The sequence below is a fragment of the Anopheles arabiensis genome, chromosome 3, assembly GCF_016920715.1.
Source record: "Anopheles arabiensis isolate DONGOLA chromosome 3, AaraD3, whole genome shotgun sequence".
Classification (NCBI taxonomy): Eukaryota; Metazoa; Arthropoda; class Insecta; order Diptera; family Culicidae; genus Anopheles; species Anopheles arabiensis.
Window position 1 is genome coordinate 72,703,063 of NC_053518.1, and position 222,083 is coordinate 72,925,145.

A 222,083-nucleotide genomic window follows, 5' to 3' on the forward strand; every position below is an offset into this window, starting at 1 on the left:
TTATGTTAACACACCAGCGTCTCCTAAATAATTCAATTGCATTAAATCACTTTTCCGCATGATAAACAAACATCCCAAGCCCGACCGCCAGCGCGAAAGTGCGGCAACGAACGACTGGCAGTGGCTCTCCCGCTTGCCATCCTCCCATGAAACCACGACCCACTCGGGCGTAAGGGATACTGGCTGGTTCTGTTGAAGTGGGGCAGCCCTAAGCAAGTAGCTATCATGTCACCCATCACAGCTACGTCCGTGTGTGTGTCAATCGTCTCAATGGGACTCTCATTCTCATTCTCCCTCGAATAAACAACGCCATGATACCGAAAATGCCACACCGCCGCTGTCCAGTCCAGTGGGTAGGAATGGAGCAGGCGGCGTGTCGTCCTGGGAAAATGCGGAACTTTCCCTCCGTGCAGAAAACCGGGGCCGAAACCGTTCGGTTCCATTACTTATTCATAGCGAATTATTTGAACAACAACGGAAGAAACAAACGTCACGGAATCGACGTTTTGTCGAAGCGGCGCCCGATGACGATGAGTGCTGGCGAAATAAATAAATAAATTGTACACACCATCGACACCCACCGGCAGGGCCGCAGCGCCATTGCTCGAATGGTAAGGCGAATGGTTTGTCCTTTTTTTCTCCTCTCTGGAGTGCTTACAGTGACGGACATACTGTTGGAAGGTTCGTATACCTTTTTTCGTGGAACGGGCTTTCGTAAAGACATGTAATGTATGCTGCTATTTTCGTAATAATTTCTTAAGTTGGTTTAAAATGGAAGTCATGCAAGGTAATTGCCTACCTTTAGGCGCTTTTCCTCAAACGAACGTTACTGGAACCAATTAAAATGTCACCAGAGGCACTATTTTTCGTGCATGTTTCCACACTTTTGACCTTCACTGTACACGTAGGCCTTATTACTGTGACGCATTTTCGACCCTCCCTACACTCTCCCCTTTCGCTCTACCATTGCCCCAACATTGCCAATTACAAGTGGGTTGAGTATCATAACTTTTGCTTTTTCGCTTTACGCCATCGATTCGATACCAAACGACGCGGCGGGACCACCGGCAGCGTCCTTTACGATTTCTATCGCGCCACAACAACCCTACCCAATTCCATTCCACTTCCCACCACTTGCCAAAGGCACAGAATCACCATCAGAATCCGGCCCTCTGCCGTTAGAGAGATTGCGTTGATACCGCTGCCAACCCGATCATAATGATGATTGAAGCCGAAAGATGCCGCACCCCGGCACTTAGAACACATGAGCAAAAGAAGAAGAGAGAGAAAAAAACGCTACACATCCCAACATCCTCAAGAAAAAAAGGGATAATCCCAAACATAATGCATTGGGGGGTACTTTAATAAATATTGCCCCGCACTCGAACGCGGCCCGTTCGGTGCTCTCCCTTTCCGATTTCGGGCATGCACCGTTCTGGTTCTTGTTTCGCAAATCCCTGTCCAACCCAGGGCAAACCTGGCCGGTCAGGATCACCCCGCCTGCGAGCTACCAAGCTTACGCGCACGGGAACGAACGGCGTCCGGTTTGATGGCCACACGACCAGCACCGAACTACACGAGCCACTTTCCGCCGCTGTTCTGGTCGCCTAAGGGTGGCCCCCTTTCGATTTCATCGCTTCCCGAGCGCCTCTCTAACTGGGGCGTAATAAAAACGGACAGATGTGAATTTATGAAAACATTCATCAAACATTCAACATCAATTATGATTATGGTGAGTGTTTTGATTTTTATTCCACCGTACGGGTCAGACAATCGGTTCCGGCCGCCGACGACGACGAAAGGGGCGATCAATTTTGCCGAACCGTTCATGATGGAAATGGACAGTTGAGATGTAATGTGGATGGGTTGTGTGTGCGTGTGTTTATGTGTATTTTTTTCCTTCATCTGTCTATCTTAAGACGTACTTACATGAGAGCGGGGAAAAAAGAAATGTGGAAGACGCGTTCAAAAGGGCCGACCAGCGGGAAGGATTACAATTTGTTGTGGTTTGATGTATGGGTGTCTCGTTGAATTTTCCGGGTGGTAAACGACCCAAGTGTCATGCGAATAAGAGAAAATCCTTAACCGAAAGATTGATTAGGAAAGTAAACCAAAATCACAAAATAAAAGGGTAAGAACCTACTTCAAGAAGAACATGTCTAAATTCACTCTTCGCCTTACTATTCTTGCTCTCTTTTAAGATGCTTTCAGTATGGTGAGCCTACACTTATGATATGATGAGTCGTTGACGGTTCTCAATGTAGTAGGACGAACTGTTACAACACTCTCGTGACTGTCTGTTGAGTACACTACAGAATGTGAGTAATCAAGAAATTTGATTATTTTTACTGATTCAGTTTTTAGTTAAATAGTTGCAAATTTTCCTCTCTACCACCAACGCAAAGTTAGTTTGCCCAACAACCCGTTGATGTATTTTACCATGTTAAATAGAAATGATACAGATAAAGAAATGTTAATTCCAATAAGAAATCAAACCGAACGATTATTACTTTGCAGTGGCAATTCATCTAAACGAACATACTTTTCCCATCAAAGCTTGAACAGGGCCTTCGTCCATTTGCCTTTTTGCTGCTTATAAAACACAATCCGCACACACAAAAAATATGATCTACGAGGCCAAAGGCTGTTTATTTACATAATTTATGTTACCACCATACGCGGCCGGCGCCTGCACAAATCCTTTGGCTACGTTTGATTGCCCATACGTTCCGTTTTACGGCCACTGATCCGCAATATCACACTTCCGGTCATGCCCAAATACATGCCACACACACGAACACACAAGCTTAAGAAGCGACGTTGATCCTTTGTCCGTTGAGGCATACTTTCTATTTCCGGTTTATGTTTGCGGCTAAATTTTCTTCTCCATTTCAAGACGATACTGTGTGAAAAGTATTCCCCCTCTCGTTGGAGCAATTCATTCGAAGGATCGCACACACGCCCGCCAGGATTGTTTTGACGCGGCCGCTGTTATTGGTGGTGGAGAAAGAAAGCGAGCTAGCGGTATGCATTACCATCAGCGGCATCCAACTAACCCATAATCAACTCAGACATTGCCACTCATTGCTACTGCTGCTGCTGCTGCACGCGAACGCGACGGATTCGAAGCAATTTTCGCCGCCTTTCATGTTTGCTTTCAGGCGCAGCTTGTCGCACGGCCTCGCAGCGCCCTGCCACCGAGCGAGTGTGTCTCGCGTGCGTTATACTCTCATTTTTATGTTTATTATGAATAAGGATTCAATAAGATAAAGTGCTGATGTGATCTGAATATTTGCCGCCGCTCCTGCCTGCCCGCTGCTGTCAGACGACCATGTAGCCGAACCTCCAAACAACCCGGCAAAGACGCTCGGGCGCAAAAATCTCTGCGTATGTCTTTGCCACTCGCACCATCCACTACCACTACCATGTAGCCGAATGACGGCCACCCAAGAAACCGAGAAATGCGAACGATGGTTTGCTGTTCTCCGTGCTCCGTCGTTGTACGACCCACCGAAGATGCTGCTCGTTTGACTTAACGCGTTTGGAATGCCAATTTTCTCGCCCGTATGTGAAACCGCCGTCGATTTCCCGGTCCACACACTACTCGGGGGCCCGACCCGCCTGTTTGGCGTGTACAAGAAGGAAGCGCGCGAGCACTAGCAGCGCTGTGCGGTGGAAATGGAAAAAAGATTTAGTACCCTGCATGCTAACGAGGGCTCCAGCATATGCGCTTTTATCTTTATCAGTCTGGCGCGAGGGCGACGGCTGGGGTTGTTGTTGTTGGGATGCTGGACGACCGACCGTACGCGGCGATGATTCTTGCATGCTAAAATGGAGCTTAAATTGATTGAACAACCTCAAGAAAATGTGATCAGTGGCGAGTGTTTGGCGTGATGTTTTCATTTTTTGCATTATTTTTTTTCTCTTTTTTCTTGTAGAAGGTGGTAAAAGATCTTTCATAAAAAGGATGAAAAAGAGGATTAAAAATTCACACCATCAAAGAGAATGTTTTGAGAAAAGAATCATAAAAAACCGATTTTAAAATTGAAATCTTGAATTTCCAAAACATCTTGAGAATGAGTCAATGTCCAAGAGCATTCTTTACAAACAGTCATACGAACTGCCTCCGCACCGGCGAACTCACTTTCTTTCGATTACATTTTTATGACCTTCTCTCCCCAACCACCAAACGCCCCACGCGTACAATTAGCCTCCCGAGCATTAGCATAATGATTATAATTCAATTTAAAGTTAATCCCGCAAAATGAAATCTGCCAGCCGGCGGGGCGCGTGCCGCACCAAAACCAAGACAATCCTTATCGCCCGGATAGCCCTAACTGCCCCCAAAAACCCGGCGTGCCAGCCTCCATTAGGCCTTCGAGCGGTGTGCGTCTGGCACCGGATGTTCCGGTTACATAAATTCCACCCGTGAGGGGTGCGGGGGCAGGCCAAATGGTCCGGTTGTAACCGAATCAACAGCTCAATAAATTAACCCACCCACCGGGCTCTGGAGGTGGGCTGCGCAAAAGCGAACAGAACATCCCCACCGTAACTCGTTATCGGAGTTGAGCAAACTTTCGCTCGGAGTGCTTCCGAACTCTCGGCGCGCCAGTATTGCCCCGAAAAGCGGACGCCAATTAGTACTGTCAATTAGCGTACCGGCGTGTTTCGGCGCGACGCGAGTTCTGCCACTCACCAGCGGTCGCTCCCGACAGCATCGTTGAGCGAGGGGAGGGCCAATAAAGCAAACTGTTGGAGGTGTATTAGCTTAAAACTTTGCCCACCGGGTGAACAAACTGGCCAAACCAAACTTCGCGGGAAGGAAAGTCGCTTTTCATCTTTTCATTTCGTCTACTTTCATCTCTGCACACTGTCAAGGTGGTAGGCTTTCGGTGAAAAGGGAAAAGCTAAAAAGTTCGACCACTTGAGCTAGAAACACGTTGCAAGTGTGCGAAAAGTGTAGTTTGGAGTGTTGAAGTTACGCTCGCTAGTTCATTTGCACACAAAACACAATAAATGATTATTTATTTGTGTCAATTTATGCCTTTTTTTCGCTTCAGGAGGGAAATGTTTTGCAATCTGCACACCGGCAGGGAAGCAAATTGTGCACACATGCATGAATTCTTGGTACACATGCTACTGCATTACCCTACGAGGATGGAACAAAAAACAATAAACAAATGTTGCTGACTTGGATAATCTCCCCGATGCGGCTGTAGTGATGAGAAGGGATTAATACCGATAACAGCATCCTGCTGGTACAGCAATGCTCATGGAAGCGTGCAATTTAATTTGAGGACAGATCGGTTGCTTAATGTTTATTGACAAAGGGAGTATATTATGTTTAACCCCTCATCATAAATAACTGAACGATGCAACGTTTGCGAAATTCCTTACACAACAATTTCGCTCTAATGACAAACAATAATTACAACCCTTTTCTCACTCGCTTTTTTCTTTTTTTCCCTCTTGCCTCTCTCTCTCTCTCTCTCTCTCTCTCTCTCTTTCTGGCTCACTTAATGCCTATTTCGTCGCCTTTAAACGAAACCAGCAGAAACGACTTTGTTCGTACATATCATCAAATTTTCATCAACCATACATCGGTTCCATCTGCACACCACAGCAACTCGGCACGGCTTCAAATGAACAGTCGCAGTAGTGCACTTTATTTGGTCGTCAAGCCATCGTAAAATATTGCAGCAAATGTTGGAGATCCGCTTGAAGCCACAGTCGGTATGTGTCGCAATATCGCAGCACTCATCATTTATGCATTTCGATTTCAATCCAATATTGGCTGGCACACTCCCCTTGGGAATGCAACTGGAGTGATTGGAAATCGGAGCGATACCGCACTTAATTAACCAATGTACTGTGATAGTGGCGGCAGAATGGGAAAATCAGAGAGTTGAGTTAGTTGCAAGAAAATAAATGTTAATAAATAGTGCGATTTTCTTACAAATGAATCAAAATGTGACTTCGTATGATCTTTCCTGTTATGGTGACTTATATTTTTCAAATCATCGAAATGTTAAGCAATTCTAGTTATTATTATTTTCTATATACATCCAGGTTCATCGGAAAAAAAAACATTGGATAATACATTGTATCCTTAGACTAAACATTAGACAAAATGTGTCCCAGGCAAATTATCTTCTACGTAACGCCTGAAGTTATGCTATGTAATACAACAAATTAACGAATCCCGGTTTGTTGCAATGCTTATTTTCCGCGTTGCATACATTCAGGCGCTCAACCATTAGAAATTCAAAAATCCTTCCTTTTAACCACAAAATGAGCTTAAAAAGCGTACAAAAAAACGTTCAAACGTTCCAGCCACAAAAACCTTCCTTATCACCGGATGGACAACAGCACGTTAAACAGTAACGTACACAACGAACAGATTTTAACGAACAGAGGAGAGATGGCGAATCAATCGTAAGCTCACCGATGTTCGTAAAACCACCTTTCATCCACTTTGATGAACCTCCCGAACAACGATCCAATCATACCGCTCGTAATGTACTGCTGTGATTTGTTCTACTTCTGTCAAAACTTCAGCAGATGACGGTTGCGCAACGTGGGCCAAGGGTAAAGGCAAACGGTTGAATGAATTTGTTTTCTTTTTCTTTGAATTATTTTGTAGCCGTCCTCCCGTCACACTCAAGATGAAAGTGTTCCATGTGCACGTAACGCGATGGGATGCTGCGGAGCAATTTGGATGAAAGTCACACCGGAGCAATGCGGAGCTTTGGATTTGGTAGAAACCGAAACGTAACAGTAATGGGGAATCAATGCATAATTTTTCACTTGTCACCTGTCTAGAGGATAATCGTGCTCACTATCAAGAGTAATTTGCCCAAAATATACATACATTTTGCAATGTTTCATACCTTTCACTGGCATTTTGGCTTTGAGTAGTTGAGTTTTTTTTTATTATCGTCCCAGCTGAGACCAGTAATTAGCCACCGAACCTGTGGGCAAACATTACGTGCAGCTCAGTAAAAATGACAACAAACCAACGTTCCTTCTCCGACCGTAAAGTTGACGTAAGTTGACAAGTCGCACTTGCTCATTACTACATACGCAATGCCTCTCGCAGCTGTACCTCGGAAGCAAACACATTAAGACCGTTGAGACGTACGTGAGCGAATCATCCCGCAGCGCCACTGCACCACCAGAGCAGATCGTTTGATGGAACGTGACAGGGCCCGCCGAAAGTGCGATCCTTTCTCTTTCGATCGCACCAGCCCCACGTGCCGGTGCCGGTGAAGGGCTGCCGGTGAAAACGAAATTGTAACAAACCCAGAATCGGCGTCCCCTCCCGTGTATCGGAAATGGAGCAAGTGACAGTCGGCCTACTCCGCAGTCGGCCGTAAGTGCATTGTGCTTCCCTCGGCCGTGCTGTGAGATCGCCATCACATCTTTACCCCTTCGGTAGTGTCAACCCATTAAGTAACCCACCTCTCCCGTCCCCAGGTGGCGCCCGGTGGTGACGTAACCGTACGCTGCCTTCCTTCACCCGGGCAAGCAAACGCACACACACACACAGCGGGCAATTTGGGCACAGCAAATTAGATTAAAGATTTGGTGCGCACAACAATGAGGTACTTCCCGTGCGCGTTAGGGAGCAATGTGTTGCTTCGATTTTCCTTCACCCCGTTTGGCGAAGACTGGCGACCCGTAAGAGCGGTGCGAGTGGAAAGCCAAACGCTGAAGTGTCTTTCTCCGCGCGCGGCAAAGAAGTTTAATCGGCGTGCAATCGCTTTCCAGCGTTGGCCACCTCGGCTCGGGCTGTACCCACTGTTGAATAATCGGGCAGCTTTGGTGGGGCGGGAAGAAAGGAAGAAAACCAAATTGTAGCCGATTACCATTAGCTCGGGCGGGTGCAGCAGTGGCAGTGCAGTGCAGTGGGACAGGTAACGCAAAATGGCACGTGGGCTTTGTGCCCGAAGTGCTTCGGGGGGGATGGGGTGGAGATCGGTGAAAGAAATTCGACACCTGTGCAACGAATTCGCATTTCGGAGCCACGGTGGTGCTGCCCTCTGGTGGAGAGGGGGTGATGGCGTTTTTGCCGGTCCGGGCGCTTCCCATTTCGCTGCTACCTGGTGCTATAAAACGATCCATTTCTTCGGAAGGAAGCATCAGTGATCTTTCGACAGCTCTTGCAACCACACTAGTCCCGAAACCACTAGCCATGAAGGTAAGCTGCAGGAGCAATTGCAACCAGCACGACATGCACTAAACTTGCACATTCTCGCTTCTCCAGGTATTCATCGTTCTAGCAGTGAGCATCGCCAGTATGGCGGCAAGTGGCTACGCCACAAAAGTAGCCACCGGCCAGCAGAAAACGCTGGACAAACGCAGTCCCTGGGGATTGTTCTACGGCGGATTTGGAGACAGTTTAGCGCGATCGGACGATGTACATGGGCACGGGGTAGCATCGTTTGCGGCGCCACAACAGCAGTACGGTGGTGGCTGGCATCAGGAATATCAGCCACAGGGGCATCACTGGGTGCAGGCAGACCACGAACCGAAGTCACTAAGTCATACACCGGTGCACGAGTGGCAGGCTGAGCGAGCGGCTGCACCCGTCCACTACGACGAACATGCCCAACAGCACCAGTTCCACTTTGAAGGTTCGTTCGAGCAGCCGAAGGTGGAGCAATCGTACGGCTGGCAGCAGCAACAGCAGCAGCAGCACCATACCCTACAGGACGAGGATGCATCCAAGGACTGGGGACTGCAGCATCAACAGCTCCAGCAGGGAGGCTCTTCCCACGAGTGGAACCACGACGAAGGGAAGGAGAAGGAGCTGGCTGGTCATGGTGATTGGGCACCGCTGTCGGCCGGAAGTGCCGATCTGCTCAAGGAACACTCCGCCCAGTCGGTGACGACGGAAACGAAGGAAGAGCATCACCAGGAGTGGGCCCCCATTGAGGGAAAGGCCGAGGAGCACAAGGAGGAGCATCACCATACGAAGATCATCAAGGTGCCGTACCCAGTGCACATCGAGAAACCCTACCCCGTGTACATCGAGAAACCGTTCATCGTGGAAAAGCCGGTGCCACTGAAGCTGTACATTAAGAAGAAGCATCATCACTAGACATTAAGGCAAACAAAGTGTAAAGTCAACTAGGTTAGGAACGAAACATTTGTAACTGATAAGTGTTAAACTAAAGACACACCTGTATACCGTAATATTGTGGTTATGAGTTTGATTTCTTCCGAAATTGTTCCTGACAAGTATTGAGTGATAAGAAATCATGATATGAGATCATCTCTAAAGGAACTAAAGCTCAGATCAAAATAACGACTTTAACTTGGCCTGTATGTAAGAATCGATCCCAACAACAATATGGAAATTGGACCAACCAGGATTTGCCACAGTTTAGGTTAGATCTTGTGTCTTGTTCCGACTGTAGACTAGTGGCAGGTTCTGAGAGACGCTACTATGGTTCGACTTAAGTTCTAAATAGAGTGATTTCGACACAAAAGAAACTAAGTCAAAAGCTTCAACTCAAGAATCCTATGGAATTGTCAGGAATCGTCGAAACCATTGGAATCTTTATTAAACTTAGGAATTCTGAGTAGTACTGAACCATCCTGAGCCATCGGAAGCAGGTTTTTATTTTGCTATTATTAGTGTGGATTGTGAGGATTAGCTTTTTACAGATACAAATACTAATCACGTAATTCTTACACTTCTTGATGGTTCCAGAAAGAATTCACAATTCCTAATGGATTCTCAATGGTTTTAAATATTCCATAGGATCTGTTGCCCATTCCAGACTGTTTCGGACAATTTAAGAAGGTTTCAGATAAGATTTTTACTTAACATACTTTAAGGAACTACATTTACTAAAGATTGGAATCTCCCGGAACCAAAATCGTACTTCTATCAACCATCAGAAACCAGCGGTAACCCTTCCGGTATGACGGTTTATGAAATGAACACCTACACTTCCAGCAATATTACAACGACATCACAAATAGCACACGTCACAAGCAACAACGAAACCATTTCTTTCACCCGTGCCGAACACCCGCCTCTCCACTGCTCACGGTTCACCAGTTCAGGTAACAATCACAAACACTGCAATGCAAATAAACACCACCGAAAAACCCTCGCCGGAAACGGTTCTGCCCCATTCCGATACCAACAACGGACATCCTACTGTCGCCAAACGGACCGAACGATGCTTGTTTCCGATCTCAACACCAGAGAAGAGGGAAGCAACAAAAAAAAAAACCTCCAAAATTCGCACACAAAAACTGTAACGTTCTCACTCCAGGGGATGGGGAGTCTGCCCCCAAGTGGGCCGTATCTCGGTCGACAACAAAGATTGCCGCATTCAGCCGCATACGGCCATCAGCCATTGATCTGGGCAATCCGGGCGCAAGCAGCCGGAAGACCCGTCCAGTCGTGCGTGCGATTTCATCGAGCTTTGCTCGTTCGATGCTGAACGATTGAATCGACGATCCGTGGACGACCACGACGGATCTGAAGGAGCTTGGTCGAAAAGGGAACGGCGGCGAGTGTAACGGAACAAAATAAACGAAAAATATCTTCACCTAAACGATGGAAAAAGAACACACACACACGTCTCAGGCTGGAGCAACAAAAAAGACACTAAAACCTCATAAATGGGCAGACCAGCAGGAAAAAAGCTGGCCCCCGGACATTGGTTTGCGTTGGAGCATCCAAGTTTTTCCAGCTTGTTTGTTCCTTTGTTACAGATAATTGAATATTCTTGGTTTGGCCATTTTTTTGTACGAGTCGTCCTACTTGCTTCATTTTCCTCTGTTCCTATGGCTTGAAATTTCCTCTCAGCAGCGAATGATTTTCGCTTCCTCTCCATCAAATGCCCGAACACTTTTCACGGCGTTTTACTATTTCCCGACCCAACGCTAGCACCACAACGACAACCGGCCGGACAGTGAACGATGCGTGCGATGGTCCCGCAAGCCGACCTTGGGAAATCAATCAGATTTTGACAGGGAAACAAGGAGCGAAGGTCATTATCTGTGCGAGCGTTCCGGAGCGAGATGTCGATCTTCTGCGGTCTGCTGCAGAAGGCAATAATTTTCATTCGAACGCACAAATTTAATCACCAGCCCGAAATGGTCCACACGCTCGTTAGCTTCGAGCACGGTTTGGCCCATTCGAATGTGTGTCCATGGATGATAATTTTGCGCCGCACCCGAATTCCATCGTACAGGCACAAGCTGTTCGAATCTGTTGGTGGGAGTACGATTTGCACGACGAATAGACAGCGCTAGCCACAGATGGAGACAGTTTGAAACGTCAAAACTCGGAGATGCTTATGGATTCGGACTGCTCCTGAAGTAGGGAAAAGCATACGGAGAATGACAAATCAAACGCACGAAGTGCTTTGACGGTTGAAGTGCATAATTATGCCAGCATTACGTCGTGTGGCTGCAGTGTAGTGAAGGTGGATTTTTGGTGCTTTACGGTGTATCATTAAATTAATAAGCGATGCCCGTGTTTCCCATCATCCTCGGTGACCTCGACGGATCAGCTGTCAGTGAGTCTCGATGCTGGTTTGGTGTTTGTGGGATCGTTAATAGGAATCGATTTGACACCATTTCCGATCGACCGTCGTCAGTCGGTCCAAATAGGTACTTGCACGATGTTTATTTACTCACAAGGGTGACGGTAATGTATGTAGCCTAACGCAGATCTTATTGAGGATTTGACGTTACTATGTCATTTGTTGACCTACGCGTTTGATGTCTTAAGCGGGGTTGAAATTGCGTGGATTTTAAAAATGAGTTCATTCCAGAATACCATGAGCTTCATTCTCGATCTCGTAAAGCTAAACGCATGCGACAAACGAGCCAAGATTAAGACCTGTACCACGGCCCGTATCACGCAAACTTCACCATTAGCTTCCATTGTCGCGGGTTCGCCGGGAGCCAATTAAAAACCTGCCAATCGCTAGCGGCACGCAATGGGCACGCTTGTTCGCTAATGCAACGCGCTGGAATTGCAAATTGCTCAATTTACCACCAAAGTGACCTCGCACTCGTACCCGCTGTAATCGCCATCGACCATCAAATTAAGTCACGGAACGACTCCAGCGCGGCAGCGCGTGCATCGTTTGATTCAGCACCAAAGTGTGGCGATGGCCTGCTGCGACACCGAAGCATTCCTACAGATGCTCGGAGCAGTCAACTGAAGTGCGTGAGCCCACACGTTGGTCCTCTGGTGAGCGGGTGCGTGCTATTCACATCAATCGAGAAAAAGAGCCACAGGAGTAATCTCACTTTCTTTCGATTTCCACCGGTCAAGTGCCTCACGGATGGCCCGGTGTTTGGCAAGCATCGTTAAAACCCGAACCACTTTCTTTCTGTGGGAAGAGTGGGAATTCTTTTCCCCTAAACCGGGCAGACAGAGGAATGTAAATCTAGGCACAATAAAACGATCGTCAGAGTCGCAGCTTCGTCGCTTGGAAATGATAATTAACTTTTGAATCATACACGAACACGGCTCACGAGCTTTGATTGATCAACTCACCTGTTCGCTCGGGTTTAGCCAGGCTTAGGTCTCTTCTGTGTGACCTATTTCTCAGACTCAAACACATCGTGCCCATCAATGGGAATGAAAGCCAACACATCTAGAGATTTTGTTTTATTTATTTTACATTTTCTGGGTCACAAGTAATGCGATTGATTCGTTGCCTGTGGGCATAATGACTGCTTCTACACTACGTTCAAGCTGGATGAGAAGCAAAATTAAATCAAAGGACAGTTTAGGACCGCTGGCCAACTATGAAAGCTGTCATTACCTATTACATTTGATTTAGTGACTATTTTTCAGATTGCGATACTGCGATTGAGATTTTGAAGTCCTGAATATTGTTTAGATAAAATATAGTTATTGTTTCAAGATTATATTTACCTTTTGATAAAACCGACTCCAGAAGATAGTAAATGTTAAGGTATGATGAAAGGAGCAATACTCAGAGCTGATCGAGAACGCCCGGAGCCGTTCATAGCAGTCAGGAGTCGGAGTTGGAGACGACTGGATTCGTTGGAAGTGATCCAAAGCCGGAATTCGAACCAAAAGTAATCGGAAGTTTTCCAGAGTTGAAGTCGTTGTTGTATCGTATTCATCGTAAATAGTATTCAAAATATTACAAAACATGTTCGTCAAATGTCTAGGCAACTTTTATGGCTGTAGCGCTATCTATCTAATTTAGAACACCAGCCAAATTTGCCTTCTATTAAACGAGATATGACGTCAGAGAGAACACACAATATATAATCTCCCTTAACAGTGAACCAAATATAACTCAATTTAGCCGGTACCGCATACTCTTATGCGAGCAGATGGTGCAGCAATCCCTCACGCTAAACAGCTTCACTTGGTATCCTTACCAAACCGTCCTATTTACGTTGCACCAGCTAAGCGAACCCATCCGCTTGATTCGATCAGCGATGGAGTGGAATACAAATTTTGCCCACAAATCGAAACTATCCCTATCTTGCCACAATGAATCTGCACATTCGGTAAGATATGCATCCTTTCCATCGAATCGGTTTTGATTGATATGCCTTTCGGAACGCAGCCCCTCGACGCAGCCCTTCCACATGCTCTATCGTGAGGCAGGAAAAAAGATGAAATATCTTTATCATTATGGCGTAACCTCGCATCCAGCAGCAGCAGCAGTAAGCGAGAAGGCAAAACCGATCCGGCTATCGATGCCCGAGTGGCGATGCGGGAGTGGCCGGAACTGCTGCCAGCTGTTACCGATAAGAGCTGGTGAAAAATTGACTTGAGCTCATTTTTATCGCAACCTTTAACCAGCCATTGCTCACCTCACCGGGGAGCAAGCTGTTTCATCCCCGTACCCGTGCACGCAGCTCTCCTCCCTTCCGCTCTAGGCAAGCATCCTTGACCAACCGAGTACGTGCTGGAGTGTGGGCACATGCCGGAGGTCCACTTTATCGTTGAGGATATACGAACGGATCTATTCGAACCGAAACCCGCTGGTGAGCTCGGGCGATTTAGCTCGAGTAGGTAGTGATTTTCTTATTTCAGTCTTTCTTGCTGTTGGGAAGTTTGATTTTTTTCTTCTGTGTGTTACCATCCCCTGCTTGGGTAGTATGTTAGCCAAAGCACCACAGTACAAAATGCTCTTATTTATCATCCATCGGCTGACCGTGAACGGGGCGAGTGGTACACTCCGTGCCAAAACGGAACCCACGAAGTCGACACCGCAGCAGGAAGGATAACCATGTGTGTGTATGTGTGTGTGTATGTACTAAAAGATGGCCAAATATTGCAGCCCACAGTGAAAAGGTGGCAAACCTGCCGGACGCGAATCAATTTATCATAACGAGCGCCCTGCCGCCACACACACACACACCCCATTGAGCCTGTGGTCCGGCTCGGCGGTTTGGGGATGTGTGAAAATTGAAACGCAAACGCCACTTCACTTTTACCACGGCGGTCACCGCAATGGGAGTGCCAAGGAGGCAGGGGGATTTCTTCTACAGCAACATTGTGTTGTCGAAACGAGGAAAAAAAACCTTCGAGCCAATGTGAGGATGCTGGTACTGTTGGGCCAGTGAGAGAGCCTTGCAGGTGTGAGGTGGTAAACGTGCACTCATTTATAAAGGAACCTAACCGTTTCACCATGCACGTGCATTTGCGGTGTATGTTTGAGAAGTAAAAAGGAAACCCTTGCCTTTGGGGGTAAATGTTAGATCATTTTTATTGCATAAAATGAGGCAGATGATCAGAAAGGTTGCTCTTAATACCGCAAGTATACGAGGCTATATGATACGTTTTTGCAAGTAGAAGTGTTTCTAAAGTAATATTGTTGAGATTCGCCCAACCGTCCTGCGAACCAATACTTCAGGACAGTAAACGAAGTAAATTTATGGTGAATATCCAGAAGAAAGGACACTCTTGAGCACCTTAGGATAAGGCCCAAGAAACTGACGATGAATAAGTAGCGTGTTTGAACGCGCAAATTTGAACATAATGACGTCCCTATCAATGAGCCATTTAAAAGGACATTGTGAAAAAGAATAATTAGGACTAGTGTTGTAATTCATTTAACTTTCTTCAGATTAGATAGAGATCTTCGGTAAATTTCTTCACATGCATCGAAAGTAACGATTCGTTCCAATTACAAACTAAATCTTGAATCTAGAATTTTGAGAATCATAGATCCTCGAAATAATGATTATCTGTATTTTGTTGATTTCATGAACCATGAACTGCATCAAGAGCAGACATTGGTGAAAATTTTGGGAATGAAAGTTGCGTCACGAATGTTCTGATGACTAGGGGAAACTGAGGAATCATTCAAGGTGCCAGACAGTGGGAGTGGATATTTAGGGACTACGATTAGGTTCATTCAAGATTGAAGATTCATGAATCTTCATATTTGTGATTGATTGCCACTAGCTTACTTGATTCATTAAGAGGTTTAATTTGTATTCAAGATTATGATTCTGATCCATCCAACTGTTGTAAAGAGATATCCAAGAAGTTTTGAAGAAGTAAAGTTCAAAAGATAGGTACATGTAGTATCAGAAGAATTAAATATTTATGAAAATCACAGAAAACAATTCAACTTCTTAGGTTACCTACCGCATGTGAATGTATATCATCCAAGTAATATCCCATAGGATCTCAACTGTAACTAGTAAGGCACATTTATGAGGCGAGCGTCTGAAAATGAGGACCTGATGATTCAACTGAGTTATTGGAAATACACAAAAACTCATCGGTATAATAAAATGAAAGCTCCACAAATTTACCTTTTTATTCTCCAAATTTTATAATAACAATCGACGATGTATTGCACAACCATATGAAATATTGTCGAGATAATAAAAAAACGGAGAGAAACCCGCTTGTTTTTGCAGATAAATATACCTACCACAGCTCCTACTGTACACAGCCAATTTTCTCATCCTGCTTCAGTAAAGTTTTTTTTTACCGAAACGGTTCAGTAATAGAATATTTTACTGATTATCAGCATGAATGCCATGTTTTTACTGACTTTCAGCAACATAATTTACTAAATTCATTTCAGTAATACGCATTTTACTGAAAATCAGTAAAATAACTGTCAAATCAGTCGTTTCACTAGATATTAGTAAAACAAATTACTGAAAATGCAGCAATTCATTCTGTCAAATCGACCTGTCAGTCAGAACATCAAAACAAAACAATGCGGAACCCACTTGCTCGTGATGTGCAAAAAGTTGATTTTGTAGGCGCTTACAGGCACACTAGTGAAATTTCAGGTGATATTTCGGCTTACGCGATTGATTTCAAACAATTGGCAGCCGTGTTGGTGTGCAAAATGTTTGCTACAATCCACTGTGCTTGCTGAGATTTCGTGGTGTCTGTGAGCGCTTACTGAACCATCTACACTTGCGGCGGCAAAAAACAGTATAAAAACTGTATAAAACAACACAAAACATGTATGAACATGAATTGAGGAACTGGCAATCCCTAAGCATAAATAAAAACTCAATTTAAAAGAAATATTTCGTCATTTTTTAATCGCAACTAACTACTGAAAAATCAGTAATATAAGAATGGCTTTACTGCGATTTCAGTAAACGAGCTGTCATTTTAGTGAGCACCGGACATTACTGAATGATTCAGTAAACATTCTTTTTACTGAAAGGATTACTGAAACTTCAGTAAAAAAAAATTTCAGTAAAATTTTACTGAAGTTCAGTAAAAAAAGTTACACAGAAAAGTTTTGTCCTCCTTCCAACCTCCAAACAGCATTACTGCCATGCCTGTAATCAGATGCATTCCGCACCATTAAAACCCTACATCGATTGTCCACCCTGCATTTAATTCATTCCTGCAAATCAAAAAGGTACAAAACCGCACCAACTGTTTTGTAGACAAATCCGTTTAATCTCTACCATGACGCTTAAATAATTGTGTTAGTGGCAGAAAGTGGTAGGATTACATGCCATAAAACCTCCGTAACCAAAACAAAAAACGATAACCACGTGATTGTCTATTGACCCGCACCCAAAACACCCCCTGAGCCGCCGCTTCCGCCCTGTTGAAGGTCATCAGCATCATGCGCGTTATGCTCGAAAGCTTACGAACTACAAAATCACCACCGCAACACACACGCTGCACGCTGTTGTTATTAATCGGTTTTGTTCCATTAGCGAATAAAAAGCTAACAATAACTGCAGCGAACAAAAATCACATCCCGTACCCTGCCTGCCTTCTGCACCTGCACCCTTTCTCGCATGCATAAATCCGCTTTCTACAAACTGGCCAATCAACATCAGCCTGCCATCCTGTGTGGATGAGTTCACCGCCGGGGCTGAATCAACGGATTGGTTGTGGGACTTTTCCCCCCCACCTAGCGATTGTGTGATTCGGATTGCATCGATCGTGCTCAATACCGGGCCCGGTGCGTGTGCTTTCTTCTGCACAATAATAAAAGCCACCCAAAATCCCACACGCTCAAAATCCACGCCCGCACAGGCCTGCCAATTACTGGCCGGATCAGGAACGCACTTGACCATTCGCGGGGGGAGGGAACAGCACAATCCGACGCCGCATTCCATTAGACGCACCCGCGCCCAGGCCGAATGTCGGTGTCTGATTTTCTGTCAATCCGAACCATCCGCTCGGGGAGTATCGCACCAACAACGTACATACCGGATGGATTGGTTGTTCTTATCCATTCCACCGTTGTCATCATTCTATTTTTTTGGCTTTGTTTCTTTCACTTGTTTTGGGTTCGTTGTGCAGCCAACAATCACATAACCAGTGCCAGAGTGCCCACGGGAAAATACAACAATGAAAGAAATTTTGAGCCCCAGCGCTTATCGCAGCCCTCTTTCGCGCGATGCAAAGGGGTGCAAAATGCAAACACAAATTGGCGTGTTGAATGGCAAGCCCACCTTCATCCATCGGTGCCGTTGCTAGGTGACTTTTGGCATTTTTCCGTTTTTTGTAGAAACGGCTCAAAACCTTAATCCTTTCGCGGTAATCAAGCAGTTTCGCCTGCTATAGTTGGCATCGAGGAAGGATTGTTTGATTCTGTTCACGTGGTTGTGGTTTTCCCATCCCTGGAAAATTTCACCATCTCGATCGCCGGCTGTAGATGCAGACACACCACTCAAATGGAATATTAGATTAAATTATTAACACAATACATCCATGGACATGTGTGCCACCAAAGAGCACGTTGCACATCCTTCCTGAGTCGGTTGCGTTTTGTTCGTGCAACATTTTCATTCATCGATGCAAGGTCTTTTACCGAAAAAAAACCTTGATAACAGCAATCAATATACGCTCGACAATTAATCCAATTTTCTGTTTTGTTTTGTAACGATGCGAATAATTTGAAAATATATTTAAAAAAAAGTATCTTACATCACTCAAACTGCAATAACTATCGAGAGGATTACCAATCCTTAATGGCGACCGTTTTGTGGTCGCTTCAATCTACTCAGCCAACGCTACACACACGCTCACAGCTGCAAACCAAAAACCCTTTCAAACACTTTCGTTACGCTCCCTGCTGTCGTTGTGATACTTGGGGAAAGGGTGGAAGTGGGGGAACCCACCCACTGAAATGGAAATAAAACGTTGCCATTGTTTTAATCAATTTATTGTTTTTGTTCTGCACCGTTGATGTGGTTTCTTTATGCTTGCCTCCCCGCATCGCTTCGCTGGCCCCTTTCCGTGTGCCACAGTCACAGTTTTCCCCTCAAATTAATTTCTACCAGCCGGCCAACCCGACTGTGCCTCTGCCAGCACTTGTGCAAAATACCGATGCGGTCGTCGAGCAAATGATGGATGAAAATCGTTTCTACCAGCCCAGCAGTGGTCTGGGTGCGCTTTAGCTTTAAACGTGCATTTTTATTTTTTTCGTTTCCACTCTCCCGCGGCTACTGTGATGGTTAAAATCGTTTAAATAAAACATCAATACTATGTGCACGTTCCGGACACTTGCACCCACGATGTGATGTACACAGCAGTACGGCAATATGGTGGGCAGTCTAGCCGAGGCTTCGGAATCCGTTGGACTGTTTCGTCTGTTTTTTTTTTTCTTCGGTTTCACGCGACCATAATCGTGACAAATTGTCGAATATATGTTACGAATATTTATCACTTTCATTCGTCATTGCAGGGCCTCCATCCATGGGACAGAAAGTATGACGTTTGCGTTGTTACATGAGCCGTGCTCTTGTTACGTTTCATTTCATTAAGTTTTTCTGCTGCGAATCGGCTTGGTTGAAGTAATGAGATGCTTTGCCATGTTCAGTTAGTATATTTTCACCATTAAGTGCGTTTCGAATTGTCACCAACTGAGTTAAACCTTAATGTAAAATTATGCCCCAAATTGTTTGCAGTTCTACTAAATCTGCTTGTCCAAACTTCACAAATTGTTCACAATATTTGTTTAACCTTTACTCCTAGTAACTTGTAACAGCTAATGCACATAATGCCACTAGGACACAACACCCTTTACTTCTATTGGCAGGACATTCGACCGAAGCTAACCTTCCCGCAACAAAACAAAATAGACCAATAGCACGCACCTGACCCATCGAACGTTCCTACCAGCGCTGCATGATCGGCTATTAGCATCTCTCTCTCTCTTACTCACCAAAAAAAAAACATTATCCTTACATGAGTTATGACCGGCATAGAAAAGGGGAAACTATCGTCTAAGCACGCTAATGTATTCATTCAATGGTATGTTACGCGGCAGATAGCTTCCTGCCAAGAAAAAAAGCCCCAAAAAGGGCGACAATCTGCAGAGTCTAGCAGCAGATATATCCCGAAACAAAACAAATTAACAAAAAAAAACCTACCATTATCCCCACGGGAGAACTTGACACGAGCTCGGCATTGCGTTTTGTGACTTTTTTCCGGTTGGTCGTAATAAATACCACCGTCGGGGGGAAGTGACTGTGTGAATGTGAAGAGAGGTTTTAAGTGGTCACTTTGGTCACAGGCTTGCCACCCTCCACTAAGCTTGTCATTTCATGCTGCGTTAGTTTACTAGTTTACTAGGCTTGATTGAATGATAATACAAAGCCGTGATAATTCATCTATTTTCAACAAACTATTTCCCTTTTTTCGGTGGTTCAGTTCCCTGTAGACGGTTTTATACTTCAATCCAAAGTTTTCATATCTTTCATTGCTCCCAAAGCCTATTCTGAACTATTTTCCACAAACCAGCGCCGTAATTTCAACCACTGGACGCACAGGAACCGTTTATACAGGCGTCCACTTACTGTAGAAAAGGAAAATAAAAATTCCATCTCTCGTGCCGAAACGATTCCGCCTTGTCCCCAAAAGTGTCCATTTGTGGCACGGCGTTTAACCGTAAACGCTACACCACTGTACACTGAATTTTCGGTACGACGGGAAAAAATGAGCCATGAAATGTTGCTGGTATTACCTTCCCATACCATATCACGAGTGCTGGCGCTATGTCCCCTCTTAAAACAAACAACCGCACTGTAACGATTCATCCTGGAAACTTCTGGAAAATGTAAAAACCATCCCACAGTAATGGAGTTCAAACAGTATGAAACAGCAAACACCAAAAACCTGTATCTATTAATGTTAAGCAATCTCCAGTTCCATCCAACCGGGCACATTTGCTGGACCTTTTAATCCAATTAATTTTCATTACATTTATTTAGGCACTTTTGGATGTGTGTGTGTGTGTTTTTTTGTATTGCTTGTTTGATATACCCTAATCATGAGGATGTATTTTGGTGTGAATAAAGACAATGAGAGCGATTGTCCCCTAAAGGTGGCAGAGAATAAGAATTAGCATTCATCGCAAGTGTAGCATAGTTAAAACCAGGTTTGAATTGGTAATATTTAATTTAATAAAATTTTTAAAATAATACATTGGTCATCTCATGAAAGTAATCTTGCAAATCTTAACTCTTCGATGCCTGACTGCTGTTAGGTACTAAAAAATTACACAATTTCACAACATATTTGCAACAATCTTATGCTCTTCACGACCCTTTTTCAACCTTTAAATCAAACCAAATTCATCAAACCAACAGTAGTATACATTTCACTTGTTTGTTTCGCTCTTTCAAGCTTCTCGGCACGTGAACGTTCAACTAATTTTCTCCCCTTTTCTGTTAATGCTGTACCGCGCAACTTTTCGCCTGCCACTGCGTAAAGCCTTCCACGGCCGGATGCGGGCTGGCCAGTTTTTATTTCCACCTCGATGCATTTGTTGTTGTCCGGGGATGAGAGATTGTGCACGTTTAATCTTTCACTTTGTGAGTGTTTTTTTTTCACGGCATAGAAACACGGCTGCTGCTATTGAGCGATGACGCTGGCAACGGTTTCTTCTGATCTACATCACCACCACCACCGCCGCCAACGGTCCGAAAAGGTTTTTCCCGGATAAAAATAACCAGCACGCTAACGCACCAACAGCAAAAGGTTGCAATGTTTCCCTCGGCCCAAAAAAGGAAAATGATAAAATTTACGAATGTTTTTGTTCATTTTCATTCACCAGCTTTTTTTGTACTCGGTGGCTCTTCAGCAAAACCAGAGGCCCATCCCGTACAGCCCGTACATCGCGTAAGATTTGATTGTAAGTCTTACGGTCCGCTTGTCCGCCTCCATGGCAACGGGAACCCTCCGGAGTTTTTCCCCACCGGGCAGGAGTTTTACCTCCCTTTAACGTTCCAACGAGTCTATCCCCTTGAAGCGCCATGGTGCGGACCGAACCGACCCGAGTCCCCGCGTGATGGTAGTTTAATTATCGATCGGCCTGAATATCCTGCAGCCGTGTGTTGGCTGCGTATGTGTGACGCCAAAGACACATACACACAGACACGCACAGATCGATGATGGTTAAGACTGCGAACGGGGGCAGCAAAAAAAAAAGGCAGCCACTGTCGGCGTTTGCGAAATGTGTTCTCCCGCTGGCCGCGAACACACCGATAACAAATTGCATGCATATTAACGCAGACGTGACGATAGTATAAATTTTCACGCCCTCCTTCGTTACACAGGCGCGCGGCAGGATAGGAAAGCATTCAAAGGAGGTGGAAGAGAGGGTGGAAATGTGTCCCAAAGAATTTGGCCAATTTTTCATCGCTCCACTGCGATGAACTGCCATATGTTGGGGATGTTTGGTTGGCGACCGCGTTGTCGATCAATGCACAGGAGTGACAGGAGTGTTCTGTTAGACATGTTTTCTTCGTGAATTGCTGTTTAGTACTATATTTGCCAGCAGTATCAACGAATGAATTAACATCTTTCCCGAATAGCAGCCGAATTACTTTTTCGGCTAGTGTGTTCGTGCTGTGTTCAAACGTACGAAGCGAAACGATGGTGCATCCTGGCAGTCGAATGTTATGCTTCGTTCAAATTCACGCTGATTCATTTTAAAGCTTTGGCAAAAAGGATTCGATTGCTTTCGGAGGAAAGAAAGCTTTGCGTAAAAGTTTACCTGTACGGTTGGGAAAGTTTTATCAGAGCGTTTCACGCATTTTAGGCTTTCACTCTGTTACGAAATGAAATCTCGGTGGTAATGATTCAAACTCCAATAGCTTTATAAGATAATAATATGAAGAGAATACAATGAGAATGGACACTGCCAGAACTACATTTTATTCCATTATTCTTATTTATTTAAAAGCTGAAACAATAAGGATATCGTTACATCAACGATCAAATTGAAATATTAGCCGGGACAAGAACCACGGCCGGGACAAGAACTGTTCTAAAATTGGGAATAACCGTTATCCTTGTCCATGATTTGAGCAAAAACGCAAACATTCGTTTCGCATCGCTTCTAACAAGCATTGCAAAGTTTTACTTTCGAACGACACATTCACCGTGTGAAACTTCACGACTAAAAATCGCCCCTCATTTTAGTTATCTATCTATTTATTTACCATCGGAAATCTTCTGAGAGCTCAAAAGAGCTCCAAGCAACATTACACATCAAACCAAGGCAGGGCAGGGATATAGTAACCCTCAGTCCTTGCGAGTTTTAAACCGATCCTGTAACTTACTTTCTCGCTAACTTCCTGCTATTTTCATATCCGTCCCGTGCATTGCATTTGTATGTGACCCAGATGTATGTAATTCGATTTCTGTTATCGCGTTTATTGAGATTGTTATGAGTAATTATTTATGACTACTGCTATCTTCAAATGAAATATTGTTCTTTGGTTTTGAGTAAATACAGTTAGTAATTCAATCTTATGCATGGAAACAAAATAATTCAGAAATCGTTGTCCGAACCTTTTTCTGGTCCTTGATATCTCATTGCATACCATACAGGGGTACATTGTATTGTATGCATAGCTTGCAGGCGCATAATGCAGCGTCATCTATCTTTCTGCACCGCAAGCTGAGTGCCAGCGCCACCTATCTTTCAATGTAAACAACATTTTAGAACGCCCTCTATTAGTTAGATCTAATGCAGTAATGCAGGGTATGTTATGCAGTTTTTACAGGGTTTGTAGCTGACACGTGCTGAATTTGCATCGCAACACTTTTTCAATTCTTCCATACGAAAGTTGTTTGGAAAGTGTTGATAGTCAAATGGAATATTTATTGTGATGCAAATAAATGTGAATACGAGTAATTTTCCTAACACAATTTCAACGTAAACGGCTGTCAACTTCATTTTTTATCAGGATTGAGATTGAACATTCATTTTTCATTTGATTGTTATAATAACATGAAAGACTTTCAACGACATCTATTGCAAATTTTCCCTTCTTTATTTATTTTAACACAAAGATTTTTTCGATGGACTGATCCTCCTGAATAAAAAACTCAAAAAAAATTTATCTAAAAAATAAAGATCTATGTGCAATTGCTTGAATAACGAATGTAAATAACACCTATTCTTCTTCTTCTTTTGGCACAACAACCGTTGTCGGTCAAGGCCTGCCTGTACCACTAGTGGGTTTGGTATTTAGTGACTTACTGAATACACATAGCAGGATAGCCAGTCCTGCGTATGGGGGCATGGTCCATTTGGAGCTTGAACCAATGACGAGCATGTTGTTAAGTCGTATGAGTTGAAGACTGTACCACCAGACAGGCCCTAAAAACAGTAATATTTCTAGCTCTTATTCTTATTCTACTAGTTATCAGCCAACACTTTCAACAAATATTAATGGTGTTTCTTCAACATCGTGTAGACCACTGTGAACCATAATACTTCAGCGTTTAGCTTCAACCCTATCTACAATATCAGATGTGAATTTTTATTGGTATGCTTCTTGCGATAAAAGCTTTAAACAGTATTGCCAATATACGAATATACACTAGCTTCGATAAGCCATACGCTCGCAAACCTCAAGCAACACTGTTTTGGATGATTACATGTCTTTATCATTCTACCTTTTTCATTAAATGATGTAGGAATGGTCTAAATGAGTGGCGATATTATCAGATAACGATAACCTCTTGAACAATTCGTAACATAATCGGAGTGAAAACGATTCCCGAGTAACGACCACTCCCGAGTAAGCCCGAGTAACGACCACTTCTATAGAAACGACAAGACAAGAGGACGCATCAGGCAACATTAGCCCGTAGTGCTGGTATGAGTGATACTGGCTTAAGTGTTGATACGAAATGAATTTAATGTTTCGTGCATTTTTTAACATTTGCAAAGAATTCTGTGCAGTGCTGCGAAAACATTGAACAACAGTACGTGAAGTAAACGTTCATTACATGAAGCAGAGCAATGTGCATGATGACTTTTATGTCAACCTTTACTAAGCGTTTCATTGAAGAACGTTGTTAGAACTACCTCAACGAAAATTGTGTGAGTAAATTCTTGCTATTTTCAGGTTCAACGTTGTACCACCAGCGTTAAGGGTATGGTGGCACGTTTGGTGTAGTGATGGGAATAGTTCCGAAAATTGAGAAACGGAACCTGCCAATCAGAAGAAAAAGAACGGAACGCGGAACGCAGGTTCAAGATGACCTGCGATGGTTACGCTTTTTTCAGTTGCTCACTTTATATATGGTTAACTTGAAAGTATTCATTGAATATTGTGTAATATATTTTTGTGCAGTAATCACACAGTTTCAATTAAACAAAGCTAAATAATAGTTTACTGAATGTGTAAAACTATTATTCTACTAAAATATAAACGCTTAACTTAAGTTTTGTTGTTTTTGGTTTTACTAAAATTAATCATTATTCCCTTTTTATACTTCTAAATAAAGAAGTAAATCAGAAATTTGTTGCAACGCATATGAAATGTTGATGCAAAATCAAAAAGCTTATAAGTTTAACCGGATTTTTAAATTTCGTATGTACGGATGTACGGTGAACTACCGGTGTGAAAGTGTTCGGTAGTGCACTTTAATTGTTCATAAGAATAGCGCGGTTTCACGGAGCGATAAACGGCTTTAAAGAAATTTTTGCGGAAGGCTAAACGTGTCATGCACCCTAAATATTTAGTTGCACAAAGAAGATCTCAGGTAATAATTCAAACGAATTCATTGGAGATGCATGCGCAACGAAGCAGCTTAGCACCCAAACACATAGCAATTCATTGACTACCACAATACAGTCCAAATAACGCACCTATACTGATAACATCCATATGGCAGAAAAGAAACATTTCATTCATTGCGCTTACCTCTAGTGCAGGATTGTCTCTTTAAATTTTGGCGATTAGCTTCCCACCAATCACAAATCTCTATCCTTCTCTGGCTTCACGGCTCAGGTGTTGTACCGTTATCTCTTTGACTGAGAGAGTATGGCCTGCGCTGTTATCACTCACATAAACATAATGTGTGTGTGTGTGTCCCTACTAGAAAGAAGCAAAAGAGAAGAGAACGCCGTTCTTTACCGTAACGAAAAGAACGCTGAGTGAAACAGGTTCAGACTTTACCTGATTTCTTTGTACGTACCAAATCGGCCCATCGTATGAAAGAGAGCAGATGATCGTGCGTTCCAGACTGGATCGAAAAGAACGCTGAGAGAAACAGGTTTAAATTGAACCGGCAAACCGGCTCATCAATACAAAGAGAGTAGAATGTCTTGCGTTCTAGGCCGGATCGCAAAGAGCACTGAGAGCAACCGGCCCAGCACAGATCACAAAGAACGCTGAGAGCAGCCGGTTCAGATCGGATCGATATGATCGTTGATAACAGTCGGTTCAGGTCGGATCGCAAAGAACGGTGGGAGCAACAGGTTCAGTTTGAACCTGCTTGGGTTAAAAATAAGGATCGCGGTCCGGATGCTTGCATGCTGGAACGGATCGCACTTGGCAGGTTCAGAACGCTACGCGCATCACTAGTTGGTACTGTTTAGTTTTGTGAAACCCCCTTATCTGCACTTTATAACGTACACGCAATCGAGATCACTCTTGTGGGCTGATTTCGTTTCAGCCCCGTACCACTGCAACATGTATGAATTTCGATTAATCACAACGTGGTGACGCATCCCGGTTAGCCTAGTCCCATACTATGTATATCCAGTTCATAAATCCAACTAAATGGCTACCAATAATACATTTTTCGTCAACTCTAGCGTTCGCCATACTAACGGTCTTACAATCGCAATGAAATTTTTTTCTTATCTTCCACTCAGCACTCTAACATCTTTTTCCGGTATTATCGGCAGACTGGCAGAAGTGGAATGCGGACATAACTAAACAGTTCAACTCCAACTTAGCAAGTGTGCAAGTGAAGCTCCTAGTGCAAGCAAAAATGGGTATACGTCACCTGCACACGTTTATGGAAAAGAATGGCGGCTTTTACACTGTGAACATGGAGCATGAAATTCTGTGAGTAATCACCATGGGGCGAGAAACAAAGAATAACCTCGCTGCTAAGACATAGTTGAGGACATGTTCAGTAACAACATTTATTTCACTTACGTTCCAGAAAAGCGAAGCAATTCACCGAAAACCCTTTATCGATAATCGACATGAAGGCGTTGCACGCTATATTTAGTACCGACAAACGTAGCCTACTGTGCGGCAGTCAGTTTTGGGTAGTGGAACATATGGCAGATACGTTTTTCAAGCGCTTCACTGATGCTGGTGCTGTACTGGTATTTTATTACGACGAAACACTCAAAATGAACGATAAGAATGGATCGCTAACCAGAATGAAAAGTACGATCGGATGATCAACATACAACACAACACGTGCATCAAGTTGAAGAACGTGGCCAAACGGCACGGCAAGTTTATTGTCTCCAAGGACTTGAAATGTGATCAAGCGTTGGCGATTTACGCCACCAAGTTTAAGGCACTGGCGATCGTTACGCACGGCACCGATTTCCGCATTTTTGAGGGCAGGTGGCAGCTGTGGCACGCGAACCATATCGATGTGAACAAGTTGATTACGAAGGTCTACTGCAAGCAGGAGCTACTACGCACGCTTGGTTTGCAGTGGCGTCAGATGGCCATATGGGCAACGTTGGCTGGTAACAGTTTCTTCAAATACGACGAGCTGGTACCCTTTCTAGGCGAGTTTGGCCCAAACAATCAAAAGTTTTATCGATTGGCTGAATATGTGCGACAGTTGCCGCTGCGAAACGGAAAGCTAGATGACGATACGGTACACTCGATACTGGGGCGGGTGTACTGGAACAGACAAGTACCGCCCGAGGCTTACGAAAGGTTTCGGCAAAGTGTTGCCTTCTATCAGGTGGTACGTATGGGCGATCACCCGTTTACGTTTATTGTTTATTGGTTTATTACAATCCACCCTATCGTTCAGAATGAACCAGTGAAGGATTCGCAGCAGAACGACGATGATCCTTACGCTTACTTACCGATCATTGCACGCATGGCAGGTATACTGCTCTATCATCACAAGGACGAACGGCAGCATGTAACGCTGGCCATAAAGCGCAACCATCATGAGTCACACTCGGTCGTCACAGTTCCGGCCACGTTCCCTACTGCCATTACACCACCCCCGTTAATTGAGTTGATTTCAAAGGATGAAAGTGTACAGGCCTCGTCGCTCGAGCGTAAACTACAACTCTGGCGCTGGGTTTGTTCCGACGATTTGCTCGACGTGGAAGAGTTCAATACCGTGCCACCCGCGTTCATGTGCACGGTACTTACCCTGTACCGCTTGAGGCAGTGTGGCGCCATCCGCATATTCGAAGCGGATCTACTTTTGCTCATTGCTCAGCAGCTTTCTAAGGGTGTGTTCGATCTAACGCTAGAACCTCATCCACAGCGCCTGAATCCAAGAGCCTTTCGATTGGCATTTGTATTTCAGAATGTGTACCACCATATGGCTCGGGTGGCCAAAGTGCTTGGTCTGTCCGAAGAGTACCGATCGATGACACCATACGATGGACACCGGTTCCACAATATGTATAACGTGTGGACAAGCTTGAAAGTGGAATCAGAGTTCCAATCGATCGGCGAATGGCGTTTTTACAAGAATGCAAATAGCACATAACGTATCGACCGAATGAATCACACGTTCTAGTGTAGTTGCAAAAAACTAGAATAAAAATCTTCTAAAAAGCATGTTTTGACACCTTAAAATTTATTTTTATGTTAAATTTTTTTTTTATTTGGTTTTAAACCTTATTTTGGGATAACTGAAGAGAATATACTTTTAAAGATTATTCGTGATTTTCAAACGGTAAAAACATACATTGATGCGTAAACGTTAAACATACATTTGTTCTCTCTTGAAACTGTGAACATGAATCTGTCTGGTATTGGAAACGATTCAGTTCATGTTTCGATCCAGTAACTGGTTCTGCAGGTCCACGAACCATACCGATATTCAGATTAGAAATTCAACGAACAAATTAGTGAAAACATCCGTAGGAAGGATTCGGAAATAGAGTATGAACTACAGCTAAGTTTGCATTTAAGTTAATTTGGTCAGGTTGCAGGACTGTGCAACTTAATTTGAAAGATCCCCTTTCCTATAAAGAATACTCCGAAATTAATGACCTCGAAACCTAATTACAATGAGGTACTTCTAACGACCCCCTAACAGGCCTAACACCAAACCAATACTGGTCCTGCCAACATTACATTGCCTGTTCTGGTTCAAAAACTGCACATGACCTAATGCCGCTCCTGGACCTGATACTGAATCCATAACGGCCGAGGAATCGTTACTGAACCCACACTGGACCAGGAACCAATACTGGCCATACCGGTCCAAGGGGCTCAATAACATGCCGGTCCTGGGTTCAAGCCTAGAATGTCCATTCTAGTCCATGTATACAACACATGTACCGAAACATACTTTAAATTACCATGCTCATGCTCTATGTAAGGGGTTTCCAAACTTTTCAGTTCGCTGTTTCAGTGTTGAGGGCCATCTTTCCGTTGCCTGTTACTAATGCGAACGTTTAAATTTCGTCTTTATAGGAAAATACTAACATGATATACAAAACTTCTAAAGCTTTCCAATATTTAAGCTTGGTCTACGTCTCTGAATAGCAACAATTACATTTTCTTTAAAAATAGTCACAATAATCAACTATTTCTTTTGACCTTAACAAAGCCGCCAAGGGCCGCATAATAGGCTCCCGAGGGCCGTAGTTTGGAGACCCCTGCTCTATGCAGTGGAGCTTGCTACAATCCCGTATGCCTTGCTGCCTTAGGGTCCTTATTTGATTTCCACTTAGGTCTAATCTTTTCTCATTTGGCGCACATCTCCAGCATATAGAACAGCTCGACACGAAAGCATGTGACTGCGGCGTTACATGTCACGACATAGATCATCTTCTTCGTTTTTGCACGGAATACGAGGCTACACGACCCTCTTTGTTGGATGCAGTCGAGAAATTGGGAAGTTATCCTAGTATCCCTATCCGGGAGCCTTCTTAGGATCATATTTGAGTTTTTCAGGGCTAACGAATGAACTATGCAACATTCCTAGAGTAGTACTCTTGTGGCTTGCTGTGTATTGGTGAATCTTTGCCGTTGGCATGTACTTTCACGTTGATGGCATGGTTCGTAAGGGTGCTTTGGAGGGATTTGCTCTCTCTTTGCACATCTCTCTCTCTCTCTCTCTCTCTCTCTCTCTATCTCTCTCTCTCTCTCTCTCTCTCTCTCTCTCTCTCTCTCTCTCTCTCTCTCTCTCTCTCTCTCTCTCTCTCTGAGCATATCTACGATTTTTGCAGCAGGGTGCAGGTTGTGTATCATCGTCGTGCGCCTTACTCTTGCCATGCTGGCTCAAAGAGTTATGTTTCCCACTCATAATCCATCTATTTGTCTTTGTGCTACATGTCTAGCGATTTACGTTTGCTTGAGAAGAATGACTATAAGTGTGAATCAGTCCGGTCAGCTACAGCTTAAGACAGAAGGTCTTTGCATGGACATGGACCTTGTACAGATATGAGCTTTAAAAAAGGTCTGCAGACACAAAGCACCTCAACTCTGCTACCAGAGGCAAGAATGCGGAATGATGCAAACAACCTCCAAAAGAGCTCTGGAATATGGATTGGATTAAGACCCCTACAATGCCCACTGGACGTAACAAAACGGACTAGAGCGAACCAGCAATGCTCAAGGCCAGCAAAAGCTATTCGTGTTTGCAATCGCGCACAATGTAGTTGCGGTTGTTTATGTTTTAGTCTAAAGATTAATTTCCCCACGAAATACGTTTAAGGCAAACCAGTAAACAAACTTGCAAATTGTTGTTGATGATCGAAATTTGTAGTGATTTTGAGTCGTCGAAACTTACCTACTTTGAACCGTGTGAAACTTAGGAAGTTTGAAGGGGATTCCGAGTTCAGGAGCCATCTTTGCCCACAAACGAATAAATCCAAAGCGACAAACTAAGTAATCGAGATCACGCTTGCGATCTCCTAAAACCAATCTGAGTCATTTTGGGTTTAACTCCGTACCGCTGGTAAATGTATGGATTTCTCTGCGGTCACGCATTCCGGTTAGCTTGGGTTCACATTGCCATTAGAGACCAAAGTAAACATAACGTTTAAACTAAATATTTATCAATAATTCATTTTTCATCAGCACTTTTGTCCACCCTACCAACACAAATGGTCTTGTAATCGCAATGATTTTCTTTTTTTTTTTTTTGTTCTTCTCCATTCAGTACTCTAGTGCCTTTTGTCAGTCTTTCGATATCGGCAGAAGTTGCATGGAACACAGGCTATAATAAACAGATCTGTTATGTGTAGTGTTGGGAATTTGTAAAAAAAAAAGGAACGGAACGGAACTAGTTCATTTTTCAAAAAGAACGGAACGTGAGCCTGGGGTGCAAAAGAACCGACCCAGAGCTTAGAAGCCAAACTGTCATCCAGGGGGGGTGGGGTTGGGAGAGATTTTATTACTTGTTACAGGACATGAAAAGGCGTTTCTTCAATCTGAAATCATATCTGACACCAAATCTAGATGGGTTCAACCTATGCCAGCTGTGCTAATATAAAGCATGCATTTATTATGTAGCATTTTTTTAAATTTTTAGATACGACGACCATTTTCGGTCAAAGCCTTCCTGTACCACTAATAGGCTTGGCTATCAGTAACTTATCAAATGCCCATAGCAGGATAATCATCCCAGCATATATATAGGGCACGATCCATTCGAGGCTTTTACCCATGCCGATGTTATTGAGTGCTACGAGTTGACGATTGTATCACGAAATTGACTAATTATTTCAATTTCACTTACTATTTAAAACAAATAGTTTTCCACACAAATCGTTTACAAGATCACGGCACTCAAACGGTTGTCGAATGGAACAGAATGCTTCGAATCGAATGGCCAAATATTGGAATCATGCCGAGTGCCAAGATCAAGTGGATATCGTGGCATAAGAAATAAATACTTTTTATTTTTCGTTGTTCATACTCGCATATTATAATATATCTTTTCCAACCAGTTCTACCTTATGAGTACAGATTTAAATTTTATAATAGTTATTTGTCTAGTTAAAACAAGCTAAATTATCACAAAAAGTATAATAGATGTTACAAATTGCACCATAAAACCAAATGCAACACCATTTTTGGTTTCGCTTATCACGATTTTTATAAACGATACTGCGACGAAGTGCAATGAATATTCCTGTGAGCATGGGAGAGTGCACAAGCAACACATACCGTGTGCGAGAAAGAGTGAACAGTTATCTTGCATGCAGCAAGCAACAGCCGGACAAAGCCGGTTTTTTCAAAGAACGGAACGCACGAACGATAGCACCTTGCTAACAATATTGAAGCGGCAAAGACCGGAACGGAACGGAGTGAACGGAAAGAACGAATTGAACGGAACGGAATGAACGGAAAGAACGGAATGAACGGAAAGAACGAAATGAACGGAATGGAACGGAATGAACGGAACGGAACGGAATGAACGGAACGGAACGGAATGAACGGAACGGAACGATGTTGTATAAAGAATCGGAACGGAACGGCCTACATAAAGAACGGAACTTTTTTACTAGGTTCGGACCGGAACGACCAACACTAGTTTGGTGTAGTGTTGGGAATTTCGTTTAAAAAAAGGAACGGAACGGAACTAGTTCATTTTTCAAAAAGAACGGAACGTGAACCTGCGGTGCAAAAGAACCGACCCAGAGCTTAGAAGCCAAACTGTCATCCGGGGGTGGGGGGGTTGTTACTTGTTATAGGATATGAAAAGGCGTTTCTTCAATCTAAAATCATATCTGACACCAAATCTAGATGGGTTCAACCTATGCCCAGTAAGCTGTACCAGCTGTGCTAATATGAAGCATGCATCTATTATCTAGCATTTTTTACATTTTTTAGATGAGACGATCATTTTCGGTCAAAGCTTTTCTGTACCACTAATAGGCTTGGCTATCAGTAACTTCATAAATGCCCATAGCAGGATAATCATCCCAGCGTATGGGGGCACAATTCATTCGAGGCTTTTACCCATGCCGATGTTATTGAGTGGTACGAGTTGACGATTGACTAATTATGTGAATTTCACTTACTATTTAAAACAAATAGTTTTTTTTTTCACATAAATCGTTTACAAGATCACGGCACTCAAACGGTTGTCGAATGGAACAGAATGCTTCAAATCGAATGGCCAAATATTGAAATCATGCCAAGTGCCAAGATCAAGTGGATATCGGGGCATAAAAAATAATTACATTTTATTTTTCGTTGTTCATACTCGCATATTATAATATATCTTTTCCGACGCTTTCTGCCATAAGAGTACAGATTTAAATTTTATAATAGTTATTTGTCTAGTTAAGACAAGCTAAATTATCACAAAAAGTATAATAGATGTTACAAATTGCACCATAATACGAAATGCAACACTATTTTTGGTTTCGCTTATCACGATACGCGACGAAGTGCGATGAATATTCCTGTGAGCATGGGAGAGTGCACAGGCAACACATACCGTGTGCGAGAAAGAGTGAACAGTTATCTTGCATGCAGCAAGCAACATCCGGACAAAGCCGGTTTTTTCAAAGAACGGAACGCACGAACGTTAGCACCTTGCTAACAATATTGAAGCGGCAAAGATCGGAACGGAGTGAACGGAAAGAACGAATTGAACGGAACGGAATGAACGGAAAGAACGGAATGAACGGAGAGAACGAAATGAACGGAACGGAACGGAATGAACGGAATGAACGGAACGGAACGGAATGAACGGAAAGAACGGAATGAACGGAACGGAACGATTTTGTATAAAAGATCGGAACGGAACGGCCTGCATAAAGAACGGAACTTTTTTACTAGGTTCGGACCGGAACGGCCAACACTAGTTTGGTGCATACGTATGGTGGTACGGTCCATTCGGGTCCATGACGGGTATGTTGTTAAGTCGTTCGAGTCGACGAATGTATCACGGTGCCGGTTTATTTTATGTTGTGTTATATTACTTATGTTGAGAACTTTTGTCTGGGTCTGGGTGTATACGGATTTTCGAATCTACTTATCTTTGAAGCAGGTTGTTTTATCGCGACTGCATTCGTCTCTAAAGATAAGCAGTATCAAAACGTTAATACCGAAGGCAATTTTAGTAAATTTCTTATAAAGCAGGCCTCAGAGCAAGCAGGAAAGTTCAGAGCATGACAGTCAATTAGCATACATACAAAAACAAAACAAAATCGAACCACTGTTTGAGCTGTACAAGGCAAACGAAACTGTGTATTTTGTTGAAAACAAAACATTCATTTTTCGAGTTCGTTTTTAAAATGTAGAGTGACCTTCCCAGATGATCTTACTTAAGTCGCCCTTCACATATTTTCTATCTTATCTATTCATCTATCTTAGAGCTAATATACGAAAAAGTTATGCATTCTTTCAAGTGCATTTTAGTTGCTGATATTTATTTTACTGTACTTTTAGCAAAAACTAACAAAACATGGAGTTGGAAGACATCAACACCACGGCGGAGTCAAACAGCAGACAAGCTGTATCCAGTGGTGGTACAAGACCTGCGAGTAATACAGTAGCCAAGAATACCTTGCACGGGGTTGCTTACCACATTCGCTTGGCCATGATCATTCTTTTCCGTGCTTACTCATTGTACCGTCAAGGAAAACTTCCTCAATTTGAGCTGAAAATGGAGGTTGCAGATGCAGGAAAGTTTGACGACCTCGTGTTTCGCTATTCATCGCCATCGATATCTGAAGGTACTGTTTACATACAAGCTAAACACAAACAACCGCCCGAAATTAAAAAGCGCACGAAATCGAAAAAGATCAACCCAAACTATTCGTACACCCCTACGCAGAAAGAGCGACCATCAATTACGGAAGCAACGCTGCTCACGAAATGGGACTCTAATGGTCGCTTTTCTATTCCCATGTACTTTATTTTCTTCCTTGAAGAATATGAAAAGTTATCCACTGGTTCGCATACATACCTGCTGTGCACTAATGCAACGATCGACAGCAAACTGAAACAAAAATTAACATTACGGAACCATGACAGCAACGATATTTTGTTCTTTTGCAACGACATAGAGGCAACAAGCTACAGCTTTATCTTCGAAAATGAATGTAATGCTTATGTGGCTGCACTGCGGCAAGCTAGTCTTGAAAAGTTAGGACAAATGATCGTACTGCATGTTCGTTACAACACAGAAATTAAATCGAATTATTCTTCCTTGAAGGCATACGTCGATTTAATTTATATGTGTGTCGAGGAACTTACGACAGGAACAGGAATGTTTAAATTTAGCCAACGACTACTCACTGCATGTGAGACATCCATCATGGGAAAACTTCGATCAGTTCTTAAGCGTGAATATGATAGGCTTATACGACCGAAGTTGAGTGAAGATAGTTGCGGCAGTTGGGAAGAGATGCAATTCATGATCGATAAGTCCTTCTTTGAATCAGGTTCTAAAGATAAATCAACTTCAACAGAAGATGAATCATTTTACTACCAGAAAGTTGACGGTGTTATACAGCACTTTTTCAAAGAGTTTATGCTTGTTTGTGGATCTTCAAACGAGAAACAGCTTCACAACGACCGACTCTTTTTCCGACTGGTGTCTGAACAACGACCTACAAATTTCTGTTGATAAATGTTTGTCCATGTCGTTTCACCGTTCTAATTGTCCAATAGTGTTCAACTACTGCATCTCCGGTACACAATTACATCGACACAGTGCAGTAAAAGACTTACTCTTGACCGTAAACTTGACTTTCATGTGCACCATAACGAAATTATTGATAGAGCGAACAGAATGCTAGGATTTATACGCAGGCAGTCGAGAGAATTCTCCGACCCACATTGTCTTGTCGCACTCTACAAATCACTAGTCAGATCCATCTTACAATACTCCTCAGTAGTTTGGTGCCCATCGTCGTCGTTATGGTCGAATAAGATTGAGTCAGTGCAGAAAACATTCATCCGTTTGGTCTTACGGTTCACACCCTGGCGTAACGTAGCAGCGAGACCTAGTTATCATGCCCGGTGTTTAATTTTTGGACTCGAGTCTCTCGCTACTCGTCGCGAAACGGCGCAAATCTTGTTCATGAAAAAAATCATCCTAGGAGAGATAGATTTACCGGACCTTTTAGCTAGAGTTAATTTCCACGTACCTGCTCGTATTTTAAGAAACTTTAGGCTACTGAGAGTTGACCAAACTAGACGTGCATATAGCGATAATGAACCTTTGACTGCGATGGCTATCAGATTTAATGCACATTATGACTCTTTTGACTGGAATTCCCAAAGTTAACCTGTTTTTCTTGCTATGATACTCTGTGTTATTTATTTTGTGCTGATGTTACATTGTACCGTGATGCTTTATGTTATTATAAGTTTAGTTTATAAGATCAGTGATAAGGCCAATGATGGCCAATCACTTAACATTTACAAATAAACAAATAAACAAATAAACAACAGAGTTCTAGAAATAATGCCACACTGGATCGACTAAATTTCAATTTTCATCGCAATGTGATATTAAATTATGGAAATTTGATTATTCATACATTGTTGTTCGATCAGATCGGCTTCGAGAAACTGAGCTATACGAGTTTCTCTGCGATGAGTCCGCTTATGAACGTTGTCAATATTATACCACAACAGATATCATAGTGTATTCCCTTATTGCATCCCAAATCGTTGCATTGCTTCGCTGCAAAGCTTTTATCATACATTTCGCAGCGAGTGATTTCGATGAGAATATATGTGATGTTCTCCGTGTCCTACTCGAGTTCATTTCAGAGGTTGATTCCTCCACGAGCATCGTTATAATAACCATTGATCAATCGAAAAAACGATCCTGCCAGAAATGGAAAGATATGCTAAAGTATATAATATAAAATTAATAGTAATCGAAGAAGTACTTGAAGCACGCCCGGATGAAGATTGTTTCTATGTGCGTGATCTTACGGAAAAGGCAAGAAAAAAGCTGTACACAGTACTTTGCAAGCCACCATTAAATCTGTTTGGAACCACAATGTCACTCAGTGAAATTGTAACACATGACGATAGCTTAAGCTTTATATGCAAATTTTTGGACAATTACTACGGGCTCGCTAATATTACATATATTGAATCGAAACAACAAAACTTTGATGTAATCAAGCCTATGTATATTTCACGCACCGTCGTTCCTTACATGGGAGAAAATGACGAACATGCCAACGAACAAGAGGAAGTCCATTCCTTTAAGTACCTGTACAAACATGAAATACTATTGGACGATATTCGCTTCCGTAGTCCTAAGTTTTTTCAGATTCTTAAATCCTTATCATCTACAAATGATGTACAATGCACCATTCCTGATATTTTCAAGCACAATGACAAAACAAAAGTACATATTGTACTGGATGAAGCTGGAACAGGAAAGTCAACATATTTCACATGGCTTGCACATGCCTTATCAGTCGATGAACCTTTACAGTACGTATTTCGAATTAACGCTTCACAGTATTCTACTGATTACAAAAGATGGCAAACAACCGACATTAAGCTGCTTGATGACACAGCCATCATTATATATCTGTACCGTTTAATCCATCTTACCCTGTACGTTTCTAACGTTTACAGTTTTTGGATCAAAACAACAGATGTTGTAAGAAACCAGGCCGATCAAGCTGCAGAGCTCTGCAGATCACAAATGCAGATCTATTATCGCTAATCGAAAATATTATAAATCAAAAACTTCACATTTTAGGCATTCAGAAAGCAGGACTGACTGATTATAACCTTCAATATCCCCTCATGCTAGCAGAGCATATTAGGTTTTGTGAAAACATTAAAAAAAGAAACATTTTCTTGGCAATGCTAGTGATGCTGGATCAAACACAAAGAAAAGCACTGCTAACTCCGCAAGACATTGAAAAAACCAACAAAATGATTCAGGAAGTTCTTAAAGGAATTGAAAAGACTGGTATCATAACAGGAGCTCACGATGGAATCCCTCAGTTTACCCATCGAATATTTGCTGAGTATTTTGTGGTGTGTTGGATGAACGACAACAAGCACCGTATGCGGGACGAGAGTTTCTTCCGTTCGTGGTCATATTGGAATGATGAATTGGATCCAATGCGTGACTTATTAAATCGATTTATTCTTAGAGAAAGCACTGGATGTGATCTACATAAAGCTGTAATTAAACAATCAAAAACAGTGGTTCGCATGCTACTGTCAAACAATTCATCAGCTGCATTAGTAAAAGATGCTGTTGGTCCATTACCTCTTCACTTGGCTGTTACGTACTCATCTAATACTATTGTCGAATTGTTAGTCGATAAAATGTCCATTCAGTCAATTAACACAACAGATGAACTTTTTGGATGGACCGCCTTAGAATACGCATTTGCCAGACGTTACAACGAAACTGCTCGAATAATAGTAGGGGAAGGTAGGTAAAGACGGACACGTCAAGGGAAATGGTAAAAATCTAGGGATATATAAGTGCAACGACCATGAAAATGTGCATACATTATCTTACACTCATGTTTTGTCAGAAAATGTTATAAAACTTTTAAGTTTCCATCGATTTTTGCGTTTTTTTCATGAATGAAAAACATGTTTTTTTTCGTGCAGTTTTGAAATGTTTGGGTAAGACGGACACCTGATATGGGAAAGATGGACACCATGAAGGGTAAGATGGACACCTGTAGAAAAGGTTAGAAAGTGAAGAGTTTTACAATATTTTTACAAATTCTATCGCTTTCCACGTCCTGGTACGTTTATAAACCAATTCTTGGTCTATTGCAACGGCGATTCATTCAGCCATGAATTTAGGAATTGTAAACGGCGCTTGTAATATATCGTAGAATGCAGCATCTAAAACATTATTGACATATCGCGCACTTATAGCTGACGTTGCTCTAGCTTACAGAACAACAGTCTAGAACTTCCTTTTAGGAAATTACTCCGCAAAAAGTCCACGACCCCAGTATTCATGAGGGACTTGTTAACAGTTTAATCCATTTTCCACCATGTCAAAATTCAACATTTGATTTTTGTAATCCAATAGACTTTCTCAACTATCCCTGAACAATGTCGTATAAATGCCTCATCTTTTTATTGCTTAAAGTTGTCAGAAGATATTGGATTTAGTGAAGCGCCTCATCAGCGTCGAGCGAGTAATAGCATAACGCATGACTGCTATTTTGACCGGTGGTTCATTTACCGCTTATTTATTACTTTTTCTAGTTACTGATTAATTTATAGCATCGGAATATCCTTATTTAAGATATTTGAAGAAATATATTCATCACTAATTGATATAAGATGTAAAAAAATCAATAAATTCGGTGTCCATCTTTCCCTACAACAAGGTGTCCGTCTTTCCCGCTTTTATGTCAGAATGTTTAAACCACCAGAAAACAAGATTTTGTATTGCTTTCATTCTCGTTCTTTTGCCAGTTTTTTCATTAATGATCACAACAACCCATTCATGAAATAAAACTGCCGGAAATATAAACAATACAAGTTGTAGAGCTTAAGATCGGCAGTAGTCAAATTAGATCCACAAGGGTGCACATGATTGAAAATTTGTTTTCTTCGTGGATTTAATCAAGTTTATATATATTATGCCAAAAATGTTCTCAAATGTGTTGTTTTACCTTCAGTTTGGATTCTACATTGTTGAATTACTCAAAAATTACCTTTTTCATGCATTTATGAGAAGTGTCCATCTTACCCGCAGTGTCCGAGCGACACCTAACGAACACGTACTTCTTCAACAGATACTTTCTAACAGCTTAGTGCAATTGTTGCCTTGCGTAAATTTTCATCGAGCACATCTTCAGTCAAATGCGAGGTTCAAAACAATCGCGAATCGTCTTCTCATTCGTGTGGTCGAATGTTTACTCAATGAACAACGCGTCGATATCTTCTCACCTCTCGAAACACTAAAATCTAAAACGGTTCTTGAGTATTGCATAACTGAAAATTTAGTGGAAGTATTCGAGCCATTTTGTAACACAAATCAACGATTCTTCTAGGATTTCTGAAACTGACTTCCATCGCTTCTTGAAGTTAGCTTTTGAAAACAACGCTCATGAAGTTATTGTCTATCTTATCGATGATCGAAACATTTCTTTGCACTCAATGAACAATATTGCTGCACTTATTTCTTCTCTCAAATATACAATACAAAACAATAAGCTTGCCGCATTCAAGACTATCTTTCAACAGCTCTGTTTTCTACAAAATATTACCATAAACGAGGAATCATCAATTTCCTCTTCCTCGACGACTCTTCCGTTCAAATATATCAAAACAAACCGCTACCTGACCAAGACCTACATCCTAAGGTTTGCTGTGTACTTCCCTCTACCAACGTTCGGCTACCTTTACCTGAATATGATGCCAACGATATCCTGTATGAAGGATACGTTCTCGAAGCTCTGCTGGTTTATTCAACGCATGAAGGGAACATCCTCATGCTCAGATACATTCACCTCAAAGCCAACATGACTATCACTAACAGACTCATCGCAACGATCATGACGCTTCTACCGAAAGAGAGAAAGGTTTATCACCAGAAGTCGATGTCTGCATTTCAATATCTTCTTGACAATACTACCGATCTGGACAGTGTCGATGACGAGGGTCGCAACCTGCTCCACATGACTGCTCAAAATGGTTGTTTCTTCATGCTGCATTGTCTGATTGCTAGAGGATTCGACCCTGCAACAGTTAATGTGACAAATGGCTGGAATGTGTTTCATTATGTCGCGTTCAATGAGGATAGGGATTAATCAAATAAAATCTTGGAATATCTGTTAAAACATTGCAACTTGATTTGGTTTAACATGTTGGATAACCTGTTACACTGCAACAACCGCGAGATAGCTGATAGCTTCTCCATCAATATCAATCCATCGCAAGATACAACAAATACAAACAAGCTAACTAAGCGACAATATGGTTTGTTGGCTTGGTTGTTTCTGGTTAGCAAACAGAATACTGCTAAGCTGTTGAATGACCAAGAGCAACAGGAAGCTTTCCAATGCGTCAAACAGATAGTTAAGAGAAATCAAAAGCCTATGTTCATAAAAGGAGTAGATGATGACGTTCCCCAATTAACTCATCGAATATTTGCTGATTACTTTGCGGCTTGCTGGATGAACGACAACAAGAACCACGTCAGAAACGGTGGCTACTTCCAATCATGGTCATATTGGAAGGGTGAATTTAGAATTATACGTGACTTGTTAGATCGAATCATTCTTAACGAAAGCAAAGGATGTGATCTTCACATGGCTGTTGTGAATCGATCCCTGGATTTGTTCTGTCAAGTACAGGCGTGCCCCGAGTTACGACCCCCTCGAGTTACGACCCCCTCGAGTTACGACGATTCGCAGATACGACGAATTTGATTTTGACAGTTAAAAGTTGTCATTGGGGGCCTTCACGATTCTAGTTAGTTTTTTGTATGGAGTTTGACAGTTGGAGGCTGAAATCATGTAAACAATCCATACAAAACCACAGAAAAAACCAGCCTGCGATTTTCAGTCTAGAAATTTTTAGCCTAAAAGCTAGAATTAGATTCGAGTACCTGCTCGAAAACACGGGTTTGTTTACATTTATCCCAAGTTGCATTAAAGAAATCAGGTGATCGAATCTGGAATCAAAGTGTATGTAGTCCAGGTGGTCTCATAGCATTTTTTATAACCAAATTTGAATATCACTTTTTGACAGAGCGAGTGAAAACTTTTGCTCCAACGAGCTTTCTGGAGGCTTGACGAATACTCAAAACACTTTTACAATCTGCATTCAGAAGCAGAAGCGATAAAAATCAGCCTTCTAAATTCATACACCTTGGGATAAGCCCACCTGTATATTATACTCACTTAGATAGCTGCTCGAAAACTGCTATACAATGCAAACAGCTGACAGGCTGAAATTTCAGCCTACGAGCTTCAAACGGAAAGGGCCCCATTGACAAGAAATTGATGTATTTTTTTTTAATTTCTTGGCTGATAACCGTTATACACACATTTCCAAAGATTCTAAAACAACCCGATCTTTAATATCTAAATTGTGTACGGCTTTTGGAATATAATTATTACATTATCGAACATTACTGTAAATAATATACACGATATCATAAATTCAAACTCTTCAACTTGGGCTATAAACTTTATATTCATAGATTTTCGACATATGACTTTTTCGACTTACGCCTTGCTTTGGGACATTTTTTCGGTCCCAAATACAGTCGTATCTCGGGGGACACCTGTACTGTCAAACAATCCATCAGCTGCATTAGTGAAAGATGCTGTTGGTCGATTGCCGCTTCACTTGGCTGTTAATACTCACATACTCATTAATTGAAATAGTCAACTTGTTGCTCGATAAAATGTCCGTTCAGTCGATCAATACAACAGATAGTCTTTTTGGATGGACCACCTTAGATTATGCGTTTGCTAGCCAATGCAAACACACATCTGAAATATTGTTATCTGCTGGAGCGACACCACACCCGAACACATGCTTCTTCAACAGATACATTCTAACTACTTAAATCAATTGTTGTTTAGTTGTATATTACTTATGTTGAGAACTTTTGTCTGGGTCTGGGTGTATACGGATTTTCGAATCTACTTATCTTTGAAGCAGGTTGTTTTATCGCGACTGCATTCGTCTCTAAAGATAAGCAGTATCAAAACGTTAATACCGAAGGCAATTTTAGTAAATTTCTTATAAAGCAGGCCTCAGAGCAAGCAGGAAAGTTCAGAGCATGACAGTCAATTAGCATACATACAAAAACAAAACAAAATCGAACCACTGTTTGAGCTGTACAAGGCAAACGAAACTGTGTATTTTGTTGAAAACAAAACATTCATTTTTCGAGTTCGTTTTTAAAATGTAGAGTGACCTTCCCAGATGATCTTACTTAAGTCGCCCTTCACATATTTTCTATCTTATCTATTCATCTATCTTAGAGCTAATATACGAAAAAGTTATGCATTCTTTCAAGTGCATTTTAGTTGCTGATATTTATTTTACTGTACTTTTAGCAAAAACTAACAAAACATGGAGTTGGAAGACATCAACACCACGGCGGAGTCAAACAGCAGACAAGCTGTATCCAGTGGTGGTACAAGACCTGCGAGTAATACAGTAGCCAAGAATACCTTGCACGGGGTTGCTTACCACATTCGCTTGGCCATGATCATTCTTTTCCGTGCTTACTCATTGTACCGTCAAGGAAAACTTCCTCAATTTGAGCTGAAAATGGAGGTTGCAGATGCAGGAAAGTTTGACGACCTCGTGTTTCGCTATTCATCGCCATCGATATCTGAAGGTACTGTTTACATACAAGCTAAACACAAACAACCGCCCGAAATTAAAAAGCGCACGAAATCGAAAAAGATCAACCCAAACTATTCGTACACCCCTACGCAGAAAGAGCGACCATCAATTACGGAAGCAACGCTGCTCACGAAATGGGACTCTAATGGTCGCTTTTCTATTCCCATGTACTTTATTTTCTTCCTTGAAGAATATGAAAAGTTATCCACTGGTTCGCATACATACCTGCTGTGCACTAATGCAACGATCGACAGCAAACTGAAACAAAAATTAACATTACGGAACCATGACAGCAACGATATTTTGTTCTTTTGCAACGACATAGAGGCAACAAGCTACAGCTTTATCTTCGAAAATGAATGTAATGCTTATGTGGCTGCACTGCGGCAAGCTAGTCTTGAAAAGTTAGGACAAATGATCGTACTGCATGTTCGTTACAACACAGAAATTAAATCGAATTATTCTTCCTTGAAGGCATACGTCGATTTAATTTATATGTGTGTCGAGGAACTTACGACAGGAACAGGAATGTTTAAATTTAGCCAACGACTACTCACTGCATGTGAGACATCCATCATGGGAAAACTTCGATCAGTTCTTAAGCGTGAATATGATAGGCTTATACGACCGAAGTTGAGTGAAGATAGTTGCGGCAGTTGGGAAGAGATGCAATTCATGATCGATAAGTCCTTCTTTGAATCAGGTTCTAAAGATAAATCAACTTCAACAGAAGATGAATCATTTTACTACCAGAAAGTTGACGGTGTTATACAGCACTTTTTCAAAGAGTTTATGCTTGTTTGTGGATCTTCAAACGAGAAACAGCTTCACAACGACCGACTCTTTTTCCGACTGGTGTCTGAACAACGACCTACAAATTTCTGTTGATAAATGTTTGTCCATGTCGTTTCACCGTTCTAATTGTCCAATAGTGTTCAACTACTGCATCTCCGGTACACAATTACATCGACACAGTGCAGTAAAAGACTTACTCTTGACCGTAAACTTGACTTTCATGTGCACCATAACGAAATTATTGATAGAGCGAACAGAATGCTAGGATTTATACGCAGGCAGTCGAGAGAATTCTCCGACCCACATTGTCTTGTCGCACTCTACAAATCACTAGTCAGATCCATCTTACAATACTCCTCAGTAGTTTGGTGCCCATCGTCGTCGTTATGGTCGAATAAGATTGAGTCAGTGCAGAAAACATTCATCCGTTTGGTCTTACGGTTCACACCCTGGCGTAACGTAGCAGCGAGACCTAGTTATCATGCCCGGTGTTTAATTTTTGGACTCGAGTCTCTCGCTACTCGTCGCGAAACGGCGCAAATCTTGTTCATGAAAAAAATCATCCTAGGAGAGATAGATTTACCGGACCTTTTAGCTAGAGTTAATTTCCACGTACCTGCTCGTATTTTAAGAAACTTTAGGCTACTGAGAGTTGACCAAACTAGACGTGCATATAGCGATAATGAACCTTTGACTGCGATGGCTATCAGATTTAATGCACATTATGACTCTTTTGACTGGAATTCCCAAAGTTAACCTGTTTTTCTTGCTATGATACTCTGTGTTATTTATTTTGTGCTGATGTTACATTGTACCGTGATGCTTTATGTTATTATAAGTTTAGTTTATAAGATCAGTGATAAGGCCAATGATGGCCAATCACTTAACATTTACAAATAAACAAATAAACAAATAAACAACAGAGTTCTAGAAATAATGCCACACTGGATCGACTAAATTTCAGTTTTCATCGCAATGTGATATTAAATTATGGAAATTTGATTATTCATACATTGTTGTTCGATCAGATCGGCTTCGAGAAACTGAGCTATACGAGTTTCTCTGCGATGAGTCCGCTTATGAACGTTGTCAATATTATACCACAACAGATATCATAGTGTATTCCCTTATTGCATCCCAAATCGTTGCATTGCTTCGCTGCAAAGCTTTTATCATACATTTCGCAGCGAGTGATTTCGATGAGAATATATGTGATGTTCTCCGTGTCCTACTCGAGTTCATTTCAGAGGTTGATTCCTCCACGAGCATCGTTATAATAACCATTGATCAATCGAAAAAAACGATCCTGCCAGAAATGGAAAGATATGCTAAAGTATATAATATAAAATTAATAGTAATCGAAGAAGTACTTGAAGCACGCCCGGATGAAGATTGTTTCTATGTGCGTGATCTTACCGAAAAGGCAAGAAAAAAGCTGTACACAGTACTTTGCAAGCCACCATTAAATCTGTTTGGAACCACAATGTCACTCAGTGAAATTGTAACACATGACGATAGCTTAAGCTTTATATGCAAATTTTTGGACAATTACTACGGGCTCGCTAATATTACATATATTGAATCGAAACAACAAAACTTTGATGTAATCAAGCCTATGTATATTTCACGCACCGTCGTTCCTTACATGGGAGAAAATGACGAACATGCCAACGAACAAGAGGAAGTCCATTCCTTTAAGTACCTGTACAAACATGAAATACTATTGGACGATATTCGCTTCCGTAGTCCTAAGTTTTTTCAGATTCTTAAATCCTTATCATCTACAAATGATGTACAATGCACCATTCCTGATATTTTCAAGCACAATGACAAAACAAAAGTACATATTGTACTGGATGAAGCTGGAACAGGAAAGTCAACATATTTCACATGGCTTGCACATGCCTTATCAGTCGATGAACCTTTACAGTACGTATTTCGAATTAACGCTTCACAGTATTCTACTGATTACAAAAGATGGCAAACAACCGACATTAAGCTGCTTGATGACACAGCCATCATTATATATCTGTACCGTTTAATCCATCTTACCCTGTACGTTTCTAACGTTTACAGTTTTGGATCAAAACAACAGATGTTGTAAGAAACCAGGCCGATCAAGCTGCAGAGCTCTGCAGATCACAAATGCAGATCTATTATCGCTAATCGAAAATATTATAAATCAAAAACTTCACATTTTAGGCATTCAGAAAGCAGGACTGACTGATTATAACCTTCAATATCCCCTCATGCTAGCAGAGCATATTAGGTTTTGTGAAAACATTAAAAAAGAAACATTTTCTTGGCAATGCTAGTGATGCTGGATCAAACACAAAGAAAAGCACTGCTAACTCCGCAAGACATTGAAAAAACCAACAAAATGATTCAGGAAGTTCTTAAAGGAATTGAAAAGACTGGTATCATAACAGGAGCTCACGATGGAATCCCTCAGTTTACCCATCGAATATTTGCTGAGTATTTTGTGGTGTGTTGGATGAACGACAACAAGCACCGTATGCGGGACGAGAGTTTCTTCCGTTCGTGGTCATATTGGAATGATGAATTGGATCCAATGCGTGACTTATTAAATCGATTTATTCTTAGAGAAAGCACTGGATGTGATCTACATAAAGCTGTAATTAAACAATCAAAAACAGTGGTTCGCATGCTACTGTCAAACAATTCATCAGCTGCATTAGTAAAAGATGCTGTTGGTCCATTACCTCTTCACTTGGCTGTTACGTACTCATCTAATACTATTGTCGAATTGTTAGTCGATAAAATGTCCATTCAGTCAATTAACACAACAGATGAACTTTTTGGATGGACCGCCTTAGAATACGCATTTGCCAGACGTTACAACGAAACTGCTCGAATAATAGTAGGGGAAGGTAGGTAAAGACGGACACGTCAAGGGAAATGGTAAAAATCTAGGGATATATAAGTGCAACGACCATGAAAATGTGCATACATTATCTTACACTCATGTTTTGTCAGAAAATGTTATAAAACTTTTAAGTTCCATCGATTTTTGCGTTTTTTCATGAATGAAAAACATGTTTTTTTTCGTGCAGTTTTGAAATGTTTGGGTAAGACGGACACCTGATATGGGAAAGATGGACACCATGAAGGGTAAGATGGACACCTGTAGAAAAGGTTAGAAAGTGAAGAGTTTTACAATATTTTTACAAATTCTATCGCTTTCCACGTCCTGGTACGTTTATAAACCAATTCTTGGTCTATTGCAACGGCGATTCATTCAGCCATGAATTTAGGAATTGTAAACGGCGCTTGTAATATATCGTAGAATGCAGCATCTAAAACATTATTGACATATCGCGCACTTATAGCTGACGTTGCTCTAGCTTACAGAACAACAGTCTAGAACTTCCTTTTAGGAAATTACTCCGCAAAAAGTCCACGACCCCAGTATTCATGAGGGACTTGTTAACAGTTTAATCCATTTTCCACCATGTCAAAATTCAACATTTGATTTTTGTAATCCAATAGACTTTCTCAACTATCCCTGAACAATGTCGTATAAATGCCTCATCTTTTTATTGCTTAAAGTTGTCAGAAGATATTGGATTTAGTGAAGCGCCTCATCAGCGTCGAGCGAGTAATAGCATAACGCATGACTGCTATTTTGACCGGTGGTTCATTTACCGCTTATTTATTACTTTTTCTAGTTACTGATTAATTTATAGCATCGGAATATCCTTATTTAAGATATTTGAAGAAATATATTCATCACTAATTGATATAAGATGTAAAAAAATCAATAAATTCGGTGTCCATCTTTCCCTACAACAAGGTGTCCGTCTTTCCCGCTTTTATGTCAGAATGTTTAAACCACCAGAAAACAAGATTTTGTATTGCTTTCATTCTCGTTCTTTTGCCAGTTTTTTCATTAATGATCACAACAACCCATTCATGAAATAAAACTGCCGGAAATATAAACAATACAAGTTGTAGAGCTTAAGATCGGCAGTAGTCAAATTAGATCCACAAGGGTGCACATGATTGAAAATTTGTTTTCTTCGTGGATTTAATCAAGTTTATATATATTATGCCAAAAATGTTCTCAAATGTGTTGTTTTACCTTCAGTTTGGATTCTACATTGTTGAATTACTCAAAAATTACCTTTTTCATGCATTTATGAGAAGTGTCCATCTTACCCGCAGTGTCCGAGCGACACCTAACGAACACGTACTTCTTCAACAGATACTTTCTAACAGCTTAGTGCAATTGTTGCCTTGCGTAAATTTTCATCGAGCACATCTTCAGTCAAATGCGAGGTTCAAAACAATCGCGAATCGTCTTCTCATTCGTGTGGTCGAATGTTTACTCAATGAACAACGCGTCGATATCTTCTCACCTCTCGAAACACTAAAATCTAAAACGGTTCTTGAGTATTGCATAACTGAAAATTTAGTGGAAGTATTCGAGCCATTTTGTAACACAAATCAACGATTCTTCTAGGATTTCTGAAACTGACTTCCATCGCTTCTTGAAGTTAGCTTTTGAAAACAACGCTCATGAAGTTATTGTCTATCTTATCGATGATCGAAACATTTCTTTGCACTCAATGAACAATATTGCTGCACTTATTTCTTCTCTCAAATATACAATACAAAACAATAAGCTTGCCGCATTCAAGACTATCTTTCAACAGCTCTGTTTTCTACAAAATATTACCATAAACGAGGAATCATCAATTTCCTCTTCCTCGACGACTCTTCCGTTCAAATATATCAAAACAAACCGCTACCTGACCAAGACCTACATCCTAAGGTTTGCTGTGTACTTCCCTCTACCAACGTTCGGCTACCTTTACCTGAATATGATGCCAACGATATCCTGTATGAAGGATACGTTCTCGAAGCTCTGCTGGTTTATTCAACGCATGAAGGGAACATCCTCATGCTCAGATACATTCACCTCAAAGCCAACATGACTATCACTAACAGACTCATCGCAACGATCATGACGCTTCTACCGAAAGAGAGAAAGGTTTATCACCAGAAGTCGATGTCTGCATTTCAATATCTTCTTGACAATACTACCGATCTGGACAGTGTCGATGACGAGGGTCGCAACCTGCTCCACATGACTGCTTAAAATGGTTGTTTCTTCATGCTGCATTGTCTGATTGCTAGAGGATTCGACCCTGCAACAGTTAATGTGACAAATGGCTGGAATGTGTTTCATTATGTCGCGTTCAATGAGGATAGGGATTGATCAAATAAAATCTTGGAATATCTGTTAAAACATTGCAACTTGATTTGGTTTAACATGTTGGATAACCTGTTACACTGCAACAACCGCGAGATAGCTGATAGCTTCTCCATCAATATCAATCCATCGCAAGATACAACAAATACAAACAAGCTAACTAAGCGACAATATGGTTTGTTGGCTTGGTTGTTTCTGGTTAGCAAACAGAATACTGCTAAGCTGTTGAATGACCAAGAGCAACAGGAAGCTTTCCAATGCGTCAAACAGATAGTTAAGAGAAATCAAAAGCCTATGTTCATAAAAGGAGTAGATGATGACGTTCCCCAATTAACTCATCGAATATTTGCTGATTACTTTGCGGCTTGCTGGATGAACGACAACAAGAACCACGTCAGAAACGGTGGCTACTTCCAATCATGGTCATATTGGAAGGGTGAATTTAGAATTATACGTGACTTGTTAGATCGAATCATTCTTAACGAAAGCAAAGGATGTGATCTTCACATGGCTGTTGTGAATCGATCCCTGGATTTGTTCTGTCAAGTACAGGCGTGCCCCGAGTTACGACCCCCTCGAGTTACGACCCCCTCGAGTTACGACGATTCGCAGATACGACGAATTTGATTTTGACAGTTAAAAGTTGTCATTGGGGGCCTTCACGATTCTAGTTAGTTTTTTGTATGGAGTTTGACAGTTGGAGGCTGAAATCATGTAAACAATCCATACAAAACCACAGAAAAAACCAGCCTGCGATTTTCAGTCTAGAAATTTTTAGCCTAAAAGCTAGAATTAGATTCGAGTACCTGCTCGAAAACACGGGTTTGTTTACATTTATCCCAAGTTGCATTAAAGAAATCAGGTGATCGAATCTGGAATCAAAGTGTATGTAGTCCAGGTGGTCTCATAGCATTTTTTATAACCAAATTTGAATATCACTTTTTGACAGAGCGAGTGAAAACTTTTGCTCCAACGAGCTTTCTGGAGGCTTGACGAATACTCAAAACACTTTTACAATCTGCATTCAGAAGCAGAAGCGATAAAAATCAGCCTTCTAAATTCATACACCTTGGGATAAGCCCACCTGTATATTATACTCACTTAGATAGCTGCTCGAAAACTGCTATACAATGCAAACAGCTGACAGGCTGAAATTTCAGCCTACGAGCTTCAAACGGAAAGGGCCCCATTGACAAGAAATTGATGTATTTTTTTTTAATTTCTTGGCTGATAACCGTTATACACACATTTCCAAAGATTCTAAAACAACCCGATCTTTAATATCTAAATTGTGTACGGCTTTTGGAATATAATTATTACATTATCGAACATTACTGTAAATAATATACACGATATCATAAATTCAAACTCTTCAACTTGGGCTATAAACTTTATATTCATAGATTTTCGACATATGACTTTTTCGACTTACGCCTTGCTTTGGGACATTTTTTCGGTCCCAAATACAGTCGTATCTCGGGGGACACCTGTACTGTCAAACAATCCATCAGCTGCATTAGTGAAAGATGCTGTTGGTCGATTGCCGCTTCACTTGGCTGTTAATACTCACATACTCATTAATTGAAATAGTCAACTTGTTGCTCGATAAAATGTCCGTTCAGTCGATCAATACAACAGATAGTCTTTTTGGATGGACCACCTTAGATTATGCGTTTGCTAGCCAATGCAAACACACATCTGAAATATTGTTATCTGTTGGAGCGACACCACACCCGAACACATGCTTCTTCAACAGATACATTCTAACTACTTAAATCAATTGTTGTTTAGCGTATGTTTTTATGGAAAAAGGCTTCCTTCCAATGAAAGCTCCAAACCCATTGCAAAACGACTTCAAATGCGAGAAGTTGATTATATACTGAATGAACATGATATAGATATATTCTCTAGTCTTTATATATTAGATTCTAAAACGGTTCTTGAGTTTTATGTGACTAAAGATTTTCTAGATGTATTTAAACGGTTTGTATCGCAAATTAACGACCCTTTAAAGATGTCTGAGGTAGACTTGCCTCGCTTTTTTACACTGGCATTTGAGAACAATGCATACGAAATTATTGTTTATTTTATTGATAATTTTAACATTTCTCTAAACCATATCGACAACATCCCTGGGCTTATTTCTGCTCTCAAATATACCATACAAAACAATCAGCTTACCGCATTCAAAGCTATCTTTCAACAACTGATTCCTATTAATCTGGAGACTGATATTCTCGATGACTCTTCTGTTCAGATTTATCAAAACATATTGCTACATGAAATAGAGCTTTCTCCTAAGATATGCTGTGTACTCCCCTCTATCAACGTTCGACTACCTTTGCCTGAATATGATGCCAACGATATCCTGTTTGAAGGATACGTTCTCGAAGCTCTGCTGGCTTATTTAACTCACGAAGGAAACGTCCCCATGCTTAGATACATTCAACGAAAGGCAAACATAACCATCACTAACAGACTGATCGTAATGATCATGAGATTACTTCCGAAAGGTAAAGACATCTGTCACGAAAAGTCAGTTCCCGCATTTCAATATCTCCTTGACCATACTACCGACCTGGACAGTGTGGATGATGATGGTCGAAATCTGCTCCACATGTCTGTTCAAAATGGGTGTTCTTTTATGATAAATTGCTTGATTGTAAAAGGATTTGATTTGACCATGTTTTAAACATGAAAAATCTTAAAATTTTCATATTAGCAAAGAAAGTAACAAGAGTTTTGCTCTAGTTCATGGTATAAATCATCAGCAGAAATAATGCGCTCTGTCCTTATATTTTACCATTTTAGTGATACATTTTATCACAGCCATAAATCATCGAAAGGTTTGTTTTACATTAATTCTATGAATTTATTTAAAATTAATAATCTATATTCGATGCAATAAACTGTGCCATATTCAATCGTAACGAAAATATAAGATAAATAAAAATTTATAGCACATACAAAAAAAAGTTTTTGGTAGCTTGTAAGTCACAACAATAAGGAATTGTAGAAAACATATAATACAAATGGTATGAGACAAGGTAGCATAGTTCATAGTAGCTTTGATGCTGTTCACATACATTTAACCATCGCTCAATGTTGGAAATCCCAAACAAATTAATAATAATATAAACAAATAAATATTTTAATAAACCATCAATCAATACAACAGCTAATTCGATGACAAAAAATTTATTCTTCATGTTGGCACGATATAGACTACATGCGTTCTAAACAGAAAGTAATGTTTGTAAACATCGATCTGTCAAGAGCAGATCGACCTAACTCCCACTTTACCCGTCAAATGGCGTACTAGATACACCGAAAGGGACAACTGATTCGCACAACTGATCGAGAACAGGGCGCCATCGCGAAACGCAGTTAGTTGCAAATTAGAACGCGAAAAGAAAGCACCGCTTTTAAAACTGCTTGAATAAACAACAGTTTGTAAAATTATCTTTACCGTTTGCGACTCACTTAATCGAGTGCTACACACGTAGCAACACTTCAAACAATACGCAAACCAAAATAAAACAGCAAATGACACATATTTCAGAACCTATGAATATACATGATTTCTTGCAAATGGACCTGTTGCAGCAGCATTTTACACATTCACTTAATATCCTAGAACACAAATCAACATATTTAGCAAGCCCTATTTAGTTCAAGTATCAGTAAACATCAATGTAAGATTATTTCATAGTTCTTCACAAAAAACCCTTACTTTCAACAGCTAAAAGGCGAGCTGTTCTTTATAAAACCCATAGGACAGTAGACTGATAAATGAAGAGAAATTAGGGACTTAAAATTCAATAAGTTCGACCATTAAATATTACCCGCCTGCACCTGAACTGTTATACTCATATCGAAGGGGTTGAAGCATGAATTATGTGCGAAAGTGTTTCCCAATTTTCACTCTCCATTGCTAGCGTAATACCATTGTCCCTGTTGCTGATCAGTTCTAGCGTCATCCAGCAAGAAGGATTGAACAACTAAACGATACAGCCTCTATATCTTCCCGTGGTAAGCATTAATAACTGACACGATTTACAAACATGCCACTTCGTACAGATGAAGAACCTACTCGATCGAAGGACTTGGAAACTCGACTAATCGACACCATTCGGAGGACTGATGCTTTTTATGAACCAAACCCGATGCGGCGATTCCAGAGCGGTATTAAGGCGCCCAATCCATTTGTCCCAGTAATCGACCGAGAGCCTCAACTCAACCGGTCAGCTGCTTATGATTTATTGCGCAACCGGACAAAATTCCAACAAAGCCAAAGACGATCGAATCCTCCAATTCAGCACCCAGGTTATATACGGATGTTTCTCCAGCGAGCAGCAAGTTGTTGGATAAATTTCAAATTTATATGATAATTGCTTGGATCAAGCCACTCTGGACAAGTGTGGTACGATGCAGTATACACCGGGTAGCTGCAAAACCCTTACAAACATGTGCAGAAGCGGCACATAAATCGACCGGTTCGGTTATTGGGCGATAATCGTCATAATCATCATCACATTTGGCCGCCCCGACAAACGAGAGCGCTTGTCGTTTGCCAGGGGTCGAAATCTCCACCCAAGGCAGGAAGCAACCGAAGGGTGCCGCTATAGCTTGTCCATCTGTAACAAGCTTTACACTACAAATCCCTTCTGTCCAGCGGGTTGTAGCTGCCCTATCAACCTCATCTCAAAGGGGATGCCATTTGAGGGGATTTTTTTCATGAACATTTTTTTCATACGTTTTTATGATTTTGTACCAACGGTTCAATTCCGTTCACAATCCTTCGCTCATTTCAGCAAAAACAAATCCTCCAAACGAAGAGGATTTGCTAGACGCAACATTCCTAAGCGTTTTCATCCACGCTTAATGATGGTAACAAAATGTATTATGACGGGTCACTTTTTTTTTGGGTGATCATCGTAAAACGTATTCTTCTGGTCTCATCACAAGCTGTGAGAACGAAACCAAGCCGATTTTCGGATGGCGAAATAGTCATTTAGTTGCAATATTTGTTTTGTTGGGAATGCACACGAGCCCCTCTTTAATCAAGTAAATGTCATTTACATTCGGTGTACTTTTCGCAAACAAAAAAACACTTTTTCACCACAAGGCTCCTAATGACGCGCGCTACATGCTGCCAAATTATTATCACCGGAAAGAAATTAATAATAAATCATTGACTCACTTGTCCCCCTTCCACTAGTCGATTGCCATATGTTTGATTAATTTTCCTTTCCCCAATTGCATCTAAACATAGTAACATAGTCTGTGGGGTTGTAGGTAAAAGGTAACAGTCATCGATTCCAGGTTCATCCCTGCTTGCCATAGCCCATTTAGGGGGGAATTCTAGCATTGCTTCCGAAAATATTATCACTGCTAGTACTGCTGGTGCAATGCATCTAACATATCCAATAGCCAATTTAGACCAACTTATCAGTGACTTCCGATTGTGTGTGTTTGTGCGTGGCCTATGTTTGTCTACCTGTCGAAGAGAACACACACACACACGCGAGTGGCATGCGTTTGCAAGTCATAAAATGATTTATGGCACTCGCTTTGCCACTTAAACGGCTTCCAGTGGATTGATATTGTTACGATTGGCAGCGCAATCGTGAAGCGAAGCTGTAAATCATACTATTTCCATTTGCCACCGGGCTGCTGCCAATGTTTGCTCATACATTTTAATTGTTCACACGCGTTGAATGCGGTCGGTGGTTGCTGTTGGTATGTTTAGCTACGGCAGCTCTTTTGTAGCTCTACATCATAAGCAATGTGCTTCTAGGGAACGGTCGGGGACAATTTGTGGATACTTTAGAAGTAATGTGAGACGATTGACTTTGCAAGTCGTAATAGAAGGTAGTGTAAGTAGCACAGTTAACATAACGATAAGATCCATATCCGTATCAATATGATCGATTTTAGTTTTTTATTTATAAAGTCTTAAGATTTATTCTATTTACAGAATTTTATGATCTTTTCTGTCAATAATCAGAAACTAAACATGTCTAACAGATGAGCAATACGATCTAAAGGTACTGCAACACTAGCGCACACTGTACCACAGTGTCATATTTTCAATCAGGCAACAACAATCTTTCAAACTCACATTCATTGTGAACAGAAAATCTTGCATTTCCCTTTCGACCCACAAAACAAGGCTGCAGCATTCCGTAGGCTACAGCTTTGCATACTATCTTCGACATGCGTAAACCTCTACACAACACGCACACAATACCCAAAGCCACAGTCACTCGACGGCACCCGCTGTCCGAAAATGTACACCCGTTGCAAGGCCTTCTGGACACTAATTTACGGCCTCACCGATACCTTCCTGCGCTAAGCTGTATTTACTGTTTTCCAATAATTCCAATGCACCCGTGGTTGGCCGACCGCGTGGCACGGTGCTGCAAACGCCACACACTTGGTTGGTCTGTTTATTTTTACCCACAAATCGTCACCCGATACCACGTCGGTCCGGTAGTACACCGCAAAACCAAAATGCCATTGCGCAGTAAATTGTACAACCCTTAATTCCCTTTTCCTAATGAAAGAGTTTAACAGTGATTGACAAAAATGGTGTGTCAACTGTGCCTCCGGCCGTCGGTCTGCACCACTGAGCGGACGGTCATTTCCGGTTCCGTCTATGCACCTACAGGACCACCTACCCAGTAGTGAACGGGATGACGGGAAAATTTACTGACACGCGCTTGACGCATGGGCTGCGTTAGTCCACTTTGCACCGGACGATTCACTTCCCGCTTCGATATGGGGTGTGTACCTGGGGTGTGCTTTGTTGACAATTCACTCCGCAGCGGTAGAGCAGCCACAGCAGCAACAACAACAAAAACAACAAACACGAGCAAACGCATACATTGCAACGGACAAAACAAATTGCTACATTGGGCAGAACAGGCTGAACGGAGTAGGATTACCGTAGAAAGCCGTGGTAGAAGGAAGCACCCAGATAAGCGTTTGCACAAACTTTAGGTCGTTTTTTGGCATTACTCGCAGTACCAATTGCTGTTCAGTGGAGGCTTCGATGGGACAGTAAGGTAAGTAATATTGCTTAAGTTACCTTAATATAAATTTTTTAAATTTTACGATTTTTTTATCATTTTTTAAACTAATTCAACTAAACATTCCATCGCACACCGTGCTTTGTAGCTGAAATATCACAATTTAGATTGCTGAAAGACTTTATCCATCCGGAAAATTTCATTCCGACAACTCCCCCAAACGCTTTCCCGAGTCGTCGTGGCACATCATTTCCTGCCCAAACAGCGCATTTAACAGCGCATTCAACAAAAACTGCTTAGTACATCTAAGCCCCCAGTCAACCACCAGCCCCGATCGTCCCACTCAATAGCGCTTCCGTTTAATTAAACTACCGAAACGAAACTCCCTTAACGGCGCAACCCATTTCTCCGGTGACATTCCGTAAGAAAACGACCTGCTGCTGTATTTGTTTTTCGTGCCATCGCTCGCGCGTTGACTGCCGTGTGACCTGTGGGGAGAGGGAAGGGTTTCATCTTTCGTGGCAATTTCCCCATCCGGATTTTCGACCCGGGACTGCCACCGAACCTTACTGAAAGCAATAAAAAAGATATCATCAGCATCGATGGCAAGGGAACGGGCGCATCGTTGTCCGAGAAATTCGTGAAAGGGGGAAACACCTTGTTTCGGGCATTTTCTCGCACCTAAAGCAACGATGTTAAAGGGGTGTGTGAGCATTTCTTTTTTTTACCAAATCTTTCTTATGAACGATGGAAAGCATTTTTATTTCCATTTTTCCCCTTTTTCTTTGAAATGTAACACACATTCTTTGCATTTTCCCAGCGTGTTTTAATTATCCTGATTAACGTTAAAACGATTTACTGCTCCCACGCGAAGGGGTAGACGGCGGTTCTAAAGAGATTAAGACATCCGGTCATTCTAACGCCCGCGGAGAAAGGATAACGACGAAAAACTAAAAAAAAGCACATAGCATTGAGGAAAGAAAAAAAAATTTAAGCACCCCAATCTATTCCTCCGAGAATTTCCCGGTGCGTCAGTGATGCTGCTGGACCAACAATGGTCAAAGTAGAGCGGGTAAAGATGAAGATGAACGCCAGATATTAAACATTTCCCCATCTTTTAATGTGGCGCACTTGCCACTGTAACATGCTTAGTTTGTGATCCGACATTTACGCCAAAAAAAATACCCGACAAAGCACAGAAGCACACAAATGAACAACACACCGAATCGTTACGTGCTGCAATCTTTATGGTAATTTCTTCATTACTTTTATGATCTCGATTTCGAGTGAACCCAAGAAAAAAAACAACAAGGTTGAAGTTTTTTTTTTGTGCCACTCTCGAGAACCGTCCGTAGCATTATTAACATTTAGCACCTCGTTCGGTTCTGCAAACGGGCAAAGGACTTGACTAGGCTTGGGGAAGGTTAAATCAGCATTATCTTTATGTCTCTGTGTGTTTCCCTTTGCGCTGGAAACAAAAAGGAAGAAACAACGGTCGAGCATATTTCATCTCAAGTACAGTGTACGGTGTGGTTGATGTATGCGGTCTGTTGGGATAAAGGGTATGAAGCTAGCTTTGTTATTACATCTTAGATCAACGCCTTACATACCACTGACCTCATCACAAAAGGATGAATTTTTTTTTTTTTTATAAGTGTTTTATGTAAAGTGCACTATAAAGTACAAAAACGTCACAGTTGTTTTATATTTATCATATATTATGTTAAAAGCACTGCGGAATCTCTTCCAAATTAAAAATACTCTTACAGGGTTTCTCTAGCCAGCTCAACATCGGAAACGAACTATTAAATCCCGTAAAATACATTTCAACTGTAAAAATCTCGAATGATCTGTCATTGGTTGCTCGGTAAACACAGCATATTCATATGACAATAATGAATAGGGATTTTACCGATTGGAAATGAAGCTTACAGTGGGCCTCATCGCGAACGAAAGTCGATAAAATTTATCCGATCGGTTAATTTGCTCGAATCCACCGGTGGAATTTATTTTCCACCGGTGGATAATTTTCTCCACCGGTGGATAATTTCTCCACCGGTGGATAACTCTTTCCGATTCGAGTAGCCATTGATTTTGCATATCTGTCAATCACACTTTTGTTTACATTTAGAGGTGTTGTTTTGCGGAATGAATAAAATAGTAAATTTTGCTTATTTACGGACCACCTAGTGAAGAATCCACACCAGGCCTTAGACAGTACAGACTGTAGGCCTATTCAAACAATCCGGGTAAAGTGTAAAACGGGTTGTAGACTGAACAAGTCTAGTTGAAACAAAATCGTATGAACTGGAGGATAAGGGTTGTACCCTTTCTGAGCTTGCCACCTTCATTGACGCTTGTCCTGTGCCATATACCATGTGCGTCCATCAACTCCAGCCACCGCGAACGTTGGATCCGTGAACGTCCGTATTTTACGCCCTCGTGCAAAAATATATTGAAACAACGCGGTACACTTATTCCGTGCAATAAGGAGTGTCCGAAACCGCTCACGGTCTCTCGCCCTCGCCAGTCCATTACCCTGGCCTTAATGACTGACGCCTCCAAGTCATCTGGCCATTTAAATTTAAACCTACTACGCCCTCTCCGCAATTGCGGATTTAACCGTAAGCGAACTGATTGGCCGCAGGAGGCTCCGTGGATACAAAGTCCAGCATATATGGAGTGTACAGTAGTCTCATCGTGGACCTCCATGAACGATAGAGGCTCCATGGACGAAGAGACTCAAAGACTACAGGGGCCCATATATGAGGGATTCCGACCAATACCCCCCACTCCCCCAAGAAAAAAATTAAAGTGTATTTGATTCAAAGCTAAGAGATGAAATCTCCCCCCACCCCCTCTCTCTGCACAACACCTGGGACGATCTTTTCCATGCCTTGAACAAGGACCGTCCACTGAAGACTGGCGAGCTTGATACGACAATGAGTATGCTTCCACACGTACGATGATGATTGCGTCAGATTTGATAAAAATAAAATACCTACGTTAAAATTGTAATGTATGTGATTCAGAAGAGAAGCTATTCTAGTGTACATATTCGTTTAAATGGATGAACAAAAAAATTCATTGGGTGACACGTTTGTCACGAGGCGTGGAACATAGAGATGTGTGTGTCAATCCGAACACTCCCGGGCTGTACCCTTCCATAAGCGACCCTGAGTTTTTGGGGATAGTCCGGAAGGTACAAGTAGGCACAACACCTTCGATAGGTGCAAAACAACGCAAACGATTCCGACCGGAACTCGCCGCTCCAACGGATATGAGTTGCTTATAATTTCTTGTACCTAGTAATAATACTGGTCTTCCCAATCTCGTTGCATTTACGTGTCGGAACCGATTCTAACATGCCATAAGGCCATAACATAAGGTTGGATAAAAGAGAAGGATTAGCAGAAAAGGATTTTTTTTGGTTTCTTATTTCTTAGCTTGAACTATAAAAACTAGATACCTGTTATAAACCTAAATTTATGTGTTTTGATTATTTATAAAAAACAGGTAAGTTTATATTTTCTAAAAAAAATATTTTAGCTAAATTGAGTGATAAAACATCTTAAATAACTCAAACAGCGATAAAACGTCCTTTTTTGCGAGCTGTGAAACATGGGTTTTAATATTATTTAGTTTTCCACTGTTATATCAACTGGGGTGGAGCAGTAGATATGGCTATCCGTCTGAAATGGTTTTTTTTATATGAAGTTTTCAACTGCATATCCCACTGCTCGACTTTTTAACCACGTTGCTATGGCGGCAAACACCATTCCACTCCACTGCCAAACCGATCGGTTAGCGAAGATTCTGATTGAGAAAACGCAATTGGATAACATTGGAATTTTGCTAACCGATCGGCTAAATTATCCACTCCGTTATCGACTTTCGTTCGCGATGAGGCCCAGTGTTGAGCTGGCTAGACAAACACTGTATATACGCTTTTGGCTATTACTTTTGATCGTACTGTATTTTGAGAATATTTTTAAGTTGTATTGTAGTGGCCCGATTTCATCCAAAACAGTCCAAAGAAGCAATTAATAAGCAATTAATAATAAATCAATTTATTGTAAAAAATTTAGAGTTTAATAGCTGATTTTTTTTAATGATAAATAATCATGACTGCCATACTCTATGAATGGTTCGATTGTTAGAAATTAACCTTGCAAGGATATCCAAAAATGTCATTCCATTTCAGAATAATGTTATAAGTTGTACTTATAATAATAGAAAAAGCTTGTGCCTTAGACATATAATTACAACTTACAACTTACATCGTACATCTGCTGAATATTATATGACCACTCTATCACACATCCCGGAAGTCTATAAATCACTTGCACGCACACCCTTCAGACTGCAATAAAACGTACCATCAAACGTCCCTTCCATTCGATTTCGTCTCGAAGTGATCAAAATACAACAATTTAGTCCTGTTCTTCCAGGATAGAATCTTCATAAACTGACGCCTTTGCGACCATTTTTATCTTAACCTGCAGTATAGTAACCGATCACACAACATACCCCGCGCGCTCGTAAACGTGTTGACTTTAATCATTATTCCACCATTACAAGCCACTTACACGCTGGCTTGCCAACCCCTAGGAACGTAAGAGTAAGGCCAATGAATTAAGACACTAGCATCGCTTGAGAACGTCGACTTTTTGTGGGCCCGGCACGCTTCTCCCGCACCAAAAACTCAAACCCATGTGTGGTTGAAGCGTGCGCACACGGTAGGAAGGAAGTTTGTCAAACAGTCAACAAGAGAGCCCGTCGTCAAGTACTGTAACTCCCCGCCCGCAAGCACTTTGCCCAAGCTTCCCACTCCGCACTGACTGTATAATGCAACAAATAAAGCAAAAAGGAAACAACGTGCCGCCAGCCCGTGCGTTCCTTCAAGTGGGAATAGTATGTATGGGAGTGAGAAGGTGGCAGCTGCTTGATGGGAAAATCTCGGCTAATTCCCGGCAAACTGCTCACACTGCGCCCTCGAGGGCGCTAAACCGGATAGCAATTAATGCGACCCGAATTACATGTGGTTGGGATGAAATTTGCCACAAAATTTTATGCTCCTTGTTGCTGTTTTGTTGGTGCCATTTATCGGTGATGTCGGGAAAGGAGAGAGGGAGAGTGAGCGCTTTTACTTAATTATGCCATTTCGACACCGTGATAGAATCTAATGGTCTCCCGGCTTAATCCTGGGGGCCCGGGGGTTGCCCGCTACATGACGCAGAAGGCTTAGCGTACGCTACGCTCTGGAACGCGTTGGGAGGCTAGCTGAACGCTAGCTAACATAACGATTACGAGGGCTACGAAAGGATTTTTGATAAAAGACTCCACGCATGGAATACGTAATTTGAGCTTAAAGTAATTTGCGTGGTGTGGTTGGGCTTTGGGTGTTGACTCCTTTAATAAGTTAACCCATTTTTATGGGATTAAAATTGAAACAAATCTGTATAGCTAATAGGCGTTGGAATCGAGCCCATTCTTGTTATAATAGTGATGAGAAAGGCTGAATCTAAGGAAAATCATCGGATGACAATCACAGCCAAATTCCAAAGAATGTAAAAGATGTTGCACAAACAAAATTAAAACTGTTATATCATCAAAATTGCTGATAGTATTTTATTTTTATAGTATTTTAGTTATTTGTGTGTATAGTATCATTCCTACCTATTAAAATGAATAAACGGTACTGAAAAGAAGAGATTAAAATTGGTAAAAGATATTGCTATAAACTTATATTGGGGATTATGGTTTAAAAAACGAGAGAAAACCCAAATTGTGTACATTCCAGTACAGAATTTCCAATCAGACAGAAGTTGGAAGTCTGTGTGGACCTAGTTGAACTAAAATTTCGCATACCTTTACTCCATCCATTGTAGTCCTTTTATAGTCCATTGTATTTTTATTCTTATAGCGCTAAATTGTCTAAACTGCCAGCACTTAGCAAAACAATATCAGGTCCCAAATGTTCCGTCTGTAACAGTTCTTCCGTTCCTCCCCATCAACCAACGTGTCGTCTTTTTAGCGTTTATCTGAGCATGGCTGCAAACACATGCTACAAAGGATTAACTTTTACCCTCCCCTTACTACGACCCCACTGACACGGTTAATAGGATTGATTTTCCGCCCCGTACACTGGTGCCCAGGCTCAGGCGTCGAACCTCTTTCCGGCGGAATGCGAACACTCCCTAATGTCCTCACGGCGCACCCGACGCAAACCGGAACAGACTGTGCACTCACTGATGGCTTGGCAAATGATTATGAAAGTGTATTGCCCAACTGACAAGGCAAACCCAAATTTTAAATCTATAATCTTTACTTCGCACTCGTGGCCGGTGCCGGAGCCGGTGTTCGCACATCGGTGAAGGCGTGTGTGCGCCGCTGGCAAATAAGCAATCGTGTTCGCTTTTAGCTGTTGAAAATTGTGCCACTTGGTGGTAGAATACGTAAATGCACCGCAATTGGCGCTGCAGATGAAGTTTCCACTAAATACTGGCGAAGAAATGTGTGTAATTATGTTGTTTAGCATTTGTAATGAATTGGTTAAAGTTCGTTTAAAAATAAAATAAAATTGCAAAGTTCTTTTACAAATGCACGTAGAATGATATTTTTGTTATGGTAATGTCGAAGGAAATATGAAAGTAATTGAATAGGAATGGAATAATGGATGGAAAAATGGAACTGTTGCACATAAAAAGAGAAATAATTTATCATCAATTATTTGTTTTTATGGAATTGTTAAAGAAACTCTTATCGATTGACCGTTATTAAAAAGGAAAGGGTAATTAAAACATTTTGTTTTGAATTGGAAGACATGGAATTGAAAAAGAATTAACACAAAAACAAAAGAAAATGGACATAGAAAGGACATTATTTTACTTAACCCTCGATGTCTTGTATTAAAAACCTTTAAAATGATGAAGAATTTGATCATGTCTTGTATGTTTCATTTTGAATAATTTTGTTCCCTGTTTTAATATTCAATAATTTGTTAACTTTAGTATTTAATCGCTATTAAATTTCTTTTTTTTTACAATTTAGCAAAACAATTAAAAACGAATATACATAGTATTTTTTAATTATTTGATGTAAAGGATGGAATGAAAAGGAATTTGAATGGAATTGAAAATGGAATACCAAAAAATAATGAATTAGAAGACTCATGGGACATTGTGTACAACTAATCGTTGGACATTCGTCCTGCAACAGCTTTTCCATTTGACAAACTCACCCATTTGCAAACCGGTGGACAGGGGGAACAGACCAGCTCAAATTGTACGCGCCACCGTTTACAACAATGATGTAACCAAATACCGCGCAAACGCTTTCAACAGTGTGTGTGTCTCGGTGTGACTGGGAAAGAAGTGTTGGCTTTGTCGTTCGTTGTCGGGTGTTTAATTGTGCCTGCGAAACATGCATTCACGCCAGCTCCAGCACCGTGTGTGCTATATGATGACGAGTGTTAGAAATTACCTCATTAAGCTGTTGTCAAATATGGTTGGCGATTAATGTGAGAGAAAGAGAGAGAGAGAGAGAGAGAGAGAGAGAGAGAGAGAGAGAGAAAATACAGCTAATGAGATGCGCTGTGTCTGACATGTCTCGGCTTCGTCATGCGAGCATCCTTATCGAACAGTAAATCCGTAACCACAGCGTCTTACCGTATACAGGACCTTCTCCACGATCCGGTGCCAAACACGTCACACCGAAGCATAGCTTTATTAATTTTTCCTCCCGCCATCCCTCAAGTTTTGGTTTGATCGTGTGCGGTTTGATTGCAGGAAAAGTTGAGCTCCCGTGCAAGCACCATTTCCACCTTGGTGACACTTGGTGACGAGATTAAGGTGGGAAAGTTTTATCTACGACTGCTGCATGTTCGTCGCGTCGTACGCTACAGTTGCTTGATCCATCAATTCCAACCACTTGCAGATTAACAATATCGAAGTTATTGCCCCGGAATGGTGCGCCGTCCATCGTAACAACAGAATCATCAACTGCAACGAACTCCACGTACACTGTGCGTATCTTAAGGCCAATTTTGGTCAAATAGTAGTAACACATAATTGTAAAAATACATAATCAATATCGGAAAACACTAGAAAAAGGATCTTCAGTCCAGAATTGTTGAAACATAGCTTTGTACTTTCGACGTCTAAGCTGAGATGTTCTCAAACATCTTCGAAATCTGATTTAAAGAATTACTCCTGAAAGTATGCAATATAATTCCGTCTATAAATTGCGTAACGCTTCAAGAGGAGGCATACATTGCAGCACTTCGATTTGTTACATAGCGGAGAAAGAAGTTAGAAAAAACTTCAATACTTTATGTTGATTACATACAAATTTTGATTTTCAGAGGAAAAGCGTTAGCGATATATTGATTGTTTTATTGATTGTAACGCTTCAAGAGGAGGCATACATTGCAGCACTTCGATTTGTTGCATAGCGGAGAAAGAAGTTAGAAAAAACTTCAATACTTTATATTGATAACATACAAATTTCGAATTTCAGAAGAAAAGCGGTTTATGTATGGATTGTTTTTGCTGGAATAAAATGAAACAAAACCGTAAACTGCCGAATTTTGTGGCGTATGCGTTCCAAGAAATTGAAAATTGTAACGATATTTAAAATGTTGTTATTATTTGATGGCTCAAAGATTCTCCTTTGAAATAATTCATTCAATATTGTCTACGCACAAATTTATTTCATTTTACATTTCATCCTTCAAAATCCCATAGTGCACTACTTTGACCAAGCGAATGCGCACATACTTTTGTATGCAGCTCGATTCCTTCAGAGCCATGTCTGTGTGTGTGTGTATGTGCATGTGGCGTCTTTTCGCCACAACCTCGATTAGATAAGTTTACATCGTTCGCACCTCACCCTTCCGTTCGTACAAGCCTCGCCACACCGGACCGAAACAGACTGATGATGATGATGTGATGCTGAAAAGTTGCCAATCTCATACGGTAACAGTTGGTCCCGTGCCGGCCCGGGGCATCATTTATCACGCCCGCAAAACATGCTGACGGGCGCTGAGCCACGTGGTTCATATTGCACAACCCATCCCACAGACGGAGCGGGGCCAGTTGCAAAAGTTTATCAAACAACTTGCAACAAACGGACGGCGGGAGATGTGCGACTACCTAGAGACAGCCGGAGCGTATATCGCTTACCCTTCCAGGATTTGGCAAGTGCGCCCCCATGATAACATCTAATCAAATGACTCCGGCAGAAGATGTTACATGCTCACTTTTTGCGTCGGCTGCGCGTCGTGAAGGGTTTTACAACGCTCTTTCTCCAGCGAGGTAGTCTTAAAGACGGTTGAGAGCTCTCTCAAACCACCTCAACACAACACGAACGAGGTAAGCAGTCGAAGATGTACTACGCGGTCGCTAGCTGCACCGACCGATCCATCGTGCGCCCGATAGTTATTACTTCTATTATTTATTTTATTAATAACTTCCCAACTATGCCCACACGCAGCAGAAGAATGTCAACCGTACGTAATAAATATGATTTAATTACAATATAAATTGTGATTTCATGGCTGTGTTAGCGTGCCACTCTCCCCAGCGTGACTTATTCGCTTTGATAACTGAACTAATCCGCGCGTCTAGTTGGGCCACTCGCAGCACGGCCGGCAGGGCATGAAAAACGCAACGCATTCCCTTGCCCGGTTAGAGTGACTATGCTTTCCCGTTCGCCAGCATCGGCATTAGTTGCGAATGCTCGAAAAGATGCGGTACTGCGACGGCACAAGGTCGCGACCGACTTGTTAGGGAGCGTTTTAGGGCTCGCCAAACGGTGCGTGTAACGATTTGATGATTATGATAAATTCCATTACGATATTTATTGATTACTTCTCATTACAGTGTTCAATAAATTGGTTATTATGTGGTGTAGGAACTACCACTGCCAAGTACCGAGTCGTACGTGAGCGGGCCCGTAAATCGATTGTTTCTGGAGTCACAATCGCAGTGTGGCTTATTAATAACAAACTTCACAACGTCTTGGCTCATTTTCGCTCAACATTTCAACACTTTTCTTCTTCCCATTTTCAGTCCCAGTACAGTTCACAAAACATCGTTCCACAAAAAGGGGAAAAACATATGAAAATTGCTTAAATTGAAATCTCTGCAGGCCATCTCTGGCACACGCAGCACATAAGTGAATGTGGCAGGAAAATGTTCCGAAATGCTTTCCCAGCATGCCATGGCATGCCAAGCCGGGGCCTGGAAATATTTCACACATGATTAAGCCCCAACATAAAGTATAATTGTTACTGGATGTTACTGCTGGCCTCGTTCCCCACAAAAACAGCACCCTTCTAGCGTGGCACCCTACCGTGCCGAAAAGCCTTTCCCGTTCCAGCCACGTGTGGGGATGGCGGGGACCGCTCCTGGCGGTTTGTTGCGAATTTAATTTAATAATAAAAATGTACATAAACATGACTATTAAAGCCGCGCAAACCACCAAACGGTTGGCGCCCTTGCTGCACCGTACAGCGCTGTGTAATAATTTCCCACCACCACAACACACACACACACGCACGAAACCTCCGGCTGGATGATGAAGTTGCCCTGTCCTGCCCAGGGGAGGGTTTGCCCACTTTCTTGCCATTTCCCAGTGACATTCGGTGGCAAACATTTTGGGCACCGCAAGTACATTCCACCATCGTGTGTGTGGCGGTGTCCCGGACGGTGTGTTGAAATGAAATTATGTTTTATTATTTGCAAGATTTATTCAGTGCGCACCCAGTGTAACCCACGATAAGCTTATGTGCTCACATGTTTGGGAATTTTATTTCGGGTGGAAAATTTATTACCCCTAGAAATGCCGCGGAACCGTAGAGCTGGCGGGAAAAGAGTTATGAATATTAGTTTCTATAGTTTTTATAAGAAAAAAAGGATAAAAAGCCGCTTTTTTAGCTAGTTGTCACCGTGTCAAGGTAAAGAAGGATACGAATATTTGTAAAAAGTAAGCATTGCAAAAGAAAACTCATTACCACCCCATAGACTGTCGAAGCATCTTAACGGGCAAGATAAGGCAATGTAATTTCTACGGAAACAAAACCTCTCTACCGACCCCAACTCTCAATTTGGCTCGCAAGATAAGATTTAATATTCATCGCACCACCACACGCCCATCCATCCAGCAGGTGGTGCAATTTTACATGTCAACGAGCATCCGCACCGTTATCGCGCACCGTTTAATCAGCTTCTAATTACACAAAGCGGTACAAACGTGCATGAGGAGCAATCCGAACAGCAAAAAAAACGCTACCTAATGAAGTGGCGCTTCAAAAGAAAAATCTGTTCCATTTCTTTACTGCTCTCAGCTACCCGGTCCGGCTCCGGTAGAAGATGCCAGAAATACAGCACACTTCAATCAACAGGGAGTGACGGACGAACGAACGGACGGGCGAGTCTTGCAAGCTTAAATTTATATTAATTTTTCGGAATTTAATTTAATCAAACCATTTGCGCACCGAAGTTACAGTGGCATTTAAAATGATCGCCAAAAACCATCACCCAAGCCCCCGGCAGCGTCAGCTTCAGTTGCTTGCGGTTTGTTTAGCGCCCGCCACGCAAAACGGCAATCAACCAGAGCACCCTTCTCCGTAGAGAGCGCTTGTTGGGTGGAAAAAATTACCTCCAGACGAAGACACTGGCACGATAATAACTAGCAGGAGTAGGAAGAATGAAAAAAAAACTCATAAAAATCCCTTCAAAAATAACTCCATAATACTAGCCCATAATCTTATCATTTATACAACGCTTGATAGGTGCCTTAGCGATGGTGGCCGGAAACCGGGAGAAAGTCTGCTGTCTTTCGACACCCTACGAACAATGTCGAGCAGGGGAACCACTACTAACATTTGCCACTCGCGTAAGAATGCTCATTTACGCTCGAGCCAGGCCCGCTCGAAGGGGAGTCCAAATGAGTGAACGGTACGGACCGGCGGGATTCCGTTTCCGTCGCCGGTGTTGTTGTGTTTCTCTCCATTGCGTCCGACGTAATGAATGGGAATAATATTAAACTGATAAGTGACCTGCACCCGGATGCACCCTAACGCGCAATTAAAAGTAATGAAAGGACTTCGCCGGAGTGGTTAGTGTGGCCTTACACACGAGAGGTGTTTTTTTACACAATTTCAAAAAGAACACTCTTTACAACTGATTGTCTTGATTGGCAAGAATCTGTTTAAGGCAACTCTGTACCACAAGCAGTTCTACTCTGCTCCATCCACCTTCATGTATACTCCTTCCAATCAGAAACCTTCACTCTGCCCTTTTGCTGCCGCGACCCGTCATATACGGTGTGAAGGCAATTTTTCTCATTACCATTCGGTAACACATCCGCGATAGGCAAATTCGTATCACCCATTGTTCCGCAAGCGGATCAACTCGCGATACCGGCCGGTACGGCCAGCATTGGACTGCTGCAAACAATAGTCGATTTAAATATTGCAACACCGTCCCCACCAGTTTGGCCCTGCGAGCTGAGCGCAAAGAAATGGTCGAAGGTTTCAACCTTTTTGGCAAATGATCGCCTGCTCGTTTGTTTGTGTACCGGAATAGTGTGCGTGCGTCGGAAAAGGAACTATGGTACGGCGATCAGCATTCCGCGCGGGAGGAGAGAGAATATAAGGAATATCTCATAAATTTGCTTTCCGGCTGGTTTTACAATTTGCTGCGCCTTTAAGTATCACACAATAATCTGCAATAAAGGCAGAACAGCAGCTCAAAACTGATCAACATCACTACAGGTAATAAAACGGGTGCTGACAAACGTTAGCCGTTACAAACGAGCGGCATAAAATAGACACTACAGTGGCCTATACACTGTGCCAGCGGGATGTCATACACATCGATCAGGAAAATTTTTCCAAAATGATATGCAACTAGATCGCACCGGACCGATAGCCCATTGGTTTGGCCATTTTTCTATATGCATTCCTCTGCCTGTAGAGGTCACCTGTACTGATCGAAACGGCCAGCTTCACTACGGCCGGGGCTAAACACTGCTAAATGGTTGCATAAATCAGCCTCGCTCAGAACGCTCCGACACGGCCCCTACGATGTGTCATTCATCAATCAAACCGTAGCCAGTCAGCAGCAGTAGCAGCATTCGATTTTTGTGCTGGCTTGTGAGCGAGCCCACTTGGAAGAATGAATGCTCCGTTACGGGTGTCCCGAGCTACACGTAAGTCGGCGCATTAGCATAAATGAATGCCGGGCTTGCCCGAATTGGTCGACCGGTCGCAAGGAAACGATCGTGTGGCAAAGGGTTTTCTCGCACGAAGCAAATGTCCCCAGCGATAGCATCGGGAGGCGGCAAGCGCTGGCAGAAACATGTGCGGCTTTGATGTGTCAAACCACACCAACACGAGTGCGATGACAATGTTGATAACCGTTGGCAGCACTCCTTTACCGTCTTGCTGGGGCGTGCAGCTGGGACACTTTTTGTCGGGCACAACATCCGGTGTGCCGGTGACCTTCGGCCCGGTGCCTCGGTAGGCTCGGTTTTCGGACTGTAAGTAGCTTCTCCAGACGAGACGAGATACGGCTCACGGAAGAAGTCAAGTTAAAGGTTTGGCATGAAATTTGTCAAAGTACTTCAGAACTTGTGGGGATGTGCGGTACGGAGCGGGCAAGAGTGTAAGACATAATCCTGGGTTTTTTTAACGTATTCCGTATTTAGTGAGTTTGATGGGATATAAGAAGTCTGAACTGATTTATGGTTTGAAACAACGAATGTTTTGATGCAAAAAAAACAACTCTACAATGATGTTTTTGGAAGCATGTTTTTGAAACAACTTGATGTTTTTGTGAACTTGAATCTATTTTAGCATAGCAAAAAATTTCAGGAGGAATTCATAGTTTACTAAACCATCTTGACGTTACTACAATCAACAGAAACATAACAGCTAGAAGAAACAAGAAAGCGTAGATTGATTGTTATATTAGAAATAGGCAATTGAAATTAAATTAGTTTTGGGAAAATAAAAAAAGCACATAAATCCAATCGATCAAATGTTTCTACATCATTTATATACATAATGATCACAGGACTAGGATCACATCGCTGATTGTCGATAGTGGCAAATGATCAGACCCAACAACGTCTCAAATACTTTACAAGAATTGAAAAGGACTCCATAATCTTGAAACTGGATTATGTAGAATACGGAGAAAGGTCCCGTGGTACAGTCATCAACTCGAACGACTCAATGTCAGCGTAGGACATTACGCGAAATAGTAAAAAACGTAGAGATTCAATGTTCAAGTCTTAGAGACTAAGTGCAATCGAAGTTCTTAAAGATATTCCGCCATACAAAACTAATACAAAAAAACTATCAAATAAGACACTCTCAGATAAAATTGTTATACTTTAACACGGTATAATAAGACACTGCATGATCTTTAAGCCTACGAAAATCTAATATTTTTACCTAATAGGAAAAGAAACCAACAGTACCTTAGGCAAGACGTGCAAAACATCCATAGCTTACTGTACACTTTCCAATAAGAATAGAACAAATCTGTTGCAACTTATCGCTCATCGTTACATCAACTACAATCATCTGACTGTAAGCTGACTTGGAAAAATTAGACCACATGTGTAACACAGGACCCCGATAAGGTACACTAATCCTGCGATTTGCTTTATTTGTTTACAAATTGCCCAATTTAAAATTTACCAGCTTTCCCAATTCAAAGCTAACAACAACAAAACACTCCAGAAAGCAAACTTAACCCGAACCTCGACCAGCCAAAACACTTCACCCACCAAAGCAACTGCTACTGCTACCCCATCGAGCTACTGTTACTTATCTGCATCTCCATACGTAATACGTTTCCTGTTTGCTGCTTCGGTCGTGGCAGGGTGTCGAAATCGAAACACACTCCTCCGTGGCAGGACGAGCCTTCTCGTCTTGCTTTAAAATCCTTTTCCCCCGTCTACGTACGCAGCCTGCCCCGGCCGGACCTACTTATCCGGTCTCATCGCACACTCTCTCCCACTCCTGTATAGCGCACGACCTCAATTTTAAAGCCCATACCTTCTTCGATTACAAAATCGTTTATCGCTTTCGGTATTTTGCATAAATTGCTTCCGCTTCCGTGCTGCCCTCGTCCGCACCCACATACGCGCACCACATATGCGCTGCTCGAGTGTGTTTTGGTTGCTTGCTTGCAAATCCATACCCGCTGCTCTCGTCTTTCACATTTTGCAATATATGTTGTATGCATCGTTTCGTAACCTTCGCCACCCACCCCTAACGATGGGGGCGCTCGGGCGCTGCACAGTTCAAGCCGATAGGCACTTCACTACGCCCGGGATAGCTGCGGATGCTGAGGGAAAGTTATTTATATGCCTTACTGATTGCAACGATATTTAAAAACCTGCTGCCGCCGACGCCGCCGCCGCCGGATCATTGCTACAGCATCAAAGCAGATTTGCAGGCACAGATTTATGAACGGAACGAGGCATCCGGAATGAGCTGCGAAGTGTTACGGGAGCAAAATAATAAAAAAAAAACACACTCACACACAGAATCTAATTTCACCTTGGAACACATGCTTTCATGCAAGGACGACCATAAAAAGAATTACAAAGGCATATGCCGGTGCCTTTGCTGAACTTTTACCTCATCCAATTTGTATTTGCAGGATGGCACGTGTAGTTATGGGAAGAAGATCCTCTAGCCCTTCTGCGGGTTTTGTGCCATTTTGTGTGATTAGAAGTTTTACAATTTCAACGCATTTGTTTGAATAATCTTTTGATTCCCAATCGATACTTAAATTTACCACCATGTTAGATGGGACAAGCAACCGTTTTAAAGCAAATCCGATATTTATATCCAAACCAATCCCATCACGTTCGAGTGATTAATCTATTTGAGCATTCAAAATATAACGCTTAAAATTTTGGACAATTTCTGGCACTTATGGCATTATATTTCCTGCCAAAAGTACTGAGGAAATCGTTCGAATCAAACCAACCAACCAACGAATTGTAACGGTGCCCCATTCACTCGCTCAACGCAAACCACGTTACACACACGAATGCTGTAAAACGGGAATTAATTTAATTACAATTATCATAATTTTAGCATTTAAATTAATTTCACCCAAAAATGGCCAGCGCGCTCGCCGCACGAGCCACAGTAGGAGTTGGTCGATTTTTCCGACCATACACTTGGCACGTACTCTGTACGGTGTGCATGCTCTGACACTGGTCACGGCAGTGGTAATAAAAAACGGGTTCCCAGTTTGGACATTCAAAGCAGAACCACAAACATTGTATCTGAATGTTGTTTTTTATTCCCCTGTTGTATATCCAGGTCGGGGAAAGTCTGTATTCCCTCGCACTCGTCAGCACTCACCATGTGGAGAACAGGTACGCCAAAAAGGACCAGGATATGGTGGCTCAAAATCTCTGACAAGAAAATAAATCTTGTCTTCACGTTAATCCGCCCAACGGACAACATACTGCGGCGATCATTCCCCTGCAAAACGCTCTCTTTCTGATCGTGGAGATTAATGGAACATTACAGCAACGGTAGCTGGCGTAGTACAAGCCTGAAGGTTTTGAAGTTCCGAACAAGGGAAACAAGGGAGCATTCTAGCGTTCTTTTTGATTCCCATCACGAGGATATCTTCACATGACACTGTTGTAATCGAGCATCCTTCGAGAAGTACTCGGGGCTGACACTCATCCTGCTGGATGAGATGCTTCTATAAACCCCTTTTGAGCAAACAGTTTCCTTCCCGGTCATCCATTTGTTCTAGTAGTCAACACCCTCATCGCACACACGGCGATGGTAGAAATTTCACAAACCAACCCCACACACCTCGAACCACGACGTGTCCTTCTTCCCTCACTTCCATTTCTAGCCGTAGTCCGCCGCACAAATGTAAAAGAAATATTAACATAAAACTTTGCATAATGTATTTAAATTCAATACGATGTTGAACAACTTTGCGAAACACTTCGGTTGCTCGATTTCAGCGCTTTTAGTGTTCCGATGCACTTGACTTGGTCGGATGGGCGAATGCTGTGGGTGATGGTAAAAAACACTTCCCAAACAAGCCTCCCCCCGGAACGGCCTCGGCTGGTTTTGTAAAGCGCACTGACATCGCAACCGAACACATTTCGCCCACCGTTCGAGCTTCGGGCTTCGGGTGTAGCTAATCGTGTCGTTTGCCCACCGTTTCATCACTATTCAATGCAAATGTTTCGCTGCACTCGTTCTCTCGTTTTATTCGCACAAAAAAAAAACAATTTAATCCGACCGAGCTACATCCACGTGCATCCCTAGTCCCTTTTAGGCCGACGCTTCTGACGCTTCCATAAGCAGACTGTGCGCGAATTTACATGCGGAAAAACGGAGAGACAAGTGGGTGGGTTTTGCGTATTTTGTCGGTGCGAACTTGTGCCCTTACCACCACACCCCGTGGCAGAAAGCGGAAGATTCACTGGAACGCACCCAGGGTGGATATAAATCAGGGCAGCCAGCGCTGCATTCAATATTGCAAGGCAGGCGCGGCATTCACAGTCAATTGTTTAAGTCAGGTAGTCGACATCGGTGACATTCCGGACATGGGTGACACGGTGCCTCTGGCTCGTTCCTTTTCGCAAGTACACTAAACGCAAAACGTCTATAGGGTTGTCCAAAATTTGACACCAATGTGTGGCAATAGTCCAACAGTAATAATCCAAACGTCTGTAAAATGAAGCGTGACGAACAGGAGACTGTCTTTGCTTTACAAAACTCAGTTGCCATAGCTATTTCTTGTTTCGATCCATGTCCTTGTAGCAATTGAAGGCACGGTATCTGTCCTTGGTCATGTGAACTGTCAAAAACTGCAGAACCATTCAGCCTAAACCATATTCCTAACATGAAATTTGATTAATATCATTTGACGATGTAATTTACAGCATCTTTTATAGAATCCTTCGAATCCTCTGTTAATCCCATATCCATGTCTTTATCATTAATTTTCTCTGCCTGGAAGTTTGATATTGTTATGCTTTTAGTATCTATTCTTGTCGCTGATGTGGATTGTAATTTCTTACCTTGTGTTACAACTTCATGATTCCTTTCACATTAAGTTCATGCAAAGCATCGAAGGCGAAAATATATCTGCAGCTAATTGTGATCAGGAACGAAGCCAGTAATACGAAACTACAAAATATGTGTTTCAAAATTGGTTTTACCTGCAAACATGATTAGAATACGTTAGAAATTAAGAACATCATTTCAAGTGTAGTTTTTAAGACACTTTGTAGCCAGATGACTTAATAAAAACGAATATAAACACAATCGGTCATCTGGCGAATATAAACACAATCGGTCTTCCACAATAAACACAAAAACGAATATAAAAACGAATATAAACAAACAAAATTGCAACTCTTTTCTATTTCCTTAAAATTTTGGCATAGTACGTATTATCCTAAAGGATTTATTTATACCAACTTGAAATAATTTATCACAGAATGATAAAAATATAAAGAACATTTTGTCCGTTGAATCCTCCACTATCCAGCACAGTACCAGTGGCTACTACTATGCAGGTATGTTCATTCTTCACAAATCCGATCCTGCCGGCATTCAGCATTCGATGAAGTGTGGAAAAATTATTCAAAGAATTATCATTTTGTCATATTGAGTTACAGCGTGCGTAGAGTTGGCCGGAATCTTTTACTCCGCATGTTTTGTGTGATCGTTTTTGTGTTAGTTCAAAGCCCATTACAAACACAAATGTATGTAAATATCAAGAACACAAATGAAACACAAAAGGCATCACTTAAAATGCTCCAATCCTTACAGTGAATATACATTTCAAAACATTGTTGTACATCCCTAGTGATAGGACTATCGATCCAATTGCTTGTCACCATCAATATTTTGCAACATTTTATTACCCATCTTTATCGCTTTCCGGCAACTTTTTGACATTTTTTGTTTCTTGCTCACTGTCAGCAAAATAGCGATTGGAACTTTAAATTTAATTAAGTTTGTCTTGAGCGCGTCAAAAAACGAGAAAAAGTTGAACAAAATTGGCAAAGCAACAAACAAGCCGTTCGACACCGATCAACCATCTCCATTTCATATCGCCGTCAATTTGGTGGTGTAAAAATCAAATTCGCACAAACAACAAACCATGGGATCGTAAATTCACACTCTTTGTGACACACATCGCTGTTTTCCCCTTTTTTTTATCTCGCATTCGCATATCTCGCCCGCCACGGAATCCGGCTGCGATGCCAAATTTTATTTTGATCCCTTCATTTGCTAAAGACTAGCTCGTGTGTGTATTTTTTCCTCTTTTTTTGTGAAACGTTTCACACATATTTCCCTGTTGTGCTACACCCACCCCGGCACTAGAACGATGTTTGGCCATTCCAGCGACACACACACACACACACACTCGTAAAACGAGCAAAGGGACGGGCGGCTGGCAGGATGAAACGATTTGTTGAGTGTTGTTTTATAGTGCCATCACTTTGTTTGCTAAATTAAATTTACAGTTTCCAGCTCGATGAAGCATATCGTGCAGGCGCCGCGTCTTCCGCACTGGGCAGGGGTGGACCAGCGGGCTAGGAAATCCCTCGCATATCGTTTGTTTTCCGTGCTCTATTCATTTTTTTTGTATTTGTGTGTGCTTGAGCATGCTTCTTACTCTTTGCCACTCTCAGGACGACACACGCTCTCGGAAGCGGTTACATTCTGCACATATCGCCCCATAAACACCGACAAATGATGACATACTCTATGGATGCTCGTGTAGAGCTGTTGAAGCGTTACGCTATCGTGGTAACACTGATGGTGCGGAGAGTACCCGATGCCGGAAACAATCAGAACCGTATAGTTCACACGGATTTCCACTGCGATAGGGCACACGCGTCCCACTACGAGCTATGCCGACTACCAAACGGAGACAGACATATACACACACACACACTTTTTCATTGGCAGTCAACCAAATCATTACGACTGAGTGGTGTGAATTGACCAAGGTGAAAGTGATGAACGTAATACGAGTGTTGCGAGCGTATCAATCAAACGAAATCAGCCAGGACGTGTTTGGGTGAGAGTTACTGTCTTGCCGGATAATTTACAAGTACATGCATACATATAGCACAAATAAAAATGTCTTTTTTACACTTTTCTGTGAAAAAATATCCTCGATAATGAAATGAAACAACGTTTTCCCTAGCCCGATGTGACCTTATTTTCCTGCTCACGTTACGTATGATTAATGTTTGCGTCTAGTTATTTCATCCGTTGATCTTCCAATTATTTTGAAACACACCAACCCAACTTTTGGCATCACTGACACCGACACCCTCCTAACTGAATTCAATCAAAATTGGACAGAAAGAAACACCAACGCCACCAATGTGGTGCTACATCCTTTTCCTTTCCATCCATTCCTATCAACGCTTTGTCCCCGTTTGTTGGGCGATCGTATGTAAACAAGCTCATAAATTTTCCATTTCACCCAACAACACAAAAAAGCGGGACTACTTTACACCCGCCAAAGCCCCGCTGAGTGACACATTTTTCCTGCGATTGACAGCTATCGTGAAATGAATCGTACCGCCGCCTGACTGTTATCCCGGTAACAGTTACAGTCGCTCTATTCTCATATTATGACGGTTTTATCATAACTTCAACGGTGTGGCCCCCTGCATCAAAGAATTCTGAGGCTTCGGTGCGTGCGTGGTAAAGGTTTGCGAAACGGTTTCACTTACGGTTACGTGTTACTTACTTTTCCGCGCTAAAGACACTCTTTTCAATGTTAAAAAGAAAAGGAAAAAACACTGTAAATCCCATCTCGGTACACCTCTTTCCGATTGCGTTTGGCTGCTCTGTATCTCCACCCGGTTGAGAGAACTAAATCGATTCGAAACGGCTTTGGCAGCTCTTCACTCCGTATGGCCGCCAGCGGAAAAAGATGCTGCAAAACGTTCTGTTCCATATTTTTATCACGCCGTGTACATTTCCGTGCTAGAACCAATCGAAAGCTGTCTTGACTCAGTGATGGGCCCAGCTCCGAGCCGAGTCGAAGCACGGCGCGTTCGCTACGGCAACTGTGCCCATTCACGAGCCGACGTACAACCAACAATAAAAGAATGGCTCATGATTTATGTGTTTGCTACTTCTTCAAATTGATATCGTTACGGGTTTCATGGTCGGAAATTTTGTTTATTGATTATCCCAACCAAATACAAAGGCGCTTCCTTCCTTTCGGTGGTGCATCCTTCAATTTTTACGCTCTTTAACTGTGCAGATACAGCGCTGAGGTTTGTCTTTTTTTCGTTTCGCTTCTTGTGGTGCTCGCTTTTGTCAATATTTTGAATGCTGCTAAGCCACCGTGTAAAAGCGTGTACCCATGTTTAGCCAATTCGTCGCGGTTGTTTCACACTCCAGGTGACGGAAAATTGACGACAAAGCGAGCGCGGTGAGGAATCAACACACGCGGCTGGGACACTGTCGTCCCGTGCCGTCAAGTCAATGTTTAATGAACAAGTGACGAAAATCATTGCAGGAAGGAAGAGCAGCTTTTACTCTTATTAGGTACACGTTTCTCATACTGCAACTAAATAGAAAGAGATACGGACTGTAGTTGAAGTGCAAATGGGTACGTTATGGGATGTAATTTGAATTTTTAAAGGAGTGTAAACTCGTGTAACACATCGTTTTAAGAAAATGTTCAAATATCACTGATTAAACACTCTTTTCCTCGTACCGAAAATGATTATATTTTCAGTTCCATTTTCAATTAAAAACATTTGGCACGTAGTAGATTTGAACGCATGACATTTGCAATATCAGCCCAAGCGTATAACACTATACCACATGAATGCTACTGTACTGGCATATAAATAGTCCAATAAATAGATAACAAAGACTCAACGAAATATATTTCATCATTTGTCACATAATACTTCATTATTTCATTTCTTTCATATGTTTTCCATACATTAAAAATAGGAATGTGTACATTTAAAGTACAAATATATTGATTAACTGTGCAACAATTTACCAAAATTCGTAAGAACGTCCCACTATCGCAGCCACAGCCTTAAATGCAGAGAACATTTTATCATCACGCACGCCGTTTTCCAATTCCTTTCTTAATCACTTTTTCACGCCCGAAACGTTTCCGTGAGCCAGACACCACATAGTTGCAAGCCGAGCCCGGCCGCACAATGCTTACGGTACCGTAATTCCTTCCTTTAAAGGAAAAAATGACTGCTGCACTCTAAATTATGGTCCCAGTTACACGTGTTTACCCACAGCAGTAGCAGCAGCAGCAGCATGAAAAAAACGTACAGGACAAAACTCCAAACCCAAACTGTCAACCGTCTCGCTGCATCGAAATTCTTACATTTTCATTTCCAACGGTTGTTGGGTTTGCGACGTGATTCCGTTGCGATTCGTGTGATCAGCAGACACCCAGCGGCAGGGGAGAGTGTGTGTAACACAGCAAAAAAACGGCAACATTGAGAAACACAGTCCACCCGAATGGGTTCGAGCCGCCAGGCCCGAACTGAGGTACAAACACCGACACTTGCCCGGTTGGCTGGAATTGCTGGGTATCAGTTGATAAAAACTTGTCGATATATTGATTGATGATGTCGTCAAGCTGCAACAATCAGAAAGAATGCAATACCTGGCCGCTGGCGAAACACTCGAACCGATGCTGTGCCGTTCCTGGCACCTAGCAAGGGTGAGGAGGGGGCTTTGATGGTGAATTTGCTGCGTTATTTTGCCACAAACAAACATACAGCAACAAAAACACACACACCAACCAAACCCTTTCGGTTTTTGAATCGTTCCATAAACAACCAACCCATCACGCTGGAACTTGATCAAAGCAGTTACACACCACGCTTAAATGGTCGAGCCACTCGAGCACCCGCAGCATTGTACACAAGCGCAACAGGAGCACAAAAAAACCACACAAAAAAAAACAAACACCGTCCAGATACGTCAAACTGGACATTGGTACCAGGGCAAGGACTGCAAATGATTAAGCCAAAGCCCCCATTCCTAACCGACTTTGCACAACAAAAGGCGAACCTCGCCTTTCTCACCTCTGATGCTACCGTAGCAGCATCGCAGTCAGTATAGGAAGCTCATGAATTTTGCAGTAAGTCAAGTTTTCCTTGGATTGCTTGAATTGACTTCTTGTTTTTTTGTGTTCCTGCGCTTCTCACAAAACTATCGAAACCCAATGCTATAAAAATGACTTATAGGTTAAAATTTGAGACACTTCACCATTCCGCTTCACTTTAAAGCGATCCCGCGCTGCAGCGTCGCTTTTGGCCTACGTTTTCCCAGTGACAAGTAAGCTCCCGGTAGGGCGGCAGAAGTGTCGAGCGATCGCGATAACGGGGCTGCACGATGAAACAGCTCCTCACAATAAAGGAAGAAAGGTAGGAGACACAAAAAACCCCTAACACATCACATCAAGCTTTTGGATGCATTCCTGCTGCAAAACCCCTGCCAGCGAACGGACAACTGGAAATATGCTGAAAACGTCTTTATTTATTGATTCCTACGAAATTTTTCACCTGAAGTGATATCTTTATTATGTTGTGCAGAATGTTAAAAATGCCGCTGTTGCTGCTGCTCCCGATGCTGGTGCTGCCGTTTGCTTGGCGAAACCACATTCTAGCGATTGTTATTGTTATGCCAAGCGGAGCATAGAATGAAGTGCGAGGAAAAGGTATTCGCATTACCTGTGCGTTTTGAAACTTTGAGCTTCAATATTATTATTAAGTGTGTAAATGGCATTTTAAAATAATGTGCAACGCTGAAAAATTATGCCATTATAACGCAAACTGCATTTAGCAGCTCTTCTTCTTTAGGTGAAGCCTCTCCTTCATCCCTAGGACGATATGGTGCGCAGCCTGTCGGCTCGGAAATTCGGTTCCAATTTTCGCACGTCCACGTCCACGGAGCCAGAGACAAGTGACAAAACGAAAATGAAATGCTACAGTTATAAATATGTATGTTGTACGCCACTCGTAGCCACTCGTCTTGGACCACTGCCACAAGTGCTAGCTGTAATTGGGAAGCTTCACCTCGGAGCGGTTTTTTGTAATGTTTGGTGTGCTGTTACTGTTCCAAACTTTCTGTCGCTTCGTTTAGCAGACACTTTTTTTTCGCTTGCGCGTTTGCGCCAATGCGTTTCGTCAACGCATCCAGTCCGCACCAGTTGCGGAAAGTGTCGCGAGCGTCATAATCAGTTTGCTGCGTTTGCGTCTGTTTTGTTCCACCGGTTTACGCAACCACTCTTCCAACAGCTCCAACCGCCCACTTGCCAGCCCGCCGGAAGAAGCATCACCATCCGCCGCACAGATTTCTGGTCGATTGAGCAGCTTTCCGGTTTGTCGTTTCGTTTACGCAACGTCGATGTTCCGGTTCGATTGGGGCGTTCGGAATCAATTTTGACGACCCGTAACATAATTACTTTCCCGCCTCGAACGAGCGCTGTTGGCAAGATAGTGTTTTGTTAATATAAATACTTTGTACACTCGGTGCATCGCTACTCATTACCGACTTGCTCACTGTGTCGGCTGTGTAACCATCGATTATTGCTCTGCAACAATGAAGGTAAGGTTGTTGCGAAGTGACGATTTCCACCCTCTCAACAATCCAGGTGGGCAAATAAAAACACATCCCCCTTTGCTATCAATTACAGCTTGTTCTGGTCGCGTTATCTACCGTGATGGTGATTAGTGCGGGACTATCGCTCAAACCGAGCCCCCGGAGGGACATCGCGTTCCCCCGGCACATGCCCAGCCTGCCGGATCCGGACCGTGACAAGGGAACGGATGTGGTGCATTCGAACCAACTCCCCCCGCACGGTGCCAAGCCGGCCAGGCTGCGTGTGAGTGATACGCGGCGCAGCAAGAAGGTGAAGCAAACGTCGAGCAGTAGCTCCAGCGGGGAACATGAAAACACACGCGTGACGGAGCGTAAACTGCACACGAAAATTGTGCACGTACCGGAGCCGTTCGTGGTGCATGTGGAAAAGCCGTACCCGGTGTACATCGAAAAGCCCGTGATAGTGGAAAAGCATTTGCCGTTGCATCTCTACATAAAAAAGAAGGAGACCAAACATCACTGAGGTTGTAGTGCAGTGAAGTAGTTTAGGTGTGTAAGATGAAACATATTTATTGGGGACTGTGTTCCGGTTTGAATAAAATAAAAAGAGCCTTAAGATATTTCTGATTTGCTTCCTTTTTCAAATAAAATTGCAGAAGGATTCCAAGATTTATTATTTACTTTATCTTTAAACTTTATTCTTCCAACATTGATCATCGCACCATTGCAGTTTCACTCATGTTTAACAACTAGAGAGTTTCGAAAGTAAAAGTTAAATTTCAAACCTTTCTGTTTAGCGTTTGCTTTAAGTCACCAAAGTAGTGATGGGAAAAATGAAGTTTTGGTCGGAATCGTTTCCGATTTGCTCCGAATTTTTGTTGCATCAATTCCGGATAGTAAGTTCGGAATCGAAATCGGAGTCAAATTCGATTTTGATGTCTTCATGAGAATGGGCGTTTGGGTCCTTTGCAGCTACGATTGTATCAATCGTACCGCCAAGAACCCAAATTTACTTGTAAACGATCCATTCTCATGGAGATTACGGGAATGATTTTGTTTTTAAAACGTCTAATTTCAATTCTATAACTGACCCTGATTCCGGAGCGATTTCTGATTCTGATTCCAGGGCTGATTGTTATTTAAGGATCAATTCCTTTTCTGGAGCTGATTCTGACTCTGGAGCCGATTCCAGAATCGGAGTCGGCTCCGGAATTGGAATCAGAACCGGAGTTGGCTCCGAAATCTACTCCGGAATCAAAATCGGAGTTGGCTCTGGAATCGGCTTCAGAGTCTGCTCTGGATTCGGCTCCGGAATCAGAATCAGGGTTGGCTCCAGAATCGACTTCAGAGTCTGCTTCAGAATCGGAATCAAAGTCGGCTCCAGAATCGGAATTGACTCCGGAATTGATTCCGAATACCGAATCGGAACCAGGTAGTTCCGATTCCAAGCTCCCACCACTACACCAAAGTTTCTTATTCATAATTTTTTAATAAGGTATCGCAATTTTCAACACTAAAGAACCAAGGTTTGCTTCGTTATCATCCATGTTTGTCTTTAAGTCATATACACAAAGTTTCGCTGGTTCACAATTTGTCAATATAATTTGCGTAATAAATAATTTAAAAGAAGGAATTTCAATTTATTCGTGATTTTCAAAACTCCAGTGAAGTCAACTACATGAAATGCACTCAGTTTTTGCCACGTGGAATAATTCAGTTATACATACATTTAATAGCCTTTGAATGTTGGACATTCAGTCTATCTCAAATCAGTTCCAATAATACTAACTGTGAAAAAATTGTGGTTTACTGATTAAATTTTAACGAAAAAACTGTAAAATTCACCAAAGGCATAAATAAAAATTATCCAGCATCGAATGCGCCTATGGTTTCGCTCAAATTTTGATGCGAATAAATGCCTGTAATGTTAGCAATTTCTTGAATCAGACGAATAATTCCAAGCATTTCTCAATTTTGCTCTTTGAATAACACTAAAATTGCACAACTATCTGCTAAAGCTGTCCAAAACCGCCACGTGTCCCGTGAAGCCTGAGCCACCATTGCACCATGTTTGCAAAGCCACCCTGCAGCCCGTTGCGGTACAGCCCTACATCAGGTGCCAGCTACTTAACGATGTATCAAAAGCAAACAACTACGCCTCCCCGTCCCTGCAATCCCGTACCTCAAAAATTAACAACTCCAAGCCTCAATCCATTCAAACATTCTCACTGTCAACCGCGCTTATGCAAACTTGCGAAACCGCGCTGTCACAGTGTCGCTCGAAATCTTCCCACCAACCTGGGTGGCATCGGTCGTCTTGCACGTCCGAAAGAAGCTGCACAGGCAAGCGGTGTGTAGCGCCGCGATGGGACAGCGCTTGACCCAACACGGCCAGCGAAATGTTTACCAACGGAATACGAATAAATATTTATTAGAAAAGACACGCTTCCAAATATTCAAATCATTTGTTTGCGGATTGTTTTCCGCTAACGAACAAACGAATTTCCCTGCGATTATATCGCACCGTGGGATGTGTGCTTAGGGTCAGGGAAAGGGAAAAGGGATCGACGGGACGTTGATAAGGCTGCGGCACCGTCCATGGCGAGCCATTTTGGGTAAAGGATCAAGTCAAGTGTTAAATGCAATCCGTCAACAGTGGACCGTGCGTGGGGCGCGTCGAACAGTGGGCGCGATAATTGGCCACATTTAAAAGTCAAATCGCCAGATCGTGCCACCGTCGGTAAGGGGTGATTTTTGGTTACCCGCCCACGGGATAATGCTCTATTGTGTCGAGGTGTCGGTGAAGTGACACAAAAGTGTATGTCTTTAAATTATTGCCAACACTGGTGGACATCATTTGTGTGGTTTATTGTGGGTTAACAAGCAGTTTATTTGTATGTACAGCTGCATGAGGCTCTCATATATCTGATTCTCTTGAATTCCAGTAAAGATTAACAAAAATTGTCAGTTTCTCTCAGCTTCACTTTAATAACCGTTAATAAGAACGTAAAAGTATCAAATTTGAACTTGGTCTAATGAACCTAAGACATAAAATAAATGATTTCATTAGGTTATTAGCTTAAATCTAGCGTTATTATTTGATTATAATAATAAAAATAATAATAATGATAAGTCCCATCTCTTACCTCAACACAGGTTTTAGAACGACGAACGTATCTATAAGGCAATTCTATTCTAATAGTAGTTAGTAATTAGGGCAATTTGAAGTAACGATATATACCTTCTATTGTCCAGAAACTGAAACTTCTTCCAATAATATGAAATTCTTTGGAAATGCATTGTACCTAAAGAATATTACAAATCACATGAAGATGCTCTGTAATATCTAACATGTTCCTAAATTCAATACCGACGAGCCGCACCAAATCCCAATCTCTAGGCATAACATCAAAAGAGACAACCGTAGTTTTTGGCTCGCCCTAATAAAAGTAACAAATCCAATTTGGACAAGCTTTGAAAGCATTCCATTGCAATCCCCAAAAACACACACACACACACACACACACACACAGACCGATATCGGAATATAAAGCCTATCCCAGGGAGCAGGGAGAATTTACTACCCTCGTTATACAACACTACCCTAAAACGATACGACCCGGTCGTCCACCGAGCGGAGTCCAGAAAAGACGCTGACAAATACTAAATTATTTGCTTGTTTTGCCAAACGAAACACTCACTGCTCAACTCGAACTTCCTCAATACTCCCAAACGGTGACTGCTGGTGGCAGGGGGCCCAGTACTCCCGGGGGCCAGTGATCAACAATAACCCGCCAGTACGATTGGCTGTAGTTAGGATCGCAGCCACAGTCATCGAAGTAGCGTACACCGGTACACTGTTGTGGGCCATAAATTGTCCAAAAACCATCGCCGAAGCATTCGATAGTACGGAAACGGAACACTGGGAACACTGGGTACGTGCACACGATACCTTGTGTTGTACCGATTGTCTTGCTTTTCTTCCCTCCCCACAGGTTCGCAGCTTTCCACAGCTTATGTACCAAGCGGGCCTGCTCCGCAAGCGGCAAATGGCAACAGATGCCATGTTCGGGTAAGCGAATACACCGTGATCGGAATTCTACCTACTCGTACACATCGTACATAAACGGGGAAACCGATAGTGCCGCCATGCGAGCTGCGGCGATGCTGGGACATAAAAGGAACTAACTATTGGATAGGATACTGGGAGGACGGTTAAACGACGACCAACGACAACGATGGCGGCCATAGTTGGGTAGTGGTGATACTCTAGTTCCAGTCTTTCCAGCAAGTAACAAAAACGGGACTCGTTTGAAGTCAACAACAAAGGACCGGTAGCATAGACCGTACCAAATGAACCGTGCACAATCAAACGTGGAACGCTACCGGAAGGTTTGGGAAGACAACAGTTGCGTTTGCACTTGAACAAACGGGAATTATTTCTGTGACTTATGATTATTTTTTCAATAAAGGTGATTTAGAAAGATATCTGCTCTTCTGTGTTTTGGTGCTTGTAAAGCCTAACTTTTCCTCTTTCTACTAACTTATCATTGATCAATTTCATCCAATAACCCATTTCAACCCAAAACCAGCGAGATCACTGCTTGCGGCAGCCTTTGAATTGAAACATTCCAGCTGGAACCTTTTGCGCCGTCTTTGTTTCGGTCCCACCCTGTAAACATTGTACACGGAGAAAATAAAACCACCCAAATATGCTTCCAACCAAACGGCAACCGACAAGGCAACGGAATAGGTAAGCGATAGTACATAGTAGCAGCCCTGTAACGGAGCTGCCGCAGCAGGGGCAAAGCTTGATTTTCCACTTTTGGTCCGAAAGGGAGTGGTTAACAAGGTTTCCATACAGCTTCCACAACTGGGTCTCTTTTTTTGTTTGCCTCTCTCCACAGAGCTCCTGTTTTTCCCACTTTTTCACTGGTAACGTGAATCGTTTTTACAACACACACACACACACATACATATATACATATTGGACAGGAGGAAAAAAAGCCAACAAGAAAGGCCCCATAAAAGGTAACGACCATCTCGAGCTGCTCTCGTGTCGGTCATGGTAAAATCACTCGTGCATCGCTACTGGTATTATTAGCTCCGAACTCCTGGTGCTGAACTCGACTGTAGCAGCAGCAGCAGTAGCTCGCCGGTTGGGAAGTTTTTCTTCTGCCTCTTCTACCTTCCGAACACCGCACTGTACATAAACGGGCAACGCTGGAAAGCATTGCTCCTGCCAGTTGGTCGTCGTAGCAGTGCCGGGCACTGAAATGGCGTCGGTGGGGCCGCGCAGAATGCCAGCATCGAACACGGAGGCAGACAGGCAGGCAGGCAGGCAGAGCGTCCGTTAACATTTAATTAGACAGTGTTCCGCCATTTCGAGCCAAGTGCTTAAAAGGCAATAAAGCACGAGACGAAGTGGCGATTGATGGTATGCGTTTCGTTTGAAATTATTTTATTTCTGAACAAAGCATCATTGTAGTGTTACAATGTCTGTGCAGAAAACTGTATACAAAAACATTCCTGTAAATAAAAAAATATAATAGTTGGAGCTGAAACGCATTCTACTTGACAATAATTTTAGTTGATTGTTTGGTAATTTTAATTGGATGATTGTTTAATTAAACTAACAAATTTCCATTGAACTGTTGAGGAAAGCTTTATTTTATAGACAGTTAAGCTTTTCCGCCATGAAATCGCTAACGAAAAGGATAAAAGGATAATGGTATGGCCGCTTAAACTATCGTTTCAAAGCATGTGTTTATTAAAAAGCAAAAATCAAATGGTTGGCACGCATTTAAACTTCAACCAGTTTATTCAGACTATTGCGCTGTATTAAGAAATTCCTACGTCATTATTTTCCCTTGTTGAACACTTCGTTAGCTTGACTGCTTTGGTCGTTTAAATATACTTCGAACAGTACAACAATAACACACCCTTGACACGATGCTACATCCCCGGTAACTGCTTTAAATGTAGAGACACAGCCGGCCAAGCACTGTCCAAGTATCCGTTTACAAATTAATCATCCTAATCTCTGCACACGGTGCACACATAATAAAATGACCATATCACGATCGACTTAGCAACTTCTTCGCCCGTCGTGATCAACCTTATCGTCTCCTACCTTTTCCCATTTCCCGCCCACAAGCTATAGCTAGCTTTCCGTCAGTCACTGTGTACAATGCGTCGTATAAATTCTTCTACCATCTTGCCTAATCCCCTGAAACAAGCGGATCTCACCGTAGCCAGCCCCTTCAAACCGACTGAGAAAACTTCTAATTACAACAATTAACCAACAAACTCGCCTACCACAGCCACCGCCAGCCCTGTGGCCATTGTTTCTACTGCAAGACACTTCATGCCCATCGTGCTGCAAAGAAGAAAGTCTTATCTTTTCGGTAAATACTTTCGAACCGTCGGCACATCATCAACGCCCTCAATCTTTAACCTCTCTGCTCGGGCCAGTCGCCGGACACCGACACCGGGAGCAGCATGTGTGAGCAATAAATCACATTTACACTTATCCTGCCCCTTGGTTGGTTTACTAAACACTACTGCAGCCTCAACTTAACCCGAACCCGAATGAAACAAACGTACTGTTGCCCGTGTTACAGGCTACCGCAACAGCAGCACATCCGAGGGTGTCCCAGTTTTCAGTTTCGACTTTTAGCACATCATCGATTCGATAACAAGCATGTCGTTGGGCGATTTCGGGTTAATTTTTGAACCGATCGGTCTAATCACTTTTCATGAAGTGACCAACAATTTATTGGCTAGCTTCCCTCGGGGCACGGGAAAATGCCAATTATTTGCTGCTAGGAGTGATTTTCTCAAGCAATCTGTTGGCGCAGCAGTCAGTTGACAGTTGGCGACAGTCTTTTGGTTGGCTGGTTGAGTTGCTCAGTCACATGTTTTGCCACGGAAAGTTAAACATTCTTTGACAAAGGATGGGTAGTGGTGGATTGTTTCGATGTTGCATAAATTCATCAAATAGTGAGGGGCAATCTATAACACAGGGACATTGTTCAACCGAAAACACCTTTCAAAAGAGTGCGAGAAGAGTGATATTTTTAGCTCACTGATGGACTGATGAAAATATCTTCAGCGCGTTGTCTGCAAAACATCCCAAAGTCATAACAAGTTTGCTCGCTTCTGTATTTTTTATGGTAAATGCTTCTCCTACAATCTCATTCACCAGATTGATTTAAGCTTATAGTGGAAAGATTTTTCTTTTATAAATTACATTTCTTATCAAACCCTTTCATTTCAGGGGTCTCATTTCCTGCTTACAATTTATCAGTAAGCAGTTCAGATTTATGTCACGCCATTTCATTGCTTGCGTACCGTTTCATCGTGACAACTTCATTTGAATCGTTCGCTTGAAAAACGCCATTACCCACAGGGAGATCCACGATCAGCAACATCATCATCATCACCATGGAGATTCACACCCCGGCTGATTGCAAGCCAACCAACCGAGCCTGCGTTCGTTTTTTCTTGTGCAACAAAGCGTTCAAAACCATCCCCCTCTAGCACCCCAAAAGGCCCCCAAAAGGCGAAGGGAACCAATTTAGTCGTGCACAGTCTTCCCGCAATAAACCTTCATCGCCGGGAAACGCGGCACTTTCTACGACGAATCAGTAACTTGCCTTCCATTATACCCAAACCCTTGGGGGCTCCCAATTCTGCGCTACATATACATATACAGAAAAAAAGAGTCCCCTACCAGAAAGAAATAGCAGCACCCCCCGAAATAAAGGGCAAAAAAGAGAAGCAAAAAAGCTACAACGAAACCCCCAATACGTTCTTCAAATGTCTCCAAAATGAAGCCCGGAAAATTGCCACCCCTCACACCGGGGGTATAAGGCAGTGACACTCATAACACCCGCAACACAACCCAACTCGCACAAATGTTCCTTGTTGTCGGACCGAACCAAATTGGAAACTTTATGTAACTCTTATCTTATACCATCCACCACACACGTCATCCGCTCCCCTCATCGTATCGTTATCGCTCCTTGAAATGGAACGAATTTTCCCTTGGACAAAGCATGATCAAAGCCCAGGCCAGCGTTTGCTAACGGACAAGAAACACCCGGTCAAAAAAAAAGAAGCGAGCGATGGGAAAAAGAGGCAACTGGCGGTTGCCGTCGGGGCAGGGAAATTTGACTTCTCCAATGAACCTTCCGCAGTTTCACGGTACGGACCTCCGGTCCAAAAGGTCCATCGTTCGCGCGAGGTGTATCTCGTCGAGTAGAGTGTTTCCCGTCCGGTGGCAGTATTCGTAAAGTGTTTTCTCCCCCTCCCTCCTTCCTACCACCATCTCTTCCATCGATGTGCTTTTCCGGCCCCTCTGCACTAGGGAAAACACAGCTAGAATAGAAAATAATTCACATACCAAACCAAACGGTTCGGTGCGCCGACCGGAGTTTGTCAGTATGTACTACCACCATGTTCCACCCGGTTGGTGGAGTTCCACCCACACCACCACCGTGACCGAAGGGGGAGGGGGGAAGCAAAAGAAAAACGCAACGGTAACCGTGACCGTGCGCCTTGCACCTATGTACCATATAGCGGAGTAGATAGCGGGAAGCAAATTTGGAACCTACCCCCAAAAACTGAGTGAGTACACTATATTGGACGGCCTGGGGAAAACTGGAAAAGCTTACAGCAAGCGCTACAGCAACAACAGCGGCTGGAAAACAAATGGCAGCCCGTGTACATGGTGCGGAAGGTGAGGCTTTTTTTACGTTTCGATCGAACTTGAACGTCAGTTTATATTTAGCAGTGAGTTTTCTTTTTTAAATACATAACATCCTGACAGTGAATTACCGGAAAAGAGTGTGTATTTCTAACGTTTCTTTTTTTGTAATTGAGTTAGAAGGTACAGTGCGTTGATACTAGTTTTGGAAAATTATTTTAAGTAGAGTAAAGTAATTTTAGAAAAGTTGCACAATTTTATAAAATTATGTATAAAAAGTTTTCTAAGCAAAAAGTATTAAAAAAGCTCGTTCAACTACCAGGTGTAAGATGGAAATGGAGTGAACTTGAACTAAAATCCTCTGACCACGCCTACTTCGTACGAGTGCGCGGAACAAAAGCTTTGCGCAACACTCCGGGGTTTTGTCGTGTTCTGTTACCACTGGAATATAAACTGTAAAAGAGAGATTCAAATTAGTTCTGTATTTACCGAGAATGGGAAACAATATGAAAAAGAGCTTTCTTTAGTGCTAGGAATATTAACTACGACACTGTAACCTTACATTCTTGCTGTGTTCTCTTAGTATGTTCTTTGTTGGATTTTTATTTGAGTATTTTAAAATAAAATAATCATTTCAGTTGTATTCCCTCGTCTTGGAGCTTTCATGAAAAAATAACTAAATTTAAAAACACAATTTTTCTAACAGTAAGATGATTATCTTCTTTAAACACGCGTACACATTCGTCTTATCTTGTATTGAATCATGTGTTTATTCTCTTCCTTCACAATAAAGATGTCCACAAAACGTTGCCCAATGTTTTGATAAGCAGCATGTAAATGTTCGATATCTTCATCGTACTCCCGTGCCGACCGTACACCGTGCGCTAGACAGAGACGTTCGTGGCGTTTGCTCCGTTCGTCCAATCGCAACGCCCCGTTGCGTGCCGCATGCGCTACGAAAAAATGGTTCCAACCCAACGTGTCCAGCCAATGCGCACCCAGTCTCCCAAAGCGGCACCGCAGCATCTGCGTCGACAAGGCGCAGCTTCAGTTCACTGCAAGTATCTGCCGCGACAGGACGTGGCCGAATCGTTGCGCTCTCGTCCGTGCGTGTGTGTCGGTCGTGTGTCGTGCGTGTCGTGTGATTCCGCGTGTGATTCTGTCGCGTTGGCATTAGTTCACAGTGCCACTCCGTGTGGTGTGTATCCCGTTGAAGGAAAATACGTGTAAATCTAAGGTGGTACAGTGTTTTAGTGAGGAAAACAGAACGTCCAGTCCGGGGGCAAAACAAATAGTGAAGTGGAGTACCGTTCGTGTGAGGCAAAACTAGTTTCAAAGCTCCGAAAAAAGTTTGCACAAAAAAGTGTCACCAGAACGGTTCGGGGTCATCTGTTTTCCCGTGACGTATCAACTGCACGTGATAAACATCCGAAATTCAAAAGTGTGGTGTTCGAGTGGTTGCTGAGCAAATTATCACACAAACCGTGTCTTCTAACCGATGATTAAAAGTGTGTGTGTGTGTGAACGTGTATCGTAAACATTACAGTACTTCGGTGTAATAAATGTCTCGTGATAATTGTGCCCCTTTACCGAAGCGCACCGAAACCGTATGATGGATAATCCGAGCTATGGATCCGCTCACATGTCCTCGCCAGCGCTGGTAGTTTTCTCGCAAGCAACGAATGGATTAAGTGACGCCCTGCGCATACAACGACCCTTTCACTCTCAAGTATGTTCTTGGGTGCTGTTGGTACCCCAATTATCCCTTTATGTGGTCTATTTATGTGAAAATGTTACTTACAATACGCAAATGGTTTCATTTATACATTGTTACAACAGCGTGCACCACACTCATAAGGACAATTAACAAATTTGGCAAGGCGACAAGCAATGTTTTAAATAATAAAATGGAGTTTTTTTCTCATGTCTTTTCTTTATTTTCGGAAAACCCAAAATTTCGCAATATTACCCCAGAAACTTACCCAAATTACCCAAAGCTTACCCAAAACCAATGAACGATTTGTAATGTGGCAATAATAATTAGTATTGGATATACTAATCATGATATTTTATTGTTGGAGTGTTGAGGCTCTAACGCAAATTAAAATTGAAAATCAGCATTAAAGTATTCAAATAAACTTTAAATTAGATTTTTTGTTTCATTTACGTCTCGTAAACTGCCTAAAATAAGTAGTTATCATGTAAATAAAACCAGTCAAAAACGTTTAGACAAACGAAAAAAGGTCACGTTTAAAATTAAATCAACAAGCTTATAGAAGACATTTAAAATCTCCAACAATTAGATTAAACAAACAACTTTTGTTAATACAGTTAATACAGTAAAAATCTTTTATCTAAGATTTTTGTTGTTTTTTGATTTTTTATTGATCAATTCCATGTATCCGTCTGTTTTAGTGTAATCATCCTTCGTTTATTTATGTTTTGTTTAGGTCGATAAATTAACCTAAATATTGAGTCATTTAAACTGTCTATGGAAAATGTATAGTTTTCGTTACTTAAGTCCTGAATTAATATTACAATATTAATAGAATTGAAATTGAATTTAAATTTTCTACGCGACCTTTTCTCCTGTAATCTCACACAAACCACCATGACAAATCTGAAAAATTATCAAGAAATACATGTAAAAAGTATAATTAGACCAAACTACAATAACAGTAGAGCAAAAACACTGTATGAAAATAATCGCTATTGCAAAGATTATTTGCATATTTTATGTACATTCAAAGCTCGAATGTCATGAGTAACGTGCTGACATATTTAATAAATTCTAAACCCTTTTTCCAAAATATCCCTTCTACAAACATCACTATGAAATTTTATTCCGTGATGTATTTATGAAACCATCCGGGCTATAAACAATCCTCTCCACTTCTAACCCGTATTTGTTCGTTTTTTCCCCCGATTCTTGCCCCCGAATCAACGCAGCTGCCCGACGCCAAGGACCTGCACCATCTTTCACTGATGAGCGGCTACGGGGCGCACCTTCTGCACGGTTTCCAGCCCCACTTTCTGCACCCGCTCAATCCGGCCGTCTCGACCGCGAGTGGCACCAGCCCGTTCAGCGGTGGCGGTGCGTTCGTGAAACCGTTCCCGTCCAACCTGCCCCTCCCGTCGGCGTTTGCGCCCCCGAAATGTCTGGGGTTCGGCATCGATCAAGTAAGTGTCCGTAGTGCCGCAGCAATGCCGTCGGTGTCGCCGGGCGCGGGAACTCGCGCCCGATCCGGCCACACAGACCCGCCACTAAATGATCATAGAACATTTTCTCCAAGGGTTTACTGTTCGGTTCGTCCGGCTCGGGTTCCGAATCCTTCCGGACGGACTCGTCCAGCCCGGCCTGTACGTCACTGTCGCCGCCCGCCAAGGATGAATCGCTCGAGGGCCAAACCAGCGAGGATGGTGACCGCGAGCGGGACCGCATCTGCACCCCGGAACGGAGCCCGGAAACGCCCGGATTTCGACGTAAGTATTCCACTCCCTCCGTTCTTTAGCCAATCCATCTCTGGGACGTGTCTCACATGATTCGGAACCAGTCAGGACAGGATCAAAGCCCTTCGAAGGTGAAAATTAGTTTTTATTATCATCACCGAAGCGTGCCGACATTCAACCGGACTCGGTTAGCACATTTCCTACTGCTCCAGACGCTTCGAAGCGTACGCTTCGCCGTACCACACGCACATAAACATGTCGGAAGTGTAACACGATCGGTTTTACTGCGTCCTCCCTTTTTTCCCGTGCGTCCTAAATTTTGACCGCCAAAGGAGCGGGAGCGGCTGGTGGAAAGACATTTTTCAAACTCAAATTACAAGCCGCACTTAACAGCGCTTTTAAAACTGTTTTTGGGATTGTTTATGGGATGAGGCGTTGCTTCAGGAAGGAACAGGCTTTAACACTTTCTTTGTAACCATTAAGCACCGCTCAACACTTTCTGTGGTGATGATGGAAATTGTTGCGGATGAATCAATTTCTATTGTTCAACATTCATTATTGTAACTATTTGCATAGTTAGTTAAACATAATTCAAAGATACATGTTCTTTTCAACCCCGAAAACAACCCGAAGACAACATTATGTTCTCAGTTTTACACCTTTTCCTCCCAACCACCGATTAGCGGAACATGTCAACGCTATCGTTGTCCTAATACGCACTAATTGGCCATGATTTGTTACCCAACCCGACGACCCTTCGGTGACCCTTGTACTGTCCTCGACCCGAGCCACTTAACTTCGACATCGTGCCGTGTTTGTTTTGGATACTTTGCCATGGAAAACAATACCTCATAATAACCTTTTCATCGTTACACCCGGCGCAATCCGATACGCATACTAACACAAACACCCACCCCGGCGTTGGCGTGAAGGCGAGCTATGAGAGAGGAAATTTTCTAAGGAATTTTCACATCCCACCCTACGCATCCTCTGCCCTGCCCTGCATAATCTGGAATTGTTTAACGTGATCTTTCCATCTTCTCCTTCACTTGCGTGTACATAATTAAGCCGAGCGTAGCCGTAAACGACACACCCGACACAGATCGGCTGGCTGTGTCCCGTGCGATCGGCTGTGATGAGCCAGCTATTTTTGGCCCCGCTCGGAGCAGAAAGCTGGTTATGGTAATCAAAACACACAACACGAGTGGACCGTCGTACACTTGAAGGTTGGCACAACTTCATCGTGTAAACAAGGCTCCCAAAACCCAAGGAGCTCCTTGGTACGAAGAAAGCAAAACCATCAAGCAAAGGGGAAAATGCCGTCCGCTCGCGTGCTTCGCATTTCCAAACCTTTCCGGGGGCACAATATGGTACCATTTGTCTTTAAAAACACGCGTAACAATTAAATAATCGGCGAGTGATCTATTTGTGGGTTGGCGTTTTTATGGCCCTTTTTCCCTGAACCCGCTGGCCTCCAGGGCGTGTGTTTGTGTGTGTACCCTTTGAGCACTAACACGGTCTCGCACTAGCCTAGTTGAGTTATGTGTTACACACCGGGTGATGTTAAGATGGCGATGGTGAAAATTCGTACGAACCACTTGGAACTGTTTAACCACACACTCTGTCTTGCCTTGTGGTTCCCCGAAGATGGACGGGTTGCAGGCTCGGGTCTGCCGTCTTCCGGTCCCGCGGGCGAGCGGAAGGAGAGCGGGCGTTGCGGACACAACTTCTTCACCGCAAACCACAAATCGTCCGGGTGACCATAAATTTTCCAAACAAATTCCGGGATAGTTGAGCGAATGTTTTCTGCTTTCCCCGGTTTTCGGGGCTCCTTCCCCCGGTGGAGGGGGTTAAATCTTAAAAATCCATTAGGTGAGTTATGTTAATCCAAACAGCTATTTTTCAGGCCACTTTAAGACACGAGACGCGCGACGAAATTGGGTTCCATTGTGTTGAGCTAAGGGTGTTGGGCAGGATGTTTGTTGCGTATAGTACGATGAGCAGCTTCGTTTTTGATGGACACTGTTGTACAGCTGGGAAAAGACTCAAACTTTTCGAGAACATTAATTACTTAAAGGGTTTTTTTTTTCGATTGTTGTCATGGTTTACAAGAATTTGATTTTAAAATGATAACTGTTAGTTGATTTTTTTTAACTCTCATTTTTTACATATTCCTGGAATCTTTTTATCCAGATTCAAGATATTTGCATAACCTTTTGTACAACATTATGGATACTATATACATTTATTGTGCTTCACAAAGTTGATAATGCATTAATAAATCTATTTTATTATACTTGTAATTGCTTCATGTTGGAGTGCACAGTTGACGTATTTGAATAACGCACCGGCTCTTACAAGGCTTATCGGGATGGATTCTCATCCGTACCGACATCTTGTAGCAAATAATTGATTAGCAAACAGAAGTCTAATCTTAACACTTAATGCAAGAGTTTTTAATGAATTTTGCATTCGATCAATCACATCGACTGAACGAACGACTGACTATATTTCACTCAACATCACAATCACTGCACGCAACTTCACTCATAGTGTTTGTGATTTTGAGAGAATCACTTGAGAATAATGATAGAAGGTTTAATTTAATAGCCGTGTGTAATAATCGTGTGAACGCTCTAAAACTTTTTATCGTCATTTTTTTATCAAGAACGAGTTGTCTTCCTGTGATAAAGACATTCATAAGTCAGTGTTCGATTTTGGGTGTAGACAGTTAATATTTCGAATATGAATTCAAATAAGAAAACACATATGAATTAGAAGGAACTAAACCATAAGATATAGACAAAACTACTTGACTAATTTGGGCTGCATAAAGTGAACTGCTTGAACTACACGAATGAACTTTGTAATGAATTTTGTAATGAACTATGGGACAAACGAATACATAGTTGCAAACAGCCCGGCGATTAAAGTGCACTCTTCTTATCTAATTTATACTAAGCTAATATCACAATCCAGCACTTTAGTGAATATATTACACATTCAGAAACCCTGTGCCAAACAACGGACTATATGGTTCTTTTTATTGCTCTTTTGATTGGTTGCAAAAAAAAGTATGATTACTGATCAAGACTGACTGTGTAGCATTTTACTTTGACTAAAATTAAACCAAATCACCAGTTTATGCTTCACCCGTTACATGTAGCAAACCGATAAATTCCGACATATCACGACGAAATGCCAATAAATTGGTTTTTGGCTTTGTGCACTCAATCCAAACACTCTCCCCCAACCAAAACCAAATTTTGTAAAGGCAGACAATTTGCTAACACTGCTTCACCGTAACCGCCTCATCGGCTACCAAATTATCCACAACACTCTTCCCAAACCGAACCGACCGAGCTTCAGAATTCAATCGTCACCTCTCTAGACACTGTCTAACCCCCGTCCACTGCGACAATAAAATGCTAACTTCAACAAACAGCACTGCCACTTCAGTACGAGTGCCACCCTCGCTCTCGTACACCCCTGAAAAATAAACACCACCCAAGGGAGAGTTCCACTTTCTGCCCGCAACCACATCCGACGGGATCGCAAATATCAATCGAATTTACGCTTCACTCACTCACCGTTCGCCTTCGAAGCTCCGGCAACTTACCACCGCGTGCAAGGAATTTTGGCAAATTGGTGTGAAAATCAGTGTCCCATCCGTTCACATCTCTACTACTCTCATGGAATTGTATCTCAGTGTGTGTGTGTGAGGAAATTTGACAAAATTACAAATTCATCCCACTCCCAACAGTCAACGTGCTCAGGCAAAGTGGTTGCTTACACCCTTGCCCTTGCCAGGGAACTTCCCGTAACGAGATTACATTGCCTCGTTTGCCGAAACCACCTGCGCCTCCCCGCACGGGAGTCCGCAAACCCGGCTCGAAATTAGATCGCAGAAGTGCAGAACTGTGCGCGCCGGAGAGTACATTTCCTCCAGCGCAACCGCGCGCTCGCTCGCGCTCGATTTCCTGCAATCAAACACATTTTGCGCGTCCACGTCACGTCGCGCGATGGAACCTATGTGGACCGACTGATGGAGCGAAAGAACGCCTCGGTAACAGACAACCGGTTCCGGACGACGACTGGCAGTTGTACGAGGCAGGCTCGGTTAGAGGGTTTTGCGAGCTTCTCCCGCAGTGAAGCGATTCGATCACACTTACGCCACGCCGTTATCTCTACGGGTGATTATGATACGATTATGATAGCAATAAATCGGACTCCCGGTACCCATCAAAACTCCGAGGTACGCCGAGTTGAGACATATTATCGTGCACCAGTAATTTGCCTAAGGGAAGCCACGATGGAAAAACAGTGGACGTGGCACAGAATCTTGCTGCAGTGGTGTCGCCATGGGAATGGCCAGTCCCCCGAGTGAGTGGTTCAGGCTGCTGCACCCAGCTCTCGGTGCCAGCTGTAATTGGTACTTGTTTTAATGGTAACAAATTAATTGCTGATTAAATTAGAAATTATTTCCCAACCTTTTCCCCGCCGGGTTGGCCTTGCAAGGAAGGACAGATGGATGCACGCATCGGAATGGATTGTCCCATTTAGGGCCTTTCGGCATCGTTAGTTCTGGTATGCTGGCTTCTAAATACGTGCGTTATGATGCGCACGCTGTAATGAGACGTGAAATCGTATGGCCATACTGCATGAGCTGGTGCGCATTATTTTTCTAATTTAATTTATCCCAACGCAACCGTTTGTTCTGAACCATTGGTATTGTTTGGTATGCATGCAGGAAAACATTGATGAGATACGTCAACCCGCCAGCCAACCTTATTAAAATAAGCAACCAGTTTTCTTTTACAAACAATCGTGTGTTTCTCGGAGCTCAAACACACAAAAACATTGCGGCACAGGTTTTGTTCCCAAAAGCAGCCGTTTGGAAAACAAAAGATCACAGAAGAAAATGAGACAAACCCCAGCCGGAATAAACACTTACCGGTCGCTGGAAAACAAAGTGCATTTTCCTTTGTGTAACCTAAACACGATCACTTACCCGCTGGACGCAAAGATGCTCGGGCATGTAAACATGTAAACACGTTTAGCTACCGGGGCCAAAGAGCTCGGTAGCGCCATATGGTTGCAGCTGGAAAACTCTTCCCCGGAACGATACACGACAGTAAACGGTGTAAACACTTTTTCGAATCCGTACATCGGACGGAGATTGTATGTGATGCTACGGCGCGCGTTAGTCTATGAAACGGTGCACTATGATAAACTTACTTGCAGCACTGTACGCAATTGGTCTTTGTGAGAGTGCTTATTACACTTAAAATAGAAATGGGAAGGACGGAGCGCTGATCTGGCGCGTCTTACCAAATGGATTGTGTTTCGGCAGGTTCATAAACCTTGCCGTTCTTTCGCTAAAGAAGTTCATTTTCGGTGCAGCAACGGCTTGATCGCGACGTCTGACAGCGATAAAACCCTCCATGTGGAGTTGGCAAATTTTTATTAGATGTTGAGAGAAGAGCTAATTGAAAAGATGAATTACAATTATTACCCACTTTCACATGGCAGTAAACTCTGCAGTAGAATATATTTGCTTTTTCTTTTCGTCTTAAGGACTTATTCATGCAGTTCTAATGGAATACGAACATTTCAGCTTGTCAATTTTGAACAATTTGAGAGCACGGGAAAGTTTGTCCAGTTGACTACAAATTGTTCAGTTGAGTGCAGAACTGGCAACGAATGAACGGCAAATTGTTTCGTTGTTAAAACGTTTTTAAAATCATACTATTTTTTCTTTTCTTCTGCGGATGTTACTTACTTACTTATCCTGTGCTACAACAGCGTTGCGGTCTTGGCCTGCCTCAGGAGTTTTCGAAACCGCTCACGGTCTCGCGCCTTCGTCTGCCAGTCCGTTATCCCGGCCTTAATGGTAGACGCCTCCACGCCATCTTGCCACCTCAGTTTGTGCCTACCACGTCTCCTCTGTCCTTGTGGACGACCTAAAAAGACTTTACGGGCTGGGTTGTCCGTTTCCATGAGTACAACATGACCAGCCCACCGGAGCCTGGCGAGCTTGATACGCTGCACGACAGTGAGGTCGCCGTACATCTCGTATAGCTCGTCATTATAGCGGCTCCTCCATTGTCCTTCCACACATACGGGGCGAACTATTCTTCTGAGCATCTTCCTCTCAAACGCGGCTAAGAGGGTTTCGTCAGATTTGGACAGTGTCCATGTCTCAGAGGCGTATGTGAGTACCGGTACTATATAGGTACTACATAGTCCCAGCATCGTTCGTTCGTTCGCGACAGGTTCTTTGAGGTGAACTGCTTTTTCAGGCTGTAGAATGACCGGTTGGCAGCCAGCAACTCCTTGCGCGCAACTCAGCTTCCATACTATTGTCTTTGCTGACCTTTGACCCAAGATAGGTGAATTCTATCGTCACTACCAAACGCGCCGCTGCCAAAGATCTCGCTCGATCTACTTTGACACGCACTCTTTATACTGCAGCTATAACAGGTTTCGATATCGCAGATATTTGAGTAAAATTCAACGTAACCTCTGCAGGTGGCCTGACTCGTTTTGGCGCTTCTACAACAGCAAAACAAAATCCACGCATACACCGAAATCCATTACGTACAAAGGAGCAACAAGTGCCAACACTAATGAAATGTGCAATCTCTTCGCGGATCGCTTCGCAGATTGCTTTTCACCGGCCATGAATGATACCGATACCATTGATGCTGCTCTCGTCAACACTCCGGCTGGAGCAATTAACATGAGCACTCCTTTCATCGACAGTGAGATCGTTTTATCTGCCCTAGCGCAACTAAAGCCTTCCTTCGCTCCTGGACCCGACGGAATTCCTTCTACCGTGCTGAAACGCTGTCAAACGACAGTAGCACCTATTCTTGCAAAATTGTTCAATGCATCGCTAGCCAATGGCTACTTTCCCAAAGCATGGAGGAAATCTTGGATGGTTCCTATTCAAGGTGTTCGAACTAGTGATATACAAAAATCTGCTACATGCATGCCGCAGCTACCTAAGTCCGTATCAACATGGATTCGTGCCAAAAAAGTCGACTACCACGAACCTGGTTGAATTTGTAACCTATTGCACTAGTCAAATTGATGCCGGAGCTCAAGTCGATGCAATTTATACCGATCTAAAAGCAGCATTCGACTCTCTACCGCACGCAATTCTTCTCGCTAAACTCGATAAGCTAGGAGTTCCCAGCCCGCTCGTACAGTGGCTTAAGTCGTACCTAATTAATCGCACATACATCGTGAAAATTGATAAGCACATGTTCAAAGAAATAGTCAGCAGCTCGGGTGTGCCACAAGGAAGCAACATTGGCCCGCTTCTCTTCATATTGTTTATCAACGATGTTACCCTCGCTTTACCTCCCGACAGTATCAGTCTGTTTGCCGACGACGCAAAAATTTTTGCGCCTATTAACAACACAGGTGATTGTACATTCCTGCAAGACTGCATCGAAATTTTCTGTTCGTGGTGCAAGCGTAATGGACTGACTATCTGCATCGAGAAATGCTACTGTGTGTCTTTTAGTCGATGCAGGAGCCCAGTGACTGGGACCTACTTCATGAACGGCACTGCAGTTAATCGACAGAATCATGCCAAAGACCTGGGCGTTCTGCTTGACTCTAGTTTGAACTTTAAACAGCATATCGATGACGTTGTAGCCAGAGGAAATCAATTACTTGGCGTGGTTATCCGGACAACTAATGAATTCCGCAACCCCATGTGCATCAAAGCTGTGTACAACTGTATCGTTCGTTCGGTTCTGGAATATTCGTGCGTAGTCTGGAGCCCAACTACCGCTTCTTCAATTGCTCGAATTGAGGCGATTCAACGTAAGCTCACGAGATATGCCCTACGCCTACTTCCCTGGCAGGATCGCAATAATCTTCCTCCGTATGCTGCGCGGTGCCGTCTTCTAGGCCTTGAACCTCTTTCGGTCAGAAGACGCAATGCACAGTGTTCTTTCATCGCTGGATTGCTAAATGGCTCTATCGACTCATCGCCATTGTTGCATCGAGTCGATATCTATGCACCATCCCGAACACTTAGGTCTAGAGAAACTCTACGGCTCGCTCAACCCCGTTCCAGTGCTGGTCGGTCAGACCCTATGTTCCGCATGTCGGCTGTCTTCAACACTGTCTCGGATTGCTTCGACTTCGACATCTCAACTCAGTGCTTCAAGGAACGTCTCCGGCTTTTGCCGTGGCCGCAGTGAATTGCAATGCAAACCTTGTTTTTGCTATGTATTTTTTTTTTTATTGAACTGTTACATCTTAATTAGGCCATACGGCCCGTTGAAGATTAATAAATAATAATAATAATAATAAATTCTGGGACGAATTTAAAACTGCGTTCACCTATCCGTAAATCACGCCTACGTAAATTCTGATTATTTATTGGTAGGCCCGCTGATGTTGCCACCATCAGTTTGGTCTTTGCCTCGTTTATCTGCAATCCGAGGTACTCTGCCGCCTGCTCGATCCCTTGGTAGGCTTCTGCTACATCGCAGACCAATGATGTCTACATCATTAGCGTATACCAGGATCTGGGTTGACTTATAGAAGATGGTTCCCGTAGTCTCTACCCTCGAACCGCGGATGGCCCTCTCTAGCGCCAAGTTAAATATAAGATAGGCAAGCCCGTCCCCTGGCGCAGACCCTTGGTGGTAGCAAAAGGTTCTGAGTGTTTTCCATCCACTCTCACCTTGCAAGTGACGTTGGTCATAGTCATTCTAACTAACCTAATCAGTTTGGCCGGTACATCTGCGGATGTTACTGACAAAAACTGTTTATTATACGCCACAGTAAAGTGTATAGTTATTTAATCAGCAATAACCAGAAAGCCAGTTCCTACTAGAAACCAATGAAGAGATTTGAACTCATGGATAGTAGAATCCCAAACTAAGACCTTGACATGGCGTCAAGAGGATAGTTTTTAATTGATAAGAATTGAATTTGAACTATAGCCAGACTAATGACCCATTAACAGGCTATTCCAGCTTAAAAACAGTCATTTTACCATTAAGATGAAATTATTTTAACAATTTTGCCTGATAGTATTGAAAATATTCGCTACATTTGCCTCAAGGCAACAATTTTCGTCTCGCAGACACCTACCTTTGAAACGATTGAAACGTTTGAAACGATTGTAGCATTATAAAACGGTTAAGCTTATAAAATCTTGTGTAGCTCTTTGTTTCGTGCACTATCATGTATAGACTCAAGATAACAAAGCGCATTGTGAACGACAAACCATTCCAAGAGCTCTCATTGTCAGTCCACATCTTACAGTACGCTACCTACAATGCAACCATCCGCCGAGTGCGATAGCAAATAGAGCATCCTTTTCAACACTTCCATCCACTATTGCGAATGCCCTTCACCGTCTAATGTGCTGTTTGAATTGCTCTTGCTTTATATGTTTTTATCTAGCACCTTTAAACATCTGTGCCTTCCGCTCGTCATCCTGTGCCTTTGCGAAACGCATCAAACCAACCTATCATCATTATGCTGCTAAATTTCTCTTCCACCTCGCTGCCTGCGCAGCATTGCTGTCCCTCCGGCTAAGCAAAGACTCTCGTGTGCCATACCGAAACCATCCAACTTTCAAGAGCCCTTGAATCATAATTCACTTCAACAAGAGCCTGCCGCAATGACTTTGGGAAGAGATGCACACACACACAAGCTGGCCCCGAAAGTGGCCTCGTAAAATCAAAGTCAATTTCCAACTAGCCTTAACCGCTCCTCGGCAAACCGACACGGGGCGGTCCTCGTGCACCGCTTGGAACCGGGGCAACCGAATGGCGTTACTGCTGCAGCGAACGCTGCCAACTCTTGAAAGTCATCGTTATTTATTGAAAGCTGTAACCTCAAACGGATCGGGCAGGCCGTGCCACGGGGGATAATGAGTGTCGGCACGGCCTCATCCTGTGCCGTAGCGAATCCAGTGCACATACACAGAGAGCAAACAGCAACAAAAACATCGGCAACAACAGCAAAGAAAGAAAAAAAAACCTCATTCCAACCCAAAAGGACGAAACAATTCAAAGTGACATGATGCTCAATTCATTTGTTTGATCCTGCTACCGTTCGGGGTACCGTGGATGGTTGGTTTGCCTGGGCCCGTGTCGTGTGCTCCCTCTTCAGAAGAATGGATGAAACGAAACTGTGCCTCGGCCGTGCCGCTCTCGTCCCCTGCCCAGCCTCGATTGCTCTTTTCGCTCGCTTTCGGGAAGGTGGGAACCGTTTGGCCGGCTTGTGGGACCCGGCCCGATTCAAATGTATCGAGTGAGTTTTAACAATGTCCTAATTGACAAATTACAAGGGGTTGACACCGTTTGTTCGAATCGCAGCAAACGGCACGGTCCGGGGGTTTCCCCGCTTTCTTCCTGTCTTTCCCCTTGCCACACAAACAGCCACCACACACAATGAAGCGAATGCGCGCGTTTCCCCCTGGCTACCAACGCGGGCCAGTCAGTACTTCACTTTTATGCGGTTTTCCAATTTCAATTAGCACATAACGTCGCATCATAAATAATAAAAATGCGCTCTTTTTGATGCTGCAAGCGGCGGCGCATCGTCGGGCGGCCTTTGTTGGTTGTTTTTGGAGTGTTTCGTTGCGTAAGGCGGGGAATAAATTGTTACTCTTCGCACGCGTGATTGTGTGTGTGCGTTGCATCCCAAAACGGTGAAGCGTAACGGGGTTGACTTTTATTTACCGTTACCGTGGCAGTGAGATGGTAATATTCATTTACAGGGGATTGTAATATTTCGTTTAAAGATCATCCATTCCATGGATTTGATTGATGCATTCTCGCTCGCGTAGTGTTTTCGCAGCGAAAAGTTACCGACACGCCGTCTGTCCGGGTTCGCTGACTCTAAAATCACTGTCCAATACACACACACACACACACCAACTGATCAAAGCACCCGAAAGCGCCCAGCCAGGAAGTGCGGTACAGGTCCGAACCACGGCCTAATGGAAAGCCACACTGGATACTTTTTAATATTTTTATTTACTTTTACGATACCGGAATATGGTTTCCTTTTACAGACCCTTTTACCGGCTTGCCGCGTCCATCTAGCTAACCGGCGGCAGATCTTCTGACCGGCAGCGACGTTTTATGATAAGCCTTGATGATGCGCGCGATGATGCACCGGCACCCGGTTTCTATTGCCCGACCGTTCACTTGGCACACAAAGGCGCATACAATGTTGCCGGCCCGGCCTGCCGTTATTATGATCGAAGGTTAAGCTTTTTCTTGGGGCTTTAACAACAAATACACACACTCGCACACACACGACCGCTGAGCTGTAAAAAGCACAAAATGAACTTTTATTCCCATGTCCCATGCCAGTGGGCCAGCATTCTGCGCGTGGGTGAAAGTCGAAAGGGTGGTTTATTATCTTATCCAGCACAATGTATGCACTTCATTACGCCGTGCCGATGGGGACTTTCTTTGCGGCTTTTGAAGCGAAATTACATTCATTTAGCCCATTAACGACACGCCAACAGTCCATTGGTGGGAATTAGCGGCAGAATTTGCGCACGTACGAAGAAGGTTAGATTTATGGACTGGAATATAAATATAAGATTTATCGCTGTTTGATATTCTGGCCGAGCAGCAGTGTTCAAGAATGTATGGTTAATAATATGCTACGAGTAATGCCGTGTTTATGTTGCTTAATCGGATTATTTTTAACTTTAGAAGACAACAATTTAAGGAGAGGCGAAGAAACATGACTTCACCATAGGATGTAAAGTAAATGCTTTCCATGAATTTGTTTTCTACCATGGTTATAAGGCAAAGAGACAATTGGAAATAAACTTTTTTTTCATTTCACGCATATGTCATCAGCAGAACACATGTATCATGTCATGGCCGACACGTCATCAGCTCCAAAGCAGCTCAGAAATTTGCAATATAGCTTAGAACAATGCCTAAAAAAAGATAAAATGGATGAAATTGCTTAAACATAGTGTTGATATTTATAATTCCTTTGGTACTCATATGCATATTGGCTAGGTTTTTGGTGCTTGAACTTTTTGATGCAGCTTTAAATATACTTGGACCTTACGATTTTATCTATTGTTGAGAATTGGGTAAGAGATATTACTGAAAGATAGTAAACAAAACCAATTTATGATTTTGGGCCTCAATCTGTATGTTGACAGCTCGGATGCTCCAATATTAAGATCACATTGATACTCGTAATTCTAATTGCGTTTTGTGTCACAAATCCTACTAAGTTTGCTTAACCAAGTACCAAGTACTATAAGTACCACTTCTTCAGCTTAAAATACGATTAATTTATTCAACAATTGAAGATCTTCTCCCATTCCGGGAGGCTTCATAAGCCTCCAAATACAAAACTGATCGCAACTGATTCGGTGCTACTATGCGCCAAGCGGCTCCGCCACCAGCACCCGATTATGATGTCTCTTGCAAGAAGGCCTCGAGAAATTAATCCTTCGATGCCGAAAAACCGTTCAAAAGATGAAAGCGACAAGACCCCTATCAAGGCCCCCTCAAATAAAAAAGCCCTCATCCCACGGGGTGAGAGATCTTCTCACCCGGGTGATTAAACGTTCTGGGGCGATGATGGGGAGCTTTGTGCAAAGAATAAAAAAAGGAGACGAAAGGCTGCAAAATCCTTCAGTAGTTAATCTCCGAATGACAGCCAGCGGACAGCCACAGTGTGTAATCGGTGTGTATCGGGTGTGTTTTCGGCGTGTGACGCAGAGAAACCTAACCGACTCCCTCCTACCCGGGAGCACAAACCAGCTGGATCGTGAACGTTTCGCTCGCTGGTTTCTTCTTTTTATTTTGTGCAAAAACCCAACAGCAAGAGCGTTCTTGGGCCGCCGCTGATTAAAATCTTCAAATTTAATCAACTTCAACCGTCTATCCGTCCGGCCCGGCGGCTTTTCAGCCAAGTGTGAAGTGCGGTTTCCCAGTCAATCCGATCTGCCAGCCCGCCATAAATGGGGTGTATATGCATCCGTGCGTGTGTGTGTCTCTCTCTCTGGATACTTCACACTTTGCCACATTTTTTAAAACGCATCGAAAAGCAAAGGCAAAACAATTTTCGATGCCCTGCATCAACCGCCAATTATACAGTGTTGACTTTCAATGTTGACCCATGCAAAGATGGGTGTTTCTTTTTTGTTTTGGTTTTAATCCTTTTAGCAACTGCAGCAACAACCCCTCGTTTGGAGCAAATCGGGACATCACGTCACTAACTAAATTATGCGCTCCGGTTGCGCCAGTTTTGGTATTTAACGGTGGATGACTGTGAACAATCTAGCCTTATATATCCCTAGGTACTCCGACATCTGCCCCGAATAATTAGGACGACACTTTCGGGACACTCGGCCTACCCATCCCGAGTCACCCTATTTGTCGCCCGTGTCACCCCTCGCCCCTCGGTGAGAAGCTTCCTTCTCTTGCCCCACGCACAACTGCAATGGTGCGCAATGGGTACCATTTGTGGCCATTTTTATAATCTTTTACAAAACCTTCAAAATTATTTTAATTTATCGAATCCATCAACCAGAACCACGCGTAAGCCCTAGCGAGCCACGGCGATAAGCAGCCCCAGGGGTGAGAAGCTGTGAACGCGATCCCGAAGCAGGGAATGTGAAATCAGATCGCTTCCTTCTTTTTCGCTTCCCTTTGTAATGCTGCCAACACCCAACCCATACCGCCGGCGCCCGTTGACAGCTTCGCCCCACCGACACGTTAGCTTGGGCGATTTATTTGTCGGTAATCCTTAAAACCAACAAAACGGCTGCGGGAAAAGCGGGGAACGGACGAAGACAAGATAGCAATAAAAAAGTCAACAACGAGGACGCCTGTTTTTCCCCCTCCGATGGAAGCTGTTTCCTCCCTTCTCTAACTCGACGTGCTTTGTGCAACAAAAAAAAACAAAGTTCCGCAAATAAAAGGACTTTCAGCGACGAGCGCGCGCGCGCGAGCGGCTGAAAGGAAGGACGAGACTTCTCAACTTTTCAATAGCCGAGGAGCTCATACAAAGAGCGACCGGATAAAGGAAGGCAGTCCCGGCAAAGTGGCAAATCTGGAGGACTGTCATGATTGTGTGTTCGCTGTCTTTTTTTTTATTCTTCCTTCGTTGCCTTCCTTTGCTACCTTTTCTGTGCGTATTTATTCTTGCGAGGAAGTTCCACTTTGCTCCTGTCGGCACAAGCGCTCTGTGACAGGACAAGGAGAACAAAATAGAACATACCGACCAAACCAAAGGCATAACATAAAAGCGAAACCAGAGGTGCCCATCATTTGTCGTGCGTAAGCAGCGGGTCGCTACTGAAAGAGGGCGAAACACGCACACACAGCCGTAATGGGATAAGCAGGGCCAGTATCGTTTTTGGACAGTGAACACTTTCCGCCCGTTTGTCCTCCGCCCTCTACGCCCCGAGAAACCGATCCGACACATCTGGGCCGCAACAAAACAATTTGTAATATTTTAGAAAAATAATATAATCTGGTATTTATCATTGACTACGACGGCGAAGATCCGAAGGGTGGTGCAATACCGCTGCCACAGTTCCGAGGACGGTGTTGGATTTTCATCACCCCTGCAGCAGGGGTAATTTCCCCATCCACCAACCGAACAGTTCGTTTGGACGGGGGTTTTGCGGGATAAGCAGTTGTTAAGCCGGTAGGTGTGGCGCCTTTACCACACACTTATTGATGGCAAAGGGACCCAGTACTGCACGCCGCCTAGTCCTAGCACTTGCGTAAAGCATTTCCAGGCTGGGTTTGGGTGAGTCGAGCATGGGATGATTAAAACAGTATCAATCGGCATGTTAAACGGGTAGTTAAAGTAAATGGTTTCAGTATAATCCGTCCGTACCGAATAACACATGCTAGCGCGGGTACATGCATCATGAAGGCCGGAAATCATTAGGGAGTGATTGGTAGATCGATATCGAATGTGATTCCATTTTTTTTTGTAAATTGTTTCTAATTGTAAGAAGTTTCCCTACTGTATTAAGGTAACAACATTTATTTGTTTAGTAGCTTTAATTGACTAACTATTTTATTCAATGGAAGCCTTGAACAATTTTAACTTAATTTTACTCAAAGAATGATCTTAGAACTTTATTGTGATATTGAAACAAGCAAGCCTAGTTTACAGATAAGGCTTCTCGAAAACAATCTCATCAATTTTTGTAGAATTGTACTTCAACTTAATCCCTTTCAAATCCTCCGTACCAAAACTGCCTCTTACATCGAATATGAATTTGTACACTAATTGCCACCGATTCCGGGTCGATTTCAGTGCAGGCTCAAGCTGTACAGCCAAATGCAGCGCAAAACGTCACTACGGCCCCTCGACCCCCAAAACATTTTAGTGCCCTGGCATTGAAAAACTGCACCTGCCCCCCATGCACCGGAAAAATGATCGATTATGTCTGCGAAATCGACCCCCAACGCCCGTCCCCCAACGTCCAAGGCGCGCGCGCGATTAGCGCCCGTCAATGGATAATTTAGCAAACGCATAAAGGTCGGTGATTGCGGCCAGACACAGCCTGTTCTAGTGTCGAGTTGCAGTTGCACCTACACCATATGCACCGACAGCTCGCTAATCGGATGCTGCCTTCTGCTACTGATCCACTGGCACCTTCCTCCTGCACCGAGGCTTGTTGATGCTGATGATAATGATGACGATGATGACGTAGACGACGACAGCGTTGGCAGCAAACCGTGCACCGTCGCTTGCCGTACGTACAGCACAACGTCACGCGGCACCAAACCGTGAGATGCATTTGAATTGAATGCAATTTTTGTGTCGACTGCATCGTCACGCGTTCTACCGGAAGGGAAGAGGGGGACACTACTGAAGCGCATCTCCGAATATGGTTAGACAGTGTCATGCAGCGGGCATTTGCAACGGGGGCTGCAGTTGTTTATGAACCAGCGGAACGCGTATAAATGGCTTCTAAATGCTAATCTAACGCTCCCTGTGTTCTACACCCCCGGGGAGGTTGAAGTCGATTGGTGAAAGTCTCCTTTTAAGTGGCTAAGAAGGTTTGTTGCCATCCAGCTAATCAATTGTACAGTTTCTCGGACGTTAAATGTGCATCGTGAAGTATCGCACATGGATGTTTTGTCCTCTCACTTTTAATTTCACATCTCAAAAGCCAAACATTTACAATAAATCTCATAAGACACTGTTACGGTACTGCTGTAGGTTCTTCTTGTTAGGACGATTGCAAAACTCATCACCTAACTAATGACACAAAAACGAATCGTTTTGAAATTCTCCATCAGGATGGCAGGAGTACACTGGCAGCAGCAGCAGCAGCAGTCCGCAGTAAAGCTGACAGCTATGATCGATGGCCAGAACCTTTGAATGTCATCATCAGTTGATGCGTTTTGCGAACATCCGCCAACATTTCCCGAACACGGTCATCCAGTTCGCTCATCCTCTCTCTCCATCTCTCTCCCTTGGGTCACAACAATGAGTAATTTCCGTCGGGCTTCGGTTTGGCCACAACTGGTGTCACCACCTTCTGGGCATTTTCCCCCTCTCGGAGGCAACACGGGAGCAAACGAGTTAAACCTAACATTGATCTAAACCTCCTTTACTGCCGTCCCATCGTCCGCCGTTGTCCGGAAAAACCGTTCGCTTATAACCCCGCTACCACCACCTCAGACAGATGGAAATCACGTAGGGAAAAATTTTATAACAATTTAAAATTCGTCCATACGTGAACGAAATATTTTATCATTATTAGCGTTGTCCGTAGCGGTTTGCAATTTTTAGCGTGCGGGACGCGCCGTGCGACATTTCTATTAGCCAATTCGGCGACCAGAGTGTCCGGCGAGAAATGCTGTGATTGTGTTGGTAGGAGCAACCCCCAACAACTTCAACTCTTTTCCAACTGGGCGCTTTTTTTGTTGTTGTGTTGATGCGTTTCTTCTGACTGTTTCCTTTTGCACAATCGTTTGCAATCCGGGCCACACTCTCGGGCGTATGATTCATGCCGACGATGCTTTTTCCTCATATTTGGAGGTGCCTCGTTTCATCGTTATGCTGTCGGGTCGGTCAGGATGGCTGTCGACGGCAGTGGTGTTTTTCTTGCCCCATACAGCATGTACATTCGTTGTTGGCTGTGCTATACGAGTGTGTGATGCTGTGCGGCGTGAACATAACTTCACCCGTCCCGCGGCATCATCATGATGCGGGCGACAAAAAGTGCAGCAGCAGTTATTGGAGCAGATAACACAGAGAACACGAAAAAAAGGGAAACTCAAACATACACACACACTGCATGCCACATTAGGTCTTTGCAGGGGAGCAGCAAAAGGGCAGAATTATTATTGAACGTGTACCGGGCACCAAAAACGAGCTACAGAGCGCGAAAACAACGCTGGACACAATGTGAAATGAAAATGTCACTACATAAGTGGAAACAAGTGTGGAACCTGATGGTGTCTGCCGGATGGTTGTTTAACGTGACGGGTGCGTACGGAGAAGTGGTGGCATTTTTTTGTGTTGTAGTTCTATCTCTTCGCGCGTCCATGCCGCGGCACCGAATACCACCGCTTGCGTGTCCTCGCGTTGACATTCCGCACGACGCTTGGAAGCAAAACAATCAACGGAATCGGTTCGAAGTCACCTTCACGATCTCTCTCACTCGTTCGGTTGGTTGGGCTCCCCGTTCCGATCCGAGTTGTTGCCAGTAGTGGCCGATTGTGCAACCGTAATTACAACCGTGATCGTGTGCTGCGCATGGTACAAGTTGGAAACGCATTACAAGGCCCGTTTTTGTTTCCAATATGATTCATTGCATTGATGAAGTTGTTAGCGTTCGGTCAGCATTCCACTGTGCACTCGGTGACACACAGGTAAGTGGTAGTAAGACCTCAAGCAAATAGTGTCAGTCGAGCGACCTAACGAAAGGAAACTGTCGAGTGAGTCGAGCTACTTGGAATCTCTAGACACGCCAATGTGTTTCTTGTTATCTTGCAGATACTGAATTTATTCAGAGTCATTTTGATCAGAATTTAGCCAAGTTATTGTTGGTTGCTTGGTCTGAACATAAGCATATAAAATCTCTGGAATTCCGTAAATCTGAAGATATCAAATAACAGTTGAATAATCTTAGGTCTAAAATTTTACAACTCCATAAAGATATGATACATAGGATATTAGGTCAGATCTTAAAAAAGACTCAAATGTTCCTTGAACGTCATTGAATATGCAACTAAAGTCAAACCAACCGAGCATCAAAAATCATTGTGATACTCTTGAGCGGCCTTTAGTTAGTATATGAACTGCTTCGGCCAGAGCTGCGAGAACCTTTTACAAAGCACTTGATTTTAAACCTTAAACACCTAATTGTATCGTCTCGGCGTATCGGCTTAAGACCGCTTTGTAGGGTACTCCTCGTAGCGAGACTCACATCTTTATTCTTGCGTTGATTCTTGACAAAGCATTATAATAACGATGCTCAAAATAGCTTAGTCGTCTGACCAAAACTTCCTTACAAACACTGACTGACTGATGTTCAATGAAAAAGGATAGCTGGAGAATATTCAAATTGTTGAATATTGGCTTTCGACATGAAAACTAGTGAAGGATTTTCAGAATCCGTTACTTATTATCGTCATAAAAATCATAAAACCAGGAACAAACAAGTTCTTCATTTACCTAATTCAAATTGTTTCATACGGTTTATATTTCAGTTTATACATCCGTACATTAACACATCAAAAATATTAGATTGAGATACAATTTTAGTCGCAAAGAATCGTATTACAAAGAATACGCACATCAAGTGCACATGCACAAGAAATTCCCAATTCTTCAGAATTTCCTAACTGTTACTCCAACAATTCAATTTGCTCAGATTGGATGCATCATTTCATTAGTTACACATTTCAGCTGATCCAACCTATCCTACTACAAAGAAAACCATCAAATCATATCTCATAAATATGTTGACGGCAGTGTGCACGATCCGGAAATAAGAAAACCCGTTTCAATTAACCTACACCATCGATGCGAACAGCTTAATGCTCGCTGACACGTCACGTCGGGTACCATTATATACGATACGCGACTCAACTTCAATTCCAGCGCACTAAAACTAATTTAATAATGAAGAAATCATTTCCTCGCGCCACCAAAAGGCGCTCACTCCCCATCAAATGACCCCCGGGGAAGGACAGAGACGATCATTGCGCTAGAAGACGCATCGGCTCCAGCTTGCAAGCAGGGGTGATTTGTGATACAGTACTGGACGGATACAGTTGTGCTCGTTGCACTGTTTTGTGCAGTATCACTTTGTTGTCGCTGTCGCAACCCACACCAGTAATCGGTGGGGTTGATTTATTCGTACGCTGCTTAATTGGATCAGCAACCAAGTGCGGCCATCGAAAGGACACAACCGATTCTTGCCACTATCATTATTAGCTACGGTTCGAATGTGCGGACGACCATTCCAGCGGTAAGGATGAAGTTTTAACCTTTTTAAGATCCCCGTGACGACTGTCATCAACGAGCGACAACTGCTACACACAAAAAACCATCACTGGACACTTGCACACTTGCGTGTGTTGTGTGTAGAGATTATATGACAATCGATCGAGTGCGCATTCGATCGATCGCAAAATTGAACGTCCAAGGCACACATTCAAGGACAGTTTAAATGGTAGCCCATTCTCGCAACCAAACCCCGCTACCAAGAGTGAGTTAATTGAACGCAAGCAACCTTCCCGTTAAGGTTTTCCTCGAGCTGCAAGCGAGTGGTGCGCAATTTTGCCCCCTCAGAACGGTCCCCAAACTGATAAATTCCTTGTCCGATTCCTGAACGACAGCGGCCTCTACACTACCTACCAGTCTTGTACTTTGGCTTTCCCAAAGGTGCCGTCGGGGTTCAACAAAAAATGCTCACTTTTTTTGTTTGTTCACTCTCCTCCAAGCGCTTTTCCACACTATCATAATACGATAAATACGTAGCGTAAATAAATAAATTACTACCGGTAATAATCTGCGCTAATTTATTGGTGGCAATTATTCTTGACTTCACCGTGCGCCGTCGCCGGCCCGGAGCGCTTGTCATCGGTGCCATTAATTTAGAGCCTGCCTGCGCTCCCGTACCATGCGACGCAGAATCGGGCAGCAGAAAATCGGTGCAGCACACAAAAGCTGCAAAGCTCTACCGCAAACAGTTAAAGTCGATTTATTAACATAAAGGGGAAAAAGCTGTACGTACGTGTGCTCTAATTACAAACGGAGCCCCGGGAGGAAATACACGGAGCGGTGCTGCACTCGATTCTGAGCTCCCTTCCTCGATGTCCAACTGCATGCTACTTGCGCTGAGGGCCGGCGTGTTACGACGCCTTACTTACACGGACGGTTAGCCCCTTATGAGGTACACACGTCCTTCATCCTTCAGTCTGTACGGTTTGATCGGATAATTGACGGTGAACGGTATGGGTTGAGTTAGTGCTAGTGAGTTTGATTTAGTGACAGCTGTTGCCACATACGGCACCAGTGGTGATGGTGGTGGTCGTGGTTGATGTTTGCGTCTGCTAGTTACAAGTCTCTATCGGAAGATTAGGATGTTTCGTTTTAGTTTGGGTTCTGTTTGGGTGAAAATTTAGCTAAATTCCAAGAAACAGGCTGACGCTTAGTCAACTAGATATACTTTAAAGGGTTAAGCTTTTTTTCGTATAAACCTAAACTCAAACTATTTTATGAGTTATTTCAATTTTTAATACCTTTCTCACTTGTTGTAATAATTTTCAACCAAACAAAGCCCCACAAAGATCATTAAAATCATTTTGCCGTGTCATAATTCAAAGATATTACTGTTGCGTCCTCCGTTCGTTCAACATATCGTATCATTTAACACGATATTTATTATCTCACATTTTTCACACCTCGTAAACAGTTGCTCCCAAACAGTTGCAAACTTCCTTTCCGAGGTAGATAAAAAAACCGCAATAATATTTCCATCCCACAAAAGCTACTAAAAAACAGCACCCCCTTCAACCCTTTAATATCTTCCGGCCTCAAAACGTTTGCTTCCGTTTGTGTTGTTGTGTGTGTGAAAACATTCAAGAAGCAGAAGATGAACGAGAATCAAGAAAAAAACAGGACTTCACCCCCTTCAACCCTTCGGACGGTGATGGGGGGAAAGTGTCTGCTTTATTACTTTCACCCTGCTGGGCGGCCACACTTTCAACCCCATGGGCTAGTAGTAGTAGTAATCCTCGCACGCACAATTTCCCGCACCATCTTCAGCGGGATGTGCGGCTCAAGTGCCTGTTGGGTCGGTCATTTCGGGGTTCGGCCAATCGTGACGAACTGTGACCGACCCAGCACAGCACGAAAAACTCACACTTCCAAACAACACTTCAAACTTTGGGACAAACTCGACGCAGCATAAAAAAAGGAGAAAATCCCATTTAACGCTTAACGCATCACTTTTATTCAATTTCTACACCCGCACCCGCACGCTGTTTGCACAAACTGCCAATACACCGCAGCTCACGGTGTTGTCCACTAAGGGCAAGTGGAAATTGCGGAAGTTGGACGTGATGCGCCAATGATCAGCATGATATCGTTTTTTTTTTGCAGTGATGCTCTCAAAATCTTCAAAAAAGTATTGTATCTACTTACCCACAGCCCGAGGGGATGGTGTTAAGATACACGTTATAGAGGAGAGCAAAAAAGCGGAATCCTGCGCTTATTTCTTCACTAAATCCAAATAGGCTATAGCGAGCGAGAGTAAAAAAAGTGTCCCTAATCCGTAAAAAGACACCGCGTCTCAAGATGGTGCACTTTTGGCTTAACATCGGAGCGAACGCCTTGACGCTTGGTTTCAATTTTAATATCCTTTCGCGCGCGCCCCCAGGAAGAGGAGTGAAATTGGGTGACAGCATTTCACTGCGGCGACCGTGACGGACACTGTGGAGCGAGCCTTGGTTTTTTTTCGTTGTTGTCGGGAAATGGAAATCAAAAGTGAAATTAATGCGAAAAAAAATCCCAAAACATGTTTAAATTCAATCACAGCAAAGCATGAAGGGTGAAGAAGTCGTTGGCGACCGGAAGAAGCTAAAATGAACAATAAAGCGAGTTGAGACAGAATTTGATTAAGTGTACCGAAATTGAAACGCAAGGATTTTGTTGCCTTGCTTAAATGCCTTTGATCTTTTTATATTAAATCAATAAAAATGATCTACTTTGTATCAGTAGCTTGTAACACCACGGGTTGTGTAACATTTCCAAGCACCATATTGACAACGGACAACTGTCACATGCTCAATATTCAACCACTCTCGAACACTCCCAAATCACGGCCACTGTCCATTATTACAACTGACCATAGATTTCAATTAAAAGTTAATCATCTCTTTTTAATTTGCCCACTGTCCCGGGCCGCAGCATGCAATCCTTGCTTGTTTTTTTTTGTGGCTCTTAACATGCCTACCGGGTGCCGGGGTGGATCAAAAAATCATAAACACTCACCGACCAAGGGGACATACAAAACGCGCGGACACAAATCGCACCCAATTTACTGCTGACCGACCGCAAACGCCGCTCACAGGAAGTCGCTGGATAGGCGCGCGCGCTTTCCGGTTTCGGACTTCATCGTGGTACAGTGCCGCGTACAGTGCGTGGGACCCCCCTCGGGGTGACATGTTTTCTGTGGTCGATTTTTCCATTTCCTAAAAACCACCCTTTACCTATCCCCACGTGCTGTAGTCGCAGTCGGGCGCAGTGTTTCTGTCACCGATGCTAATGAGAAATCCTTTTTCGGGCCGGAAACCAACCCCAACGCACGGGTGCATGGCTGCTGGGTGCAGGAGTGCTAAATACAGTTGGAATGATACTGTCACTTGCGTATGCCGTACACCCAACAAAAAAAATCCCTCCAATGTTACAGTACTTCTCTACAGGATTTCATTTATTCAAATTAAGGTGTCGTAAACTTACGGCTTCTACCTTTTTCACACCACAATACCACAAATTACTAGTTTCGGTTACAACAAGTGTCTTTTTGTTGTCCATTCCACTTGAACCACTTGTAAGTGGACGCATTTCCAAAGGAAAAACCACTCGAACCACTTCACATTTGCCCATTCGCCTGTGTACAGAGTCACATGCAGGACACAGTTTTGGCAGACAAAAAAAATGACTACCTTGTACTGGGTTGAATTTTTGAGGACACACTAACGCACCTGTCAGCTGTGTAAAGATAGAACACTTTACCAACACTTGCCTTCCTCAGTTCGGTAAGCTAGCGCCGGAAAAACTATCATCCTACATCCCACAAGATGATACGTTCTAGTTCACTGGCAGTGATATCAACCCCGTACCGGATGGACATCATTCAAGGTACAGGGACATGGGACTGGAAAAAACGGCATCATTTGCCTCCCGGCTATGCTGCCAGCTGTTGGGAAGATTTCCATTTTCTGCAACATTACACACCATTACAGCCTTACGGTCGTTTATGGATTTTAGAAGGGATGGAACTGTTCGAGCAAACTGGAATTGCAGTTGAAATTCCATTACGAATGCAGCAAAATTGTTACAGCAATGAGTAGGAGATTGCATTACACTATCATATTGCTGGCGTGATTGCAGCGATACCGCATTCGAATTCCAGTTTTGCTTTCGGGGATTGCATTGGTTGGATGCTGGTGTTAGGGCAAGAAAAGAGAAATAATCGTTTAACTGTACCATCGTTTAGATGTAGGTTGAGAAGACTTTTCACACTTTCTATAAATATATCTTAATCGATATAGAGTTTAGGATGTGACCATGAACCAGAAGTTAATGGAAAGCACTATTTTTTAAATTTGAACTCTGAAGAATCACCAAAATTCAGAGTATTAAGTGAGCATCATCATTATAGGGAAATTTGTCAGCTGAAATTACAATATTGTTTACCAATTGATATAATGTACAACCAAAATGAAATATATCTCAATGTTAGAAGCTTTAAGCTTCTTATTTCTCGCTTAAAACGTTCACATTCATTCAAATAACTCAATAAAAACCTAACCTTTACACTAACAATTTCTTTCCCATCATTCCATCTCTCATCCCCGACGCAGGAATCGGTCCACCGAAGAAACCGTTCGTCGGCACACCGCCACCGAACGCGTGCCCCATCTGCGGCATCCAGCTCTCACCAACTGACCTGGAGACCCACTTCTCGGCGGAACTGTCGCGGCTTACCAAGATGACGACGCACGCGGAGCGTCTCGAGCTGCGGCGTACGCTGAGCGTCGACCTCCACACGGTGCAAAACAATCTGCAGGGCCGAACGAGCCGCTGGGAGGTACGGCAAAGCAAATGTTGTTGCTACCTTTTTCTACCAATCTGATGAGATTTTAAATTGCATTTGCCCTTGATTTGATATGTTTTTTTTTTTATTTACACCATTTCATTCCATTTCTCCGTTTTTTTTATTCCTCACTAGACGTTCAAAAATATTCGCAACAAGCGCCAGGATCGGCTACGGGGCAAACTGCGGAAGCGAAAGTTTGACGGCGAGGATGGGTTCGGGCTGCAGCTGACAAACATCAACTGCCAATCGTGCCCGGTGTGCCACGGGCGCTTGCAGCGAACGCAGGAAGAGATTGCGCAGCACATTGAGGAATGCGTGCGAAAGGTTTGTTGCCCGATTTTGTCAATCTTAACCCTGTATAAAGTCCTTTGCCTGAAGAAGATTTCCTCTGTGCTTGCATCCTTCAATTTAATGCCCATTCCTAACCACGTCTCACCTAGACTTTTACTGCTCTCTACCCTATTCTCAAGCAACAGCATCAGCACCAGCATCAACAGTCGCAACAGCAGCAGCAACAGCAACAACAGCCACAGCAACAACAAACACCACCGTCCCTGCACACATCGCATCCTCTGCATCCACACCACCCTCACCATCATCATCTTCAGCAACAGCAGCAGCAGCAACAAACGTCGCAAGCTTCACAACCCGCCAATCAGCCGTCACCGCAGGACGAGGACGAAACGGTCGACGTGGAAAGCTACGGCGATGAGACGTCCAACGGTGCGATCAACATGTCGTCGAACGTGATTCATCACACCAGCGCGGCGGCCAGCATGCTCCATCATCCCGGAAACGCGACCAGCATTAGCAACCATAACAACAACAACATTATCAAACCCGACACCCCGGCCATGACGAAGCTGGAGGAGAGTGCGATCAGCTCGCTCAGCTCGATCGTACCCCACTGGGACAGGAAGGCACGCCTGACGCTACCGCTTAACTGCAAACCGGGAGCAGGAGATGAGACACGCCCCTGGACGACGGTGGTAAAGCCCCGACTGCTGGGCTCGTTCGAGGGTGGTCCCGGGGCCATGTCGCAGCCTCCCGGAGTGCCCAACACGGTAGCGGATCATTCGATCACACGCGTCACACCGACGAGCAGCGATCAGCGCATCGACGTGGACTACGACCAGGAGCACGACCACAGCCAGGACATGGTGACCGACAACGATGAAGAGGTGATCGTCGACAACACGGACGACGAGGATTGCATGAAGCGACCCCGGCCGGCCCCACACACCCAGCTCAATGGGCATGGACCGCCGGGAGTTAATGGACTCGGAGATAAGAACAGGTAAGTCGTCTGGAAATAACTATGAAATTTCTTTCAATTAAAACCTCAAAACTTCTTGAATTCGACAACGTCCAGCACCGAGGAAGCAACGTCCTCCGTGGAGATCGATTCGGCCACCGATTCGATGGCATCGCGCACTGCCGGTACGACACCGAACTCGGACTCGTACGTCAGCACCTCGGAGTCGGCCGAACCGTCCTCGAAGGCGCAGGTCCTGGAAGAGCTTAAAGCCCGGATACGGGAACTGGAGGGTTCACCGCACTACAAGTGTTTCATATGTAAGGTTAGCTTGGCGCAACCGCTCTTTCAAACTGGCAGTGTCTTTTCTAACGAAACTTCTCCTTGTTTTGTTCTCTGTTTCTTTCTTCAGGAAAAATGTAAAACATTAATCATATCGAAAATCTGTGGCCACTATCTCTGTGAGGAGTGTTGGATAACGGAATCGGTAGGTTTAGCCAACAGCACGTCTTATCTGTTCCTTGCTATAACTCCTTTTTTCGACATACTTTTTATCTTCCGCTACAGGAATCGTCCAAATCTTGCCCCCGCTGCAAGATCATCACCGCGAATTCTGATTTTAGAAAAATTCATGCTTAAAAACTGCGCTAGTAGAACATTTTTCTTTTATTTATCTAGATAACACATGTTAGTGTATTTATTGTCGCTATTATTATTATTATTATTATTATTATTATTATAATTCTTGTACATCGCGCAATCGAACTTCATGACATCGTCATGGCGGCTGTCCAGGCCAAATCCAGGTCCTAGGCATCAGCTGGAATGCTATCACAATCGAACAAGCAAAGAACTAGACATGCTAGCGTAAACACACACACAGGACGTTCACAGGTCACTTCACTCCTTTGTAAAACCAAGACGGCGCCGAGTTGATAAGCAGTTGTTGTTAGAGAGCATCGCTCCGTTAAACACATTAACGTCCAACGCGAGTAAAGGAACATATTACGAAGCATGTGCAATAGATGTTGTCCCCAAGTCCCTGATAAAAAAAAAATAAGAAAAGAAAACCCACAACGAAGCGTTCACCCTTTGCGCTCTGTACAATCTGTCCCGAGTCTCCCTCCCGAATGTGATGTCTTTTTCCCGAGGTGCGAGAATGAGCGGAAACGGCGATAAGATTCATCCGCGTTTGCCGTGGTATGAAATCGGTGCGAACAGTGCTTGCACGCAATATGTGTGTGCGTGTGTTTGTGTGTGTGTCGACGTTACTTCCTTTAACTCGAATCGTTGTTATAGAAAACAATAAAAAAATGAAACACCCTTATCTGCTTTTCCCATTAAACTTTTTGTGTGTGTTTTTTTTTTTTTAATTGTGGAAAAATATTGTGGAAATAAAAATCGAAAATGTCAAATATTGAAAGAAAATCTTGGGTATGACCCCGGTTGGTAAGTAATTTCAAGGAAAAGCTTTCGTATTTTGTATACATTATATGTAAAGATATGGTTCTAGTGAGATTCAAACCTTCGACGACGTCTCTGACAGTCCAAGTGTTATGCACGACACCATGAAGTCGCTATCATGTTGACTGGTTAAACGTCTTTTTAACTGATTGACACGATTAACTAGTCACTGTAACTGATCATCAGCAACATGGCAGTTGATAAAAGTAAGGCAATTTATTAAATGGCATAAAAGTTGCAAGTTTCAGTTAATTGAAATAAAATGGATCGAAAAATACGGAAAAAGGTATGTAGTAGTACTGAACTGAAAGTAGCTAACTAAGTCAACTTTAAACTCTGTGAAAGTAATTTTATCAAACGTAGGTGACACATAAATAGCAAAAATAACTAGCATTTCTGATTTATTGTAAAAACTTACTGACCTATGAAAAAGAAGATTATTCATATCTCACATTAAATGCTCATTCGAATGTATATCTTACGGTAGCTAATAAGTCTTTTTCTCCACAAAAACTAGCTTATTCACACTAGGGAATGAAAACTATTTTGCCGTAAAGCATTCCATCCGCCACAAATAGCTCCATCAATCCACCGCCCGTACGCATTACAAACGGCTTACCTTCGGCAGGCTTAAGCTTTCACCATACGCCTGAACACACGTTCAAAAAAACCAGTAGCCGTGTATATCAATAAACTTCGCCAACGACTTTACAACATTTCAATTTACACTGCCGATAATCCGGACGATTGCTTCGAATCAACCATCAACCGGCCAGCATAAAGCGTCTCCGCGTCCTTCGTGCACAAACCGTTTCAAGGTTCAGCTGAGCTCGCTAGGGGGGGGGGGATTATTCCGCTCCATAGGAATGAAGCTACGGGTTGTTTTTTGCTCGAAAACATCTCCGCCTAGAGATCAAACCGTACCGGCCCGGTAAATGTTCGCTTCCTCGGCCAGCGGCTCACAGAGCCATCCAAGATTTGAAACCATTCATGTGTTGGGTCGTGTCGCGAACAAACCTTCTTCTTCTTTTTTTTCTCATTCGCATCCCATCGTCTTCGCTCAATTCCCTCCACCGATGTGACGCGTTTGTGACGGCTTATGAATGAATTTGTAAAGCAAATTATAGAATCAATAAAAATATTACCTCAATATGATCTTCAATACTGGTAGCACTGTTGACTGTCCTCCGGCATCGACGATTGATCGTCAAGTTTTTGCTCCCTCTCCCTCTCTACTCTTCCTATTTCGCTACTGCCCTTACTCGATGGACGATTGCGTCGAGGAGGCAGGAATCAAACCCCGCTCAAAAGACAATCGCCACAAACAAACGCTTTTAGAGCTCGAGGTATCGGACTGGAAAGATGATTTTACAATCCTTCCAATCGACCGCTCCCGCCGTTACGCTACCGTCCCGGCCCAGGTGGGTGCCCAGGTCGGATTCCATTGAACCCTGAACGGTTGGGTTCATTTAGCAGAACTTGTAAAAACGTTGAACAGTGGTGGACGGATGTGTTTCCACACCACAAAATTTAAATGCAAGATTGTGCTGGTAATTTCACAATTATCTAAAATAACCCTATTTAGATGCTTGAATCTTCAATCATACTGATGCGGTTTTCTTTAAGTTTAAAATGGAAATTGGAAAATCACTATTTTTAACCTATTATCACTAAAGTTTTAAAATCATAGTTCTTTTTCTAAGCTATTAATTCTAAAAAGACTATATAATAATTCGTAAAATTAAGTTGAATATGAACTAATATTTTAAACAGCAATGATCCTTCTAAACCGAATCATAAAAACTTTGTACAAAATAAAAACAGTTTCCATACAGCTTTACTCCGAACAAGTTGCGCAATCAACTAAAATGTTTGTATGTTTGGCACTAAAACTGACATCGTTGGAGCTGTTTGGCATTAAACTATCAAAAGCATAGCATTTTTGCCACACTTAGTGTTGATATGGTTAAATTCTTCGGTTTTATTGTGATTTGTTTCGCAAATTTTACTTTTACGGTAATAGCTAATTGAGTATAACTACAGTATTTATTATTAGTTGTTGAAACCGATTCAGATATAAGTTACTAATATACCTACTCATATTCCTATTGATTGTTGCTTTTATTCCGTACCGTACTGTACGTCGATCTACGAGCTAAGACGACAGACGGACATCTCAGCAGGGCATCGATTTCACACGCGTCTAAAAACCGAATCCGACCAACCAACCTAAAAAAAACAACAAGCTGTCGACAGCGCTGAAACGCTACCATGCTTACCGGTTGCCGGTTTTTTCACCCGTTGCACCACCATTGTACCATTGTCCCAGACCCCCCGGGCCAGCCTAGCCCGCCTGCACTTTGAACATCTTAATCCATTTCACATCTCAAATATTTGCCTCTGCGTCTGCGGCGGCTACCGGCACCGGACCCCGAGCCCCTGCGGGTGTTCTGTGATCTTTTGCGGCCAAGCGAAAGCTGCGAGGCGAGGTCCGTCCGGTGCCCTTCGGTCGATAAATAAATCCATCAAGAACTATTAACTAAAAAGCTCATAAAAAGGTGTTAATTTTTTAATGAATTCTATTCACTATCGGATGTCGCTGCCTACCTACCTCTGCCGGTGGGGTGCACGGGATTCCACGGGGTGGTGGAAGGAAATGCAAACTCTTCGGCCGGTTTGGTTGATGGAATGATGGAAAGTTTAACAGCAATGTACTCAGGCCCATACACGCACGGATGACTCCGGGGGAGCGGATCTTCAAAGCCTTGAAGATAAATTGCCCGCAAAACGCTCAACAATCGGTACCGCCACCGGATCCATTTGCTTTCCGCCCGCAAACTAGGCGAGAGTGTGCAAATGAGTTTTTAGTTCCGGTGGGCCTAATTACTCCACCAACTATGAAGCAGGCCGAAAGGCCCGGCCGGCGATGGTGTTAGTTTTTCGGCAAACATTTGCATATCTTTCCAACCATTTCCTCCATTTTGGCCAGGTGCCATTAAACCGTACGCTGAAAAATTGGCTTCCCCTGTGCAGACCTTCACCACTGCTGCTGTTTGATTTACGGTACGCACTTAATTATTCCATCAGTCCACAAGTGTTACAGCACATTTTGACGACGTGTCTCCGGCGACCAGAGCGCCCAAGAAAAGTGTCTGTGTGTGTGTGTGTATGGAAACGCTTACACCCGGAATAACACTCTCGATTCGACTAATTTATTTCATTTCCACTCGATTTAGACGCTCCCTGGCGTGGCCCGGCGCACTGCTCAACCGAAAGGATTAGTATACTGTACGGTTCGTTTTACGATTCAGCACCAACACGGTATGGTAACGATCAAATCTAATTTCCCATCTCCATCCCAACCCCACGTCTCCGTTACCAGATGAAACCCGCCACCAACTGAAAAAGGGTGTCAACATGCCGGTACCGATCTCTCCTTTCAGTGGGGTATATAGACACTCCTTCCCCCCAATGCGGCTGACACACGATATCGCTTCAAAGGACCTCTTAACGGCACTCTCTGGCACACTAACACCCCTCTGGTGTGTGTGATAGTGGGAGGAGAGACATTTATTTACATTAGCCAGCTTTTCCACCCGGTTGCTGCCACGCTACGACCGCCCAGCGTGCCCTGGCCATGATCAATTCTTCTCGATCCTCTCTCTCTCTCTCCATCGCGGTGCGGCCGCGGAAGACGTCCAATAAAATCTCCTCGTCCATTACAAAGCGCTCCGGTTTCCTCCGGTCTTCGGGAAAATTGTTTACAAGCCAGTCAAAAATTGTAGAAAAGCCACAAAGAAAAAGAGAGAGAGGATGAGACCGGCGCGGAGCGGACACGAGATAACGAAAGCCAGGAAATGGATCATTGTTGTTTCGCTAAAAAGAATAATAAATACCGTTCGATCGATGCGAGGAACAACACAAGTTCCGGTTTCCGGACGGGGCTGGTCGCTGTGGCTTTTTGTAGTTTGCACCGCTGTTAAAAGGTTTCCGGAACCCGCTCGCACACTGAGTTCTGGCATCTTTATTGCGACCTAATGTATTGTGTGGTGATCGTAAAACTTTAATGGTAGGTTTTTTTTTTCGCCAAACGGATCCATGTGGAGTGAAGACGCGATTGCAGTTCTTCGCTGTGGTGTGTCGGTGCGGCGCGTAATGCGGAACCCAATTCAAAGCAGCGCAGTTTAGAAAGCGTCGTACAACAATACCGCGTAATGGTGTAAAAATTCCTCACACTATCAGACGAAACTAATAAACTAAGCTGTAAATCAATCACACGTCACAATGATGGTGCTGCTGCTGCCGCTTCTACCAGCCTTCAGCCTGGCTCGCAGGAGCTTCCAGGAGCCCAAAAATCTATTACAAATATCTTCGTTCCAATTACGCCGACCCGATTGCCGATAATTGTGCATAATGGAGCAAATGAAGTGATTTATAAGTGATTTTTTCGCGCCACAATCTAGCTGTTTCTTCGGCAATTCACCGTACCGAGCAGGGACAGGACAAGGTCTAGCCAGTTTTGTAGTAAATAAATTCTCTCCACTTTTCTTCGGCAAGCACGAGGGACGGACTTAGCCGGCCGCTAAACGGTAAGGGAATAGCTCGCACGGCACCGGGTTGGCTGTTTGGCTGCGTTTTGCCTATCACAGTCTCGCGCTACAAAACGCAGACCCGATTGTAACCCGGGGAAAGGGAGCGCTACGCGGTGCAGCTGCAGGGTGAACACCGGGCGGCAATAAATAACCGTGCACGCTAAAATATTCATTGGCCTCTAATTTAAGAGTAATTTATTGATTATTCAAAATGATTCTTATTGATTCTTTGGTGCGTCTGCGAAACGAATTATCTCCCAGTCGACTTTACGCCGATGGATGAGCCTGAGCCTGTTCAGCCCATGTACGGTAGCTTGTAATGCGCCCGGCGTTGGAACATCCTTGTTGTGATAATAAACCAACAACGATCAGCGAAGGGGGAAAAAGTGCCACGTTTCAAGTGTTCGCATTGAATCTTCCGGGGGTAATAAAAATGCAATTGAAGGTACTGTGTAACTGTAGTAAGTACTGGTAGCTGGTAGCTCGTTAGCTGGTGGAATTAACGATGCTTATAATGGCAGTATTAGTGATACCTATTGTGGGGATGAAATTATTATAAATATTTTCGAAAACGTTTGCTACAAACTGCTAGAAACAATAATTTAATGACTTAATTATGCAAGTGTCTTAGATATTCAATAATAGTACAGCAAGCATTATTTACTCTCATCTTTTCAGTAATGATATATAAACATTTGCTAGATAATTGGCATTAATCAAGTGAATTTCTGCCAACATATAGCAGACCACGTAGAATAAACTATAATACAGCATTTTTTCCGTTGAAAGAGTAATTATGGTTAAGCAGTCGAAAGATTTGAACGCATGACTTGTGTGTATTTCATTGACTGCTTGGCATCATGCCTTGAATGACTGCTTTGAAAATAATAAGCGTTAAATAGAGGGCATTAATTGCCCGAAAACACGAGACATAATTTATATATGTATAACTTATACAGAACTTACCTTAGAATAAAGTCTGGATAGATTTAATAGAAAAAAAATTGAAAATCAATTCCAAATAAAACATAATAATCTTCAAAAACAGTACTAAAACGTGCACCAAAAAAGCATATCTATTAACTAGGACTATTGGGTAATTATTGTAATTACCTTTCAGTACGTAACGCCATAAGAGCTACCTTAATAACTCCATAGATTCATAGATTTCTCTATTCCAAGTTTCGTTTTATATTATTTACTGATGCATTTCAAATAATCATAAAGGAATATTCATGTATCCCTCCAATCGATATTCAGGAATGGATCCTACATTCTTTCTGCATTTCTATCCAAATAAAGATCATCCCAGCTCGGCAGGGAAACTAAACTGTAAATCAACATTCCAGCGAGTGAGCCACGTATATTAAAAAGAGCGTCCTTCTACCTCCCGATACTATCCAATGCTACCCATCGCAGCATAAATCATGTAATCTTGTTTTCGATGTCAATTCGCCACGCAGTTCAACGCGGCACAACGAGACGGACGTGGACAGGTAAGAAGCAGCTCAAAACACACCAGAACAAAAAAACAGCCAGCACGACATCAACTGACATGACACATTTCATCCGTCCCGTCGCGAAACGTGGTACAGTTTGTCAGCCCATCCCATCTGCTCCACCGGCAATGTCATCGGCACCGCCAGCGGCCAGCGAGCGCATCGCCACAAGACAATGGGTAGTAATTTGGCTAAAAGCATTTCATTAACCCTCATCCAAAGGACCAAACCCGCCCGAAGGTCGAGGTGAAGCTGGAGCAGCATTTCACTCGAACCGGGTTGGAAAAGAAATCACGGCCCCACCACGCCTGTGGTGTCCTTGTACGCATGGCGGAGACATGGGGGCATCGTTTTTTTCACAAGGGCTTTTTCGATCGTAATTGCCCGATTAATCACCATTACACCTTCAATAAGTCGTGAGATTTAATAAGTCAACTTACCGGGGCTATTGTTTTAAAAGACGGCGGATTGCAACCGACCGACCAACTTCGATGACCTAGAGGGAGAGGGCTTTAGATGGCGGCCAATAGTGGGTAGGCTAAGGTGCAAGAAATTATCTTTGAATATTATTATTGTTTCAATGGTGATCGGGAGGCTGCTGAGAGCAATGGATAGTGGTTAGATGTAGCATTGAAGTGGACAGAGTCAAAGTGGTCTTAAATATAATCATTTTCAATCTAACAGCGAGGATCTGATGCAATATTAGACCAATATCTGGATGATATGATGATCGATGTACTAAAATGTCAAAATTTTACATATCAGTTGCCAATAGTAGCTCAGATTGCATTTGTTCACATTTTGGTGTAAAGACAGTTTAAGAGTAAAATCAGAAATCGAAATTTAAATGGAAAGTTAAGCACAATAAAACCAAGAACTCAAGGAATCCACAATTTCTAAGGTATGTAAACACATTTTGTTACAAAAAAGTATGTCTATATCAAACCATAACATTAACCCACTATCCTGCACGAGCTCTAAGGCTGGGAAATTCAACGCCTGTCTTCATGGCAAGACTCTCCACACTCACAGCATCATCCCAAACGTGAACCCCTTTTAAGGATAACCGCGATTCCGACGATTCCGACAACTACCGCTTACAACGCAGAAACATCCGCGTCCGTCCACAGCATGCGCTCCGGGAACGCGTAAATTCCCCCGCCTGAGTGCATCCACCACCACCACCGCAGGTATTCAAAAACAATAAAAGCGAAGAAATTTTAATATTCAATTTATTCATTGCTTTTATTGTGCCAAATCGCAAACACCTCCCCGGCCCGGGTCCCGGCGCGGGCTGATGCACGCGCGAACACAGTGGCACGAATACAGTACACTACGGGAGCGCTACCCGTGACGTTCTCCGTACAGTTTTGGGAGAGCGTTTTGCAGAGCTCGGCAAAACGCGAGTAGGAGTGATTCTGGAAATGGTTCGCTTTATTCTGCTTTCCGCCGCGATTACGACTTACAATTGGCAACGGATTTGAAAGGGTGCGAACTTACTTCACCTCAGTTCGCGCTACTGTATCGAACTGATGCCCTTTTATTGAACGATTTTGGTAAGGATCGTGGTATGGGAGTTGGCAAAGTGATTTTGAAAAGAGTGTTGCAGAGCATATTGCAATAATTCGATCGTTTTGGAGCAGATTTTGGAGAATTTAAAATTTTGTATAAGATGTTTAATGTTCCTAGATTTTTTGTTGACATTATTCATTGATTTCGAATTTCTTGATCAATTTTAAATTCTGATTTAATAGTTTGTTTTAATTGTCTTATTCAAGGATGAGCAACCTCAATAACACATTCCAGAACTGTCCAACATTAGTTAGATATAGTTTAATACCTTTCGACCCAAACTAAATTTCAACCTTAAGCCTTCTCAAACTCAAACTTGTGCAACTTTAGCGACAAACTTCTTCTACCTAAACCTCCATCCTCAGCAACTTCAGGATGGTGAAGTCATGCGAGCACGAAACCCAGCATGCGACACACTGTCTGCCGACAGTAGAAACTCCAGCGGCGGAAATATTCCTTTTCCTGTCCCGCACCTCCAGCCGACACTTTCCAAACATTTCCTCCCATTCCAGCACAAACACACACACCACCCATGGCGGCACACAGAGAGACACACCGAGCGTACCACGGTTGTGGTACATATGTTTTCCAACACTTTACGTGTCTTGCGGCAAGCCAGGAAGGAAACGGGTAGCTTCTTTTACGCTATCGACAAAAAAAGGCCCCACTTTCCCGGCTCCGGTTGTCCGCAGTCCGCAGATACTCGGAACCGTTTAAAAAGTTCCCCCGACCGTTTGCGACCGCTAGCAAATGGTGCACGGTGCGGACGTCGGAGATCGCGGCGACAGGCGGTGGCAGAAGTATTTTGCCAATGCAATATTTATACACGTTTATATATTGTCGAATGAATGAATCCATTCAATGCAAATGATATTGTTACTGCATCCGATGACCCGACCATCGCAGCTCACATGGCTGTTGCCATGGGTGACTGTTTTGTTGGCGGAAAAGCCCGGGAGCTCTACACAGCGGCGGAGCGGCGGAGTGTTTCTCCATCGCTTTGCATCTTTGGCTTTGGCAGATGGGGCGCAGCTTCCTGTGCGCTCGAAACGCGCCGCACACTGACGTTGAATGTCGTGAACGGCAATTTACGGCAAACAGTCGGTCAGTCAAACGTGCAAACGGGAGGAGGAGAAGGAGAGGGTGGAGGTTAATCACAACGGCAAACAACATACATCTTGCGACGGTACGCAGTACGACAACACGAGCGCAACTGTGCGCAGCGCAGTTCATGACTTGCGGATGCGCTTTAGAGGAAACGTGAATTCGCGCAAAGTGTTTAGCCGTTTGTTACGCAAATGCTGTAAAAATAATCCAACACGAACACGCAAACAAACAAACAAATCAGGTGTGTGTGTGTTATTCAACCCTCCGATTTTTCGCATCTTTTAAATACTTTCAAATATATTGCTTAATTTCGTTGGCTGCATTCTCTGTTGGGTTTTTTTTTTCTATTTTCAAAAGAATGTTTTTTCACACTTTGCCCACCCCGGATACACGCTTGACGCAGTTGAGACAAGCGCTTAATTAATTTCCACCTTCCTTGCGACAGGACATCGTGTTCCTGTTTTTTTCTCCATTCCTCTGCAAGACAGCGTGGCAATATAAAAAAAAATAGCCCCGGACCAATCCTCCAACGAAAAAGAAACCGATACCCGGCCGAGGGGTAAAGGACACACGAAGCAACAACCGAAATAAATAAAAAAAATCAGCGCCACTCGACCAAACATACCCAAATTCTTGCTTCCTTCACCCGAACGCACCATTCGGAATGCCGTGCTTATTAAATGTACTTTTTTCACACCCATTTTCACCCCCCGTTTCCTGCGTCCTGATTCGCACAGGCACACAGGCGGCAAAGGAAAACCCAACCGGAAAAAGGCAAGGTGACATGGCGGAGAAGGGAGGCCACGCGGATTTAAACTTGTCACATAATTTAATTAAGGAACAGTTTAAAACAACTTGAGATTCTTTCTTGTGCTAGTGCGTACTTTTTTATGTCTTTCCTTCAAAAAAAATTGCCACGAGCGCGAGAGGTAAACGATCGGGAGCGATTTCAAGAGAAAGTAATTAAATGATAAGATGCTTGTCGGGTGGAGCCTCGAGTGCTCGAGTGGCGGCAAGCTTTTGATTATTGCATGATTGCAAAGTTGTGATTTTTTTAAATCTTTTTTCCTTCCTCGCAATGTTTTAATTTTGAGCGATGATCCTTCAAAGAAATAATTAGTATTTAGCCTGACAAGAATGAGGAAAAAATGTGCTCAATTTACTTACAGTTTCGTTGGATATCTACACTTACCAAATATCAGTTTTTAAATTCAGTGCAGTTTGTGTAAGATAAAGCTCGCACCTAAAGGACCTGCAGCTTAAAAAGGCATTGATTTAATATTAAGGCAAATAATTTTAGGTTCTAGAAGGCATTTTTAATTAGTTTCAAATAACAAAATTGTTTGTAAAATTACCGTAGCACTTAAGTGTTCAACAACATTCAAAACAACATACTGTGTAGACTGCAGAGAGCCACGTTGTTCCGTTGTTCTTTATTTTATTACGCTTACTTGTGTTCTAGCACACATTAATGGATCAAAGCTCTGCCTGTTTAAACACAACAAACATTCATTACACGGTAATGCAATCATCACCTACCAGCTACCAGCTAATGCAGGCTGGCCATTTTCAGTTAATTAAATCTTTCTCACGCAATCTTACGCACAGCAGCTCGAGGCCACAGGATCAGGAAGTGAGACTTTGCCACACTGTTGTACTTCACACACTTTGAAGCCAGAAGTGCCAGCAGACGGGCAGAAGAAGCAACAAAAAAAGCCGGTGAAATGATGTGTTCTTTTATTTTTGCATCAGGCAGAGAGGAGAAAAAATCAGATAAAAAGAAGTCATGCATCACAGATTAGCACGGTAACGCTTCGTTTGACTGAGCCACCCCGGGGTGAAAGGGGCGCAGCAGAACCAGACGACACCTCAGCAGCACGCGGTGGAAATGCGCGTTTGTCAGATGTTGACCCTCCACAATTGGATTAAGTGAACGTGACAAGTCAAGATCGAGTCGCATCGCATTTTGAGCTCCTGTTTTACCAAGAAAGTTACGGAAATTAGTTCAATTTCAGAGTGATTTTTAGAAGCAAAGATACTGTGGATTTAATGCATGAAAATAACTCACAAATAAAGCAATAAGCTAACCACTAGGAAAATCAATTAATAATATTCCCAGCCCTTACTTTTGTCATTATGCAAATCTGTATCGCGTCCCCGTTCCTACCATTACTCAAACTATCACACTTGCACGGCAAAATGATACATTCAGCGTGCCCGTTTTGCAAATATTTTAATATTTGCGAAAAACTCCCGACCAGTCGGCCGACCGCCGATCGACTCCGCCCCTGATGTGTGTATGTGTCCCGCCGTGACGCCCTGGCTAATATTAATTTTAATGTTTTAATATTCTAGCCGCTTTGGCGAACCGTACGTGGTTTTGCGAAATGGCAGGACTCGCTGGCACCATGCAAGCACATGTACACTAAATGAAAAACGACCTACGCCAAAACATACGCCAAACACGCCCCGAACGCCATGGGAAAAATGTGCACAGATACACAGATACGCTCGCTTACACCGTTTGGCCTACCACGACGATGAAGACAGGGGAAGACGATAAGCATCTTTCCACCAGGACGAATCCAGCCGGCCGGGAATAGGGAGTAATGGGGAATTTTTATTGATGTTGGTACCCCTGCTGCATGGTATATTACAATATCGCCGACTGTGCTAGATCACATCCTCTACCAGCAACTCCGCGCGTTGTTGTGCATCACTTTGAACCCCTTACAGGACACCACGGACACGACCGTTTGCTCACTGTAGAAAGCCTATGTTTCGCCGCTCTTGACTGTATCTATTCAGCTTAAAGTGCGAGGCAAAACATGTAGAGAGACGACACTCACACGCACACACGCACACTACGACAGAGTCGAGAAGGCGAATTTTCCGACCTGCTGAAAGAGATGAAACGCTAACACGGTTTACGCTAACGTGCGTACTAATTGGCTTCTTCAGCGCGCGATGCGGCCGCTTGCAGGTGAATTGAGATTGGCCTAATTTTGTGCCGGTCGCTCTTCAGTCTTCAGCTCAGTGTACTGTCTTTTGCCAGCATACTTGTCGGATTGTATGTTGTTTTTCCTATTTCACTGTTTTAAGTGTATTGTAGAAACGATTTCACTTGAAATTGGAGGATTTAAAATTGTTTAAATGAAAACAAAGCATTTGAAATTCAAAGTAATTCAGTAAGTTTACACAGTTAAGGCACCTTCGTTGCATTCTTTATTAGAACAGCGTAATTTAAAATACGATTGTGTTTGTTGTTTTACTGTGTTCTTGTCATTATTTTCATTGTTTCAACTCAACAACCTTATTCTTAATGTTTAACTTGATGCATTAGACTCCTATTTTGCTACCGTTTTTGCTTTGTTTGTGTTTTCCTAAGTCTTTCTGCGTTTCATTCTAGTATTGAGATTTTTATATTTTATTTGTTTCCTTTTAATTGTATTCCTTCTTTCCATTTTAGTTTTAGTTTATTCATCATTAATATTTTAATCGTTGTCTTGTTTTCTTTTAACCTAGTTTAGTTTTACTTTATAAGATTGAAAAACTTACTTAAAAAATTTAGTCACAATGCGTACTTACAACATATTGAATGCAATTATTTATTTGACCAAAACTGTATGTTCTATTGTCCTTGATAATTTTGTTATTTTGTGTACATTCGATTGGCACTCAATGTTTTCCGATGCTTTTAGTTTGTTTTACTCTGAGTGTTTTTTTATTAAGTTCATTGCGTGGAGTATTACTATTCACTTAAGAGCTTTACTTGTTGATATTGTACAATGTTTTTATTTGTTTCACTATCCAATTTTGTTTATTTTCTTGACTAATCATGCCAACTTTTTTGTTTTAAGACATACTTATTGACTCTTATTATGTACTTGTGGCTTTCAGGTTAATTTTTGGTGCAGTTTGCTAATCTCTACGATACTTAAGTTTATCTTTATCTCATATAACATCTGATTTCTCTTAAACGAGGTTTGAAACTACATTCTAAAATAACTACCGCTTTTGTTTGTGGCATATGATACACACTTTTGTACGATTGCATCTCAGTTTAACAAAAAACATGGTTTCAACAAGATTTATTTTTGTTGCAATATCCAATATATGCAATATGCAATATCCAAATTCTACATTAAAAAAGGCAAATTCCAACCTGCTACCATAATTCATAAATAACTCACCCACTGGTGTAGAAACAATGTAAAACCAAACGCCCTGGCACACACAGAAAAATACATTCTTTTACACCGGCTCAGTTAATGCCGGGCGTAGTCAGTTCGGCGATCGCCAGGCCGCTAAAAACTTATGCTAATATTTGCCCGAAATCAACCATCACTCTTCACCAGGCCTGGTTAGTACTCGTCTGCTGTGCGTGGAACTTCATTTTTATGATATTAAATCGGCGTGTGTGTGTGTGTGTGTGTGTGTGTGTGTGTGTATGAAAAAAATATTACACATTAATTAACAATTTTTGGGGTTGTTGTGTTGAGCGAGCCACCAGACAGATACACATCATCGATCCAGCATGCAGTGAGGAGGCTGGCAGGAAAACGCCCCGAACGCGCCCCGATGATGAACAACCGGCACAAAAACACCTCCTGTCACGGGACAGCTTCGGAACCGGGTACGGGGCAGTTGTAAGACAACACGCACGCACCATCGAGAGTCGGTTGACCGATGACGACCAACGAGATGGAGCACCAAACCAAACGGTAGCGCTGATGCTGCTGCTGCTGATGCTGTGCAGAGTGCAGAGTATTGATTTAATGTAAATAAAGATGTCAAACTGTGGTAATAAGATTGATGACGAAATGATAGCCACCAAGGGGATGAGGTTTTTCTTGCTTTTGTTATTGTTCGTGGTGGTTGGTGGACTTCGGACAACGTCCAGCAACGTCCCGGTTATAAGCTGGATTTGTGCTGGTGTAGTTGACAGAACAGCCGCCAGAAATAATCCAATAATCAAACGAAAATTTCGCCAAAATTTGTCATCGTGAAGCTCTAATTTGTTGAGATTTATAAAAGGAGATTTATGAATTTGTTCCAAAAATTTGGGATTTTGTTAAAACATTTAAACAACCCTCCAAAAAAATGTCAATAGTTCCTCAAAGTCTCTTCATTTACTAGACTTTAGCCATAACAAACCGTAAATAATATCCCAAAATGTTCACTATTTCGTCCACTATTTCGTCCTCGGTCAACGTTTGCACCGCACTATGTACATGACGAATAGTTTGTGTGCGTGTGTGTATCTGCTGCCGTGGAGGACACAGTTGACACTGAAGCTTATACTGGTCACTGTTTTATGTTGACCGGACTGGGGACGGGAAAATTATTCATCCCGATCCCGATCCCGTCCCTGTTATTGTTGTTGTTGTTGTTGACCAGCGTGGTCACACTATCCCACCCCACCCAGCGGGAGCGGACAGTCGCGGCACTGGGACCTGGACCGTACCCGACACACTACACTGACACTCTCTGCCAGACCCTCCATAATGTATGCATACTTGATTAGGATAAATATATTTACAAATTTTCACTTTGCCATCGAGTGCCCCCGATGGGCAGGATTGGCGTCTGGCTGCCGTATTTGAGAGTATTTGCAAGTGCCAAATACGTCGGCCCCGGCACCAGCTGTTGTTGGCGGCAGTTATGTGCAGTTGCAGACCGGTAGCGTAAAACCATCGATGGCCCGCAAAAGCGTTTGGAGGAAACGGCCCGTGTGCTCTAAGCCGTGCCTTTGAGCCCGGGCGAGAGAGTTTGTGAATATTTGTCATACTTAACATTGCATTATACTTGCACGGCCATGTGAACCGAGTGAACCGGACCGAAGGTTTGCGCTGTATATTGTCCGGTCGAGGGTGTGTGATGCACACACGCACACACAAACACTGTATCAAGCATGTCTAGAAATGGGGGTTTTTTGAAAAATTAGCTAACACCATCTTTGGGTTGGGCGGCGTGAGTCAGCCGCCCACTCGCCCCAACAATCATCATCATCATAAACAATCAAAGGCGCGCCACTAATATTGTTCAGCGACAGCTTTTCCGAAACTTCCGTGCTCGGTCGTGCTGGCCCACCTAATGACTCTGCAGTTGCTGATGTGCTGGATGTACTAATTAATGATGCAAAGTTGTGATTTTTCCACCAAACGAGAGAGCCTTGCGGTGCGGTTGAGCAAGATCATCAACCAAGACTGCTGAAGGGATAGAGTCGGTCGGATGGGATTTTTCGGATGGGAGGACATGCCGAGATGATGAAGTCGAAGAAGTGTATGTGTATTAAGAGTTATTTAAGCGTTGTATAAGAGTTTTTTTGGTGGTGTAAATACTTCTTCTTCTTCTTCTTTGGCTCAACAACCGATGTCGGTCAAGGCCTGCCTGTACCCACTTGTGGGCTTGGCTTTCAGTGACTAATTGATTCCCCCCCATAGCAGGATAGTCAGTCCTACGTATGGCGGCGCGGTCTATTTGGGGATTGAACCCATGACGGGCATGTTGTTAAGTCGTACGAGTTGACGACTGTACTACGAGACCGGCTAAACCGGTGTAAATACTATCCCATTTCAAAACAGTCTATCGGGCTGTGACTATGGCTTAGAAAAGCTCCTATTAACCCGAACCATTAAATGCAATATCAGCATAAAGCTTTGGAATTATTTTCACACACACACACACACACACACACACACACACACACACACACACACACACACACACACCGCAACGCACACCATGATTGACAGAGCCCATGAATTTATTACATTTCAATTGAGCCGTGAAACTGCTGCTCATGGCGGCTGTTTAACAAACAGCAACAAATAAACAACGATCGTCGCTATGGCAACCGCGGGGTGTGTGTGTTCGAGAGCGAGAGAGAGCGAGATAGAGTAGAGTGCAGAACCAGAAAGGATCTCCGCGGGTTTGCACAACAAAAGCGAGCAAGAAAAAGTTGCTTTTTGTTAACAATTTCAAGCAAATCGTGTTCAAGCTGGTTTACGGTTTTCTCCATTCCTCTTCGTTCCGTCATTTCGCGAGCTGGAAGCAAAAATAAAAAAAAAAAACAAAAAGACCCCGGCTAGGCTCCTCCCACTTTGTGTCTCGGGTGCACGGGTTGCGCACTATGCATCGCGGCGGACAGATAAATTATTTAAAAATGCAAAGCATCCCTGTAAAAAGCTCTGCTGCTCTCGCTCACTCACTCGTACGCTTCCAGTAACGCTCCGCTTCGCTGTGGAACTTTATTTGCAGCTATGTGGAAGGAATATAATACAAACTAATAAAGAACGGTTTAGCTATTGCAACCCTTTCTTTGCAATGGGGGTTTTACTTATCATTTGAACGGTTTATTCGATCGATTTCATTGTGATTATTCCGCTACTGAGTATTTTTGGCTCGCTATCGATCCATTTTCCGGCAACAACAGCAAAAAACAAAGGCGAAAAACAGGATACAGTTCACCGTCTGCACCAACCTACCCCGGCCATACCGACCTTGAGGCAAACGACACAATTAAGCTATAAATTATACCAACCCATGCCCCAGAGTACCTCTTTTTGCATAAACCAAATGACCAAATGCGCTTGTACGGGCGCTGTTGCAACTGTAGTTTGCAAATTTCATTTTCCCTCTTTTTTTTTGTAACTCAACCCTATACAGCGGACACAAAAAAAATGTGAACAAGTCAGCATGACCGGACACGATCGATCGGCGTCTGGCAGAAGAAATAATTTATTCACACTCTCCGCACACTATAGTGTGGTCTGAAATGTACCCTCACGCGGCGGTTTTGTCGGTGTCAATAAATTTATAATTAATAACGCTTTACAGCAGCACAGCCACCGCCACCATCATGGGTTGGCCCGCTCCGTGCTTGTCACACTTTGGGACAACTACTTTAACAACGAAATGTAACAACCACACACACACACAAACACGCTAGCATGCACAAAAAATATTGAGCAAATAAAAATCATTATGTTTGTGCATAATCGTTCATCATTCGTGGTGGCGGTGAAAGCTGGCCGTATTGACTTTTTTCCTACTGTTGGAAGTTCGTCATCAATAATGAAGCACACTAAAACCAAACTGTAAATTGCAAACGATGGTTTGTGATTGAGTTTTGATTGCAAAAAGATTTAAAAAAAAATGCAGAATATCCATCAGAAATATCCATTTTCTGATTCGTGTTGTTGTTTACAGGAATGGCAATTTCATTTTTGTTGAGTAAAAACACTTTCTGCTTTTTATTTGGCTAGTTAAGTGGGCTTGGCTTTCAGTGACTTATTGTTACCATAGCAGGATAATCAGTCCTACGTATGGGGACACGGTCTATTCGGGGCTTGAATCCATGACTAGTTAAGTCGTTCGAGTTGACGACTGCCCCATCAGACCGGCCCAATATTGTAGGGTATTTTTATTGAGAAGACTTGTTTTAGTGTCTCTGTCCCAAATTGTAGTTATTTAGTAAAAAAAACTAATGCAAAATTACTTTAAAATGCAATATGATTACCCCTAAATCTCACTGGTCAAGAGAAATACGGTAGAATTTACGGTAGAGAAATACGGTAGAACATGAAGACACATGGTAGGGTGGTTATGTCCTATGCCTTTTACCAAATAACTCTAATTGCATGATGGCTTTGTTAACATAGGATACCAAGCGAATTGGCTAGTACTAGGAACTATCACACAATTTTTTGTTTGGTTTTTATATTTGGCTCCTTACGTGAAACTCTTCGAACACTTTAGAATTTGGCTCTTTCGGTTTACCGACCACTAGCCTACAACAAAATTGTCTAAAACCAATCCTATTCCTGAGCCATTGTCTACCAATCCGTTGTTTTCCGGCCATAATAACGAGCGTCTTGGTGCATAGGCGGATCAACCACTATGCTAACTAAGCGGTCACTTAGGGCCCCAAGATAGCAAGGAATCTCGAAAAAGGCCTCTCTGCAAGCTTACAATCAAATTTTTTATCTTAATATCTCTCGAATTGAAAATTCCTCAGTCAATCTTCCCACTGGATGCGTCAAGATGCACTCATGTTAATTTGCGTTCCCAAGCGCCACAGATTAAGCTTAAACGACTGGAAAATAAAATATGCATAGAAAAAAAACCAAAGCTCCCTAGCTTCATTGGTTTGCACAATATGTTAGAAAGGAATGACTAGCTACCTTGATACAATGTATGCACCTTGTTGAGATGTCAAAAGAAAAAAGAATAATAAAAATCTCTCTCTCTTGAACTTCAACCAGCAAAGAAGGTAGTTGTGCGTCGCTTCTCCTCTGGCATCCGAAATACATTGAAAATATCAAACAACCATCACAATAGATGGCGTATTACAACTCATCATTATATTGCTGTCCTTTTCTTGTAATGTATCTCGACAAGTTTCATCTAATCATGACCTATATAACCTTCTCACTTTCCAAGCAAAAATCTATATGAATGGTCGTGTGGGTCAGATACGTGGGTATCAACACCAACGACCATTACTCAAATCTCACTAACTTCAGTGCTGGTGGTTTACATAGGAGTTTAGTATTTAAACAATAGTATCGCCCTTCCAGTTCTAGCGATGCATAACTTCAATGCGAAACCATACAACAGTACAGAGGAAATGAGAAAGCTCTCCTGCGAGTGGAGCACTGGTTGAGTATCCCACCAACAGATGGCGCCACGAGCTTTTTGCTATTTTTAGAATGCATGATTCGTTTGCCGTCTGCTAAACGAAGTCTTTCTATATTCCGTTTAGGTTTAAAGCTTGAGTCGTTTAGAACCCGTTTAGTGGTCGTTTAGTAGATTTGTGGCACTTGGGTTAAATGGTTGCTCAATAGATTCCGCTTTTACAGGTCTTTATATTGCTGTACTTTTCATCTAATGAGTTTTGCCTACCTTCAACCGGTCATAGCCTTAACAGCCTGGCTCTTGTGCTTAAATACATTGGGAGGTTAATTTAATTTAATTTAGGTTAATAATGTTTAAAAAACACATAGAGCCATTATTTTTGAATTTCCCTTCTAAAATTAACACATTAACACAATTGCATACACAACGAAACGCCCACCCATTTCCGGAAAGCTTTCCGTTCGTTCGTTTTCTATCGTTCGTTCGTCGTATCGTTCGACGGTCGCAATACACACCTGCCCTTGTCCAGTTCGCATGTCCACCGGCAGCGCCCAGTGTGCGGGCACGGTTTGTTTTGATTAGTGCGCTTTGTTCGTCCGTTCTTCACAGTCAGCGAAACGCTGGTAGAAAGGAAAACACAAGAAACTAGTGAAAGTGGGTGTGTGATTTTGTAGTTCAATTCCTTTAGTTTACTTGTAGCCCTTCAAAACTAACCTTTTGTGTGCTTTTTTTTAGGACAAAACAATGGAATTGTAAAGAGACAGACAGACACACATACCACTGTTGTGCCAGCACGCGAACGGAAGGACATGAGACACGGTAACAGCATTGCATGGGTACAGGCAGGAGTGAGCAAATAGTTACAGTACAGCTGGATACGATACCGTGTGTGGCGGCAGCAAGCACGAACTAACCCCACCCAAATGGATGCGGCCAAACAGCGAGTGGGTGATGTGGTCGGAGCTGTAAAGGTAATGCGCAAACCCTTGCGCGGGTCCTCCCCAGCAGGAGGAGAGTGGTTTCGATGTGGTTTCTCCCGTGTGCTTTGGATGTTTGATGTCGGTCGAAGCAATCACTAACCTTCTTTCCTCATTTTCCCCCCTTAATCGTTGTGGTGTGGTGTATCCCTCCCTTTCATTCCCTTCCCCACTCCCGAGGTCTGTTTTACTAACCGGCGCAAATGTCTTATGTAATCAATGTAATCACGAAAATGGTGTGTTCTTACCGATCGTATCGTATATAGTCTGTGTCTACTTTTTTAACCCCTTCATTTGCTTGCACGCTGGAATGGTAACGCTACTAACGTTAGCTATCGATGTAACTGTATATAAGAGCGGGACCACAGCCAAACACGCTTTCGTCTAATAACAACACACAAAAAACAACCGACCGATCGAGGCTAGTGTGTGTATGTGCTTTTATGTGCATTTACTGTGTTGCTGCCCCAATTTTCTAAAAGCCAAAAACAAACCAAAAAACCGTGTCCCGTTCCGTTTCCGCTATATTTCGCCCCGAATCCCAAGAATAACCTAAGCATGGCAACCGAAAGCGGTCTACGCGTGGTGCGCCAATACTCCGACGAGGGACGTACGCTAGCACTGCGAGTAAGGAACACCAGATGCGGCAAGTGCCGTCGATGATTGACACGTGTTTTACATTAACACAAACCAACCCCTTTTTGGTTCGTTTACCCCCAGACGCTGAGCGAAGCAAACAGTGAGGCAGGGACGGTGGTGCGTAACGCGTGGAGCAGCTTCATCCAGCTGGTGCAGCGCTTGAAGACGTCGGCCCGGGAAGTGCTGGACCCGTCGGTGCTGTACGAAGAGCTGCGCATATTTTTCCGCGATGAAAGTAAGTGATCATAACGGCTTTAAAACACGGACCACAAAAGTCACTTTTTCCGCCTCTTTTTCCTCCCAGTCGCTCGAAATAACGCATTCGCGATCCTGATCGGTCTCGGGTTCGGTACGACCGGCGGCTTCATGCTGGGCATGTGGCTGGCCCGACCCCACCTGCCCACGCCGATCATGAAATCGATCGCGTCCACCTCGTTCCGCGATCCGGACAATGTGGTCGTCTGCCAGACGGCGGTGCCCCAGTTCCAGTCCGCCTCCGACATACTGGTGCGGGTGCGGGCGGCCTCCCTCAACCGGATCGATCGGCGCATCGCGTTCGGGTATGGGCGCACGCTGCGGCGCATGATACGCACCTACAACAGTACGTACGATCCGGAGCTGCCGCTCGTGCTGGGACGTTCCTGTGCCGGAATCGTGGAAGCGGTCGGTACCGGCTCGAAGAGTGGGCTAGAGATCGGGGACGAGGTGTGGCTCGCGACGCACTGGTACGAGCCGGGCGTGGCGTCCGAGTTTGTGGTCGTGCCGGAAACGCGCGTCTCGCGCAAACCGTTTCTGATTGGGTTCGAGGGTGCGGCCAGCCTGCCGTACAGTGGTTCGATCGCGCTTAACCTGCTCGACGAGCACCACCTGACCGAGCACACGTGCAAGGGCCGGCAGATTCTGGTGCAGGACGCGTGCTCGCCGGTCGGGTGCGTCATCACGCAGCTGGTGCACAAGTGGGGCGCCCACGTGACGGCCACCTGCCACACGCGCTCGGTGCCGGTGATCAACAATCTCGGTAAGTATCTCGGCCGAGTTCGGTGACCTCAGGGAAGGCACGGTGGTAGTGGTGGTAGAAGCTAATGTACTCTTGTTTCGATTTTCGTTTCGATTGCTCTGCAAGAGGAAAGAGGTAAATGGCCAGTTTTTTTGTTTCTCTAACCTAAGCACGTTACCAGCAATTCCATGTTATGGCAGGGCCGAATGTAAGTGTTTCGAGTGAACGAATTTAATAATTGCAAAATTGTGCAGCCCTTGGATAACATTTAATTGCGAAAAAATCATCCTTAAAGATGCTTGTAAAAACTCTTCTTATTGTGCTACTGACCCCCACAAACGTCCCCATTTTTCCCCCCCAAATCCCACAGGTGCGGCGGACATCATCACCTTCGACAACGAGCACTTCCGGTCGAACTTTATCGACGTGAACGTGGAAAAGTCCAACTTCATCAACGAGCTGACGTCGCGGCCCAAGTTCCACTACATCTTTCTCACCACCCGGCTCGGGTACGATTACAAGTTTCTCGAAAAGTTCCTTACCAAAGACGGTGTGATAGTGGACGCGGTCGAGCCGGAACAGTCCACCGACGATTACGGCGTGGTCGGGCGCTTCTTTCTCGGCACGTACGTACGGTGCCGGAAGGTGGCCGCGGTGCTGTTCCGCACCAGCGTCGACTGGGGCGGCCCACACCTGTGCCATTTCGTGCTGGAACGGTTGGCCGGCTTCGTGAACGATGAAACGCTCAAAACGGTCGTCGATCGGGTAACGTTTTTTTGCTGGTGGTTTTGATTATTCGTCTTTGTCTAATGGCTTCCCGTTTTTTCAGGTCTACACACCGAACGAAGTGGAACGAGCGCTGGAACACATTTGCAGCGAGAAAAGCATCGGCAGTACGATCATCAGCTTCCGGTAGACGGAAGCGGAGTAGGCTACGATCGCGAAAAGCGAACTGAACCACGATTGCTTGCCCGACCACTGACTGAATAGGGAATATCTTGGAATACTACGATGAAAGCCTTCATTCTTCTTCTTTTTTTAACGAAACCGTTTTCTTCCCCCCGCAACCGGCTGATTATACTTAGATAGATGTTTTGTTTGTTTGTTTGTTGTTTTTAAACTGATTAGGTCCAATTTTTTAGCCACGATTTTCTTATTAATGTTCTTCCGACCAGACCAGACTGGGCCCCCGTTTTTTGGCCATCGATTTTTCTCGCATGGGGGGCGCACCGCACGCACGGTCGCTTTTGACAACGATTCGATAATCGAGAATAATAAAAAAAAAAAGTAATAAACAAAGGAAAGCGTGCAAAGACCGAGTCCAAGCGTTCGGAGTTTAGAATGTTATTTATACCGATTTAATACAAATCATCCACGTGTGTTGTAGTGTGTAAATCTGTGAAGGAAATTTGGGTTGCTGTTGCAGAAGCGAACCACCATCATCCAATCGACTTTTTCCGGCGAACGCTTTTCCACGCCCGACGATTATTCATCCACGGAATCTTTACTCCGCTGCTAGCGGCGGCCGGCAGGATGATGTGCATTGTCATCTCCACCACCACCATTGACATCCCCATCCTCATGCTGTGTGCCAAATTATTCCTCCTGCTTGTCGTCCTCCTCGTCGCCGCTACCCTCGAACTCGATATCCTTATCGTCCTTGTCGTCGGCACCGTCGTCGTCCATCTTGTACTTGATGCCGACCTCGTTGTCATCCTCCTCGTCGCCGGACACTTCGGCGTTCTCTGCCTCGGCCCGCTCCATCTTCCGTGCCAGATCTGCCTCATCGGTGGCGGTCACCACCTTCGGTGCCATCTGCACCTTGAACACGCCGCCGAGCTTCTCGATCGTCTCTTTGATGACCTCAATCGCCGATTCGAGCGCCTTCAGTCCGTCCGCCTTTTCCGGCGTGGATGTGGTCATTACTAAAAGGGGGGGGGAAAGAAAGTGTGAGAAAAATGGTACGATTGGTTTTTTCCACCACACACACACACACATACCGTAGAGCGGGGGAGCGATGAGGTTAATCTTAATCGGTAGCTCTTCCGTGGACAGTGCCAGCCCGGCACGGAGCGCCGTCTTGACGGCATCGATACCCTCGTACCCGTAGCAGGCGCACTCGATGTCGGCCCGAATTTTCACCGCCTGCGACACGAGCTTGCGCTGGATGTTGCTGAGCAGCGATTCTTTCACCTCCGGCTCGAGGCCGCACTCGTCCAGCAGCGAAGGATCACTAGAATGGGAGTGAGAAAACCACCAACAATCCGTTAGCTTAACCACGCACAACCGAATCGAAAAGCAGGGTACACATACACGGCACACTGCTTGAACACATCGAACGCGGTCACTTTGTAGTTGTGCTTCTCCTCGAAGTACCACGCCGTCTTCTCGTACAGCTCCTCCAGCTTCTGGTTGTCGAAGCCCATAATGTCGGCCACGTGGCGCAGGATCGAGTTGACCGCCTTCGCCTTGGAGAACCGCTCCGTACACTTCTCCACATCCTCGGGCGAGACGCGCCGCTTGGACAGATCGATGTAGCCCTTGTTTTTGTCGACGCGGATCACCACCACCGGTTCCGTTTTGCCGACGCGGATCAGTTTGTTGATCGAGCGGATGCGCCGGCGGGACAGCTCGGACAGCAGTATCATGCCCTCGATGTTGTTGTACTCGAGCAGGTAAACGTACGCGCCCATCTCGGCGATCGAGCGCACGTTCACCATCACCACATCCTCCACCTCCGGGTACTTTTGTTTGTAAAACCGACACGATAACGTCATGTTGCTGCCGTTGCTTGCAAGTCCTGCAAATGGAAATCGTTTCGAGCTGTTAGTGGTCCATGTGTTTTTTTGTTTTTCACTCGTTGGTAGATTTTTTTTGTATTCCGGCGCACTCCGCGTATGGAATGTGCCGGTCAGTCAGCTACACAGCTACAGTGGTATTGGTAGGCGGCGCAGCCAGCATTCAGCGCCCGCAACCCTTCGCACAGGACGGTGTCGGTCGTGGCCGAAACAATGAAATTCAAAGGGCTGGCGGCTTAAAAACGACACTCTTCCATTCGCCCGAAGGTTCACGGCCGTTTTACGCTTGGTTTTAGCGAAATATACTCACTTTTTACCACGAAAAACTGTGTTAAAAGAGCTGATGCAATTTCACATGTGGCAAACGCCTTGGATGACAGAGACAGAGGGAGAGAAAACAACAGGAGCCGTTGCGTTTGACGTTTCGAACAGTGTGGCCAGATTATTTTGGCGGTTTTCGGTAGGCGCATCAAAATTTTATCGGTAGTTTTCGGTAGGTTAAAACTCGAAACTTTAAAGAAGTAAAAGCGAAAGAATGTTAAGCGAGATAGGGGGGGGGGGGGGGTACTAATACGCAAAAAGAAAGTTCCATCTCACGAGAATATGCATCATTTATTAAGGATATGGATTAGATTTGGTTCATCGATGAAGATTTTTCTGAAGTGTCGATCTGAAAATTGGAATTCTAAGCCAAAGAAGGACTACGATGCACATTTTTTTTTCTCAGTGGTGACAAGTTCTTTTTCTCGGGGCTCCACGCGACCACTCAGGGCCGCAGCAGTGCTCCTTTGGATACGATCTTATCGTACATGCTGTCATTTGGTTTTCACTAGATTATTTAGATTGATTTAATTGTTCGGCTGAGTTTTGTAGTTCGATGATCAAAAATTGAGATTTTTTCCTTCAAACCCTAGATATATATATACATCGGTATTTCTGGTCACTTTGCCCACAGGGCAAGGCGAGCTTTTTGGCGGCCACAGTCGCAAAACCGTCGCAAAACGTCAAAACCGGCGTCGCATGTACTGCAAACCGACGTCGCCAGCGAGCGAAACTCGCAACAATTTCGAGGCGCTGGCGACGGTCGTTTTTGACGTTTTGCGACGGTTATTGACCTTTCAAGCGAGCTTTTGCCCTGGGAGCCAGTGTGGCCAGATTATATTAGCATTTCTGGATGATAAATTGATCATATCTATTGGAAGTAGTGCAGTCCACCAGCTTGGTACGGTTAGAAACAGAATGAAATGTATTTCATACAAAAACTTATAGCTACACAAATTCATAGGTTACTATAATTAAATTACTCATAACCCAAATACGGCTTACTATAATTCCAATAATATCTTCCAAGTAAGGGAAGGTAGGTAAAGACGGACACTGCGGGTAAGATGGACACTTCTCATAAATGCATCAAAATGTTAATTTGCGAAAAAATCAACAATGCAGCATCCTAACTTAAAGTTAAACAACACATTTGAGAACATTTTTGGCATATCCTATAACAAATTTTAAAAAAAGGTTCTCATTTTCAATCTCTCACTATAGAGCGTTACTTTTTCACTCCATAGTGAGACGATGTTGGTTAGTGAGTTGATGTTAGAGGCAGATAGCTTGAACGATTTTTGTACCGTGTTGATTTTTCCACACACTTTCCTCCGACATAGCGATTCATCGATGTAGGCGTTGGACGAAAAACGACAAACCATAAACAATCATTCAAATATCGTCCATACGTGTATAAAGTTATGTAAGGCCGCAAATACACAAATTCAGGATCAGTACACCGTCGAAAACTCCGAACAGAATTGGCTACTGCGAGCTGTCGAGAACCTCAAAGCGCTACGACTCATTAATCAGTACCTGTGCGAAAGACGCCGCGGATGGCGCTGACGATGTTTCCGAGTATGCCGCATTCAGGCGACTTTGTACAGATACAGCCAATGTGTCATATCCGCTGCCGAAATATTTTCCCTGGAGCACTCTTATGCTTTCGATGTGCAGGACAACGTATTAGTAAACGTGAACCGAGTGAACAACGAACAACGAAGTGTGTATTATGTAATTACCGCAGCAGTGGACAAATACGGTTTCACAGAACAATCCAGTGGAGAGGAGACACACAATAAACAAATATATTTCCTTGATGGACCTGGTGACACCGGGAATCCGTTTCGGCTCGAAACTATTCTAGGGTCCCAAGCGCCACAGATTAAGCTTAAACGACTGGAAAATTGAATATCCATAGAAAAAAATGAAAGCTCCACAGATTCATTGCTTTGATCAATAAATGGCGTATTACAACTCATCATTATATTGCTGTGATTTTCTTGCAATGTGTTTCGACAAGTTTCATCTTATCATGACCTATATAGCCTTCTAATATTATGAGCAAAAATCTATATGAATGGTCGTGTGGTCAGATACGTGGGTATCAACACCAACGACCATTACTCAAATCTCATTTGCTTCAGTGCTGGTGGTTTCCGTTGGAGTTTAGTATTTAAACAATCGTATCGCCGTTCTAGTTCTAGCGATGCATAACTTCAATGCGAACCCGTACAACAGTACAGAGAAAATGAGAAAGCTCTCCTCCAAGCGATGAAGCTCAACTGGTTGGGGTATCCCACCAACAAAGAGCGCCACCAGCTTTTTTGTTATTTTTAGAATGCACGAGTCATTTGCCGTCTGCTAAACGAAGTCTTTCTATATTCCGTTTAGGTAGAGAACTTGAGTCGTTTAGAAGCCGTTTAGCGATCGTTTGGATTTGTGGCACTTGGGGATGGACACCAAATTTATTGATTTATTTTACTTCTTGTATCAATTGGTGATAAATAGATTTCTTCAAATACCTTAAATAAGGGTATTCCGAAGCTATAAACCAATCAGCTACTAGAGAGAGTATTGAAATAAGCGAGAAATCAAACACCGGTCAAAATAGTTATCATGCGTTATGCTATTACACGCTTGACGCTGATGAGGCGCTTCACGAAATCCAATATCTTGTCACAACTTGGACAACTTTAAACAATAAAAAGATGAGGCATTGATACGATATTGTTCAGGAATAGATGAAAAATTCTATGGGATTACAAACATCAAATGTTGACATGGTTGACATGAATTTTGACATGGTGGAAATGGATTAAACTATTAACAAGTCCCTCAAAAAATACTGGGGTCGTGGTCTTTTTGCGTAGTAATTTCCTTAAAGGAAGTTCTAGACTGTTGTTCTGTAAGCTGGAGCAACGTCAGCTGTAAGTGCGCGACATTTCAATAATGCTTTAGATGCTGCATTCTACGATATATTAGAAGCGGTGCTTACAAGTCCTAAAACCACGGCTGAATGAATCGTCGTTGAAATAAGCCAAGAATTGGTTTAAAAACGTACCAGGACGTGGAAAGCGATAGAATTTGTTAAAATACTGTAAAACTCTTCACTTACCAACGATTTCTACAGGTGTCCATCTTACCCTTCATGGTGTCCATCTTTCCCATATCAGGTGTCCATATCTTACCCGAATCAGGTGTCATATCTTACCCGAACATTTCAAAACCGCACCAAGGTGTTATAAATGACAAGGTGAAGTTGTTCAGAGCAAAATGACATTTCTCGACTTGACATTTCTCTTCCGGGGGCTCCGGTATAAAAATCGGGGAGGGCTGGTGCGGGGTAATGAAATTTGCATGCAGAGAGTGACAGATGTCCCCCACAATGTCGCCCAGCAAAAGCGATAAAAATCAACCTTCTAACTACATTATCCTTGAACCGCACGAAAAAAATCATGTTTTTCTTTCATGAAAAAAAAGCAAAAATCGATGGAAACTTAAAAGTTTCAACACATTTTCTGATAAAACATGAGTGTAAGATAATATATAAACATTTTCAAGGTCGTTGCACTTATATAACCCTAGATTTTTACCATTTCCCTTAACGTGTCCGTCTTTACCTACCTTCCCCTATAAAAAAATAAGAATTTTCAAAATTATTTTTTATATACTTTTTTTTATTTTAACTTTTTTTTACCCCTTACTTATATGACCACCTACACGGGTAGGTCATAATTTTGTATGAGAAATTGCTCTTTTGCGTGGTAAATTTCCATATAACCAAGATACCGAAAACGCCACCAATTTCTCGTACTAAAAATCCAGTTCCATCAAACAAAGCCAAAAAACTATCAGTTTGGTGGGTTAAGCCACACGGCCACAGAAGCAGCCACTTCAATGTTGTTGAAGTCAGTTTTTTATGAACGGATAATTTATTCGCTCAACGTGTTTCACCAGTGTTAAAATGTGATTTAATTAAGCATAGGAAGCAAGTAAACGTGTGTGTTTCAGTTGGTTTGTTGTGAAACATCCATGTGTAATATGTGTATGTGTGTTTGTTTACTTGCGAGTGGACTCTTTCATTTCGCTGGTCAGTGCATAGTTTATAGACTAATAATATTGCTGAAGTTGAAGTGCAGTGATGTAAGTGAATGAATGTAATCAATCGAGGAGTTAAAATCCTGCCCAGCATATTTACCTTAGCCAAGCCTTGACCAAACTTTTCCTAAAAGCATTTTAGGAAAAGGTGGGTTAAGGGTGGGCAAGATAAATACATCGGATCGGAACTGACAGCTCCGATTGTTCTAAAATTTGGTGGGTTAACGACTCCCAAATAACCAGAATTACTTAAGCAGCTCATTTTGGCACGCTAAAGATCGCTGCTCTAATTCGCCTTTTGCAGTAGATAAACAGCATCAAAGTTCCAGGCGGTCCTTCTAAATAGCGCCTAAGCAGCTTCCTTAAGCTACGGTGCCGGGGATTATTTTTCTTAGTGTTTTATTTTCAAGCAAGCGTCATCGATGAAATAAACAACAGGATTTATTTTGTTTGTGTACATGTGTTTATTTTTCAATCCTTAACATTCATAAATTACACGAAACGTATCACAATTTACTGTACAATCACAATCACTTCCTTCAAAATCCATTCTTCAAAGAACTAATCTAACTTGTACAGCAGCAATGAGATGATTGGCGGCGTCTGTCTTTGACACTTTGACAAGACCCACCTTGTACCGATGTCATGCATTAAAAAGCTATGAAGTTCCACCAAGTTCGGTACACGTTCTAAACAAGCCTTAAAGTTCCATCATGAACCCTACACATAGTGTTAATCAGCCGCAAAGTTCCAAAGAGTACCATGTGCCTGTTAAAAAGCTCCATAGTTCCGCAAAGTACCGTCTATCTTTTAATCAGCCACAAAGTACGACATCGGAACGATTTTTCGTTAAACAGCCCTAAATCAGCTATAAAGTACGAGCTGGCTATTTGGGCTGAATCGACCACCACAAACCCACGTGGGTTTGAAGTGGCTTTACAGTGGATTAAGGACGATTTGGTTATTTGGGTTGTGCATAACTTCTGTTTTAGTTATTGACATGACTTCAAATTTTTAGGGATGCTTGAAGCCAGGTGTATCTCGGGGACAGCCTGTATATGAAAAATAATTTTGAAAATTCTTATTTTTTTATATTGAAAAAAACAAAGTTTTATGCAGCTTCTCTGAAAAATTCAAGTTATTTCAATAACCAAAACAGAAGATATGATCAATTTTGTTCTGATATGTTGCGCTACTTAACAACGGCCAACAACGCGGGAAGGGTTTAAGCTTAAGATGTAGGTAAAAACCATGTACAGGCGGTCCCCGAGATACACGGTACCTCTTATACGCGGATTCGGAGATACGCGGTTTTCCAAATCTGACAGTTATTTGAGCAAATTGTATTGATTTGACACATCCATTGTGAAATACCAAATAATTTCCGTATTGATCGAATGTAAAATACCATTTCAAACGGTTTAAAACTGTACAATTCATTAGAAACATATGAAATAATTAATTTGGTGGCTAAAACCACCCCCTACTTGCAAAATTGCACGAAAATTAGTGATATTTTAGCTGGAAATCACAAGATTCGACTTACGCGGAAATTCGAGATACGCGGTATTTTGCGGCGGATTTCGGTCCCCATTAACCGTGTATCTCGGGGACCGCCTGTATTCGCTAATAATATCTTTGCCCTTCTGAATGCCCGTACCGAGTGCCCGACCGCCGCTCGGTTCCCACTTGATGCCCTCTCATTCTCCCGAGAGACCCGACCTCCTACACTCACACATCACACGAAGACCCTTCCCTGTCGTCGGTGAGTGGCCTAATGTGTTAGGCAGGCTGGGCCATAACAAATTTACCATCCTGAAATGCGAACTCCCATACAAAATGTATGACCTACACGGGTAGGTGGTCATAAAAATGAGGGTGTATTTTTGGTCATAGAAACGAAGGTTAAATTGTTGCATTCTCAACAGTGCTCCCAAAGTCTATATAATACAGAGGTCGAGTCGTCCAGAACATTTGATCAAAACGCGTGGGAAAGTTTTGACAGCTGGATGAAAAAGCTTCAATAGTTTCATCGTAGCATACATTGAGGTTTTAGTTGTGGTGCATGCAGTGGTCTGATTACATTTTCGGTCAGTTTTACAACGTTTGTTGATAATTTTATGCTTAAAAAAGTTGACAAAAATCAAGAAAAGATAGAATTATAGTACAATTATTAATTATAACAAGATCAGTGCCCAAAATTAGGACGAAATCATGTGCAGCTCAAGAAGACCAAAGCTAATAGGCTTGTTACCATGATTTTTTTCGTGTTTAACTGATGAATTAGTGAAAAAACTACTCCTTGCCACGTACATGAGAAGGAAATGTATAGTTACACTAGGTTTTGTGCAGAAAAAGCACAATTGGCCCTAAAAAGTGCTTAGTTGTGTGGAATCGTTTACAAACTTTTTCATCTAACTGTCAAAAATAAGCTTTCAAAATGGTGGACCAAAATCAAGCTATGCATCGACCTCTGTATTATATAGACTTTGAGTGCTCCTACCGAAACTTGCCAATATAATCTGGCCACACTGGCCCGCAATGCAAAAGCTCGCTCGAAAGGTCAATAACCGTCGCAAAACGTCAAAAACGACCGTCGCCAGCGCCTCGAAATTGTTGCGAGTTTCGCTCGCTGGCGACGTCGGTTTGCAGTACATGCGACGCCGGTTTTGACGTTTTGCGACGGTTTTGCGACGGTGGCCGCCAAAAAGCTCACCTGACCTGCGGACCAGTGTGGCCAGATTATATTGGCAGATTTCGGCAGGAGCACTGTTGAGAACGCAACCATTTAAATTTAATCAATTATTTTAATGATTACCCTGCTAGCAAAGAGAATGAAAAAGTGTGCGACTTTCAAGCGAGGGGCATGTAGAAGCAGGGGGAGACGGTTGGAAATACGCGAGCGTTTGGTGTTTTGGTTTCTACGCAGTTTTTGCACTCACACAATTACACATGTGTGAATGTGTGCGTTCACTTTCAGCCTGCGCGCTCCGTTTGGTTTTCTCGCAAAGACATGCTGGTATCGGTGTCCCGCTCGCACTAGTGCAGCGTATTCGGGGAGAAACGGGAAGGAAGGGGTATGAGGAAAATACAATGAAACAGCGCGAGCAAGCGTTCTTTTCAGTGAGAGTGCCTCGAGTATTTTAAAAGTCATGCAAGAGAGCGCCGGTCTGGTGGTACAGTCGTCAACTCGAACGACTCTATAACATGCCCATCATGGATTCAAGCCCCGAATAGACCGACTGTGGAATAATGGTTTACCACTGTCAGGCGTGCTGCTACCTGGCATGAATATAATGTTAAATGACAGGAGGTACGGTATAAAGTAAATTGCTATGTTGAATAAACTCTCTCTCTGCGTTCTGAACTCTACCCCTCAAGTGTGCTGCGTTACTTCATTGCGATTCTGCTAACACCGACCCCCCATAGGTAGGACAGACTATCCCGCTATGGTAACAATAAGTCACTGAAAGCCAAGCCCCCTTCACTAATGAGTACAGGCAGGCCTTGACCGGTGCCAAAAAGAAGAAGAAGAAGAAGAAGGAGCAAGAGAGCGCATTCTCTCTGTGGTAGCGCTCCATCTGCCATTTTTAATTATAAGCCCAAAACAACGGACTTCGGATCCGATCTTGGGCCGGACCCCCACCGTGTGTTTCTACCTTCCCCTCGCCTGAAAATTTCATTCTCTTTGTCTGTCTTTGAGCTTTAATCGTCGACAGCGAGATTCAAATTCAAATTTAAATGATTTCCTTTGACGAGCAATTCTCGGAATCCATGCAACTGACATTTTCTACTTATTATGAACATTACATTTCAACGGAAAAAAATAAAAAAAAAGTGCCAGGCAAACAAACGTGCATCAGCGCGATAAGTAACAAATGAGGTTAGCAATCCTTGAAACAGCATCCCAAGCGTCACAGATTAAGCTTAAACGACTAAAAAATCAAATATCTGTGATTTTCGGTAGGCATATGAAAAATCGGTAGGAATACAGATAGGGTAACTGTACCAGTTTTCGGCAGTGTACCTATTTTCGGCAGGGTAGCTAAAAACGTGAAATTCTGCACAAATGCGGTAAAAAATTTCACAAAATACAATTTTGTAGTGAAAGTGTACTTATTTGATATTTACATACGAAGTTTCACACCATTTCATTACGTATTTTCCAAAATATCAAATAAATTGTGCTTTTTTTCGGCAGCTTTGCTGTCAGCCAATCGTTCGGCAGGTTTTGTGATTAAGAGAATCAGAACAGTAAAACAATGAAAAAGTGGTGTATATAAAAGATTTTATGCTTATTTAATTTATTCTAACTTGTTCGGAATTTTAAAATCACGATAAACAGGTTATTTTTCACTTTAAATGCTGCCGAAAATAGGTACACAGTAAATGTTCATTTTTGACAGCTCAATGTTGTGGGCTCCTGCCGAAACTCGGAACAATAACACACTTTGAATTTGGCTGAATATTCCTTTTAAAATTGATCAGAACACTACAATGCGTATGTCGACACATAATATGAGCTTTCATGTACCAAATATCACCAATTTTACGACAAACAATGCACTAACTTAAGAGAAAAATAAATATTTGTAAGCCAGTTCGCACCGTACGCTATAACCATCAAACTGTCAATGGCTGCTCTGTTTAAACGTCGCATCAAAATGGCTGTCAAAACGGGCCAAAATAAGCAACATAAAATTAATAATTAAAGTGCTTTTTAACACCAATCTTAGGAAAATAAGAGTGTTAAATTGCTTTAAACATTTTTTTGTACATATTCACATTGATACAAACATTTTCTGACCCGTATTCGCGCTGCCGAAAATAGGAACACAGCCTGCCGAAAATAGGAACAAACTGCCGAAAATAGGAGCAAAATCAATGTTTGCATTTTCACGAATATTTATGCAAAAGGGCTTTGAACCGGCAAATAAAAAATATTGTAACATACTATGATAGTTTATCAACCAGAATAACAACACTTTCAAGAAAAATAATGAAAAATATTGATGTGTGAGCAATTTTTGTGAAACTGCTGCACTAGCCTGCCGAAAACTGGTACAGTTACCCTAAATCGGTATTTCTGGTCACTCTGGTTCCGAAACAAGCACACGCACACATAGAAGCGGCCTGTCAGTTCGATTTTTATTTGAATTCATCGTTAATCCGTCGTTCTTTTCATTGAAACATGTTTATTAATTAAAAATAAAATAGTAAATAGTTATTGTGTTTAAAGCACATGATAATAAAAAGGCTAGATACCTAATTCTCTTTATCTGCTTCCAGAACGTCAGAGGCAAAAAACGTTCGCACAATGTCATGCACACTGGTAAACTGCAGCAGCACGTCGCTTAATTGTTTCATCGCCTTCATTCCCGCCTTGTGCGCTTTGCTAGTTTTCTCGCGAAAGTTCCGCACCGACGTCAGCTTGTCCAGCAGGTAGTGTAGCCAGTACACGTTCGTCCTCGGCGCGTGCTGGTCCCACCGATTCTGCAGCACCGTCTTCATGTTCCTGTAAATCTCAAACTGATAGTCGCCTTCGGCGGTGAACAGCTCCTCGTCGGTCGAAAGGTCGTTAAACAGGCACAGCCCACTGTAAACGATGCGCGATAGTGTGTAGTCGATGATGGTCGCCTTTAGACCGTGCGTTTTAATGACGATCTCCTCGCCCAGCAGGCAGTACGTCCGTTCCGGCACTTTGGTCGTTTCGATCAGTATGTTGCCCGTGTGCAGATCGCGGTGCTCGAAATCGTACCGCTTTTCGGCCACGGCTAGTGCCAGCACGATCTGGGTGAAGGTAGCAAAGGCTTGCTGCGCGTTGTAAAACCGATATCCATCCAGATCGCTGCCACCGAACGCCGTTTCGAACGCGATGTACAGCTGGTCGGCGGGAAAGTCTTCCGGACTGTCGTTTTCCGAACCCTGCCGGTCATTGTAATCCTTCCACAGCTCGAGCAGTCGCTGTGGATATTCGCCCACCACACAGCTAACGCTGCGCAGCTCCACGAACCCGTCCGTGCTGAACTGTACATTCTGCTGGCGGAGATCGCTCAACTCGGAGGAGATGATGATTTCGGACAGTATTTCCTCGAACGTTTTCTGCTTTTCGCCGTTGATTGGTAGATTGCCCTCGATCGGAATCAGCTTCAGCACGGACTGCGTGTCGTTGGGTTTGGTGCAGAGAAACACTTCCCCGTACACGCCCTCGCCAATCTTGCGCTCAACGGTGGCCTCCATTTTTGCGAGGGCCTGCTCGAAGCTGATCGGTTCCCGCTGTCCACAGCGTGTCATGACTTCGTCTTTCGATCGCTGCGGACACAAGAAGCGCTGGTCGGATACCGTTTTCCAGGACAGTGGCGCTACAAACCGTTGCACCGAGACGTCGTGCGAATCCGAAGGTCTGTCCGCGGTAGTATTGCTGGAAAGCCGTTGCGCGTCGTGCAGTGTTTCATTCGACTGCGGTGGTCCCTGGTACATAGTTATACGACGCTCTCCTCCGATCGAGCAAGCACCTTCCCGACGGCACATTGAGGTTTTCAGTAGTGTCGACATCGATTTCCGCCATTTTCCTGGCCTGAACGATACCCTCCCGATGGTGGCGTCTGCTTCGACCGGAGCCGGAGGAGGCATCATACTCATATCAGAATGTTTCGCAGGAGTTTTGCTACTTTTTACAGCCGAAAAAGACGTTTGCTCGCCTGTGTTCCGCGAACTATCATTGGAATTGATTGAAGAAAGTGTGGATTTGCGAATTCTCGCACTGGATCGTCTTGGTGCGCTCATCCTGTGCTGTTCTGTACCTACGGCAAGGAAATGTGTTAGTTAAACCAAATGATGGCGCCTTCCAAACTTATTTTTAACAAAACATCGCTTAGTCTTACTTGTGCCGGACCCAAAATAGTTTCAGCAAACGTATTTACTCAATATTTTCAGTAAGAAAATTAGAAAAAATGCATTGAAACAGTCGATAGATTGCAACGTAAACAAAACCTTTTCCAAAAGTCCGTTACCTTTTGGAAGAGTTGTCAAAACAGCAACCGTGCGATGTTTTTCGATGCTGCGGTTCGATTTTCCATTTTCTAATTTATTAGACATTCAATCACATTTATATTCCTCTTTTGTTTTGCGGTTCTCCTTCACTTATTATGATTCATAATTGATTATAAAATACTAAAATCCATGAATCAACAACGAAGAAACTGATTTTCGGCAATAAAACCTAGCTCAAAGTATTGAACGAGACTTTGTAGCCACCATCGCATCGAATCGCTTGCTTGAAAACATCCCACCCGGCCCGCATTTGCTTGTGGACTGTCAAACATGCCAGAGCGACCCGCGCACACTAGCGCCACCGCTGTGCGGTATCGTGAAACAGAAAAAGCTGCAAAAAAGTGTAATCAGCTCGTGTTGTCATCGGAGGCATTTTTCCAGCCGATTTTCGTGTGGAAAAAGCTTACTAGGCTGGTGAAAAACTATGTAGCAGCGACGACGCGTACGGAGGCGACCCGCAAACCAGTACGTAGGGCGGTTGAGAGGTGCGGGCGTAGCGCTGGCCCGAGGGTCCGCGATCGCCCCAGGGCGGTGTGCGAAGGCGGCGTCCAAAAAAAAAATCGACCCGTTGGCTTTCCCAACAATGGCGACCGCGAACGATGACGAGCACCAGCACCGCCGTGGGCCCCTTGCCGCATCGGCCGTCGTGGTGTTCCGACTGGTCGCCGTGCGTTCTAGTGATCTGTGATCTGTGAAACGGGAATCGAACGGCGGTGGTCGGAAAAGCAGAAAAGCTAAAAGGCTCCCCGTGAGCTGAAGAACACACACACACACACGCACGGGCTACCACCGCCGCCTCGGTCCTCCCACCCGTCAACACCCGTCAAAGAAGCCAAACGCTGAAACGGGTTGTTGTTGGTGGTGGTGGTGGTGGAGTGGAAGGCTAGGTGAAGGGGGCAGTGTGTGCTTCTGTGTGTTTGCAAATAATCAATCCCCCTCGTGCCAGTGCAGTGTCACAGTGCACTGTGATTTGTGGTGTTTCAAACGATTGCATTGTGAAATTCCTCACCTTCCCGTAGTGTCAGATTCTAACCCCGTCCCTTTAACTCCCCGCTCCTCCTCGGTTATCTTGATCGCACAGTAACCCTTTCCTACCTTGAGGGAAGGGTTACCCCCTCTCCCGTCGTCGGTGTGTCGTTCTGTGCTGCCCCGCCGAAACCGACTTCCCGTTTTCCGGCGGGCGCATCGAACACACCCCCCGATTGAGTGTTCACTAAAGCAACCGATACATTTCTAATCCTTTTCAGCATGGGCCAGCCACCACCAGGAAATGTGTGTATAGTGCCGTTGTAAGCCAGCCGCCGCTGCCCGTCAGAATTTGAAACGCATGTATTCATGGAAAAGAAGGCGGAAAAAAACGTAACACGACTGGTAGCCTGGTAGCCTGGTGCCCGCGTCCTCCTCCCCCATTCCCGAAAAAGAAGGAAACCCCGCGTGAGAGGAAATGATGATTGAAAAGTGAACGTGTATAAGAGTAGAGCGAGCGAGAAAGAGAGAGAAAAGTACACGGAAACGGAAAGTTGCAATAGAAGAAACCCGCGAAGAAGAAGTCATAGCATACCCGAAGCCGAAGAAGAGGAAGAAGAAGAAGAAGAAGCAAACGGACATTTGCGTTAATGTTTTTGTATGTTGATGTTTTTGAGTTGTGCTCTAAGAATTGCAGTGAAATAGTTTAGTTTTCATCATCCGCGTGTGTTTGTGTGTGTGTATGTGTATGTGTGTGCGTGCGTCGTCTGTCGGTGGCGCACATGTGTTTGGGCCGTCGCCGCTTGTGCACGACGGGCCGCACCAGTAGTGCCGGGGAACGGATCTACAATCGCGCAGGGCGACGAACCGCCCCATTAACCGGAAGTGAGCATGGATCCGGAACAAATACTGCTCGACACCAACGACTTCGAGGATGGTTCCGATTACGGTGATTACGAGTTCATCCAGGACCAGGATGCATTGTCGTTGAATGCGCCGCTCGGTAAGTTGCCCCCTCCCCGACTGCTTGGTGGGTAGGTGCGGGCAGGGCAGGAACTGTGTGTGTGTGTGCTGCCTGCCTGCCTGCCAATGTAGAAGCTAGAAGTAGTGTTATGCGATTGTGTGAGCTAATTGAATTGTGTTGTAATAGTTCTGGTAGTTTCGTTTTTAGAAAACGACGCTTGCTAAAGCTCTTTGATCCTTCCTATTCCTCGTCGAAATAAAAGAAACCAACCGGTTCCCCCTACTGCTAGAGCGTGAAGGTATCCTGTCGATAGATACAACATACTATTTCCACAAACACACGCGCGCGTGCACTTTAACGCACTAAAACGCAAGACGATTGACGCTTGATTTGTACTTTATTGTTAATTTCTAATCTTTTTGTTAGTGGTCTATTTTTATGTTAAATGGTTATTTTAAGACAACTGTGCATACAAATTAACAACACTAACTTTATCTGTTTTTATTCTGGAAGTGGGATTTATGTTTCGCTAAACCGTTAACCAACTTAATTTACCGTTCAACAAACTTTGATTTTCTTAATTTCTCACTTTATGATTTCTAAATTTACACGCTTTTCTGCCACATTTTTACAGACCACCAGTAGAGCCCAGAACACTATAGAGGTGCGCCTATCTACCACCACCACCACCACCATCCCATCCTGCTACTCTCTGCAAAAAAAAGCAAACAGAAAAAAACACGTACTGTTTCTATTTTATTAGTGTGTAGAACATAATTCCTCTTATCATACATCACACACACACACACATCGACACCCTTCCAACACACACTAAAAAGGAAATTCCGACACACACACACCCAGAAACACAATACACGCGCTATACTCCTTCGTGTAACGCCTCCAGTAATCCCTATTCCTATCGCCATTTCTGCAGCAAGTAATAGCTAAGTTTGATAGTAAGTTGGTAGTTGGGTGGCCCTTCCCGGAGCAACATTCCGGAGGGAAGCAGAATTCATGCCTATTAGCATCTGGCCACTGTCACCAGGTGGTGTGCCCAGTTTCGTAGCTCGTTTGTTCGTATCGCATAGAGTAAAGGCTGCTTAAATTAGTGAAAGATTCCATTTTCGGACGTCTCGGTGCACCCCCCCGTTCACGTCCCAATCACGCGCTCTTCCCCCCGCCCTTGTGCACCTATTTATTGCATTAAAATCCGCCGAATTTCATCATCATCATTACGTTTAATTCCGGCTTCCTTCCAATCGTTCACCGCGATCATCATCGGGGTTTCGGATTGTATCCCCACAACACAACAACCCAACAAAAAACGCATTGACACCACCCACACGCACCCCTCCAAAACATCCACCGCGTGCAGAAGCAATTTTGGACCCGGCGACCACCATCTCGTGTCAATCCTCGCCGAACGACGACTGTCTGCCGCAGAATCTCGACGAGCCGCAGCAGCAGCAGCAGCAGCAGCAACCGCAACAGTCAGTTGATGGTGGAGGCAGCAGCAGCAGCAGCGGCAGCAATAACCGAACGGAGGAGACGACTCCCCGCAGCAGCACAGCAGCAGCAGCGCCGAAGCCACAGCATCAGAAGCTAACGATCAAAACGATCATACTGAACGCGTCGTCCTCGTCCGCTGGAACCGGCACCGCTAGCGTAACGCTCAACAGTGGCACCGGCTCGTCCGCCTCCTCCTCGAACGCATCGTCGCCGGCATCGTCCTCGCCGTCGTCCGTGTCGTCACCGGCGGCGGCACACCCGCCGGTCGTGCGGTTCGGTCTCGGCGGTGGCAAACCATCGGCCGCGGCCCTTCGCCGCGGTCCCGGGCGGCCGAAGAAAGATTTCATCCCGCTGCTGAAGATGTCGTCCGGGGGTGGCACAAATCCGGCCAGCAGCGGTCCCGCAGGCGGTTTCGGCAACAGCAGCAGCAGCAGCACCACGATGATCAAGCTGAGCGGGGCCACGATCGCGGCCGCTGCATCACTGGCCAGTGGAAGCACGTCACCGTCCGCCGCGGAAAGCAAAGTTGTTAAAAGGTAACGTGTAGAGGCCCCCCTCCCCTCTGTCTCTCTCTCGCCCCGCCCGTAGTTCGCCCCACCGCTGTCGCTGTAGTCCGTGTAACTGTAAACCTTTCCTAACCAGTGGCCCTTGTATGCCTTTTCCCCCTTTTTTCCACCGCTTCTCTTTTTGTAGATATAAAAGTACTAATGTTGTTCGTGGTGGTATCCCTAAAAGGAAAGTGGAGATGGCAATGCACGACAGTACCACCACCACCACCACCATTCCCTCGAGTTCCATCACGCCCGGTGCGCGGAGTCCGTCGTCGGGTGCGCCCGTGCCGCTAGCTTCACCGACCGCCGGGTTCGGCGGCTCACTGCTTGCTTCCCCGAGCGATGATGGCGGTGGCGGCGGCGGCACAGCCAGCACGGCCAACAGCTCCGTCGCGTCCACGCCGACCGGCGAGATCGAGGCCGATCCGGCCCTGCTCATGCCCGCGCCGGACGATATGCCGTACTTTCCCGAGAAGTACCCGGGCAAGCAGTGCATCCTGTGCAATCTCGGCGAACGGAGCCAGCTCGGGCAGGGCGAAATGTTGCGCATCGAGATGACGCTGGCCGCGGACCAGATTGCGTCCGCACTGTCGCAGGAAGACAAATCGCACAGCGGCACGAACGGGACCGATGCGTTCGGCGACAAAAGTCCACGGGCGAACAGTTTGCTCGGGCCGCCCCAGCTCGGCAGCAGCAAGCGACAGAAGGGCTCCAACAAGTGCAAGTAAGTGTACGGCTGGGTTAGGATAGTTGTTTTTATTATATTCACTATAAAACAAGTTGAAATAAGACGCTGAGGCGTCAAACTATAGATAATTGGTCTCTTCAATCTATGATCATGATTTCTAGAAAGCTTTTTCTACGATCGTGTGCATGAAATTATCAAAGAATGACGAAAAACAAATTTATAAAAATAATTTAATTAATAAGTAAATGATATCTGCCATTTGGGGTCTTCTTTTACCTTTAAATTCATTATAATTCAACGAGTTTTAATAGAAATACAACCGAAAATGTAAAATTATACGATCAAATGTAAAAGTAAATGGACCTTTAAACAAGATTTCAGCTTACTTTTTAAAGCACTTGAGTTATATCTTCCATTTTTCCCTTTTTTTGTTGCAGAAATCCAATACCAAATGCCGAGTACACGGACGAGCTGGAAAAGATCGGCCATCTGGAGGTGCTGGATAGCTCGATCAGCGATGGAGGCTACTTCTACGTCCACCGGTCCTGCGCGCTCTGGTCGTACGGGGTGGGGCGGGACCCGGTCAGCGGGACGCTAAGCAATCTGGAGCTGATGGTGGTGCAGAGTCTCAGCCGACGGTGTCACTTTTGCACCCACTACGGTGCCAGCCTGTCGTGCAAGGTAAGAATTGGTGCATGTGAAGGTGCTTTCCTTCTCTACATTTACATTCTCTCTCTCTCTCTCTCTCTCTCTCTCTCTCTCTCTCTCTCTCTCTCTCTCTCTCTCTCTCTCTCTCTCTCTCTCTCTTTGCTCGGCAGATGTCTTGCCCCAAGTGGTACCACTTCCCGTGCGTAGCCGCGTCCGGCGGGTTCCAGGTCATCCAGACGTACAACATCTTCTGCAAGGAGCATCTCGGACAAGTGCCTTTAGTGTGTGCGGAGGACATCAACTGCCGGCAGTGTTCGGCGCTCGGCGACGTCGGCAATCTGGTGATGTGCTCGATCTGTGGCGACCACTACCACGGCACGTGCGTCGGGCTGGCCCAGCTGCCGGGCGTCCGGACCGGCTGGCAGTGCAACTCGTGCAAGAAGTGCCAAATCTGCCGCGTACCGGACTCGTCCGAGGGCCGCTCGGTCGCGTGCGAGCTGTGCGACAAGATCTACCACGCGAGCTGCCTGCGCCCGGTCATGACGTCGATACCGAAGATCGGCTGGAAGTGCCGCTGCTGCCGGGTGTGCTCGGACTGTGGGGCGAGGACGCCCGGCGCCGGGGCGTCGTCGCGCTGGCACTCGCACTACACCGTGTGCGACTCGTGCTACCAGCAGCGCAACAAGGGCTTCTCCTGCCCGATCTGCCACCGGGCGTACCGGGCGGCGGCCCACCGCGAGATGGTCAAGTGCAGCGTGTGCTACAAGTTCGTGCACAGCACGTGCGATCCGGACGCGGAGCTGTCGGTGTACAATGCGCGCAAGGAGGCGAACCCGGACTACGAGTATCTGTGCAGCCCGTGCAAGACGGTCATACACAGCGGGCGGCTGGCGGCGGCCCTGCGCCGCACCAGCAGCGTGGACGAGGACGGCATGTCGGGGTCGCAGGACAGCGCGAACGACGACGCGATGGACGTGGACGGACCGGAGGGGCGGGAATCGGTGCGCGATCGATTGGAGCGCAGCGGGAGCGGCTCGTTGGATGTCGGGCTCGGCAAGGGCAAACCGTACGTGGCGAGCAAGATAGCGAAAAAGCGGCTCGGGCTGTCGCTGAGCGGTGGGCTGGCGGGGAGCCGGCCGAAAGGGCTCGGCAAGGGATTCCAGAAAAAGTCCCGCCTGGCGGACATTACGCGGAAGCGCGGCTCGAAGGCGAAGATGCGCGGCATCTTCGGTGTGCCCGGGCTGGGGCTGCAGCGGCCGACGGCGGACCAGGCGACGGCGGCGAAGGCCAGCGAGGAGGAGCCGGGCGGCGAGAACCGGCTGGTGCTGTGCTCGGCCAAGGACAAGTTCGTGCTGACGCAGGACATTTGCGTGATGTGCGGCGCGATCGGGACGGACCAGGAGGGTTGTCTGATCTCCTGCACCCAGTGCGGCCAGTGCTACCATCCGTACTGCACGAACGTGAAGGTGACGAAGGTGATCCTGCAGAAGGGCTGGCGCTGCCTGGACTGCACGATATGCGAGGGGTGCGGCCAGCGGCACGACGAGGCGCGGCTCATACTGTGCGACGATTGCGACATCTCGTACCACACCTACTGCATGGATCCGCCGCTCGAGCAGGTGCCGCAGGGCACGTGGAAGTGCAAGTGGTGTGCGATGTGCCTTAAGTGCGGCGCCAACAGTCCCGGGTTTAACTGCGCCTGGATGAACGCGTACACCGAGTGTGGGCCGTGCGCGAGCCAGTCGAGCTGCCCGTCCTGCAGCGAGGGTTACGCGGAGGGCGAGCTGATCATCCAGTGCCACCAGTGCGAACGGTGGCTGCACTGTGGCTGCGACCAGATCAAGACGGAGGCGGACGCGGAACGGTGCGCCGAGGAGGGCTACACGTGCGTTGGTTGCCGGCCGACCGATCAGCCGCCGCCCCATCTGGTGCCGAAGCGCAAATCCTCCACCGCGAACGTGCCGGCGATTGCGGCAGCAGCAGCAGCTTCGGCGCTCACGGCAAGCGCACTGGCGAAGCTGAGCGCCAAGCAGGAGGAACGGATAGCGCCGCTCGCGCTGGAAGGCAACCACTACCTGGACGGCGTGTGCCTGAGCGAGCACGGCCTGCACCAGATCAAGGCGCTGCAGGCCGAGTTCGGCAAGCGGGGAAAGCGCAAACCGAAGCTGCCGCCGGTCGAACCGCAGGCGGCCGAAAAGGATGCGGGCATACTGGCGGCGATCGAGTCGGTGGTGGCGGGCAGCAGCCACGACAACTCGCTCGAGGAGATGCGCCTCGAGCCGCTCGATCCGCGCGAGGAGGCGGAAATCTACAAGGACGGCATGGTGTGGAACGATCCGACGCCGCCGGAAGGCTTCGCGCTGTTCACGACCGAAACGGGGACGGTGGTGCTGCGCAAGAAGCGGCAGCGCAACCTGCAAAAACTAGGCATCGGTGGGTTCTTTGTGCGCAACCGGGGCATCCGAACGAAGGACGGCAAGGACGACGAGGACCTGGTGGACGGGCTGGGCGAGGACGGGCGGGCAGAGGACGGGCAGCCCGGTGGTAGCAGCAACAAGCCAAAGAAGAAACCGATCCGGCGCAAGCCGAAGAGCAAGCTGATCGAGATCTATCCGAGCATACTGCAGGACGCGTTCTTCGGGCGGACGCTGCTGGCCGCGAATGCGCCACTGTTTGAGGCGCCGGCCAGCGACGAGGAGGCGAAGAGCGACGTGTCGGACGACAAGACGGTGAAGCTGTCGGCGGAGGAGCTGAAGCTGTTCGAGGCTGTGAAGAGCAAGGAGGAGGAAGTGGCCAGCGCGCAGGCGAAGGAGCATTCCGACGCGCAGCCGGGGGTGGCCCCGTCGACCGCCAGCGCTGCGACCGCTGCTAGTCAGGTGGGACCGTCGATTAAGAGCCAGGTGGCGGGTGGGCAGCAGGGCCCCGCAGTGCCACAACATCCGGGACAGCGAACAGCAACCGGCGGCGGAACGTCCCAATCGCAACCGGGCACACCGGGCAGCAGTGCCGCGCCGCCGCCGCCCTCGTCGGCTGCACCTTCACCGGCAGCAGCAGCCGCCGCTATGTCTTCCAGTGGGGCGAACAACGCGGCGGGCGGCTTTACCGCGAACGGTGGTCCCGCTCCCACCAAGATGGAGGAGGACGAGACCAGCGACACGGAGGGGCTGAACGATGTGCTCGGCCTGCCGAACGACCTGATCGAGGAGGACTTTGTGAGCCAAATCATGACCGAGGACGAGCTGATCAAGCACTCCGCGGCCTTTGACGAGCTGGCGACCGACCCGGAGCTCACCGATACGCTGGCCAAATCGTCCAAGGACGAGCTGGTGGACATGCTGAGCCCGCACTTTGATCTCACCAACATTGGCCAGATGGACAGCAAGGTGGTGGAGGAGATTTTCAAAACCGTCCTCACGGACGAATCACAGGTAAAGGGAAAGAGCGAGACCAAAGCTAATGTTTTGGTGGAAGAATACGCGCGCTTACGTTTTTGTTTGCCTTTCGTTACGTTTCAGGAATCTCAGGAATCGATGCTTGCCAGCTCCATGACGCCGTACACGTCCAACACGTCCACACCGTCGCACAGTGCCGACGTGACGAAGAAGGCGGTCAACACGCGCTACATTGCGACGGCCGGACAGACGATGGTGCATCCACCGCAGCAACCACAGCCAATGCAGCAGGATCAACAGCAGCAGCAGCTTCAATCACAGCAAGCGCAAATGGTGGTGGGCACACATCCACAATCGCAGCAGCAGCAGCAACGCACGCTACAGTCGGTTGTGATGCCGCAAACGATGCAGATGGCCAACCAGCAGGGAATGCTCACGGACGCTCAGCAGTCACCGCTCGCCGCTGGCACCGTAATGGGTGGGGTAGCAGTGAATCAATCACCTCAGCAGCAGCAGCAGCAGCAACAGCAGATGGGCAATCCAATGGCCATAATGCCCCAGCCACACATGGCCGGCCAAACAGCCATGGGTGGACAGATGATGCTGCAGCAGCAGCAACAGCCCGGTGTCGGAATGATGCAGACGGGCATTATGCAACCCTCGCCATTAGGCCCGAACCAAGCAATGCAACAGCAGCAGCAGCAACCCAACGCGACATTCCCTATGATGCCGGTGCAGCAGCAGCAACAGCAAACGCAACAGCAGCAGCAGCAGCAGCAACTGTCGCTCCCAGTGGGCGGTCCAGTGGTTGATGCCAACCAGCAGCAACTATCTCGAGGGTACTTTTCAAATGACTTCCTTTCCAGCAGGTAGGAATGGAGCTAACGATTGGTGGGGCTATTGCTTTTGTTTGGTGCAACAGTGCAACGCTATCCTCTATCAACCATCAACCTTTAACTGAGCTTGCACACCCACACACACACACACACCCACACAGACACACCCGCGAAAGAGTGATTTTGGTAGCGATAATATGCACGGCTTCATTTTCCTGCATCACAACCGAGTGAAATGAAACCCTCTTACCCCTCACAACAAGTAACCCATTCACACCTCCATTCCTAGCCTGACCATTAGTGCTAGAACTGTTACTATCGAATGCATGCATCCGTTTTTTTTTTCGTTGTCAATAGTGTAATTAATCCATTTCAACACGTTTCCTACAGCGCAATGATGGGCGGATACCAGGATCCTAGTCAAAATCAATCCCCGGGTACGATCGGGGTGGTGCAAGCGCCAATGCAGCAACCCGGCCAACAGTGGGGTACGCCTCAAAGCGTACCAGCGCTCCCGGGCGGTCCTACGCCGATGGATACTACTCCCGCACCGACCACCGACAGCCTGGCCGGTGGCGCTTCTGTCGGTGCTGCCGCCGGCACTGGTACGGGCGTGATGGTCGGTGCGCTGGACGAAACGAACGTGAAGAGCGCCCAGAAGCTGTCGGAAAAAATGCGCAAGGACGAAAGTGAGTTTGTCATCCCCGTTTTTTTCTCCCCCTACTACTACTACTACAACGCCCGTTCCGCGTCTCGAGCGCATTGAAGTCTTTTGTAAAACACGCTGCTCAACAAACGTTCTTTCTCGCCTTACAGTGCTGGGCGATATGGCGACGATTTCGTCGGTGCTGTACTGCAACATGAGCCATCCGGAGCTGAAGACGGAGTACCCGAACTGGAACGACCGCTGGAAGCAGATCAGCAAACGGTGGCGGCTGCTCTCGAACGAGGAAAAGCAACCGTTCCTGCAGCAGGCCCGCGACAACCGGTCCGCCAGCAAGATGAAGAAAACGCAGCAGGTATTTATTGTACGCACACGCGCGGGTGGATTTTTTTGTTTTTACTTTTATTATTTGTGATTAAGTTCTTTCTTTTTCCCTTCCGGTCGGGTAACTTTTCCGTATTATATTCCCCCCCACGAGTACATGTTACATTTCAAATCAAACAACAATGTCAAATGGATTTTTTGTAGGCAACAGATTTTGTTTTTTTTTTTGTTGTTGTTGCAAAGTTAAAGAGTCAATCAGAGAGTTAAGATAGAAACCCACACACGGCGCTGGTCGTTGCCCCCTTGGGGTGGGGGTTTTTGTTAAGAATTTTAGGCTCTTGTTTTTTTGGTGTGATAGAAATCACTGTGTCTTTGTGAGTGTGTGTACCTATATCCAGTCGAGACTTCGATGCACCTTTTGTTAGACACTACCCACACGTTTTCCGTTTCCGTCCATTCAGTTGCCATCTGTTTACGGATGATTTTACACCTTCCTGCTGCACACCTTGTTGGTTTTGTTTCGTCGCGCACGTATCGCGCAAACAGTGCAAACTTAAGAAACTAACGTACCAGTATAAACAATCAGTTTGCAGAGCCTGTTTTGCACCAAACTCGAACAAGTAATAGCGTATGAATAGAAGATCGCAAACTCCCCGTTTTATCCTATTATCACGAGCTATGTTTTTGTAGTGTAATAATCATTCGACGCCATTGAAGCATTATCTCTCTCTCATCATTATCCCACTCATCCGCTCTCGCTGTCTCTATACACTGTGTTTCATTCTTTAGTATACGGTGCTCCTCATACGTGTTTGTGTGACTAACATACGATTGAAGTTGTGTTTGTTTTACCCCGCCCCCCCATCGCTCCCTTATCGACTCAAATGTGTAAGCTAGATTAGTTGTACATGTCCTTGCTCATTAGAATGTGCGGCATCATCAATTCACGATCCAGGCGTGCCGGTTATGCTATTGGACCCATGTTGGCGCTTTTCGCAACACTTACGCAAACATTACGTTGCCATTTATCGATGGAACACGAACCTCATCCACGTACCTCAAAACACATCACCACCATCACCGACAACTACTTTTACCCACTTTCTTCTACTACTTTCCACTACTACTCTCTTCTACACTCGAAAGCACCGTGTTCTTCCCCTTTTTTTGTTGGTTTCATTTTTGTTGTTTGTTTGTTTAGTTGTTCGTTCGTTCATTCGTTCGTTCGTTCGTTCGTGTACGGAATCGTTCGTTTGTTTGTGTTAGTTTTTATTTGCTCTCACAGCAAAAATACATTTAAAAAAAATCCGTTACAAAAAAAAACTACTACAGTACTATAAATGGTTATGGTTCATAAATATTGCAACACTTCCCCATCCCGAATCGATTCAGGTACCACAATTATCACCCAAAGATGGCAACAGCAATAGTTCTGGTACGATGAACATTGTTGGCCCATCGTCTGCATCTTCCCCCTCTTGTTCCTCATCATCGAACATATCGGGCTCGCTTGCCACGGAGTCGGGTTCGCTCCTAATCGGTGCGGACCAGCAAACGGTGGTCACGGCCGGTGGGTTAGTGCAGCAACAGCACCAGCTCAACATTCATCAGCATCATCACCAGCAGCAGCCGCAGCAGCAGCCTCATCAACCGATGCAGCAGCAGCAGACGGCATCCCTCGGACAGCAGATGCAGCAGATGCTGCACAGCAGCGCGCCGCTACAGCAACACCAGTCCCAACTACTTGAGGTGCAAGGAAATTCTTTGGACGATGGCATTAATACTAATAGCTTAGACGAGCTCGGTGCCACCGCCGCTTCCAACAGTACTCATGTTTTTAGTGCCATACGCGATTGTAATACCACACCTCCCTCCTCTTCTAACGATACTAACACGAATGCATCACTAGATTCGGCCCCCGGTGACGGTAGTAAGGCTCCATCATCCACTCACAAACCCCCCAGTAACGAAACGACACCATTCAAACACACCACCACTAACACTACACCACACCATCACCAACAACAACATCCCTTCGGTAGTAGCATGACGGTGAGCAACGCCGCCGCCGGTGAGACTTCGGCTCACCGCTCCCAGAACTCGCTGCTCTCGATCAGCGATAACGCGACGTCCAACTTGATCGTACGCCCGTCGAGCGCGAACCTAGCGGAACAGCAAGTATCGCAAGCGCCACCATCGACGCCCTCCACGTCCGAGTCTCCATCTGGTGCGGTAGGAGTCAGCACCGTAGCCGTCGGCGGTGGTGGCTCCAAAGCGAACCTGGTTGTGGCGGCCAACATTGCGAACACGTTCATCAATCTCTCCAGCCTGACGGCGATGGGACAGGCGGGCTCTACTGCACAGCAAACGCAGCAACCGGTGCAGCAGCAAATCGTTCCCCCGCGGGCACAGTTTGCATCGGTCAATCAGGCGGTGGAACAACAACAACAGCAGCCGCAGCCGCCGCAGCCGCCCGGCCCGGGAACAGCGAGTGCAGTGAACGTGCTGCTCAATCAGCAAGTAGGACCGATGGCGCCAACACACGTCATGAAAACGCTAGCGATCGGCAACAGCAGAACGAACATTTTCGTGCCCAACGTGATCGCGTCGCCCGGTGCGTCCAACTTTACCGTCCACCATCATCACCATCAGTTTGGGCTGCGGAACGGGCCCGCACCGAACGTGACCGTCAATCCGAACGGGAACTTTAACGTCAACTCGAGCGCCATCTTGCGACCCGGCTCGTATGCGCACATACGACCGGCCTTTCTGCCGCAAACGTTCAATATTGTTGCGAGCGGAGGCGCCGCTGGTGGTGGTGGCACCAGTGGCTCCGCCGTGCAATCCCCCATACTGGCCGCATCGCTGCAGACGATTAACAAAATTGCTGCCCAGCAGCACCAGCACGTGGCCGCTGTTGCTTCATCGTCTTCGTCGCGCTCGTCGTCCGCAAGCGTTGGCAATAAGATCATCAACGTGTGCCAGGACGGATCGCAGCAGATACTGATCACTGCCGGTGGTCAGCAGCAGCATCAGCAGCTGTTTGGCGCGGCACAAAGCCCGGGCCGTCAGACGGCAACCGTCTGCAGTCCGCAGCGTCCCAGAACGCCCAGTGTGGTGGCACATCTCGGGTCCGGTCCGGTCACGGTGATGAACCTGCACGATCAGCACATACGGGTGCTGACGCCCGGGGAAATAATGCGCACCTTGCCGTCGCTAGATGGCGTTAGCAATGCCGGCGGAACTGCTCAGCCGTCGCATTATACGGTACTTGCTAGCGCTGCTGCTGCTGCCACGAATGGCGATAGTGCCGGAAACGGAAGACACGAAAATGTTGGCATGGACACAACGGATTCAGCAATCAGTGTAAAAGACAGCGGCAGCACCATCAGCACCAGTTCCGCCAATGCTTTCCATAGCGATCATACGTCTAGTGCTACTACTACTACCACCACACCGTCATTGTCAGATAGGGTCAATAACACAAATGTCACCAATAATAATCCCATGAATATAACAACCACTACCAACACCACCATCACCACCACCAACACCACTACCAATAATACTTCCTGTATGTTAACTGCAAATAGTACTGTGACAGCTATTGTTTCTACTTCCTCCATCACCACCACTACTACTACTACCACCACCACCATCACAAGTACTACCACAGCTAGTAATGCTAGTATCCATTCTGCTCCTACTACTACCACTACTACTACTACTACCGCACCCGAAACGGTGAGAATCTTAAAAGATAGAAAACGTAAACTAATGTTGTTTTTTCCTTCCTTTATTTTTGTGGGTAATTGTTTTTTGTTTTACAATTGTTTTTAAATTTTTTTATTGATTATTGATTTTGCTATGAATTGAATTGGTTTTTCGCTGCTGGTACGGAACGTTTGCTCATCGGCTTCCCTTTTATTGTTGTTATTGTTTCCCTTCTTTTTTTCAAATAGTGTGACCTTCTAATGGATGTTTTTGATATCTTTTATCAACTTTTTTATAAGTGTTTAAAATTTAACTTAAAAAATGTAAAAGACAATTATTTTATGCATCTTTAAACACCATTGGTTTGGTGTGAAGACGCTTTCTGTTGGGAAAAGCAAATGATCTGCAAAAACAAAACAAAATGGGCAACAGTTTTGAATCATCTTTTGAAGTTCTCACTCAGTGTTTCTTGTGTAGTATTGATGTTTTTTGTTGCATTTTTCCATTAATCATTTTCATTGTATTCTATTTATATTATCTGCTCTGCATGTGTGTATGTGTTACTTGTTTCTAACCTTTACAACTCCTGATATTTTTATGTGTTGTATGTACTGTTGTATATTAGTGTCTTTGCTCATCTTATTATCCTACCAGCAGTAATGCTTCTTTTTCTTACTCTTACTTTATCTTTTCTACAATTTATCATCTTTTCTCATAATTCTTCGGTAGCTTTTTTGTAATTAGGTATCTTTTATTTCGCTTCATGTAGTAGTTTTAAGGAACTTTCATTCCGCTATGTTGTCATTTCATTTCCTAATTCATTTCAATGGCATGGGATTGCGCGTTTTATTCATTTCAACTTCTTCTGGTTTGTTGTTAAAAATTTATCGAATTAGAAACCTCTTTTTGTCCATTCAATCCTTGCACAATTATGCACACCTCTGCTGGATGTAATTAAATTCTGACAGCTAGCGATAGCAATTACTATAGATGGTTGTAGTTTCTGTCCCTTCTTTTTTTTAAATTATGCGATTAATACTCGGTTAAAACGAATATCTATAAAGTCTGCTGTTTTTTTTACGCAAACGCAATACACTAATTTGGACTACCTGTGCGCGAGTATGATGAATTCGTGTTGTTTTTGAGTTTGTTTTCCCAAGCAAACACGCTTCTAATAATTTTGGTTTTTGTATGTTTTTTTTTTTTGTTACAATCATAGATTCGTTTTACTCTCTAATATATGTATTGATGGCATTGTTTTATGATTTCTCTGCTGTTCGATATATCCTATTGATGGTTTTTAATACTGATAGCTAGTATGTTTTCTTCTTTCATTTGCTTCCTTTCTCTCCGAGTACAATACGTGGCACTAAAAAAGAAAAGTGTATAGAAATGAACCAAACCCCATTCATTAACGCATCGTTTTTCTTACCCGACCTTTTGTTTGTTTTTCCTTCCCATCCCCCACGATTCAGGATCAGGATAAAATAAATGCGCAGCAAAAAAGTATGCGCGAAGCGGAACAGGAACGCCAGTGGAAGCAGCTGCAGCAGCAGCGCGCCCGAGAGCAACAATCGCAACAGCATTTGCTGCTGCCGGAGCAAAGGATGCAAGGTAGGGAGGAGCTCCCGGCGTTTTGTTGCGGAATTTCAAATTTAGTTCACTCTTTAATTCTCCTTTGCTTTGCAGATCCAACGATGCAACTGCAGGTGGCAACCGACATTGGTTCCGGTGGGGTAGGGCCGATGGCAAGTCCGTCCCCCAACTCGCGCGGACCATTCGTGTCACCGGTCAGCAAGGGTCGCATGGCACCGTCCGTCGGCCCGATGGGCGTCGGTATGAACGCTCCCTCGAGTCCGGTTGCGGGCAACTTTCAGCACCCGCTGGGTATGCCATCGCGCGGGCTGCCAATGCAGCAGCAGCGCCAGATGCAGGGCCAGGTCGTCGGTGCCGGTGGCCCAACGGTGCGCATGCCGCTCAGCCCCTTCTCGCCGCAGTCGCAGCAACCGCAGTCGCCGCACGACATCCTCCCCGAGTCGCCGGCCAGTCAGCACTCCGGCATGGATCCGTTCGTTCGCCCACCGTCCGAAGGGATGGGGGACACGTACGCCGTGCACCATTCCCCGCAGACGCCCCGTTCGCTCGGCCATCAAAGCCCGGTGGCGGCGGCCAACCGTAGCCCGGCCTACCCCGGGCCGCAGATGGCGAACGCGAACGCGCCCGGTGGCGGGATGCGCATCAACACGATGGATTCGGGCTATCCGGGAGGGGCACCGGGCACACCAAGGCCACAGTTTTCCACCGGCACGTCCAGACCGACGGTTTACGCACGGCCGGGCGATCTGTACAATCTCATGCAGAACTCACCGTTCGCTTCGCCCCGCTCGGAAGGGTTTGCGCAATCGCCCCAGGAAGGTAACCGGCAGCTGCGTGACCTGCTGCAGCGTCAGCAGCTTCCGGCGCCCAACAATCCCGTGGGCGGACCCGCGGGCGTTAGTGGCGGTGGCGTTGTGGCCGGCGCTGGATTAATGCAGCCGAATTCCGCTCAACAGTCGACGGTCCAGTCCGTACAATCGCCCGGTGGATTTATGGTGGACGAGCAACAGCAGCAACAGCAACAGCAGCAACAGCAGCAGCTACAGTTGCAACAACAGCAGCAACAGATGCAGCAACAACAACAGCAACAGGTACAACAGCAACAATCAACACAAATGCAACAACAGCAACAAGCACAGCTGCAACAGCAACAGCAACAGCAGCAAACGGGAATGATGCAACCTCAAGGCACTGTGATGCCCTCGAGCCCTACCGATATGGGAACGTTCCGGCAGCCCCTGCCACCGAACATGATGGCCCGTCCGCGCATGCCTGGCACAATGATACGCCCGTCCGGCAACATCGTGCTGGGAGCGAACAATCAAATACTGGTGCGGCAACAGATCGTCCGTACTGCCGGTGCGAATCAGATGGTAATTACACAGCAAGGCATGATACAGCAGCAGCAGCAGCAGCAACACGGCCAGCAGGGCGGTCAAATACTGCGCCAGCGGATGCAGCTTGGCGGGCAGCCCGGAGCCAACGCTCCAGATGGTACGCAGTTCGTGGCGCCCAATGGGCAGTTAATGCATTCCCAGCAGCAGCAGCAGCAGCAACAGCAGCAGCAACAACAGCTCATGAATCAACAGCAAGTATTAACCTCCTCGCAGACCGATCAGCAAAACATAGCACTGCTTGCCCAGCGGCTTGCGGGTGAAGGAGAGGCGCACGTACCTTCGCAAAATAACATTGCCCGAGGAGGACCACAAACAGCCCAGCAGCAGCAGCAGCAACAAACTGCTGCGCCCGGCAGTGGCCAACAACCGGACGGATCGTCCGAGATCCCAGACAGCGTGAGTGCGGAGTTGGAAAAGCTCGAACAAGAAGATAACACCGGCATGGGTGAGGTGGAAGGTGTGGGCGATCTTCTGGGCGAGCTGGACGATGATGATGCGGAGCTGCTCGATTCACTGACGGCCGAGATGGGCGATCACTTTAACATCCTCGAGTATGCTGATCCTGAGCTGGATACGACCGACGGCGAAAAGTCCAACCTGCTCGACAGCCTCGAGCTGGACGATGAGGCGAAGGACGCAGATGCAAAAACGCGACAGAAGCAAGGCGGCGAAAACGTCGATCCCAGTGCGTTTGAGAAGATGGATGATGCAAACAAGCAGCAGCAGCAGCAGGTTGGAGGCACGATCGCCGCCAGAAATGTGGCCGGTCCAACTGGTATTATGCAGCAGCATCTTACCGGTGCGGGTGGAGCCACAGCGGGACAGAATACGATGCAAAGCAATTTTGCCACCGCACAAGGTCAAATGATCCAACAACAGCAGAACCAACAGATGCAGCCGCAGCAACAGTTTGGACAGCAGCAAATGCAAATGACGTCCGTCGCCGGTGGACAGCAGAAGCTGATGGCGGGCAATCAGATAAGAATGGTGCGACCAAATCTTATGGGACAACCGTCGATGCAGCAAATGCAGCAGCAACAGGTAAATTAGCTCATGTGAACAATGTATTAATATTATTATTATTATTATTATTATTATTATTATTATTATTATTATTATTATTATTATTATTACTATTAATATTATTATTACTAACTCTACAGTAAAAGTTTCAGACTCCTGGAACATTTTATTCAGGTTTTATCTTTGCCTGGATTAAATTATCATTAAGAGTTTATATCGCTCATTTGCGAGAATGAGTTAAATCACTCTTTTGATAGTTCAATCTTGATGAATACTTCAACTCTTCGAACCATTTAACTAGCAATTCTCAGTAGTGACTCATGACTCAGAGAGTTAAAAATTTGATTCGTCTTTTCACTTATTCTGAATTGACTCATATTATTGAGTGATTCAATTTGATTCTGAATCATGATTCGAAATGAATCTTTTCACTTATTCTCCCTGAATTGACTCACGCTTCTGAGTGATTCAATGTGATTCTGAATCATGATTCGAAATTCCCGCCGACTATCAACTCAATCACAGTAGTGACTCATGATTCTTACTGACTAAAGCATTTGATTCGTGACTCTAACTCATTCTCCATGAATTATCTCACGGCACCGGGATGTTATTTCTATCGCTAGTGCTGCGTCGAATCTGATTCTCAATCATGATTCGAAATAAATTTTAAATTGTAATGAATGCTTCACCATACATGTATCAAACTATGCGACTCATGAATCTTTTAAGATTCTGAAGGTTCTTCGATGTGAATCGATTACTCGCGATTTATATGAATGAGTATTCTTAAGTTTAAAACGATTCAATTGAATTAATAATATATTTATTTTTTTTGCAGCTTCAGCAAGGTGTAGTCGTCGGACAAAACACAATGGTGGCTGGGCCTCGAATGATGGCAGCGGATGGAACAGTGGGTGTGGCTGGAACGTCCACCATGAAGGCAGGGTAAGTAAAACATGAGCCTCGTCCATTACAAAAGTATTCTTATGTGCCCTTTTTTCTCTTTCCACATTCTTAAACAGCTTCATCAATCAGCAACGCATGCAGCAGCTCAAACAGCTCGGACCCAATGGTGGTGGCGGGATGGTGCAGAACATCATTCCTGCCGGGCAACCGCAAACCCGAATGGTACAGCAAATGGGCCCGGGTCAGCGAATCATACAAACGCCTGCCAACCTGCCACTGCAGCAAGTGCAGCAGCAGCTTGTCCCAGGGATGGGCAATCAACCACAGCTGGCAATGCAACAGCAGCAGCAACAACAGCAGCAACTGCAAGTGCAGCAGCAGCAGCAGCAGCAAGGGATGCAGCAGCAGCAGCCGCAGCAACAGCAGCAACAAAACGTGCCGGCCGCTGTTGGGCAACCACCGCCACCGCCCTATCCCGAGCCACCGCCACCGTATCCGGGCAGCCAAGCCGGTGGCAATCCAATGCAGGTAAGTGCAGGTTGGGTTGGGTGAAGGTTGTAACCACAGCAGCACAGCTTGCAAACTCGATCGAACAAAGTGTTTTTCGTATGCAACGATCATTGCGTGTTTTTTTTTTTTTTTTCTGTGTATGGGATTTGTATAAATCATTTGAAAACTGAGCTTCTAGCTTGGAAGAACCAAACCATAGCGCTGTGGTTGTGGTTTGGTATGCTCAGGTCGCTTATTTCATTAATCACTTTATTTTTGTACATGTGTGTACAGACGCAGTGTTTCCATTTGTACACCGCGGTGCTATTTCCTGTTTTCTGTTGGTTTGTGAACCATTTCAACAAATTATTTGCAAACAAACTTGTGTGTTACCTACTGTATTAGTTTGTGGGTCACTGTAATTATACTATGTGTGAAGCAACGCAGACCAATTCGTTTCGATCAACAAATTTATCTTTTCTCTTTCCTGTGAATGCCAGCATCAACCTTACGCGAAATATTACACTAACTACTGTGTACCAAATACTTCCTCGCGACGATCGCTATTGCTTAAGGTGAGAGACATCCCACCAGAGAACACCAAACACCAAAACCAAAACCGCCGGCAACTCCGGTTGCAGTACAAAACAGTGCACCCTCTACCAATGCTAAAAACATCACCACCACCACCAACACCACCACCGTACAATCCAATTGCCTCTCTAAACTATCTTGCACTTGTCCTTCGGCAACAACTGTGTTACTGTTGCTCGAAAGATCGCAACAACACACGTTTCGTTCACCGTTTGGATCGCTGTTGAAACGCGTTCACTGTAAAACTGAGCTAGAGATCACCCGAGAACCACCTGCTAGTTTCGCTCTGTTTCGGTAGTTTTTTTCTTTTATTTTCTTAGTAATTTTAAGGAATGGCAACGTTTGCAAATGCATTCACTACAGCATATCCGCATACAACCAGGCGTAGTTTTTATGCACAATACGCTCACAGGAAAACTTGATCCGATGCATCCGACGCCTCGAGTCTTTGTCTGTGTGTTTTTGATTTCATTTTTAGTTTTATGTTTTGTTTTTGGGCAATTGAATTGGAATGCAAATATAGGATGGGGGGGTTGAGTGTGGGTTTATGTTTTGCTAGTCCAGTGCTTTAATCTTTACCGACACAATGAGCACAATGACCATGTGAGACTGTTCAAGCGTGGTGATAATTCAATGGACAAACATCCTTTTGTTTCATTACGTAGTTGTTATTAACCTTAGCTGAGCTTGTGCAAGGTACATTCTTCACGCATACCGTTGGCCAAATTTGTTGCTAGATGCTATTTTATTTAGATGTCTCTACACACATGCTACACGCCTTTTTAAAATCGTGTCTTGGATGCGTAATGGTAGCGTAATGTAATCGAGTGTTTTGTAGGGAAATGAATTAAAAACAAATGTAAGCTAAAAAATGATATTTACTATTATTTCTGCTTCGTTTTCATTCCTGCAGGAGCAGCGCTTACTGCTGGAGGACATGGTGGAGCAGGAGAAGCGTGAGCAAGCTAACCAGCTGCAACAGGTCGGTGATATGCCACCGAATCAGATCATGATGAACGATCAGGTAAGCGCCAACCATGAACAGCGCGATCGAAAGTGTACTAAACACGCCGCTTCTTTATCGCAGGGTTACGAACAGATGTTGAACAACCCGCAGCAGGGTGTCGGCGGCCGCCTTGGGCAGCAGCAAGCGGGAATGGTGACCGCACAGCACAGTCAAACGCAGCAGCTGCAATCGCCCGTTATGCATCAGCAGCTGCAAATGCAATCACCAAACAATGGTCAGTTTATGATACAACAGCAGCAGCAGCAGCAGCCAAGAATGGCTCCGCAATGGCGCCAACAAGCACCGGGAGGCGTCAATGTAATGGGACAGCAGCAGCAGCAGCAACAACAACAACAACAACAACCACAACTACAACCGCAAGGCCAGATGGTTGGTGGAGGATTGATCAATCAAATACCAAAAAATACGATGGTTGCCATGACGACACCCGCACCATCGGCCGCCGGCTCACCGCAGACCGCCGATCCGTCCGGCAGCAAAACGATCCCGCTCTTCCAGGCGAACCTGCAGCCGCAACCGCCACAGCCACCGGAAACGATCGCCACCGAGCAGGATCGGCTGCTGCAGATCAACTACGAGAACTGGCTGAACCAGCAAAACACCGTCCTGTCCAACCAGCTGAAGTACTACGAGACGGAAATCGTGAAGCTGCGCAAGGTGAAGAAGCAGCTCAACACGAAACAGCGCCACCTGCGGAAGCAGGGCAACGAGCTGACGGAGAACGACGCGAAGGAGCTGCAGAAGATCACGGCCGACCATACGGTCATCCAGAAGCAGCTGGAGAACGCACGGCGCCAGCAGCGCCAGCACTCGGTGATACTGCAGGAGTACAAAACGAAGCACCAGTCGGGCAAGCCGGCGTCGTCCGGCGCGTCCACACCGGTCGGTGCGCCCGGCAGTTCGCCGGCCCAGTCGCTAATTGCGCCGCCGTCACCGCTGATGTCACCGTCGCCCAGCTCGCAGCCGGGCTCGCTGTACCAGCCGACGGTGCAGTCGCCGCTGAGCAATCTCATCCTGCAGCCGAACCAAAGCCCGCTGCACTCGCCCAGCCCGCTGCTGTCGCACAGCCCGGGCCCGGCCAGCGTGAACTCGTCCGTGCTGCAGAGCCCGGGCGGCAACCATACCAACTCGAACAGCGCCATGTCGCCGTACAGCACGATGCAACCGTCGCCCCGCATCGGTACGCCCCACTCGCAGATCGACGAAAACCCGTTCAGCCCCGGCCCGGGCGGTGGCCCGTCGCCTTCGCCTTCCCTGCCCGGCCGGCTGACGTCACCGGCGCCGCGCATGACTTCGCCGCAGCATCGAATGGCGGGCCAGCAGATGGTGGTCGGTGGGCCGAACCGCATGGTCCCCAGCCCGGGCAATCAGTTCAACCAGCAGCAGGGCATGATGATGCAAAACACAATGATGAGCTCGCAGCTGCCACAGCAACAGCAAATCCAGCAGCAGCAGCAGCAGCATCAGCAGCAACAACAGCAGCAAACACGCTTTGTGCGGCCTCAAACCATACCGAATGATCCTAATATTCGAATGCGAGTTGCAAACAGCATACAAATGCAACAGCAACAACAACAACAACAACAACAACAACAGCAGCAACAGCAGCAACAAATGATGGCTCAAAATCCCAACCTTCGCCAGATGCAGCCGGGAGCGGTCGGGGCGGGCTACAACTCGCCACTCGGCAGTCCGCAGCCCATCATGTCACCCGGGGGCAATATGAACCAACAGCAGCAGCAGCAGCAGCAGCAACAACAGCCGATGCAACAGTCGCAGCAAGCGATGGATCCACGCACGATGCAGCTGCTCCAGCAGCAGCAGCGCATGCAGCAAATTCAACAACAGCGCCAACAGCAGATGATGCATCAGCAACAACAACAACAGTCACCACAGCATGGCGGTGTACAAGCGGGCACAATGATGCAACAATCCAATCAGCAACAACAGATGCAGCTGATGCAGCAGCAGCAGCAGCAGCAACAACAGCAAATGCAGATGCAGCAACAAATGCAGCAACAGCAGCAACAGCAGATGAATTACGCCAAGCAAAGTCCGATACATCAGCAGCCACCGTCACCGCTGTTAAGCCATGGCGGGGGCAATACGCCCACCTCTTCCCCGATGCCTCAAAGCCCGATGATGTACTACAGCCAACAACAACAACCTCAACAGCAGCAGCAGCAGCAACAGCAACAACAGCAAGGTCAGCAAATGCAGCAACAGCTAATGCGTCAGCAATCGATGTCGACCGGAGAAAGCTATCCAAATGCATCGGTCGGCGGAGGTGGTGGTGGTGGTATTAACCACCCATCGAACCCAATACCGCTGCCGTTCGGGAAGTTTGGCTACATCAAGCTCGGTCTTCGCGGTGGTTCGCCAATGTGGGGTAATGCGCGGGGCAACAAGCGCGCCAATCCCGTCGCCCAGTTCCAACAGCAGCAGCTCCAAAAGCAGCAGCAGCTGCAGAAACAGCAGCAGCAGCAGCAGCAACAGTCGGGCGGCGGTAGCAGCGCCACAGCTGGAACATCGGCGGGCACAACCCGCACACCACCACAATCGGCACTCGCCATGGAGGTGAGAAAGCAAACCATCAACACGGCCGGCACGCTGGTGCCGCACCGGAATCGCATCACGATTGTGCAGAAACCGGCCGGCGGTATCACGACGACGACGACGCTGAACACGGTAGGCGTCACCATCAAGCCGGTGGGCGGTGGAACGGAGCCAGCGGCAGCGAACAGTAGCGGCGCCAGTGGTAGCGGCACCGTTGAAGAGATCGTTGTAATCGACAGCAGCCCCGACGAGAAGCAGCAGCGGCTGCTCGATTACGACGACGACAACGATAAGGCGCTGGTCGGCACGGAGGTGTCTCTGAACTCGGTCGCCCAGCACGGTGTCGACGGGGATGAAGCGATCATGGAGTCGTTCGGTAGTGGAACACCAGCCGGGTACGATATCGTGGGGAGTCCGCTCGATTCGCAGATAGCGGCCGGCGAGTACAATCTCTTCTCGGACGATGTGGTCGAGTGTGTGGACAGCGAGGATGGCGGTGTGACGGCGGGCGGAGCGAAGAAGGACGCCCGAACGGTTGCGGTCGAGCTGCTGCTGGATGCGGACAGCAGCGCCAAGGACAAACCGTTGCTCGGCAGCTCGGAGATTGAGATCGTGGAAAGCATTGACGAGAGCAGCATCGGCACGACGGCGGAAGATTTCGAGGCCATGATTGACAGTCGGCCCAAGACGGCCACACCACCGACGGTCGCGGCGGATGGTGCACCAAGTGCGGCGAAGACCGAACCGACCGTCACCATTACCAGGAAGGAGGATAAGGTGGTGGAAAAAGTGGCCACTCCTAAGAAAGAGGTAACGCTGGTTACGGTGCATCAGCAGCAGCAGCAAAGTCCGAAGCCAATCTCGTACCCAACGGCCCGCATTGCCATCCAGCAGTCGTTGATGCAGAACCGACCGATCGTTTCCGCCGCCCACCAGCGGCTGGTGAAGGATGCGACCGAATCGACCGCCAAGCTGTCGATCGGCAACACCACCATCTCGGTGCCGATACTGAAAAGCTTCCCCATGACGGCGACACCGTCGAAAGCGGCCGGCACGGAACAGAACGCGGCCAGCAAGGCGGCAACGCTTGCGACGCATTCGAAGAAACTGATCAACACGTCGGGCGGGCTTTCGATCAGCAACATTTCGAAGAACCCGGCCGGCGGGACTGTGATCGCGGTGGGAGGGCAGAAAATTAACACCACCAGCATCGTCACGCTGTCCTCGCTCAACCTCAACCAATCGTCCCCGTTCATAACGAAAACGTTCGCGCGGCACGGCGGTGGCCTCACGATACAGCAGCAAAAGCAACTGTCCGTCGGTTCGCAGATCAAAATACAGCAGGCTGGTTCCGTTGTGCTGCAGCAACAGCAACAGCAACAATCTGCACAACCAACAGCAACCAGTTCCGGTGCAAATGCCAACCAACCCGGGCCGACTGCGGCCGCCGGGACGAGTGTAACGTTCGGTGTGGTGCAAAGCACGGCGCAGCAATCGCAACCTCCGATCGAGGCGATCGTGGTGAAAGCGTCGCCGAAACCGAAGGTGGCCTCTACGTCGAGCCTCAGCTACGCGAAGCTATCGTCGCTTACCGTCACGCAGGACACGTCGCTGCCGACGAAGATCTTCGAGGATGATTCCATCTCCCCGGACAGTTCGATCAGTCAGGAAGATGCGGAGCAGCCAGCGCTAGATAAATCGGACCTCGCCGGACCGGCGGAGGAAGCTGCCGCTCCCAAAACCACGTCCACCGAGACGCCGGGAGGTCAGGATACGCCTGCCACGACGGCGGAAACGACCCAACAGCCCGACGGCCAAACCGTTAAGGGCAAGCAGAACATCATTCCGGTGCACGTGATAGCAAAGTCGCGGGAAAACTCGCGCAGCCCCATACTGACGGGTGCGGGCGGGCAACGGATCGTCTCCTCCATGCCACAGCTTTCGCCCCTCTCACAGCCGAACGAGCTGACTCTGAACGCAATGAACGTGTCGCAGCAGGTACGCTCCATCATGTCCTCCATCAGCGTTTCGAACGCAGCGAGCGTGGCGGGCAGCAGCAGTGCCGGCGGCGGTGGTACGCCGAGCGTCGTGCTGTCGATGGCCCCGTCGACGACGACGGCGGCCGGCACGACGAGCGTCGCGTCCAGCGTGGCAGCGAGCAACATTTCCACCATCACGTTCGACACGATCCTTCCCTCGAAGGGCGACAACATGAGCAAGACGGAAACGATTGCCAGCATCCTGAAGACGGTGTCGGGCAAAACGATCCTCCCGGCGGCGGCGATCGCCAGCAACTCCAATCTGGTCAAAGCGTCCGAGCAGCAGAGCGGCAGCCCGTCGCTCACGTCCACCACCATCACGCAGATACCGGCCACGAAGCTAATCACGCAGCAGCTGCAGCTGAGCCGGCTGCCGGGGCAAACGATCGGCAGTGGCAACAGCAACTTCCTGGTGGTGAAGCAGCTACGAACACCGAACAAGCAGACCGGGCAGAACCACATGCAGAAGCAGCTGGTCGTGCTGACCCAGCAGGGCCAGGGCGGACAGCAGATCAAGCTGCAGACGCACCAAACGCAGCAGCTCGCGGCTGGCAACAGCGTCATCATACAGAGCCAGCCGGGCAGCAGCGGGGGAGCGACCGGGAGTTTTATGAAGATATCCACCACACCCACGATCGTGTCGACGGCAGCGGGTGGTGGTGATACGGCGAGCAGCAAATCCGTCACCACCACGGTCGATACGACCAGTGCCAGCGGGATTGCGACCATCCTGAGCAACGCAAACGCTCAGCAGCAGCAGCAGCAGCAGCAGCAAAAAACACTCACCACATCACAGCAACCAGCGGCGCAGCTGCAGAGCTCGTCGCCGCAGCAAATCATCTGCACCAACCAGGCGACGGGCCAGACGCGAATACTCAACCTCGGCACGGTGGTGGCGGCGGCTGCGGCAGCGTCCGGTGACGGAACGTCCGCGAACGCCGCCAACCCGCCGACCAAGTCCATCGTGATGAGCACGTCGCGTGCCGCCACCATCACGAGCATCAACGTGACGTCCACGACGGCCACACCGGTCGCCAGCATCCTCAGTGCCACGCTGTCGCAGCCGCTGATCAAAACCAGCTCCCACATGCCATCCTCCATCACGACGCTGCTCCAGAGCCAGCTGCAAAGTGCGGCCTCGTTCCGGCGCTCCAAGTCCACCGATGAGGCGCCCGCGCACGGACACGGGCGCGAAACGGCCTCGCAAATACTGAGCAAGCGGCTCAGCCTGGAGTCGACCAATGTCGTGAAAAGCGAACCGGTCGACAGCGCGTCGGACGATGCGAGCGTTAGCAGCTCCACTGCTCAGGCTGCCAGCAGCACGTCAGCCACCGCTGGTGGCAATCAGCCGAAGCCGGACACACCGTCGGCGGCAACCGCGGGAAGCGGATGCAAATTCTCAACCATGCCGTCCGCCGGCACGGTCACAAAGTCGGAAGACTCGCAGAACGTGCTGCTCAAGCAGCTGCTGCAGAACAGTGGCAGCTCTAGCGCGTCGTCCGTATCGTCGCCGGCCCCGTCGCCCATCGGTCGGGCCGTGCCGAGTCTCATAACGAGCCAGCGGGCACCGAGCCTGGGTGTGGTGAGCTCGCTTGAAGCGCAGCTCGCCCGGCCAGTGATTCCACCGTCCGCCAATCCGCCCGCCATCCAGCTCATTAGCAGCCAGCCGATACCGGCGATTGCGGCGTCGATCAGCTCCATATCGTCGTCCACCGTCTCCTCGGCAGCAGCTGCTTCCACGCCGTCTGCAGCGTTAATGAGCGTGTCGTCAGGAACTAGCATCGGCAGCAGCACCACCACCACGTCAGTTACGACGGCGTCGGCAAGCAACAGTACCAGCAGCAGCAGTACAGCGGAAGCAGCGAAAACGAAGCTTATCTCGCGGGAAACGTCTTTCGTGTCGAAGCCATCCGGCATATCGTCGAGCCATCCGACACCGAATCTGGCGGCCAACATGCTTGCCGCCAGTATGAAGAAGGAGGAGATGCTACAGGCAGCAGCGGCGGCAGCAGCTATCACCATCACCACAACCACCACCACGTCCGTTGCGACCGTTGGTCAGGGAACGGTTAAGCTCGATTCCGGAACAATTACGGTCACACAGCTTCAAGCATCACAACCGACAGTCACTACGGCGGCTGCCTCGCAACAGCTCCAAACGACGGTGACAGCCGCCAAATCTGCCATGCCACCACAACAACAGCAAGTAAATTCACTACAATTTTCCCAACAAAACAACCAACTGCAGTCGAAAACGCTGCCAAACGCTGCCACTGTCGTGGGCTCTGTTGGCGAGACGAACGTAACCATCGTCAAGCGTGATGCCGTGACGCAGCAGACTGTGTCAAGCGTCACAACAGTGCTGCCAGCGTCCACCAGCGTGACGGTGACGGCCAAAAGTGGTCCACCCGAGGAGTCGATGAAACGCTTTGCGCCGAGTCCGGTGCAGCAGCAGATTGGAGACACAACGATAGTGCGAACTCCTACACCGACGCCCTCGCCGGGTCCGATGCAACAGCCCTCGAGGCCACCGTCTGCTGCACCCCGATCGGAAACGCCCGTTGACATAAAAAAAGAGCCGGAACAATCACTCAATAGTGGTTCTGCCTCTGTGGCCTCTGCCACGACCACCACCTCCACCGTGTCAGGCACAACCACACCGATAATGTCATCACCAGTCGCCCCAATGGGTCCTCCGGCAACAACAGCAGTGACACCTTCGCCCGCTGCGGCTCAAACGACGCCAAACGCGTTGAAATCTCCTCTACCGCCGGGAAGCGTGGATTCCGCGACGACCATCACCGGTTCTCCTGCCATCACGAAAGTGGAAGCCAGTAGTGGTGGCCCCTCGCCGGTAAGCACAGTGCCCACCGCCACCGCCATTAAAGAGGAACCGACGGAACCTCTCACAGCCGAGCAGGCGGCCAAGCGGGCGGCCGAGCTGGCGCTCGAGCTGAAGAAAAAGAAGCGCCGCGAGTACCAGAAAAACCGGCGCCAGATGCAGATCCAGTCGAACAAGGACAACGCGCACAGCCAGGCGAAGAAGAAGCCGAAAAAGTCGGTCAAGATCGAGGAGGACTACGACACGTGCATCGACAACCTGATGGGCCAGCTGCGCCAGCTGCCCCAGATGCAGATCCTCGAGCCGCAGCTGCCCCGCAACTACGGCGTCTGCTCCGTGTTCGGCACCGGCGACCTGTCCAAGTTTACCAACCTGAAGGGGTACTCGATCGCGACCGGCGACCTGACCGGGCGGTACGGCGACGCCCAGATACCCTCGATAGCGGACTTTTACAACACGAAACCGTTCGGCGTGAAGGATCCGCCGCCCGAGCCGACGCCCGTCTCGGTGCACCGCGGCTTCTACGACCAGGAGTTTGCGCCGATCAAGTTCGAGACGGAGGACCGGCAGCGGTACGAGTTTGTGCGCGACCGGGACCTCGATTCGCCCGACACGATCATCAGCACGTCCAGCCCGGAGTGCTTGCGGTGGGACTCGCCGGTCAGCTTTCCGGGCCTGCGGCTGATCAAGGAGGAGCCGGCCGAGGACGAGCAGACGGCCGTGTACAGGCAGATGTCGCCGGTCATCCCCATCCTCGCGCCGATTCCGATCCGGCTGCGCAAGGGCATTACCCTGTCGGCGGATTCGGCTGGTCGACCGCAGCAAGGAGCGAACGTCGCCGGCAGCAACAAGGAGAACGAAGGGTTCCGGGAGACGGCGGGTGTCAAGTCGCGGTTCGGGCCGCCCACCCCGCTCAAGGACACGAGCAATGTGACGGTCACGCTGACGCTGACCTCCTCGGCGGTGGACGACATTTTCGGCGTGCTGCGCGATTTGGCCAACATGCTGGAGATACCGCCGCCGACCACGTACCAGATAGTGGAGCGTACGGTGTCGCCCACCAGCCAAAAGCTGGGCCTGTACCGGACGAAGGGCCGGGACGGGAAGGAGGGCGCCCCGATCGACATCCAGACCATCCTGAACGGGTCGGCCCGGTTCTGCCGGCACTGCGACGTGGTCATACTGAGCAACATCATCATCGCGAACGCGTCCGAGTTCCCGCTGCTGGCGGCGAACGGTGACGCCGGTGGCCAGGCCGAGCTCGAGTCGGAGGAGCTGTACTTCTGCGGGGAGCAGTGCTACCGACAGTTCCTCTGCTGCCCGACCAGCATACTGGACGAGGCTGGGGACAGTAGCGCCGGTGCTGCAGCACTGGCCACTAGCGAAGGTACGGCAGCGCTCAGCCACAAACCGGACACAGGTGCGCCGAACGTCGATGTGGCAGCCGTGTCCGGTGCGGTGGAAATCAAGCAGGAAGTACTGGAGGACGTAGAAATGGAAGATGTCACGGCCGGCAACAGCTCCACCGGCAGCGTTAAGGACGCACCGGGCAGCGGCGAGCGCAAGAAGAAGCACCCGGACGATGGCGTGGAGGTGGATGTGCTTGCGGGCGCACCACCCACCAAACAGATGAAGGGCGTCCGGTACAAGGTGTACACACCGAACTGCTTCGGCGTGCAGCGGTTCAAGAAGCCGAGCGAGAAGGAAATCACCGAAACGCTGTTCCGCATGAGCATCACGGTGGCCCCGACGCCCAAAATGCCGGACGATACGCGGCGCTGCATCTTCTGCCACACGGTGGGCGACGGGGTCGCGGACGGACCGTCCCGGCTGCTCAACTACGACGTCGACAAGTGGGTGCACCTGAACTGTGCGCTCTGGTCGGACGGGGTGTACGAGACGGTGAACGGTGCGCTGATGAACCTGGAGAATGCGCTCCAGCAAAGCCTCACGTCGGTGTGCGCCTTCTGCAGCACGCTGGGCGCGACGGTGAAGTGCTTCAAGACGCGCTGCGCCAACGTGTACCATCTCAGCTGCGCGATGAAGGATAGCTGCGTGTTCTACAAGAACAAAACCACCATGTGCCAGACCCACGCGCCCAAGACGGAGAAGGACTCGGAGCTGACGACGCTGAGCGTGCAGCGCCGGGTGTACGTCGACCGGGACGAAAGCCGCCAGGTCGCGTCGGTGATGCACCATTCCGAGTCGAACAATCTGCTGCGGGTGGGCAGCCTGATCTTCCTCAACGTGGGGCAGCTGCTGCCGCACCAGCTGCAGAGCTTCCACACGCCGAACTACATCTATCCGATCGGCTACAAAATTGTGAGTATTTGTGGGGACACTTCGTACGAAAAAAGAACGTACTAATATCGTGTTTTTCCTCATGCTCTTTCCCCAGATTCGCTTCTACTGGTCCATGCGCCGTCCGAACAAGCGCTGCCGGTACATCTGCTCGATCGCGGACGTGTGCGGCCGGCCCGAGTTCCGCGTGCTGGTGCAGGAGACGGCCGAGGAGGACATCGAGCTGCGCGACGCGACGCCGAAAGCCGTCTGGCAGCGGATCCTCGAGCCGATGGCGCAGCTGCGCAAGAGCTGCCAGATCGTGCAGCTCTTCCCGAAGTACATCTCGGGCGAGGATCTGTTCGGGCTGACCGAGCCCGCGGTCGTGCGCATCCTGGAGAGCCTGCCCGGCATCGAAACGCTCACCGACTACCGGTTCAAGTATGGGCGCAACCCACTGCTCGAACTGCCGCTCGCCATCAATCCGTCCGGTGCGGCCCGCACCGAACCGAAGCTGAAGCACACACTGTCGTGGAAGAAGCCACACACGCAGCGGACCGGATCGGTCAGTCAGCGGCCCACGTTCGTGCCGACCAGCTCGCCGGCCGGCGAGGTGGCCTGCCCGTACAGCAAGCAGTTCGTACACTCGAAGAGCTCGCAGTACAAGAAGATGAAGCAGGAGTGGCGCAACAACGTGTTCCTGGCGCGCTCCAAGATCCAGGGCCTGGGCCTGTACGCGGCGCGCGATCTCGAGAAGCACACGATGGTGATCGAGTACATCGGCGAGGTGATACGCACCGAGGTGTCCGAACTGCGCGAGAAGCAGTACGAGGCAAGGGTAAGTTGGTGACTGATGTGGTCGTAGGGAGTTGTACGACTTATACTGAACATTTCCCCTTTATCATTCCAGAACCGTGGTATCTACATGTTCCGGCTGGACGAGGAGCGGGTGGTGGACGCGACGCTGAGCGGTGGGCTCGCCCGATACATCAACCACTCGTGCAACCCGAACTGCGTGACGGAGATCGTCGAGGTGGACCGGGAGCTGCGCATCATCATCTTCGCCAAGCGGCGCATCAACCGCGGCGAGGAGCTGTCCTACGACTACAAGTTCGACATCGAGGACGATGCGCACAAGATATCGTGCATGTGCGGTGCACCGAACTGCAAGAAATGGATGAACTAAGCTGTTACGCATCCCGGAGAAAAACATAAAGCACCAGCCAAATGCCAGAGCGACGCGCAGTGGTGGTGGCCGTCATCCGTGCATTTTCTTCACACCATTGTTACCTCGACATCCAATGCAGTTGTAAAATGTAGATTAGCGTTATGTGCGGGTGAGAAAAGCGGTTGTTCCGTCACCTTAGGTATATATTGTTCCGCACGTTATAAGGCTCTTTTAATTGCTAGTGGTTAACTACAGGGTTTCGGTATTGATTAGGTTCAGCCTTTTTTTTTCTTCTTTGAGTATTAAGCTTAGATGTTTTAGATTCTCTTTCCTTTTTTTTAACTATTTAAGTTGTACTACTCCGGGCTTAAGCACTCTTAATTTCATGCTTTATTTAGAGGCGAAAAGTTAGACGATACACACAAGGCTCTGACAAATTACAAGCGTAGGGTTGCAGCAATACTGTAAAAAAACAAAAACAAACAAAAACACACAGCAAAACATAATTTTAAGTAGTAACAACCTACCTGGTAAGCGTATGTGTAATTATCTGTATGTTTTCAATTTTTATAACTCATTTGTTAATTGTGCGAGCTAGGCAAAAAGGAGCTAATGACATGTGTGGTGGTTAAAAGGGAGCGCGCGTTAGTGTTATGTTGCACCGGACCGTTGTAGTGGGGACGAAACGCACGGCTTTTAGAAAGGCGGCGTCGAGTTCTGTGTGTAGTTAGTGTTTTAGTGTATTATAGTGCGCGCTCTGCCCGCACCCTCCCCGTTTGGCGCGATACGATAAGTGAGTAGAACAATAAGGTGATAGTTAATTAGATGGCAAAGAAAACGGGGAAAGCAGTTATATTTTAAATGACCACGTTACACAGCGTTACACGCACGGTTTAACGGATTACATCTTGACCCTTCCCCCCCTTGTCGGGTGAATCGATGAGAGACAAGCAAACGTTAGGATCAAAGGTATATACACACTCATTACGGCAAACAAATATATATACACGGGCGCGCGCGCGTAAGAATCATACATATAAAGCGTGTATGCAGAATATATATATATATCTACATGAAAATATATATTTTCGGACGATTATTTTAGCAGCAGATTTTGCTATATACAAGATTGAAAAACTAATGTCGAACAAAATCCGAGCGCGGGGGAACAAGCACACGCGGAGACGCTGCAAAATGGCAATTGTTTGCGGTTAGAGAGAAATAAAACAAACAAATTACTACCTTTATGAAACCGATCTGCGTTGAGAGAGAGGGAGAGAGAGTGAAAATACGCCCGAACGTGCAACCGTTTCAGAGAAGCGACGTTCTTGTCCCCGGTCATCAAGCCTTATCCATTCAACACGTGGGACACGGATATTTCGGGGGTCCGATTAACTACATGGAAAAGGTAGGGAAGACGGGTTTTCATGGGAAATAGAATAAAGTGGGTTGGCCACGTTCGAGGATCGTACCGTGTAGGGTAAATGTGTACTACTGTATGCAATTAAATGAGCTTTCTTTGGTATTTTTTCGGGTTCGTTTTCCGATTGATGACTGCAACCGCAACGATCGTCAGTATGTACTTTTCTAGTACTCAAACAGAGGGCGCTGTCGTATGCCGAACATTTCTGCCAATTTCTGTAACGAGAATTTGATCAAAGCAACCATTTGCGTAATTGTTGGCTGTGGCGAATGAAAGGAACGACACTCGTCGCAGTACAGATCTGGCAGTGGTGTAGTTCAGAAGTGCAGTGTTAGTTTCGGTTTAGTGGACAGAGGAGAAAAACATTACAAGTCCTTGAAGAATACAGGCGAACAGGCTTCGGAATATGGCCAGGTAAGAATATCCTTGGGGGGTACTAAGTGGCTATAGGTACTGGAAGAAATAATTAACGTTGCCTGGGAGTGAAGGCATGTCGGGAAATTAGTGAGAATACCGAGTAGCGATACTGGGGCCAATGCCGGACCAATTGAAATGATGCTTCACTTCACTAGAGATCATCAGTGGACATTAGTCTTTTCGAAAAGTAAGTTCGCTTGGTTCTGTAATTAGGGTACTATTACATGACTATGACTAGTGATTCCCAAATTTCCTTTTTGTGTTGGCTGTATGGGTAGTTGAACCAGGTCCTCATCATTTGCATCTAGCTGAACCGTTTGAATCTAATGGTCAGGGTACTGATACTCAGTGCTTTCGGCCTACCATCTAATAGTTCTGAAAATCCTCTGAAAAAACTCGATAAGCAAACCAATTAATGTAATTTCATAGGCTTCTATGCTATGTGATGTTAAGATCGCTACAAGTAGGCTTTGTATATTGGTCCCAAGAGGAGAAAATTTGCACTTCGGTATCTTAGAAGTGATTTTCTAATGAAATATTCGATTTCAACTGGATGGTCATTTGTGCCCAACCGGCACCAAACAAGTTGAACGAGAATGATCAATGCAATTTCTCGATTTGCTTAGGGTGAAACCGTTCGTAGAAAGCATGATAGTTCTTGAATGATTCGATTGGTAGTCCTGAAAAGAACTGCTGCTATGGACTAAGTGTGTTGAGATGTACAATTCAGGCTCTAGAGCCTGTGTTTGAGCAACCATTTACTTCTTGGCTGCTGCCTTCTTGGGGGCTGCGGCTTTCTTCGGCGCAGCGGCCTTCTTCGGAGCGGCCGGCTTCTTGGCGGCCTTCTTCGGCGCTGCTGGCTTCTTGGCGGCCTGCTTCGCACCATCCGCTGCGGCGGCCTTTGGTTTCTTCGCCTCGGCACCGTCAGCCTTCTTGGTGTCATTCAGGGCCAATTTCATCGTGGATGGTGCCACCCCCATCTGACGTGCCAACGGCCGAATTCCGATCCCCGGATTTTCCATCACGCGCGCCTGGAGGTCAGCCAGGAAAGCGCCGGTCCGCACGCAATCCCGCCGCTGGGAATGTGGTTTTCGTGCTGCCACCGCTTCGTCGTCGTCGCTGTTTTCTCCCAGCTCACTCCGGATCGCCTTCACCGTGTTCAGCGAACACTGCACGCACTGCATGATGTCGCGGTTGTCGCGTCCGGCGCGGATCATCATGATGCATGTGATCCGCTTCCACAATGTACTTTTTGGCATTTTTATTTTAGAGTTACAAACAAAAATGTAACTATCAAAATTATCCCGAACGTATGTAAATGCTCATGCTGCGCTTGACCCTGGGGTCCCTCGGAAATGGGAACTCGAGTGAAAACAATCTGGAAAGCTTGTGTCACATTTTCGATGCCGCTGTCAAAGTGAATGGCAAAAATACTGTTGCACTTTTTTCCGAAAATACCTGTATTTTTGCTCTGAACACGTAAAAATGATGATTGTATCGTGTAGGTAACATGTATATGTTTCTAAAAAACTATACTTTACCTCCGAAATGTGTTTACCGGAAACGAATAACGGAATGCAAGTGCGAAAATGCAAGACGTCACAGTGGTACGATGGGATATTATGAGCAATATTTTCTGTAATTCGCACGTAAGACGTTTTGGAGTTTGTAAAATAGTTAGTTTAACATTTTTCCTACAAAAGTACACCAAATGCATGATGTATGGTTGCAGTAAAGTAGAGTAAAATGGTAAAACAAAATGCATCTTTCTGAGACCAACTCGACCGAAAACAAAATGACATTTGCTTGTTTGGGTTGGCTTGGTGTAAAGAGGTAGTAAAAAATAAATCATGTTTAATGTAGTTTTGGACATGATACATGAGTAGTTTGTTGAAACTTGTTTCATCATTCAGATCAGAAATATTACCGTACAATTCGTCATAAAACGCAAACGAAATTTGTTCTACGTGGCGTCAAAAAAACAAGCGATGGATGACATATGCAGGCTGGAATGGGTAAAATAAGGGCAAAAATCAGAGGAGAGATTTTACTTGGCTTGAACGTTAATTATTAACATATTATATCAAGTTTTGAATGAGTTTATAAAAGTAAGCTAATACATCGACCAAATAAATCGATGTAAAAAACAGTCCACATACCAAATTTGTTCACAACAATGTACTGGGGTGTTGTTGTTACTTTAGGTAAGGCAGACTTCGGCTGCAATTGCGGTTGGATATGCAATTAAAAGGATTTTGCGTTAATTGTTGCTAACATGTGTGTTAATTGTACATTCTCAAAAATGCCTGTACGAAGTGAGTGGATATCGTCATATTCGCGATGCCGTCCAATGTAGTCTCAAAATAGCAGTAAGAGTGAATAAATGTGTTCCTGCTCCGATACGCTATCGCCGTATTTGTTCCTTCCATTCTTCATGTTATTATATACGTGGGTAGTGCTCGAAATATTACGGATTTTGGAATTCACGAATTCTTCAATTTTGATTTTTTTGAGGAAATTGTACTCATCAATTGTCTAATTCAGAATAAGTTCCCTATCAGATGATTAAAAAAAAAATCATTCAAAAACGAAAAAAACTTCTACCAAAATATATAAAACAATGAATGATGTGGTTACAACCATCCTCCTGTCTGTTCAGTTTTACACCGTCCTTCTACGAGCAGAGCAGAGAGAAAGTATCGAGTCATTCTGAGACTGAACCTCGTTTCAGTCCTCGTTTCTCGCTGTATGTAAGCGTAACCGAGTAAGCAATTTCTCAAATCTTTCCTTTTTCCTGTATGATAGGATTTTATTTAAATTAAAGCACGATGTTCCGGTTTGTATAAGCGACTTTATCGTCAACCAAAAGGGCCAAAAGTTTCTAAAAAAATCGTACATAACTGCTTTTTTGTGACCCCATCTTGAACCCTCAAAAACCCTCACAACGCCTTTCAAAAAACCTCGCCAGAGTGCAAAAAAACCATCGCTTTAGGAGTGGTGGCGAGCTAGCGAAAGCCGGTTTTTGCGTGGCGGGATAGAATTAAACAAAAAAGCACGCCGAAGTATGTATTTAATCCAACAGAAGGCGCTAAGTGCTTTGCTGAATGAAGAAAATTGTTTTAGAACAAGGGCGCGCTGCATTCTCTTGATGGTAGTTTTGAGGCTAAAGAACTCCTTTGGAGCCAAAGCCTCTCTAAACTATTCCAACATTGAAGGTAGTTTGCAAGCAAACTGGTCAATTTGGCCTGATGTCCTACCCGTACGGGTCCTGGAACAGATTCTAAACCGTTAACAAGTCTTAGAACTTGCCCCGAACTCATATCGGTGTTGAAACTGATCCAGAAACCATACCCCGTTCCTGGAACACATGTGGACCCCCATCCCAGTCTTGAAACTGATCTTCAGGACCTAATCCGATTCAGGAACTCATTCAAATCCTAGAGCTCGCTCTACCTCCTCCATCTCTTACTGGTCCTGGAATCGATTCCCCAACCATATCGTTCTTAGAATTGATACTGAGCTCATTTCTATTCAAAACTATACCATGCCACGAACCTACTTTGATCCGGTAACTGATTCCGCTAGAATTTGTATGTACAGAAAATATTGGAAAGCCCAAATGATGTTCAGCCAATTTCCCAAACTCGATCGAATTCGGGGACGATCGTAGCGATTGTCAAAATGGTGGTTTCTTTGGATGTTTTTAAAACATTTTGCTTTATTGTACGCATAGCTGAGTAGGGTACTTATAGAATAAATTAAAGCAACAGTTGTATCTAGGCAACTGTAACTATCGTTCCGCTTCAATCGAGTTTGGGAAAGTGGCTGGTTAAGTTCTTCTTTTTCTGTTTTCTTTCATTTTGTTAATAATTTTTCATATGGTTTTACATTTGATTGCTGATGTTCATGTTTTATTTGATAAAATTTTCTTAATATTGTCGCAATATATGTTAATCTTAATCATTCCTTTGCAGTCTCTTTGTCCAATTTTTGTATTTTGGCATTACAACATATGCAGTATTGCTGTCCTATCCAGGCCTATAAGGACTTGTTAACTACCACGCAGCCAGATAGTCAGTCCTTGCTACGGTGGGGACGGTTCTGTTGGGAATCGCTTCTGTTCGGTCTTTTGGAACATATTCATTGTAAATCTTGAGCAATAGTTTGCTAACTCTAGCTATCACAATATCATGCACAATCTAACTCATTACATCTGTGATCCATTCCATTATGAACTTTTACATCAAACCTTGTCTATAATATCGTTTGCTGTAATCTCCTAAGTAAACACAATTAATTAATTTATAGAAAAGTCTGTTCATAACAGGTTTAAGTAAATTTTCCCTTATGCTAATGAGAAAACACTTCCTTTTTCAATAAATAACTTAAATGAGAAAGTGACACAATTCACTCTTCCAAAAAACAATTAACTATATGGTGCGCTTTGCTCTCAACTGCTAACTCCAGCAAATGCTTGTAAACTTCTGAATTGATCTTTGAATGATCGTTCATTAGCGATATGCACTGCCTGAAAACACCCACCATGTTGTGTTTAATGCAAAATTCAATCACTGACAAAGAATCTAGCTCATGGTGGCTAGCAAAGATATCAATAGGCCGTTCATTGAGTAAATATTTGGCCACTCCAATGTGAAGACTATTTGCTATATTCCTGGACTTTGGATTCGACTGAAGCCATTCTCCATAGTTCAGTGCATCGTTCAGCAAATCCTTTAGATTGTTGGAACATATTTGCTGCAGCAGTGTGCTTTCATTGACCGTTGCTCCAAAATCGATCAGTTTGTGTATGGTCGCTTCAACTCCCACGATGAATGCGTAGTCTAATGCGCTCCATCCGAAGAGTGTGTCCCTTACGTTGATGATTCCAGAGCGTATATTTTCTGCTAGGAAATCATCTTCCATCGAGTATACAATTGCCAGGTGAAGAGGCAGCCTGCCAGCGGCATCTTTAACGAATGCAGCTGTACCATCGTTCGACAGTAAGTCACGCACATGCTCGGAGGACTTGTTGACAACGGCATAGTGAATCTCACATCCATCCCGGGATCCTTCCAGGATCATCTGATCGAAAAAGGTGCGCATTACAAGCAGCTGCGGCGTCCAGAACGATCGTGACCAGAATATGCCCCCATGCTTCATACGGTCCTTATTTTCGTACATCCAATATCCCGTAAAGTACTCCGCCAGTATTCGGTGCGTAAACATTGGCACGTTGTTCTCCAGTCGTGGAACGATTCCCGTTTTTTCCGTGCCATCGACTATATCCTGCAAGATTTCTGCTGCTTCCTCCTGATCCGCAGAGTACATCAGCTTATCCCTGATGTCCGCACTAAAAAGGACGTGCATAGCAAGCAGACCATGCTTTCGCTTGACTTGCGCGTTCGTTTCGGTAGCTTTAATCTGGTGAACGGGATTGTCCGATATAGAATCTGTAGAGCCGGATTTTTCTTCGTTCAATAATTTAAGCTTACAGCTTACAAAATGCTCAAAAAGTTTCAGCTTGATCAGCTTGGTTTGCATGAACCATTGTTTCGACACGGTATGCTGCAGGAAATGGATATGTGGCTTAAGCAGGGGTAGCGCAACTTCCGATGATACTTTTAGAAACAGTGGCAATCGGTACAGCTCTCCCAGATTGTTCAAAATGGCGCTGTACAAAACGGCAATGCCTGTAATGCGATCGCTAGCAGTACACTGTTTGTAATGCTCCATCTCACTATCCAGACATTTCCGCCAGTACAGTAGTTGATCTCGCTGACGAAACGGCACCAACCGGAACATGCTGCTGCTGGGGAACGATCGGGCAAACTCAGCCATCATGTTGTACGGTCTGGTTGAGATGTAAACAGTGCGGATGGCCTCAAAGCTCGCTAGCTTGGCGACGCACTTAAACCCAAACGCGCTATAGAACGGGTGTATCGTATCGAACCCATCCAGCATGAGGATCAGCTTGCGTTCGTTGAACTTCATTTGAAACAGCCGAATTTCCAGCGACTGTGCGCTAGTCAGATCGGCCGCCTTTAGCTCATCTTCGTCGAGCAGAATCTTGCCATCGGAAAGGTACAGCAGTTGAACGATTTTGTTTAACTGTTCATTTTCTAAATAATTCCCGGCCGGGTTGGTTTTTGTAATATTGATCACATACTGAAGGCCGTAAACAAGCCGGTACAGGAACGTTAAGGCGGTTATATCATCGATGTCGTTCGGGTGGCTCCTGCTTAGCTGTGCGAAAGCGGCGGAATGTTTTAAAACCTCCACCCGTACGACGTACAGCGAATCGTCGGTGGCTGACAAACGGGTGGACAGCCACGTTAAATAGGCAGACTTTCCGGTACCGGCTTCATCGACGAAGATGTAAACCTTCTCCTTGTCATCGCCATGCCTTAACGCATCGGGCAGCTTGTCGAACTCATCCTCGGATGATATGATCGAGTCCAGCATCGAGCGAATATTCTTGTTGACAAATGAAATTTGATCGAAACTTATTTCTTCGTCTTTGGAAGGATAGTTTAAGTCGGTGCTCAAGTCGTCTTCGTTCAGTGCTGATGGGAGTGCAGTGTTGTATGGCACGATGGTGCGTGAAACGTACCTCGGCTTCAGCGCTTCAAACTGGTATATGTTGGAGCGTTCATTTTCTTTGTCATCTGCTTCGTCACCTTTAGTCAAAATTTTACCCAAGAAGCTCAAACTATCCTCATCCCGCAGGATATCGTTTACAGCCACTGACGTCCCGAAAGGATACAGGACTGACTGCTGCTGGTACAGCTTCTTCCTCGCGTCATCAGTAAGATGATGGACGTAAAACACGTCTTCTGACGTTCTGTTTCCGTCAAGCTTTTCTATTAGAATAATTTTCAACCGGTAATACTTCGCCAAACTCTTAATTTCTTTGTTGATTTTGTGTTCGAACTGACCCAGGATCGCTATGACGTTGGTATTGAAGGGATTGACGTCGGCCATAAACTCCATCACCTGGTGCAGGACTCTGAGAAAGTTCTGCTTCAGCACTGTTGCTCGGCTGTCCAAGAATAGGTAGGGACAGTTGGCCAGTGCTAGCGTTTGTGCCACGATTAGGGAGGATATTTTCATGCCTGTTGAAACGCGAAATGTATAAACGCCAACGAATGGCTTGTCTTCTATACATTTGTATAGCTCCATTTCCCTAAGAAGCTCCTCCTTAATGCGAACGTTCCGGTACTCCTGTTGCCATTGGTTAACATTTTTGTTTGGTGTACCGGTCAGCTTGTCAACCGACTCGTTAGGTGTGATTTTGCTGAACATTGTTTTTAATTGTTTAAATTCGATAGGAATGTTTTTCATCGACTCAAACATATCAAAGAAAAAGTTACTGTTGGTGGCATCCCGATCCAGCACCCAGAGGGGAATTCGTTCCACCGACTTTTTGACCATCTTTGCTTCATCCAATGATTCACACACAAACACAAACTGTTCGCAGAATGTTTTAAAGGCGTGATCTACCTGCTTATAATACGAGCCTGCTTCCGGGGGGTTAGCGTCGATAAACGTGTCCTCTATGCATATTTCCAGCTCGTTCCATTTGATACTGCTGTCATTTTGATTCTCGTCCGACAGCAGCTTTACGTACTCATTCCTGAACGTTGCACTAACTCTACCCATGGGCGTTGAGCTATTTGCCGTAATAAACTCGGGTTTAAATTTAAACATTCCTCGCTTGACCTTCTCTACACATTCCGCAATGAGCTTCCTATACACTTCGAACAGAAAAACGTTCGATTTCATTTCTTTTCCATTTTTAACGTACATTGCCCAGAATTGGCCCAATTTTTCTACACTCGCTTTTCTCGACTCGTTGATCAGCACATCGACGACCTTTTCGTAGTTGAAGCGGTAACAGGATGCCCCAATATCTTTGTAGAAGTACATTATATCGTCAGGCTCATATTCCTGTGATTTGAAGTAATGCATCACATTTACATCAATCCTTGCGTTCGTGCACAGCATGTACTTGGGCGGCGTCCCAGTCGATGACTTCTGATGAATTTCCAGGTACGAAGCAAAGTACATCGAGACAGAAAACTGAGCCTTACTGTCCCAATGCTTCAGCAGTGCACGTTTGGTAATGAATGATGCATCTTTGGTGGGTGTAGCGCTGCTCGATTTTTGTTTGTGTTTTGCCTGGATGTAAACGGCACCTACGGTGGGTGATGACGCTGAGGTGTAACGAAACACGACGTCGTCGAATTTGCCCGCAGTGGGGTCTTCCATTTTAATTACAAATTGGTTCAGCTTGTCCTCCCGATGCAGATTGTAGGCACGTAACAAAATTATCATCGCCAACCGAAGATGGTAGGAGCTGCCGTGTAAGGTGGATCGTCCTTTGGCTGCCTCACTGTTTGCCGGTTGTGCTGCATCAGTCGAGGGAGGTGTGGTTGCTGTTGTCACAACCTCTGTGGTTTGATTATTACTTTCAAGGGACTCCATGTTGAACTTGCACTAGACAATAATTGGAACTACCTTATTAATGTTTTTGTCAAGTTGAAATTTAAGAATTCTATTTTGAAATATACGTACGAAGGTATCAATCAGGAATAGAAATAGATCATCTGAAGGCTATAATACATTTGTGGGAGGCAGTACGCTTTTTTCCTTGAGCAGTATCTGAAACAGATGCGCCAGTTTTTTTTTTAAACACAAACCCTTGCCACCCAACCATTTTCGTTTGACTCTGTTCTGATTCGCCGTGAGTGAATACCATGGCTCGGGTATGATGCTAGAAAACTTGTACGCTGTCCGGCACTGCGGTACATGGTAATGCATGACTGCGGCATGCTTTCATGATATGTCAAAACAGCTAGTTCTGACGCTTTGTGTCCTAGAAAATGTGCCGTACTCAGACATTTAAGTTCCACGTTACCAGATAGCGTTAATGTTTTCAACCATACCGCCGTTGACATGCAATTAACTCACTGCGAATCGTAAAAGAGACATGCTGCTGTTGTCTTGGGATGAATAGCAAGGCCCTGTATAAGCCTAACTTTTGATTTATCTATTTTGCTTCCAGTACCAAACGAACTGTCTTTGAATGTGGCTCCTCAAATACAGTTCGATTGGTCCCGGGAATAAAACATATATATTTCAGTTTCTTCACGACAGCATAACCTTCCCATTTGCGAACATCGCGTGCAAAACTTCACGAAGAAATTTCACCGAAAATCGGAGTTTTGCTTGCATCTTTGGCAAACGTGATATAGAAACTTGTCGTGTAGAAACAAATAAATAAATGAAAAAAAGACAACACATCGGTGTTAAGATAAGCACCATAAGACCATAAGCCATTTTCCCAAACACGATCGAAAAGGGATTCCTGTCCCCAAGATACATTCGACTACTTTACTTTATGTTAAGAGTGTCCTATTTTGTTATCAGTTCAGTGTGGCAAACTGTTTGTAGACATTCCATTGGAAACCGCAATGTCATGTTATATTTGACAATCGCTTCTACCGGTCCCGTTTAGATCGTGTTTAGGAAACTGGCTACATATCAGGTGCTAGCCATTACGGACTCTACTCGTTAGGGTGTAATCTAATCTGAATCCTCTCTACCGTAGCATATGGACTATGTATCATGGCTGGTTTGTCTAAAAAGGTTTTTTTGCAATTCTTCTCAAAACAGCGGATGTTTTAAGGATTCTTTTTGAATCAATCCCATGACGGCGACACGTTGCTTGAAAACGTGGACGATATCCAGAACTGCGGGACTCGAATCTATGAATACGATCGATTTTCTCTATTTGTCAAAGCGATTTGACATTTGATGTCCGAGAATGTTTACCGTAATCATGAATTTCAGTTCCCAATTTCCGGGTATCGTCAACATTTTTAACATCCAGACTGCGAAGCTTACATCCATGACTGAAGCACATTCTCTCGGTTATAACAAAACTGCGGTGGTTTCGTGCCCAAGAAAGTGTACCCCAGCCCTGTATTTCGATTCCACAATACCGAGTATCGAGAACGTTTTTAAGCATCGTGCCGCTGTCATAGCATAGACCAACGGCGAATCTCAAAAATGTCCAGCTGTCTTGGAATCAATCACAAAACCCCAATGTATAAAAAGTCCAACGCTTATGTGATTAGATAATGTTCAGTTCACGAATTGAACATTGACCCAGATTAGATTAGATCCTGTGGTTTGAGCGTTTTGGCCACGCACTTAATTTTGGCACTATGTAGCTACCATTTTGACAATTGGTAAGAGTCAAGATGCTGCAGGAATGTTTCAGCCTGAAACTTCTTGCTTTATTCTCGTAACTGTCCTCCGGGTTACTCGCACCAGCGCACCAAACGGCCTTGGCCGATCGCAGTTTACTACCAGAGCTGGACATTGCACTTATTCCACACACTCTCTTCTGCGCAATGAGACCACTTCGGGAACAATTCAATCAAACATACTCTGCATCAAGATACTATGTTGCACGTATGTGTTAATTGCAGAATTTTCATAAGTTCAGAATGTCCACAATTTCATTTTCACCCTTAATAATTATCTAAGATTAAACTTGGAAGGCACTGGCGGTCTCCGCAACTTGACGGTCTTGACACTTTAGCGCCTGATTTCAAACTCCTTTGACCGTAACGTGTCTTGGCGTAACGTGACTGGTCAGAGCAAAATGCGTTATCAGTGCTTCTTTTATCGTATGAATACTGATATTGCTGATGCCGAAGACGACTGGCGATTAATTTGCGAATTGGAAAAGGACGCACATTTTTATCATAACGTCTTAATCTAATGCCATGTAATCTTATCGTTGTTTAAGTTACATACTTTTACTGATATTGCCTGGACTTGACCTGGTAATCATGGTCATGATTTTTATACGCAGGTATTCTGTGCAAGAGTCATGTGTTTAGTTATGAAGCGTGAAAGTGTGTAATTTAACAGGTAAATGGTTGGTGGTGAAACATTACCTGATTCGTTCTTACTTTGTTTGACAGAATTTCAACATTTCAGCAACTTGAAAGTGCCTGTAGCTTTAACTACCCTCTATTCTGTTAGGGACTGAGGGTGAACGGAACTACCTTTGATCCAACGGGATTAAGAAGGCCTTGGACAGATGCAGCGGTACCGGTATAGAATCTTTTCGTGACTAAAAGGAGATCTAAAATGAATAAATAAATTGTTGAATTCGATGATCATTCAAGCTCAACTAACCCCCGGCAAGTTGAGCAACAATGATCCGTCATAATAATCTGTCTTGATTATTTTTGGAGTAAACCCGTTCGAATGAAAGCACGATAGTTCTTGAATGATTCATTTGGTAGTCCTGAAAAGGACTGTTGCTATGGACTAAGTGTGTTGAGATGTACAATTCAGGCTCTAGAGCCTGTGCTGGAGCAACCATTTACTTCTTAGCTGCTGCTACCTTCTTGGGGGCTGCGGCTTTCTTCGGCGCAGCGGCCTTCTTCGGAGCGGCCGCCTTCTTGGCCGGAGCAGCGGCCTTCTTTGGCTTCGGTGCCTTCGGCTTGGCAGCTGCCGCTGCCTTGGCTGGCTTGGTGGCCTTCTGCTTCGGGGCTGCCGGCTTCTTGGCGGCCTTCTTCGCACCATCCGCTGCCTTGGGCTTCTTCGCTGCGGCGGCCTTTGGCTTCTTCGCCGCGGCACCGTCCGCCTTCTTGGTTGCCTTCTTGGCGACGGTCTTCTTCTCACCGGCAGGCTTCTTGGCAGCGGTCTTCTTCTTCTTCTCCGCTGCCGCCTTCTTCGGGGCAGCTGCCTTCTTCTTCTCTACCACCGGCTTCTTGGCGGCGGCCGACAGCTTGAACGAACCCGACGCTCCGGTTCCCTTGGTCTGGACCAGCTTGCCGCTGGCGACACCGCTCTTGAGCGCCTTCTTGAAGAAGGAGGCCAGCTTGGTGACGTCAGCCTTGTAGTTGGCCGCCACGTACTTCTTGATCGCCTGCAGCGAGGAACCGTTGCGCTCGTTCAGGGCCTTCACGGCGGCCAGCAACATCTCGTTGATCGGAGGATGGGCGGCCGGCTGCTTGGGCTTCTTGGGGCCGGCGGCCGCCTTCGGCTTCTTGGGTGACTTGGCCGCGGGAGCTGGGGCAGCTGCTGCTGCGGCGGTCGGGGCTTCGGTCGCTGCTGTATCGGCCATCGTACTGAGATTTCGCGCTTTCCTGTAGGAATTCACTGGCACACTCACACACGGATGTTTATGCTTATGTTTATGCTCATGCTGCGCTTGGCACTGAGGTCCCTCGAAAATGGGAACTCGACTGGAAACAACCTGGAAAGCTTGTGTCAGATTTTCGATGCCGCTGTCAAAGAGAATGGCAGAAATACTGTTGCACTTTTTACCGAAAATACCTGTATTTTTGCTCTGAACACGTAAAAATGATGATTTTATCATGTAGCAAACATATAAAGGTTTCTAAAAAACTACACTTTACCTCCGAAATGTATTTACCGGAAACGAATAACGGAATGCAAGTGCGAAAATGCAAGACGTCACAGTGGTACGATGGGATATTATGAGCAATATTTTCTGTAATTCGCACGTAAGACGTCTTGGAGGTTGTAAAATAGTTAGTTTAACATTTTTCCTACAAAAGTACATCAAATGCATGCTGTATGGTAGTAGTAAAGTAGAGTAAAATGGTAAAACAAAATGCATCTTTCTGACACCAACTCGACCCAAAACGAAATGACATTTGCTTGTTTGGGTTGGCTTGGTGTAAAGAGGTAGTAAAAAATAAATCATGTTTAATGTAGTTTTGGACATGATACATGTGTGGTTTGATAGAAAATACGAATTGAAACTTGTTTCATCATTCAGATCAGAAATATTACCGTACAATTCGTCATAAAACGCAAACGAAATTTGTTCTACGTGGCGTGCATCAAATGTACATGCGATAGGTGGGCATATGGAAGCTGAAACAGATCAAAAGTGGTTGCACAGGGTCGAGATGTTGTGGAAGGAAATTGAATTAATGTTTGAGATAGTGTGATACAAGAGTAGGTCACAGGATATAATCGTCAAATATTTGCAATATTTAAGAATGTAACAGGTTTTCACGGCTTGTACCATTAGCCTGTGGCGTAACATCCCGGCGGCTAGCAGAACTGACAGATGGAACAAACGGCTTGGGTGTTCACCACCTCTTGGAACAAGCTTAGTCAGAAGTTATGTATTAACCATTTTATTTATTTTATTATCATTTATCAACCCCTTATTTTACTTTTTTTATTACGATTTTTTTAAATTATACATGACTTTTACATCTATTATCGAAACATGAGAGGGATTCCTTGGATGTCACTTCTTTGCGATAATCTTGCTGTAATCTTACTCAATCCATTGTGAATAATTAATCCAAACATAAATGGAAACGAGCTGTGGGAATAAGTAACTATCTAAATAAAGTACACACAACAAATTGTGTCATTTTTGTGAGCTGTTTTGAAACCAAAAAAATAAAGAGAATGAACAAATTATTTTATTGAGGATATACCTGCTTGGAATTGTGAGTTTTTTTTTGCTCTTTTAACGGCTCAGCTTTTGCACTGGCGAGTTTGAAAAAAAAGCTAGCATGGTTTTCTTCCATTCCAGCAGGTAGCGCTAGTATATGAAACTCCATTTTTAACTTTAGAACAAATTAGAACACAAATTAGCTGAGACGCAAACCGAGTATTCAGCATTCCGGCATTTTTGCTTCTATTGTTTCCTCATTTTTTAATACTTTTTCTTTAATTTATTTACACACTTTGATTCAGTGTTAGCGAATTTAAATTATGGTTTGCTTGCACTTCAAAATTAAAGGAAGTTTTCATTATTACATCATAGGAGGTCAAGCATTTTTTTTTTAAATTGAGCAGGAATTTTCGTTGAAGGTAGTGCATAGTGTAATAAAATCATAAAAATTGAAAACTATAATATTAAAGTAGGGAAAAGAGGTATCAAATATTTTCTTATAAAGTTGCTCTAAAATAGTATAAAAAATATTAGCATCATAATTGACAAAAAAACACACTTTTGTTCAAAGATCTAGTAAATTTTGTTGTATTTTTGGCATTTGCTTTTTACCTGTAGCTTTACACTTTACAATGATGTACTTAACTCAACATTCGCCATGGCATGAGGTCACACATTAATTTTCCCTTGTCTTATTATAAAGCAATGCTTTTCTATACAACTAATTTAACATATTTTAACTACTCGTCCATTGTGTCTGTTCCCCGGATGTGTGCACCGCTTAAACACACGCCATGATGCGTTTGCTTCATATGCGATGTACGCACACACAGACACGGATCCGTTCTAATAATTTCATCTCAATCGATTGTAAATTAATTACACCGACCGGTAATTGCCAATGTTAGTATCAATTTATTTTTCAACGAACGACCGCTGTGATTAAACTCGATGCAAATTCGGGAATCGATCGTTCCATGCGCGCCCAGGCGCCACACAGCTCACCTAGCCGGCAGCATAACCTGCTCTTGCTGCTCTGGTGGGCGATGGGAGTGGATGGGCTGTGCGGATACTACGATGGGGTAAAAGTGTGGCGTAATCTCAAACAAGCAAAACAACCGGACCGTTGTGATGGTTAGGTCAGGCAGAGTGTCCGTGTGGTAGAGACGGGCCCGCGGCAGCAGCAGCAGCTACCAGCCAGCAGCAGTCAGAGTCGAGCCATCGAGAATAACGAATAATTAAAATGAAGAGCGAATCTGCCGGATTGCGGTCAATTTCTTGTATCACTTCACAACCAGCCTTCCGATGCTGGCTTTGCCTGCCACCGACAGTCCCACCGTGCCCGAAAACCATATTCGAAAACTCATAGTTAGTAATTATGTTTTGGGATAAGCGCTTGAAATATTTATGCTTCCCGCTCCGATACGGTGGATGGACGGACGGTTCGTGAAGGCCGCACGGCGATTGTTGCAGGCAGCAGCGTCGCCCCCTCGCCGGAAAATGGGACGAGTGGTGTCAACCTGTGTGTTGGGGTTTTGTTTGATTCTATTCGCAACTGACGCAGGGGGATACACAGTGGCGGAAACAAAGAGGAGATGGGATGGGGTGGGAATCACGCTGTGTTGGATGCATTTTTCCCTGGATGCAGTTGAGCTCTTTGTTTTGCTCTCATTCGCGTGTTGATCCGCACGTGCGCGAGCGTGCCAATTGGAGTGGAGTAATGGCATGTCCCGCAACGATCCGTTTGGTGGCCACAATATTGTTCGATGGTTTAGTTAATTTACAGCCCGGTAACAATCGAGAGTAACAAAACCCACACACGACACAATGGGTGGCGGGATCGGTGGTCCTAGCTTTGCCCTCAACTCTATGCTCATTTACGGTGCGGTATGGTAGTGGGATTGGTTTGCATAATTTATGAGTGGCAGGCTGAACACGAGTTGACGTGAGAGTTTTTGCGTGACACTTTCTGTTGCATTTATGTTTAGGTTGTGAAATGAATGTGGGTGAGTTTGAGCGCTTCAACAAATACTCTTGGCGGGAATAATTATCGTTAACACACTTTAATTCACGATACTAGCTAAGGCCCGGTAGAATCTACCGGGTGCTCGTTAATTCTGACACTGAGCTCACAGTTTCTCCTGGAAGTGCTTCCGTAAGTAAGCTATACCGTTCCTGGAACAGATCATGAACTCGTACCGTTCCTGGAACAGTTACTGGGTCCATACTGATCACGAACCCTGAACCGGTCATGGAATTGAATCTGAACCCATATTGGTCCTGCAGCCAACTACCAACCCATTCCGGTCTTCAAACTCTGACCACAATCCCAAGCCGACCTGTAACTGATGCTATATCAATAAGGCTTTGAATGACGGTACAAGGCTATTCCGCATTTACAGAGGAGTGGTTGCAAACATTTTCAAAGAGTTAAAAGGAAACTGTTAAGCTGAGGAATTCTGACCGAATCGTGCAGTTTTTGGTCGTGTGCTGACTTTGGGTTTGGATGTTTTTCTTTCGCTCATATGGGTTTCCCTGTATTTGCACCTTATTGAACTGCATTGAAATTTTGGCTGCGGTCAACATGGTTTTCATACGTTCCATATGAATGGGAAATCAGGAGATAGATAAAAAATTATCCAATTTGATAATTACCCAGTGAAAAAAAATCAGATTTGATTTTTGATCTATTGATCTTCATTTCCTCTTTGGTTTTTACTTGAGGGTAACTGCATATTTGTTCGTCTCTTTCAAGCATACACCGATTTGATCTTTGATCTATTGATCTCCATTTTCTCTTTGGTTTTTACTTGAGGGTAACTGAACATTTGGTCGTCTCTTTCAAGCATACACTTAGACATTTTTAGTTTATATTTTACTGCCATTCTACGCAGTACCGCCTGAACTGCTACGCAGCGGCAGTCGTTTGTCAGTTAACGACTTCCAATTGGCGACTTTAAGCTGTTTGTATAGTGGCCTTCTACTTTATGGCAACTGAAAATGTTACCAGGGAGAAATAGGATAATTAGAGACTTGCTTTTTATATAATTTTCATTATTGGGGCCCTTCACCATTCTAGTTAGTTTTTTGTAAGGAGTTTGACAGTTGGAGCTAGAATTAGATTCGAGTACCTGCTCGAAAACACACCGGTGTTGTTTACATTTACCCCAAGGTATGTAGTCTAGGTGGTCTCATAGCATGTTTTTCAAACCAAATTTGAATATCACTTTTTGACAGGATGGGTGAACACTTTTGTTCAAACAAGCTTTCTGGAGACTTGACGAATACTCAAAACACTTTTAAAATCTTCATTCAGAAGCAGAAGCGAAAAAAATCAGTCTGCTAAATTCATACACCTTGGGATAAGCTCACCTGTATATTATACCTACTTAGATAGCTGCTATACAATACAAACAGCTGACAGGCTGAAATTTCAGCCTACGAACTTAAAACGGAAAAGACCCCATTCACAGAAACATACGAACTTAAATGTTTGACCACTTCACGTTGGATTCTACTTTTGGCAAATTTACTACTTGCTTGTTGACAGCACAGCGATAGCGTCTGACATTTTAAGCTTATGAGAGTCTACGTAGTTGCTTACTAACTCTTCTTGTTTACCTTGGTTTCTACTTACTGGAAACTTACCACTTGCTTTCCTCCACACTACACTCAATTGCAGCTAATACCACGCTTCCATTTTGAAACTTTAAGCAAAGTAGTACAATTGTCTGCTAAAGAAACAGTTAACTAATTATTTTGAATTAAAAATTAAGTGTTTATTTGACTGAAATGAAACAATAATAGGGTACCGAAACGCGATGGAGGAAGGGGTGTTGATCCGGCTGCGATTGCCCACGCGGTATCACTGATGTGCCGGTGGCAGATGCTGCCGCACGCACGAACCGGTCAGCGAACAGTTCATCACAGATCAACGCATCGCTGATGATGTCCAGTTCATCGATGCCAGCCGATGCATCGTGTACCGGACACCGCCACTGCATCGAAACCATGCACAGAGTGTGTGTGTGTGTGTGCATGAGGCGAAAAAATTAAATCACCGAACCAAACGGCGGTGGTGTGCCAAGCGTACCAAGCATAGTGACAGTTTTTCCCTCTCCCGAGCTAGAGACAAAAACGGGGTAAGCCGCTGTTCAAGCTTTTGTTTTGTTTCCATTTTGTACTGTTTCATTTTTGTGCAATTTTTTAAATGTGTATCGCTATTTTTTAGTTGTGCTGCTGTTGCTGAGTATTCGGGGGGAAAAAACCGTTCAACAAAACCGTTTCCTTCTTCGCCCATGTTCCATGTTTGGTAGCACTGCACGAAGAAAATAATCGATTCCCATTGCCTCACTAGCAAAGCAGCCCAACACGGTGGTGTGATGCTGCTTGGACGTTGAAATGGTGTCGGTTTGAAAGTAAATCATACCACATACTACACTCGTCATAAAACATTATGAACTTGCAGCTTTCGTAGCTCGTTCGTGCAGTGCACTCTTTGCTGTTTTATGGGAGTTTTTTTTAGAGGAATGTGGGCTTGATGTTACCATTTCCCATTCGCTGTAGATATCATTTTTGTGGGCTTGCGGGGCTCGTTCAGACAGACTACCATCGAAACCGACTCTGACAGTTAATTTGGTCGAGCACGGGAGCCTCGTAGTAATAGTTTCTTCGGTTTTGGGGTAGACAGTAGTGGGGTAGGTGGGCAATGAAGCAGAAGTATGGTAGAAGTATTCTTTTCACGAGCGAGGTCGGCACTGTTCAAACCATTGAAGGAAGAGAATTATTTTGCTTATCCTTTGGCAAGCTTACGAACGCAATTACCATGATACGCCCAGAGTAGTATCCGGACGCTTTTCCTATTGTTTTTTTTTGTGTGTGAAGGCTACACTTTTCCTCTGCGGTGGCGCTACTACGTCCAAGCACCTAGAACAAGAGACTATCGAAGAAAATGGGAACGTTCAATGCCTGGCAGTCGTCTAGCTTGCTCCGCAGAGATTATGATCTAGATATACTTCGATCCTGCAAATCCCTGCCACGTACGACCTCGAAGTACATCGCTAGTGTATATAGCATCAGCACAAGTTGCGGGCATTTTTTGTTTTGTTTTTGTAGACGTTAAACGAGTCTGGGAATTGAGCCACGGTGCCGAGCCTTGGTACCTGCAGGATCTCCCGCTCTCCTGCACAATCATTCTGATTCGGTACGGTAGGAATAATCGCGTTCATCGCCGCCATGAAGGCAATCGGTTGTGTTGTGCCCAGGCATCATGACCACCACCAGCGAGCATCAAAAGCGAAGTGCGGAAGTTATCAGTTTCGGAAATTCCCACCGGTGCGGTATGTGTGCCTAGCATTCCGACGTGTGTGTTGCCAATGCTGTGCGAGGGCACACGCTGCTAAGCATAGCGAAACTGGCGAGCGGAAAGAAGTTTTGCGCCAAACTCCATTGATACACCGCTTACACCTCGTTATGATGATGAATGAACACTACAGCCCCGATGGGTCCCGGAAGATTTAGGGCAATGGCGAACGAAAGAATCGCTAAAGAGAGTGTATTGCGCTTGCGAGCTAAGCAGTTAGGCGAATAGAGTTCAAGATGGACATCTCGTTCGGATGATCGCCAAAAAAACTATTGGAGCTGTTCAGGTTTGCTTTGTACGTAACTTTTGTGATGGATGGTACATTTGTGAGGTTGTAAAAACTTAGCAAAGGTGCGGCACCTCCACTACTGGCATCTCAAGCTCAAGTTGAAAACAAGCAGCATTTTTGTACTACAACAATTAATTAGAAATGTATTTTTCTCTATCCTTCCCGGTTTGACCCCACAACCGCTCAGAAGCGGAAGCATTTTGCGCTCTATTTGTCTGTAAAATTGAAACGAGCGAATTGCGGCGAAAGTTTCCTGTCAACATCAAACATACCAGACTTCTCCGGGCATACATGGGTGTTCCCCGCATGCGAGCAGAGAGTGGGAGTAAACAGGAAGTGTATTATCTCGGTTTTGAGAAATTTTGTTAAAGCAATATCCCGCCCACCCCGCGTGTGTCTGGCGTGTCCCGGGGCATCCCCGGGCCCAAGCGCGACCGTTGTCGGGGTTGAAAGTAATAATAATAAAATAAATTATAGAAAAAGGCGTAACGAAACCGGACGGAAAAAGCTTGAGCCACAGAACCGTTCGACATGTCCGGCTTGGAGAGTTGGCCGTGCGGGTTTGCGTGAAGTGAAGGAGCGGGCGTGGTGGAGCCGTTTTTTGTTTCAAAAAAGTGCCAGTGGCTATCGGGTGCGGGCAGCGCGGGGGTCTTGGTGGTGGCATGGAGCATTGCAGCCGATGTACAGACAAAGTTTGCTCATCATTCTAATCGAAAGTTGGTCCTTGCCTCTTGGGAGATGGACACTGATCCTGCACCGTGTTTCGTTCTTGTTTGGAGAGAAGTTGCCACCCGGCGGTGTGACCATCATCGGTATCGGTGGCGTGCGCTTCTCGACATGGTAGGTGAAGCTTGCATCCAGGGCACTCTGTGGGATGAAGTGTGTGTGTGTGTTGGTTGCAGCATGGTTGGGGGAAGTTGAGCTATCAATTTTGCGGACAGAGAACATTGAAGCTCTAAATTGGAGTCTGTCCATGATATCGTGCACGGCGGCTGGGGTGTCAGTGTCAGCAAGGGGCCACGGCATATGAGGATAGTTTTGGAAACTTTTTATTGACATTCAACGGCAACGACAGGTCTCGGTGCATCGGCCTAAAGGCTGGACAGGAAATAGATAAAATTAATCGCTACACACCCAACCCGGAACTCGCGCTGCGCGTAATCCTTAACAACTCTGTTAATGTTAAAGAGTTCACATAGGAGAGCGCGCTGGCCCATCATTCATCCGAGCAAATAAAAGGTTAGTTAGTACTTGGCTGGAGGGCCAGTCCGACAGTGACACTCGCCACACCACACGATCAGTGAGGTGCGCATCTCTCGGTAGATGGTAACGAATCGCAGTACCTGGGGCATTGCCATTGCAGGAGCTTCCGGAGCTGCCGGAGCGGTTTTGTTCCAAGGACCGGGCCCTAGCTTGAGCGTGTACTGTCCATGCAATGTCCCTCTGGAGAATTGTAAAACTCCCCAACATATCCCCACTCAAATACGCTCTTTCGTCGGCTATCGGTACGTTGTCTGGTCATGGGGAATGCCCAGTGTCCGAATGTCCGATGGATGATCCCCAAGCCAACAACCGGGGGAGAGCGGCCGTACGATTCCATCTGTGTGGACTCTGGCGAATGGTATTGAATTGCAAATTTTTTCCCCCCCAACTCCTGCACTAGGTAGTAGTGTCTAGCTTACCAGTGGCGCTTGTTGTTACATTTATTTACCGTCCTGGCAAGGATGAGAGAAGAAGAGCTCACACCGTCCGTGCGGTGAGTGGTGGTGGTGCTAGGTTTGCAGAAAATGCGCATTTTTTTATGACCCGAGCGCGCGCGACCCAGGGACTTCCGGTTTCTCTTCAGCGGGCAGAATTTATTACCGGGGCCGGGTTCGTATTGTTGTTACCCGGTACTGTCAACCGGGGACGGGCGGACTAACACCGAGACAACCGAACGCGGGGGGGCATAAATCTTGCAGCAAACGGGGTTCGATTCGACAACAACCCACCTCCGTCGGGTCAATGTTTTCGCGTTTGTTTAGATGCGCGCCAGGGTCGCGCGAATGGGGAATCCGAGATAGTAGTGTTGCGATAGTTGACGCGCGAGGTAGGTGTGTAAGCCCTGGGGGACACTGTTTGTTGGATGTTCGGATGCAGTGAGCACACGGGAAAAGCACTTTTTGATGCAATCGTGGGCGACAATTGGGAGCGACAGGACACACAGTTGAACGAGGAGTCTTTTTTGCTGCGGATATTGCAGATTGATTTAATTAGAGTTGATGAAAAATAGAATCGTTGTCGTCGATGTGAATTCGTTAGCATCATCGGACGTTGTGGATTTGGAGTTGGAGACGGTAGCGCTAACTTTTTGTGACAGTGCTAACTTACGATCAGTTTTGGAGAAAATCCCACCAAAGAATTGGAGCTTTTGAACTATGTTTTCAAACTTGATTATATGTTATGGATATCATGAACATGCTCCAAACAAGTGTTCTAAGGATGAAGAATGCACTAAGTTGACAAGTTGCAGTTCAAACGCTTCCACAAACGACCTGGAATAGCGCTTGTCCATCACCAGTTATCAATCACCGTTCAATCAGTTCCCTGTCCCCCAGCATCGACAAGAGATCATTTATCCTGCCCGGTGCGGGCAAATGCGTCTCATCTTGCATACGTCATCCGCAAATTGTAACCATTTCAATTTCGCTAAATATTGTTATTCCGCAGCAGACTGCCGCTGACAGATTGCGAAATTGAAAACACTGAATGATGAATGTGTCATTGAGTTTTGTGGAAAAACCCGTTCCGGGAAACGCGGATCGGTTTGGTTGGTGCGTCTTTTACGGCCCCGGAAGGCCCGGACAAGAAGCTGCTTCAAGATGCAGTGCCGGCATTACGCTAATGGGAAGCGGATTGCCGGGCACGGGCAGAAGAGGCAAAGTCCCAGGGAACACAGCGGAGAGCCTGGTTGCAATGCAACATTGAGTTTATGTGCATTACGTGATCGAAATAAATTGTCCAGCCCCAGCGTTGGCGTTGATGCGGATGGGGCGTGGGGAGTGCTTTTTTCTGTTTTAAATATTTCAACATTTATGCATTCGATGTAGGGACGAGATAGGGCGAATCGGAACACAAACCCGAGGCTAGGAAACATGTGACACACACACAGAGTGAAAGCGGACATGGACATTCACCGTCGAATGCAAATGATACGGACAGAGGCAAAAACTGGCCTGGCCTGGTTGCTGCTCGTAAACGATACTTTACAATAACGAATTCGGGGGGTTTTGGGTGCATTTTTGCTACACGCCAAAGCCCTACCGGTCCACAATGGGGAACGCCGGTCACGAAAACGATTTTCACAACCTCGCGCGCGCGGTTTACGTTCGTACCTGTGTGCCTTCCGTCGATCGTGACTTCCTCCCTTTTTCTCGGTAGCGGGTTCTTCAGCTCTGGAACGAATTGAGATCACGCAACAACATAACTACAATAAAAAAACGAGGGGAACTGTAAGGATAAATCCGGCAAATGGGAAACTCATTTGCGCACCCTTGCAGCAGCAACAAAGAGACTATTTACTATGCACGATGATGATGAACCAAATGCAGGGGAAGGGGAAGTGAAAAACGGAAAAGAAAAGAAAACGCGTACCCCAAAAACCCCGAATGCATCAATTATTGACCGGCAGTTGTTGGGGGGCCCATCGTCGTATGCCGTCGTCATCAAGCGATGCTGCTCTCCGACGATGTGCGAAATTATCTGGAAACGCATAAAAATTACGAGAAAACAATAAAACTTTACTTTCACCTTTCTTCTGGCTGTACACTGAAACACCAACGGGTACATGAAAAACCCGGGAGTAAAAAAGGATAATAAGAGAAAGGTACTCGTAAAAACAGCGGCTGCTGCCTGCTACGGAGTCTCGCACGCATACACACCGGTAGTACGGGTTTTTGTTTGAAGATGCGCTCGGGTCGGGGTTTTTTTTGTCATCATCCCCCTTCACCTACATATCTATGTAATCCGGGCAACAACACTATCCTTACGGGTACTTACACCACCCACCGAATTGCTACCGCCACTCACGTGCGTATGAAAAAGCCCGAAAACCACCAAACCCTTCGTGTGCTGCTCGTGAAAAAGCGCCGCAACCACGCGAAGAAAAGTCATTTTTGCACGGGATGATAAATTTTATTGACAAAACCGCACACCACCAACCACCACACAACGCGACCGAGCAAGCAAGCGAACATCTTGCTTTGTTCGTTGGTTGTGGGTTGTTTTTTGTGTGTGGTTTTGGTTGTTGTATATCTCGCCGTTATCTCGCCGTACTCTCCATTTCAACGGTCGCTTGGTCGCTGGATGTGTAACCCGTCCTCCCACGTGTCGACATACATTCAGGCAGGCCAAGGAAATATATACAGCTCCGGACTGTTACTACTGACCAAGCGCGGGTTGGAGCGAGAGAAGAGCGAGTGCATCTCGTCGTGTCGTCATGGCTCGCGGAATGATCCATAAGATCAGAAGGGATACTTTCTTTTCCCCTTTCGGTGCCGAAGGATATGATTCAATTTCTTGCGCTCTCTGCGTATTGCTGGGCAGCAAACCTTTTGTTCGTGCCGGGCTTTGGGGTACTTATGGCTGTATTGGAGCTGTTCATAAATAGTGCATCAGCAGGCACTGGTTGGTTGCGGCAAAGATGCACACTGGTTTCATTTGAAGTAATGTTAAGACTCGTTTTAAAATCGAGACAAAGGTTGAAGTTTTGTAGCTGTCAAATTTTAGTGCCAATTACTACTAGCGCCATCTGTTGTAAAATTACGTAATTAGTGTTTAAGTAGAACGCTGCTTGACATGAGATAGAAATATCTGTTGGTAAAGTCGTAATTTTAAGTAAATGCTAATAAATTAGATGTTGTGAAAGACCACATTTTAAAATATATGTTTAACATACACTTTTCTCAAAAGTTTGGACGTAACGCAACACTAAACAACTCTACTATTCAACGCTCGCTGCGAGCACGTGCAGCTTGACCATACTATTTACGATAGTGCGGACCGTTCCAGGCGCACGGGCATCATTATTTCTAGCGCTTTCCACTGTTTGCTTACAAACCTTAACAAAGCCACAAAGCGCCACGGAACAGTGCTCCCACTGCCACCACCACCGTGCTGGTGAAGTCCCATCTCGAGTGGTGTTTAAGGGATCGTGCGGGAATCCTTTAAGGCGCACCTAAAATCACACCCAACCCCAAGGCAATATCGGCATGTTTCTTAATCTGCCCAGAAAATACACCATAATGTTGGAATTGCGGGCGGGCGCAAGCACACCGCACAAAATGGCATTTGGAATTTCACTGAGACTTCACTTATCTGCCATCTGCCGGCAATAGTGGTGTTGCAGCACCAGCAGTGGATTGTCTTCTGATTTGAAGATATTTACATGTTCACTTTGTCTCTGTCTCGGGGCCGTTCCTTCGAGACGGTTGGATGCAGTTCTAAGGAGCAATGTGAACGCAGCAGCGACTGAGGTTTAGCAATGTGTGGTGTTGGCCCCTGCCACTGACAGAACACTTCGTAAAGGTGGCTAGAAAAAGTGGCACCCGCTTTACTTTCCCTCGCACAAACGAAAGTCGTCGCTCTGTTATTTTCTTCGGTTTGGGTGACAAAAGAAAAGGAACGTAATGGTTAGATAGACCGAGCGTTTTGTGACGGTGCCCTATCGAATCCATTTATTATGTCGGTGCATTTGTGCAACCTTAGCCCGATGGTGGTTGTTTCGCAAAGGGGGTTTGTTTTTCTTTTTGGAGGGTTCACAAACAAACAGGCAGTGTGTGTAGGTATGCTAAATTGTTTTGCTTCTTACGTGTTGTACGGAGTTTACAAATGTGTTCAATCGTCGACAGCCGATCCGGGAGCTGGATATGCAAATTGAATGTTTTGGAATGGTCCTGGAATATTCCTCCATCTGTATTCGATTGTTTTGAAGAAATATTACGTCGAAGCAGAAATGGGACATTTTCGTCACAATCAGGACCGATTGATAGGGTTATTGGATTTGTGTGTGTGTATGAAAAATGAAGATTACGGTAGGAAAATGCAATCGTTTTACGTTTTATCAGTATCAGTGCAACAATTTATTTTGAGGCTGATTATTTGAGTAGATAGTAGGTATTAGATGCGAAACAATTGAATAGCTGAAAGACTTGTGGGGATCGTACTGAAGTAAGAAGAATTCAATTGGAGCCTTCAATAATTCATTATTAAAATATTCAAGATATAAGAAGAATATAAGATATAAGATAAGAGAGATATAAGATATAAGAGATATAAGATATATAAGAGATATAAGAAGAATAATTTGCTGCTGAAAATTGATTTTAAAGTTGAAGTTCACAAATCTCAATTAGGAGACTAAAATTTTTTAAGCAAGCATTTTTCAAGCAACAAGACTTTTAAGCATCTTGTTAAACTAAGGTGTGGATCGGCAAGAAACTTTTAGAGTAATCTGAAATATCTCTTAATTCCAGGAATTGTGATACTAAGCGAAATATTCGAGTTCAATATTAACATGCTTCAAAATCTCTTTTTTACCGCCACTCGTTTCTATGGTTTCAGAAATAACTCGCCAAGCACTCTTTGCGCTTCGGAATGCATTTTTAAAAGCACCTCCAAAGCATTCTTTCCCAGACATTGTTCACGCTTCGCTTGTAAGATTGATTCTCAATTTTGACACACTTTATGACTCAACTGCATTTTCAACATTTTACGACATTGAGAGAACCGTCGAACAAAAAAAAAAAGACGACTATCATCGTCCACTGTTCACTCAACCGGCTACTTGAAGTCGGCAGAGCACCGTGAAGCGTGCTGGAGCGTTCCGATGTTATGATGCTGAAGGAACACACCGTCTCCTAAACGATGGATATCGTGAATTGACGCTTTGTGTGTAAGCGGGTATGCAGACACGAGCAAAAAGAACCAAATTGCATGCATGAAAGAATAGTTAGTGTCCGGCTTTCGGGCTTCCCGGTTTGGCGCTGCACGAAACAGCGGACACCTTTACGTGCGAAGTGATGCCGCGGTATGCTCTACGGCACAACTCTCGATGGCTTGCCGTCGGAACGAAGGAAGTAAATCTTGATATTGACATGGTAACGTTGGGCGCGCCGAGTGGGCCGGCGTGTGATGCGTTCCGGTGCAAAGTATGGAGCTTTAAAGCACGAGCTGACTTTTACGTTGCCGGGTACGTGCCGAGTACGTGCCGAGGCCCCAATTCCCGCTCCCCAAGTTAAAGCGTATTGCGATAGATGGCGCTCACGGTGCGTGTAAGTGCGGTGCCAGGTTCTCTCGGTTACTTCCTTTCGGCACACGGTTGTGTCAAAGCGTGTGCCAGAAGGGATGAACAGAAATGGATGGGAAAGGACGAACCAAAAAAAAAAAAAAAACATCTACCTTTTGCAGGCGCTGGCCGAGATAAGAGTGGGAAATTTGTTAAGTTTATGAGTGTCACCAGACGAGGTGCCCCGTTCCCTCTCACACCCCAAAAGGCCAGTGCTGGACGAAAAAGGACACACCCAGCGTGAATGCGACACACACAGTAGCTTTAGAGCACTTTTTTTAATATCTCCAATTTACTGCACACTCTCTTTTTACGGCGCTTTTCCGGATTTTTCATTCATGGCTGACGGTATGCAAAAAAGTTGTGCGCTGGTTGCTATTTTTTTGTGAGTTTGTGTTTGTTTTTGTTCGTACTTTAGCGCACTAACGATCCTTTATACTTTGCTTTCACGTCCCGCCGTCCATGGAAACGATCGTTTTTCAGCGGCCCCGGTTTTGCGGAGATGGTGTGGTGTGGCCCCCGTTGAAAGGGGATCGCGAATTACGTCAGTGTGTAGTGTCAATGAAATGTCCCCGATGTTTTTGCGACTGTGGTGAAACGAGAGTGTAGAAACAAAAACAGCAGATTTAGTTGCCAAAACACGGTTGCCACTCGTTACGGTGGTTGGTGTTTTTTTGTTTGCCAACTTTACTGATGTAACATTTAGCATACGATACGTAATATGATTATTATCGACCGGCTTCGCACCCCCAGGACTCTGTGGTGAAACGGGGGTGTCAAACCGCCGGCTGCATAGTATATCGCACGGGGTGCGATAGTCGAGAGCAAAAGTTAGATTCAGCAAAAAAGTTAGCGCGCACAAAGCGCAACTCTTCTCCATAACTAACCACCAAACGACGACCCCCGTCCGCCGCCTGGGCGCGATGATTGCTCGTTTTGGTGTAAATAAAAGCAATAAACGCTCGTAATTTGCGTGAATTCGCAGAATTTTCCGCACCACTTCTGGTGTGCGCGACAAGGAAACGCGTGAAGCGGAAAATGTGACCGAGGTTTTTTTGTGTTGTTGTTGTTGATGCCGACGTTTGCATAATTGCTCCAGCTAAACACGGTTTCCCACGCTTAGTGGAAGGGGTTTTTTTCTCCAGCGGTGATACGTAACGCTAGGAATACCGAGTTGCAGCATATGGCCAGTTTCTCATAGAAGATGGAGTTTGTTTGTGTGCGATAATCTGCGACGGGAGACAAGTAGGGGAGAAATTCGATGAATAGTTTGGCCCATTCGCACCAGAGATCCACTATATAGGGTGATGTGTTTTTTTAGCTTCTGCTTAATTATGATCATCAGTACTGGGAACGCTTTACAAGCTTGTAAACATTCCCGGTGACAAAAGAGAGATCCGTTCTGCTTATCTTAAATGATGATGAATAATGATAGTTTGTTTGCATAACGTACATTCAGCGTGCGCGGCGCTCTATAAATCACTTCTGTGATAAAAATTTGCCTTTTAATGCGTACAAAACCATTAATGTGGGTTCATTGTTATGATTATAATGGGGAAAAACGATGCTTTATGCAAACGTTCATTAAAGCTCATAAATGATGATGTATTTGTTATTGTAGTTGAAAGGAGCTTTATTTTAATGAGCTGTTTTACGATTATCAATACGGCACAATTAGTGTACTTCATGATGTGGTTAGTAGAATCGGTCACGTTCGCTCGAATCATATTTTGACACATCTTCCTCTCGATGTGACATGGCCCGGTCAACAACAATTCTCCGGGATGCTCGATCCCTGGCTGAAGTCTCCCTTCCATGTAGACACCCGAATTCCGACAGGTCTCGCTTCACCTGGTCCAGCCATCAAGTTCGCTGTGCTCCCCTGCGCCTTATGCCGAACTGCGGGTCGCTGTCGAACACCTTTTTGGTGGGGCATGAGTCCGGCATCCTCATGACATCCCCCAGCCATCGTATCCTGAGAGCCTTCGCCACCGTCAGGATGCTCGGTCCGACGTACAGCTCAGCAAGCTCGTGGTTCATCCTTCTCCTCCACGCTCCATGCTCGAACACACCGCCAAAGATGGTCCGGAGGATACGTCGTTCCAACACACGCAAAGCGTTTGCATCCTCCGCTCGAATGGTTCAGGACTCGTGTCCATAGAGGACCATTGGACGAATCAGTGTGCGATATATCTCACATTTCGTGCGGGCTCGAAGTCTTCTGGATCTCAGCAGTCGGTGTATGGGCTTCATATGCACGATTCCCCTGCACAATGCGTCTCCGGATTTTGCTCCTGATGTCGTTTTCCGAAGTAACGACCGTCCCGAGATAGCAAAACTCCTTTACCACCTCGAGACTGTCGCCATCAACTAATACACTGCTTCCCAGATGGTCTGAGTCTCCGGTAAGCAGGTACTTCGTCTTCGTCGCATTGATTCTCAATCCAATTCTTGCTGCTTCGCGTTTGAGTCGGGTGTACGCCTCACACACCGACTCAATAGTATGTTGCCGAATGCACTGTCTGATTGCTACTAACCCTTTTTATATTTTCGTCATAACCCTGATAGTCCTGCTAACACTATTACTAACGTAATCCAATGTACCCTTTTCCTATAATCTTAAATTCTATAAGCTTGCAGCCATTTAGGCGCCAACACCTTCGCTGTTGTCCTGTCGATGATGTCGATGTCACCCGCGAAGCCAATAAATTGGAGAGACCGGTAAAGGATCGTGCCACGGATTTTGACACATTTCGTCCTCTTTTTGTGTTGATAGAGAACCACTGGGCTTTTTCGTACATCTAAAAGTCTAATGAATCCCAGCAGTTGGTGAAGTCTTTAGTAAGCACGATTTTGCTGAACTATGAGTCCTGATTTAGCCTATGATGTCATTGTCTGAAGCAGGGACAGTCCCATGACAGTAGGTCTGCTCAACCACTTCTCAGTTATCGAGATAAACAAATATGCTGCTTAGTACCTCGTAGTTCTTCGTCGCATCAATCTAATTCTTACATCTTTATCTGCTAGTTGCCTCATATGCCCATCATTGTAGCGACTCCTTCTAACATATATTAAATGGTACTAAGCAATCTTTCGTTTCGAGCATCGTCAAGGTGATCTTTTAAGTTTCGCTTGAAGGATGATTGATGTACATTGATCGTAGTTAATAAAAAAAAGTCTAATAGCTGGCCTTAATATCGATTGGTGTTGTAATATATGTTTTAAGAGTTTGAACAACTTCCAACGAGTGGTCTTTTATCGTTATTTTCATAGTTATTTCATCCGTTTTTCATTTGTTTTCTCAAGATTTGATCTACCAAGATCAATATCAAGATTCGTAGTGAAGTATAGACGATGGTAATCAAAGAAACCATACGATCCAAATAGTACAAGAAATTGATTAAGCGATAAATAAAACTCAGAAAAGATTCGAAATTGTATAACCCATCTAAAATAACTTAGCTTTCAAAAAAAAGCTCCCTGCTGAGCTTGTCGTAAATCGTAAAGGTAAAGGCACTTTCAACCTTGCCGATCGAATACGCCATCCCTGTTTATCATCCAATTTGCTACAAATATGTCATTATCAACGTTTCATAGATCGCCCAAATGTCGAAAAGTGAAAGCAGGCACTTTTGCTCACGTATCTCTATCCTACTTTTGCTACATTTTTTTATACACCATAAATATACGCCCAACGGTGCCGGAGGATCGGTCAGCGCAGGGAGTGAAACATCCTTTGACGGAAAAGTTTCACCGGTCAGTGGAGGGAGGGAGAAAAAGTCACTAATTGTGTCCTGTCACAGATATTCATTAGGTCCGGCCGCAGGAACCCCGGGACCCCGGGACGCTATAAAGTTGGCCTTCCTCTCTCGGTTCGTCAACAAGGGAAAACACAAGTGTTCGTTAGCGGTCCACCAAGTCTTGTGGAAGGGGAGAGCAGGCGTGGGGTCTATTCTAAGTGGCGGGTGGGGAGGGGAGGATATTTCCGTGCTCCTCGGGGGAGTCGATAAACTTTTTTACCAAACGGTCGTTTAAGGTGCTAGGGGCTAGGGGAAGGTGAAGCAGCGTAAAGAGATAACTTTGCAGAATTTTACCACCCGGGCCGATCTTTGCCCAATCATCATTCCGGCCCCGTGTGCTTTACGGCCATGACGAAGTGACTTTCTCGCAACTGAAAGCATGAACTTTAAATAAGGAAAGAATCTCGTTCTTATGCTCGCTCGTATTTTTTCCCTTTCAATGAAGAGATGCTCTTATCGAAAGCGGTGGAGGTAAAATAAACTTTCCACAATCGATTCACATAAACTGCAAGCCGCCACACGGAAGACTTCACGGTAAAAAGATGCTGTTCTTCATTATCCGTGCCTTATGGTTTTACTCCGGGCTGGAAACAATCGCATCGGGTTTTACCCGGAAGGAACAAGGCTGGTTCCACCACATTCACTGCAAAGGAGAGATATTGAGCCTGATGAAGTTACTGAGTGCCTGCCTTGGGGGCTCTTAGTCGAAGCGTAACCCGACCACTCACAGAAGAAACACAGAGTGCAGAGCGGATCCGAGGCTTTGGCCGGTCCAATTGGAATCCCTTACTACGAAGCACCTCCGAGAGCTCTTGACTACTGTGTGTGCAAGTTGGCAAAAATGCAAATATGCTCTGCTGCTTCCTCCCCGTTGCTCTCCAGCAAGCAACGCCCGCCAACAACACATGCTTCATATTTATGTAAACACTGATAGTAAATCGACCAAAATTCCCTCACATTCTTAGGGCCCGCGCGGCGCAAGGGACGAAAGGAACGCATACTTCCGGTGGGGGAAAGGGCGAAGGCAAAACCCTTTGCCCAGGCGAAGGTGGGGCACTGAATCGGCAGAGTGGTTTGTGGATGGTTTATTTTCCGATCCATTGGATTCAATTCCTCGTTCGGCTCGCCACGTAGTGGGTGTGTAGCGGGTTACGGGTTTTGTTGGGGTAGGTCAAGCTACGGCAAACTTCTCAGTTCTAGGACGGTCATGTTTGAAGAGCCCACAATGTTCCGTACAGGATCAATGCCGGGTCGTATGGAAACGGATCTCGGGAGCCGGGGGTGGAATTCTTGGAACAAGTGTCTTCCAGTGTACGTTGTTGGGTAAATATTTAAAATTCTCACATGAAAGAATGCGCTCCAAGGAAAATGTTTTCGTTTGCAAGAAGTGTTACTAGCCGTTCCAGGAATGGTAGCTCCCCGATAGGGGTGAGACAAACAAGCGCATGCGGAAATGTTAGGGGAGAGGAGCTTGTGTGTATGTTTTGTGTGTGTGTGTGTGTGTGTGTGTGTGTGTAGAAAGTCGGCAGTCGAGTGAGTAGTATGTTGTTCGGGCATCGTTTTTCGGGGTTTTCAGACAATGTAAAACTTCGTAGCATCGAATCCAAAACAGAGACCCTTTTTACATGGCTATACATGTAATGTTATGCTGTTGAGTAGTTGGGTGTGTTTTGTTGTGTTGCTCTTGTACTGTTGGACTGCAGGCTGTTATGATTTCACCGACACAAGACCTACTGTTTGGAGTTTTTTTGTGGTCTAAATTTTAGAAATCTGAAGGCAGTGGTGGCTGTCCCTTACAGGTAACGGAATCAAACTATTACGAAGCGATTAGTTGTAAAAGAGATTAAAAAATCAAATATTGTTTGCTTCCTCCCCCTATGCACATATGTATGATAATCACTCGATGGGACATCATAAAAATATTAACCCTCCGTTCATTGAACACAAAACAGAACGATATCTTCAACCTGGCAGGCATCATCATGGCATTGTATCGCTAGCTTGTTAAGCTTTGGTGCAATAATCCCTCACGAAATGAGGTGACATATTCATAGCTCTGTGAGCCAATCTGGTTCTTCATCGTCAAAAATGGAGTGACTAAATGAATGTTCGATGTCATCATCGTCAGCACTGTCCTCGCACTCATTTGATTTCAGTTTTTCGGATCTCCGCAGGTCAAGCGAAACGAATCACAAACGATAGGGGAGGATTTTTAAAATGGAAAACCAATTTACCTCGGCCGGAAATAAACGTTTGGACGGGCTACAATTTGACGTGTTAATTCTTTTTGCTCCGTGTGTGTGTTCGTTGCAGCGAGCAGAGAATAGCAGGATTTATATGAAGCGTCGCGAGAAAAGCTGGGT

The 222,083-nt window shown here is 44.9% G+C and overlaps 10 protein-coding genes across 21 annotated transcripts; 5 read left to right on the top strand and 5 right to left on the bottom strand.

The window, feature by feature from the left end:
- The first annotated feature begins 8,158 nt into the window (after nucleotides 1-8,158).
- Nucleotides 8,159-9,198, top strand: LOC120902934 (putative cyclin-dependent serine/threonine-protein kinase DDB_G0272797/DDB_G0274007). The gene is made up of 2 exons (XM_040312031.1): nucleotides 8,159-8,200; nucleotides 8,267-9,198. Exons 1-2 carry the CDS (start codon nucleotides 8,195-8,197, stop codon nucleotides 9,101-9,103), a joined length of 843 nt encoding a protein of 280 aa, XP_040167965.1. The 5' UTR covers nucleotides 8,159-8,194; the 3' UTR covers nucleotides 9,104-9,198.
- A 15,343-nt stretch (nucleotides 9,199-24,541) lies between these two features.
- LOC120901574 lies at nucleotides 24,542-28,917 on the top strand. The gene is made up of 4 exons (XM_040309620.1): nucleotides 24,542-24,827; nucleotides 26,610-26,805; nucleotides 26,906-27,679; nucleotides 27,749-28,917. Exons 3-4 carry the CDS (start codon nucleotides 27,149-27,151, stop codon nucleotides 28,445-28,447), a joined length of 1,230 nt encoding a protein of 409 aa, XP_040165554.1. The 5' UTR covers nucleotides 24,542-24,827; nucleotides 26,610-26,805; nucleotides 26,906-27,148; the 3' UTR covers nucleotides 28,448-28,917.
- A 61,245-nt stretch (nucleotides 28,918-90,162) lies between these two features.
- On the top strand, nucleotides 90,163-120,059 carry LOC120903545 (protein Teyrha-meyrha). Of its 5 annotated transcripts, none has more exons than XM_040313032.1 (10): nucleotides 90,163-90,221; nucleotides 90,433-91,368; nucleotides 92,589-92,819; nucleotides 92,918-93,122; nucleotides 117,200-117,426; nucleotides 117,568-117,759; nucleotides 117,876-118,732; nucleotides 118,808-119,015; nucleotides 119,103-119,177; nucleotides 119,258-120,059. In XM_040313032.1, exons 2-10 carry the CDS (start codon nucleotides 91,249-91,251, stop codon nucleotides 119,327-119,329), a joined length of 2,187 nt encoding a protein of 728 aa, XP_040168966.1. In that variant the 5' UTR covers nucleotides 90,163-90,221; nucleotides 90,433-91,248; the 3' UTR covers nucleotides 119,330-120,059. The 5 variants fall into 5 exon arrangements, 4 of the variants coding, with proteins under 4 accessions (XP_040168966.1, XP_040168968.1, XP_040168967.1 ...); XR_005739614.1 differs by having other exon boundaries at nucleotides 90,164-90,221; nucleotides 118,808-119,010; nucleotides 119,258-119,299; XM_040313034.1 differs by having other exon boundaries at nucleotides 90,164-90,221; nucleotides 117,906-118,732.
- A 19,062-nt stretch (nucleotides 120,060-139,121) lies between these two features.
- Nucleotides 139,122-142,498, top strand: LOC120902265 (reticulon-4-interacting protein 1, mitochondrial-like). 4 transcript variants are annotated; one of them, XM_040310857.1, is made up of 8 exons: nucleotides 139,122-139,224; nucleotides 139,302-139,537; nucleotides 140,090-140,170; nucleotides 140,264-140,417; nucleotides 140,487-141,200; nucleotides 141,306-141,314; nucleotides 141,550-141,944; nucleotides 142,009-142,498. In XM_040310857.1, exons 2-8 carry the CDS (start codon nucleotides 139,490-139,492, stop codon nucleotides 142,093-142,095), a joined length of 1,488 nt encoding a protein of 495 aa, XP_040166791.1. In that variant the 5' UTR covers nucleotides 139,122-139,224; nucleotides 139,302-139,489; the 3' UTR covers nucleotides 142,096-142,498. The 4 variants fall into 4 exon arrangements, with proteins under 4 accessions (XP_040166791.1, XP_040166792.1, XP_040166793.1 ...); XM_040310858.1 differs by having other exon boundaries at nucleotides 139,122-139,220; XM_040310859.1 differs by lacking the exon at nucleotides 141,306-141,314.
- Nucleotides 142,499-142,507: 9 nt separating this feature from the next.
- Nucleotides 142,508-144,392, bottom strand: LOC120902266 (eukaryotic translation initiation factor 2 subunit 1). The gene is made up of 4 exons (XM_040310861.1): nucleotides 144,288-144,392; nucleotides 143,493-143,979; nucleotides 143,180-143,412; nucleotides 142,508-143,104 (listed from the first exon to the last, which is right to left on the bottom strand). Exons 2-4 carry the CDS (start codon nucleotides 143,954-143,956, stop codon nucleotides 142,776-142,778), a joined length of 1,026 nt encoding a protein of 341 aa, XP_040166795.1. The 5' UTR covers nucleotides 143,957-143,979; nucleotides 144,288-144,392; the 3' UTR covers nucleotides 142,508-142,775.
- A 9,182-nt stretch (nucleotides 144,393-153,574) lies between these two features.
- LOC120901556 (serine/threonine-protein kinase haspin homolog) lies at nucleotides 153,575-155,404 on the bottom strand. The gene is made up of 2 exons (XM_040309589.1): nucleotides 155,287-155,404; nucleotides 153,575-155,205 (listed from the first exon to the last, which is right to left on the bottom strand). The coding sequence occupies exon 2, from the start codon at nucleotides 155,186-155,188 to the stop codon at nucleotides 153,668-153,670; it is 1,521 nt and encodes a 506-aa protein (XP_040165523.1). The 5' UTR covers nucleotides 155,189-155,205; nucleotides 155,287-155,404; the 3' UTR covers nucleotides 153,575-153,667.
- A 347-nt stretch (nucleotides 155,405-155,751) lies between these two features.
- LOC120902428 (histone-lysine N-methyltransferase 2D-like) lies at nucleotides 155,752-189,146 on the top strand. 4 transcript variants are annotated; one of them, XM_040311151.1, is made up of 18 exons: nucleotides 155,752-155,920; nucleotides 156,703-157,424; nucleotides 158,764-159,433; nucleotides 159,591-160,172; nucleotides 160,574-160,817; nucleotides 160,955-164,212; nucleotides 164,300-165,045; nucleotides 165,403-165,701; nucleotides 165,829-166,031; nucleotides 167,393-167,749; nucleotides 171,190-171,328; nucleotides 171,404-173,748; nucleotides 174,572-174,678; nucleotides 174,756-175,167; nucleotides 176,636-176,746; nucleotides 176,810-186,508; nucleotides 186,585-187,304; nucleotides 187,377-189,146. In XM_040311151.1, the coding sequence occupies exons 2-18, from the start codon at nucleotides 157,313-157,315 to the stop codon at nucleotides 187,650-187,652; spliced, it is 20,280 nt and encodes a 6,759-aa protein (XP_040167085.1). In that variant the 5' UTR covers nucleotides 155,752-155,920; nucleotides 156,703-157,312; the 3' UTR covers nucleotides 187,653-189,146. The 4 variants fall into 4 exon arrangements, with proteins under 4 accessions (XP_040167085.1, XP_040167086.1, XP_040167087.1 ...); XM_040311152.1 differs by having other exon boundaries at nucleotides 164,300-165,015; XM_040311153.1 differs by having other exon boundaries at nucleotides 159,633-160,172.
- A 1,086-nt stretch (nucleotides 189,147-190,232) lies between these two features.
- On the bottom strand, nucleotides 190,233-190,694 carry LOC120901173 (histone H1-II-like). Its single transcript, XM_040308883.1, has one exon. The coding sequence runs from the start codon at nucleotides 190,692-190,694 to the stop codon at nucleotides 190,233-190,235; it is 462 nt and encodes a 153-aa protein (XP_040164817.1).
- Nucleotides 190,695-193,376: 2,682 nt separating this feature from the next.
- On the bottom strand, nucleotides 193,377-200,697 carry LOC120902429. Of its 2 annotated transcripts, XM_040311156.1 has the most exons (3): nucleotides 199,849-200,697; nucleotides 198,049-198,135; nucleotides 193,377-197,970 (listed from the first exon to the last, which is right to left on the bottom strand). In XM_040311156.1, exon 3 carries the CDS (start codon nucleotides 197,956-197,958, stop codon nucleotides 193,882-193,884), a length of 4,077 nt encoding a protein of 1,358 aa, XP_040167090.1. In that variant the 5' UTR covers nucleotides 197,959-197,970; nucleotides 198,049-198,135; nucleotides 199,849-200,697; the 3' UTR covers nucleotides 193,377-193,881. The 2 variants fall into 2 exon arrangements, with proteins under 2 accessions (XP_040167090.1, XP_040167089.1); XM_040311155.1 differs by having other exon boundaries at nucleotides 198,049-200,697.
- Nucleotides 200,698-200,803: 106 nt separating this feature from the next.
- LOC120902431 (histone H1-like) lies at nucleotides 200,804-201,683 on the bottom strand. Its single transcript, XM_040311157.1, has one exon. The coding sequence runs from the start codon at nucleotides 201,623-201,625 to the stop codon at nucleotides 200,879-200,881; it is 747 nt and encodes a 248-aa protein (XP_040167091.1). The 5' UTR covers nucleotides 201,626-201,683; the 3' UTR covers nucleotides 200,804-200,878.
- Nucleotides 201,684-222,083: the final 20,400 nt, after the last annotated feature.

Bases quoted from the DNA above. Each gene is read 5' to 3' on its own strand.
- LOC120902429 (XM_040311156.1), bottom strand. From the start codon at position 197,958: ATGGAGTCCCTTGAAAGTAATAATCAAACCACAGAGGTTGTGACAACA.
- LOC120901173 (XM_040308883.1), bottom strand. From the start codon at position 190,694: ATGATGATCCGCGCCGGACGCGACAACCGCGACATCATGCAGTGCGTG.
- LOC120902431 (XM_040311157.1), bottom strand. From the start codon at position 201,625: ATGGCCGATACAGCAGCGACCGAAGCCCCGACCGCCGCAGCAGCAGCT.
- LOC120902266 (XM_040310861.1), bottom strand. From the start codon at position 143,956: ATGACGTTATCGTGTCGGTTTTACAAACAAAAGTACCCGGAGGTGGAG. The intron at 143,413-143,492 runs GTATGTGTACCC...CTCCCATTCTAG, and splicing joins GTGTTCAAGCAGTGTGCCGT to TGATCCTTCGCTGCTGGACG. The intron at 143,105-143,179 runs GTATGTGTGTGT...CCCCCCTTTTAG, and splicing joins CATCGCTCCCCCGCTCTACG to TAATGACCACATCCACGCCG.
- LOC120903545 (XM_040313032.1), top strand. From the start codon at position 91,249: ATGATGGATAATCCGAGCTATGGATCCGCTCACATGTCCTCGCCAGCG. The intron at 117,427-117,567 runs GTACGGCAAAGC...ATTCCTCACTAG, and splicing joins GCCGAACGAGCCGCTGGGAG to ACGTTCAAAAATATTCGCAA. The intron at 119,016-119,102 runs GTTAGCTTGGCG...TTCTTTCTTCAG, and splicing joins ACAAGTGTTTCATATGTAAG to GAAAAATGTAAAACATTAAT.
- LOC120902265 (XM_040310857.1), top strand. From the start codon at position 139,490: ATGGATGCGGCCAAACAGCGAGTGGGTGATGTGGTCGGAGCTGTAAAG. The intron at 140,171-140,263 runs GTAAGGAACACC...GTTTACCCCCAG, and splicing joins GACGTACGCTAGCACTGCGA to ACGCTGAGCGAAGCAAACAG. The intron at 140,418-140,486 runs GTAAGTGATCAT...TTTTCCTCCCAG, and splicing joins CATATTTTTCCGCGATGAAA to TCGCTCGAAATAACGCATTC.
- LOC120901574 (XM_040309620.1), top strand. From the start codon at position 27,149: ATGATCAACATACAACACAACACGTGCATCAAGTTGAAGAACGTGGCC. The intron at 27,680-27,748 runs GTACGTATGGGC...CCTATCGTTCAG, and splicing joins GTGTTGCCTTCTATCAGGTG to AATGAACCAGTGAAGGATTC.
- LOC120901556 (XM_040309589.1), bottom strand. From the start codon at position 155,188: ATGAGCGCACCAAGACGATCCAGTGCGAGAATTCGCAAATCCACACTT.
- LOC120902428 (XM_040311151.1), top strand. From the start codon at position 157,313: ATGGATCCGGAACAAATACTGCTCGACACCAACGACTTCGAGGATGGT. The intron at 160,173-160,573 runs GTAAGTGTACGG...TTTTTGTTGCAG, and splicing joins AAGGGCTCCAACAAGTGCAA to AAATCCAATACCAAATGCCG. The intron at 164,213-164,299 runs GTAAAGGGAAAG...GTTACGTTTCAG, and splicing joins TCCTCACGGACGAATCACAG to GAATCTCAGGAATCGATGCT.